The 259,418-nt window shown below is 44.7% G+C and overlaps 1 protein-coding gene across 1 annotated transcript; it reads right to left on the bottom strand.

Moving 5' to 3' along the window:
• Positions 1 to 26,487: 26,487 nt before the first annotated feature.
• LOC144129735 (MAM and LDL-receptor class A domain-containing protein 1-like) lies at positions 26,488 to 215,711 on the bottom strand. The gene is given in 66 exon segments (XM_077663821.1): positions 26,488 to 26,762; positions 27,748 to 27,803; positions 28,909 to 29,023; positions 31,262 to 31,405; positions 33,419 to 33,550; positions 35,355 to 35,627; positions 36,693 to 36,696; positions 37,380 to 37,471; positions 38,356 to 38,470; positions 39,951 to 40,087; positions 43,678 to 43,800; positions 49,598 to 49,829; positions 50,855 to 51,105; positions 52,222 to 52,332; positions 53,356 to 53,449; positions 61,619 to 61,769; positions 62,321 to 62,426; positions 63,208 to 63,366; positions 67,621 to 67,705; positions 70,718 to 70,872; positions 73,940 to 74,038; positions 74,854 to 75,027; positions 77,976 to 78,125; positions 79,218 to 79,314; positions 81,635 to 81,802; positions 85,341 to 85,426; positions 86,213 to 86,368; positions 91,452 to 91,571; positions 94,980 to 95,064; positions 96,548 to 96,693; positions 97,943 to 98,074; positions 104,630 to 104,875; positions 104,993 to 105,086; positions 108,482 to 108,687; positions 111,411 to 111,491; positions 112,233 to 112,283; positions 112,472 to 112,568; positions 114,606 to 114,717; positions 117,609 to 117,756; positions 118,279 to 118,404; positions 120,248 to 120,329; positions 124,604 to 124,712; positions 126,931 to 127,066; positions 130,821 to 130,955; positions 131,269 to 131,301; positions 133,283 to 133,501; positions 134,080 to 134,244; positions 138,578 to 138,794; positions 145,061 to 145,171; positions 146,661 to 146,800; positions 153,915 to 154,031; positions 155,443 to 155,551; positions 156,809 to 157,092; positions 165,618 to 165,755; positions 167,387 to 167,510; positions 171,788 to 171,904; positions 175,426 to 175,571; positions 176,477 to 176,638; positions 178,006 to 178,099; positions 178,866 to 178,969; positions 180,863 to 181,030; positions 183,506 to 183,646; positions 188,657 to 188,747; positions 196,921 to 197,177; positions 202,062 to 202,193; positions 215,485 to 215,711. Coding segments are annotated over 66 exon segments (8,766 nt in total). The 5' UTR covers positions 215,597 to 215,711; the 3' UTR covers positions 26,488 to 26,748.
• Positions 215,712 to 259,418: the final 43,707 nt, after the last annotated feature.

Below are 259,418 nucleotides of genomic sequence, written 5' to 3'. Positions count from 1 at the left end.
GTTATTAGTTTTGAGGAGATAAATGGTCAAGGTCAAGACTCACAATGAGTGGACATATGAACTGAGCCGGGAAGGAAGAATGAAAGGGGCAGCCCACGCTGTAGAACGCTATGAATAAAGTGTGTAAGTCTCTCGTGCGCAGCACTTTCTCATCGCGCTGCCATGTTGGCCCAGTGGTTATGGTGTTCGGCTGCCGACCGGAAAACGCGTGTTCGATTGCGGCCGCGGTGGTCGCATTTCGATGGAGCCGAAATGCTAGAGGCCTGGGTACTGTGCGCTGTCAGCACCGTTAAGTAACCCCAGATGGTCGAAATTGCCCGTAGCCCTCCAGTACGGCGTCCCTCATAGCCTGAGTCGCTTTGGGACGTAAAACCTAAATAAACCAAACCAAAGTTAAAGATCCGCAGCTGGTCGAAACTATTCCGCAGACATCCTCTACGGCACCTCACCCTTCTTCTCTCACTCCCTGCTTTATCCCTTCCCTTACGGCGTGGTGCAGGTGTCCGCCGAGATGGGAGACAATTACTGCGCCTTTTTTATTTACTCAAAAACCAATTTTTCAAAACCTTCTGCTGGTTTTGAAAAAGGAAAGTTTGTAGGTTAACGCCACTGCTTACTCACAGCGCGAGTGAGGTGTACACACTGACTGAAAGAGGCAGTTACTCCCTTTAATCAGACTTCACACAGGCAAAACTGAATCCCGGACAGTGCAGCTAGAAGCGCTTTCAGACTAAAAATCAGCCAGTGAACATCCCTTGCCGCGGCTACTATTAGAGCTCGCTCGTCGCGCGAAATACAAAAGGCATGAGTTAAATCCCCTTCTCAAGTGTACGGCCTCAGCTTCTCAAACACAACTCTTCGCTCCGCTTCTCGAGAGCGAACTGCGACGTACTGGTGACCCTCCGTTTCGGATCGTGAACGCTGCAAGGGAAGAATGCGATGACGGACTACCTGGCAATGAATTCTCTTCGCCGGGACTCCAAACACAGTACGCTTCTAAACTATTGCGTATCCCTTGACTGCCGCTTCCATAGAAAAGTTATCTGTACGACCCCGTTCTTTCTATTTCAATAACAGCGTTTTCGCCGCGACTAACTCCCCACGCCGGCACATAAGGTCTGTACACTGACTCCACTGACCTGCTGCGTCGGCCTGCCGCGCAGCCGGCCATCGCTCACTTCAGGCGCCGCGTACGGCTATTTCGCCGTCGACACCTGCATTTCGCTGCTAGGTGTAGTGACGTCTCACCCTGTTGCTCACGAAATCATGCGCGAATTTCCTCCTTTCCTGCCGTTCCCCCGTTGCGCGCAGCTGCACTCGTGGTCACATGATCGCGGTCGTAGTGAAACCAGGCGAGCGTGCCGGGAATAGCTAGCGCTCTAAAGAAGTTCACGTGCATTACGGTAGTCGAAATTCATCCGGAGCCCAACACTACGGCGTTTATTTTCCTATTCAGCCTTGCACTGCTTCATGCCCGACCTGGTGGCTCATGTGATTATGGAAGGGGTTCGACTTTTGGGCCGGGTGGAACCCGACCGCTGCGGCCGCGTTTCAACGGAGGAGAAACGCAATAGGCGCCTGTGCGCTGTGCTATGTCAGTGTCCCCAGGTGGTGTTAATTATTAAAGAGAAAGCTTTACTGGCCGCGAACTGGCGATTTCGCCGTGGCCGCACTCAGAGGAACCACATGACGTCACAACGCGCGCCTCTCCGCGGATATTTCTCTCGCTCTCTAGCCACAACTGCGCATGCGCCACTAGTAGCACGAGAGGTCGGAAGCTGCGGGCCTGTTTTCGTGTTTCACAGGCCACTGTCCGGTTGGGCCTCTCTATACGCTCATAGTGCGTATTCGACCTTCTTCCTGTCGCGAGCTAGCCGACAACCTGAGAAGCGTGTGGTATATATAACGAGAAACCGCATGACACCACCTCACTTTATAGGCTCACGACTCTCCACCAGGGATGTTCGCAGAAATGTGTCATGCTAAAGCTGTGAAACTGATGACGCTATCAAAATAAAAGAAAAGCAAGAACATAAAAATGAATGAAAATAAGATATGAAAAGAGAAAAAAATAAAATATAGGCACAACAGAAAATAAAAATAGAAAAATTCAATAAAAGTTTTCTCAGGGCATATCAGCGACACAATCGTAACACCGCGCTAAAGGCTTTCGCCTCACCGCACTCTAGGTCAACAAAATGCCCCCCCCCCCGAATTTTCGCACCTTTTGCTGCAAAAAATGGAACATAAGTAATGGCCCAAGTATGGCTTTTTAATCGTATTTCTTTCCGGCGTTAAGTTGTCAAAGGTTAAGACGTGAACATTCGGTTAATGTTGTGCTGAAGAAAATACTAAGAAATGAACAGCCAGCACTCATTTTAACGTCCCGAACCGACATATTGACTCAGTGGTTATGGTGCTCGGCTGCTGACCGGAAAGACGCGGGTTCGATCACGGCCGCGGAGGTCGCATTTCACGGATGATAAATACATACTAGAGACCCGTGTACTGTGCGATCTCAGTACACGTTAAAGAACCCCAGGTGGCCGAAATTATCCAGAGCCTTCTATTACGGTGTTCTTCATAGCCCGGGTCGCTATGGGACGTAAAACCCTTAGACCAAAACACACGGGGTATGACGGACGCCGTAGTGGAAAGAAGAATTATGTAGATGGTGCGTTTTAATGGCGCAAAGGAATCTCAGGCTAAAGAGCGCCAAACACAAGGTGAACTGTAAACTCAGGTTAATAAGATGTGACGGGTGTGAAGTTTCATGAAGTAATAAAACAGTAGTGTATAATGCCTAAAAACTTATTCGCTGTGTATAATGACCTTTGCAGAAATTAAAGGCCGACATACATATCTTTTAAGGAGCTATTATCTTTCAGAAAACTACCCGCGCTCAGTACACGGACGCCTTTTGCATTTCATGAAGTAATAAAACAGTAGTGTATAAGGCCTAAAAAGTTATTCGCGGTGTATAACTACCCGAGCTCAGTACACGGACGCATTTTGTATTTCACGTCCGAAACGTGGTCGGCAGACCCAAGACAGAAGCCGGGTCCTTTCAACCCAAGAATTGAGCGCCCCAACCGCTGAGCGACTAAGGCGGGTCAACACTCCCGCGCTAATCGGTATCGTTACAGGTCTACCCAGGCGGTGCAACTTTCGTCTGCGTGTTCCAACTTAGTGATAAATAGAAGGTAGCGACCAAACAAGAGAGAATGAACGAATGCAACTAATATGTCTAATTCACTGCGTTCCGTAAACCTGTGTGTCCGGCATGGCACAGGTGTGGAGGAGCTAGCTATACGTTTGGCTCCGGTGACAGTAGAGGAAGGCTCCAAAAAGAGCATAAACCAAGATAGCTCGCCAGATAGAACGAACTACAAAACAGTGCGGCGTTGTGCAATGCTGGGCAGGAAAAGAGACAGCATTATAAATTTATTCTCCTGAAGATACCAGCACAAAGAAACAGTACGAGCGTGTTCGTCTCGCAGGTGCCTCTAAAATGCAAGTTCGAAAACGTCTGCAGTCGATCGATCAGGGAGGACATCCCACTCACCGTGAAGCATGAGAAAAGTCGACCAGGAATCTCGGGTCCTGTGATGAAGGAAGTCCAAGACGCTTTTGTTCCTTCCGGAGGCTTGCGGAGACGAGGGACGCCAGAGCTCGGCTTGATGCCAGGGGGTGATGACGTGGCGTCGGCCAGCGGCGATCGACAATATCGCTTGCGTTGGTTGAGGACAGAAGACTGGGTGGATCTGATGACACTGAAATCACACGAGGAGCCCCAGTCAGAATAGCGGAAAGATGCTACGCCTTAGGTGCTCGTGAAGACATACTGCCACTCGCACCCAGCGTCCCCAAAGCAACGACAAGATGGCAGCCGAATGGCGTTCTATGCGTACGCAGACTGCACTTGCTTTTTCTCTTGCTACCGCGAATACTCCAGAAAGTTGCAGTAGTCTGTCGGTCAAGAGTAAGTGTAAAAATCTCGCCAATGCCATTGAGCGCTGGACAATGCAAACCTAGCGTAGACCCCTTGGAACACTTACCGAACGTGGGCGCTTCCTCGCGGTGGACGACGGCGCCTGCTGTCCGGGACTGCTCGATAAAAACGAATGGGGCGCCGCGGAAAGGACCTCGGGTCGCCGCCGAAAAGCAATATCCGCTGCTGAATCCAATCTGCTGTACCCAGGGGCAAAGGCTCCGGAGTCTGTCTGAACGCTTCCCGAAGAATGGTCACTACTGCGAGGCACTAGCACAGAGCAATGTTCCTTGCACGCGTCAGACGAGTCATCTTGTTCGCTTCCATTTTATAACCTCGGTGCACGTGATCGTTAGTCTGGCCATCACGTGATGGCCTGCTGCCGCCACCTAGAGGGCACGAGCTAATGTAGGGCTGCGTGTTGCGTGCCAGGTACCCGACGCAGCGAACGCGGCGGCCGCGTTTCGACGGAGGTGAATCGCAAAAGGCGCCCGTGTGCTATGCGATGTCGTACATGTTAAGGATCCCCAGGCGGTCGAAATTATTCCGGTAACCTGTATAGATTACGGCACCTCTTTCGCTGATTGACTCCCATCTTTTTCCGTTCCCTCACGGCGTTGTTGAGGTAGCCTCTGAGACGCCAGACAGTTACGAGTCTCATTTCCTGATAACCAATGAATTTTTTAACCCGACACAGAAGTTTCCTCCTAACGCAGAACTTTGAACAGACTCGCAACCCAGCCTTCCTTTAAACTGCCTGTATAGCAAGTCCTGAATGTCAAGACTATGGTGCACCCAATACCTTTCTTTTATTTATTTTCTTTTTTAAAGAGTGGAACATGTCCTCCAAAAATTTCGAGCAGTGTGAACAGGCATCATACCGACAAGTGGAAGGAAAGCATGCTGGTCTTTTTTTTCTCGCATTACTTCGTTCGAATCTCCACCTCGGAGATGAGCGTCAAACGAAAATATGGTGGCGCGCAGAACAGCAGCTGGTCAAAGGACGCTGCTTTGTCTTTGCCGTCTTAACTAAATCTCTTCCGCCGAGTACATTATTCCATATGGATTTTCGCAGCATACCAGTAGTACAAATCAAAGCACTGAGACCCACACACATCTCAAGCACTCCCATTGGCCACACACCATCAAAAAGAGTTTTTTTTTTTCAGGAGACGCAAACACCACGGCCAAATTAAAGGAATTGTTACCACCTCTAACAAGAATGACGGGGACAGTGTCAGTGACATTCAGTGCTCAATGTTGGCGTCTACATTAGTCATAGAATTTCTTACTATTAACTAGAGGGAAAGCTGGCGGCGCTGAACCTGAGCCAACATGGGCGCTCAAAGCATCATGAGGCGATGAGCTACTTGATGTGGGACAGTCGGTCTTTTTTCAGGAGCAGAGAGTGGCGTTACTGAGATGTCCCGTTCCGTCCACGTCCCAGACGATGTCATAGTATCGAAAACGCAACAGCACACGACCCCAATAAAAGGTTTTTGGTTTTCGAAGTGCCATTCAAAAACATCTTAAAGTTCTGAAGTGGCAAAAATTTTTTCAAAAACATATTTCTTTTTAAAAAAGCGATTAAGCTCGAAATTTTGGGTTTTGCTGTTTGTAATGCTTAGCCAACAGGAAAGCAAGTCATCGCTTATTTTGGGCAAACTTTATATTTACACGCTTTTCTGCTCGTTTGTTGCAATTTATAGAATGGATGTTGAATGTTAGGACACTCTTGATTATCCAAAAACGTTTGTTTTTCCTTAATTTGTGGCCAAAAGTTGTGGCTCTGCAGTCGGTAGCTCTCCACCCCATGATGCTTAGACCGCCCATGGCGGATCAAGTGGTCTCGAGGAAGCTCCATGCAAACTCCCATAGGCGGGCGCCACCTTTCCCTCTAGTTAATAGTAAGAAACTCTATGACATTAGTATGCCTCAATGTCGGACAAACGTAGCAAGTTTGGGCAATGAGATCTCTGGTCTTGCCTACAGGACGCTGTCTTGCTATGCAGTGCGTCTGCGGCCAGCGTTCTCAGCCAACGTCATCGAGAATTATTGCTTCCGCACCGCCTTTTCCCCAAGCACCTACTACGCTCAGATCATGGCAACACCACCTATATACAGGGCCTTAGCACTCCGACCATGACGTTATCATGAGGTGGAGGTGTGCCTACACCTCGTCTTCCAGTGCGACACCGTTCGAGGCGCTCACCGTTCCGGCGGCGTTCGCACAGCGTCTGCAGCCCAGCGGCGCGCGTGGCGTCTAACAAAACCGCCTTACATTGGCGCAAAATTGCAGTATTATGCAGAACTATGATGCAGCGAGCAACTCAAGTTACGGTTCACGCGTTTTTCACTGTCCGTCGCACGCGACAATGAGATTTGTAGTTCTTGATTCTGCGTCGACTCAACATTAATATTTCCCAATATGATTTTTCATTACGCGTAACCCTGATTTAGACTGTAAAATTGAATAACGCTAGGGTACAAGGGCTGGAAGAACATGATAATACCTGATTTCGTGTTCACGTAACATCAATTGCACTGCTGCCGCGACATATTTTTCGAACACGCGCGGTGCCACTTGCGTTCGGACGCTCACCGAACGCATGGTAATTTCCGCTGACATTTATTAATTTGTTAACGATCTCCATTTCCAATCAACACACATGGCAGGCAAAGTAGCTCATAATTATCCTTTTGCAAATTGCTCATGTAAAGCAAGAGACAAATGATGGTTTATTGGTGTTCAAGGTCCCAAAGGGACGCTGTAGTGGAGGGTCCGGAAATTTCGACCACCTGGGGTTATTTAACTTGCGCTGACATCGCAGAGTACACGCGCGTCTTGAATTTCGTCTCTATCGAAATTCGACGGTCGCGGCCGGGATCGAACTTGCGTCTTTCAGGTCAGCAGCTGAGTGCCATAACCACTGGTGGTCTTAACACCAGAGGATGCAAAAGATCAACTTGACTAGATAGCACAGGGCCTTGCTCTGCGCTTTCAGGCGCGGTTGGTGGTTCCATTCGTACTACCCCTCCGCGCGCAGACTTCACTGCGGTTACACCCTCTGAATTATTTTCCGTTGTTACTGGCCTCAAACCTGCAGCTCCCGGATGCGATGGGATCTCTAATGGTATGTTGAAATCTCTTGTGCAAGAATTTACCTCGGATGTTTTGCATATGGTTAATGTCTCTCTGGAGAAATCTTGGCTCCCTCCTGAATGGAAAATTGCGAAAATAATCTTACTTCTTAAGGATCCAAAAAAGGGTTTAGAAATTGACAACATTCGGCCCATTACCCTCTTGTCAAATTTAGTTAAAGTTATTGAACGCATTGCGTACAGCCGTCTTAGAGATCATGTTCTTGCAGTACAAGCCTTCAGTGCTTCTCAGATAGGGTTTCGTCGGGGGTGCTCGATTTGGACCGCACACTTGGATTTGGAAAACAGAATTAGGATGGCAATGGAGAAGAAAGAGGTCGCGGCTTTAGTCACCTTGGATATTGCTAAAGCGTATGACAGTGTAGAACATTCGATTTTGTTGAACAAGCTGGACGAAATTCGGCCGCCTTTTTATATTCTTGCATGGGTTCAGGAATTCCTAAAAGAAAGGCGGTTCTTCTGTTCGGACGGTTCTTTTACTTCCGAGACTTTTTCACAGACTAGAGGTGTGCCGCAGGGCTCCGTACTATCTCCGTTACTTTTTAACATACTTGTGCGAGATATACCTACTCAGGGTGACGTCAAGGTGAATGTATATGCGGACGACATCGCCTTTTTCGCTTCTGCTAGAGACATACACTCACTTTACCAGCTTTTGTAGACCTACCTCAATGCTCTGGAAGTATGGCTGGGAGAGTTACTCTTAACCTGTAACGTGAACAAATCTTCAGTTCTAAGTTTTCCTCCAGCGTCCCCTCTTTATATAAGTCTACAGTACGGTGGCGCCCAAATCCCGCAAGTGCAGTCCTTGAAGTATCTAGGGGTCATTTACGACCCTCACCTCGACTGGCGACCTCATATCAAAAGTATAGCCTGAAATGGTGAGCGAGCTCTCGGTCGCCTTATGCGAATTAGCAATAGGAAATTTGGTATGCGCAGAGACACTCTCTTATTTCTCTACAAAACTTACGTTAGACCAATTTTGGAGTTCGGTTGCGTTCTGTTCTCCGGTTGCCCTAGATATAAAATTCAACCGCTGATTCTTTTAGAGAGACGTGCTCTACGGCTATGCCTGGGTCTACCAAAATCAGTGGCGAATTGTGTCCTCTTTCTGGAAGCTCGCATACGGGACTCGAACTCCCGCTTCCAACTTCTCACAGTGCGCACCTTCCTACAGGGAGTGGAGCCAATGCCTGGAGTGGCTTCTCCAAATTTTAAGACAACCCCTGTATTCTTTCTAGATAAACATTGGCCGATCTACAAACTGCCTCAATTTGTGTAAACTGAGCACCTTTTGTCCAAAATTGCAGTCACGCTTAGGTCTGTGCAAAGCGTCAGCGATTTGCAGGTTTCACCAGCTGTTTGATTTGACCATGTGATGCCGCTTTACGCAAATCAATTACCGGCCAACATGCTAAATGGTCTCCTGGAGAAATATCTATTGCAGTATCCGAGCCATGCTGCAATTTTTACGTATGCCTCTCAACAAGCCGAAAAGGCAGCAGTAGGTGTTTATTCACAAACACTAGATTGGCGTTACTCTCTCCGGATCCCTGATTATACCCCAATTTATACTGCTGAATTTCTCGCTATCGGTTTGGCCCTTCAAAATGTTCCCAGCAATATTGATCAAGTCATCATTCTCTCGGACTGCCGCTCAGTCTTGGCTGCACTAGAAAGCTCGCAGAATACTCTCCTCTACCGGTCCCTACTGTACTTCGTGCCACGTCATGTCATAGAGGTGCGTTTTCAGTGGATACCAGGACACTGTGGAATTTCTTCAAATTCTATGGCCGATTTCCTAGCGAAATCTGCCATCAGTGGCCCTGTTGCCTAGGGCGTTGCAAACCTCATACTTCTCACCACGTCCCGGTATGAACGCTTCCAAATTCACCATTACCTGAGCCATGAGCCCATCCTTGGTACAGCGGATTTCGAACATTTGAAATTCCCATGGAATATACGTCACTGTACATCAAGACAATGTGAGGTTTCTAAGACACTACTGCGTTGTAGGATACCTCGCCTTAATCTATACTTATGCCGTTCGGGGTTTACGCCGTCGAATGTATGTGCGTCATGCGGGGACGTTGAATCCATAGATCATTTCATCCTCTACTGCCGGCTGTTTGCACAGCAATAATTGGTTTTGGGGGAAAGGAAATGGCGCAGTATCTGTCTCATATATCGTTGGACACCTGAACCGCGCCGTAAGGGAAGGGATAAAGGAGGGAGTGAAAGAAGAAAGGAAGAACGAGGTGCCGTAGTGGAGGGCTCCGGAAAAATTTCGACCACCTGGGGATCTTTAACGTGCACCGACATCGCACAGCACACGGGCGCCTTAGCGTTTTTCCTCCATGAAAACGCAGCCGCCGCGGTCGGGTTTGAACCCGGGAACTCCGGATCACTAGCCGAGCGCGCTAACCACTCAGCCACCGCGACGGGTATTAGGGAACGAAATCTGTGGTGTATCGGGTAAGTAGACACGGCTTGTTGTCTGTAACGTTGAGTGCGTTCCGCACAATTGATAGGCAGCGCGTCCACCCTGCCCCCTTGGCAGGTGGCAGTTAAATTAATGGTTGATCGTGAGAGACTGGGGACCCAACGGACGCTGCACCCTATTCTACCGCCCTCTACAGGCGAATAGAAATGTCTAAGGTCAAAGGTGATGATCAAAGGTCATTGTCAAAAGTCAAATGGTCCACGTTGGAAGGGCACATATTGAATTGAAGTGAATTTTATTTCGGAACACTTATACAAATCATGTTTGAAACATCTGGATCTCTAGCTAAAGCTAGTTGGGATCGATGCAAATCATCCCACACTTGACCTCTGGCTCTATTGTAGCTCAACGGGCAACGCGCGGCGAAATAGGCTTTAGCTATAGCGTAGTGAAGGCTTCGCTTAAAAAGAACTGTCTTAAAGATGATGATTATGAAGCTGACAGCGTGGAGCACGCTTGCGAAAAAGACGAAGAGCGCTATACCATATACCAGGGGTGAAGAAGAAGAAAAAGAATTCTCGGTGCAGGATGTGCCATCTTTTGATTAAAAAAAAAGAAGAAGAATGATAGGCTAACAACAACAACAAATGACTCTACTCTCTCCTGGCGGCCACACATTGAGCAAGTTTCTGCAAAAGGAGTTCGGGCCATTGGCATCCTGCGCAGGCTTTGTAGTGCTAGGTCAGGCATGAGAAGGCATACGCTTCTGATGATTTATAAAATGTACGTCCGCCCAATTTTGGAGTTCGGGTGTGTTTTATTCTCAGGAGCTCCTGCCTATAAACTTCGCCCTCTTGTGCTTTTGGAGCGTGAGGCGTTGCGCCTTTGTCTGGGGCTTCCAAAATATGTCGCCAATGCTGTTCTGCACCTTGAGGCGCGAATGCCTTCGTTATCAGCTAGGTTTCGCCTTTTAACAGTTCAAACATTTTTAAAATCGTGCGACTCCCCTCTTCACGCTTCCAGTATAATATTTCTTAGTCAACCTTCCGCCTTTTTTAGTGCTGCCTGGTCTCGATTTCATACCCCGCAGATATGTTACGTGCAGTCCCTCCTTGATCGCATAAATATCCATTTCACTGATGTCCGCCAAATATATAACAACTCCTCATCTGTCCAGATTGAATTCGATGACATTTTCCCATCGAATGCAAAGCTGCAGCCCTTCCCGCTTCTTCAGGGTCTATTGCAGGACCACCTAAGGTCCTTTCCCTCTCATGTTCTTATTGCTACCGATGCCTCGCAGGATCGCGAAAAGGCAGGTGTGGGAATTTTTTCACCTTCACTGGATTGGTCTTTTTCTCTCCGTCTTCCTGACTTCACTCCAATTTTTCTGGCTGAATTATTAGCAGTAATCTTAGCCTTACGAAAATTAGAATCTACCGTTTCCCAGGTCGTGGTTATGACAGACTCTCTGTCCATTTGCTCTTCCTTATCCTCGCCCACTGACTCTCGGCCATTACGCCTCTTTAAGTTCCTGATTCCGCTGCATCTAAATTCGGTAAGGTTGCTTTGGGTACCAGGTCACATGGGCTTTCACTTAAATGAGGTTGCAGATTCCTTAGCAAGAGCCTCTCTCAGCGGCCCAATTGTTGCTGTCCTACCATCGTGTGCATATACAGCTGCGGTGAGGTTTCGCAGCTACACAATATTTCAGGAATTTGCTGCCTCGGCTCTTACATCGTCTCCCGAATATCAGCATCTTCTGCATCCTTGGAGTAGCAAAGACTGGCGCTCACGCAGACTAGAGGTCTCTTTCACGCGCTTGCGTTGCCGGGTTCCCCTTCTAAATTTCTACCTTCACAGATCTGGCCTGGCAGCTTCCCCACTGTGCCCTTTTTGTGCCGAACCTGAGACAATAGATCACTTCCTGCTGTTCTGCCGCCGCTTTTCTCATTTGAGGAAGCGTCTTTTGCAAATTCCATTTCATCAACTGGGCTTGCCTGTGTCTTCCGCGGTTGTTCTTTCCATTGGCGCTTCTTTGCTTGGACGAAGCGACAGGAGTGTGCGCTCTGCTGTGCAAAATTTTCTTCAAGAAACTCAGCGACTCCCATTCTAATTTCTTTTTCCTGATCTCTGTCAGTAAGACATTGCAACATTACAGGCATTGTGTACTATTATGCACATTAAGCATTTGTCCCGTCTTCGATCTCCAAGTTAACTGGACCCCTTTCCTTCCCTCTTCCAATCTATCAGACTACATACTATTTCCACTGCTTTTCCCGTCAAAAATTTCCTGTATCCAGTAATTAACCGCCTGTGTCTTGGCCACTCCCCCGTAGTGGGTATGTGCCAGCAACGTCTGAGGCCTTCCTTCCTTCCTTCCAAATGAGCTGTTCTTCTTTACCTCAGTAAACATCGCACATACCCATGCGAAGGGATTGACAAAGACACAGCGGAGAATGCCAAGGAGTGAGTGAGTGAATAAACTTTATTGCTCTAATAAAGGAGTCTTGCTGCTTGCCCGAAGATTGCCGATGTCTTCCAGGCTGCGCATGGTTGGCGCCCCTAGTCCCAGGCACCATATTCCCTGGCCATCCGGCATGCGCCAATTATTATTTTTAATTGGTTTTTGGGCAAAGGAAATGGCGCAGTATCTGTCTCATATATCGTTGGACACCTCAACCGCGTCGTAAAGGAAGGAATAAGGGAGGGAGTGAAAGAGCACAGGAAGAAAGAGGTGCCCGTAGCGGAGGGCTCAGGAATAATTTCGACCACCTGGGGATCTTTAATGTGCACTGACATCGCACAGCACACGGGAGCCTTAGCGTTTTTCCTGCATAAAAACGCAGCCGCCGTGGTCGGGTTCGAACCTGGGAACTCGTTTTTTGTCGGAAGGTGAGGGACTTCGGTCTGGGATTGGAGGAAGGAAAAGAAGGAAAACGTCTTTATTACCGAAAAAATGAGATTCAAGGGCTTCTGTGTAGGCCGCCTTTTGCAGCAGTCCACTTGCTTGCGCGGCAGCGAGGGTCCTGTGTGCCAGTGAGTGCTGGTGGTCAGGGTCTCCGCTGAGCAGAATGGCCTCCCATTCCTCATGATCTGTGTTTGGTATAGGGTCGATAGCGGGATTTAGTTTGCAAGCCCACACCATATGTTAAGCCGAGATTATTTCTCCACGGTGTAGGCATTGTGGCTCATAGTGTATGGGATACCAAATCTTAAGTTTGACGGGTTGTATTACTGTATTCATTTGAAGGCGTCTGAGTGCATGTTCCTCAGCCTTTCTTAGGTCTTCATGCGGCAGAGGAACCTCGCCAACCTGTGGTCTTGAAGGTATTCAATGTACTGGTCACTGGTTGTGGATCGCGATCTCATCAGACGTGGCAGAGGCCCGGAGGAGAAGCGGTCGGGCATGCCTGTGAGCAGCGGCATTCCCTCCCGTCTCGTCCATGTGGCCGGGGAACCAATCAATGTTGGCTTTGTTATGTGGGTTCCTGTTAAGTACTGAGAGTGCAGTCTGGTGTACTTGTCCTGTCATAAGGTTCCTGCAGGATATTTGAGTTTGGTCTGGTAACTAGTGCCGACGCTTTGGCTGCCTCCTCTGCATGAGTGGGGTTCGTAGTTTTGATAGATGCAGAGTTAATCAGACATCCTTGCCCCGCCGCGGTGGCTCAGTGGTTAGGGCGCTCGACTACTGATCCGGAGTTCCCGGGTTCGAACCCGACCGCGGCGGCTGCGTTTTTATGGAGGAAAAACGCAAAGGCGCCCGTGTGCTGTGCGATGTCAGTGCTCGTTAAGGATCCCCAGGTGGTCGAAATTATTCCGGAGCCCTCCACTACGGCACCTCTTCTTCCTTTCTTCTTTCACTCCCTCGTTTATCCCTTCCCTTACGGCGCGGTTCAGGTGTCCAACGATATATGAGACAGATACTGCGCCATTTGCTTTCCCCCCCAAAAAAAACAATTATTATTATTCTACTGTCAAATGAAAGCCTGTTGGCGGCTTGGTGTGGAATTTTTTTATTCACACTGTAAGTATTTCAGTACAGTCATATCTTCTTTCTATATTGTGTAGAAAACGTTCCAAAAAGGTAGGATAGAGAGGCGAAAACACAGATTTTTGGTGGATTCTGTTTTCTCTGGAACTGCGGTGTAGGAAAGCGGAGCCGCATTGTGGTGGGCAAAGGCAACCAGTGTAGTCTTACCATGAAAATAAAGTAGCACCTTAACCACCTTGATCTGAATCATCGATCGCTCCGCCTTCCATTGTACGATGTGCTAAAAAAGAAAAAGTTCTACTGCTATCCAACTAACATCAGCATCTCTTGGTTTATATCTGTCACTGGTTCTGTCACCTCTATCTGTCACCTCTTTCTATTTTATTTTTTCTCCCTCCTTTAACCCTTCCCTTACAACGCGGTTCAAGTGTCCGCCGATATGTGAGAAAGAGACTGTGCCGTTTCCTTTCCCCAAAAACCAAATTGATTTTAACGTGCACCTACATCGCACGGCACGTGGGTAATAATAATAATAATAATATTAATAATAATAATATTAATAATAATAATAATAATAATAATAATAATAATAATTGGTTTTTCGGGAAAGGAAATGGCGCAGTATCTGTCTCATATATCGTTGGACACCTGAACTGCCCCTTAGGGGAAGGGATAAAGAAGAGAGTGAAAGAACGGAAGAAAGAAGTGCCGTAGTGGAGGGCTCCGGGATAATTTCACCACCTGGGGATCTTAAACGTGCACTGAAATTGCGCAGCACACGGGCGCCTTAGCATTTTTCCTCCATAAAAACGCAGCCGCCGCGGTCGGGTTCGAATCCGGGAACTCCAGATCAGTAGCCGAGCGCAATAACCACTGAGCCGCCGCGGCGGGTGGGCACATGGCGCCTTTTGCGTTTCGCCTATATACAACTATGTGGGATCGGCATAGTTTAGTTTCCAGTTGTGGGGCTCCGGCATCATGCTGCCGCCCTTTATTACTTTATTCAATTATACAATCACATCGGTTACCTTAGAAACGGCTTGGAGGCTGCCATCTTCGATTCTATTCGTGGAATCAGCATAACTTTGAGGCTTGAAACGCGACCAGTAGAGCTAATGCTGTAAATGGCGCCCGTATGCTGTGCGATGTCAGCTCGCGTTAAAGATCCTCAGGTGGCCGCAATTAATCCGGAGCTCTTTACTACAGCACCACTTTTTACCCTTGCTCTTTCTCTTTCGTTTCTTCCTTACGGCGCAGTTCGGGTGTACACCGAGATATGTAAGACAGTAGCTGCGCCATTTCCTTTCCCAAAACAATTTTTCACGGTAGCTTTTTCGCTTATCAGTTGACACTTGAACCGCTCAGTGTGCAAAGAGATAAATCAGTCTAAGAAGAAAAAAAGGAAATGCGCCGCAGTGAAGAGGTAGTAATTGCTTAATGAAAGAAAAGACGCATTATCTGTCTCCCTTATTCAGTGGACATATGAACCAAGCCATATGGGTGGTGGTAGTGGTTAAACTTTATTTAGCAAGAGAATTCGAGGCATGCATGCCCCCTGGGTCTCCGCACGACCCCACTCATGGTCTAAACGTTCATGTGTTGTCGGTCCATCGTGTATCATGCCCGGCCAACAGCGATCTTCTGCCTGCCCAGGTCCGCTAACCACACTGAGGTCTCCCGGAGAGTTCCAGAAATTTTGACCACCTGGGTTTTTTTTTAACCTGGGCTGACATCGCATAGTACATCGGCTCTATCATTTCGCCGCCATCGAAATGACCCCCGCGGACGGGATCGAAGCGGCGTCTTTCGGGTCCGCAGCCGAGCCACCGTGGCGGCTATGTGGGGGTTATGGACAACCGCAATGGCTCCGTGCTCATCGCAGGCGGCTTCCACCCAAACAGCGTCAGGCTCACCCCCATACCAACTTCATCATCATCACCGAAAATATTATTATGAAACAGAGGAGATCGAAGTACGCGCACTACATAGCACCCGTAAAGCCCCACTGCACTCAAGCATTTATGTACCTGCTGTTCATAAATCTCGCAGCCCGGTGGGTAGCGATTGTCTGCACGATCGGGTCCACGGTGAGCAGCAGGGTCTCCCAGCCATCTAAAGGTGCTCAGGCCATGCGAAGCATGATGCGCCGGGCAGTGAAAAAGAAGATGGAGAGCAGAAGCAACAGGTTCTGGAAAGATAGCGCAGGATGAAGTGAGAAAAAGGGGGCGATAGTGAGATTGGGTGAGAGGAGAGTGCGGGCAATTTGCGCAGAAGGGTTGCCTGTCGATTGCTGAGGGACTTGGCGGTGGGTGTATAGCTGACACGAGGCCTTAGAAAGTGTGCGCGCGCTCCTTCGTAAATGCCGTGTGGAAGGCAGCCAGAGCCCGATTTAAAGAACCTTTGTCTAAAGGGTTGGCGGCCTCGTTTCCAGGATTCCAGGAGTGCGCGGGCATCCAAATCAGCTCCACATGACAAGCGGGGGTGCGCCAGGCAAGTCCAGTACGCAAAAGCAGAGACGTCGATTCGGTCTCGTGCGAAATTTTGGATTGCAGTTTTTGAATCTGATAAAACATACCAGGTTTTTGTGCTGACAATCGCGAGGGCAATGGTGGCTTCCTTTGCAGTTTCGGGGAGGTGTCTCTCAGGAGTGTGGATACTATTTGTGTAGCGCTGCTGCACGCAACTTCTTTAGTCACGATTGGGGTACACGTTCCACTGTGATGATTTGGCCTATATTGAAGTGTAAATGTGGGTGTGGAGTGTTTTTGAAGATGTATTTTTTGCAGAGAAAGTGATTATGCGTCGTCCGGTAGTTGTTGCGGCTAATCTATTATATTGAGCTCGTACGTGGGCATATCGAAGTGTAAGTAGGACGTTATGGACTTCTAATTCGAGCAGTTTCTCGGTAATTTAAGCCTTCGTTGCTTGCCGAATCGTGCAGACTATTTGCTGGACGTTAATAGTTGTTAGTTTGAGGTATGGCGTAGCATAAAGAATTTGGCTGAAGGTACAGGCAGTCACCACGCGAAGCGGCCCGCCTCTCTCAACCCATATGCGTGTCCTGTTGCCCTTTTTATCAGTTTCATGGTGACGGGATGGCCTCGTTGAGTCCTTTAATTGTGTCTATGTTTTTTTTTTCATCCTGTAATGCGAATGGTATGAACCTGGGGTGTTTGTCTGGCACAATATTAGATTTCAATGAGGGTTTGGCAAGTCCTTCGCTTGGGGGCTATGACGAGGAATTCAGATTTTTCTGGTGAGCGCGCTAGTGCGATTCCTGTGGTGAGCTTAGCAATGGTATCTGTTGCCGTTTGTAGCGTGTCCTCGATATGACCGTCTGATCGTATGTTGTCCAGATTCTGAGGTTATCGGCGTCATGATGCGTGATGTCATCAGTGGCGAATATAATGAACAATTCACTTCTCGCCATTCTGCAAGTACTGCTGGTCTTTTGTGCGCCAGATCTTCTGGAATATTGTCTCGTCAACGAATCGTGGCATATTGCTTTCCCTTGCACCGCAGAAGTAACACATGCGGTTTGCAACAAGCACTAACGAAAGGCACTGTACCGGCATTCGCTGCGTGGACACTCTGTGGGCATCAGGAGCATCGAAAGTATCGACGGGGGCGTATTCTTCGATCACGCCTCTCAATGACTTCGGCAGTGGGCTTTGCGGCACTGACACGTAAAGAACAAACAATTCACTTTTACTCCTTCTCCAAGTGCGGGTATGCTCTGCGCAAGTTCTACTGCAATAATATGTCGTCAACGCATCGTGGAATACTGCTTTCCCTTGCACCGCAGAAGCAACAGGTCCGGTTGCAACAAGCATCAACGATTATTGGCACTGGGCCGATAATTGCTGTGTACCCTTTATCCTGTGTACCCTTTATAGTTACTACGTTCCTAAATATGTATAGGCTTTGGTAAAACGCAGTACTAGAGACATACTTATTGGTGTTTTTTATCGGCCCCCAGATTCGGGCAGTGGTTTTGCTGAAGAATTTTATTGCATTCTGAGTGAAGTGTGCAACTGGTTTGCAAATTGTGCTTTATTCATATTTGGTGACTTTAATTACCCCAATATTTATTAGGCTACACTATCTGTCGCAGCGAGTGAAAGGGAATCGAACACATTTCTTCAGCCATGTTTAGGTTTTTCATTATCTCAACTCATAATTGAACCCACACGGTGCACTCCCACATGCTCCAGCATACTTGACCTAATACTTACTAATATTCCTGACATTTGCACCAACATCAGTAATCTCGATGGGCTCTCTGATCATGACATCATTACTGGAAAAATTGGTTGTTCAGAGAGAGGGAGAAAGGTGACGAATAATAAAAGTGAATCCTATAGCAGGGCTAACTTCGATGGAAAGAATGCTGAACTATCTCTCTTTAGTGACGTTTTTCTTACTAGCTTCACGTCCCGTACAGTTGAACAAAATTGGATTGTGTTCAAAAATGTGTTCTTCGCACTTGTTGATAACTATGTACCCGCCATAACAATTAGGATTAACAGTTCTGCACCATTGTTTAAAGAGCAACTTCGACACGTAAACAAAAAAAAAAGCGATTATACACGCAAGCTGTCAATAGCAATCACACATCAACATGGCTTAAATACGAGCAGTGTGACAAAGAATACCAGGCCTTATTTAAACTCTCCCGTCGGCACTTTTTTAACAATGACCTATCATCTATGTTGACTACCAACCCTCGAAAATTTTGGCAAGTAATAAGCCCCAACCCCTGAAGGTACTCTTACTGATTAGACAGGCGCCACTGTTCAGGAGTCAAATTGCGCACAGATATTAAAGAACACATTTTCGTCTGTATTCACATGCGAGGACGTCTCTTCATGCCCAAATATAGGTACACTTTCAGATATGATTATGCAGCAGGTTACTATCGGAGAGTCCGGTATCATATCACTACCTAATAATCACAAATTGTCGTCAGCACCTGACCACGTTGGCTTCTACAATAAGTTGTTAAAAACCAGATCACAAAGCATTTCGGTAATTTTATGCGCATTTTTTTACACTTATTGTCATACGGACGGATTCCTAATGATTGGCCCACAGCCAAGGTCATACCGATTTTTAAAGCTGGCGATCGCACATCTCCTCTTAACTACCGACCCATTTCATTAACTAGTACCGTCTGTAAACTACTGAAGCACATCATACATTCGCAAATCATAACATACCTAGAAGAGCATAACATAATCTTCAGATACTATCACTGCTTTCGCAAGGGATATTCATGCGATGGGCAGTCAGCGGGATTTACTAATGACTTGCAATCCTGTATTGACGTCGGCAACAAGGTGGATGCCATATTCCTGGAATTTTCTAAAGCTTTTGACCGCGTTCCTCACCACAGGCTACTAATGAAGCTAAAACAGCTTAACATTGGTACACGAGTCATTTTGTGGATAAAAGATATTTTGTCATTCCGAATGCCGTTCACAAATATAAACCACTGCAATTCGTCTTTTACTCCAGTCACGCACGGCGCTCCACAAGGGAGCGTGCTTGGTTCATTGCTTTTTCCAATATATATTATGTTTAGCCTAACTACATCTCATCCCGTGTAAGAGTGATCGCTGATGGCTGTGTTATTTTCCGAAAAATTACTACTGAAACTGACCAACAAGCGTTACAATCTGACCTAAACGCGATAAATCTGTGGTGTTCTGAATATCAAACAACCGTAAATGATACCAAAAATAAGTGCACGACATTTACACGTTCCTCTTCCCGCATTCTCACCTCACATTTTATAGATAACAGTATTGTCGAGCTTATTACCGCATACAAATACCTAGGAGTAAATTTCCAAACGAATCTGCATTATGACACCAACGTTACTCTTGCAACTGCTAATCGCTCACTCAGAATCATGAAACAGACTAAGGCAAGCACCCCCACACTTAAGAAAGCTGGCATACACCACCTTAATGAGACCTAAAATTGCATATGCATGTGCAATCTGGGACCAGAGCCAGGATTACATCATACGTAACATTTAATCCCTGCAAAGCTGTGCTGTTCGCTTCATTTTTTCGGAAAATTCCCCGTAAACTAGTCTTACATATTTAAAAAAAAGTGCTGAATAAGATCCACTATCACTACGACGAAAAAACGCTCGACTATCACGTGATGATAAAGCTATCGTGGTGATAAAGCTTGTGAAACAAGCTTTTTCACCACAATATTTTGCATGGCGACTTGTTTCAGCCACCTTGTCTCATCTTTCCTCGCAGTGATCATCCTTACAAAGTCAATCGCCCAGCCTGTCAGTCATTATTTTATGCGCAATCATTCATACCTAGAACCATTATAGACTGGAATAACCTACCATCAGATATTGCTACCGAGGTTCACCCAGACATATTTCACAAAATGCTCCATACTCACATCAAAATATGACGTACCTAAGCACCACTTTACTTTTATAGAGTTAGTAATTCTTCTTTTGGGCTCCCTCGAATACCACTACCTTCTTACAGATGTTTCTTTTTCATTGTTTTTTCTTTCTATTTTGTTTTTGAATTCTTAATCCCAGCTCCTTGAATTTTTAGGCTTTTCTATTTCGCTATAGTGTTGTTTTTCGAAGTACTGCAAAATGAAGTCTGTATTTTTGTTTTTGTTTCTCTCTTTTCTGTTTCAAGCAAAGTGTTGTCAAAGTACTTCGTGTGTCCCCCCTATGTAATATCTTCCCCAGAGGGCCTTTAGCGTATTTAAAGAAATGAATAAATAAATATTTAGCAAGTGTTTTCAGTGAAGATGGTAACGAGCCTGTGGGCTCTAGGTTCGCTATTGAATCTCACGCAATTGAAGACATAAACCTATCGACAGGAGGCATACTGACCTTATTGCTCAACCTAATAACATCAGATTCAATGGACAATGATCATATACAAATTTTGTTCTTGGAGTGATATGCAGAATGGTCGGCCAAATACATCGCGCTAGATTTATGGGGCCACTCTCAACAAGTACAGTTCACGATGATTGCAAACTTAGCAAAATAGTCCCTATTGTCAAGATTGGGGATCCAAAAACAGTCATTACCATCCAATCACTCCAATGTCACTTTTTTGTAAGTTTCTTGAGCATATTATCTCAAAGCACATTAGACAATACTTAACGGATATTAACTCCTTCTAAGCTTCCCCTGCAACAACTGCAGAAAACAGTTATCGCAACTAAATCGCACCGACGTTTTGCACGGCGCACAGGGTGAAAGATCTGTCTTTGTCTGCAGAGACCACCTTGGAAGCCCGAACGTTTGCGAGAAAGTGGATTAGATGGATCTGGTATTGCATGGCGAAAGGCCTGACCTCCGCCTAGACAAAGGAGCTCATTCTGAAGGACTTCAAGCTATGGAAGGATGCCGTGGAACGACTTGATAAATAATGTGCGGGAAGTCCTCCAGCTCAAGCTCCAAGCGCGGCCTCCCATGGAAGGTGTCGGCCAGAAAGTCCAGATAGACAAAACCCTCTTGCGCGGGAAGAGAAAGGCAAAGAGGGGGCTGCTCCTTCTCGGCGATGCTGTACCCCCAAGGCACCGCAAAAGCTACATTGGTGTAACCAACAAGGGCCCGTGGTGTTCGGCATGATGTGGTCCCTGACGGGGGAGCTCCGGCTCTTCGAAATAGAGAAAAGGAACGCCGCAAAGCTGGCCTAATCATCGCGGCCAACATCCAGCTAGGCACCACTGTATACAGCGACGAATGAACCTCCTACCAGTGCACCTCTAGCCTTCAAGACATACGGGGCTCCGCTGAACCTAGACTGGCACACTGTCAATCATACCGCCAATTTTACTCGACCCAGTGACAGAAGCCAACAATCAAATGATTAAGAGTGCGTGGCAGAAGGTCAAACGCAAGATTGTCCAGAACGGGCAGAAGACCTCTCTGGCCTTGCTGCAGTCGGAACTATCCCGCAGAGGTGGCAATCTATCAACGGTCGCACCAAGTGTCACGACCCGTCTCGTCGGCTCATGGAGACCATTGGATGGCGTTACCTACTCTAAACCGTCACAGCGCGACCGCTGTCGCCAATCCACAATCCACTTTGAAGTCGACTCCGCAACTCCGGTCTCAGAGACGGCACCCGCTAATTGATAATTTCTTCCGAGTCTCAGTTATGCAATCTCACATCAGAGGTGAGTCAACACTATTTTATTTTCATGGCCTTGCAGGCTCGTGAGAGAGGAGTGGGTATGCACGGAGAAAAGATTAGATGATCACTTATTCGTGTAATCTCTGCAATGTTACCGAAGCATCTACGAAAAAAGCTGGCTTATGGCACTACAAAAGTGCCTGCTTCTTAAATACTGGTTACAATGCCGCCATGCATCAGGCTGACGTAACTTAAATACCACTGGCCCTAACTTTTATGCGTTTTTGCTGTTATTGTATGTTTTTTGACGTGCGAAATTACAGCAGAGTTAGGGCCCCAGTGTTGCTGTTAGCGACCGTGCGGCGTTTCCAGCTCCTCTCTACCTGCCACCTCACGCACGTCTGCGCACGACCACACTCTCCTTTCCCTTTCAGATACCGTGTTTTACGCTACGTAAGCGCGCTATAGTGTGGTCATGCCAGCTCTTTCATCATCCTGCTATTAAACTTTTTTTAGTCTGAGTTTTGGCTGCGATCTCTTAACTTCTGCTTCTTTCAGCTTTTTTTTTTCTTTTACAAGCGTGCAGTGGATAGTTTTGGTGTGGACCTAAAACGTTTATTTCTATCTTCTCTTCTTGCTTAGTACATTATTTAGCCTTTGGCAAAATTTATTTTTAATCCGTTTTAAGCACGGCATTAAGTGTTAGCCTAAATTTCCTATCAATTATCAATCTTTTTATTTCCCAGAGGGCTAATACTAGAGCGTCGCCCCATTATTATGACAGCCTGGTCAACTGCCCTTACCGTGTAACGCACAAAATGAAATACTAAGGAGTCCCTTAATTTATGAATTTCGGAAGTGTTGACTGCGACACTCCGTACTTTTCGCTAAAAAAAATATTGTTGTTGGTCTGAAGCTTTATCTTCAATCAGTGCTCCTGGCAGTTCTTAAAAAAATTTTCTTTGTAGAACTCCACGCAGCCTAGACATATTCAGCCGAGATGACAATGCATCTGGGCATACCTTGAAGCACTACAAGTTGCAGCAAAATGCATTGTTTTAATACCCTATACCTGGATAGAAGGTTTCTGAGATAATTCCGTAATACTACTTATATATGAGTAGTACATGTGTAATTTACCCAATGGCAAAGCCGAGTTGGTAAAAGTTAGTAATGTCGAAATTAAAATGACCTTTGATCTTAGGAGAGTTCCTGAGAGAGCTTGTGATACAGGAGTGATGATACTGAAGCTTGGCTATTCAGTGAGCTTACAGGAGTTTCTGGAATGAAATGGTCAATCTGGGCGCTATAACAAGGTTGCTCTTGTTTAAGTTGGTTATTTAGCTACTTAGCTTCGGAGAGAAGAAGTCGTTATGAGGTACACCTCTTATATTCATACCTTTATTCTCGCTACTCTTTGGCCATAAGATCGATCTGTGTTTGAGGTTTGTTGAGCATCTGATTTTGGGAGATGCGCTTGCTTTGTGGTTAAGATGTAAGAATCCTATTCGTATATGCTTTGGGAAAATAGTGTGAATGTGTTGACGAGTATTATTGAGTAATCTAGCAAAGCTACTGTTTATATATTTTCTTCTCACAGTGTGTGGAGCCAGCTCTGTAATTGGGGAGAGAGACTATCCAGTGCTGAAGCGTCTCTCAAAAACGGCGTTGAAAACCTTTTATTAAAGGCAGATAGAATATAACCGCCAAATAATTTGGTTAATTTATCATGGAGGTGGTCCTGCAAAATTTGTTGTGGTACACTAGGCCGAATAGATTCACCACGCTTCTAACTAAGCCCTAGAGCAGACTTAATCTTCTAATTTATAGGTTGTGTATAGTTAAAGAAATTCAGCATGTGCTGTGTATGAAATGCAGCGGAAGAGCGGCGAGAGCGTGCAGTACCATTCTGTCATCATCGGAGGCGGACTAGCTATCTCTGCATGTCAGCTGATGGGCAATAACAGTTTGTGTTTCTCTGTTATACTTTGCGTATTAGAACAGGGTTAATATCGTAGATGGGAAACCAGTCTTAGTATTTTCATAGTCTCCTGCAAATATTCAAGGGCCATCTAGCCCATCCAGTAAGATGTGTTCTTCAGCCGGAAACATGTAAATGGCAGATGGCTCAACATGATGGCGCAGGAGTTCTTTTCTAGGGTACTACCGCATGCGACAATGTGGTCAGTTCTTACAGTGTCACATTACTGGTCCAATGATTCCCGTCGGTGATGGTTTTCTTGGGGGAAATATTAAGGCTCCTACCATAAAATCATTTTCGCAGTTTTGCATCACCCGCCGCAGTGGTTCAGTGGTTAGCGTGCTGGGCTACTGATCCGGAGTACCCAGGGTCGAACCTGACCGCGGCGGCCGCGTTTCAGTGGAGGCAAAACGCTAAGGCGCCCGTGTGTTCTGGGATGTCAGCGCACGTTAAAAATCCCCGTGTGGTCGAAATTATTCCGGAGCCTGTTGTTACGGCACCTCTTTCTTCCTTTCTTTTCTTAGTCTCTCCTTTATCCCTTCCCTAACGGCGCGGTTCAGGTGTCCGCCGATAAGTGAGCCAGAGTGCGCGATTTCCTTCCCCAGAAAATCAATATTTTAATTTTTTCAATTATCATAATCATTTACTTTATCCTTAAAAGCCTCTATTGAGGCGTTACATAAGAAGGGGGACAAAGCAAATACAATCGCAAATACAATGTTAATACAATAAAACTTAATGCAATAATTTAAAATGAAAAACGATACATTACATTACGACATCGGCATGCAACCTCGTATAAAGATTGTAGTAAAAACGAATTATTTTATTCATGTTGATTTTTTTCTGGAATCTTCTGGAGAACTGGGCATGCACTGAAGCACATATGTTGAGCCGCCAAAAGCCGATGCTGAGGTACATGATGCAGGAGTGCTTGGAACCGTAAAAGTTAAGTTTTGCAGCAACTTCCGTGTTGAGTGAACTCTCGTAATTGTGTGCACCGCTGTTTTTTGTTCTGTACAAATATGCTTTTTCCTCATGGATAACTATACAGTATGTGCTGGATGTGTCTCGGCTGTTCATGGCATATGCTAAAATTAACAAAAAAAAATACTCACAGAATTTTTGCAACCCGTTTTCGGCAGAGGCAGACACACGTTGGCCACGCGTTTTCACCTTAACGTACTTAAGTGGATGAGTCGATGAGTGCCCCAAATAAATGCATCTCCAATTTTGCTGTCAAATCATATATCTTTAAAATGTGTCGGTATAGAATGTCGCCATGCCACACTGGACCTGGTCATGCATGCGGCGCAGCATAAGTGCCCAGGACTCCCCGGCTGTGCTAGCAGCCGTGGAATCGATAAATTTGTTAGAATTTGCCTAAATGCTGCTTTTACGCAACTGATACTTTACAAAACTATGTAGGTGAATGGTTATTCTCTCCAAGATGGTAATTAGCTGTAATTTAAGGACTTTTCGTTTTTTGTAATTCGACTTGTGTGAAAGCAGTTCTATTTAGAACCCGCTGCGGTGGCTGAGTGCTTTGGCGTTCGGCTGCTAATGACAAATTAGAGGCCTCTATCCTGACTTGGTGGCCCTTATTTCGATGAAGACGAAATTGAAATCCGCTCATATTCAGTGCGCTGTCAGCGCACATTACAGAACATAACGTGGCCTAAATGAATCTGGAGCCCTCCATTATGGCGTCCTTCATAGCCTGTATGTCGCATTGGGACCCTAGAGCACACAAATAAAAGAACTTCTATTCAGTGCTATTTTTCAACTTAGTCTGTCTTTCTAAGCGTATGATTTAATATTTTTTTCATTATAGAAGCTATTTTTTATGAAGACACGTTCACTGGCACAAAAACCTTTTGATTCATGTTTCATTCACATCTGGATGTTCTTTCTTCTAGTGCAGGTGTTCCCTTTCAAGGACCTCCTCCTCAATGTTGAGGCTTGTACCTAAATAAACGGCTTCTACTCGGAGGTCTCGTCCTGCTTGTGTTTTGCATGCTCACAAAATTTCTGTGCTGAGCTGCCAACTCCGTATGCCTGCAAAGAACTAAGCTGGCCAAACCACCGTTAGGAATATTTCTTCATAGTTGACTCTAGTAACATTCAACGCGTGTCAATATTAGGAGAAAGCAGAGTAACAATAGCATGCGAATGGGTCGTGGGGCATTCAACAACAGAACATCAAGGTACGGAACCTCAGAGTGCGGACTACAGAACGTCAGACTACAAGTCAAGTTTAGGCCAAGACGACAGACCATCAAATGTTTTGTTCTCTTTTCGATTGGGTTTTACTTTGTCCCTAGCCATCTTTTGAGGAGTTATCTTAAGTATGTAAAGCATGTTACATTGTTTAATTCTTCAGCACGTGTCGTCGCCTAATGCCTTGTTGGTGGTTTTATACACCTGTAAAGCTGTCAGGAACTGCTTTTTGCTTGTAAAACCGCGAGAGACTTTCTGGGAAATAAATAAAATGAAATGAAACAATATACGCTTGAGGAACTGCACTCACGTGACTATGGCCACGAAAGGGAAGATAAGACGGACAAGTACATATTTTCAAGGTGTTCCGAGTCTCTCAAGATTACCTAGTTTCTATTGTCATGAGTAGTGCTTCAAGAACATTCAGGAAAATGTCGACACCTACAAGATGAAAAGCCAATGTGGTGCAGCAACGGTTTCTTAAGAGTATACATGGTTAAGCATGCTCTGAATGTCTTTAAGATTCTAGATATTGATTTCTTTTCACAACCATTTAGGCACATCATCAGCATTTATTGATACTTGCAAATGGTGCGTCCTGGTTTCAATAAAATTTCAAGCCTAATGCCTCCGTCAAGTTAGATGAAAGGCACACAATTTTCTAGAATTGACACACATCCAGCGCAAGCTATGAATAACGTCTTTGGAAATAAATTAGAAGTCATCCGTGTGCCCGCTCTTCCTGCTTCACAGGCTAGAAGAAACGCTGCACATCGGTAACAGCGCGAAAAGCTGCAGGAGAGGCCGGGAATGTCAGTTGAAGAGCTCTAGAAAAAAAAAGAAAAGAGGAGATGACAGTAGTTAAAGACGCAAAAGGAACTACCATTTGGTCTGCGGGTAAACCTTATCGCAAAAGAAAAGTACTGCATGAGTTGCCGTATGCCCCATTTATTTAAATATTGGCCTCCTGATTTCTTTTCGTGCTCCTGTTCAAGAAAAGAGACATCGACAACCACTACCTAGTTACTCAAATAGGCTTCAACAGCTTGTTCTATATTTCACGTTCGTCAGACCAAAGCTTGAATACGCGTAAGCCATCTGGTACCCGTCACAGTCATACCACGCTGCAAACCTTGAAGCCATTTAAAACTACGCAGCACGATTTATCGTCTCGAACTATTCATGACATTCTAGCGTCGCTTCCATGAAAGGAGACCTCGACTTGCCGTCCCTCACAACCCGCCGCATCATATCTCGCCTATCAAATCTTCACATATTTTTTGTCCCCACATTCCAGACATGAGCTAGTAACAACACCACTAAGATCTTCCCACTTAAGCCACAGCCAGTCTCTAGCACGAATTTCTACCCGCACCCTTGCATTGAATAGCCCATTTTTCCCTCATGCAATAGTCTTATATAATTCCTTACACGAAAACATAGTTGAATGAACAGATAGAGCTCAATTTAGTAATAAGCTAAAACTTCAGCCATCCTGAACAGACTGCATCCTTTGTATTCTTTTCCTACTTTGCTTAGTTGCATTCCTGCGCCTTAGTGTAATTTTTGTTTCTCTTGCTCTTGCTTTTTTTGCTGTTATTTGACTTAGAGGTATTTGTGCATTTTTTACTGCATTTTTTGTTTTTTCCTTGTTCTAGCGTGCTTTCGTTATATTTTGTATCTTTCTGTGCACCTTTTTTCATGTACAAGAAATATATATCATGATAATTCCCCTCCGCTTAAGTAATGCCCTCGGGCCTTTAAGGAGAAAATAAATGAAATAAAAAGAAAGCCCCGAATATTTTTACTTACTCGTCTGGTCGGTTGAGGCGTCGTATGAAGGGTTGTCGAGAAACACCGGTGAGTTCCTGAAGGAAAGCAGAGCGCATTTTATCCACAGGCAAATAATCTTTAGTGCCTGCACTTAAAGCCAAAGATAGACACTGTTTACGAGAAGACGAATGAAACAAGCCGCGGGCACAAAGATGAATATGGCCTGCAGTGATAAGCTGTTTAAGTTTAAATTTACACATCACGCATTTTCCGAAAAATGATTGTTCTTAAGTAAGAAATTAAACGCGAGGAATAAAACTGAAATGCCAACACAAAAACAAGCATATCAGCTTTATGAGAGAAAATAAACACTTATAAAGGACAGTGTTCGCGTCTTCGAAGTAAAATTCACCTGCACTAGTGTTGAGCTTCCAGAGGATTTGGTCTCCTGACTTTGCTTTTGGTGTTCACATTGCCTTGTTCGCGTTTATTTATTGCTGATAGTACACTACTGTGTGCAGTTTCTTTGGCTAAAGTTTATTGAGATGAATAGCTTTGGGGGCTTCACCGGAAGGTTACAGAATCACAGGACGTTATATCTCCTCTCAGATGGCTGCATTTTTTTTTGCAAGAACTGTCTTTCCCTGTGGGAAGAAAGTTGATATAAAACATTAGTGCAGCGTATGCATAACCTTGTCCCCAATTGTCCGCCAAGTCATTTTTGTCGGTTTTTTTGGCACAGAAGGCAGGGAATAATTCTCGTCAACAAAACCCCCTTCTTGCTCTTTCGAAGAAGCTTGTATGTCTGCGTCAACATCTGATGATCTTCGATGGCTGCATTTCAAATTTGTTACTAATATCTGTGAACTTTATTTACATATGGAAGTTGAACTTCATGTTCAAGAACGCTGCAGCTTGCGGCCAGCAGCCATGCTCGGCTTGGCGAGTACTTCTTCATCGATGCGCACAAAAGCCGCAATATCTAAGATATCGGAGTGTTCCTCGGTGTTGGTTACTATAATTTGGCGGGGAAAAACATATAACCACGGTAAGCCAATATTGCTAACTTGTTACCGAGGTCAGACGGTGTAGACCATCCGTGGTGGCGTTTTTCTTCTGCATGCTATCGTGTTTTTCAGAATATTTGCTGAAGAAAAAATGGCTGCGGTTTTTGGCGAAAATTTCATAATGTTTACTCACTGATACTGAGACTCTCGTCGCCGTTTGAGGAACACAATTGTAAGCACGATGGCGAGCACGATGACAACCAAAACGATAACGATGCCTGTCACGATGTTACCATTTGACGAAGGCTCTGTGAAAACAAATAGGAACGCATTATTAGAGGTAGGAAATACACAGTAGGTATTTCAGATTTGTTACTGGTCATTGCACTACTGTTCAGTTAAGACAACTGCCATGACAAAGTTTTCAGTGCAGTCCTTGTGGGCATTGAACATAAAACCGGTCAAATTGCAAAAGCTTCATAAGGCCTATGCGTGTATAAAACAAGTTTCCTTTGAAGAAAACTGCGCGATAAACATTATGGCAGTCATGTGATGCTGGTATTAAAAAATTCCAGTACGCAATACAGCCTCCTATAAGTGCCAGAATTTATAATGATTACTTAATCAATTGAGTTAAAATATGCAAAATTATAGAAGCGGTGAAATGCACAGTATTGAGAATATGTTCAAATATTTTGAAAAAGAGAGTTGTGGGTGTCTTTGACTAATCATGCAATTTCATATTGCCAGAACGCTCGATCATAAGCATCTGTCTCATATTTTGAATACATAGTACCGTTTCTGTTACGCGTGTTCAGCCGTAAACTAAAGGATTTGCTAAAACATGTCAACATCAAGAGGAATTTTAGAATATTTGTTTACAACTCTGTATGTGGAAGTGTGTTTTAGGTTGCTGTGTCTGCACAGGGTGAAAGTGGCAGAGACTGAAAGAGTGGCATTTCAGACGGTCCTCAAGAAGGTAACTGGAAAGTTTTCCTGCAAGTGTACTTTGTAATCGTATACACCGCATACCCTGACATTGGCCGCAGTACAAAAATGTGCGCGACGTTCTTTTTCGCACATTTTTTGAGCCTCTGCGTTACAAATGAACAGAAAAAGGAAGCTGAGTTGTATTGGTGGGAGATTTATGTATTTCGTGGGGAAGGAAATTATCTGTTTAATAGGTTATCAAAATACAAAATATCTAAAGGAACTCTTAGAGTTGTGGTTTTGGGAATATAAAAACAAGAGAAGCGCCATCAAACAAGGCTCTGGCAACGAAAACAAGTACACGCATCGTAGCCGATCTAAATATAATGTTCATTAAACCGAAAAGCACTGCGCCCACTGTCTGGAAAAGGTATGCTATTACGTTAACCAACCTGATTCGCAGAACATTTTGGCAGCAGTGATTTGCCGTATCTGGTGTGGCATGATTAGAGACGCGTAAAAGAACGATCATTCACATAAGACATGACATTTTGGCCGTTCTGCCGCCCTAAGTGTGATTCTAACGTAATGACATGTCTAACGGAGACGTAAAACGAAAAGAACGATTGCTGGCTGCCCCAATGCGAAGATGTGCTTTTTTCCCTTTCAGGACAGTTCAATAATTACTTGCATTGCTTGTCACCATGCATCGGTAAAGGTTTTTTTTTTTTTTTAGGGAAGCCAAGATGCAAACAAAAAGTGGAGAAGTCTCTTGAGGCGAGTAGTAGTTACGTGCATTATTCTTGTACAAAACCAAACAGTTTTGGTAAGTTCAACCTTTAGGCTGGATATTTCAGTTACATGAGTATAATATTTAAGCACTCTTATATTCAATCGAAAGCGCAGACATAACTGCTGCTAGCTTTAATACTATGATGAAAACCATGACGCGTGATTAGTTCCTGAGACACGACTGTTTTTCTTTTGTTACGAACATGTGTCCTGAAAAAGTTGCAGTAGTAGACGAGGACTAACCACTAACCTGTTTCTTCATGTTCATCTTCTTTGAGGATATAATTTATTAAAGTGGTTATATTTGGCTTTTATCTCTTTTTGGGCTTGTGAAACGAACTAGCCTTATTTCCATCATAATGTGAGCTATACACTCCGCAACATGGATGCAAGTATCAAGAATATGAAATAGGGACACTTTTTGTAGCTGCATTTATAGAGGTGTCAATGTATAAATTCGCAGGGACGCCCAATTACAATATGTGTTGGCCATGCGATAGCAATGGAAGCTGCTGATATCTTTAATGGAAGTCACGTCCCTTCCGGTCCGGTTTCGTCATCTGCCTATATCTCGCAGACACTACACCAACTAAACACTACAACAAAACCTGAATTACTCGTACACCAGCGTCAAATTTTCTTTTGGTGCTATTTTACGCTACAATAACAAGTAAAGCACAGACAGGTTCTGATTAGGTTTTCGCGGCTGCCGTTCTTAGCCAAAACAGTTCACTGAGGCTGATTACTCTCGAGCCACAATAGAAAACTGCGTGTATAAACAATGTATATCATCTTTTTTTGGAAAATTATTCTCCCAGCCTTACCAACTGCAACCTCCTTGACTTTTCCTGCGTCTGGCAGCTCGCAGCGACGGCCTTTGTACCCATGCTTGCAGTCGCAGCTGGGGTTAGGCGCTCGTGGTGTCCATCCGCAGATGGCGCCGTTACGACAGAAGAAACGTGGGCACACTATAAAAATGAAAACAATAACATTGAATTTCATTCCGGAAGTCCTCTGCCGTTTATTTTACCGAATAGAATATGACGTTGGGCTTAACAGTGTGAGCGGGCCACAGTGTTAAGAGTTCTAAAGAACTTCGCTCCCTTAGAGCTTCCGGTTTGTGACTTTCTCAGCAGTAAAACAGCAGCCGTGATTGCCAAGCCCATTAAAATTCAAGCAGGACAAAATTTCTGAATTCACGACCAACTGCAGTGCCTAGAACTATGACTGGATTATGGACGGAAAACAAAAAGAGAAAGCATCAAACATGCCAAACCGCAAAAATATTCATTCTCCTGATGGCGAGTCCTCGTCTGTCGGTATTAGACATAAATTTACGCTTTAGTGCATGGGCTCATAACGAGGCGTTTCGTGCGCAAAAAAGACGGCTCACTTACACACTCAGATAGAGGCTACGGTGGTGACCGCTTTGAGTGTGGACTGATTTGTACTCGACATATATCATCTACATTTGTTGGCCTTGCTCGAATACCAACAAGGAATCAGCAACCCTTGATTTAAGTTGCCTCTGCATTGGGATATGACCAGAATCCCTGAATCCATGGGCACCCTTTATTTAGCTACGACATCCAAATCAGCAGACACTGTGCAGCCTTCAGTCAGCTCAGAGGAAAGAAAAAAAAACAACTTCTGACGTAAAATTTTGTCAGCAAGCGCACGGAATTCACGGATACTGAGAACATGACTCTATACATCTCGCCCTAAAGTATGACCTTTGCTCACAAAGCATTCTTTGTGCAACTGGTACAAACCCACATCCACTGAGCACAGTTGAGCTCTAAGCGATTGCATTAGCTGAGGCGCCCTGGGATGAGCCTACCGTTTATCGTGCCAAAATCTATGCGTCGGCCAACGCTTAAGGCAACTGCACAAAGAACCGGATTTTCTCAGATTCCAGCCCTGCGCAGTATACATAAAGAAGAGCACCCTATGTTGCTGGAAAAGCAAGCCATATCTCTACCATCTGGCGGCTCTCATTAGCCACTCCAATTCCCAAGTGCACCTGACAATTCTGCTGCGTTTTTGGTTCTCCTTTAACGTATTGAAGCTTCTGGAGCTACCACAGCCTCAGTGCCTGGGACGGTATCCTATGCCGCGCCTCCTTAACAAACTGCAGACCAAGAACCAATATTCTGCCACTTATGACGAAAAAAAAAACATATTTCTGCCAGCAATGTATCAAGAAGCGTGCGAGAGAGACCCTGAAGTCACCAACCATACAGTAATTCCGAGTTAATTTGAAACTAATCAGTTTTTTAATGGCATCCTTTCATTTGGAATATTAGTTTTATCACGGTCTTCGATTCCAAGATCAGGCGTTTCTTTAAGAAAGCTCTGAGAGGCAACTTTCCTGCCAGATCATCCTGAGATCTGACTGAACAATCTGCGAATAGTTTTGTCCGTTCCCGGTTATTTAGCTTCTTTTTGGTTCCGACATCCAGAAGTACATAAGGTCTCCTTGATTACTGACGTGTTGCCTAAATCGGCCAGCGTCCACTTTGGCCTAAATTTTTTTTGGACTTACTCTATAGTACGCAGTACCAGTCAAACAGATTTTCATATCAGCGGTAATGCAAAATCGCATGACTTTCTGAACACGAAATAGGGCAACATAGTCGCCTTAGTAGGATAAAGAATTACTCAACATTTGTATTTGTTCCATCTTATCTCCTTTGTCTGCCCTATTGCGTTGGTTTTCCTTCAGAGTCTTTAGTGCCCAACTTGCGAAGCAATGTACTGTACACTGAAGCACCGCAATGTATGAACCTCAGTCATTAAAACTGTAACTCTTGTTTTTCTTGCGCTTATTCCTGAAAGAATATGGCCTTAGTGAGTACTGTGCACGCAATTCTCTTCTATAAAATTTCATACACCTGACCCGCAGCGTTCAAGATTAGCCTATCATTTGACTATCACTAAAGCCCTTACTGAAAACCACGTGGCAAAAAATGCTTGCTTACTGTGGCACAGCGTCTCATCTGATCCGTCAGAACAGTCTTCGCGTCCATTGCACAGCAGAGAACGTGGAAGACAGGCACTCGGTGAGCCACTGGCACAGAAGAACTCGTCTTCTTTGCAGACAGATGTGCTTCCTGGAATCAGAACCGGTCAGCTGTGTTAGCTTGTACACATTTGAAGTTAAAATACGCAATATTTGTACATTTCGTTAAATTTTTAAATGAATAGAAATCAGGGACAGCGAATGCACACTAAGAAAATACACTTTTTAGTTTGCTTACGTTAGGCATACTTTGAAAAATGGTATTGAAGGTAGGTTTGAAACTATGAAATTGTCAGATTTCAAGTGTTTGAGATGCTTCGGTAATAGGAGACCGATCAATTTGTCTTCAATATCTTGTTAACTTGTCTCTCCTGCTCACACTCCTCACTATGTAAACACTTCATGTAAAATCTCCAGAGACCAAAGGCACAGACCTAGGCAAAATATCTACAGGTCGTTTCACCACTCTCCATCATATTTCCCTAATTGCGACCCTATAGAGAATTATATGAAAACACAAATAAGACTATGGTAAATTTCATCGTGGCAGTCATTTTTGAAGATGGCATTCCACTTGGATTCGTTTCGGTCTATGCACAACGTCAAGTGACAAAACATGCCTACAGCGTGTGTTCCTGTGATGAAGAAGCAGGTCGGGTATACTATCATTCGTTTTGCGATTGTTCTAATTCACTGTAAGCTCATATTAAGTGATGAAGCAAAAAAGAGACGTTACGGATGAAAAAATAAACATTTACAATTGCTGTGAAACCTAGTGGCGGCAAGCGAGAGTAACTGCAATATTTTCCCCTGAAGGCCAGGAATGAGCGTTTCTTATCCAAATAAGAAAAAATAACTCCTTTTATTGGGTCGCGTTAAAGTTATTCAAGAACACTCCATCTTATCGTGTGCTGATCTCACGCGTAAAATTATCTATACAAGAAAATCTTACACAGCTGTGTTTGCAGTGTTCAGGCTGCCATTTTACTCGCTTGTAGTAATTAACTTTTCCTGCTCAAATCTTGAAAAAGCCGCTACTGCTTGAGGAAAGCAACTGTGACGCAAGATTTAGCATTGGAATTTCATGTAAACACTGCCAGTATTGTTGCAAATATATAGGAATCATCTGGAAGAAGGCAGCGATCACCCCTAAGCCAGCAGAAAATTTTGTGACAGTTTGCGACAACAATCTTCTGAATGATTTTTCTAAACTAGTGAGAAAAGAATTTTCTTGCGGCTTTTTAAGTTTGCGCAGTAGGTGCGTTTCGGTTTCTGCGTCAGACACGTAAACAATAAAAAAAAACACAGGTGTTCCTGTAAAATTAATGAAGCGGAATAATAAAAAAACACTTAAGAGAAGCGAAACTGCAAGGAAATCAAAATATTCTCTTACTCTCCCCATAAAATTAGCGCATTCAAGGATAGAATAAGGGCATATAGCGGAGGGGGGAAAGGTGAGCGCTCGCGCTTCAATAAAGAATGAATATTCCACAAGTTAACTATATCGGCTCAGGTTTTTGGACAATATTTCTAAAAAGCACTAGAAATGCATGGCGCAAATATGAAAACGCAAGCGCACTTTTTCGGCCTCAACCTCTAAGAGTTAAGTATGGACCTGGCCCTAAACGCAACTTGTAATTGCTTGCTCTAAATACTTCATATTAAAATTAATAACCCTACATTACATTTTCCGGCATAGCCGCGTAATAACTGTGAGCTACTGTGCTTACGCTTGTGGGTGGGACATTTCTTTGCCGGCGACTGTTAAACCTAAATTTGATACTCCTCTGCAGAGCACGCAACTTTTTTCTAGGTACAGATTAAGCTATATTGTACGATATCAATATTATAATATTAAATAATATATCCAGGGCTAACTGGAAAGTTTCCCATACCGCAGTTTTCATCAAGGCCATTGGGGCAGTCACGAACGCCGTCGCAGAGCAGCACTGCTGGGACACAGGTGCTGTCATCTCGGCAATTGAAGTAGCCTCGATTGCACTGAAGTGGAGGCCTTGTTTGTGGTGCGCCTGTGGTTGTCTCCGATGGAACCTCAGCCGTAGGCCAAAGCTCATCTGAAATAACAGATTTACAGGTAAAGGGGCATTTCGACGAAGGTGAATCATGAAGATGTGACCCTAATTGCACAATATGGGACATAAATATTTCTCACGGACCGTTTAGAGAGCTTGTAGTTTCTTATTAAATGTTCTAAGTATTCTGAAAATGATTAAATTTCACTGATCGAAATGTATAAAAACGTCAACAGAAAAGTTTGCTTACAATTTGCAAGGGGCGGGGTGTCGTGAGAATTCCGCAGAAGTATTGATCAGATGAGAGACGAGGTCGCAAGATAAGTCCGCACTTCTTGATTTTAATATTACGAGTAAAATTTCTTTCTGGTTCCTGATACCCACTAACTTCTGCCTCAGTGGCTCAGCAGCTTATTATTTCGGCTGCCGGTCTCAAGGTCGTGACATTTGTCGCAGCCGCCACATTCGTGATTTGATGAAAACAAAATGTAAAGATATGGGAAGTCTATGCGGTGTAAGGGCGTGGTAAGAAACCGCAATGGTTATGAATTTGTGAAAACCCTGAAATAAAGTGCTGCGCAATAACCATAAATATATACAGTCTTGGTCAAAAGTGCTAAGGCCGCAGCTTTCAGCTCCAGCGAAATTAATGTTCCCAGAATGGCCCGTGTAGCGAATCCTTCCAAACACAAGTCAAGCAGGAAGCTTCTGTACCACAAGGAGAAACCTCCTGCTAGCATTTCAAGGTCATTCGGTCTTCAATAGTGATAATGGCTCTATTATGCGGCTGAAGCAAAAACTCTTGGCCTTAATTCTTTTGGGCAAGGCTGTAGATATAGAAACGAAACAAGTTTTAAATGTTATCGACTCCACAACTATTTCAGCACATACGCATGTATGTGCTGAAATAGTTGTATAAACCGAATATTTACTTGCTCAGATTTATGCTTTTACAGCAGAAGCAAAATGAGAAAACAATGACATTCTTTCAGCACTACGTCACTGTTTGGTTTGTTGTAAATATTTAGACAGGATTTTACTAGTGGAAAGCACGCATTGTATTGTAGTCATCTATTTGCAGCCAGCGCTCCGGTCAGTAATGGTGGGGTATCTTATTTTAAAAAATTGCCAGATTTTACCTGAACAGATTAGACTGTTGCACTTTCTGCTTGGAATAGTCCTAAGTTTTCATTAGCCTACTGAACTGCAGTCCGTTGTGGCGAACTTGGTTGGAAAAACAACCACAGCGAAGAAGCCGTATTGCCTAGTTGGGTCCCCCAATGGTAGACGTTTTTGCTACCTCCCATAATCGCAGTACTTAAGATTGTGCTGAGGTCGTATTATAGCTTTGCTGAGGTAAAGATAATATTATATATCCTTTGATAATTGCATAAAAATTTGCAATTATTACAGGTCCTCAGAAATGTCTAAACATTTAGTATTTTATTAATCACGTTAACGAAATAAAGCCGCTCGGCTATGACGTGTTTTTCTTTTAGTTTATATAAACGTGAGCTTCGTATGACCAGTGAAATACTGAACACCAAAGAGCCTCTGATTCACTATTTCGCTATTACTTTTCGAAGCTTTTCTCCGTCCCTCATTCGATAAGACAAAACTGCGACGTAATGAGCATAACTGCATCCTGCGTTTTGACCAGAAGTATCGCCTTCACCACAGTTACTCAGCGGCTTATACCGATGCATACGACCATCTTAGAATACCATTTTCTACCATATTTTGAGAAAGATAAAATTTCACGGACATTCAATGTTCTAAATTTCCAAGAATCTAGCCTCTGGCGAACTAGCTTATCTCCTCGGACCATCAAAAACTTTAAACAAAATTATTTAACAAGCTATAACAAGACTGTCAGCATTGTAATGCTATCTTGCCTGTCGTTGGAGTGACCGGTGTTTCCTTGGTCGTAGGTTTCACTGGAACTGCCCTTGTTGTTGAGGCTTCGGATGTTGTGCCTCCTGCAAGAACAATTTGTATTCAAGACAAACACCACAGGATTCTTGCCATGCTAATAAGCGGTCGCGGATCCATGCAGCTGTGTTGCAGTATGTATGCATCTTTTCGAAAAACCATTCATTTTAGAGTGAAGCTCATAGGCGCCCGTTGATGCGTTTGCGTCTTAGTCATCATTGTGGAGCAACGTGCCACCTGACAGGTGGCGTGACAGATCGCGTGTTAGCAGGCAGTAGCAGAGCGAAACGCCACCTCTGACAGCGAGAGTGGAGGAATGGACAACCGGAGGGTAGCTAGCAGCGTAAAGCGCCACCTGGCAGCGGTTGCACGTTGCGCGCGCAGAGCTGCGCTCAAGTTTCGGATTACCAGCTATCGTAATCATATGGAAATTTTTTTACAAGACTAAAAAAAGCGCGGCTTCAGTCCATGATCCTGCTGAGATCCCCGCATATATATTGAAAATCATCGACATCATGGGCAATATTGGCTCTACAATGCCCGAATTACAGCCCCACCTTAGCACATCATTGATTTCAGACTACCAAAGTGTAATAGACTGTAAGAGTGCCCTAATAACAAGTCCTTCAAGAGCCGACTATAATAGAGAATGCTGTCGGCACCGCTCAGCAGGTAATTCCTTGCTGCCATTTCTAGGCTAATAGCAACGCTAGCTGGAACTTTTGCATACTTATTCAGACAAATGCACGCCACCGTTTTATTCTTCATTTTTCTACTAAAATACGTCACTGCAAGTATAATGGTACACGTAACGTAAAATCTTAGTGCTCCTTGAAATGAGGCCTCTTACCTGTATAAGCTCTTGCTGAGTGTCTTTTCTATGTTTTAGAATACGCGTGCGTTCATTAGACGAGATCAAATCAGCACGTACCAGGCTGAGGATAGCTTGTGGGAGGCGGTGGCACTTCGCATTTGCCAGAACGCACATCGATGTCGTCGATAGCAATGTCGCTAGCACCACGTCCTTGTCGCCCAGTGATCACAATCTGCGCGGGTGAAGGCCAAAATATGACTCTGTCAAAATGTCTCAGCCGCTAGGTACAGAAAATGAAGAATTCGTATTCACGTCTCGTCTTCATACATTAGGTTGATCCGAACCAATAAATTATTTGTTAGCTAAAGGCGCTTTTTTGGGTCAGCACAACTGCTAATAAGTTCATCAGCACTCATCGTAGTGAACTCGCTCTCTTTATAAACAGCGAATAAATAGTGCGCAACATGTGCGGGAACTAGTCTTTTCTTCTTCCCAACTGCCTCATCTTTTGACGCGTGGTGAAATTGGATCCGCGTGTTATTTTGCGCAAAGTATGAACCTCCGCTGGAAGCAGATTTACCTTGGATCTTAGTCGACCACTTTCCCAGCATAAGTTCAGCGTTGGCTCCACAGGCTTGTTATAATGCATCAGTTGCGAAAAATACTGGTGTTCCTTTTGAATAGTTCTGTTCCTCTAGGTGTACTGTAGATATGTGCCCTTTGTAACAGAGTGCGAAATCGATTAATAACGTGCAGCTATTCGTTTTCTCGCACCCGTGACGCTACGGCAAATGGCTGCTATTGGTAATTTGCATTACATGTTTTGATTACAACTGTTTCCATGTTTTTGCAATACTTGTGAAAATACAAAAATGGAACGTTTAGCTGGAGTTTAAAGGCCTGCCTATTCATGATGCACTTCATAGTCCAATTTTAGTTACCTTAACGTAAGCCGAGCACGGCAAGTACCAATATGTATCTGTTGGTCCCATTGTCTATTACTTTGAGCTAACAGTTTTTTTCACAGGATTGCTTTCTGACATAATAAAAGCTATATTTATTGCAATTTCTATAAAAGAAAATTGCGGTCAAGATGTTTTGCTGACACTTCATTCATTGAAGTGCTCAGTGCACTGAGAACACTAAAGAAACGAGGCGCAGTATAGGAGTGAAATGAATGGAAGAATTTAACGTTCATTATGTGTGTCTCTACTCATCTCCAGTTTACTCGAGTAAAGAAAATATCCTATATCTATGTACACTGTCTTAATTACGATAAGAAATCACCTGCATTCCTCATTTCAGTTACTGGTCACAAAAAAAAAATTAGAGAATTCTTACACTAGAAAGTACAATTTCATGTTCAGAAGAAAAACATTCCTGACAACGTTGCTATTAAATCTGAAGCATTTGTTTCTTCTTCGATACAGAGTGTATTCCAGCAAACAGTAAAGTGCTGTTTTCAGGAGAATGCAACTGAAGTGTCTGGGATGCCATGTCTTCATCAGACAACAAGACGCATTTTTTGCAGTATTGAGCTGAACCGCGCCAAGAAAGCATTACCACACGCCGATGAAATCTCTCTGACACGTGTCGAAGGTTGCCAGAGGAGGCCAGGCGCAGCACCAACCAGGAAGGCTACACAAATTTGTTTCTGGTCGTTTGAACCTCTTTGTCTAGCTAAGACTCCTAACACAACATCAGGCGCTCACCGAAAACATGGAAGGGGCGTCACTGCGTTCGACAGAGAGTAGGGACCATTCATTGGTGACGTTGGTTTCTGCGACCACGGGCTGACCAGATGACTGGCCGTTCTCGTCACGGAAAGAAACTCCAAGGAATGCTCCCGCTGCAAAAAAAAAAGATGAAACGATTGAAGAGGCTATAAGCTCGATTCCGTTTAGACTGTTGCTTGGGTTGCGGAATATTTGGAGCAATATGAAACTAACTGGTTTGAAGCCACTGGCCTATGAAGGAATGAAGATCTGCTGACAAATTTTGATTACAATACAAGAAGAAAAGTTGATTTGATTTCATTGGAATGTGATTATTATATAGCAAAAAAGAAACAGGATAAGCTGATCATAAGATCGTTGGCCTTCAATATTGCACAATTTATGCAGACTGACCAGTTGCTGCCACGGTGATGCAGTATCCTCACACCAACTAATTTATGTATCTTGAAGCTGCAGTCTGAATACCCTGTGTATGAAGAAGTTAATAATTACATAAAAAAAGAGGTAATATCTCTTCCTGATGCACAAAACTTGAGAAATGCGCTAGCAACGTAAACATGTTGACTTGTCCCTTGTACGGACCTTTCTTTTGTAAATTCCTTCTGATGTAGTATAATGAGTTGCGAGACTCCAATGTGACCCTGGACACTGTAGAATGACGCAGTTATAACTGACAATTAGTTCCTTTACTGTACGGTTTTCACACTAGCTTAATTCGAATAAATATCTTGAGAAATCTAGAAAGTTCATGACAATGCCTTTATTAAACTCCCACGGCGAAGCAACATAGGCAGAGGAACGGTTTAAACCTTATTTCTTTAGTAAAATATTGTCTTCTATGTTAAAAATATCTCTACTCAATTAAAATATGATTATCACTACGTCTTTTGCAACATTATTCACTGGCTGGTTGGTCACCGCCGGTTATATAAACCTGTGAGTCACAGAGTAGTGCTCTACTAAGCCTGCACAGGAAAAGCTCCTTGGCTAACACATTTTGATTGGCACGCTTCCACTATCTTAAAACCGGTTTTGGGATGTGGAGCTTGCGTGATACTTGCGAGACCTGTACTTTATGTCACACTTGGGAGACCTGTAGTTTGTGTGAGAGGTTCGTACTTCAGCATTGAGGAAATTCAACCGGTGACATGAAAGACAAGCACACGTCAAAACAGCACGCGTCAAAGCAGCGTTCCAAAACAGCACAGCGACAAAACCGCACAGGGAAAACATGGCACAGCGACAAGACAGCACAGAGAAAAAACAGCACAGCGAAAACACCGTACCATGACAGGAGATCATAGGAAAAAAACAGCATGGTGACGAAAGAGCCCATCGGAGCACGGTGCAGCGCTGCCGGAGGGGTGAACTATCACAGCCATAACGCAAACGGTAAATTACAGCACATGCGGCAGCGACCTCCCCTGCATTCATTCTACGACTCTGCTTCAGTAGACTCCTACCTGTGTTTGTTAGGTTAGGCGTGTGTTTGTTAGGTGTTTCTTACGGTTCCTGGGCAAACGGGTCAAAATAATCGAAAACTGATTTTTTTATAAATTGGCTTCTAAGCGAAAAAGTAGCTTTTGACAATTGTTGCGAAAACTGAGGTTTCGAGATAATTATCTTCGAAGCGAAAAAAAGAGTTTCAATGTAAACCTACACACAACAAATGCACGCTGATGCATGAATTTTTAGGTCAGCTGTGTACTAGTAGATTTCGCAAAGTAACCGCCGGACTGCCTCGGGCAACCATTGCGCAGCATCGGGCTTAAACATCATACAACTGAAAATGTCGGCTCGGGCAATCCTGCCGTCATTAAAAGTAAGCTGAAGAAGAACGGCAGATTTGGAGAGTTGGTATTGCATAGTTACCCATAAAACCGCGCCACGGAGGCAGGACCGAGAAGAAAAGGACTCACACTGCGCTGAATATCAAGTGGATTTTAATAGGAGGATAATGTTTGCAATTCAAGCAAAACATCAAGCATGAACGCATGCGCATGGTCAAACAAATACAGGCATATGCATTTGTCACATATAAAAAGTCTCTCCTGGACGCACGTGTAGTTATTTCCGTAGTTCGCCCTTGGTTAACAAACCCAATTTTTTGGACAACAAGGCTATGGAAGGCTGACTAACACATCCAATTCCTTTCCTTAAAAAATGAAAAGATTCTGCCACTTCTCTACTGCTGAGATCGTGGTGTACAATCAAGATTTCAGTGTCGATAAACAATTAAACAATCTGGCAAAGCATTGTTTTGAGTACCAGTGCACTCCGTTCTTCGTTGACACTGAAATCGTGTTTGTGCACCATGATTTCAGCAGTAAAGAAGTGGCAGAATGTTTTCATATTTTAAGGAAAGGGATTGGATGCGTTAGTCAGCCCTCCGCAGCCTTGTCGTCCAAGTAAATAGGTTGGTTAACTTATTGTGAACTACGGAAATAATCAGACGTGCGTCCACGAGAAAATATTTATATATCACAAATGCATATGCCATTACTTGTTTCACCATGTGCGTATGTGCAAACTTGATTTTTTCCTTGAAAAGCAAGCATAACCTTTCCATTAAAATCCTGTTGAAAGTCGGCGCCGTGTGTGTCCTTTTCTTCTCAGTCCTCTGTCCGTGGTGCTGTTTGATGAGTAAATATACTAAAAGTAAACTTCGCATAATGGATATTTTTAGTGTATGAAGGCCCTGTAGCTCACTCCAAGCAAAATTGCTGAAGATTACACCACAGACAGCGATAGTTTGAAGATTAATACTTTTTGTTGCACCCAGAGCCCTACGTCGGGCATATTTGCCAGAATTCAGCATCATGACGGTCAACTCGCACAATCGATAAGAAAAAAAGTAAATATTTTAGATCGCGAATATTGCCCTACCCTGTTCTTTATTGAGTCTGTGAAACGTGACCTCCCTAACTCCAAAGGTCGCCGCCGTACGTGTTCTGATTTACCATTTGCCGTTGTGGCTATAATAGTTGACTCCTTTAGGAGCGCTACACTGTACTCCGATATGCTCGTTTGTCGGTGCTGTTTTTTCCCCTGCGCTCTTCTTTCGTCGTGCTGTTTTTTCGCTGTGCCGTTTTGTCTGCCATGCCGTTTTGACGCGTGATGTTTTTCCCCGTGCTGTTTTGTCGCAATGCTGTTTTTTCGCTCTGCTTATTTTCGCTGTGCCGTTTTTGCCTGTGCTGTTTTATCGCTGTGCTGTTTTTGTGCGCTGTTTTGTTTTGGCACATGCTCTTTTATCGCGTGCTGCTCTTTCATGGCGTAAATTCAATCAACTACACGTTAAGAATACTGTCCGCACATAGTTAGAAATACTAGTTAGAGCTTTGTACAATTGGATTTCCTAGGGGGCTCGGTATTATACATGTTCCTTTTGGAAAACCTTTGCCGGGTCGTCGCAGTGGGTTTTCTGCTTAATGCTCTTAAATGATACGCTGAATTTCATTTAACTTTAAATCCTTCGTACCATTAAAATTCAAATTTTGCTGCCTAACAAAAGCTGTCAAATGCAATGATGGGAGCAGCAAGTTTGATGCAGGAATAAAAAACTGCACTTTTAATTCCGGTCCGCAACGATACGCTCTCAATACAGGCACCTAGAAAGGCACGTAACTGTTAGTAAAATTCGTATATCGAAGAGCTATTCCTGCCAGGAAAGGAAACTGTCAATAAGGAAGGAAGTAAAACTTACATCCATTTTTCAGAAAGTAGTAGAGCCTGAAGCACACATTTGGCCCCAAGGACAAAACCTGGCTTTGCAAGCTTGCAAGCTGGAAATGAGCCAAGTCCTCGGCGTCCAAAAGCAGATAGAACCCTGTAAAACAATAAAGCGCATGCTGCCCTCGTGAAGACTATTCTGTGCGGCCTTTCACACGCTACAGAAACGTAAAATTGCACTCAAGACATAAAAAATAACAGTAACCCAAGAAAGTAGGTGAACTAGCTGAGTTCTGTATATTTAATGACGAGGAATTCATTTGTAACGATGCAAGGGCAGATGGTTTCAAGACCAGGAAGAAAAAAAAAAGCCATGAATAAGCTTTGATTTCTGCGAATTTTTGCCATCACCATAAATTTTAAAGTAACAACGAAGAATCCAATCGGTATAGTATATAACAGTGCCCGCTCCATATTTACGACACCATTCCACTTCAGCGCTTTAAAAATTAAGCTCTAAATTATTACTTGGAGTATTTTCGATGCTGATCTTAACCACACTACATGTTTCGGCAATATGCCAATTGAGATATCTTTCGGCATAGCACTGCCTTATTTCCCTATAATTTCCAATAGCACCGTTCATCAGAGTATTAATCGTCTCCAAGTCACTAAACCTACGCGAACTGATTTGCGTCTCATCGCGATCCAGAACTAGTGATTACCGGGAAGAATTGCAGCTTACATTCAGTATAGCAGTAATTATTCCATCTAATCCTTGTCGGCACAATATAAAAAGTGTGGACGTCATTTTCACTGAAGCAAGGCTGAATGGTGGGCCAGTTGGTATGACATGTCGAAGAATAATTTTTACCAGCCGAAAAAAGACGAGGAACGAGAGGAGAACCTAAGTAGAACAAGACTAAATGACCAGCCTGGTCCTGTGTAGGTTCCTCTCTTGTCCCTCGTCTTTTTCGGCTGGTAATAAATTATTCTTCGACATGTCATTTTCACTATTCCAGAAAAAAAACTCATCACTTGGTTTTGACTGATCCGGTCAGATTACATAGTTTTTTTTTTACTCTGTGGTTTCGCCTCGTTTTAACTTGTTCTGCCTTCTCCCATTTTTACACTTGGGTCCTTGATGCAGCGTCTTTTACGTTTCTGCCATTTATTCTTTATAACTATGTACATACTAAAATCCATCTCCAGTAATTTCATGTGTGCATTGTTTTAGCTACCATCTTATGCTTGCAGTGGTTGTTTTTTGTTCTCAGTGGTACACTAGGCTATATCTTGAGACCGTACCCTACGTGTGTACTATGTGGTTATTATAGGTTCCGCCGCAGTCCCTCCCTCCAGGAACATTATCAGCAATACTAGCTTTGTACTTCATTAGAGCGTTAAAATTTTCGAATAAATGAGACATATAACTTTCACGACGGGAATTGGACAGGGGAATATTATACGCCGTCATCGCCTCGACGTGCTCTCGACGCGTTGTTCACAGCCGGAGACTGCATCCTCCATAAAAGTACACAGGTCACATGCATTGTGCGCATAGAGCGAACAAGATATAGTTGTTAGCCTCACATGCAGTACAAGAGGGAAGTCGTAAGATACCGTTGTATTCTGTTTTTTGGAGAAAAATAAGCTTATATAAATTGCTAATATTTCTTCAATTAATTGTGTTTAAGCCCTAACGTAGATTTAAATGTCAGTAGTCCTTAGTTTTAAGCGGACCCATCGACCAATGTGCTTATTTATAAGATGCTACGTGGAAACTTGTGAAAGTAATGAAGCAAAAGCCAATTAGCGAGTTAGCGTTAAGTGGGAAAGTAGAGGAAGTCACCATATCGCTGCGAAAAAGATATCCGGCTTTAACTGAGGAAGAGAATCAATATTTAAACGATGAAAAATAACCTCAAACACATTATTACTGAGTGCTCAATACACGTAGGTGGTAGAATGGTTTCACAGCACACCGGCAAGCTACTTCATTATACTAAATGTCTGAAGGTGTGATTAAGAAACGCCAAGGCATCAAGGCGTCTAGCCCTACAAAGTGAATAGAACTGGCAGAGGTATCAGTGTTAATAAATAAGCACAAATTAGCCGACATAAAGAAGTTTATTATAGATAAAATTGAGCATGCTGTAGAGAACGGAGGTAGTGAACAGGATACTAGGCGCAGGTAAAAACCAGATGCATGCATTAAGACACAAAGAGGGTAATATTATTAGCAATATGGATAGTTATATACAAACCTGTAAAGTAGCCACTGTAGTCTGAACGTTAATGAGAGAGACAATAGAGAGACAATCCTGTGACTAACAAAACAGGGAGTAAAGATGGCCTTAGGAGCAATGCGAAGGGGAAAGGGGCTGATGATGATCAAGCAACAGCAGATCTGTCGAAGAATAGAGTGGAGTTTCTGCTAGAAAAACGATATGACCTCGAGCGTATTATAAACTTGAACGAACGCTAACACTACCCTAATTCATAGGAAAGCTGTCATGAAGGACTTCAAAAATTACACACCGATCACATTACTGTCCGTTGCTAACAAGATATTTACTAATGTAACCGCTGGACAACAGACCGTACTCACAGTATCAATCAGGTGATAGAGAAATGCGAAAAATATAACCAACCCCTATACACAGCCTTAATTTAATACGAGAAAGCATTTGACTCAGTGAGAACCTCAGCAGTCATGCAGAATTGTGGAATCGGGGTGTAGAAGAGTCTTATGTGAAAATACTGGAAGATATATATTACGATTCCACAGCTACCACAGATTGGTTGAGGCAAGAAACGCTGGTTAATGACACCCTAGTCGAAACAAAGAGGCCTGAATTTGGAACAATTGAGGATAAGTGTTAAGGAATAATTATTAAGTAAGCTGCGATTCGCCGATAACATCGCCATGCTAATCACTCAGATGAACTGCCAAACATGATCAATGAGTTAGACAGGCAGATCATAGCGGTTGGTCTAAAAGTTAACATGTCGGAAACCAAAGTAATGTTCAACAGTCTCCCAAGTGAACAGCAGTTCACAACTGGCAGCAAGGTGCTGGAAGTTGTAAGAGAATACGTCTACTTAGGACAGATTGTGGCGGCTGATCGGGGTCGTGAGAGGGAAACAACTAAAAGGATAAGATTTTGGAGCAGCGCATATGGGAGGTGCTCGAGATCATGAGTGGCGGTTCACCAAAATTCCTCAAGAGAAAATACAATTGTTGTATGCTACAGGTACAAACCTATTAGGCAGAAATGGGGACGCTAACTAAAAGGGTACAGCTTAAGTTAAGACAATGCACGGAGCTATGGAAAGAATGACAGATGCAACGTTAAGAGAATACAAAACCAGAAGTAGGCAGAGCGCGTGAGGGAAGGAACGCAGGTTAATGACATCGTAGTCGAAAACACGGGCAAGAAATGGGCTTGGGATGTGCACGTAATGCGAAGGCAAGAAAATGGCTGGTCCGTAAGGGTAACGAAGTGGATTCCAGGACAAGGCAAGCCTAGCAGGAGCCGGCCGAAGGTTAGGTGGGCGGATGAGATTAAGAAATCTGTGGGAATACGGTGGCCGCAGCTGGCAAAGGACAGGGTAATTTGGAGATGCATGGGGAGGCCCTTCCCCTGCAGTGGGCGTAGTCAGACAGATGATGATGATGGTGGTAGTCGGGAATACTGCCACCAGGCTGAGGTCAGGCAGTGGTGCCATCACTAGAATTTCATATACACATTCATAGATTCGAGCTGGGGATTGGGGTATGCTCTTAAAACCGGCATGTAGCTTACTTTTCACGTTGCCTCAACTCTTTGCGGTAATCTGTAACGCGAGTGGTATGGCATCACATTACATCGTTGTGAAGTGACTTGGTATGACATCACATTACATCGTTGTCACGCGATATGGTATGGCATCATATTTATATTATTTTCACGTGACTTGGTATGACCTCATGTTACATCGTTCGCACGTGACTTGGCATGACTCATATTACATCGCTGTCACGTTACTTGGTATGACATCACATTACATCGTTGTGTAACGTCATATTGCGTCGACTTGGTATGACGTCACATTACATCGCTGTCACGTGGCTTGGAACATTATATCGTTGTCATGTGACTTACAAGACATGTTAACCACTCTTACGGGATTTGGTATGATGTTGACTCGTGACGTCACATGGTTCAGTTTTCTGCGGACACATTTTCGGACAGGTTTTGCGGACAAATTACCTTGAACTGAGCTATATAATGCTTTCGCATTAAAAAAAGTGGAGACAAAGTCGTTTGATCTTTTGAATTCCACAGCGCCAGGAGTTCACCAAGCAATGTGACACGACTCAAAGTAAACATCCGAAATATTTCCAAGCAGAAGAGAATCATGAAACGTGCCGCACTTCATAACGGAATCTCTGCGTTTTTCCTCCTTCTATATCTTGAAGTTGTGTTTAAGAGCGCAGGGCATCGTTGAAAATATAGCAAAGTAGAAGCCCAATAAACAGTTTTCGTGGTGCGTCGCAACATCTTTAAATGCCACATTCTTTTCAGAGCAATAGAATTGCACAAATTTTGCTCTTAAATAGGTCGTCAGAGACCGATACGGCAGTGTCATCTGTGTTTATAACACAGTGTGCTTGATTAGAATCAACTGTAAAGTAGAAAAAACACGGGGACGAAGGCACAGCCCAGTGGTACTCTTTGTCTGATAGTGGTAGTTTGGAGGTGTGCCAAATAAACGTGCGCATTATTTTTGACAAAAAAAAATTTTGAAGACACATAAGCGGGCGCCAGATATGCGCTATATGATTCCAATTTTGTTACATAAAATGGCTAGACTAATCATTTCTTATGCTTACTGAAAACTCTAAAAATACAACCAGAAAATTTTCTGGCGTACTTACTTTTTATTTGTTACTATCTTACACACTCTGTGTACAGATTTCTGTCAAACTAATCCTGGACCCAACACAGTTAATTCTCCCAGATCGCTCACCTCAGGCAGACGCGTACATTAGGCATTAGAGCGCACATTAAAATCTACATTAAATTGTGAAGACAAGCCATTTTATCCCCTGCTATCATTCATTTATAGCTCTGTCAACTTCGGTCGCGCTGCTTGAAGCCACACTTACTCCAACTGTATATCACAGGTGAAACATGCCAAAGATTATGACACCTGTATTCCCACTGATATTTACTTTTTACGCTGCGAATATTAGTTTATCACTTCACAGAAGTCAAATGTTTACTGTTCATAACCTTTCATGCCAGTTTATTCCTTCCGATTCTTTCATCCACTGTAACCACACGGTTTCCTTTTGAGAATGGTTTTTCACTGCCGACGTCAAATAATAACTAACAAAAGCCGATTCCATCTTACCATCTGAGGCCGTAACGCTTGGTATTATCTTGAAAACGGCAGCCTTTTTTGTCATTCCTGCATTGTTTCGAAGCTACTCGAAAAGTTTTTTTTCTACTAGAGATTCGCCGTAGTACGGTACTTTTGGAGCCTTCATTAAAATGACCCGTAATTTTTGACCTCAAGCTAATTTCTCCCTACTATCATTTATTTAGAGTTTCACAAATCAAATTTCAGTTGCGTCGCTTGAAGTCATACTTACCCCAATTGCATATCACATGTGAAATATCTGAAAGAATAGACTACCTGTATAGACACTAATATTTACCTCTTACGCTGTGAATATTATTTCAATTCAAAAGTCAATTATTTACACGCTTTGTATATAGTTAAAAACTTCAAGCCGCTAATTCCAAAACGTTTCCTAGTCACCAGATGTCAGTCATGTATTGGCATGTAATCGTAATAGTGTGTTAGCATGCGTGCGTTCATAAAGCACCAACTGGTGCAATCTCCATTCGACATCCGGCAGTAGCATGCCTCATAAATAAAAATAAAGCACACTGTTTTACCATCTTTGGTCCCAAGTGTGTGGTCCTTTTCGACGCCGGTAGAATTAGACACCGTGTTGCCCCTGTGCCGATACCACTGAGCATAGGAAAAGTATCTGCTGTTGAACCAGTTGCACATGTCTTCTTCAAATGTGCAGCTGCCTGGGGAGGGACAGGCCTTCTCGCTCAAACTGATGTCATCCACTGCGACTGCAGTGCCCGGGTCACCGGATGTTGTTCCTTCGAATACGATCTGCGACAAATACAGCAATCACTTTGAAAATTTAAACCGCATCACAATTACAACCTCCTGCCGTCAAGAGGAAAGGTACCAGGCCCGTGAACTGCATTAGGGAAGCGCATGCATTCCACAGAAATTTCCAGTTTTCCAGTGTTGGCCTCACTGAGGTCGGCATTGGTCTACTATACTGAAGTGTGGCAAGAAGTTGATATTCTGTGGTACATGACTTACAGTTACATTAAACGACTTAAAATTACATTAAAGGACCTAAAATTGCTTTAAAAGACTCACAGTTACATTAAAGCACTTCAAGTTACATTAAACTACAGGGTAGCATTTTCTACCCTAGCTTGTAAAAGATTTCTATCTGAATGTGGGAAAAATATGAGATTCGGAGAGGTGAATATGTGCTATTATGATCACCTCATTTATATGTCCTCCAAAATGCTGCACCGCACGAAGAATACTATCAAGCTTCATGAGAACTTATAAGAACAGCTGCGTGACTTCGGCAGACGAGAGTTGAAGCAATGACTGAGTGGCGAAAATACATATTTCATTAATCCGACACAGGGCATGTGACATTTTCCTATTAAAAGGCAAATCTCATTGTGCTAAATCACTATATCAGGGAAGCACTATATCGTTTCCTGTAGGTGATATTGCGTTGCAGCGTTGTTATTTACCTCCAAAATTCAGGAATTGGTCGTAAATCCCCTTCGCGCAGCCGTAACCAACAAAACTACCCATTAGCAAAGAATGGAGGTTTCCGTTCCACACATTGTACTCTAGTTCCTCTTTTGCGTCTGTGCAAAACCACGTCAAATATGACCCTGAGAGAATAATATTTGTTGCTTATCAAGAAAGCATTCGTTTTGCAAAGTAGAGCCAATAAAACATTGCCGCTCGAAGGGCCTTTTTCATCACAATGTACCTCCTCACAGAACACTTTTTTGATTAATAATCTTTGAAAAGTGGCTAGTTACGCGGGCGAAGTAAGCTTCCAAATTATCAGCCCCGATATAATTTGTACTCACCGTAGCCATTCCTTTAGAGGTGGGCAAACCGACAGCTGCTGAGAACCAGCGCCTCATCGGGACATAAATTCGGTTTACGCTCCCAAGAGACTCTTCCGGGCCCTCATCAGAGACCCGAGTGACGTTCAGTGCTTCGGTGATGCCTCCCGCCATGAAATACCAGAAGCGCAGGCACTTGTGGCGAGACGTGTCGTACCAGCCCTGCGGGCTTACCATGCGGCCACTAGGTGACCTCACCAGAGCAAAGCTGCCTGCATATGTGTGGGACGAGACCATGACAGAAGGCATCAGACATTGGATATAAGGTGACGGGAGGGTCGAACGAAAACAAGGCATTTGCTGAATACCTGTATCATTACGTGCAACACATCAAATTCACACAGGAGATAATCTGAAGTGCCGAAACAGCGAGCTGTACGCTACTGGTTAGTTCAAATTGGGTCTATAAACATGAACTTCCAGCCCCATGGTAGCAATGGTTTTGTTTTAAGGTTTCATTCACTAAACTTAGGGAACACTTACCATTGCCTCGAAATAAGGCGAAAATATTAATTATTTTATAAAAATGCTAAGCTTTCAGCACGCATCGCTGACCATTAATGGGCATGCAGTATTCAATGAAGTGTGTTTCAATTTAATGGAACACGTTTAAGAGTCTCAGTGCAAACAACAACCACACAAGGAACGATTGAAAGGCCCATCAGGAAAAATTGCTCGCGTATAGAAGAGTACAATTTACGCCGAAATCTATAATTGATGGCGGAAGGGCTGCTTAGCCTGTCGATTATTTGGTACCGACTACAGTTGTCAATTGTTCTGCCCCCCAAAAAATAGGCTTGCCCACTGCCACTATTGTAACGCAAGTCTTATTGAGGGTAACTGATCCACTTGAGAGCAGGCTTCGAATGAGCACCACCCTTTTACGGCGAACTTTTTAGCAAGCCTCATGCAACAGGTTAGACACCAAGTTGCACAAGTTGGGTTCTTCGGTAAATACTGCTGAGTTGTAACGCAGGCGTTCTTTCAAAGCGTTTTAAAAACAATGCGGAAGTTTAAACTTTTGACTTCTTCGGTTCTCACCAGTTTAAACTATTACAAGAGCATAGAAACCTCTTGAAGCCTTCAGTAAGTGATTTCCAAAAGGAGTTGATAGACATTTTGAATCTCACACAAAATACAAAAATTTCGAGTCGTGTAAGTATAGAAATGTTGAATTGAAACGTGCTTGAGTGCTTTGCATTTTGTGTCGTATGAAAGTCGTGCAGAGTTGAGGGGTTATTCAAACCGCCTTTTTAAGTCTATAAATGTACTGTGCGGCTCGTAATTGAAACCTTATTGCATAGTTGCTTTTCAGTTGCTATCCTTACCTGAAGGTGACTGGGTGCTGTGATCAGACTGGGGCGCCAATACACTACTTCCGCTTGTCCGCTCCCAATTGTGCAGTTGCCAGCCACATGAGTCGGACTCGAAAGTGCACACTGTATTTCAGTGAAGAACAGAAAACAAATTTTCTTATACGAAATTTGTTTTCTTAGATTTCAAAGCAAGATACAAAAGCATAAAGTGTTTTTTTTTTCAAATACTAAGTATTTGAAAAAAAGTCTTTTCCAAGGCAGTGATTAGGCTGGTTTCTTGAAGCAATATGTTTCCACCAAATAAGCTCTAAACACTAATACACCAAAATGGCGGGGAACGTTAAGTACAGAGTGAGGTATACTGCTATGATGCCGGTAGCTCTCATGAATAAAGATAGTGTTAGAGCATTTACCTTGTATTGCACAATAAAGCAGCTAATCACTGTTCGGCAAAGACGGCGGCTGTAACCTCGTCTACATGCGCCACAAGTAGCCGTAATTATCACGGCAAAATGGGGAGTAAAACTACGGCTTTGCAATATTTATGCGCGACAACATACAAATATATATTTTGCTCTCTATAAAATCGTTTTCAAATTACGCAACCAGATATATGTCACTCTTCAGATAGACTGAACACTTGTATCACTATGTTGTCTGAACGAGAAACCGCCTTGGCTTGCTCGGTGTTCCAGATAAGAATTAAGACTGCCATGGCATACAGCCCTCCGTCTAAGCGAGCTCAAGCAGCGTGAATTATCTACTTCATTTATCAACTAACCAGCGAATAGATAACCTGCTTCCCAATAGCCCGATTTCGATTTTTAAATTATTGAGTCCACTTGTACAAATTATTTTTTCCTTGCACATGACGTGTGCTGAACCATGCTAGCAGCACTGGTCGCGTCAAAAGCGCGCTATGGAGTAATGGCCGTACTAAACATGCACGTCTAATCCTAGACCCATCAAGTCTTCGTTTCTTTTCGACCGCTTCCTTTTGTTAGCTCTGTCCAAAAAAAACGAGTATCCTGGAGTTCGCTGATGATTCCTTTTCTTTGTTTATGACGCACATTGTTGATAATAATGCAATGCTGTATGAATTGAACATCTGATTGTGCTGCAGAATGGTCGGAAACCAATACGTACCTTTGTCGTTGCCGCACTGGCTCTCCGTAAGATTAAAGTTGTCAATAGCAATCATGCCGGCATTAGGAGTGTTCAAAATGGCCTCGAATACAAGCTGCGGCAAAAAATAATGGGTCTTAATTCAAACATCTTATTATATCTCGTTGGACGACCAAACACAAGTCCTGATTCAGAATGATGACTTATTGCAAGCAACCCAGGCTGTATAAACAATACTTAACGTTCAGCCTGCGTTCTGAACAAATATCTCTACAGAACGTCTTAGTTCTATCTACAGAACGCAAGGCTAAACTTATTGCGAGAGAGATCTTTCAGTGTTTTCACCGCGTTTTCAATATACGATGCAGAGCACGGCCTTTTCTCACCGCACTGATGTACCACCAACTCTATTATTTGCTGAGCGTTAAGGTTCATCCCAAATTCTATCATGATCTTAAATGTTTAGTTTGGTTTTATGGGGTTTAACGTCACAAGTCGATTCAGTCTATGAGGGACGCCGTAGTGAAGACCTCCAGAAATTTGGATCATCTAGGGTTCTTAAACGTGCACTGACACGGCACCGTACACGGGCCTCTGTAATTTCGCCTCCATCGAAATTCGACCAGCGCGGTCGGGATCGAACCTGCGTCCTTCAGGTCGGTAGCCGAGCGCCATAACCCCCGAGCCATCACGGCGGCTTATCTTGAAGAGAATCCAGTGTTGAAGTGTCAGGTGCTGATTCCAGCAGACATGTTTCAACACTAAAACATCGTATTCTCGTACAGTTGTGTGCTAAGGACACGTTATGAAATGTATGTACTACATAACGTTCATTAGCATTAATAAACTGGAAAAGAAGCGTCACACTGTAACAGGACCAAGACCAAAATTTTTAAACGAACCACATTTTATAAACCCTGCTCCCTGGGAGTACAGGGATCGAACTCACTTTATGACATGATGATGGCATTTCCTTTACGAAATGAGGATAAGGTTTTCGATGTATGGCTTTTCGATATATATATATATATATATATATATATATATATATATATATATATATATATATATATATATATATATATATATATATATATATATATCAACAGTCACCGAAACCAAGGTGCATAGGGGAATGTCTAATTTTTTTTATGTGTAGTGCTGATCAATGGGATAATAACACTTAGATTAATATATCGTTTCTTAAAGAAAATTCTTAAATAAAGCACCGGACGTGATATTCGGAGGTCGTGGGTTCGGATCCCACCGGCTGCAGGGTTGTTTTTTCTGCTGCTTTATAAGTAATTTTCTTTGAGCGATAGATTAATTTAAGTATTATTAACCCGGTGATTAGCACTACACATTAAAAAAATTAAACATTCCCCTATGCACCTTTGGTTTCGGTGACTGTTGGCTCCCTTCATAAGTTTGTCAAAAACGAGTCTCTCATCTCCTTTACCTTGTCTGCTAATTGCTTAACGAGGGTCTCGGTTCTGGCAGTCTTGATGCCATATGTAGCAAAAGAGGGCTTTCGCACAGTTCCCGCCCTCGTCGTTAGATGACGTTCCACGTCACACTCGCGGTAACACAGGACGTGCTACGTCCGTCGCTATGGACGAGGGTGGCGCTGTGAACACTCTCAAGGTTGGCTTACACCCATTAAACATAAATACCCACGAGAGCAGCAGATTGGAGAGTCGTCGCCATAGCTTAGTTGGTAAGAGCACCGGACGCGATGTTCGGAGGTCGTGGGTTCGGATCACCCCGCTGGCATGGTTGTTTTTTCTGCTTATAAGTAATTTTTTTTAGCGATAGATTAATTTAAGTATTATTAACCCTGTGATTAGCACTACACATTAAAAAAAATTAAACATTCCCCTATGCACCTTTGGTTTCGGTGACTGTTGGCTCCCTTCATAAGTTTGTCAAAAACGAGTCTCTCATCTCCTTTATATATATATATATATATATATATATATATATATATATATATATATATATATATATATATATATATATATATATATATATATATATACATCCAAGTATACGCTTCATTTAAGGAAACATTTTTATTTTCTCTTGAAAAAGATCGGTCCTCCGAAACGTCGAGGAAAATAAAAATGCTTCCTTAAATGAAGCGTATACTTCGATGTATATTATTTTAAGCAGTCAAGTACCTCATGTTTTCGCAACTATATATATATATATATATATATATAATGCGTTGCTTCAATTGAAAACAGCGCCATTTCGCCGGCAAAAGATACCGATTGAGTGCTGTTGAAAAAAATTAAACAATTGATTCGCGAATTCGAAATAAAATGAACGTTAGCTAAAAGTTGTTTCCACCTATGCTTTTGACAAATTCGGGTACGAATGTGTACATCACCAAACGGCAATTTATTTGGTGCATCTCGCATCCCTCTGCAAAAACTGGTTCGCCCGCCAAGGCCCTCCAAAGGTCGCTATCCCATAACAGTTCCGAGGACAAAAGCTCGTTGGTACGAATTCCTCACACATATCAAACTTCAACTCGACTAAAAACTTTGTGCGCTGAATTGTACCAATTCGTTTGCCACCCTCCAAACCCCCTGCACCAAAGGGGTGAGCTACAATTTTGTCACATATGGCGACCCCATTTGGCACCGGTCCCAGCAACGCTATGATGGTGAGTATAGAGCTTAACGCCGGCATGGGGGTAAAACGGCGTGCATGCCGGCCCGACGACTGCATGCGCGCGGACACGTGACAGTGTAACATTTTGCACAATGCTGCAGTTGTTTAATCCCATGACCGGCCGCCGTCGTGAAATCTCGGACGTAGAAGAAACGTTCAAATGCCAGTAGCACAGAGTTCCTTAGCGTATCCCTAAAGAGAAAGCTGGCGGCTTTTTACTTCATCCACCATGAACGCCCGATGCATGCTGGGAAGACAGCAAACTGGATTGACAACTAGTGGCTTGTTGACTGTGCTACGGTTTGGATGTTTTTTTTAGGTTTTGTTTTCATGATTGTAGTTTTTGCTGATGTTTTGTGCACTTTGTGGAAGTGTACCGCAGCTACGCAGGCAGTTAATTTGAGATCCGAAGCATCCGAAGGCGCTTGACTCGAAGTGAGCGGAGCACAGTGTCTGGTGCCTGCTAGGCCTAAATTCTGTTTGACCCCTCAATGGCAGCCATTTACGCAGCAAATTGGTAGGTTTTGCTCAGCTACCCTGTGCTTCCGGTGCACTGAAATGTGATAGAAGGGAGAACGTATGTTTTGTGTGAACAGACAACACAACAGTGCTCTGCTGTGACCACTCTGCACATTTCTCGTAGGGGTCTCGGGGAAAATTTAAAAGCTCAAAGTACTTCGACAAGCGCTACTTATGTTAACCGCACTCACCAAGGATTGCGTTTGGTTCATTTCGAAGACTGATGGTGGGCGCGCATTGCACGCAGGAACGACTTCGATTTCATGAGTTAATTCCCGCAAAAACCCGCATACTGCACTTGTCAGGATGAATGCGGCCGTCACTTTTCAAGCAACCACAGATATCCGTCCGACGTCCGAACTAGATCCGAACGTCCTGTGACGAGATCGGACGTCCATCGGACGTACGAACAGAATCCGGTTTCGGACATACTTATCCGTACGTTCATCGAACGTACGAACAGTGTCCGGTTTTGTATATCCGCATGAGAGACGAAGCGTACGTCCGAGGTATGTACGGCTGAGTATTTTCCCAGGACATGAGTATGGACATTTTTTATTTTTCGCACAGATAAATTGAGCCTTTCGTGTTTGTATATTTTGTATTCTTTTTATCGAGAAAGACTTATCCCGGAAATAAATTTTGTGAATTTTATGGGCAAGTTGGCTCGAAATCGCATTAATTGAAAGTTCATATCTGCTTACATGAAATTATTTCGATCAGCTACAGGGTTTGACGTGAATGAATTTGTAAATTGGACCGATTCCACAATTCTTTCTGTAGTGCAAGGGCCGCCAATGACCTAAAATAATTTAAGGGTAGAAGCAGGTGTTGTACAATTTTGAAGCATCTCATTTACGAATTCTAAGTTAATAATACCTCTACAAATTATTGAAATTGTGCGACATCATGTCCACTTTGTTCGTTAAACTTGCAAATTGAAAGCATTCGTAAATTCGAAACTCCCGCCAAATACTCCTGTCATCGTCATCATGTATGTCAGTTTGCGGTCAATACAATCCAACAGACAACACTGCGGCGCCGGCGGCGTTGTCATTTTGTTGTGTAGCGTGTGCTGCTTTAGATCTTTGTTATTACCAAAGCGTGGTTTTGTTTGGTCTGCGGACAAAAGTGGTGTGGCACGCTCTCCTGGAACGCTGGAATGTTTTACTGCGCCGACTTTGGATGAAAGAAGGCTTAGTGTGAATGCCATAGGTGGTTGCCTATGAAGGTGAGTAGTACACTGCTTGAAAATTACTTTTGGGCAATGCACCAGGATCATATAGCATTTGTTCGTAAGAGACCGGGGTTGAAAGCACGATATGATGGCTTCTTTGTTAGCCGCGAACGTCACAATCTTGCCGCGAAAAATGTGTGATATACTGTGCCAGTTCACTTTCTACCATCGCTATAGATAATCTGATTTAGGTGCACTTTTTGCTCAAAATCTTTTCATCATGATCAGTTTCACAGTTTTTTTATACCTCATTCATCTTCTACTTTTCATGGCATGCTTTATGTTTTGAAAAATGAGTGCTATTTCACTATTTCCTGTGTGATCTGTTTTTCCGCGGCGACGTGAAGATAGCTAGATATATAGATTGTTGCTACTGGCTGTGCTCCGAGATTTGTTGAATACATAAATGCATTTGTACTCCTGTCACACTGGATTTGAAACAGTTGACATTCAGTACATGAAGTGCATTTCAGCTTTCTTTGGTGTTATCTGGTAAAACAGTGTCATTGTCTAGTGATAGCAGTATCAGTAAGAAAACATGCATGATATAAAAGTTATACTACAGACCTAAATTTTAATGTCAGTATACTTATTATCTCTACATTCATTTAAAGGCTTAAATTAAGATGTAAAATGCTTGCTTGACGACTTGATTTGTAGTAGGAGTGCTCTGTAAACACTTCTGTAAATTGGTTTGTTTCCTTAGGCTACTGCATTTTTGCACGAGTTTTACAAGACTGTTGTTTGTTGCTTTGTCTTTTCAGAAATTCTGTGGGTTGGAAGATTATGGACGTGCTTTCCAAGCTTGTCATACCTGAAGTATGATATTTTACGTTAAGTCACTCCGCTGCTTATGTACATCAACGAGAATAAAATATGCCTGCTGTAAATTAAACTGTTTTCCATTTTATTGCCTCACGGGAGTGAAAAAAAGCATGCATGCACCATATATGCAAATATACGAGAAAGATCAGGCAACGGACGTCGTCAAACGGACGTCCGACGGCGAGACAAACGTATACCTTTGGACTCCCATCGGACGGCCGACGGACGTACACCGGCTGTTTGCAGATGTTCAGCTGACGTCCGGAACATCCGAAACGGACCTCCGTCAGCCGTCCAGTGGATATCTGTGGTTGCTTGGGTTACTTAGGTAGTAGAGGTTTCGCTTCTTAAATCATGTTTTTCTTCGCAAGATCTGTAAGCGCAGCGCCAGAACATGCCGAGAGTCGACACTTTTTGCGCGAAAACTAGTTTCTCATAGAAAAGCGGCGGCTCGGGCAAGTTTCTCATGGCGAGAGTGTAGCCTATGCACGGACTAACGTTGGAACGGACGTAGGGCGCGTCCCGTAATAGCAGACTACACCGATGAAACGTTTCTATTTTTTACACTACGAAAACAGAAGCTTCCAAAGCGAGTATTGAGGCGCTGACATTTTTTTGAAAGAATATTGGCTTCGAAAAGTGTATCTCTTAAACGCAAAAATTATTTTGCGCAGTTAACTACACTTGGCGGCGTGAAGAGAAAGACTTCTTTAACGTGATCAATTTCGATTTTTCGTGTGCTTTTCTGTTCATTTATTGAAATGTACAGCAAGCAGATTTTATTACAGCAAAAAGTACTGATTGCAAAACATGGCTCCCTTGCAACATATAATTTGCGAAGATTTGTACTTCTGCAGTCGCAGTCATGCTTTAGGGCCAAGCCAAGTGCGCTTTGCTGTCTTCCCGGCTTTCTCACGGTGGATGAAGTGCTCTTTCGTGGCCCCTTCAAAAACTCGAATAAACAGTGGCGCCAGCTTTCCCTCTAGCGAATGTTAAGAAAATATATGGCCAGTAATAAGAATGAACTCTTTTCAAAATGAACTGCGCCTCTCTTGCAGTCATCTACGATAAATGCTTCTTTTCTAACAACAACACGGATATAATCCTGAAGCACACAATCGTGCTAAAGCCTACGGATGCACGGGTTCAGTAGCAATGCAGTTAAGTGAAAGCAGAGTTTCCGTCAGTTGCAAAGAGAATGCAATCAAGGCAGTTCGAAAACGGTGACGCCATGTAGTAAAGAATGTCTTTTGAAGCGTATACCTCTCTCTGTGCAGCCTGGCATGACCCTTCTCATCATAACATTTGGAATACTCCCAAAGAATCCCCGTTTCAAAATCAACTGGTTTTATTTTGTTTAAAATTGAAAGAATATAATTGTGGGGTAATTAACCTTTACTAAAGAGACTACCCTTCCACGCTTTAGGCTTCCAGATGGTTGATACGACGACGTGACGCTCACCTACTGGCGGCAAAATGAGTGAAACTCGAGCACCAGCAAATGAAGGTCACAGTGTGAGAAATGAACAAACAGCAGATATAAATTAAATGTTTGAGCGATCCATACAGTAGTCGTGGCGAACACGTAGTGACTACTTTGAATGTGGCATATGCCCACCCGTACAAAACGCCCTCACAGGATCGATGGGTTTGAAGGGCAGCTTTTATCTTCAAAGATTTAAAGTTGTTTATTTCATGCTTGTCATTTCAAATAAGAGTCTCAGCTCCTATAATCACCGCAAAGACCTTTACTTTTCGCTAATAGAGTCAGGGCAACCTTAGAATTTAATATTCTAAAGGATCAGGCAGGCTTTCGGAAAGAATATTCTACAATGGATCATATTCACACTATCAATCAGATGAAAGAGAAATGCGCAGAATATAACCAAACCACATATAGAGCTTTCATTGATTATGAGAAATCATTTGACTTAGTGGAAACCTCAGCAGTCATACAGGCATTGCGGAATAACGGTGTAGGTGAGCCTTATGTCAAAATACTGCATGATATGTATAGGAACTGTACAGCTACCACAGTCCTCCATAAAGTCAGCAATAAAATTCCAATACGGAAAGGCGTCAGGCAAGGGGACACGATCTCGCAAATGCTATTCACCGCCGATTTACCGAAGGTATTCCGAGGCCTAAATTGGGAACAGCTGGGGATAAGAGTTAATGGAGAATACCTGAATAATCTGCGATTCGCTGATGGCGTAACCTTACTGAGTCACTCAGGAGATGAACTGCAATATATTATCAATGAGCTAGATAGACAGAGCAGTACGGTGGATCTAAAAATTAACATGCAGAACACCAAAGTAATGTTCAACAGTGTAGCAAGAGAACAGCAGTTCCCAATTGGCAATGAGGTGCTGGAAATGGTAAAGGAATTCGTCTACTTAGGGCAGGTAGTTACAGCTGATCCGGATCATGAGAGGGAAATAACTAGAAGGATAAGAATGGCGTGGTGCGCATATGGCAGGTTCCCTCAGATCATGAATAGCAGGTGGCCAATATCCCCCAAGAGAAAAGTTTACAACAGCTGTATCTTACCGGTACTCACCTACGGGGCAGAAACGTGGAGGCTAACAAAAAGGGTTCAACTTAAGTTAAGAACAACACAGCGAGCCATGGAAAGGAAAATGGTAGGTGTAACGTTAAGAGACCAGAAGTAAGCAGAGTGGGTGAGGAAACGAACACGTTTTAATGACATCCTATTCGAAATCAAGAGGAAGAAATGGGCTTGGGCAGGGCATGTAATATTGCGAAGGCAAGATAACCGCTGGTCCTTAAGGGTTGTGGAGTTGATTTCAAGAGAAGGCAAGCGTAACAGTTGGAGGCAAAATGTTAGGTGGGCGGATGAGATTATTAAGTTTGCTGGCACAGGGTTGGCGCAGCTGGCAAAGGACAGGGTTAGTTAGACATGGGAGAGGCCTTTGCCCTGCAGAGGGTGTAGTCAGGCTGATGATGGTGATGATGATGATGATGATGATGAAATAGTCAACTATAAGTACAAGCTCGCACCTGGTGAGGGTCTTCGGAATGCAGCTGGACCTTTCCTTGCTTCCAGTCTTTGCCTTGTGGCCCTTCACGGCTCCACAAAATGCTTCTGGATCCGTTGGTGACGCGCCGTAATAGATTAAACTTGCCAACGTTTGGATGCCACATGTTGTACCTGTGCCAAAATTCCGAGCATTAGTTCAACTGCACCAACATAACCGCTAAGCACCTTGGCGAGATGGTTTAGTATAAAAGTTTAAATTGACGCCAATTATCAGAAGAGATTTTTTCATATGTTTAACTGATCAAGAGCGCTCAATCTGATCAGCACTGGTTTCTTTAGGAGTACGGAACTGGAAGCGGTGCTGTAAATCATATTTTAATACACTGAATATTGGACAATGTAACGACAGAATCTTACACGCAGTGAGACTGGTTAAAATAATTGAAAAGGTAACGATTATTGAGACAAGATGAAGGGAAAGTCAGCTGGAGAAATCTCTCTGAAGTGACCAATATATCAAATTATGCATCTAACTAACTCCTTTGTGTCGAACATCGGGAAATATCATAGGGTATGTTTTTCAAGTTTTCATTCAATGTCTTTTGCAGAGATCAGCGGATGTACCATGCGGTTCTTAGTGTTCTCGTGCGCATCAATGGCGCATGCCACCTTCTATTCATCTGTACAAAATAAAATAAAAATAGACAAAAATAAGAAATTACCAGAATGTAAAGCAGCGACCAGTGTCGGGTGTCGCACTCATCTTTATGGAGACCAGGTGAGCAGTCGCAGGAATACCACGCGGGTTACGGGCGTACAAGTATGCTCCTGCATCAATCCAAGAGACAGTCGTACAAATTACGGTTGACAAAAGATTGTCCTTCAAGTTATGCATGAGAATGCGAACATTGCTGTACAGTTAAATGAGGATTTCTGTTTCAGCTGGTTGGTTCATTGTTTCCCGTGGACAGATTTTCACAGCGCTATGAAACACGGACAAAAGGAGACACGCAAGACACGACGGGCGCTACACAGTGATCAGCGAAGCTGAAAATTAGCCTTCTGTGCTCCTCACACTGAACTGGACGCAGCACCAGTGTTTGTCTTTCTTGTAGAAGTGGATCAAACGCTTCTTTGCTATGATTTTTGCTGATGAACGATAAATTTTTCAGAATAAACAACCGAAAAATACAGAGCAGAGAAATGTTGCTTTAAACGTATGCGATTTTTTGAACAGCGTACACTCTGAAGTGGAAGGTAGTTTTAAGGAATATTCAAATAGTGGTGTTCTGTGCTAGAAAAAAAGCAAGTAACAACAGTTCACTGCATGGCTTACGCAACTTAAAGGGATGGCTCAAAATGTAAATTACTCTGACAGCGAAGGAGCCTTCTAAATTAAGAAAAAATGCTTCTGCGAAATTACGAATAAAAGTTTTGAAATATGGCTTCAGCGAGAGCACTTTCAGTTAACAGCACATATAGTTTTGTGTGCCAAGTTCACAGTTAAATACATTGACATAGTATTAATAAATGCATGAAGAGTTAACTAGTCTGTGGAACAATCTGTTAATTTAAATTTCAAGGCTCACTTTTGTAAAGTGCTCCCTACCTTGGTGGGACGCGCTGTCAGTTGGCTGCCATCTCATTGTAGGCCTTCCGGGGCCGCCGGCATAATAAATCCAGTCTTCGAATCCAGCCGTCCGCTCTGGAAACCAACCACAGTCTGCTGGGCTTGAGAAGTCGCAGCTCACCTTCCGTGTGGCCTCCCCTGAAGAGCAAGTATATGTGTATTTCGATGGTCAAACTTGCCGACCACAAGTGCGATTGCAATTTTTTTCTGCTGGGATATATTACGTTCATTGCTAGTTTCCATTGATACAAAGCTAAACAATCTTGCCATCATTGACAAGAAAATCGGATCCTGTATGGACGAAATTACAAACCTGCAAAGAGTGGTATGCGCTCTTGAGGAAAAAGTAGACGACATCGAACATGATCTCGTGGATTTAGCTTAATCATTTATGGGATCACATAGGACCTCACAGAAAATGATGACTCACTGGAGGCAACAGTAGGTGAAAAAAAGTTATCAAGGGCGTTCTAAAGAATGAATGCAGGGCGATCGAACGGATTCACAGACTAGGAAAGCCTGTTGGTTTCTTCCTCGTCCCTTGTCTTTTTTGTGCGGTTTCAAGATGCACTCTACTAACAGTCACCAACTAGCCCGTCTCTCTCTATTATAGGGAAGCCGGTAGAAGAAAACCTAGGGCAGTAATTATGAAGCTCCTTGATTTCTGAGACGATGCAAGAGTACTTAAAACTGTCAGAAGCTTAAAAATTCGGACTCCGCAATCAATGAAGACTTTTCAGCCAGTGTACGATATGTTAGAAAAAAAATATGGGATTATGCCAAACCAAACGAAAACCAGGGTGAGAAGGTACATTTCGTCTGCGATAAGCTACGCATAAATGGAACATATTATACTGCTAGGATCAAGAAACAAAGAGTAATGACCCTGTGGACCCTGATCCAAGCACCTCTATGGACCCATGAAACCAACAAAGCCATACCCATACATTATGCCCTCGTGGTGACGCGCAACCCCAAAAATAACATTTATAAATATAAATGCCCGCCGCATCGTCAATACATTCTCTGGAATCACTGCTTCATGATTTCGAACCAGATTTCATGGGAATAACGGAAACATGGCTAACAGGCGACATAACTGATGCCGAAATAATCCCCAAAAATTAAATAATCATTCGAAAAGACAGACCAACACAACGCCGAGCAGTGGCCATCCTAATAAAAAGGGGTATTCATTTCATGAATACTAGTTCCACTAGTTGAAGATGCCGAGGCGGTGTTTTGAAAACTAAGACTTGGGTCGCTCACTTTCATTGTAGGATGCATTTATAATAGTCCTGCATCAGATGGCGACGCCTTGCATAACCTCCTTAGCTACATACTGCTACTACGAGACCTAAATGTACCTGAAATTTACTGTCCGACCATTGCATTTTCTTTTGCATACGCAGAAGTATTTTAGGACATAATTCTCCATTTTAACCTTAAGTAGTTTCTGAGCCTACACATGTTCAGAAAACTTCACCGAACATACAAGACTTGATACTTCTCTGAGATCCCTTTTCATCACAGGAAACAAAAACTCAAATAATGGACGGCATATGAGACCACAAATTAACCCATTGTACCTTGCAAGCCCAGGTGACCACATTACCTATGTTTTCAAAAACTACCTATCATGATTTCAGTAACACCGACGACACTAGCATGCTAAACCACCCTCTTTTAGAAATTTGTTCTTTTCAGTACCTATCAAAAGATACAGCTGAAGACATTGAAACGCTATGGCATAGATTCAAGAGTATCGTATTTTACTGCATCCTTCACTATGTTCCAAACAGCACAAAAAAAGAAGTGTCACAATAACTCTTGGATAACGCGTGATATAACTCTTGCAAAACGAAGACTAAAACACCCAAGAAAAACCGTAAAACATGAACCGACAAGTAAAATCATTCTTTCTACTGTCATCAAGGAAATGAAGGCAAAATGATATGTACCCAAGAATAATTACTTCGCTAACACTCATCCTAGCTTCTTCATATATTCTCCCAAGAAGTTCTGGTATTATATAAACCTGAAGCCACGCGAAGGTAACCAAGCTTCCCAAGAAAAAGCTTGAATTCACGACCACCCTAAATGAATATTTCCAGTCCATTTTCACCGTCGATGATGGCAACCTGCCGCTCGTAGATCAATATGATGAAAGTTGGAAAACCTCACAATTACCGTGACTGGAATCTTAAACCTCTTGCTAAACCTAGACATTAAGAAAGGCATACGTCCTGACGGCATACCCAATATCTTTCGTTAGAAGTATACAGAAGTGGTAGCGTTGTACTTGTATGTTATTTTTAACAAATCACTGCTAACTGCCACCCTACCTAACGAATGGAAAGCAGCTTAAGTGATTCTCGTTCACAAATCAGGCAGTAAAAGAGAGGCTTCCAACTTTCGTCCCATCTTGCTAACCTCTACAGCCTGTAAACTTCTTCAACATACAATCCTCGACCACATAACAACGCTCCTTGAATGCAAGCACATTTTGTCAGCCTTCCAGCATGAATTTCGAAAAGGACTCTCAACAGCTACTTGAAATAACACATTACATATCCTCCTGCATCGATAATTAGACACAAGCCGACCTCATATTTCTAATTTTTGGAAAGCGTTTGGACGGATATCGCGCAAAAAACTTATTCACAAGCTAAGGTACACATTAGGTAATAAAGTAATTGTTAATTTGATAAAAGACTTTCTGACTAACCGATCAAAGTTCACAGCTCTTAACACAGAGGCTTCTGCGCCAGTACCCATGACGTCCGGCTCTCCCCAAGGGTCATTTCTGGCTCCTATACTATTTCTAATCTTCATTAATGGTTTCGCTTCCTGCATAGGGGGAGACATCGGGCTTTTTTCCGATGAATGTGCAATACATCGTGAAACCCCTTCATTTGGAGACCATTCAACACTGAATAGCTCCTGCAGATCGTGTCAAAATGGTACACTGACTGGCAAGTGTTAATCAATGTAAAAAAAACCAGCTGTATTAAGAATAATGAGGAAAAGAAAACGTTCACATTTCCAATATAATATCAATAATACACCACTGGCTGCTATTCACGATTACGAATATCTTGGTGTAATGCTGACAGACGTCTTCAGGTGAGGCTCTCATATATTGAGAGAATCACATCTAGAGCCCTAAAACGACTACTATTCCATAAAAGACACCTTCGTTAAGCACCGTCTGATACAAAATTACTAGCATAAAACACGTTCATCAGGTCCACCCTACAGTACGCTAACATAACTGTGTTTCCGTTTACTAAAGTACACATACAAAGACTACAGTGGGTGCAGAGGAAGGCAGTGAGATTCATCTTTAATAAATAGAAAATAACAAATTGTCCTACTGAGCAACTTAAGAACGCTTACATTCTAACTCACGGAAGCAGAGCCAAATTAGGGCGTTGAAAGTTCAGATATCAGCTAATTCACAAGCAGATAAACACAGATACTTCGAGGTACTTTAGTTTGATACAACAAAGACCACAAGGTATAAGCATTCGCAACCACTCAAAGAACAACTTTTCCTACTGACTGGTTCAATTTTCATATTTTCCAGGAGCCATAATAAGTGAATGAAATAGCCTATATTCATCAATTCATAACAGTCCATCAAGTGATAGCGTTGTTTTACTGCGTGTGAATCATTTGTAAGAAACATCCCTACAAAAACCATTTCATTCTTGTTTTTATTTCCTTGGAGATTTGTTTGACCTAATTGGCTTTCTTTTTTTTTCAAAATTCATAATTAATATGAATATGTGTAGTGTGAAACCCATTCGTCCTATTGGCTCTCTAGTGCCTTGCTATTCAACCCGCTACAAGTAGCTGTTAACACTAACATGTTGCCAGAGCTCGCTCATTCTAATGTATATGTATTTCAGAATCTTATATGTGCCCTTCCTGCAATAATCCCGGACGGGATTGGCGGTATGTGTAAATAAATAAATGGAAAAAGAACAAGTTTGTCTTCTCTTTAATGTCTCAGTGTTTTTATTATTTGAACACATTTTCCTCTTTCTTATTCTATTTTCTCTAGTCACTAAATAATGAAACAAGAATAATCTGCTGCGGTATGATTGTGTATTTTTTATGGCGTAAGGGCGTCTATGGCCTAAGAGTGCCACGGCACAAGGTATTTTCGATTTCTCAAGGTGGGGTCAAGGTCCCATTTCCCAAGCAGTTGAACCTAAATAAGCCGAACACCAGAAAAGTGGAAAGCCTGTACCCATTGTACCATCGGTGGGTGCTCGGCGGCACTGGGGATCGAACCCCGCACCTCCCGCATGCGAGGCGGGTGCTCAACTACTTGGCCACCGCTGCGGTCCTGCTGCGGTACATTTCACTGTTTACATTACTTACATCCTTCGCTCTCTGTGTCTGGATGACAGTGGAGGTACTCAGGGCGGTCTATGCTTACGCCCACCGCTTTTGCCCGGTAGAAGAACTGCAACAAAACACATCGTTTTACTAAAAAAAATGAAAACCGATTCAACACGTTTTTCTTGTTTACGACAGCATAAAGGTTCGAGAGCAGAGAGTGCATATAAGAGCAACAAAAGATTCGTAACAAAATTTATATAAGAAGTAAAATGGCGGCCTTTTACGAGTCTCATATGAGCTGTTAATGTGACATGAACACAGATCTTATTCTGGAAAAATAAATGAATATCTAGAAGCCGAATCACAAGAAAAGCGCCTCGAGGAAAGAGAATAAATTAAAGAAAAACGGGAAAGGGGACGGAGTGCAATACCCTGCTTGCGGATCCGCGCTAAGAAAAGGGATGACTGCTGCTCAGAAGCGGCGAAAGAGAAGTGGAGAGCGCTTTGTGCCTGTGAAATTTAAATATAAACTAAATATACTACACTGCGTATCGACCTTTGAGGCCAAAAAGGGCAATAATTAGTATGCTTCATGACAGGCCCCCCGTCCCCCTCCCCGCCCCTTTGGCATAGCCACTTCGAGGTCCAGCTAGATCATACAACGCTGGGCGCATCCGTCCAGGGTGCCTCTTCTCCAGTGAGCCTAAATAATATATTCAACTTCAATCAGGACATTATACGAGTGTAAATTTACAAGCCACTCCAAGTTACGGCAGAATATCAAAATCAGTCCCGGCATATCTCGAGAGAAACTAGTTCAGCTTCGAAGCATCGAAAATATTTGCTTCTTTGCAAGCACATTTAATTCATGCTTCAAAGTGGCCTATTTAAATTGCAAAATATTACATATTTGTTAAAAGCTCTCCGAGCTATACCACACAACGGATTACCACTGCGGCAGCGAACGGGCAAGTGGCACCTTGGGGTGTTAGGAAGAAGAAAGATTTAGTGGGTGCCAATTCGAAATCCCAGGTGCTTATAAAAAGCCAGTTTTATGTTGCGACAAGCCAACAGCACGCCCTCACTAAAATCTTCTCTTCACTGCGTCACCGTGGTTACTTAAATGCTCTAATAGTCACGTGTAATTCCAAGCAGTTGGAACGTGATAAAGAGTTATAGAATAGCGCGATCCATTCAATGCTACCGTGATGCTCTCGCGCAGAACGCCACTGCGCGTGCTTTTTGCGCGCCTTGAGGATGCCAGATGGCGCCATGTCAGTGGCACACTGCTCGCATGCCTACCGCATCGGAGCCAATTGGCGCATAACCACAGGCGAGGCGCGGAATCAGATCGATTGCGGACAGCGGATCGCGGCATGCTATAACTCTATTCACTCATTTTGCAAATACACGCTATGGCATGGAAAAGAAAAACCGGCAAAAGCGATGCTTCGATGGCGCGGGTAAACTGCGGTCGGAGGTCTTGCTATCGTTCAAAAAAACTGATGAGAGTGACCGGTCAACCTCCTCATTAAAGCACTGGAAACGTCAGTGAGCAGCAGCAGTTCTCAGAGTGCTCTATTTCACACGTGACGTTGCGCAATCTGAAGCAGGGCGCTTCTCAAAGAAATTATTTTTCGAAAACACAAAGGGTCATCAACTCCATCTCGCCTCCTATGAATAGGGTATATGGTTTATTGGGGCTTAACGTCCCAAAGCCACTCAGGGTATGGGGACGCCGTGGCTATGAGGGCTCCGAGAATTTCGAACACCAGGGGTTCTACAACGCGCACTGACATCTCACAGTACCGGAGCCTCTACAATTTCGCCTCCATCGAAAGTCGGCCACTGCGTCTTTCAGGTCGGCAGCCGGGCGCCATAACAACTGAGCCGCCACGGCGGTTCGTAATAAATAGTGGCAACTTCCCTGCCAACGCAATCTTTAGAGTGGTAGTGACACTTCACAGCCGCGTGTAGCGACTTCAACGCCGCAGTCACCGTTTGCTTGTGCTAATTTACATTCGTGTGCACTCTTGAAGTGTACCTCGGAAGTACAGACAGACGCGGAACAAAGAAGTAAATATTTCCTAGTGGCATATTTTATAGACTACTAATGCGTATCAGGGAACTGCGAGCCAGCTGGCTGACGGAGTTCAATAAAATTACTCTCGTTCCGCAGACAGCGGTGTAACAGAATCCAATATTGAGATACCAAATGCTAGGGTTTGCTAATCCGTGGAAGTCTGGCATACCGGGTTTGTCACCTAAGATTGTAATTTTCTTTTAATATAGACGTTTTTGATTTAGAAGCGCTTTTTCTCGACAGCATTTTCAGCGGTGTAGCGGAACAGAATATAGCTAGGACGCGCTAACTAGTAGGCTCGTTAAGTAATATTGAATAGTTAATTTTAATTACTATGGTTAGTCACCTTATTTTGCTGACAGGCGTCCTGTCAGTAATTAAAAAACTAAGAGAAGTGTTAAAAAGTTAGCCACACAGTACTACTAACAGGAATAGCTAAAAAGATAGCTACAAAGTATAAGATGTATTCTGATGTGATACACAGCCAAGAATGCTATGCCGAAAAAAAAACAGCGTTCTAACTCATAAAAAAAGGATGTGGTTTAGCTTTGGTTAGACCTGGAGTGGCGCGATAGCTACACCTGGTAGAGTGAAACTCGCTCAGTCGAATTGCAAAGTCAGTCTTTCGACGCTGCGTTTCGCGAGGCGTTCCTTCTTCATCTTCGTTCCTGGACGTGGATTCACTATCTCTCCCCATTTTCACTCCTCCCCCACTCGGTTTCGCCGTCGCGCCGCCCCGCCGGCAGCTGCCACGGTGGCCACGGCGCCGCCACGCTTAAGGCTCGAAATGCTAGCGTAATGTAGACGTGCTATGACGTCACTCCGCGCATGCGCACAACTGACGAGGCAGGCGGCGTCTGTTCCGCCGTCGACGCAGCAGCGAGGCTCGCGGCGCGCACACCATCTGCGGGTTATGACATCACCACACTACTGAGGCACCACACTTCTATTACATCACCACACTACTGACGCGTATTACAACATTTAGCTAGTGTTTTCAGTTACCGGTCCCATTTTGCGCACGTTGCTTTGAATGAAAGCAAAGGAGCTCACCCTGGCGCCAGCCTTCCAGTTTCCGACTTTCACTGTGACCTTCGCCCATCTCCCCATATTTTTGCTTCCGGTTATTGTCGCCAACACCGTCATTGCTCCACGTGTAGCGTTGTTGGTCGTTCGCGGCAACACTCCGAAAATCAGCCATGCAGAGTCTGCAAGCAAGAAGAGAATTGTAAATTTGCTGGGCTGCATCCACATACTGTTTTGTTCACACTTCGCTTTCATTTTTCAGCTGCAGTTTTTACCTTCATCACAACCTGAAGTTGCATTGAGCCCACTGTCCCAACTACAGGCAAACACACTCCACCCCATGGCTGTTTGCTCTTTAGCCGTACGATGAATAGATTAATTGTGAAAGATTCGTTGTTGACAAAGAGGGGTTGGATCCATTCACTATCCTATTTCGGAGTACTAGTGCGAAATCACTACTCCAGACGTACCAGCCGCGAGCAAGAACCATGTCTTCTGTTATCGGAGTAACTCGGGTAAGCTAAGAGTGTCGCGCAAGCTGCAGCCACAGGGAGGAAGCTCGGGAAAGTTCGGAGAAGCGCCGCGCCAGCCAGTGAGAGGAGGGCGTCGCGGCAGCTGTAGCCGAGTGGAGAGAAGACGAAGAGAGAGAAATGCGTTTGCATGCACATGCAGATTCCAGAAAAAAGAGGTGATAAGAATGAACACTTGTTTACGCACGCCTACTTGGTTAAAAATACACACGTTAGAGCCCTATCAATTTTGTGATAAATCCCGGATTAAATACTAGACAGTGGATGGGGTTGCAAAAATGCCACGCTTCATTTTGTTCAGCATGATTCTCCACAATAACAGCTAGAGGACAAAAAGTTGGGCGAGTTGGTTCGATTCCATATCTCTACAGCGCGAAAGACGAAGACAAAAATAAACTAGGCGAGACAAATAGAGAATTGCAGACAATAACTGCTGTTTACAGTGTGTCATGCTCTCCTGTAATCTTTAATATGTTTAGAAAGTAGTGTTCGTGTTTATGATGTAAGAATAGAGGTTTGGTCTCAAGGCTAGATGGCGTGACGGGTTGGTTCGAAGCTTGCCGTTTTCTCTGTTGTTAATGTGGGAGTATTTCATGATGAACAAAAGCTTACTAAGAATGTACAGGGTGCCCGTCTGGTCAGCAGCGTGGTTATCTCACTGATATTCAACTTATTATTCAAAGAAGTGGCTACTAAGAACCTCCGCAATGATTTAATTCATTATGTACTGATATCGGTTGGCATAGAATTGTTCTGAAAGCGAGTGGATGGCATGAGTGTAAGGTCATATTATAAAGTGTAATCGCTTGTGGAGTCGACGCCTCGTCCAACGCATGAACTACCGAACCCATTACTGAAGGTGAACTTTTATGCACTCAAGCGTATTTCTAGCAGGATCTAATGCTGCTGTTGTGTATGAAACTACAACTGTTCGCCCTAGCTGTTGCCTTTAAACTGTTGTCTCGTGTCAATGTTTTATGTACCGGTGAACATAGCTGACGTAAGTAAATATTAGCGGGCTTTGATGTGCGCCATGCTTTTGATTCAGCTTCTGAGTTCCACTTTCTGTCTGCACTCTCGGGCATAAATAAGGTCCGAATACAGGACACTCCATCGCACTGAGATGGGCATTTTATATATCTGCGCGTGAGACATTGGCAAACGCGTATGTCATGCTCCACTCCACTCTCCTGACCGAATTTTGACGTTTGAAAAAAACCGGGCTCAAAAGACGGCACTAAATAATGTCTTGGAACTACCTCCTAGTTTATTGCTTCGTTCAGTGCTAGTAAAAATAAGTTGTAAAAAGGTAGTAATTGCGCCTGTTACTACCTCGCCTTGTCCGTGATACCTTATGTTACCTTGTAAAGGAGCCCCGGAATTTGAAGAAGCGCTTCTAGTTTGTGGGCCGGCCACCATGCGATGCATATGTAGCGTAGCAACCGCTGATGGGCCGCCATTGCTTCACACTATCACGCCGAACACCAAATATTACGCTGGAGTATCGAAAGCTTGATATTGCCAATTGATATCCCAAGGGCGCCAAAATACTTCGCTGCAAGCGCAGGGAGCATTTTATAAATCAGATGCGGCAGCGCTTGGAATGGCCATCAGTACCAACATCGTCGTGCACCATTTCAATAGAAAGTTCAGTTTTCTCCAAATCACAAGCAAAAATTTCCCTTTGTGTAACGTGGTGTTCTCTATTGGCAGCCGACAGGTGCTTCCTGTGCGCAGTCTTCCACTTCTTTTTCAAAGACTTGCTCGAGCGCCGATTTTCCTGCACAGCTTAAAGAGTTATATGAAAGAACTGATGTCGAATGAAAATCCCACTATGAATGACTATTTTGCGTTCCCGTTTAGATTCGATAATTAATGGCTGGCGAGAATGTTGTGCTTCATGCATTTTACACTTTGGCGCCTGAATCGTGACACTGGCCTGAAGGCAAAGATAAGCGTGGGGAGTATTTATTAGATGAAAGAACGCCTTTTTTAATCGATGCCTTCCACTAAGAAATGGGAGCATTACATAACGATGTGAAACAACATAATGACAAAAAATGTTGCTATTCTGATAGCATGAAAGAAGGCCCCCTGATCACCAACGCTGAAAGGTCTCCAATTTTCTGCGTGTAATGTGAAATATCTGAGCTTACCCAAGAATTTTCCCGTCAGTTTTGACATTTGTATCTAAAATTTGATTTTGCAGCACTTCATGTTGTTTCTGCTATTATATCGGGCCTGCCTGTTTTAGAGAATGGACATAATTCGATACGTGCGTTTAATTAAAATAACGACCTGCTTCTCTTCTGAACAACGCCAAGATCAGCATGCATAAACACCTTCTAATATGACTCATATTGTTCGCACAAGCATTCCTTTTTCTTGCTTATGTCGTAAAAGTTGGACGCAGTTCAGTTAATGTTGCCCAAACTGTTTTCGCCATATTCTCTTCAGGATAGGGATATGTTTCTTCTAATGGAGAGAGGCGTAATGCTGAATCCGCGCGTAAAAGCTTCAAACTCGATATATAGCTGGCCCAGCGAATGAGCAGCACGAAACTTATCCCTTTTCATTTGGGAAAGGCTTATTAGCCCCCTGCAAGTAAACCGTTGGCACGATACAAACGCCAACACTTTACGTGCCCTCCGTTGGCAATATTTCCGTGCCCACTACTTAGATATCAACAGCGGGACCAGATCATCATGGAAGCACTTACCTTGGTTCGGGACGAAGGCGTAGAAACGTACAACGCAGGAATGGCCAATCTCTCCCAGCTTTGGCGTTAGTAAGGACCTGGGGTGGCCCAGCGGCACAGCTGCAATTTACAAGAAGTACGGCACGCAGTGTAGCTGTTAAAATATTTTTAAAAATGATTTTTGCATATATTTAGAATTTTCTCATTGTCCAAACAAGAAATATCTGACAACAGCATTTGAAATGAAAGCACGTGTTTGTACCGAAAAAGCTGGTACTAGAGCGTGCTGCAACGCTGATCGAAGCTAAAATTGAATTCAACGTTACACGCATAGAAATTCAACGCTTCGGTACAAGCCACAATAGAAGATAACAGCGGTTAATGCTTAGGCTCACCTAATAAGGGTGCAAAAACAAATTGCAGTGAACAGCTAGTGCGATGATGCACTGTTTCAAGTTGTCCTTAAACCGTTTTCTCAGTTCTGAAGAACACTTCGTAGTAAGTGGGGTGTCTTAAAACAACGCCTATTTTGAAGAATTTCCAATAAATAGTTTAAGAAAGAGCGAGGTAACAGCGTTACAATATTATTTTATTCGCAGAATTGTTCTCTTTTTATTGTCTACTTTATTTTGTGGCGACGTGCGCATCCCAGACCAACCATCTGAGAGTGAAGGCCGCGTCCGCTTTGCGTTGACCCTACAAGCCTTCTTGTAGCCGTCTTCAGGCCCTAAATACATCTTCAGGCCCTAAATGCAGGACAAAAAAGTTGTAGCCAGATTGAAGTGGTATGCGTTTCAGCGGAACAAAAAAATGCGTACGAAATGTTAACCGAAACCGTAATTTTATGCGTAAAGAGTTCACCTCATGGTTGCCAGTTATTACCAAGAGACCGCAGCTGGAGCATTAAATATAGCATGCCTGTGAACATTCCTGACCTGGATGCATCAGTGAGAACACAGCATAGGCACCATCCTCGCTGAACCGGCTGTCAGTGGTGGGGTAAAGTGCGTTCTTCTTGCCATCTTGCACTGTTGTCCATGACCACCCGAAGCGCGTGTTTCTATCCTCATTTTCGAGTCCGCACAAGTCCGCTGAAAACTCGCACGCTCCTGTAAAAATGGAAAGAGATGAACGTTCAATACTGGGTACCAAGTCGGGAGCTCTGCTGTATAGATTTTGGCGATTATTTAACGGAAGTAATGTGGTGAACTGTCCCTTCCCATGTTCCTGGGTGAGCATTAATGGTTTCGGTGAGCGAAAAAGAAAAATCTAGCAGCCTCCTCAAAACCGTGAGCCCTAATGTTCCGACCTTTATTTCTATTAGATCACGCACTTCGTAATGAATAAATGACAAAACACTTTCTCAACGTAAGAGCATTCTTTGCAACAGCTTCTTTAGTTGCGCGACACTCGCTGTGCTCGTGGTTCTGCTTCTACGTCTTCACTTCGCTACTATCGTTTTTCTCCTTATATGCACTCAGAAAAGCACAGAGATAAGGAATGCAGACTTTTTACACCGAAAATACTGGTGAAGCACCGTGTACACCACGTCTACACCAGTATAGTTTTCTCGTGTCCCACAAACTAATCTGTGGTGCAGTGAAATAGAGCTTTCTCGGGGTATTCAGGCCTTTATGAATTGACTTTTGTCACCAGAACTCGGCGTCGCTCCTTTCTTGTTAAGGACGTCGGTAAACAGTATCAGTCAGATAATTTCGCTAGGAAATCAGCTACTCTACTGTATGCCACTTCAATTATAGAACGAACGTTAGCCTCAGAATGCCGTAAGTATAGGCTGTGCCGAAACCCGCCATTTATGCTGGACAGCATGAGAGGACTTCCTTGAAACGAATGACCTTAGCATAGCTTTCAATCAATATACTGGCACATGTATTCAGTGTGTTTTGTTTTGTAGAATTGATATATTTTTCCTAAGCCACATTTCTTCCTTGCTATTGGCTATTTCTATTGGCTATTAGTGAAAATTATCGCATGCACCAGGAAGAGGGCTGTGGTCCGCCGTAGTGATATTCTTCTATATGCTTTGTTTTCAAAATGACTTCGGTGAGCCATATAGTGTAGGGTTTCATCGAGAACTCTATCATTTCTGCCGGAAAGAATAGAAAATTTAAACACATCCACTTAACTCATGCTAAGCGAATAGAGTCCGAATTAGGCGTGGTGTGCCCGCAATGTGTACCACCTGCAGACGAGCTTCATTTTAGGCTCAACAAATTCCACAATTCCACCAGCTCTAGAAGAATCTGTGCCAGCCAAATTTATTCTTAACTGCTGCAGCGTTAAGAGATTGAAACAGAGCAATGCGGAGCAGGAAAGAAACGAGATTTAATCGGATCCTAGGTTAAGGAAGGGTAGATAAGCGACGCTCCCTTAGCGTAACGGAGTGAATTCCAAGGGAAGGCGAACGTAGCAGTTGGGCACCATAGAGTCAAGCAAGGAGGCGGAGATATGGCAGCGATAAGGTCGTCCCAGCTGGTGGAGGAAAGGGCTAACTGGAAGTCAGTGCGAGAAACATTACTCCTACAGTGGAGGTCGACTGTTGGTAACAATGACTGCTAGTACTCCGACGATAATGAGATAGAGCGTCGAACGTTTTGTTGTTCCCTTGTTCTTTAGGCTTGCATTATAGCTGGGCTAAATGGCTTGAAGCAAAAATTTTGGACGCTTAGCGCCGCTCTTTGGCGTCCGTACCTATATTATGCGTGGTAGTCGTCGGCCTTGCCGGTGAATACGTCACCTGACAACCCCGGCAGTTTGTAGCAGAGATATCCGCCACCTGCCTCGATGAGATCTGAGGAATGGTCGACCGCAAGGTGGCTGCCACGAGAAGGTGCAGGATTGTGGCGCGATATATATATATATATATATATATATATATATATATATATATATATATATATATATATATATATATATATATATATATATATATATATAGCCACAATCTTGTATATATATAATAGCTTAACGAAGGTCTCAGTTCAGGCAGTCTTGATGCCATAGGTAGCATAAGGTTCTCTCACAGTTTCCGCCCTCGCCGTTAGATGGCGTTCCACGTCACACTGGCGGTACTACAGGCCGTCCTCCGTCCGCCGCTATGGACGAGGGTGGCGCTGGTGAACATTCTCATGGTTCCTTCACAGGCAATAAACATTAATACCGACGAGAGCAGCAGATTGGGCAGCCGTCGCCGTAGCTCAGTTGGGAGAGCACCGGGCGCGATATTCAGAGGTCGCGAATTCGGATCCCACCGGGCGCATGGTTGTTTTTTCTGCTGCTTGATAAATAGTTTTCTTTAAGCGAAAAGTTAATCGAAGTATTATTCTCGCACTCATCAGCACAACAAATTTAAAAAAAGCAACATTCCCCAATGTACCTTGGTTTCGGTGACTGTTGTCTTCCTTCATATATATATATATATATATATATATATATATATATATATATATATATATATAAAAGGATGAAGTAGGTAACAAAGAAAACTAAAAAATACCGTCAAAATAACTAGCCTCGTCTCCAGCAAATAAGTGAAAGGTCGACGTGCGCAATGCACTATGTAGTCTGTATTTTTCTTCTCCCGTATTAAGTTAAAGCGCGCACCCGTGCTCGAACTAAGGGGAATATTAATTCACTGGTAGGAGCGCTTCGGTTTTCTTATGTCTTGCTACGCTGGAGCATTTCACACTCTAAAATAATACATATGGAGCGGCTGCTGAAGGCGCTTACACTTCAGGCTTTCAAAGTGGTGTCTTCAAGAACAGTTCCGCGCAACATATGTTGCTTCGAAAATATCTCCAGCGATTGAGTTTGTCTTTCATTATCGCTGATTGCTCAGCGGTTCTACACAAGGAATGAGTCACTTACTGCTACTGACTTTCAGTTTTTAGTAAGAAATAACTCTCTCGGAAGCATTGGGCACACCGAGGTGTGAGGTGTTATGTTTTCGAACCGCCGAGTCAGTTTACTTTTCCCGCTTAGTGTTTCTGAGATCATCGAGTTGTACTAAAACATGGAAAAGGAAGTGTCCACGTACCGCATCTCGATTCATCCTCTCCGTTAGAGCAGTCTGCCTTGAAGTCACACACCTGGGACAGCTGGATACATTCCCTACTGCTTGCACATTCGAACTCGTTCTCGCCACATAGGGTCGGTGGTGGGGTTGGCTCCGGAGCTGGCGGTAGCTCTGACGAAGCCAGTGCCACACAAGAAAAAGACAGAATAAGCAAGTGTTTTCTTTTCTTTGTGTTTGTGTATGTTAATTGACGTAACGCGTTCTCATCAAACTTCAAGGACTTTCAGGATTTTTTTCATTGGCGCATGAATCCTTGGGCAGCTTCGACTTTTGTGCTTTCAAGAAAACGCGGACAGTACTGATAAGAGACACAGGTTGAAAACGCCAGAACGCCATTTCATTGGGGTACCAGCCAACGAACAAAAACTGTGAAAACTTTCAAAGGCTACAAAATTCGAAATTAAACTCCCCTAAACTTTCTTTATTTCAGCCTGGAACCTTAGGTGACTAGGCAAATCTTGAAGCAAAAAAAGAGTTATGCTCCACTACTAGTGCATTCGCCTTGAAACTGCTATCGGTGTATGTAAACCTTCCCCTTGTGTGCGTTCACAGTTTGTGGAATCTCTTCTCAAAGTTATCCCCCCCCCCATATAATGCCTTCGGGATTTTAAGGGCAAACATAAATGAAATAAATGAAACACTTTTGTTTTCAATATCAAAAACATTCGCTTTGCTTTGTGCTCAGAGACAGACCTATATCAGATAAGCAAAATCCTGATATTTACATTCAATGAAACTTGGTGCCGGTTGAAAAAATTCTCTCTAAAATATTCTTTGTGTTGGTCTTAAATGGACATGTGTGTTGAAAATACGAGATTTACGCTCAGTTAGCTTACTGCTAAATGATATCTCACTGAGACAATTATCCGCAACTCCCACGTGATAGGCAGAAAACCTGCTAAAGAAGATACGAAAGGAAGGATCAGGATTAGTTTTCTAAAAAAATTTTCGGAATCAATAATAGATGGCGAAAGAAACTAAAGTTGCGGATGAACGCAGATTTCTCCTGGTATTGAGTTAGTAGAAAAAATTTTACGGCAAATGAAATAAAGAAATTTAAGAGAAAGAAAGAGGTACTACCATGAATTTTGATCCGTACTATTTTTTTTTACTCAGTTGTCGAAAGACGGAATTTTCCTGCTATGAAGAGACATTGGGACGGCTCCTAGTAAAAAGAAAAATTATCGTTCAACATCTACTTACCGCCATGATATGCCCTGCAGCTTTCCCAGAATGTCACGTCGTCAATGGCAATGTAACCCTTCTTGCCAGGTTAATTGTGTTCCCCAATAAAAGCCACCTAATTGAAAGAAAACAAAAGAAGTTCTATGTTCATGTTCTCTTCCAGCGGATAAATCAGCAAGTTTCACATTACACACATTACCCTCCCCTGGTGCAATTGATATCAATAACTGACAGTACATACTAATTTAACCTTTGGATTGTGAACTAGTATATTTAAATTAAATACTGAATGAGAATGCTCATGGAGAGTCGCCTTGTGTAAGGTTTTTTTACTATTTTCTTTATTTAGCCCCAGTATCACTGAGAGTGGCGGCCTGTGAATCGAGGGTTGATAGTCGGGAGGCATTATGAATCAGCCTCTCCATTATCGAAGCCGTGACCCACCAAGGGCAAACACACAAATGACGGAGAAGCGTTACAAAATACAGCCCTTGAGTAGTTTCGGTATGACTAGACCGAACTAAGTTTTTTTTTTCTCTTCTCTGTAATAAAGATACTAAATGCACTACGTTTTGTAAAGTAAGTTGAGTATTTGGTCAGCTGAACGATGAAATGGCTCGCTGTATTCGTGTTTTTAAAGCTTTAAACAGGTGCAGCGTGGCGCATTCGAGTCCTTAAATGAGTTTATGGCCAAAAAGAGCGCATTTAGGATTCGGCATGTGCGATTTCTACTAATGCCTAATTGTACAGTGCAAGAGAATGCAGTGAATACATCCTCAGACGTGCACAAGTATGCATTCCGCTTAACTACCAGGCTTAAAAGGTAGAAGGCTAGGGCTGCTGACGTCCGCAACAATATAAAAATAGAATCCACAACGTTTACGCTTTGATTAGCTGCCGGAAGATTCCACCGGAGGTACTGAGTATTATTATCAATGCAGTTTTTTTGTTAACCGCTGGCCTTTGAGTGTGCCTTATCCGCCTTGTCATAAGGCGCATACTGTGTGGTAGAGAGTTGGGCACTATTCAGCCTGGTCACGGCGTAAATCTGTTTAGAGGCACAAAAGTACAATGCGCGTGCCTGTAAACACGCCAGCAACCGTCGCCTATTTTTCGAGTGCAACAGCACAGCATCGAATTCAGATATTCGCGCAGAGAATTTTAAGAACTTTATTGGATATGATAACCTGGTTGTCAAACTAATGCTCAATAAACGCCACATTTTGCGTTATGCCGCAAGTTACGTATTCTCTTCCTAGTTTCGGTGTTCTTACTTCCACTGCCCTTCACTAGTATGCGGAAATTTTACCTAGCCTTCTAAAAGCGCCTGTGCTGAGGATTCGAGGCCTTTAGGCGTTAATATTTCGCATGGGAATGTTGTTTAGGGCTCCGTTTGAATGGCTTCAACGTTAAGTTGCAATGAGGACGAAAACGCTGGACGAAGAAGACACCGGACACCGTGTTTTGATTGTGGTGTTCATTGTTTGGTGTATTCGGAATGTAAGCCGGAAATCTGTTTCAGTCATGAGGTACCTACTACCCCTCCTCGTTGCTCTGATAGAATCCTAATTGCAAAGAGCATCTATAAATGGGCTTAGAGATTGGCAGCACCATATGCCGATCACCCCTCAACCGATTGAGGCACCTGTGTTCGACTGAAATTCAAAAATATGAATTTAACGCTCATTAAGGTACCCGTACACAGAAGCGCTGTTAGTCTAGGACAGAGCTTTCGATGAATTTACTGACTCCACATGGAACGACTCATCTTGACCTGCTCTATCATAGCGCCGAAAACATTGACGCTAATGTGACAATTGACTCGACCACATTTATTCAGTTATGTACGCTGTTTATTTCGAACTAGTTTATGTATTTTTTAGACAAATGCGTCTGAATTCATTAAATTGATTGTATTCTATACACCTTTTAACTCCTGGAGTGCTACTTGAATGAAAATTTTGTTTTCAAGTTACACTAGTTACGCCTGCTTTAAAGTTGCTGCAGTTCTACCTTTCTAATGGATGTTTTGTGCCCGCCCTAGGCGTGAAAATCGCCTTACAGGCCTCTAGGTGGCTGTAAATGAAACAATAAAATATTTCTGTTCTGGTGTTTTGTCCTCTGTATAAGGAAGTTCTATGGAGTTTTAAGACAGGTTATTTTAATATCAGTTCTTGTTTTCTGCTACCCATCCAGCTGCATAGTGAGCTGTGGTGAATCAATCAGTATCTGCGATACTCTCCGACAAGGAGCATCTTTGTTCTAGACCATAAACGTCTTCTCGTTAGTATGACACTATTCTCAATTGCGGGATGTACCATTTTTGGCATTTGTATGGCAGTAGTATTAAAGAACAATTCTCCACCAAAAACTGCAGTGTTTTTCAAGTGTTTGAGCATTGTACTGTGGCGCTCACTGTAAAGTCTCTGTCTCACCTGAAACGGTTCGTCCTCCATCAGGACTACAGTGGCTTCAATAAGGTGAAAGAATTCGGTGGGCACTGACTGCTTCCACTCGATCTTCCAAGGACCATCTTTGGTTGTGCGGACACCAAGCTTCAATTGTGAATCGGCTTCTCCTTGCACCGTGTAGAAAAATGAAATCTGCTCGCCAAAAAAAAAAAGGAAAACAAAAATTGTCAATCATTTAATAGGAGTAGACCTGCAAGCGCATGGCGTAAGCATGATGTAGCAGTCTGTTAGTGTGAAGTAGTCAAGGATGAAACGTGCATCCTACAACTTGCGTCGATTCTTTCCATATATTATTATCCAGTACGAGTCACAGAACACTGCTCTCTATATGAGAACGCATTTGTGCATGCTAGCATAATAACGGCCGAATATCGGTCGAATAACTGGAGAATATTTCGAATTCCTCTCAGATAAGCACTTCCAAATTAGTTGAACATCATCATTACCTTCAGCCCGATTTCGTCCACTACACGAAGAAAGCCTCCGCCATTGGTCTAAATTTAGCCTTGTCCGTCAACAGCTGCTTTTATTCGCTGGCAGCTAATTTCTAAGCCTCGTCTACGCCCTTAGACTAATTTTTCTGCTCTGAAATTTGCCGCAGATCTAAATTTACATTCATAAAACTGACTGCGGGGTTATTGCCACACGGCATCTAAAGCTAGCGCGCCTGATAAATAATTACATTGCAAAGGTGGTGCTCTGTTTGCTTAAACATGATGGTAGCTCAAGAAACAAACACTAATGACACAAAAACAAACTACGAAGCGCAACAATGCTGCAAGTCACAAAACCCACCGCGGCCGCTCATTGGTTAAAGCGGTCATCTTCTGAGCCGGAGTACACGGGTTCGAACCCGACCGCGACGGCCACGTTTCGATGGAGGCGAAACGCAAAAGGCGCCTGTGTGCTGTGCGATGTCAGTGCACGTTTAAGATCCCCAGGTGGTCGAAATTATTCCGGAGCCCTCCACTGCGGCACCTCTGTCTTCCTTCCTTCTTTCAGTCCCTCCTTTATCCATTCCTTACGGCTTGGTTCGGGTGTCCACCGTGATATGTGAGACAGTTTGTGCGTCATTTCCTTTCCTAAACAAACAATTTTCAATTTTACAAAAACCTGTTCCGAGATTTTTTCTGCTACCAGAAAAGCCTTTTCCAAATTGGCATTGTCAAAGCCGCTCTTCATTCTGTCTGTGCTTTGGGTAGAAACGGTGGCCGCAACGTCCACTTTCCTTTGTCGAGTAGACCGTGGGGTGGACGAGGACGGAATTTTCGTGCTTTAGCACAGGTTACCAGTTCATAATGCCGTCTGCGTATATTTCTATCTGGCAAATCAACAGATATCTTTCCTGCGCATTTTTTCTAAGAGCATACATAACGGCTTGTGTTTGAAGCTTAGTTTTGTTTTCTGCATAAGGTATTTATGCAGCGTCCAAGCGCACACGTCGCTGATTATGGTTTGACCTCGATAAGCCTTATTAATGTCAGCAGCCTCTCGAGCAATGTAGTGAAGTTCCTCGACATTTAGAGATTGAGGCGAAAGGCGTAGAGGTTCGAACTACATGCAGCCTCAAAGCATGTGGGATTGTTTTGCGCCACGAACGTTAAAACTACGCTGGCACTCTCTGAACGCCAAAATTTTAGTCATAAGACCAAACGCAGTCTTTGTTTCTAAAAAAGTCACCTCCAGTTGAAGCGCACCTTCATAGGTGTCGCCCGAAACGAAAGTTTTGCGCTTCAGTGTGGCGCCACCAGGCGACAACCGCGAATAACAAAACAAGTGGAAATACCGAAAAAAACGACGAGATGGCACCACGCGAGGCGAGAAAATGGACTCTACGGCTATGGCGCTCTACGGCTCTGCCTGGGTTTACCAAAATCAGTGGCAAATTGTGTCCTTTTTCTGCAAGCTCGCATACAGGATTTGAACTCTCGCTTTCAGCTTCTCACAGTGCGCACCTTCTTGCGGAGATTCTAGCCTATGCCTGAAGTGGCTCCTCCAATTTTTTGACTAACCCAGCTTTGTCTCTAGATAAACGTTGGCCGCTTTACAAACTGCCTCAATTTGTGTTTACTGCGCACCTGTTGTCTAGAATTACAGTCTCGCTTAGGTCCGTGCAATGCGTTAGCAATGTGCATGCTGCAACAGCGGTTTATTTTGACCATACGCTGCCGCAATATGCAAAGCCAATGTGCTAAACGGTCACCTGGAGGAATATCTGTTCCAGTATCCCAGCCATGCTGCTATTTTCACAAATACCTCTCAACAATGCCTAAAGCAGCAGTAGGTGTTTATTCCCACACATTAGATTGGAGTTATTCCACCCGGGTCTCTTATTATACAACAATTTTTGCTGCTGAATTTCTCGCTATTAGTTTGGCCATTCAAAAAAGTTCCCCGCAATATTTTTCAAGTTATTCTCTTGGACGGTCTCTCAATCTTGGCAGCACTTGAAAGTTCGGCAACTAGTCTCTTGTACCGATCCCTAATGTACTTTGTGCCACTTGATGTCCAAGAGGTGCGTTTTCAGTGGATCTCAGGGCACTGTAGCATTACTTAAAATTCGATCGCCGATATCTTAGAGAAATTGGCAATCAATGGGCCAGTTACCCATGTCCTTCCGAACCTCGCACTGCTGACCACGTCCCGTTATGAACGTTAGCAAATACACCAGAACCTGAGCCATGAGCCCATTCTCGGTACTGCGGATTTCGAACATTTGAAATTATCGTGGAACATGTGTTCTTGCGCATCAAGGGTGTGTGCGGTTTCCATGACGCTGTTGAGCTGCAGGATTCTTCCCACTAATCTATATTCATGCCGTTCTGGGTTCACGCCATCGAATCTGTGTGCGTAAAGCGGGGACGTTGAAACGATAGATCATTTAATCCTCAACTGCGGGCGGTTTGCGCGGAAGAGAATTTAGTTTTTGCAAAACCCTCTTGCTTAATTAGGTCTGCCGTTTACTCTTCCCGTCCTCCTCTCCTTCTGTACAACCGTCGAAGGGCATGCTATTAGGCAGGTGTGTCAGCTTCTTCACAAGTATTTTATTGAAACCAGGAGATCTTTGCGCTAACATCTCTACACCTTTTCTTTTCTGTCATAATTATTTTCTTTCTGATTAATTCTTTAAAATTTAGCAATTCAACCCACACCGCTTTGTTTCCTCGATTTTCATGACGATTTCCTTAACATCTCTCAACACTCGCGATTTTTTTTCTCTCTTAGATTACTCTATATTGAGGAGCCGCTTGAGACAAACCTGGGTGAGTTTTTTCCTGTTTGGTTCTGCACAAAACCTTGGTGAATCCCCCTCCCCCCCCCCACCCCCGTGGGAATATGCCATCGTTTTTGAGGCAACAACAGCAGCAACAACGACTGCGTGCAACAAGAAAACTTCTGCCATGAGAAATACAAGCAAAACGGATTTGTAGGTGGCGATGATTAAACATACGGATATCAGAGGGGTTAACTCGAGCTGTAACCGTGTCTACATTGAGCGCCACTTCATAACGCGGGTGGTGCCACAAGAACAAATACGATAAGCAGCGTGAAACATCCAGCAAACCTTGTGCTAAAACCTTATCAGGCTCCACACGGCAGTCTATACATTGGGGACACAGGAAGCTTGATGTCATGTGAAAAAGTGATATAATTGACATTTCATACTCACGACGCATGTTTCGTTATTATGAAGCTTTGGTCCTGTAATCGTAGCGGTGGTTTGGTTGCGACCAGGAAGAAGCAAGAGGAACTTCCCTGGAAATGAACATTCACAGAATTTCTTATAAAAAAGTAGTAGTTTCTCCGTTCATATTAAAGCGTTATAATATTATTACTCAATGCTCATGACGAAAAAGATGTTGAGAGAGTGTCCTTACAAACCGTTTTCTGCCGCCCTAATACTTTAGTGTTTCTGAGTTCTTACCCAAGGTCAAAAAATAAGTTCCCCCATTTTAACTCACTCACGCTTGCCAAAGGCGGAACCTTTTCACGGCATAATAATGAAGCATCTATTTTGTAGGATTTATCAATATTTTTATTTGATAGGGGCGCATAACACATTTTACGGCCTCCAAGAAAACAGACAAAAAGTATGAGGCCTGAATTATGAATAATGAATTATGAGGCCTGAATTATGTGTTCTGAATGTACTTTGTTGCATGCACTCTGCGGCAAAAAAAGCATATCATCAATGGCGCCTTTATTCACTGCCTTTATTCCTTGCACCCCATATGTATACTAGACTGGAAGTAATTTATCTTGCGAACAGAAGAAAAACTGAGCTGAAGAAAAAAAATCACCAATAGCCCACAGTCGAACTTGCACATAGGTGCGCCCGATGATGTGCACAAACGCCGAAAGTCGACAAACAACACAAAGACAAAAACCGAGGTTCCAAGACTAATATTCCGGTAAAATTCTTTCATCTAAAACTGAAGACAAAATTGAAGACTAAAAGACTAATGCACATTGGCGTGCCACCCAAAACTCCTTCAGGCAGCTTTGCATTTAGAATCTGAAATACTGCATTAGGCAGCGTACCTTCTGGGGTTCCAGTTGTGCGGTCTCTCGTAGGTGCAGTCACCAGGAACGAAGAGGGGCGGGCCAATTTCCACGTGCTCATGGTCTTCTCTGTTGGCGCCTGGGGCACCCAGTCACAAAAGGAGGTGTCGAAGTTGCATCCGAGCCGGTAATCGCCTGTGAATTGGTAATCGCCCACCATGTTCAGAGAACTACGCAGTTAGTTAGGGGTTGTGTGAAGCCCTCTTAATTTCCCAATTCTTTTTGTTTTGCCGGGTCATTCATTCTTTCAGTCAGACTAAGTTCCAGTGCGGCTTGACTGCGTTCTTCACCTTCCATGGCAGCTGGCTGTGCCGCGGCTATTGCGAAGACCTGCTTTCTCGGGTAAATAGTTTGAATATTGCGTATTGTAAGGTACTCTTATGAAAATGTTTAAGGTGATTTTTCGTTCTACCGATGCGCATCAAATGCTTTCTTTTATGTTTTTCCATCATTCGCATCGAGTATTTAAGAGTGCCATAGAAAACCAACGGGGAACGTTTGTGACGGGAGCAAAAACGCTAATAGCAAAAACAATTTCAGATTGCCGAGGGGACACGTCCGGATATATTGATTCTCATAGTTATATCTAACTAATAACAATTTAACTATAACAATATACGAAAAAATTGTGTTCATATAGTCTTTCCGGTTGAAAATGCTTTTTCCCGCAATGGCTGAGTATGTAGCAAATCGGCATGGTGGAAGCTGCCCACAGGAGAAACTAAGAGTAAGCAAAGTAGCAAATTCTACAGGCTGACATCGAACGGCCGACTTTTTACTACACTGTAATCGAATTAATACACACCTAGATTGGCTGTGTGCCCATGGCAAGACATCAAGAAAATTCTATGTTAGATGGCTATCATGATATTCGCGAGCGCCCACCAACGAGGTGTTTTCGCCATGTTCCAAGAGACGTCACGTTTGTGTAATCTCGGCGAGGGCTGGCTCATAAATGGTTTATTTATTTATTTATTATTGATACCCTCAGGGCCAAAGGCATTTCAGAGGGGAGTGGTTACAAATGACAGAAAATGAACAAAAACAAAAATTCAACATACAAGCATCATGTTCCTGGTTATACAATTCAGAAGTAAGCATAATATGTAAGTGCAAGGTAAGAGAACAAAACAAGGGAAACTAAAGTAAACAAAGGAAATAGAGAATGATAAGTACATTTGTTGTGAACCTTAGTATACAATGTTAGCTAAATTGCTACGGAAGCGCAGGATGTCTTGAATGCAGGCTGTCGATCCGGGAAGGTGGTTCCAGTCTGCTGATGTACGGGGAATGAACGACTGAGAACAAGCTTTTGTTTCGTGCGACGTTATACCGACCTTGTGAACGTGGTCTAGCCGTGGAGAGATGAAAGACGGAGGAGATATCAATTCATCGCGTAGATTGGGACAGTTGCAAAAAATTTTATGAAATAAACATAACCGTGAAAATTTTCGACGGGAGGCTAAGGGTGGGAGGTTGAGCGTGTTTTTCATAGAGGTGACACTTGCAGTACGATTGAAGTTAAGTAGGATGAAACGGGCGGCGTTATTTTGTACAAGCTCGAGTGCATTAATTGAGTTTGCGTAGCTGGGGTCCCAAATTGCAGATGCGTATTCTAGTTTACTATGGACAAGGGTTTTGTATAATATGAGTTTTAGGGAGGTAGGGGAATTGGAGAAATTCCGGCGTAGGTAGCCTAGCATGCTGTTAGCGTTGTTAATTATGGCGTTAATATAAAGCGACCAATTTAGAGTGGAAGATATATGAACTCCGAGGTAGCGATATGACGTGACGGCCTCCAGTATGGTATTATTTAAACAATATGCACCTGTAGTAGATGATGTGCGGGAGACACGTAAAACTTTGCATTTAGAAGAATTAAGTTGCATAAACCATAAGTTGCACCATGCAGATATAGCGGATAGATCATTCTGTAGAGCGCATACGTCGTTAGTGTCGTTAATTTCGCGAAAAATTACGCAGTCATCAGCGAATAAGTGTATGTTAGAGGTTACGCAAGAAGGTAGGTCATTAATGTAAATAAGAAATAAAAGAGGGCCTAAGACGGATCCCTGTGGCACTCCGGAATGGACGGGGGTTGATGGAGAGGTGGCATTGTTAGCAGTTACGAACTGAGTGCGGTTGCAAAGGAAATATTCGAAGGCTTTTGCGAAGTCGAGGAAGACGCAGTCAGCTGTTGAGCGGCGATCAAGGATGAGATTAAGTTTATGCGTAAATGATGCTAACTGAGTTTCGCAAGACAGTCGCTTACGAAAACCGTGCTGCATGTCTGTAAAAAATGAATTTGACTCCAAGAAGTTCGCGATACCTGTGTATAATATGTGCTCCAATACTTTACATGGAATACTTGTCAAAGATATGGGACGGTAGTTAAGGGGTGAATTCTTGTTACCTGATTTATGGATTGGGACCACCTTCCCGACCGTCCAGTCAGCAGGCAGAGCACCGGTGTCGAGGGACTGTTGAAATATCTTGCAAAGCAGCAATGACCAGTAAGTTTGAGAACCCTTAAGAAATTTCGCGTTGATTGAGTCAGTACCTGGACTGGAGCATGGTTTAAGGGATTCAATAATCTTCTCAATACCGCAAGCTTCGATGCAAATGGGATCCATAGTTATGTAGTTGTAAGTCTGCGCTTGTGGAAAAATGGTGTTAGTACAATGAACAAAGTTTTTACAGAATGTGGAGTTCAGTACCGCTGGGCATTCTGCATCTGGGATGGCAAGGCCATTCTCGTCTAATAAGTTAATGGTATCGCTGTGGCTGGGGATGACAATGCGCCAGAACTTTTTAGGATCAGTGGAAAGAATGCTAGGAAGTGTATTGTGAAGAAAATTATTTTTTGTGCTTTTAAGTGCAGTTACCTAAACGGCGTTAGCTTCGCGGTACGCCTCCCATTTTGCGTTACTACCAGACCTTTTCGCAACTCGGTAGAAACGTTTTTTTCGATTGGACAGTCGTTTAAGATAGGAGTTGTACCACGGGGCTCTAGAGTGGGAACAGATTGTCCGTAATGGTATGTATGTATCTTTTAATTCTTTAACCTTGGTAACGAATAGATTCCAGTTAGTATCGACAGAGCGGTCATCAAACCCGTTGCAATAATAATCGATAAATTCGGCGAGTTCCCTGTTAATGGCCTGAAAATCAGCTTTTTTATAGTCGCGGATGTGTTTAGAAATCTTCTCAGCTGGGGGAGTAACGATGCAAATGTCAAATGAGAGCGATAGATGGTCGCTGAGACCAGGTAAGTAAGTGATTTCTGAGGCCATATCGGGATGGGTAGTCAGTATTAAGTCCAGCGTGTTTGCAGTGGTATTAGTAATTCTTGTCGGTTGAGAGTCTAGTTGGGAAAAGGAAAAAGTGGAACAAAGGTTTAAGAAATCGGTGCTTAAGTTAGAAGAAGGGTTCTGAACTGGGGTATCAAAAGACCAAGATATGTTAGGAAGATTGAAGTCGCCAAGTAAGAAAACAAGCGCCAGGGGGTGTCGTGTGCAAACAGCATTTATGGCATCGTGCAGATCATCGAGGAAGTTAGAAGAGTGACTGGGAGGACGGTAGCATACCCCGAAAACAATTTTAGAGTGTCCAAGTTCCACGCATGCCCAGACAATCTCGAGATCTGTTGTGATGTTAATAGCGTAAGACCGGAGTGTTTTACAAATGGCAAGTAATACGCCACCACCCTGACGTGACGTGCGGTCGCAGCGATAAAAAGTGTATCGGGATGATTCCTGCAAAATTTCGGTGTTACGAATGTTAGAATGAAGCCATGTTTCAGTAAGTGCAATAATATCTGCGTTACACGTGTCAGCTACGGAATGAAATGCATCACGTTTGTTTACGATACTTCTTACGTTAGCGAGAAGAACAGATGTGCGTGGTGAAGGCGACGACTGCCCACGTCCCCTCTCGTGATGCTACGGGGCGTTTTCGGTGTTTTGGGCATTTGATGAAGGCGACCGCGGTGTGTCCTCTTCGAGTACTTCGGTGGGAAATTCCTTTATCAGTTCGATGTTGTTTGTCACGCTGTCGTACATGTAGCACTTATTGTTAACGTAGAGTTTGTTGTAACGAAGCTGGAACTTTGGTGACTGAGGCAGGCTTTTAGCGAAATTAGTAAGTTGCTGGCGCGCGTTACGGGTTGCTGGCGAAAAATCCTCTGATACAGAAATGTTGTCAGTTTTAAGTTTAGCTCGACATGCTAGTATTCTGCCACGGTCTTTAAATGAGCCGAACCGGATAACTACAGGCCGACATTTTTGATGTGAGAACGTACCTATCCTGTGGGCGCGCTCAATGACCGGTTGATCAAAATCAGTGCCTAAAGAAGTTGAAAATGCAGTGATAATTTTTTTTTCAGTCTGTTCCCAGGTTTCACGTGCGTCGGGTATACCGCGTAAGATTAAATTGTTCTGTCGTGAACGGTCTTCAAGGTCATCTATACGAGCCTGTAATTCATACTGTCGCGAAGTCAGCTGTTCGACAGTATCTTGAGTTGCGGCGACGTCGAGTTCTAGGGTTTCCAGAGTTTTGCATCTGCTTTCGATCAGTTCCAAACGGTTGAACACATCAAGCAACTTAGTTTCGAGGACTGCCTGGCTTGATTTGATTGTGTTAACGTCTGCACTCAGTTTAGTTTGGCCAGTCGTGAGTTCAGACGTTTTTTTGTCAATGCCTTTAAGTAACTTCATTATCTCATTCATTTGCTGAGAATCGCGTTCCGGATCAGTAGAGGCAGAGGCGGTACGTGTGTTGGGACCAGGGTTGGACTCGACGTCGCCGCAGCATAGCAACAGATATGCAGAGTCAAAGCAATCGCAGGCAACAGCACAAATCACCCTTCGCCCAGTTTCGAAATGCAATAGGCGTTGACGATCATTCGAATGTTTCTGAGTCCACGCCGTGACTGGAATATCAGTGTCAGGTGGCCGGGGCACCAGAACTTCCAGCCGTGACATGTTTTTAATGATTGGTGTGGAGTTAGGTGCTAGCTTTATGGTGAGAAATGCTTTGAACAGAGTTTTCGCACCAAAGAAAAGGAGCTTAACCCCTGCGAAGAGAGAGAGCATATCTCTGTACTCTGTCCAGCATGTAAACGAGTGCGTTTCATAGCAAAAAGGAGTAGTGTTTGCAGGGTTCTATACCATTACACAGAGGATATAGATGTAACGTTTGCGGAACATGAAATGCTTACCACAATTCTGCTCATCGCTGTTGTCTCCACAGTCATCCACGTAGTCGCACCGAGAGTACAGCCCCACGCAGGCGCCGTTGGCACAGCGGAAAGAGAGATCTGAACAGTTGCCCTCTTTAGCTGCGAACAACGGGATTCGTGCTTTATAAGCGTTATGTTATGCATATCTACGCTTTAATTTTGACAGGTCGTGAGATTTTTGCCCAAAATTCACAAGATACACTGAACAATTGATAAGAATTTGCAAAAGAGGTGCTATGATTATCTTTCTCATTTTTTTAGTCCCCTATTCATAATCGTGGTCTTCGCCACTTCAGACCGGGAACACTGGGCATAAAAAAGAAGGGTCAAAGGCATTATTGCAACTGATTGAACAGCCCCGAATGGCTGCGCAGAACAGTGGCTCTCTTTTCATTGGCTGCCTAAAAAAATACCCTTCTCTGTCACCGTCAGACACGCAGAACCTTTCACCGCCTTTTAAGCCACACTCACTGGAAGAATCCATAGCAAGCAATACTCGTAACCCGTAACTCGGTCGGTGTCGAATAATAAAATGACACCATGCAGCCCTCGACCGCCACCCTTCCCTGGCGTGCAATACAGTGCTTCGGTCTCGTTCCCCAATAGTGGCAGATTGCTGTTCTGGGTACCCTGCCGGCACTAAAACCTCCTAAGGTAAGCACAAGTACAAGCGGCAAAATAATGGTGAGAGATTTTTGGAAAGGAAAGACAGCGTACGCATTGTAGTAACGCAGTAAGTTTTACTTTAGGAAAAATGCACTGATTGATGTCACGAAGTAAGAAATCTGGAAAGAGTGCATGTCCTGATTTCAAGAATTTTTGTTCATTTCTCCTGAAGTTGTGCCGCACTAAATTCACAGATTTTTGACTGAGAATCTTCATTGATAACAGTTTATATTTTTTCTGACGTCCTCTTTTTCACAGGATCAGGGGGAATATCTTACAAGTATGCTTTCGGAATTATCTCGAAGGTAGCCTCTTTACCGGCCCCCTGTCTCCGACCGGGTATGCCTTCGTCCAAGTGTTCCCCCCCCCCCCCCCCCCCCCCGGATTAAAGAGAAGGGCTTGGAAAACGCGCTACCACCAAACATGTTCTTATACAGCATTGAAAGCTCTCGCGAGCTCCTTCGCAACATAGGTCACGACATCGGACTCGAACATGCTGTTTACCAGATGTAATTCATGCCTGCAGAGCTACGTCAGCAGCTATCTTCGCAAGCATCACTTGAGTACAGTAACTCACTACTGAAATATCAGACTGGCTCCAATTTTGATATCCCCATGCAACTGGCATCTTATGTTTCTTGAAAAATATGCACTCCGCATAATCCTGAAACGGCGGAACCTTCAATAACGAAATTCCGACCGTTAACTACGTGGTTACACCAAGCAAATCGCCTTGACCCTCCGCAATTTACGCAGCCTTTTCCGCGTTCCCCAAAAGGAAAACAAATCTGTAACAAATATTCTCCCGCCATTTTCAGATGCTCTATCAACGTCTCTTCCGTAGATAGGGTTCGAGAGCATAAGCAACGTGGAGTCATTTTTAAGCGTAACACGTACTGTTCTAATTATATTGACTGCATATGCAGTAAATCAATGAAAATATTATTCACCTACGGCGAACGTCAATCATTTCTCCTAATGACATGGCATTACTAAAGCATACATTTCTAATCAATCTTGTTTTCGGTTATACATCTCTAGTTTGGAACTCAAACAAGCAGTTAGTGATTAAACAGTTAGAAGCGATCCCGTGAGAGGCCGTGCGAGCTAAAGGTCATCGTTACATTTGCGGCTTTTAACTTTCTTCTACACTTTATACCATGAACCTAACCCTCTTTTTGCATATCGGCATATAGAATAATTGAAATTCTTTCATTTCACCGTCAATTCTTCGCTTAGGCTCTTAATTAACAAGTATATTAACTTCACGGTGTAATAATCACTGAGAAGCCATCAAAGCGTGCATATGATGCCCTACAAGTCATGCACTAACCTGTCAAACGTCAGTTTTTTTGACCCACTCGTTTGAAGACCTGGCTTCGTTGGCTCATGCCGATTCCGATGCTCTGCATCTGTCATCCAAGATGCAAAATCCGGCACACCCGTGCCTTCTTTCCAATTGCAATGTTTTACTTGAATTTAGGCTAGCCTCGATTCTAAGCCTACACCCGAAAGTTGATGACCAAATTAAAAAAAAAGCTTCCCTCGCATGCAAGCTAAACATATTGAGAAACTATTGAGAACAACCGCAGGGGCAGCACGCAAGCAACATTTATTTCCACGAACCTGCTCCCACTCATTAGTCCTTGTCATCGCTGACCTCGTTATCACAGTCCTCTTCATACAGTGCACAATCTTATGTGGCATAAAGTGCATTGGAAATGCTGCATTTTCGGAGCAAGCGTGCAACGAAGCATTCCGGGACGTCTTCCCAGGCTGTAGTGACCGCCTATAGCTACAACTCCTAGCAACGCGTGCTTGGTGCGGCTGGTTGGAGTTAGCTCGCGCGTTTCACTGGTCCCATGGAGTGCCTCGCCCTCTTGCCAGCTCTCTCGCTTTTGTCTGTGTAACTTCTGTGGTCACTGAAAGTACCGCTGACCTCCTCGATTTCACCAACCCGGCAAGTACTGATTCCACTTTGGGATGGCGACCTTTCTTCGGGCCCGTGAAAGCCCTCCCCGTTGCGGCGCAACGAAAAAGTTTATTATGAATAAAACGACTAAAACACCGAACCTAAGCCGGGCTAACAGTTTCGTATCTATTGTGTTTAAAAAAAATAAACTACCGGCCTAGATTCGAACAAGTACTGTGTGTACTGTCATGTTTACTTTTCGTTATTTTCGGAGCATTGTACTGTCTTTATAAAAGTTCAGATCTGTACTTATCGCTGTAAGTTATACACTGATGTATCTGTTGCACTTTCTTCTTTAAGCCAGACTTGCCGTAGTGCACACTGCTCTGCAGTATGTCAATGTGACTAAATAAATAGAGAAAGCAAAGAAACAAAGGAAGAAAGAAAGAAAGAAGGAAGGAAAGACAGGAAGAAGGAAAGAAAGGAAAAAGAAAGAGAAAGAAAGGAACAATGAAAGAAAGAAGGAAACAAAGAAAGAAAATTAAAAGGGAAGAAAGGTTAGAGAAATAAAGAAAGAAGAAAGGGAAGAAAGCGGAGAGAAAGGAAGGAAGGAAGGAAAAAGCAAGGAAGGAAGGAAGGAAAAAGGAAGGAAAGAATACGTTGCCTCACTTAAATGTAAATTAAAACCAGTTGACATTTCGGCCATGAAAAACATTTTCTGGCCTACGCTATCAGTGCACACACCCTGACTAAAATTCCTAACAGTATGGTGACTGCTACAAGGTGCTCTTCCGTTGATAGCACTGCTTACGTTCTAGCGAATTGCCGGGCCGCTTCCGAGGGTCCTCTACAGACCGCTACGATCTCCTGGCCACTTTAACCTTCTACCTTGACACAGGGGAGGACGGTAATTGTGCTGTTTCTCTTACCTGGCAGAGCGCAACCATAGTATTCTATGGAGTCCAGAGCAAACGTCGATCGCCCTACGGAGTACTGACTGCTTGTAAAATAGAACTGAAAGAGAAACAAATGTGATAAGCTTCGGCACCAATTATTTAAAACAAAATAGCCTAAAAAAATTCAGGTAGCATGTTCTTCTATTTAAGCAATTCGTTCAATAAAGAGGGATGGTATATTATTTTTTAAGTGTACTTCAGAGTTGAGCGCTCATGAGCGAAGTTGTGTTATAAGGGAGTGACTGCGATCGCCCTATAGCACCAGGTTTCCCAATCTTAACAACCCGCCTCGCTCTATGCCGCACTTAGCGATGCTGTTTCCTTCATCTAGAATCCAGTCTGTGACAATTAGACAGCATCAATTATCGTTTCTCCACCCCACATGTGCCGCACAAATCCAATTCTGGCAATTAGCAATAAAGCAAGTTTGTTCTCTAAGCTAATCTTCTCCAGTTCTGTCCCTTAACGTTAAATGTACTGCTGTCCAATAGCGATGACAGCGGCAAAGCACGCAAGCCTTGCCTGGCAAAGCACACAAGCATGCCCACACGCGTTACAATGCTGAGACCCACCAACGCGTACAGAAAGTTCCGATGAGTAACTAGTTCGTCAAACAACATAGTATATTACGCAGCGTGTGGAGCGCTGAACGCATATGGCTCGGCATAACCCCGAGATGAAGGCCGACATTTGGCCACACGGGAGCGAAATTATTGCCTGAAAGGGTTTCAAGTGCACGTTTTCATTGACCGCCGTACGATGGGATGGTCCATAATTATGATACGGCAAATTTGGTGATATCTACAATTCCATATCCTTTCATTCCCCTATTATCATTACCCCTCTGCTCCCTAGATAACCTCGGACCAGCGGTTTTCTCATGGTCGGATGGAAGACCGTTGAGGCGGGCCAGCGAAGTGGATCGAGAAAATAGTGGAGAGGGCGAGAAGAGCTGAAGTGCAACATAGGTATCGCTAACACTTTTTGGCCACACGAGGGTGCAAAAAATCTTGGGAGTCTGGGAAGTTATTTTCCTTGGAATTTTTGCTCGTGGCTTCAACAACCAAGGGTGTGTTAAATTACCAGGCATATGAAGCCATGGAAACTCTGATCATGCGTAGTTACCAAGCGAAAATCGGGTCTAGTACAGCACCCCATCGATCGTATGAATATCAGACATCACAAAGAAAAACCTCTGAGGCTCTCTTTATCTTGAACAGAGGGGTAGCAGCCATAGACACACCACAACCCATGTGTTCACCCTCTTGTCCAAAGCATTGCTTATTAAAGGATCGTTCACAATCATAGGCACCTGCATGATATAGGCAGAGTTAAGACATTAATTCCAGTGCCCACTCTAGGATGAACAAAACGTTTAGCTCAAGCCGGCTACGTAACAATACACTGTATGTGACTACCACGGTGGACGTGGGATTTAGTGCGGCATGCAACAATATCGCAGATCCGGTAAACTCTGTTTACTTTCGAAAATACCTATCCAGCAGCGTTCGCTCCAGTAAATGCCAAAAGGCGTGACTCACGTTGAGATCCTTGGGGTAGCGCCCGATATCCACAATAGCTTCATTCCACACGCCTTCATCGGGAGGTGGACGCAAAGCACTAAGAGTCCACACCGGGACGGAATAGCCAGCCACATTCATATACAGGTCCAGGTCCAGGTAGCTCTCTGCAAGCATAGCAAACAGATGAAGCTTATTAAAAACAGTAATGAAAGTAACTGAGCATGAAGCTTATGTTGAGCATTGCATCCACAGAGAGAAAAAAATAACGGTTTCTTGAGTTTCCTAAAGAAGATTTGCACGCCCAAATTCAAAACATATTAGCAAACCACTTAATAAGTTGTCTGAAACGTCGAATTATTTCAATAGGAAAGAACGCTACCATTAAAAACCTACCCAGCTGTCATGCGAGCTCAGGCTTTCGCGTACCCTAAGAAGCCGGCCCAGCAGTGTAGTGTCCAGAGCATGCCTTGAATTTTTGTCATTTGGGCGGGGGAGTGCTCAAACTGTCGATAGGTTGCACCGTGTTTAACCTCGAATCACCTGAGGAGAAAGCTTCCTGACCTGGAATGCTGCTAATGCCAAAGGCTTGTACGCAAGCTGGCTTTGTAATTTCGGGGCCGAGGTCACGGCATTGATACATTGTGGATTTCGGAATAGAAGGCGCCATAAGCATGCGAACAGACAAGGAGCAGAACATCTCTTTTACAGGCACCCCACTCTGTCGAATACACAAATTTGCTCAAACAATACGAATTGAAGTTACATGCCACAATTTGTGTTATTATCTCTGAATAAACTCCATTATATATAGACCACAACACAGCTCAAGTGCTTCCTTTCACCGACAAAGGGATGGAAATTTTTTGATTTTTCAGGTTCGCATTTGCTGTGATTATTTATTAATTTTTGCAGAATATTGAATCAATAAGAAAAGGCTTCAGACTTCATGTTTTACCTCTTGGAAAGTAAATTTTCCACTTAACTTTTACCTAACACTAAGGCCTTAACTTGAGGAAACGGCTCATTGCCGATTGGTTCCTTGCGATGCATGTGCAAATAGGCGGAAATTTTTTTATATTGCTTTCACTGTTTATTACAGTGCAAATAGGCAGTAACTAGACTTGGGCATTATTCCAAAAAAAAAAGTGGGACGCATGTAGTCGTTTCGTCAGATTGCGCCTTCCCTGACTTAGTACCCATGGCACCCCTTAGTACGTAACTTATGATTTATTTAATTAATTATTTACGATACATTTAAAGACACGCTGAGAGGAGTTAGTTAAACCGGGAGGGCGGGGGGGGGTACAATTTATGCACATAGAGTGACCACAAAATTCAAAGCGACAGGCCTGACTGCTGCACTACCCAGCCTTAGCGGTGCTACTCGTATCAGAGCTCGCAGAAAAGGCTCACCATTGTGGAGGAAGTTGTACCAGAACGCCATTGTGCACAATTTGTTCGTGTTCCTGATCGTAGGAGAATCGATAATGGCAAGGCCTGGCTTTCGAGGTGCCGTATCGTTGGAATATAGCAGCAGGTAATGGCCTGGAAAAGGATGAATAGGGGTTACTCCAGGTTTTTGTCTCGCTCAAGCGCCTATATTTCTACACCCAATTATGAAAAACAAAAGTCAGAAGAGAGTGACCACGATTTATTCCTTTGAATTTATGAATTGACTGGAGTTCACCTCACTGGTAAAGAGCAAAAAAAGGCAAAGAGCAAAAAATAACACAAATTTGACGAAACAGCTATTAAGACACTCAAGTTAAAGACAAAAGAGACAGGAACTCTGAATCATGTTAGGAGCTAGGTAACGGCTGTGCATGCCTATAAAATCCTAAATGCCGCTGAAAACACTTGTTTATGGCGTCGCGGATCGTTTCAGTAAGGTTCGTTAAAGAGATCAATGGCGTATCTTTATGCGCCGAAGAAATAGTGAAATCTAAAGCATCGTCTTGGATTAGTTCCAAGGACTTGGCGTTGCTTCAAGTTGCTAAGACGGCACACTATGAGTGTGATATAAACTCTCTATTCAGAAGTTTAGCGCACCAAAAAACGCAGAGAACAACGAAAAAAACTCACCACAAGCACTAAAAGTGTCATAAGCGAACTAGCTGAGTTGGCGCCGGCGAGAGAACTAAAAAAATGGGACCTTTAATTTATAACACCTGTGACACAGGTGCGAGAAAAAAATCTGATGCGAGAAAAAAATAGTTGTGTTTATCAGAACCCTTGTTAAATAATGTATAATAGCGAAAATTTGAGACATTATTTTTGTGAATCAGGGTTAACTAGGGAGGTTTTGATGAGTGCTACTTAAAGACTGAACACATTTCACAGTTATGAAAAACGCAGTTACGCTCGTTGCTGTGGGATAGCAAATTCTGGCCCGCGCCACGTGCTATAGAGAAACCCTACAACTGTTTAATCGCGTGAAATGGTTACAGCAGGAACGGACTATGGCCTACTGTGATGGAATGTGTGCGTACATGGTGTCTTCCGGAGTTTACTTTATACTGTGAGTGAATGTGTGTATGGATTGTGGCACTACAATGGCCTATGTTCTACTGTAACTGAATATGTGCATAGATGGTGACTTCTGGAGTGGTCTGCGATGTGGACTGTGTGCATTGATTGTGTGCATAGATGGTGACTACGGGAGAGAATGTGTGCTATTATAAGAGACTGTGCACATAGCGGGGTAGATGCGACAGGCTTTAGGACACTATTAATATAGAAGGGGTGCTACGGTGAAGCAATTGCCGGCAGGTAAAGCAAGGCTAACCCCACCTGTAGCATTCAGCACCTCAACTCAACTCAACTGAAGCCGCCGTCTATCAGCGGCGCGTATCTGAAACAACCCTCGTCAGAGGGCGCCAGTACAGTCACTGGAACACTTTTTTCCCGCAGGGGCTCTAGACTGGTGCGCAGAAAGTAGCGCCGAGCAGCTGCTTATGCAGTACAGAAAAGGTCACATGACACACACTGTTGAGTGGCATTTATGGAGTGACTACGAACGCTGAGCGACCGCGCGGTTCCGATGTGACCTGCAGGCCGATCCGCAATTCATGGCGCCATAGCGCCGACCAGAAACGTGTTTGCTAAATTGTAAAATGCTATACGGCTATTATTAAAGGACAGCTACGAGTCCCTGAGAACTTCTAGTTTCTAATCGTAGAAGTTGAAATGTTACAAATAAAAAAATATTCAGTTAGCGTTTTACTTAAAACAAATTCCCAATTCCCTAACGTCCAACATATTACTATGCGGATTCCCAGCCGAAAATTATGTCTTAATCAGCTTATTTCTTCATTGTTACCGGTTTGCTGCCCTGAAACAGGGTGAGATGCAGTCATACTGGGGATATGTATGGATATGAGGGGACATGAGATGGATAGTCAAACAATTTTTATCAAGACGCGTAACCTCGGATAAGTTGTAAGTTTTGAGACAGTTTTTAGCTCTCCCATCGTTTAGGGGAATTAGTTTATGGAACGCAGGATTAGCGGTGAATGTGTTTTAGCTCTATCGGTTTACACCGCGAGCTCCTAACGCGATCTTATTCACTACAATTGGAGAATTCTACGACCTAGACGCGGTGCCTCAGTTGAACCAATATGGCGGCGCTACGGACTGCTTCTGGGCGCAGCATAGGTTAAATCGGGCTTGTTTTCAAAATTTAACTCTGAACTCGCGCTTCTTTATCGATAGTGGCGACCTCGCGCGAGTCAGTCTTTCGCTGCCCGACGGTGTAAAAGGACTCTATAAAGCAGACTAAGAAATAGCTGTCTGACATGTGGAAACGCCTTGCGCAAATTCGGAGCGTTGCACGCAACGCTTTCGAGATTGTAAAATCAATAACATCGACTACGGGAAGTTGTACAACCGGTATTTAACAGAACTAGAAGTGCGTTTTTTTTATTACTATAGGTAAGCAAAAATCGGCAAATGTCATGTGGCTTGCGGTGAAAACAAGCTTGAAACTTTCATCACTCTTGCATGAATTTTAACTGCTAAATCTGCCCCCCCCCCCCACCTTTCCTTTGGTTTTTCAAGAATAACAGTTTTAGTAACCGCGTGCTCTTTAACATACCAATATTGATTCTTCATTGTGTATACAAGCAGATAGAACAACATCAGGTCGCCTCCAACGCGCAGAAAGTTTGTCGGAGAAACTGCTTTTTTGCGCTATCTGTTCGCTCTCAGCTAGGTAATGGCCGGCAGTCGCGCGATGAATTTAATGCTGCTATGATCCAATCTTTGGGTTTGATTCTGTTGGTTACATACCCAACAATTCTGGACAAAAGCATTTGAACGCAAATTTCTCATATAATGCAAGATTTCACTAAAACAATCAATATATCGGCAGATCGCCATACGGCAGTCTTCAATTTTTTCTGTTAAGGTTCTTGCTATCATCAAAAGCTTTCCCAATTGGCTTTCTATTGGAGTGTTAACTGTTCAATGTAATGAATGAAAACTCTTTAAAAGAAAGTTTTTGCTACATATCACAAGAATGGACCCCTACCTTTAATATTTCCGTAAAAGTAGCTTACAGTTTTCTAATTTTCAAAATTTTCCCCCAATACTGTTCGACATGTTACGATCCATGTGTCTGAGTGCATTCTTCTGGTCGCAGCAACGGCATGAGGTCATTACAAAGCGCAGAAAGTATTATATCGAAATTAAGTTCTAGTAAATCATTATATATCCTCCCTCTCTCTCCCATCACCTTGGACGAAAATGACCATGCACACGTGCTCTTATAAGACCTGTAATTGTAGAGGCGTTCAGGCACGAAAAATTGCTCGCGCTTCCATCAGTTGCATTCCCTTGGCGATGGTTGTTATCAAATTGCGCCTCGCATTACATACGTTGACTGAAAACGTCTCTTTAGAAATTGATATTTGCTACCTGATAAGAACTGCGTTCCCATGATCCTGCTAGTGCTCAACTCCACTGCGTGTCGACTTCCTGCCCCCCTGCTCGCTCTGTATTGGTGGCAACCGAAATTGGTGGCAACTGACACCTACCACCTGTTGTATCTCGTCGCACGAAATCATCCGCGTAAGAGGGCTTCTAACATACATGTTTTCACAGGAAAACTTGGGCAATACCGTCTGAGTGTGATATAGAAACACTGAATGCAGCGGAGCAAACGGCGTGGTTCAGCGATTCGGTGCTTACTAGCCTAGTTCTTGGCGCAGCCGCAGCGTGGTTTCGATTTCGTCGAATGTCGCTATTAGGCTGCCAGCAGGGCTACTGTGCAGGTTATTGAGCATAACATCGATTCTGCCTAGGCTGCGCTTGTTTCTTCTGAAGAAATCAGAAGTCCCCGAACTGTTCCGTTCGCATGCGGTTTGGCTTTAAATTAACGAACCGCCCACTCGTGAATTTTGTTCGTCCACGCACCCCAGCGTTGATGAAAAAAAAATCTCGAACGTTTCCCGTGCTACTATGTCTCTGACAGGTGCCAGTATCTATGTGCAGCGCGGACTCAGCTGGCGGCGATATTCCGACGTTTTTTTCACTCGTCCACGAGCGACCGCGACCGATCCCTCGCATTCGTGTTGGTTAGAGGCCGTCAGAAAACAGTCGCGTGCGCCGCGCACTCCCTCATTTGTATTGCACAAGAAATTGGACAAGGCAGCAAACTTTATACGCTCTTGACGCCAAACGATATAGTGTAAATGTGCTACAAGAGCGATGAGGGCTTTCCGACGAAGAAAGCTGCATAAAAAGACTACTAAAAATTAGTGCCGTTCTGAGATGACGTTTAACCCCAAAAGGCGGCATACACAAGACGAAAAGTAGTGCCATTCGCTTTCGCTCGTATCCCGTCGCCTGCCTCATAATGTTATTTATATATTTATTTGTACCCCGCAGGCCCCAAACAGCCCTGGATGAGGGGGCATATCAAAAAGGAATATGCAGAAATAATAAACCATATTAATGTTACAACGACGCGGTACAAGGCAAATGCAGTGCGAGGTAATGTGCAGTGTTCTTGTCTTCCAACAATGGACAGAATTTCCCTAGAGTTCATTAAAGAATATCGTTCTCCTACTCCTACAAAAAGTAAAACAGAAAACTGAAACGGGCTAACAAGGCGCCCTTAGTGGCGCTACGATGAGGGCCGCACACTACGATGCCATATGTGTGAAATACTGAAGCTTGCAGTCAGAAATTCTACTTGTCTGGAAGGAAATACAGATTTCTCCTTTCATTTCCCAACTCTTTGCCTGAATGAACATATTCTTCTTTAAGGTCGAACGACAAAGCAGTCAAAGGGGGCGCCACTTCGAGAGCACTTAGGAAATTCAAGGCTGAGATCTTATTCTCTGACCCCTTGCACTGATGCTAAAACTTGAGCACATAGCCTAGACTGCTCTTTCCAAAATGATCCATGTGGGCGCTTTAGCAGCTGTTCAACCTTACTCCTGAATCTGAGCAAAAAACGATACTCTCGTTTAGCTTCAGAAGCTTGTTATCTGGACCACAGGGCACATCGTAAGGCAGGTGTCGGTTACAGCTGTCAAGTTATTTGTGAACTATGACACCCTTAAGCGAGATCTCAGTACAGCGCTGCAATTTTAGCTCGCAGCCATCGAAATGCTACAACGAATTCTGAAAACCGAATTAGGTGCTGGTATATTCTTCTACTCGGTGTAGCGCAGTTTTATGGATTCAGCACATATTTAAAAACTTCGCATTTCTGGTAGGACGCGTAGCTAACAAAGGTAACAACAGCGCTAAATTTGACACAAACCACACAGGAAGACGGTCAGGACGGGCGCTGACTCCAACTGTAGACAATGTTCCATCAAATAGCGCAGCAAGAGGTACTGATAAACGGACACGTAGCACGAGATTTTGTTTGGTGATGAGCATAGAAATGTCATTACAATTTCCACCTAAGTGCAAAAGGACTATAAGTGAGGACATGGCATCTTAGAATATGCGAGGATACGCGATTCGTTTTTATTAATATACATTGCAAGCACGCATGAAGTTCTGGAACAAGAAAAACTTTGTATAAAAACAACATACAATAACTGTTGAAGCGACGCTCTCTGTCTGCATTGCTTCTGCCAGAGTGAATGTCCTATGTATATAGTGCAGCTTGAAATCTGAGAAGATTTCAGTGTTTTTCCGTAATTCGTTAACTTCAAATATTCAATCGTAATTCTATATAAAGACACAGAAGAGAAACTGAAGCTGGCCTTTTTTGGTACGTTGCCGCTTTCTAATGAAGAACATACTTTTACTAAAACGGCGGTTTTGTAAACTAGAAAAGGCCACAAAATGAGATCAGCGTGCCGTTATTCCCGATCCGTTTTGCAAGCAAACCGAGTTGAAATGATACAGATGGTGTCGTGTGTATTCTTGAGGCTAAGCAGCATCGCATCTCCTTTCATGGAGCTATTTTTGGTATGAGCGTTGCCAATTTCAATCGAGTAGCAAGGAACTTTTAAAATTAAATTTTCTTCTCAATAAATGCGCATTTTTCTGCCAGAAAAACGTCGTCACAATCAGCCAAAACCGCAGAATTGATGTTTTCTAGGAACTAAAGTGTATGAATAATAATAATAAGAAGAATTCGGTTTTGGGGAAAGGAAATGGCTCAGTATCTGTCTCAAACATCGGCGGACCCCTGACTGCGCCGAAAGGGGAGGAATAAAAGAGGAAGTGAAAGAAGAAAGGAAGAAAGAGGTGCCGTAGTGGAGGGCTCCGGAATAATTGCGACCACCTGGGGATCTTTAACGTGCACTGACATCGCACAGCACACAGGCGTTTTTCCTTCTCGCCTCCATCGAAACGCAGACGCTGCGGTTTGGTTCGAACCCGGGAACTCCGGATCAGTAGCCGAGCGCCCTAACCACTGAGGCACCGCGGCGGGTCCTGTATGAAGTTCACTGAGTACCCATTTAACACGATGGCCTTTGTGAAACTCACGTTAAACCTATGCTGCCTAGTGCCAGGATCTTGTTTGCTGTTGACCAATCGCCCCCACTTACTAATCCTATGCAACGCATGTGAGGTCTGATACCATTTGCAATTTCTAACACACACAACTGCATTTTAGTTCGACACACTGACCGCTTCGGCGATAGTCATGTCCCGTGGGAGGCGACTGCGGGACTCGTCCAATGGGCACCCGGCGCCACGAGGCGATGCCACGGTTCAGAAGTCCGTCAAGCTGCCAGCCACAGGTGTCTTTTCTGAAGTCGCACTGGCCGCAGTCGCGTTCGTCGGCACCATTTGTACAGTCCATCACGAAGTCGCACACATGCTCCATGGTTACGGTCTGCTTATTCCCGCAGTCGAATCTCTCCGTCGGCCGCGCTACATACGGGTAATTTAGAAAGAAATAGTTTTCGTGTCAGCATACGTCGCATGCATTTTTCCTATTTAGGGCCTTTTAACATTACTTAGGTGCTAAATGAAATCCAAAGTACTCACTAAGCTCGTCGCAGGGCAGCTCGTTCAACAGGACGTCGTCGATTGCGGCGAAACCGTCTGCGTTGGTTCCCGAAAGTGCGACGATTGGTTCTTCCTGGAGCAAAATGAAAGAAGGCACTACCTTATTCACCTGTCGAACACTACAAAACAATAACAGATTATTCCTCTCTGCAGGGGCAAATTCCGAATACGATATCACTTCTTCAGGCGCCGTTCAAAACCCGAAGAGCCGCTCACCAAGTAATGAGCCTATTGAAGGGATCTATAAATTTCACTACATGAAATTTCCCGCAAAGAAACGTGGTTGTGCTAAGCCTTGATAATTTTCTCAGTTAATCGCGAACCATGCTTCAAGATTTTAAAATGCATGCATATCGAAATTTCCCGTTAGTGCAAAATCATCCCTTGAAAAATATTTGCCAGCATGAGGCGAGTGAGTAGGAGTCTGCAGGGCAAAGCTGCAAAAGAGCTCGATTCTTCTTAATGTAATTGATTAACCTTCTTATTTACCCTTCTTCGTTTCCTGCTAATACAAAAAGCATGGTGATCCTTTGGATTTGCTGGGCGAAAAGGGCGGCAAGGTTGAGGTTGAAGTTGTTTGAAGCTACAGGTGGGGTTACCCTTGTCAATTCTGCCGGAAATTGCTCCACCATAGTGACACTTAAATGATAAATAAGGTCCACAAATCAGGCATATACCTGGAAGCTTACTGATCTGCATAGGTCAACTCCTGCTGTCACCATATGTAGAACAAATCAGAGTTCTGGAGAATCTTTAAAAGAATGCGCGAAGCCTTCTTTCTGCACGACTGTTTTCCGCGCCGGTAGACAATGTCCTGAAGGGAACTGTGGGGTGCTCCTGTATTCTTGAGAGAGGCGAACAACACACACCTTTCCGCGTTGCACACTTGACGGTACATAAGATAGTATTCTATATCCCCTCACACACCCCAAGTGGAACACAGCCGAGACAGTGCCAGACCCGCCTTATACATCCACGCAGGGGTAGGAGCAGAACCCGTGCGAATGCGATGTATAATGTGGCCTCGGATCTTTTCAGTCCCTTGGTCACACATGGCTTGTTGGGTGAACTCAACAGTGTTGCTAGGGAAAGCTGAATACTATTGACGAGTGCATCGCTTACGACAAGTCGACAACGCCGAAATAAAATTGACTAGCGCTGACAAAAATATTGAACACGCTGGAGAACAGACATTTATCGTCATTCTACACAGCCTGACTACGTCCACTGCGGGACAAAAGCCTCTTTAATGGCTCTCCAATTAATCCTGTCCTGTGCCAGCTGCTGCCACCTTATCTCCGCAAAGATCTGTATCTCATCAGCCCACCTCTCTGCTGCCCCTGCTACGCTTGGCTTCCTTTGGAATCTATTTCGTTACCCCTAAGGGCCATCGGTTATCTTGTCTTGGCAGGGCGTGGGCAGTGCAATACATGCTCTCCCCAAGCCCATTTCTACTGCTTGATTTCGACCAGGATGTCATAAACCAGCGTTTGTTCTCGGATCCACTCTGCCCTAATCCTGCCCCATGACGTTACACCAGGCATGTAGCCAGAGATTCTTTTTGGGAGAGGCCCGAGGCAGATGTTTAGGGCGAAGCCCGGGGAGGGGTGGGGAGGGGGGGGGGGAAAGCTTACGAAGAACACTGCTGGGGGAGGGGGGAGTTGAGCGCGATTTCAGGGTGGGCCCAGGCTCCCTCCCGTCCCCTCTTGGATACGTCCTTTCGTTACACCTATAATTTTTCCTCTCCATAGCTCGCGGCGCTTGTCACAATTTAAGCCTAACCCTTTTGGTTAGCCTCCACATTTCAGCCCCATAGTACGCAAATTACTCGGACATTACTCGCTTTTCCAGCACTGCATGTCGAAAGGGATAGCGGCAAATGTCTATGTGCGCGTAGAAAATACTACTCGTTCTTTAAACTGCATATTTTGCGGCTTTTATTTTCGGTAGACGCCTGCGTTTCATTATTGAAGTTCGTACCATTCTCTAGCGCCAATTTCATTTTTAACGAACTAAACAAACATGACAGCAATTGTAGCGTAATATAAAGTAACTTCGTACATGTGCTGCTTGAAGAGAGGCACTTGTAATGGTATTTACTAGCTCCGCCAAACCTAATTCACAATTTGTATTTTTCGCCTCGGGCTTAATTTTTTGATGTTTAAGCGAGGCTTTCTGTTCTTTAGTCTCGCTACCTTTTTGTGTTCTCTTGTTAAAAATCAGGACACCATGTTCTGGGCTCATGAAAGCCGCAACTTGTGCTAACTCAAATGCAAAAGATCAACATATTAAGGGTGCCTTGCAGCAGACGTCAAATGAAGAGGGATATGTGTGTGCGCGCTATGCTTCAATATAAAGAAAATTATCGTTTGATAGAAAATAGATGCCCTGCTGCCGAAACATCATTTAATTGTATGCATTTTTTTTTTGCTCTCACAGACTGTGAGGGACGCGTGTGACGCTGAAGCATGGCTCAAGTCGTGCCGAGTTTTGGCGCCGTCACCTTCAGCAGTATGTTTATGAACAGAATTTGCAGGAAGGACGTAATACGGTTAATCCCTGCGGGAGGCTTAAGGCTAAAGGCCCGGAAGCCTGACGAGGCCTTAGCCCCCACACACTTGTTTACAGCCTGCAGCAGCAGAATCATATTTTCTTTATGTGCACCGCTAACGCGTTTACATTAGCACAAACATATTTCCACACTTCCAAATACAACACAAGGAGTGCAGCAATTAAACAATACAATACAGCAATATAACACAAACACACTTTGCAGATCTTGTTAAGGAAAGAAGGTACAGATACGTCCATGTACAACCGAAAGTAACACTTGATAGAAAGCAAGCCAAAAACAAAAATACGTTACTGAGAGTTTCTAACAATACCGTCTGGTAGAATTGACCTTTATCTTATATTGTGTAGTACAAAGAAGAGACTAGCAGTTACAGACTGCATGATAGCCATCTAAAGAGGTTTAGTGATACATGTATTTTGTTCATGGCTCTCAAAATATGTCTGAAGAGAACAAGAACTCTAGATATGTTCGTTTAAAAGCTCTGATTGGCTCGGTGAAGTCAATATCATATTCATGTAGGGTAAGAAGTTTGGCTACTTGGTAGTCCATACCCTGCTTGCCAAAGCTAGTTCTAAATTTTTAAATCGTTCTTTTAGGGTTATTAATTTCACGTCTCGAGGAAGTATCGTGGATGTCATCAGTATACAACTGTTTTTGTATATGTGTTGCATTAGCCTGAAATTGTATACTTTTACAACTGGAAGGATGTTATATTTGGAGAAAAGAGGTTGCGTGGCTTAGTTGTTTTTTTTGGGCCTTTGCAGTTTTCTAGTATTCGAGGTACTCGCTTCTGCAGAATTAATCTACAACCAAATCGAGCAGCCATGTTCCCGTTTTTTTCCTTGTTTTACTTTATAGAATTTCGCAGGAAAAGTGTTACTGCCTAGACGCACCCAAAGGGACGGGTACTCCATCTGCTGACGTTTCCAGACTCCCTTTCCCTCGGAGATCATTGCATCTTGCAGATGGAGCGTCACTCCGTTGGACAGGGCCGGCAGGTAGTACCAGATCGAGAGGCATTCGTAACGCGTTGGTTCTCGAAGAACCATCGACGTCTTGTTGCCCACGATTCCAGGACTCTCGAAGAGGAGGTAGTAACCTGTGGACAAGAACGGGACCCCACCGCCTTCAGCTGCCATAAAAGAATCATTTCAATATACAGATCGAAAATGATGTTGTATCTACCCATAGTCTCTAAGTAGGGTAGTATCAAGATTGGTGCAGATGCAGCATGGCTGCAGACTGCGACACTGGTGCCATCTCGCATGGAACAACACTTTAAGCCGGTGCCTTTAGAGGCTACTAGGTCTTGCTATCGGTGTTCACATGAACGTCCTGCTCATTTCAGCGCATAGGGCTTATTCACAGAGAAAGGCGCCAAGCGCCAGGAATAGAAAGCGCCGCAAACTCACGCAAAGCCAGCCGTGTTCTCGTTCAAGACAGCGCCACAAGACCCGCGTCATCTGGTTTCAGACCAGCCTCCGCCTAAGGTGAAGTGGGAGCGTCACTGTGTCTATTAGGCACGCAATGTTCCCTAATCAATGTATGTTACCCTCGAATAGGGCCGCTGCTGGCAGGGGTGCGCACTTTCGCACATTGGTTGCATTTCCCGTTGGCTGGGCTGAGCAGCGCCACTGTGCACTTCGCCAATCTTTAACCAACAGTGTGGCCAAAGCTTATGCGCCGACGAGTAAAATAGGGGCTTTCTGAAGTATGAAAAGGTTTCCAAATATTAAGAAAGTCTGAGGTGCACACGTCTCTGTCGTAGCAATGACAACCGACTAGGTACTTTAGCAACGTGGGCGCTGTTTATTTCACCGTGCTCTGTCATCCTCGCCGGATGGGATGCTGCGCCACGTGGTTTCAGTTGGGGGCCGCGGACGTGGATTTGGTCGCTGAGATGTCTGGCTCTCAGTGCCATTTTCTCAGTGTTCAGTTTAGCGTCATATACGGTGACGGCTTTCATGAGCGGTGACCTCCTTTGAATTTTTTTTTCACGCTGGCAGCAAGCATGGTTGACAATGGCCGCTGCAGTGCACTTCAGTGCCACCATGGTGGCAGAACCATGGAGCAGTCAATAAAGAAACCCACATGATCTATTCAAGTCAATCGGATCACGCACACACTTTATATATATATATATATATATATATATATATATATATATATATATATATATATATATATATATATATATATATATATATATATATATATATATATATATATATATAAACTATTGAAGGGTTCCCTTCATAAGTTTATCAAACGAGCCCCTCAGTTCCTAAAATTGCCAGGTTATATATATATATATATACATATATACACACACACACATATATATATATATATATATATATATATATATATATATATATATATATATATTAGTATGTATCAGTTTCGGGTAAACAAAGAGTTGAAATGCCTTTAAGTCTGGGCAATTAAACTACTGTACGTAATTCTAATTTTTTCCTCTGCACCCGATAACGGCGGGAGCAAAAAGAGAGGAGGAAGAAGGTTGAGAAGTTTTAAGAAATGGGGCTTTTTCAAATTCTCCTTTTCTACTTTGATTTCATTCCCCACAGCCGCATTTGTTTTTTGCCGCTGGTTCAAGTTAATGCCGAGCCTCAAGTGCAGGGGCGGGGGAAACAGACGGGAAGAGAGCGGAGCCTATATAGGCGCTCCGCTGTTGGCATTCCTTTTCATCATGCTGTCACTTCAGTTGTAGCAGAAATATGCTTGAGTCGTACGTGATGAAGTCTAGGACGACTCTAACATCTTTTATTTGCCACACAGGCAAAAACGCGATCAAAAGTAGTTCGAACAGCGGAGCATGTAGGCGCCGCATTGTTCTCGATTCTTTCTATTGCGATAGTACGGTTGAAAGCTCCTTTTTTGAATGTTGTGCTGCGCTTGAAAAAGGCTGAGCCAGTGAACTACTCCGATAGATTATTTCGGCGTCCGGATTCCTCAGGCGCTCAAAATCACTATTTGGTTGATCAAGCTGCTCAGTGAAGCCACTTTTGTCTACGCCAGGTGCAAATAAAACGTCTTCATGCGAAGTTTCCCAAGAATTGTCAACATATTCACTGCAAGTAGCCAGTATTTATGTGCACGTGAAAGCGCTAGTCGCTGTTGCGCCACTTCCGATCTCAAAGTTTTATTTTTAACATTATCAGGCGGCAGTGTTTTGTTTCCTTCGAAATCAAAAAAAAAAATATCCTTCTGAATAAGTTAATCAGGCCTCAAAACAGACTTTTTAGTTTTCCAGCGCTATATACTCTTAGTTTTTTACTTGGATGTGCAAAATTTCGTAAAGGTGACATAACTGCGGGAAATTGCAGCTCCAAATTGTGAGCATTTCCGTAGTAAACCAGCGAATGATCGTTGAATCAACTTTTGTATCGAAGTTGAACATTCTGCTCGAAATTTGGAGAAAAGAGTTACGTTATTACTGGTGCTAAAATCGGTCCGCATAAAAATGACGGGCAACGTGCTACCCTGGCCACCTCAATGTTTCGTCGAATGCCGTCTACTGGATTCGCTATACTGCACAAAGAAAACATCTTATCTGCGACATGAACAGCGCTATATTCACCTCATACAAAATAATAACAGCTAGCTGCCGCACGCTTTCAGAAAGAGCTGCGCGTACGCTTTGTAAACAACTGCGTACAAAGCGCCTAAAAAGACAGCAGAAAAGGCTCATGATCACAACTGCGCCGTTTATAAAGCGTGTGCCAGAGCCCCTTTGAGTAACTGCGCTATTGAATTGAATTCAGTTCAATTTGAAGCTTGCTTTGGCACTGTGAAACTTACCGTCTTCTGTCTGCGTCGTGTGGTCTCGAGGAAGCTTACTAAACGATCCGGCTCGCTCCACTTCAAACACTGCTGCTTCCCCTATTTGCACAAGAGTGGTATGGCATAGAATTGGTCAGAAAGATTAAACATCGATATTCGTTTCTTATTTTTTCAAAGAGAAACTAACAATGTAAGTCGCGATGAACTTGCTGCCGCAATCCTTAATAAGGCGTTACACTTGATATAACCAGTTAATTTTTAGTTCACCAGCTTGTCGCAGATATGATCGCCCGATCATGATCATGATTGCCTGAATGAAATGCGTATTTTAAAGACCTGCCATTTTTGCAACAGATAGAAAACTGAATATGTTAGCACATTCAGCACTTTTGGTAAGAATTTTGGCCGTTACTGCTTTACAGGGCACGCGCTGATTGTGCGATAGACCGCATTTTTTTATCAAACAGCAGATAAGAACGCCCGACAAACGACATACATTGAGCGCGCTAGCGTGGCCTCAAGAGGAACATAAAATTTTTTTGCCGCCTGCCTCCAGGGTGTTTTCCCTTCTCCGCAGTCAGCATATTCCTTTCTACTCCCGCTGACCTTTTCTCGCCCTCTTGTCTCCCTCTCTCCAGAAGCTTACCTCCTATTTTCTGCTAATTGCTTCAGCTTTGTTGTTACCTTCTCCTGTAGTCTACTTGGACCAAATAGGTTCGCCGCCTTTCCTTTTTATTTAGGCTATACGGGATGTTGAACAATAAATGTCAGAGTCGATGGGTCGGCGGGGCAAATGTTAAGCATTGAAAATCTCTAATACGTGCATGGCAGATGTCTTACCGTTTGTAGGTATTCTCCAAGGCAGACATTCATCCTCGAATGTGCACAGATCTGAGTATATTGGCAGAAAAAAATGTTGGACTCTATTAGTACTATCACGCGATGGCTTATGCAGCTGATGGCTGCCAGCAGTTGTACTCTAATTTTTTTTTTTGTACAGACTGCAGGCTGGGGATAATAGCGCTATACTATCAAAATTACCTAAATTACTACGTTCGTCTGAGTATTGCAGCACTCACTGTAAGGTGGGCATTCGCCATCGGTGAACTCTACGTCGTCCACCATTATTCCAGAGTCAGTCTTCACTCCCACGGGAGTCACACCTTCGAAGACGAGCTGTGCAAAAGAGTAAAAGCGTGCGTATAGTCCACTTGGCTATTTCCCGCATGTTCGTAGCTATTTGAAAGGAGGAATAATGTTCAAGGCAGACAGAGAGAGAGACAAAAGCAGCGAGACACTTAAGCTTAGCCATTAAGGTATGACGCAAAAGCGTTAATGGCTCCCTTCCGCAATTCCTCTTCACGCAGTCGCTGTTCTTTGTTCATGTTCACACTTTTAACACAATTATCATAACTCAGTACGCACTTTTTGTCTTTAACTCTTCTACACAGAAATTTAAGCACATAATGTTACTCTAATTATCATTTCAATAATTAGCATGTCGGTAGTTCACTCCACTGGTTACTAAGCTTCATATTCAGCCAACACAACATTCAAATCATCCCCCCCTCCCCCCTCCCAGTTGTACCTCAGTCAAATCAACGTGCTCACGTGGTCTAGTGCGTAGCGTGCCAACTGGCTACTTAAGAGTCGGAGGTTCGAATTCCGAGCAAAATTTATACAAATTTTTCGTTACACAAAATCCATTGCTTTATAGAGCCAAGTCGTTTCAGACATGCGCCGACCTTTAAATTAAATTAAAAGTACTCTTCTCAATTATTTTCTTTTCAGGGATTCCCGCGTCAAGTCGGTCTCTCGACACAACAGCGCCGCCTGTCTGCGCCGAGTTTGCCGCGGAACGGCAGCCTTAACGCTTTGGCGTTAAATTATTGGCACGCAGCTCTAAGTGCCAAGAATGTCCTGTGCTAAAGTTCGGTTTGGTTTGGTTCATGGAGTTTATCGTCCCAAAGCGACTCAGGCTATGAGGGAAGGCCGTAGTGAAGGGATCCGGAAATTTCGACCACATGGGGTTGTTTAACGTGCACTGACATCGCACAGTGCACGGGCCTCAAGAATTTCGCCTGCTTAAATTCTACCGCCGCGGCCGGGATTGAACCAGCGTCTTTCGGGTCAGCAGCCGAGCACCATAACCACTGAGCCACGGCGGCGGACCCCGTGCCAAAGTCACCAAGGCCGACTGATATGGCAGTGGGCCCGAAGTGAGCCAGGCGTGCCACGCCGAAAGGGGTGAAAGGGATAAGAAGGGTATCGAATGCCCGCACAGCGGGAGAAAAGAGAATGCTCATGATGACCATGCGATTCGGGGTGACTGGGAAAACGTTTAGGCTTTGGAGGGCGTTCTTACTCTGAATGTCATGGGGTTCGTTTTTTTTTTTTTTGCTGCCCTCTGTGCCTCCATTGACGTCGTAAATAGCAGTGCCCACAATAGCCTGAATACTGCTAGCATCCTTTGTAGATAAAGTTGACGGGCGACTCAGGGATATTCATTCAATTTGACAAAGTTGAGGACCTCCAGTTGAAAATAGCAGCATAGTTAGAGGTTGGGTAATGGCTGCCTGAAATATGGCTCGTCTCCTTGTCACGGTTTCTTACAACGCTTTCTGTTGTTTCGACACAGTGACATCTATCAGAGCGTCTGGTGACCGTGCCTTATTAGATTAATTTTTCTCGCTCTGACACGCCTTTCAGCTTTTCTGGCACACTCTTTTCCTGAAATTCCAAAAGTTGTGCTGTGTAGACAAAATAATTGCTCCATATTCGTTATGTGCCCCTCCCCTCCTCCATTATATAACCATAACCTTTATATTTTTTGTGTATCAGTAGTAGAAAACTTCCAGGTCTCCTGTATAAAATTGATGAGGCCGTAAAAATCTTCTATGCCTCACGGTAGCATTCCATGCATTTTATTCAACTAAGTAGCTGTGAGGAAGCAAGAACGCGTAAAAAAAAAAAACAGATGAAGCAATATTTCTTGCAATACGATGCTTCAACAAGGATGCATCACATCCAGTACAAAGCATGCTTTATTTAGAGTTTTGCTTGCAAGTACTTCACAAAATTATAGGAATCAATTCTAGCATCACGTTTGGGAAATGTCAGTAATTATTATAGCTGTCAAGTATTAGGAGCAGACCTTTCCAAAAACAATTTTTTTCCCAGCAGAACTCGAAAAAAAAACAGGTGGTTACTAACATTCCAATTTGTTCTCGAAGTGATGGTCACTGTGCGAGCCACCCACAGGCCGTCTTCATCAGGTGTGTTCACAGAGACGAGCGGATCTCGTAGTATGGTTTCTTTCGTGAACCTGTGAAGGAATCCAAGATCACAAAGCCTGCAGTTTATTGCAAATGTGAAGCAAGAAACACATGGTGCTTTGGATATTTACGCGAGCGTATACGCACGAGCCTACACGTGCGAATGATGCACCTGGACTGGTAATGTGATACCAAGTGTTTTTTTTTTTCACTCGAAAACTATCCTGACTTGAGCGAACGGCTTAAAGGCTCAAGAAGGTACTGGAGGGCGCGGGACTCGTTTAGAAACATCATATTTTGGCAGTCGGTTGAAACAGTTGGACACGTGTTTTCCTCCTTGCTTTTCGATTTCGTTAAATTAGTTGAAATGAAATTGCTCTAAAGTTGTGCCTATCGGACAGTTTCCAGTACGAATGTTATAAATGCCCAAAAGAAACTGCGAACTACGAATGCCGTAGTGGATACAGATCTCACGGAGCTGTAATCTTTTTGCGCACTTCTCACTTTCATGCCCTCTGCTAAGCTATTTAGACCCTACAGCTGCTGTTTATTTATGGAAAGACACGAGATGATTACGTAGAAGCGCCACTCTTATTGTCGCAATCATAGAAAAAACGAAATTATGCTGCCTGACCACAAAAGTAATTTTTTGTTTCTTTCTTCTCTAAAAGGGACTTCAAAAATGTTTTTTGGTATATGGAAAATACTGCCATTGTAGATCCTGCTATCCGTCAAAAATACCGGAAGTAAGAAATAAATTTCTTAGCCGTAACAATAAAATATCAAAATATACGTTTATTATTTATTTATTTATTATTCCCTCACGGAAAAAAGCACTACCGAAGCAGGGGCGAAAATAAGTCATCAGAAACAGAAAACGGAAATCATAAATGCTGATAGTAAGCACCAGAAATTTAAAGGGGTAGGCGGGTTGGTAAATGTATCAAAAACAACGAGAAGTACAACAAAACATGGTACAGCTTTTCACAGAAAGAAAACACACAACCTTAATGCACACCGCTAATAAAAAATTAGAGGAGACACTAAAACTGCTCTTTAAGGTTATGACGCGATATCCGCACTGAGTTTACGCCCATATATGTGAAATTGGTCATTCTCTCTATCATAGGTCCCTGGGAGTTTTCACACCCCTCCTGGTGCAGTGGTGCAACGTTTAAGCGATGCGCCGCTGCCCTGCGATGGCAGGTGCTGGCAGTGGTGGGGCTAGACAAACTGGTCTCTCTCCCCGAGGAAATTCTCGTTGCTCACAATTCGATGGGCAGGCTGTGATGATGCAACACGGTCACGTGATTTAGGTAGCCCGGCTAGGTTGCTTCTCCAGGAATTTTTCTCCCACAACGCCGACGACAACACACCGGATAGCGTGCACAGCGGAAGCCTTGACACTATCGCCTTAAAACAACGTAGTAAAATTGCCGGGAAGAAGAGCTTATTACAGCTACAAAAGAACAAAGAAAACGAATTTAAATGACGTTGTTCAAGAAGAGCGTGCCGAATTATTTTGGGTAGTTTTGAAAATAACGGCGCCTTTATTGTTCAGTAATGATGCACGCAATTCATTTCATCCAGTTGAAGATTTGGGGAGAAATGAACCTGTGAAGGCCCCAGTTTTGCAATGCGTTATGTGAACTTTTGGTTTGCGGTCATTGGGAGCAGGTAAAAATAGGATGGTAGAGCACTCGCGCGCATTCGGGAGGTGCCTGGTTCGACCCCCGGTGCCACCGGGGGCCCATCGATTTTGTAAAGGGTAAAAGACTTCCCACAGCCTCCTGCTCGGTTCTTATGAGGCGAAATGCTTGAAGAGAGCCACAGGTGGGCTTCACCACACGAGTAAAATTGAGAGCTTCGACGCTCCAGTGATGCAGCGATGAGGGCTAGCCCATACACCCTTTACCCAAGCAATCATTCCAATTCATATCAGAAAGTTTTGTCGGTTAAGCAAGCCTTCACAAAGCGCGTTAAAGGAATTTCCAGTTTAGGCAAACGCAAACACCAGTTGTGCTCTCTCCAAAAAATGCTTGTACTAGAATCTGCGAAACTGACTTGCCATAGTTGTCGCGTTAAATTTGATCGAAACGCTCTGCTTTGACAGGAAAGGTTAATGAAGTTTTTTTCTTCAACATACCTCACTGCGAATAAGACAGGCAATGTGAAGCACCGCATTGGTGTTTAGGCGCATGAAATAGTAATAGACTGTATAGGAAAATACAGCAGTTTGTCTGGACTACAGCTTAAAAATTGAGGTATAAATTCTGTTTTAGAGTAGGGTGCAACTCGCCAAAATTGCAACCGACAGTGCCAAGCTTAACCGCATATATACGTACAAACTCGTTGTGTTAATGGAGAGATTGTTTTTGATAAAGAAATCCTGTGCGTTCGCAAAATATGTTTATTAAAAGCTATGAACCGTCTACATACACTCGTCGAACCTGATTATCTGTTTTTGCTTTCCGTTGTCGTAAGTGAACAAAAATTACGGAGGGCAATTAAGATTAGTTACGTGCTGTGTATGTAAAAGGATTGTCTTATCGTGAGCTCTCTTGTGAGGTTCAATAAATATTTCTTCCTTTTTAATGACACGCCCACTCATTAGTATACAGCGTAAGGAAACGAATACTCTAGGTTTACCTTTATTCGCTACAAAGCAATGCGGTTTTGCTGCCTCTGGGTTGGGTTCAGCATCGCAAGTTGAAAGTCCATGGTTCAATTTCCCGCACTTTTGAAAGAAATTTTATTTTATCTTTCTTTCCTGTAGATGTCTACAGCTGACGTCATGCGGGACCATGCTAACGTCCATTGGCGTTTTCAGGCCACTGCTGCTGGCGAACGCGGACGGGATTCGTTTTATACGAATTATATAATATTTTCGCATTTCTAAGTAAAATACAGTGAATGTTCCAACGATAATTAATGAACTTACATATACACGTTCAGCTGGCTTGTAGCTCCACGCCCGCTCCACCAAAAGGTGACGCAGGTAGCGTCAGTGGGAGGCCGTGTCTGCATGAACACTCTAGAGACAGGGTGGTGCGATTCCACTCCAGTTGTGTTGAGGTACAAGTAGCGTCCTGCGTGGAATGAGGAAGGCGGTCAATTCCGACCAGCGAATCAACTTCTTTTGCCTACGCGCATAAGTTTGGGGCAGTAACCCAGATAATTAATGCGATGGTTTTTGTGACTCAAAACAGTTAAAAACTACTGCAGTCAACAGCTTTTTGTTGCAGGCAGTCCGGTCCTAGAAGCATCCCTTGGCAACATTATTCAATAAGGTGTTCCTCAGGTATCGTTGAAGATACTCCAAGTCCTCATCTGCGGGATCAGCGTGCCATTGCTTAATAGAGCGATGTTAAAGACGGGTCTTTGATTACATCACACTACACTGCTTTTGCTGAAGGGTTTATGAGATGCAAAAAAAAAGCAACATTTGTGCCCGCTTGAAGAGAAGCAGGCATAAACCTATTAAAACAACGAGGACAAAAACGCCGCCTGTAGTAAAGCATGTTAAATATGTATAAAAGAAATGCGCAGCTCTTTCAATTATGGCATCCCGAGCATCTTGCTAAGCGCGCAGTCTAACAAGCAGTTCTCACCTTTCAGATTCTTCAACGTGTGATCCGGAATCCCAAAAAGTGCTGCATTGCGCGGCTTCCAAGCGCTGAAGCTGCCCGCACCTGGTACTGCCAAGCACGGAGAGCCCTCCTCCCAACTACAGAAATCTAATGATGAAAAGGCGCAAAATATTTGGGTTAACAATTGCAAGGTATCACAAAAGTATCATATGATATGCCAGTTAAACTCCTGTGAAGACTACAGTAAAACACATCCATTTGCTGAGGTGCGCAGAGCTACACAGACGCACCTCAAACTTCCGCAGTAAATTCAGGCTTAATCAACAAGACACTACTATGACCGTAAGAACGAAAAACAATGCCCCATGCACACAGGGGGTGTCGTTTTTCGTCCTCTAATATAGTGATGACAGCAGCTCAGCGCAAGACCCTCAATCTTAAGAGAAAGGTACCGCGTGATGTAGCTCCAATGCGCAAACCAGAGAGGTTTCGTAAGCGTTTCAGAACCGCCGCAGGGCCGTCGTTCTCTGAAGCACTACGGCGCCAAACGTGCACAGGAGGCTGTCCCGATAAGTTGCGACTGCCTAGCTGCATGGGGCGTTGCCGCAAGGTCTGATGATAGAAGGCCTGAGTAGAAAAACAAGTATCTCAAAAGGACTATGGAAAGGAAAATGATTGGTGCAACGTTTTGAGAGAGAAAGGGAGCAGAACGGCTTAGGGAACCAACGTGGGTTGATGACGTCCTAGTCGAAATCAAGAAGTACTGGGCTTGGGCAGGGCATGTAATGCTAAGGAAAGATAACCGATGGTCGTTAACGGTAAGGGACACGATACGAAGAGGAAGCGTAGCAGGGGCCGGAAGATAGTTATGTAGGCAGGTGAGATTAAGGAGTGGGCGGAGTGGTTAACGCGGTCGCGGCTGGCAGAGGATAGTGTTAATGAGAGAGATATGCGAGAGCAGTGAGACAGCTTCTGAGCTCTACACGAGGTTGGGGTTGCATGTTTCCTTGAGGCATGTCAGTTCACAAAAAAGGTGCTGCAAAGGAGGCCGTAACGCTAATTCCGCAGCTGCTTTCGCGCGGCGGCATGGACTTATGATCGATGAAGGCTATGTTTAATTTTAGTGGCGCAAGGACACCTCTGGCCAAGGAGCGCTAAGTCCTAAGTTATTTCTCTTTACACAAGGTGGGGTCAGATACCTATTTTCCAATCATTTAACCCAATAGGAACCGAGCACGAGGCAAGGGTAAGCTTGGCCGCATTGCATCAAAGGTGGGTATCCGGCGGAATTGGGGATCGAACCCTGCACCTCTAGCATGTTTTGCATTTTTGCATTTTGCATTTATTTCAGTCATGTACAATGGCTGAGGAGAAAGGAAAAAAAAGCCGCGCACGCGGCTTGACAAAGCTCCCATCTCCCGTAGCGGCTTGGCACGGCGATGACAGGCAGCAGTAAAACAATAACAAGAGAATGCATGAAATAACAAATATGTACAATATCTTCATAACAGATCACCAGAATAATCTCAGTACTGTTACACACACGCAAATGATAGTTTAATCACAGCACATGGATACTTAGTTTATTTTACAGTTGGATATGATTCATTGTTTCATGTGATGTGGATACTCAAACCATCAGGCCGCCGCTGTGCTTTATTAGCATAATCATCCAATATGTCCTGAAGGTAATTGGGAGGCTGTCGACGTCTACCTCTTTAACCTGGAATGAAGAGCGTTCGGGAAGGTGTGCCACCGATCTGTATACTGCGCCCGCTCAGAGGGCTTGCTTCAAGTGCTCTCTATTTTTGACAAAATGCCGCACGTACTTAAAGGGAACGTATTGCTAGTTCAATGTTCTATGCTTCGGCACGTGCACCTTTACCACCACAGCTATCGAATCTTCTAGTTTACATTTTTATTTACGTCAGGCTGCATCAATTTCAGACGCACGTCATGGCTGCAAAATATAAGACCAAATTTTTCTTACCTCTCGGTGGGCAACGTCCAGAATCCACTTGTATGTCATCCAGCCCGACCAGCCCGCGTCCGAAGAACGCTTGTATCAGGAGCTGGATATCAGAATTTAGAAGTTTATAAGAATTTTTGACGTCGGTTCTGAGTAACAGGTGCGCATAAATATGAGGCTTTTCGATGGCTAGGCTTTTCCTTTTGGGAATTTTCATTACACTACTGTTCCGCCATTTTGCGGTGCTACACGCTTAGCATTTAGTTATTGTAAGTTCACTGAAACAGAATTTGCATGGGCTTGCGCAAAGGCACCACCTGCTGCACTACTACTGGCACATAAATACAGGAGCGGAGGAGAACAAATAATAAAAGAAAGAAAATGTCAGCAGCGCATCATAGGCTGGATCGTACCCACTGGACAAGTGCCCACTGTGGCAGGCCTATTTTTTTAGAAGATAATCGCAAGTGTGCGTGTGAGGCACCCGCGAACAATAAATACTGTGCTATCAATCGCTGCAGATGATGACTCAGAGAAACAAACTATGAAAAAATAAGCTCTTTGAGCATCTTGAATTAGCGCGTACAAGCACTGTAATAATTCGGTAGCTGCCATGATAATGACGGAAGGGCTGCTACTCATACACATAAATATGGCGTTCAGGCAATTCTGGCGACTACAATGAATATCGTCTGTAGTGTCATGTCGCAGTGCAAGAAATATAGGGCATCAAGGTCATTACCGCAAGCAAGTGTGGTAGAGTGCTGATTTTCACAAAATCAGGCAAGTAACAGGGGTGCAAGTAACGAAGAGAACAGACACAAGCTGGCTCACTACTGAGTTTTAGCTTTGATTCATCAGCGCAGGTTGCTTCCATTTCCTTCGAGGACACTGGAAATTCTGGTTCGTACCATGCCGCACTTCACATGCATAAATGACTGAATACCTCACTTCATGACCCATGTTGTGTATTCCATCAGACTTTGAGAGAAACCTGGCTAGGAAGGACACCGGTAAATATCTGGGATAACTTTATCAACTACTAACCCTTTCCGAATTTTTTAAAACATTAGATGATCACCTAGAGAACAATGGGAAGCTGACACAATCAGGAATTGTGTATTTTGCGAATGTGTCGTTTCCTAAAAGCGCTGCAAACCGGGCTTGGGCCGGATATATACAACTCCATCAGGCATTTCGTGAGTGTTTTTTCTAATAAATAAATTACATTATTTGGATTTGAAATTCTATATTATAATTTCGGCAGCAATTCGTGCAGTGTTGTCTGTATCCGCGATGCAGTGAACTTGAAGGCAGTACCATGCAATCTAGTATAATGCGATTTATTCACCTAAACAGCATGCTCTGTCAATATGTACACAAAGGACGAAACACTATTCAGCCACCTGCTTTTTTGGTTTCAAAGCGCAGATGCCCACAGTAACAACTGTCACCGCTGTTCCTATTAAGGCACGCCGATTTAGCATGGAGAGCGCTATTACTTGCCCGGGTGTAGTTTTCATCAGTACAATAGCTTGGAATGATGATTTGAAATAACCCTTAGAAAAGGCGTTAGTTTGGAAAGTTGCGCAAAATTAAGAAAAAAACTTGCAAGCTAAGTCGGCGGAGACAATAGCAATAAAATCCAGTGACAGCGTTGTGCACAGCATCTTTCTGTGTTACTGCATTTTGTATTTTTTCCCTCCGCGAGTTTGTCTAAGCGCAAAGCTGGATTTTCCGACAGCCGCCCAATTTAGGTGCTTCGGAGGAAACGACGAATGAAACAATAAAATCGCAACAAAATAATATCTGTGGTATGTAAGCTTGAAACGAGGCTCGAAAAGTTAGTCAGGGCTTCTACTGGGCGCATTTATCTGTAACGTATGAACAACCAGCACAAGGCTGAACATGAATATTCTCACGCGAGAAAACGCTGCGAATACACCACCTGATTCCCAGCACTCGAAAACAAAGATCGCAGGGGATGGGCGTAGGTAGACAATTACAGGTGGAGTTGTTTTCAAGCCCTGTTCATTGAAAAGCCGATGATGAAGAATCTCGAGCCAAACAGTTAAATTAGTTCGCAACCATTTTACAATTTACCGACGGTAGACAAGCCTAATTCATGCGCTTCGGTGACGTTAAGTGCGCACTGAAGCGCGCCGAGTCGCTACTTCCGGTGCTTATTGGTGAACTTGCAAGGCCTAAGAATAACTCCCTCCGCATTCATAATACCGCACCGTATTCCCAGCACTTCTCTTGCATCACAGCACTGCTTTGGGACGGGCCTCCCCATGAAAATTCGGGAATGACGATGCCTTGCAAAGGAAAAACACCAGCGCTTTTTTCCAATCACACTCTTTAGCTTTAGGACAAAGTTGGAATAATTTTGTAACGGCTACTTTGCTGTCCCAGTCTATTCTGTTTTTTAATAGCGGAATGCATTCCTGGCGTCCACCTTGCACTTTCCGTGTTTGTGTCCGGATTGTTTGTCCCGCCCATCGGTTTGTTTGTAGAATGATCCTGTGCCATCTGTTGGTGCCAAATATGACGTAAGTGCCTCCCTAAATTGTCAACAGAAGGCAGCACTACGAATTGCACGAAATACAAATAAATGCAATCTGTATTGCTGTTTCTTTTCTCGTAGCTTGCGTCTCAATGTTGCTTTCCTCAACATAAAGTACATATGAATTCAATATTAAAGTTATATCAACTGCTAACACCTTCTTTGTTGTTTATTTGTCTTCTATGGATTGAGAATGATGAGAAACTGTGCGAACACAGCGAAATTTAACTCCATAGAAAGGTACTTAGAGGATGTTCCGCATCAGCAAAGAAATCAAAGCGCAGAGGTGGCCAAGCGGATGAACCAGCAACGTACCTAACGCAGCAATGTCACTACGGCTAATAAGCCTAGGTTCATGCCCTCGACATTGAGAATAAGTTACCGCGCGTACGCAGCGACAAGTAACGGTTCCGAGTTGATGATGTGCGTTTCACACGCTTTTGTTTTCCAAGCTTGTGGTTGACTAGTAGTAAAAAAAAAGAGATAAACACTATAGATAAACAGACGAGTTGTGTTGGTGGTGCATTTCAATGGCGAAAGCGCGAAAGACCTGGGCGAAAGCTGAGGGAACTCAGGACAAACGTTTGTCCTGTGTTTGCACTTTTTCATCTACGTCTTTCGCACTGTCGTCATTGAAAATAAAAAAAAAGGATGAAGTTTCAAATCATTTGCCAGAATACAAAATTGCTTAGCAACATAATCGCCATTTGTTGGTGTTTTCTTGTAATGGTGGCGTCAGTTTATAACGGCACAAGAATTTCCTCGCGATGAGTGATGAGTGGAGAGACATGGCACAACGTTCTTGAAAAGCACAGAGTTCTGTAAAACATTCCAGAATCACGCGCCAAATGCCACCACACTCATTTCCGCGCTCGGCTACTGATCCGGAGTTCCTGGGTTCGAACCCGACCGCGGCGGCTGCGTTTTTATGGAGGAAAAACGCTAAGGCGCCCGTGTGCTGTGCGATGTCAGTGCACGTTAAAGATCCCCAGGTGGTAGAAATTATTCCGGAGCCCTCCACTACGGCACCTATTCTTCCTTTCTTCTTTCACTCCCTCCTTTATCCCTTCTCTTACGGCGCGGTTCAGGTGTCCAACGATATATGAGACAGATACTGCGCCATTTCCTTCCCCCAAAAAACCAATTATTATTATTATCGCTAATAGGCCTCAGCGGAACGAAGACCTAGTGCCGTATTCTATATTCTGTCCATTCACCGTAGTCTATTTTGCCCCTATTTGGTCCCCTCAGTTATACCCGCGGCTTGCAAGGGTCTGGGGCAGGTGACCTAGCCTTTGGGTGGTTGGCGACCGGTTCTCACCATAAAATTGCATTACCCGACAAGTCGCAGCCAGTTGTTAGGTCCGGTACCCTGCTTTTGACAGAGGCTGCGGTTCACCTGAACATTGGCTTCATACTGCATCCGATTTCAGCCAATGGTGAAATACGGTCCCCAACCACCCAATGGCCCGGTGGGCTCGCCACAGACGCTGAAAGCCGCGGGTATATCTGATTGACCACTGACGGAGGTCCGAAGGGACGCGAAATGGGCAACCGAAAATGGACAGCTTATAGAATACGGCCCATACTGTCGTTATCTGTCTTCGGCAACCCTCGCCTTTGATAACAGAACAAATTACCAACATTGCTTGCTGGCTGCCAATTATAATTTTAGGCAACAGCCCTTAGTTATAAGGTGGCAGAAAAATAAACACACGAACAAGCTCTATTACACGACCTCCGTTGCCTCACTTGCTTTTTGTTGTCGCAGAATAAGAAGCAACAATCAATCATTTTCGTCTAACACGCACCTTGAACTTTTCTGTAGTCCTTCGGAAGTCGACCAGCACGTGTTGCCAACGGTGGCTGGAGTGAGCGTTGGTCTGGAATATGACTTGTCTATCTGCGAACACGGCGAAGCTGTCGAAAAGATTTCGTCAGTTAGGCATAAGCCAAGATGCTCAAGACAGCAGTCGTGGTCAGCGAACATATTCTTATATCTTTTCTTTTTCTATGACTCGGCCTGCTGCACGTTGCTGATTTAAATGCGAAAGTGTGTAAAATAGCCCTGTCTTTCAGCGGTTGTGTAAGGAGCACTTTACCGATTATGACTCTTTATTCACGATTCCTCATTCCTACTGTATGACAGTAAACAGTAAGGCTGTGAGCGTTTTAACAAGAACCTACACTGGGCCTACTTACTCTTGAGTGCTCTTGACTCTTCACGAAGCGTTTTATGCACCCTGTGTTTTCATTACAGGCTGTTTCCCCTAAGACACAAAATTGTTTTTAAAAATCAGTTTCTTCAGCTACAAGAGCGCTTTTTTCGGTGGTGGTGTAGTGCAAATGAACAGCACTAAGACATGCTAATTAGCAGGCTGGTTGAATAGTTAACGTTTTATTATTACTGTAAGGTCACTTATTTATTTTACTGAGGTGCTTGTGTTCCACTGTAAGTAACAATCATATTTGTTTTTAGAGTTTCGACATTGCCACTGCCGCGGCAGCGGAAGAAATCCTGCGGCCACATAAGGGAAAATCCTAAACCGCACGGCCAAAATGGACGTCTGCCACGCCTACAAGCGCGCGTTGCACAGTGGGGCGGGTGTCACGTGCCCCTTTCGCAGTGTCCGATTGGTAGCGGCGAGCGGGCACAAGACACGTGACCAGCGCGCCGTTGTGGGACGTGTGCACGTAGGCGTGGCTGGCGCTCTTCCTGGTCACTCAGCTTCGGTTTCAGCCGTGTGCGGGCCCAAAACTGCTTGCGCTTCAGCGGCGACGGGAATGACGTTTCCGAAACAGAATTCATACGGATATTGCTTACGGTATGCTACAACTAAAGAGCCTTACAGCAATAATTACAGGAACATCTAAATAATTACGTGTTGGCCATAAGATAGTATTAGAAGCTGTTGATGCCTTTACCAAAAATGACGTCATATCGGTTCTGGTGTCGTCAGTTCCATTCAGCAAGGGGAATTTATCCGGTTTGGTTATACTTCCACGCAGCAAAATTCGCAAATATTGTCTGTTACGTTAATCCTCCCATCCAATCAGCGAGTGTTCTGAACAACACATTTTTTCCAATAAAGTTTCTAATGCGACCGCATTAAAAGCGAGCTCTTCAGTATTAGTTAACCAGGCAGCTAGTTAGCACGCTTCAGCTGCATTCTAATGCACTTCACCCTGACAATGCTATGCCGTGAAAAGCGCTATACGAACTCTAAAAGCCCATTTTATAAAATTGTTGGTGCTCCAGCATGTTATAGTGAAGCTCACATAGCGTGCGCCTTTAATCGGTCCTGATCCGAAGAAGCGGTCATTTGACGACGCATGTCAAAGCCATTCAAGCTCGGGCTGACAGACAGCGGTTAAAGCCCTCATTTATAGGGGCGGTCCGCGTCTGTTCGTTCTCGCTAATGCCAGACTATTTCTTGCGTTAATTTTGTTCTGTTTTAAAATTAAGTATTACAAGTTCAAGGCAGGCTTTTAGATAGGTCTTTATTGCGCATTTAATATAAGAGGAGAATTGCGCATTGATATTATTTAGCGAGGCTGGTTCATACGGACCCTACTTACGCGTTTAATGTACTACTCACTGAAATGAATGAATGAATGAATGAATGAATCAGGTACACAAGGCACAAAAAAGGCACACGTCTCTCTAAGAGGCTGGCAAAAAAGTCACGGATGCCGGACGAGTGTCAATGAGCCTACAAGATGTAGCCTACAAGCAGCTTTCTCCTCAGTCGTGAGACTCTCTTTGAAAGCGCCCGCCGGCGTTGAGAGATCCTGTTGCTTGTAAATATTTGCTAAGATCCCCATGCATAGCAATGAAAACGCCTTGTTTTAAGTATACCATTGCAGAAGCATACTAAAGATGCCGTAACCAACTAGAGAAAATTTATGTACCTGAATTAAATACTCTTCCTTAATTAGGACGTCCATGTGTAAGTTCCTTGTGTTAAAGTTTTGTTATACACATCTGTTCAAGAAGCGATGTTAAAACACTAGAGATCCATTTCACGTGGTGCAGCAAATGTGCACACACGTCTCCGCCATCTGTGAAACTAACACTCTTGGCCATGTTATTCCTTTTTTTTCCTACTCGCACCCGACCTTTTCTCGGTATACTCACTTGTTATGATATGCGTGGACAGTGAACAGCCAGAAGCTCAGGCAGGCGCCATTGGTTGCATTCACGTCCAGAACGGGACTTTCAATGCTTGCTAGTGCAAAATTGATTTCGTTGTTCGAAGCGAAAAGAAAGCGCCCTAGAAGAGAAAAGAAAGTAGGAATGTTGTTACAATCGTTTAACTGTGCACATGAAGGAATTCGACTCAATCCAGCCTTTCAACACATTTCATTTAGAAGTAGAATCAAGTTACTACACAGTGGCAGCACGACTTGACTAGGTAGGTTGGCAGGCCATAGGGTAACTCTCCCATCACTAACATTTAAGAAAACCTAAATTAAACGCAAAAACAATCGAAAATGAACGTGCCCAGCTTCACTGACATTTGTTAATTTGTTGTCCATTTACCCCCTTGCAACCGGGCTCAGGAGTGCAAAGGCGCGTTCGCCTCCCCACTGTCCACAAGTCAGGCGCTGTCGCCTCTAAATTTCTTTAAAAAACAACCTTAAACAGGGCTGGCAAAGCGGCCACAGAAACTAGCACACGTGCACACAAAGGCGCACAAGCTAGAAACGAACACACGGCCCCACTGACTGTCTAGATCCAAATTTCGCAATTCGCCGCTTTGATATGGCTTTGAAAGTAGTGGCCGGCACATTGATGAGTTCTGAGCGGAATGCAATCTCCTAAGCGCCTGTCATCAATTTCACACGTTGTGGTTAACCTCCTATCTGTAAGCACGACCCTTCTGGCGCTCCGTCCAAGCTTGTGAGCACTTTTTGGACCGTACCATATCCTCGTAAACAAGCCACAGTGTTCACAAATGTGGAGGCAGCAAAATTTGCTGACATGTGAAAACATAGCATAGAACCACATCATGTGAGACACATGAAAAAAAAGGGAGGAACAATTCACTTCTTGGAGAGTTCTTGGAGAGGAATCATAACAATGGTCTTATGGCCTGCTCTTTTGACATAAAGGATTTGTATTATTCCTTGCCACAGGAAAAACTCCTGAGTTGTGTGGAAGAGTGCATTCATTGTTTTGGGTTAATAGCTTTTCAAAATGCAGCAGGTTTGTCCCTAGCAAGTTTTTAAAAATTGCTTTCATTTTATCTCAGGTCAACGTACATTGAATGGAATGAACAAGCTTTCATTCAGAAGCAAGGGGAGTGTATAGGTTCGTGTATTGCTCCTGTTCTCAGTGACATTGTTTTAGCCCATTGTGACAGAGTCGTTTGTGACCGCCTGAAGGATTTTAGCAATGTGACTGTCTTTAGATACGTGGATGATTTTTTTAAATTTTATTACAAGGGTGCACGGATTTTTCGGCCACTGTCAACCAGCTTTTAACTCTTTTTGGTGAGTGTTTTAATCCTTTAGTACTGACGCATGAAATTCCAAGAGGTGGTGTTTTACAGTTTTTAGATTTAAAGCTAAATTTCACTGAAAATTCTACTTGTTGGGAGTACCATCCAAGGGCTAATAAACCTCTCTTACCAATTCATTCATCACATTCGAAACTTGTAAAGAGAGCAATCGCTAAGCAATGTCTAAGTAATGCATTAAAAAAGTCGTGTTGCCATTCACTGAGCCATAGTTTTCAAAACCAAGTGACGCGCCTCCAGTCAGCTGGTTATTTGATCAGCCGCATTGTTTCTGTATCAGAAGGCATGTTGAAAACGCCAAAGAAAAAGGACAGGAACCAGAGCGAAGCTAATGGAAATAAGATAGTAGTCGTTCCTTATTTGCACACCTCGCATCGCCTAAAGAAGATTCCAAAACGCAGTGGCGTCAAAGTAGTGCTGTCGGCGCCCGAGAAGCTGGAAAAACTAGTGAAAATGACCAATTCTTTCCAAAAGCCAAAAGAACCATGCGCTATCAAGCACCGAGATCCTTTTGTAGCGTGTGCTTGTGAAGTAGTATATGAAATTCCTCTATCGTGTGGTTCTAGGTACATCGGTCAAACTGGCCGATGTCTGAATGAAAGATTGCTGGAGCACAGGAGGAAGGTAGGCAATTATAGGGATGGTCGTCTTTCTGAACATTGCCATGACTGCGCGGAGAAGAATAAGAAACCATGCAGTCCTTTTTTCAGCGCATGCAAGATAGTGGCCAAGCATAGGTGCCAGGATGTTAGAGAGATAATAGAAACAGAATTGATTAGAAAAGCGGGTCCATCCTGCGTCAGCGCACCATCTGTATCACTCACTAAAAAAGAAAAAATGTTTTTGGGCGCGGCCACTTGATGTCGGCAGTGCTGTCAGTTTGACGTCATGCAGCAAGGTTGTATGTAATGTGCTTGTTTGTCAGTAAATCTTTAGTTGGAAGTAAGCGCTGGTGGTGTCCCATCCTTCTTTGTCCCTGTTTGTTCTGCGCTTGTACATGACTTCAATTCACTTAATTCATGTTACAGCATTGAGAGAATATAAATGATACATTGGGAGCCCTGTTACAATACGATAATGACGTAATAGGACTCGACCAATCTTCTGAAATGAGTGGAGAAGGTAGGACACATTTACTTTGTAATCTTAGCCCACTGCGTCCGAAAATCTCAAAATACGAAACATTGCCCCCTTCCCCCTGGAGCAGGATCAGCGCTGAAGCAATAAGCGAGGTGACTGCTTCAAATATCCACCTCCCGGGGCGGCTCAGTTACTGTGGCATATTCGGATGTTGAGCAAAAAGCCCCGAGCTTTATGGGTGACGCGGCAGGCCCATTTTTTTTAGAGAAAAAGTAAGAGCACGTTCGAAAACAATATTTCCTTTCCGTGTTAACGAAAACACCTGAGTAAAATTATTTTCGATTTTGCCCCAGAACTCTCCGCGTTGCGTCGGCGCGAAGAAAGCTCAATATTCAATCAGTTCAGCAATCATCCACCTCGATTCGTTGTCTTCGAGAAATTTCAGCCCGGACTGCGCCTCTCTTGAACATGGATAGATGGTACCCCGTTGAACACGCTTAAAACAGGCGGCGTACGGGATAACATAGGTCTCCGAGTATACTGATACGCGAGTAAACACACTGCCCAGAGTGAGATCTGGTCGAATGTTAAGGGAAATCCCCCAATGTGGAGTAAATTTGCAATAAGCGAGTAATTACTCATTGGCATGCACCCAAGCGCAGACATACAGCCAGGACCAATTTTCTTTAATTGCGACCCCGGACCAGGAGGCATTTTTCTTTAACATCGATGTTTCTGAGAAAGCTGTTTAGCTTTCCTTTGTAGCTGTATGGCTGCGCTTGGGTTGATGCCAATGAGTAAATACCCCCTTAATATATACTAATTGTAGCGCTGTTTCTTCTAAGGCTTTTGGGGGTTAATGGCGACCGTAGATTTATAGGCTGAAGTACACAGCGAGTTTCGGCTAATTTCGCAAATCAGCTGCCCTGGCAGCTTCCTATAAATTTCTAAAACCTTATCACTGACCACTTTCGGGTACCTGAAGCAGATGAAAAATAATATTTTGAGGCGAAATATGTGTAGTACTCACATCTAGTGGACTAGGCGACCCCGACCAAGAGTAGTGAGGGTTTAATCTTGCCAAAGATACCTGTGTCGTTCATTTTAAGAATCTGATAAGGTTTTTTCTTAGCACCATCTGATATAATGGGTCCGCCTGCAAACTTCGTTAAAGCGGGTTCAGTGGTAGGCAAGTACTCTCGTCAGTAAATAGCAGCTTCCAGTGAAGATTAAATTTTCTTTACATTTTTTTCCCTCTTTCCAGTAACCTGTAAGAGAATCTAGGCTTCCTATTTAGCAATGTGGTTACTACTTTTTGTACTTCATAAAGGATGTGACAGCTGACAACTGCCTTCTGGATACTGAGAACTCACCGAAATGTTACACATGGGACAAAGGGTTTTCTTAAGCACTTGACTATTCTCACCCCTGTACGCCTTGACTGTGTGGTCAAAGCGTGGGAAGTCGGGAATCTTCTTGGACGGATCGTTGAGCGCCCACTTGATTGACACGTCCGACGGTTTCCAGCCGCACATGGTTCCTTCTTCAAATGTGCACCGAGCTGAAATTGAAGGCAGCAAAAGAAAAATATCAGTGCTGAAAACACGACAGTATCATATGTGCCGTGGCGATAATGTTCTGAGAGCGAGATTTTAGTGGACGGATAAAATGGAACAACATGGCCCTTGCAGTAGACAAACTCATTACTGCCGATATTGAAATTGAGACTAAAATCAGTGTCATCTCGTAACTAAGGAATGAAGCGAGATTGGCCTCTTTTTGTAAATTGTCTAACCTTGACGCTTTCTCGGTGATGGCTTTTTTAGTATCGCCAACATGCTACGCGCAAGCGTCTTAAAGCATCGCGTACTCACTCGGAGAATCCGTGGCCGGCGGGGGTTTTACATCTGAAAAAAAAGACGAGACATTTAGTTCGCATTACAACGCAAAAGAATGAGAAGAGTCTTTGCACAAATCGAAGCCCGCACCCTTATAACTGGCAGCCTTAAAAATTACTTGGTACGTGATGGCCTACATATTGCTCTCTTCAACACCTTGGCTTGGCTAGTTTGAACCATTTTAGCAAAAAGAAAAATTAAGTAATGCAGCAACCGTAATTGTTGGCGCTCTTCTCAGGAGACGAATCTGTTGGCTGCTGCCATGAAGTCTTGATATTGAGATAGCCGGAAAAATTAAACTAGTCTTGACTACTGCAGCTCGACTGCAGCCGCGTGTCTGGGAGGTCTGTGCGACAGAGGGCGAGAGGTGTCGCTAGAAAAACGGAGTATACGCTGTAAGAATGAGAAGGATAATATAAACAGAGCTTAGAACAAGTGTAAACAATAAAATCTAGGCTGGCGACAATAATAGGTATCTGCGAGTACATAGAGATGATGAGCGAAATGCCTGCACAAAAGGCGGAGCATGAGATGCATGACAAAATGATATAACACCTTTTGAATGATGTTCAAATTGGACACATGCTCATTTTGTACAGTACCTTGAAAAATTAAAAATAGCGGACACGTATTTTTTACGCCCAAATTCTTAGTCTTGACAACGGTATCGCTGGAGCGAAAAAAAAGTTACGAGACGCGTTCTGAGCACTACTTTACGCAGTACTGGAGGTAAGAATATGTCAAACTGAAATCAGGTGCTAGTGGGCTTATTGATGCATGGCTGAATACGTATCTGAACAGTGTAGCGCATGAACGTGACTTAGGCGCTATTTTAGTATATTGGCTCGCTTGATGCTTCTCTTTCATAGCAAAGCACGCCAAGGATCGTTTTGTACAAGGAATCAAACGTTGTACAGTAACTGGGAAGTATCCTGCCGCTTCGCAGCTCGTAGCTATTCTTACAAGAGAGTGAACAAGGGTTGAGGAGGAGCCTCAGTTCGCTAATCAATGTTTCGACAACAGGACGTGTCGAAACAATGAATGTCGGACTGAGGCTTTCGCTCGTCTCTTGTTTACTTTCGTTAGTGTTAGCAAGAATCCCGCCCTCCTATCCTGTGTTCATATGGATTCTTTGAAATGGTTATTTGCGTTTTATTTGGATCGTTTAATCACGCAGCTGTTTAAGTTTGGTTCTTTCGTTCTTTTTATCCGCGTAATACGCGACTTCAGAAAACGAAAAGAACGCTTAGCTTAATTAAAACTTTGGCTTTCCTGCAGTTCCCCGCTTGCAGTCCTGTGCTAGTAGTAAGCAAGTTACAATCGAAGACACTTGAACAAGCGAAATCATTTTTTTAACTACAGCGTCCAATCAAGCGCCACCACATAGCCCATTGTGGAGTGGGTAGGCAGGTAGTTTCTTGGCGGACACAATGTGAACAAGGAAAGGGAAAGCTTCAGGGTGGCTGCCAACGTTTCGACAAGATAACCTTTTTCCGAGTGAAGGGCTTATTTAAACCCCGCCAACAACGAACGCTTTGCCTGGATGAAGTCCTCTTGTCGACACGGTGGCAAGCACCCTGAAGCTTTCCCTCCTTTGTTCCCTTTGTCTGTACCCCCATATAGCGTTAAATGTATAGCGTGAACTAAGCAAAGTTTCCACGCAGTTCCACGCAGTGGATTCCTTAAGGAAGGACGGCCACTGGCACCGACCGGCACTCTCTAATTGTAGTTACACTAGTGAAAAGCGGTCACGCAATAGTGAGGCGAAATTACAACTCGCAGACACATGGGACCAGTGTTTAAACTGTCGGTCTGTGCGACTAGAGCGCGCAAAAGACAGGTGTAAATAAGTCGTGTGCAGAGTGTGCACACGTACGGTGCATCGGAGCACCGGATTTCTACTTCGGGACATTAGAGCTACTTGGTAATCAGCATGATCTCTGCCGCTTCCAGTTTCCAGACTGAAACTTCGTCATGAATATCTGAGTACCTGGCTTCGATCTCGTGACTTGAACTGCTGAGATGGCCATCGCTCCTTTTGCGCCATCACCTCGTTCCACCAGCACCGCTAGCTGGCAGTTGGTGCCTCGCTTAAGGCTCACGTTCGCCGTCGCCCAGTTCGTGACTTCGTCCAACTCGCGAGCCAGCTGCACAACGCCTGCAACACTGTCTCCGTAGCAGGACACGGACAGGTTGGCTGATGTTATATCTGCGAAGGTGGAACAAGAATACCAAACCCAAGTGAGAGGTATCTGACAGAAAAAATGTCGCCATTTGAGTTTCTGGTGCGACAAACATCCTTTTATGTAAGCAAAGCAGCTCATTTCAAAAATTGAGCAGATTCAATTGAACAGAGCCCCAAGCGAAGACAGAAAGGATTAAAACTCAGCTGCAAACAGAAGCGAGCAAACCTCCAGCTTGCCCTTTTCCCGAACAAAATTAGTTTGGATTGCACTTGTACTGTGATTGCCATGCGGGAGATGCGGGGTTCGATCCCCAGTGCCGCCGGATACCCAGCGGTGATACAATGGGTAAAATATTGCCTGGAATTGTTCGCGTCTTATCAGGGACGAAATGTTTAAGAAATGAATCTTTAACATCACCTTGCGTAATGAAATATACTGTCTTGCGCAATGAGCTCTTTGGTCAAAGGTGCCCTTCTGCCGTTAAAATTCATCACCTCCATTATCATCATCATTTGCACTGTGACAGCTCCACATACGGCGCCTATTTGCGCCACTAATGATTGCTATAGAAACATGAAAGAATCAAAACGTTTTGGCTCACCTGGGCCACTTCTAAAATAGTCAAATGTAACGGCCGTGTTGTCGTCGGTGACATCGAAAAGCGGACTCAACAGCCCCACCGTCTTGACGCCCTGGGACGCTTTGCTCACATCGTTCCTCGCCTTTCCCGTGGTTAGGTCCAGGTAGGCGAACGAAGATCGACGACCTGCGTTTTGTGAAGAGGAAAATTGGCAGATGACTCTGTAGTAGAGCTAGCTGATGTGAAAAGAGTCGTACAAGTGGCGCGAAATAGAAACAAACAGAAAATAACAGATAGCTGTCCGTGATCTTGTTCAATTTTATGATTTGCACTATAACTTGTCGATGTCTACATCTACATCCCAACGTTTAGAGGGCGAGAATGCGGCATTACAGCAAAGCGTGTCAGCTTTGAATTCTGTATGACTAGCTGGAAAAACATTAATAATCTTTTTCTAAAGGCTACGCGAGTGCAAAAAGATTGTAGCTTGTCATGTGTGGGAAGTACATAATTAGCCAATCATTCCTGATCAGGCCAAAATTCCTAACGATTGCACAGCAGCAGTGTGGGTACTACGCATTTGCGTGTGTCAGTGAAACGTGGAATTAACAAGCCTGCCATGCAAAATTAACTTCACAAGCTTCTTTTTCGGAAAGACGAGATATTTGCAGTCCCATTAGGTGCGTAATTTTTTTTTATTTCGAAGACTTCCCATGTGGCACAAAATGAGGCTGTTGATAAGCAAAAGCAGGCTGAGGAGACTGTTGTCTTCCAGAAAGCTAAACAGGCTCCGGTTTCACCCTTGTCAGCCACAAGGAGGAGTTTTTATGTGATCGCGCCTGTGCAGAGAACTGCCGGCTGCGCTGTATTTATACTCGTATCACATGCCCCGCTTTCATGGAAACGAGCAAATAACGTCATCTGTTCGCATCAAATAGACAACGCCGCGCGGCTAATTGCGGATATTCTGGTGGCGGCGATTGGCATGGTCGACTGTTCGTGGGCTCGATATTTCCTGGGCTTTAATTTCAGCCTTGTTTCGAATTAAATATGAATGCGCTACAGAGAGAAAACCAGCTATGCATTTCTAAAGCACCAGTTTTAAATTTGTTAGCAACTGTTCCAACTTCTTCTACACTAAGAGTTTGAAGTGTTTGCACCAGAACTGGCAAACAATGCCGGGAAGCTACAATACGTATTTGACTTTCACCGCCAGGTGAGCATACGAACGACTTGCGTTCCCTGCTTCTTTGAGCAAAATTGTGGTTTTGGCAAGTTGCTGAATGCACATATTGATTGCGATGCGCATAAAAGACATACACCGCAGATGGAAGATATGGACTAGAAAAAAAAAACTAATTCCATGCTCTTCCTGTTTCGTGCTCTTATGCGTTCTTTGCGTCACAGCCAATATTATTTTGTTTTTATCTATATCACTCCTTAGCCAGAGAACAGCATACGAGATCACTGGCGGGTGCTGGGATTCTTTTCGCGCTGTTTGGCCTTTACCGATGCTTTTTATGCAGCGCAAGTTTCTGCCGAGGGCTGGTTTATCTCATTAAAGATGCTTCAGCATGGGTCTCATTGAAAATATTCGAAAAGTTTCAATTCGCTGGCTCAAGAGTGTCATAAGAATCCACAAACGACACACTTGAAAGCAAAAACGGGCTGTTCCATTTGAACATTTGAACCGGCAGTTTCCTTTGCTGCATGCTAGCAGAGTATCAGGTGCATGGGCCGCGTCAGGCTGAGCACATCTGCTTTTTGCCCCTGCATCTGAGGCCTCGTCGTTTGAATAAAAGCCCATCAATCTGTCTGTGTATACATTTATTTTTTATATTTTTTAAAGTATGGCAGAAAAACTGCTTGCATGGCGCATAAGCACAGACCGGAACGCGGCGCTGCTAAGTACTTTCGATGGCACGAGTGCCGTGTCCCTGTCATTGTCAGTGCGTCCCGAGCACAAAAAAGGAATACTCCAACTCATTTAGCAAAAAATTCTTTTCAATTTACTCTTGCCCTTGGAAGGTAGTAAAGTTGGGGAAAAAGTCTCTCGATCGCGTGCTCCGTAAACGAAGCCTATACGTCTGTTCTTAACCGCCGGCTGGGGACGGCACTCGTAGAGGTGAAAAAAGAGGATTGGTCTTGAGCCGGCGGCTAAATATTAAGATAACTGCTTCGTTTGCCGAACACATCGCTCAGAGACTTTTGTCCCCGACTGAACCTGCAAACCGCCAATGTTTGCAGTTCGACGGGGCTGCGCAGCGCGGGGATGTTCGAAATGGGCTCCTGCAGTTGCCATTTAACATTTCTCTTCTTCGCTGGTAAAGAAGAAAACACTTTCCCAATAGAGCGCCTTTAAGAAAATGAGACTACCTGATCATTAATATGCAGTGATATCGAAAAGCACGAGGGCGAATTTGGCGCCCGTTGCGATGCCGGTGCATGTGAAAAACCCACAGGTGACCGAAATTATTCCGCAGCCTTTCGCTTCGGCTCCACTGCATCTACCCCTTTGCTCATCTTTCACGATAGAGTTGAGGCGTCCACTGGGAGGTGATAGCGTTACTGCGCGTTTTATTTCCAGAAAATTATATTTTGGTGAATTTATTAGTGTTTTAGAATGTAAAGCAGAAATGCATTCTTGTCTAGATTATGAGCACCTGCGGCAAGTTCTTGGGTACTAGGGTGCCTCGATGCATGCGCCGAGTATCAAGTTTTGTCTGAAATAAGCATTCGGCTGCTGCCAGCAGTGTTGGATAGTTTCACACCTCAAAAATAAAAAAGCGGCTTTCTGCAGATATACTCGTATTTTGGTTTTCCTATGTTGAGCCTGTGCCCAGCAATGGCGCTGAAGTCACCGCCCTATTTTATGTTCATTTTCATTGAATCTGGTTGATAAGTATTGCTTAAAATATACCGTTTTCATTCTAGTCACCATGATTTAAACAAGGACGTTATATCACTACTCCAGTTCTGACAAGCAGAGCAAGGTTACAAATGAAGAAATCTACTCTTGATCTCCACCTCATAATTTCTGAGCTTGCTAAAAGAAGTCACATTTTGTTTCCTTCGCCGCCGCCGTTATCATCGGCTGGCTATCGTGGTCGTAAGGACCCGACAACAGCTTCGAAACGCCTCTCGCGCGTTCTCCTATAGCGTTTGTGCACAGGTTACAGGTAGGTACCAAAGGTGCGATAGCTGGTCTTTATTATACCTTTGAAGCAATGTAATAATGAAGAATAACGAGGCCATATTCAGCTAAACAGAAACCGCCAACGTATTCGCCACCTCTCGCTGAATTTGGCAACAAGGCAACAGCATAGTGTAACCTTTATCTGTTATTGTACCGAGAGATACACTTCGTTTCCAGTCTAGCATTTCGCTTTGGTCCGGAGAGGCCAGTTGTGTACATGCGCCATTACCATGGCAACCGGGAAGGAGCAGCAGGTGCGGCGTGCGCTTCGCCATCGCCGCGGCAGCGCAGCCGCTCCACCATCGGAGCCGTGCGTGACGTCACCCGGATGAGAAGTTGTGCGCATGTGCCGATATCATGGTAACCAGAGAGACCCACAGGTGCGCCGCACGCCGCTCTATCACCAGGACCGCGCGTCGCATGCGCAGCATTGCGTGTAGAAGTGGAGATGTGAAGGGCGGCTGTATCACAATATTTGACATGGATGCAGAGAAGGAGAGTCCAGCCGCTGAGAAATGGCGGTATAGTCAAGAGCAGATTAGCTCTTTCATTCCTGAGGTGGTCGCCTCGCACTTAGTTGCTCAACAAAGAGAGAATGAGCGCAAGAAGGCGAAGGGAGCAGCGGAGACGCCGAACGAAGGGAGGAACGGTTTGCCATACGGAGATGCCAGACTGCCGAGCGGAATAGACGGCGCATAGCAGCCGAGACGGGGGCTAATGTCTCTCATTCGTAAACATACAGTGACCACAACAAGCTCAGCCAGGGAAATGTACCTCGTTACGTATATCGTGGCATAGCCGAGCTAAGCAACTGCCAATTTTTCGGTATTTGTACTTGTCGACAATAGTAGGAAACAAGTCTCCATACTGCATGCCTGCCTCAGTGGGGTTCAGCGGCGCAAAAGCCGTGTAATTTTTTTGTCAGAAATATATAATAGAATGAATGTGGAAAAAAAAACTCGCTAAGAGTCCCCCATGAAAGAGGTTGAGAGATTCGTGACCAGTGCTCGTCACTTTAATCCTCGTACTCCCGTTACCGACGAAACTCTCCGTAGAACCCCTTATAACTCACCGTTATTGTCCATCATTATCTCACGCTCAGCCATTCTACAGCCGGAGAGCACTATCATCACTCCCTTTGGCCGCCTATCATTTCAGATGCGCTGTTTGTGTCATGTTGAACTGCTCCACATTTCACCAGCTGTACATCACTTGTCGCTTCTAAATCGTGTCTCTACTGGCTTACCTTGCGGTTTGCGCAAAGTGGAACGCCACAACAGGCCTTGCATCGCTTTTTAGAAGAGGACAGTGGCTGTGTCATACCTTGACCTTTAGGCCAGGCTGGCTGCATCTGAGGTGTCTCCAGTCGGCCTGATCCGACGAGCCAGCGGAAATCTCCTTGGAACTTATTCACGTAGCCGCACAGGCCGTCAACAAAATCGCATTCCGCAGGATGTGCGCAAGGCTCTGGTCGCAAAACGATGTCGTCCAGGCTCAGTGATTGATTCGGGTCGTCCGAAAATTTCGCACGAAACACCACCTGACATAAAGAGAAATGAGACAAAATGGTGGCGTGAGATTAGTGGCAAATAGGCAGCAGCTTAAAAGCAGCCCTGCAAAAATTATTATTTGGCCTCCGCCGCCAGTTGCAATTCTTGCCAAATGCAGACTTCATCGCCCTTTCTCAAAATAATCAGCTGCAGTATTGAAACAGTCCTAATTTTCATTTAAGGTTAAATTGAATGTACTTATATTAGTAACAGTAACGGTGATAGGCCATGTTTAGGACCATCCGATATTGCGTCTGTAAGGGCGATGGGCACTCATTGCCAGATAAGAACCACGAGCGTCGTTATAAGAGATGCTGTAAGCAACGTATTAGATACGCAAGTATCCCTGCGTATGAAAGTTTAACAAACAGATGATTATAAATTAGAAGCTCAAATTTCTTTGAAAGTTCCAGAAAAACAGAATATATTCTCAAGTTGTCAAGAGTGTACTAAAGTACGTCGGTTGTGAATTCTGCAAGCAGTTTCTAGAACAGGTGTGATTTTCAGAAGCTATACTGATGAGCCTAAAAGAGCTATTTAAATCAAACTGGAACTTTAAATTAATGATTCGGCTTGGTGTTAGCCGGCTTAATGTGCCTAAGGAACTTAGGTTATTAGAGACACCGTAGGTGAGGGCTCCAGATAATTTAGTCCACCTGAGATTCTTCAAACAGCACTGACAGAGTACACGGGTCAGAGTACCCGGGTCACTGAAAGAGCACACGGGTCTGTAGAATTTCGCCTCCATAGAAATGAGACCCCTGAGGCTAGGATCGAGGCTTCATCTTTTGGGTGCAAGCCGAAATCCATTACTTCTGAGGTGGCCTAAAGTGTTGATTTAATCTAATCTAACCGCAAGGAATTGGGAAGGTGGTGAGGGAAGCTAGGTGATTTAGATGACCTTACACGATTAGCAGTCTTGAAAATGAAGTAATTCGGGCTGGCTTCGTCTGCATAGTATGCGTAAATATTCGATCGTTACATAAAATCTCACTGGAAAATAAAATAGCGTTTTTAGGCAGTTCACGGTTAATCTCATAACATATAGCGGATTACGAGAGCTCGAGGGAACACACGCCGAGAGCTATGAGCCAAAGGCCATCCCGCATATTTCACAGCAAAATTAAAAGGCAGCACTAGCACCGCAGCACATATAGAACACCAGAACGGGTCATTATCTTGCCAGCATTAGCTGCCTAAGACCAGTCAGCCACGACCTAGCCAAGGATTTTACTGATCATGGTATACGTGTTCCACACGTGCCATCGCGTACGGTTTGCAGCCACCTAGTAAACGCAAAGTCAAGCTGCCAGAGTAAATTTTTCGGGCTTTAAGTAGGGTATCAATCTTGCCGATTGGAATAAAGCACACACACACACCCGTGTGTGTGTGTGTGTGTGTGTGTGTGTGTGTGTGTGTGTGTGTGTGTGTGTGTGTGTGTGTGTGTGTGTGTGTGTGTGTGTGTGTGTGTGTGTGTGTGTGTGTGTGTGTGTGTGTGTGTGTGTGTGTGTGTGTGTGTGTGTGTGTGTGTGTGTGTGTGTGTGTGTGTGTGTGTGTGTGTGTGTGTGTGTGTGTGTGTGTGTGTGTGTGTGTGTGTGTGTGTGTGTGTGTGTGTGTGTGTGTGTGTGTGTGTGTGTGTGTGTGTGTGTGTGTGTGTGTGTGTGTGTGTGTGTGTGTGTGTGTGTGTGTGTGTGTGTGTGTGTGTGTGTGTGTGTGTGTGTGTGTGTGTGTGTGTGTGTGTGTGTGTGTGTGTGTGTGTGTGTGTGTGTGTGTGTGTGTGTGTGTGTGTGTGTGTGTGTGTGTGTGTGTGTGTGTGTGTGTGTGTGTGTGTGTGTGTGTGTGTGTGTGTACACTATAATAGCAGCCAAGGTAACGGAAATGACGAGCTCGTTTGACAAACATATCCAGGAAGCCAACAGTCACCGAAAGCAAGGTGCATAGAGGAATATTGCAGTTTTTTATTTGTAGTGGTGATCAGTGGGATTCATAGGAGAATGCTGCTGTCTTTTTGTAGCGAAAGCTACACTGGGCTACCTGTCCAGCATTTTGCGGTACATGGGGGAGGCCAGTTGTGCGTATGCGCCGTAACCATGGCAACCGAAGAGGAGCAAAGTGCGGCGTGCGCTTCGCCGTCGCCGCAGCCGCGTGCCAGCTCCATCGTCAAAGTCGAGCGTAACGTCACGCGGATGAGCTGTTGTTGCGCATGCGCCGATAGCACGAGAGACCCCAAGCTGCGCCGTGTTTTTTGTCGCCGACTCGCCGCACGGCGCTCTATCCCCCGAACCCCGCGTCGCATGAGCGGGATTGCGTATAAATGGCGGAGATGAAGTGGTTGTCTGTATCACGTTTGACATGCATGCAAAGGAGAGCTCAGCCGCTGCTAAACGGCGGTATATACAAGAGAAGATTAACTCTACCAATCCTGAGGTTGTGGCCTGGCAGTTGGCTTGAACCAAACAAGAAAGCTGGAGTCTGTGTGTACGTGAAACGAGGTACCACCGCTGTCAGATGTCTCCCTTTGATTGCGGCGAATAATAGTGAAACTTGCTGTGCTCGGCTTCTCGAAAGCCGCATTATCACCCAAGAAGTCAACGTGACACCGGAAACATCTGTCAAGAAGATGATTGATGTGGTTGCCACGTGTATACCAGCCTACGGCCTGGTTAATCAGTTGTGTGTGACTTTGAGTGATTTCAACAGGAAACAGGACTCTCTTAGTCAGTGTATGAAAGAAATGTTTGACTTTAGCTTCGGACCCCCACTTCCAGACTACGCTATAGGGAACTACTATAGAGCTTGTATACTAAAGATGCTCTACCAAAGCGAAATACTGTATCGACAAAATTGAGACCGCTGCATGCAACTTCACAGATCATCGGGCAGTCTTCATCTCTGTCAATTAATAATAATTGCTTTTTGGGGAAAGGAAATGGCGCAGTATCTGTCTCATATATATCGTTGGACACCTGAACCGCGCCGCAAGGGAAGGGATAAAGGAGGGAGTGAAAGAAGAAAGGAAGAAAGAGGTGCCGTAGTGGAGGGCTCCGGAATAATTTCGACCACCTGGGGATCTTTAACGTGCACTGACATCGCACAGCACACGTGCGCCTTAGCGTTTTTATGGAGGAAAACGCTAAGGCGCCCGTGTGATGTGCGATGTCAGTGCACGTTAAAGATCCCCAGGTGGCAAGCAAAATGAATAAAAGATGTATACACGCAGTGTCTCTCATTGCTAAACATACAGTGACCACAACAAGCTCAGCCAGGGAAGCATACCTCTCGCTACGCATATCCTGACATAGCCGACATAAGCCACTGCCAATTTTTTTGATTTGTAGCGCTGATCAGCGGGATTCTGCCGCTGTTGGATTCCTTTATATATATATATATATATATATATATATATATATATATATATATATATATATATATATATATATATATATATATATATAAGGCAAATGAGTGAGGGCCTCGTTTGAAAAACATATTAGGGAGCCAACAGTCACCGAATCCAAGGTGCATAGGGGAATGTTTTTTTTTAATATCTAGTACCAATCAATTAGTCTTTTTCTCTTTAAAGAAAATTACTTATAAAGCAGCAGAAAACACAACCATGCCACCGGTGGGATCCGAACCCACGACCTCCGAATATCGCGTCCGGTGCTCTTACTATGGTTGTTTTTTTCTGCTGCTTTATAAGTAATTTTCTTTAAAGAGAAAAAAACTAATTGATTAGTACTAGATATTAAAAAAAAAACATTCCCCCATGCACCTTGGCTTCGGTGACTGTTGGCTCCCTAATATATATATATATGTGTGTGTGTGTGTGTGTGTGTGTGTGTGTGTGTGTGTGTGTGTGTGTGTGTGTGTGTGTGTGTGTGTGTGTGTGTGTGTGTGTGTGTGTGTGTGTGTGTGTGTGTGTGTGTGTGTGTGTGTGTGTGTGTAGATATGTATATCTGTCTGTGTGGTAATTACAATTTGTGTTAATGCGGTAGATAGCTCTAGTAGATTTTCCTTTACGCTTCTGCGAATAATTATTTTGAGGTTTGTACTACCGCATTTTTCCGCCTAGCGCGGTTGTAATGGTTTCGCTAATATACCGCAGGCAGATGAACTTGGAGGTCCTCGTATCTTCCATGGGCACATTAGTGGTTTCTGTGGAAAGAAAATTGCGCAGTAACTGTCTCACTTCTAGGTGGACACCTCAACCGCGGCGTGAGAGAAGAAACGGAGGTAGAATTCAAAAAAAGAGAAAGAAGTTCTTTTGTAGAGGGCTGCAGAAGATGTGCCATATTACTTGAGGAGATGAAGAAGAAGAAGAAGAATTTAGTTTTCCTTGGGATGTTCAACGTGCACTCAAATCGCGTTCGAATCGTCCAGTCCGCCTACTTGAGAATTTTGCCGTCTTTCACGCGCAGCAAAGAACTTGAATGTGTAAGAAACTCTCTCGCGACTTACGTTTTGTGTCGGCACAAATCTCAGAGTGTGAACGCTTTGCGGAGGCGACGGGCCTTTCTCCGCTCTCGTCTGTACCTGCTTGCGAGCCGCGGCCGCACATTTACGCGCTGCGAACTCTGCGTGCGCTTCGGCATGACCTTGTTCCTTCATTCGACTGACGCGAGCTTCACCCGCACATTGCAACTACGGGAGTGGCAGCTAAGCATCAGCACTCCCTTGTTATGACTTCTCTCAAGCCGATGGCATCGCCTTATCGCGTAATCTAGACGCTGAAGGAAGCATCTTTGCCTCCAAAGCGGTGGTAATTGTTTCGCCACCAGTCATAATATAGCTGGAGGCACGAACGTCCATCCTCTGCACCCGTTCGCCTAAAGGAGTGAGGGATGCTCAAGGCATAGACTGCGCATCTCTGTATGGGTTCTTACTAATCTGTAAAGAAAAGGCGCAGTTGCAGTTTGACACTGGACCGACACCTGTACTTTGGCGCGAAGTAAGAAGTGAAAGGGCAGTTCATGATGCCGATCACCGCTATGAATCAGGAGCCTCCGCGGTGACTTAGTGGACGCGGCGCTATGCTGCTGAACCGGAGTACCCGGGTTCAAACCCGGTCGCGGCAGCTTAGTTTCGGTGGAAGCCTCTCTCTGCTGTTGCGAAACTCTGGCTCTTTACTATGGCCTCTCTGAAGTACTACTTTGCATGTGTTGCATTGTTTTGCCGTATTCTTTGCGTGTGTGCTTTTGAGTGTTCGGTAATGGTTCTTTATCAGCTCTCTGCTGCATGAAGTTCGCTTTTTAATGAATCTTTGACTCTGACCCATCCTCTGACTTGCGATCAGCGAAAGCAGGACCCCAAAGCACCCGCCCCTTTGCACTTTGTAGTTGCACAGCACTGAACTTGTCAGGCTAAGTAGAGCGCATGCCTTGTGAGACAGGAAGAGCAACATCCAGACGCCCTAAGGGTACCTGGATATCCACACCACGAGTCGCTATGTGACAACAATCTTGATTACTATAATTAGGTTTGAACCTTCGCCATAAGCGCAAGCGCTCTAAATACATCAGGCAAACACTGTTTATAGAAAATCTGTATTCACAATCTTGCGTAGGATATGCAAACGCAAAGATAATCTAGACAGAAGTGGATACGACGATACGGTTTCTGCTAGAATAGCTTCTAATTGAAATGACACCAGACACCCATTACTGACACTCGGAAACATGCCACTGGTATATTCCCGAGCTTTGCTTCAATTTACACGCTATCAATATGACGATGCATTTATCAACCACATGTCGGCAAGCCACACGCAAGAAATGCGAAACGTTTTCAGTTCTCCATTGTGCCAGTGACTGCAATTTCACTTATTGCTATCAAGTACTCTGACCTGACGGTATTTGATGAAACCTTTTGGCTGCGGTATTTATCTTCCAGGAACCTGTCGCGCCATACATAATTTTGCCTTCCCTCAGGGATCTCACGGTTACGCAGGTGTTCAAAATATGGTGCTTTTGCAGCGCGGGAGCAGAATACCGCCTCGCAGTCCCATGAGTAGCTGTGTAAAGTGCGGTAGGCACCAACTGACTTAAGCTGTTCCGCCCAACGTGTGAAAGTAGCAATGAACATCAGCGCCACTGGAATTGCTTGACGGGACCGCATTAAGGACGTCTACAGGTAAGGTCTACAGGTAAGGAAACACTATTGAAAGCTTTAATTTTTTTAAGTGATATATTTTAACGGGGCTAAGACATGCATCCGTGTATGATTTTTCACAGAATAAAGGAGTTAAATGACTCACTTGAAAGTTTTTTTCTTGGACTATTTCTGCTTGTGCCAGCATCCATTCAGGACCCGGGTAAGAAGGCTTCTTCCACACAACTTCACTTTTTCCATTCGCCAAAACTTCAGCCTAGGAGGAAAAGATGGATAGCACGAAGAAGAAAATATGAGACCATTAATTAAATGCGAACGTTTCTCTCTTGGTCAAGTGAATTAATGGTTTTTGGAACAGTGTTGACGCCCTAATCCGATCATATATGCAAATATTCTGCTTCCTTCAATAAGGTTAGTTTGCAAACGAAGCTGGATAATACCGAAAAAAAAACGATTCATTTATTTTTCTCGTACAGAAAATTTGACGACGTTATTGCTTGGTCAGCAAGTAACTCATTTAGATGACTTGTTTTCTGTTATTCTTACCAACACAATATAATTTTCTTTACTAGTGTACGCCTCCTGGTAGCACCTATTTTACTCATTTCTGCTATTCTTTGAACTTTAACTCCTCTTAACTAGTTCCTCAGTTTCGCGCCGTCGGCGTCGACAGCGCGCCTGCTTCGGTTGGAAAATACCAAAGTAGAGAGAGGAAAACTCCTCTCCACATTTAGGGGAGATAAGGGGGAAGAAATCAGCGAGAGGGAAGAGGTAGTTTGGCGTGTAGTGCTGTGATTGCTAGACTGGATCTCAAAAGAGGAGCAGTGGTGCGGCGTGTCGTGTGGCTCGCCGCTCCACCAGCGACGGCGGTGGCTAGTTCGGCGAAAACGGAATGGAGACACGACACTGTTGTGGTCCGCTGAGGCCATGACTGCGCCGCTGTATATAAGCGAAGGTAGCCAGCAAGACTTTGCGAAAGGAGAATGATGGAAAATGCAGTGCGTGTTGCAGTACATGCGCTCGAGCATCAGAGGGGACCCTAGTATTTTAAAGCAGAACAATATAAATATTATTTCCGCGCACGTCAGAGCTAACTGTACAACATTCAAGTTTCACACTCGTAACAGTCCTGTGACTTTGCTTTTTTTTGTGAAAGCTCCACGGCTCCGGAAATATTTTTGTTGCACAAGCACGCACAAAGTGCGTACAAGAAAAGACATTCGCTTAAATATGAAATTTAAAGAAATAAGTGATAACTTGTCTATCTTTTTAACAATGCACTGCAAACCTTTGGTGTAATTCGTTAGAACAATTAGTCCTAAAACCATTCCGTGCCTCGTGGTCTGTAAATTGCTGTTACCCTCTATGCGTGTGAATAAAAAGAAAAGATCGGGCTGCTAAAGAATAGAAATTCTCGGTGCCAATGAAGTCTCTAAAAACTTTAAAGCAGCTGTTGATAAAGTCGAGAGACAATCTGTCGTGGGGAAAACACAGATATTCTCCTGATCCATTGCGCCTATAAGCTGAATGTTTGTGCAGTATGAAAATGATGCAATCGGATCCTGTGCCGGCTTATCAAAGAGAATAGTACTATAACCTCACTGAAGTAAAATTAGCTGACGCTTTAAACGCCAAACGCGATTATCACGCTCCTTGTGCATGCTGAACTTATGCGTTACAACCAAATAATGAAGAAACAAAAGCGGGATCGTGTTCATTTTACTTTACCATGATGCGACGCTCACCTGCAGTTGAGAACCGGCCTTTCCTGTTGTTCGGTACCAGAACTCCAGGCACCTTGGCTCACTTTGACCCTGCCATTCAGGGCTCGTCAACTCAGCGCCAGAAGGCGAAGTAGACCGCTGCGTGGCTTTCACGATGTAGGCTGAAAAAGCAACAAGCGAAAAATTTCCTTTATGCACTCTAGCCATGTATACTCACTGTGTGCACTGCTTTTAAGCTGTAGAGAATCCGGCATCTGTGCGCAGCGGGTCTCTCGCAATGCATTTCTGCCTTCTGGGCTGTTTGAACGCAGGGACTGCCTGATCTGACTCCCCTAAATTAAATTATATCCGCGAATCGTTTTTCTTTTATGTAATCATGGCATATTTTTTTGCTATAACCATTCCCTTTCTATGTCCTGAGGCAATAAGCACCGCTTTAAAAAGAATACCCTAAGCTCCCATGTGTCGCAATTTGTATTTATAATTGCCCTTAACTACCAGTGAAGCTCAACCTTAAACTGATGCATAATTGTTTGTGAAAAACTGATTTACTTAAAACAAAATTGGTCAGGACACCTTGATATGAACCGAAAGCATTTCGAAGGAAGCAAGTGCCCTTTCCTGACGATATAGACTTTTCTGCCATCGTCACAGTTTTTCTAATGCCATTCCCCTAGAAGTTTCATCCGAGACCAAAAATGACGTCGTTCGGTGTTGTCTGCCACAAAATTGCCGATTTGATGGTAGGATGGGACATCATCAGTGGCGCCTCCAGACCGGAGGAATTCCATTAACTGGAGAGGCGTGAAGTCACCAGATCAAAATTGACACCACCAGACCGAAAAATGCTCGTTTTCTGGGGGAAGGGATGTCGTCAAATCAAGTTCGCGTGTGTGAAGCCTCCACGAGCCAACTGTGGCCGGTGGTGTTGTCTAAAGTCTAATAAGAAAATGACAGACAGCAGCCGGCCTAGATGCACATTAGACAGCCTCCCGAAGGAGGATGTGCGAGAAGGAAGCTTGCGGGAGCTAATCATTCGCAGCGCTGCTCGGGAAGAGCTACCTGGCTCTAGCAAGCCCCACCAGTGACTGCCCATAACGGCACCAACAGCTTGGAATGTTATCACATTGATTTTTTTTTCTTTTTTGCACTGCCGTGCCTAAGGCGCAGGCGTTTGGGACGAGTATGCTGTGCTACTCCGAATACTAGGGTATGCTGCAGCCCTCACCTGAGAATAGGTGGGTGCATTGATAAGGGGAGCGAACAGAACTGCTACAGCTTGATGTTAGAACATGGAAGATTTGAGAACAGGGACACGTCTTCATAATCCTTTACGCGATGCGTGTTTGACCCCAGAGAAAAGAAGCCGAAGGCTCCACTGGCTACTCTTGTTTATGCGCCTGCACGCGGAGATGGGAAGGGGGTGAATGATGCCGGAACGTACTGCTCGGGGCAACGAAAAAAAAAAACCACTACGGGAGTCACAGCGAACGCTACCAGCGTGGTAGAAACATTTTCAAGGAGCGCTGCTAGAAAAATTTTTGACGTTTACCAGACAGCACGATGCCTTTCATGTAAAGCATTTTTTCCTGACACTCTTGGCGACGAAACTGATCCAACTTAACAGCGTAAGCAGTATGAGTTCAATTGGGCAAGAACTTGGAGGACGCTTAAGCTTCAACTATAAAGGACTATAGACAACTAATTTTATTGCGCATTTTCTTCTGACAAACGATGCGGTAGACATTAGAATGCATGGATTACTGGGTGGTATTCGCCTACAACCGATAAATAATTTATAATTGAATGTCTTCTCTCATTCTGTTTCTGTTTTATCGACCGAATGACGACTGCGACGTTAAGTTGATGTTTTGGTCACGTGATCGTCTAGAAAATTCGAATATAATCACTGATATGTAGTTTTAATTCACCACGAGATTTCATCTAGACTCTTCCAACACCAGGAATGACGAAAAATGACCTGTCAGCGATTATCTTAGATTTTCTAGTGAATCACGTGACCAAACATTAACTTGACGTCACAGCCGTCCTTCGGTCGATGAAACCGAAACCGAAACAGCGTCAAGAAGAAATTCAATTATAAATTATTCCGCGGTCGTACACGAATACCACAGGGAACGCCATGTATACGGATGCCAAACGCATCCTTCGAAAGAAGAAAACACGCAAACAAAAATTTGGTGTCGATAGTCGTTTAAGAGTAGCACGCGACGGCATTATCCTGCCGCCACCGTTGAACCGACAACCGATATCGGCCGCATCGTGGATAGGGGGTCGGCATTCAATGAAGACGAACGGGATCGAGTGTCCCACGGGGAAGACACCACTAGGGATGGAAATTTTCCTCCAGACATACGTGACCTAGTGTCAAAGCACTATCGCATCCCGACGCGGTGGCGCAGTCGGCGACAAGTTTGTGCCTCTCTCTCTGTCCCCGATTAGTGACACCCGGCTCACACCTTACGCATCGATGCATCACGCATATACACGCATCACACTGTTCAAGTATAGTGAATCATCTGAGGAATCAAATTAATCTGACTGAATTACCTATTACTAACTAGCATACACATAACTAGGCACGCATCAATACATATTCTTAAGAGCCCGCACCAAGTCAACGACAAGAACGCGTTCACCAAGTCCACCTCTATCCCGCTTAAATCAACGAGCGTTGTTAGCCAAAGGGCAGAGTGCCCGTCACGCAAACCAAGGGACCTGGGTTGGAATCCCACCTAATTCGCCTAATTTACTTTCCGCCACTATTACTTTTCTTTACATATATAAACGCCCTTAAAGCGTTTGCTACCAATCCGAGCAAGCTTATGAGTTTTTTAGAGGGCCAGTTCCGAGCGTTGACGGAGCAGCATATACATACGGGGAAGCAAGTGTGATTGCAGTGGAGTGTTTGAATTACACGCATGGTCATGTGGTTTTGACGTCACGGCCCTTTCGGGTAGTCCTCATTTTTCATTAACACCGACGGCATCGCCGACACAGGTTTTTCCGCGACACGGAACCTTTAACGCTGTCGCGTTAAAAAAGCCGGCGTGTATTTTAAACTGGCCGCCGAGTGATTCCTTCGGCGCTTACAGCACGCCGAGCCCGGGAGCGGCTCCCCGACGTGAGGATAGAAGGGAAATTTGAATCGTCGGAGGCGGAGAGGCGGGCGCAACGGTGTCCACAAGCGAGCGGCGGGCATGAAGCGAAGGGAGCGGTATCGGAAGCAAGTGCGCGTCATCAGCTAATCCAGTGCGGCGCTCCATAAAATGCGAGATGTTTATAATATTGCAAATGTATTATACACATCTATTATATTTATTCCCGGCGTTTATTTTATCGTTAAAATATGAGCATCAAACGAAAACTCAAGCTAAAAGCACATTCTGCTTACGCAGCTCATCGCATCAGACCGTCAGAGCGTGTGTTAATTTTTTTTGGAGCGAAAGCTACACTGGCCACGAACTTTCGATTTCGCTGTGGCGGTGCTCCGAGGAGGCACAGAGACAGACCTTGAGCCGTTGCCTAGCAACCGCCGTGGTTAGGTGGGCGCCGCGCGCTGGCCGCGCCATCTGGCATGACGTCACATCGCGCGCCTCGCCTCTGCGGCATCTATGGGAGCCACTGAAAGCCCCGCACACTCATTGAATAAAAACAAAGAAAACCCTGTGACGAGGCCGGGAATCGAACGGGGACCTTTGGCGTTTGAGACAGAGACGCCAACACTCCGCCACGACGGCTCAAGGTTGAATCATGACTGAAGGCGCATCTAGTGAATGCACGGGTTTCATATATTAACTCTTCCGACCCAGATGTCACCATGCTTTCGCTACGTGTATCCTGGACCAACAGAGCTAGGCCATCAGCAATTTTTTTTATTGATTAAAAAAAAGACCCCAATAAAGGCCCTGTGCCGCATTAAAAACAGTGTTTGCGTTGCCGTCGGCGTGACGTAAAAGACAGGGCTAATCGACAGGGACGTGACGTCACAACCATTTCACCTAGCGCGGGCAAATAAAACACTCTGCTGCGGTCACACTCCGGCTCCAAGTATACATGCTGCTCTGTGAAGACGTTTAACTGGCACGGTGCGAATGACATAAATTAAAGCTAGCAGGAACGGGTTGGTCGCACACGTTTTAAGGTGTATATGCAAAATGGAGCAATGAGTTGAAAAGTAAATCGGGTGTATTAGGTGGCTTCCGAACCCACGACCCTTGGATTGGGAGACGGGCGCGCGATGCCTATAGTTCACAATTGCTCGTTGGTTGAAGCCTGAATGCGTTCCGAATGCGGTAAATGCGCTGTGGTCTTTGACTTGATGTGGTGTCTTCATTGAATGTACTGATGCGTGCATATTTATGGGGAATTGTACATACTGAACTACAGGCGTGCCCAGCTGGGACTGCTCCAGCGCGCACGTCCTAGCTCACGCCTTTTGTCGCTAGGATATAAACAATACCGCAAGGTGTGGCAAAATGACCTCCTTCATTATATTATTTTAAAGAGGACAATTTTATCGTTTGCCCATATGATCATCATCATCAATTTATGTTAGGTGCGATGGTGCCGACGAATTGCAAGGATGCAAAGGGAAAGACACTCCTTAGGCTGGTCAAGAGCGGAAAAAGTGTCATTGTAGCTGTTTTCATTGCTGATATTGAGAGAGAACCGTAACACAAAGTAAATGTGCTTAAATAGCACACACGAAATTGCAGACAATGATGATGATAGTAGCAAACGAACACGGCAACCGAACGCCCTCAACTGCCGAAAACCTATCAAAAGTTGGCGTAGGCAGCTCCACAGGATACTGTCATCTCGGCAAGCCTCTAGTTCAGCAGCACTTGGTTATGAGTATGGTAATCAGTAATTATAGCCAATTCAACTACAATAATTCAATTTCTGAGGCAGTTGGTTGTTCTTGAAGGGTTTGTTCTGTATGTTTGTATGATGTATCGATGTGTAAGGCGTCATTCGGGCATCACCAATCGGGGAAAGAACGAATGGTAGAAAGCCGCCGGGGGGCCGCAAAGTGTGCCACCATTTGGTGATGCGACAGTACTTAGATATTAGACCTCGTCTGTCTAGTTTCCACCCAGCGAAGAGTCTGCCGAGGGGCGCTGCGATCCCTTTCGTTGGCGATGGACGCTTGAAGGACGTATCATAGACAAATCGGCGAAGGGCGTTTAGCGGCGTCGCTCAGCCCGTGCTGCACTTCTTCGCAGAAGCGCGTGCCTATCAAAACACCTAAAAAGCTGCGCTCAAAAATCTAATTAGGAAGCATCGTAATATTCAGGTAATTTTTTTATATAACACTACCACTTCGTCCTCAAGCAATGGCATACACTTAACGAATCCATACTGTAACTACGCGAGAGACGACGGAGAAAAAAAATCCAAACAACTGCTGTGGGGTTTCGCAACTTTCTTCGTCACTCACCATTGGCAAACTTTAGCCAACTAGTCTAGCTTTTCATCGTTTTGAACCAGGCCAGATTACGCTGACTTCAATCGACTATTCTGCTTTTCCTCTACCTCTTAGCATTTTAGCGTTTCTTGAGTGGAATTTATCAAAATGGACATTTGAATGACCACGATAGCGATATTCTGTCTTCTTAAGGAGCAAGGCATTTTGAGCTCTAGCTCTGAAATCTCCTTACTAGTATCTCTTTTCTTCAAAAGGCAAACTACTTCATCAGCATTCATGGTAAATCCAGCACGATGGGCGCTATTTGCCTTCAGAGAAAGAAGACCACCGATATCTGTATTGTAGAGGTCAGAGTTAACAAAACCAAAGAGGCGCAAATGAGCGCTAGCCCCTAAATAGCATGATCGACCTAAGTGTTTTTCTGGAATCGTTGCATTCTATAAATACCCCGTTGCTGCAGTATACGGGGCAAGGAGCAACTGTTTTGCTTGCACTTCGAAAGACACTTCCCAGAATACTAACCTTGAGACAATTTAGACTAGCAAGCAACCAACAATGACGGTTAGGTCATGTATTATATGGATGGTTCCACTCTCATTGATATTAATCTTAGCATGCATATAATCGGCGCTGCATCTACGCGCATGCAGATAATTTTTTGTAGGGGTATGTTTTTGTAGACGCACACAAATTGTGAACTTTTCTATTCTATAGAAAACCAGAGCTAAACTGATTGGCTAAAAAAAAATGAAAGGTGATTACAGCAATTGTTGCGACAGAGTGTGCGTTAGCAATAGTGCTCCCACTGGACGGAGTGCTGGTGGTGAAAAACATTTATTAACCATTAAATGGTCAGAGAGAAGTGATTGAGGTAGGGCCCTCTTGGCCCTCTCCCCTCACAACACTAGGTGGAGCCCCTATTCCGGCGCCGCTGACCGGTTAAGACCATGCGAGAGGGTGGCGTGGTCCGTGCGTCCATCACAATGTGGCTAGCCGTACCGCTTCCACTCTTCCTATCCAGTTCACTATTTGAGAAAGATACACTCCTCTTCTGCCACCCTTTTTCCGGGGTATTGCTTGGAGGAGGGTGGGGGAACTGGAATTGGGGGGGGGGGGGGGGGGGGTCGGCGGATTTCGCTAGCGAAGCGCGCAGTGGCCGTCGGTGCCGGTACTCCAAATCCCGGTCATTCAAAGTCGCGGCTTGGCTACCCAGCCTCCCAACACATTCAGCGATCACAGTGCTACACGCCGTATGCTCTTCTCACTCTCCTCACCCGCCACCTACCACCCTCCCGTCGTCTTACCTCTCCTACTTTACCTCTCCCCCTTTCCTCTACAAGTGGAGAGTGGAATTGTTCACTCCCCACTTTACGACTCTTCGCCTCCCCTCTCTCTTCGTCTCCTATCCTTTCCTTGTCACTCCCCGTCTGCTCTTAAAATGGAAAGAATAACTGTTCGCTTTCCACTTTGTCACATTTTAACCGAGGCTTGAGATGGATAGACGGACGCACGGACGGTCTTATTTTGTCGGCATATGGATTCTAATGCAACCACACTTTAAAAACACTACATATGCAATACAGGAATGGTATTTGTAACTAAGAAATCAAATTTCGAAAAATAGTGGCTACGTTTTGCAACCCCTCTCTGGTAATGATTCAGTCGTGGGTTCTTGGTACACCTCTAGCATCCGGCAAATGCAATATTAATATCCTAAACAAGCAATTTTCGGCTTACCGCACGATATATTCGAATTCTTGAACCATTGTCATGCTCAGAAACTCCTATTTCTGAACAATAAAAAAAAGGAGAAGCCTGCTCACCGGAATTGACTGGTCCAGAGAGTCCTTCTACGCGCAAAGCGGACTTTTGTTTTCTTTGTCGCTGCCAGCCTTTCGTAGCAATCCAGGTGCATGTGTCGTACTCGAAGTCACAGTACCCTGTAGAGAACAGAACAACCTATATCTGAAACAAGTTGTCATCATCATCATCAGCCTGACTACGCCGACTGTCTGGCAAATGCCTCTTACACATCTTTCCTATTAACCATGTCCTCTGCCAGCGGCGGCCACCATATCCGCCCATCTGACTCTCTGCCACCCGCGTCAGGTGGTAAATTTATGTAAACCACTATTTATTGCAGAACCAGATTTATAATTGTACTCCTCATGTCCGAAAAGAAATCAGCAGATTATTCAGGCTATTGATTTAAAGCAGCGAAGGAATTACAGCATGCAATTAATGGTACAAACAATGACTATAGATTGAAATTTTGCAGAACAGGAGTGCAGTTCGGTGCAGGCGCTGCCGAAGCGGCGTTAGGATTGCTCGAATCTATTACTGATAACCGCGCAATATTCTCCGATAGCTGGAGTTAATGGTAAGCGCCGCTGTAAATTGTATTCAACGCATGCCTTAATGATCCAGTTCATCAAGTGGGTGTGGTCTGCAATACGCCTTGAGACTGTTTCTCCGTAATGCATGTCACAACTGGCCGGGTGGTCTCAGTGCTTGTTAAAATAGTCAGAATTTTTGGCTGTGCTTCAAGGGCGGCTTGAAGATGCTGGTCATGCCTGCATTGACGGCACTTTATAGCCAATTAGTCTCTGGTTCACCGCGGTGCTTCTTGCTGGAGAATGCTGGGATGCAATTTCTAGAACAACGGCAAAGTAAAATATGTTAAAAGTGCGCCACTTTGTAGCATAGTGTGCCAATAGAACACGAAAACCGAAAAAAGATAAAGACGAACGGTCATTTTTGTCCACTGTGGGCATTTCCTAAATGAAGCCGCGGACCAGTCGTGAAACTGCGGAACAAAATATTCGCATAACCACCAATGTGTGGTGGATAGGACCTGGCACAGGCCGTAATCGTGTATCAGGCAGACACGTGTATCACGCAGTGCAAGTTTTCGTCCTGCACTGCCGACGCGAATTTAGTAGCACTGTCGTGTAGTTTCACTGCCTGAAGTGGCCTGACAGTCAGCTGATGTCGAAGTTGGCGACCTGTGAGAGTGTTCTACTTTGATCGTGCTAGGTTTTTAACAAGCATGATCAAAGAGTCAGGGTCTAGGTTTCGGAGGTACTCTTGAACATCTATATTATCAAGTACGCTGGCGCGGAGTGAGATTCTGTGTGGAAATATTTCGAGACGCATGATTAGAAAATGATATCAGCTTTATATGACACATGCCCAATGCTTTCACGACTACCACAGCCCGTAACAGTTGCAAATACTGGTAACATTACGGAAACTTTCCTCGTTAACCTTCACTTCAAAGAGTTTTGGAGACTGTGACAGCTCAACTTTAATCAGGAAAGGAAACGTACAATGTTGCGCTACCCAGCTCACCTTCACCATCTGTCATGATTTCGCACATGCCGGGCGTCAGGTTCAGTGGTCCGAGAGCCACCAGCGGAGACCCTAGCTGGGACGGCGGGTTTGACAGATCGAAGGTGAGCTGCGCGTAGCAAAAAAAAGCGTGGGCCACAACCGCTACTTTTGGTTATCTCTTACAAGAACATGACAGCCTGTGGGAATGCACCCTGTCTGACACCCAGAGTGCCCTACAGCAACCGCACCAACCTAGCTGCTCTACACAAAACTCGGCAGAACACTGCAGGAAACAAGCGCTGCTCTTTTCGTTTTTTTTATTTGACGCGGCTGCGGCCTTCCACAAATATTTTTGCTCTAAAAAAATTTACTGCCTGCCTCCATTCTTTTGCAACGAGCAACAACGCTCGTAATTGAAGAAAAAACGACAACCCCTTTATAGAAAACAAAATTACAACAGACTTTGTTTGCTTCTGCACGAAGTAGCGAAAACCGTTGTCTTTCTTTGTTGTGTGACTAGGTAGCGAATTCCAAACTTGAAATGTCGACACAATGAAGCTGTACTTCTACATGCAACGGCGACGATTAAAACGTTAAAGGTAGGATGGTAAAAATTGGGGGGACCATTGATTGATTCAAGATGTTGTGAAATAAGAAATATCTGCATAAAGAAGTGGTATACTGCTGCATTGCGATGAAACTATTATCTGGTCTGAAGCTAACTAATCGAAAGAGAAAAACCTCATCCGAAGCAATAGAAAACGCCGTGCACTGATGTAAGTTGAATATGTAATTTTTTATTCTTAAATATTTATGATGGTTCAGACGACATAAATAAAATCACACACGCACGCTCAAGTGCCTCGTACGTTACCAGTTTTCTCTCTTTCGGGCCTTACAGAATGCGCTATGGAGGTATCCAGACATTTAAAAGCTTTGTTAGACCCTGAACGTGAAATAAGTTCGTGAAAACGATTTATTTCTTTGTCTAAAACAACCATAAGAACAGTTTTATAGGAGTTAGTGTGCATATCAAGATTCTTGCTCAAAAAGAAAATTTACAGATAAGTCCTTAAGGAGCTCATCATCAAGGAGTCGTTAGTAGTGCGGTGCGGTGCACACCATTAGAGTATTCTTTATTTATTCTTGATGACTACCAAAGCGCAAGCCTCTAAAGGAAGACATATAAGCATTTATGACTTAGGAACGTGAGATTCCTGTTGAACGAAATATTTGGCTGCTAACTGTGTAAAATGGATTCATTAGCTACCGGTGTTAGTACGCTACTGCAAAACGTAAAAAGAAACCTTTGTGTGCGGCTCAAATCCGCAAATAATACTGTTTGCATGGTCTTCGACCTCGCAGAAAATGAACGCATAAATACCTTGTTGTGCACACCGTCGAGGCTTACTGTCCTGCGCACGTTGTACCATCGATCCGCCGTAGTGCGGTCTCTCTGACGGAACACCAGCGAAGAGCGCCACGCGCTTCTATCCACTGTGTCTGGCTTCGAGACACTCAGAGACAGTGTGGCACCTCGGCCGCCGAACATGTGGTACCAGACAGAAAAGCACGAGGGTTCCTCCTGCGGCCCGACCGCGTGAGACTGCAGCTGCACGGTGCCTCGGGCCAACGTGAACCTGGGTCCAATCAGGTACGCCACGCCACCTGAACCAAAGTGAGGTCGAGCTTGAGTGCAAAGGGGCCACTCCGTTAAAAAAGAGAATTATGATGTAAGCCCTTTCATCCTTCTCATGTCGGCATGCTGCGGGTTGAGCAGGAGGCAGCAATTCCTGAGAGAGTTACGCGCTACTGGAGCACTGGTGGCCGCTGTACCATATTCAGCAAGAAAAAAAGAAATATCCCCCCGAAGAATAGGTAGTGTCTGCCCTATATATGCGAAGGAAAACTTGCTGGTCTAGAATGCTTTTGACGGCTTCTTTCTACTGCTCAAGGGAAGTAATAAGGTATTTTTTGCTGAACTTTGCCATGGAGACATTTTATATGGGGATGGGTCGCTATTGCATGTGGTCACGCCTCAAGCGTGTCAGGAAAAGCAATCACCACTTTTATTTACAAGCTTCCTACTGGATTAATGAATGCTACGCACCACTAAAAAGAACCGCTTGATTAAAATGTTCTCAACACAATTCATATGCCTTCACGGGTTTATCTTCAGGAAGCAATTTATACAACAGAAAGTTAGATGGCACGCGTTAATGTTCGCTTCTCTAGACCGAATTTATTTAGTCGCTAAGCAGCGTTTGTACCCATGTTTGAACCTAGGATCAAAAAAAGAACTACATCATGTCGCATATATTAAGTTGAAACAGAAGCCTCTTGTTGGATAAAAGGAGAGGTGAGACTGTTTTCGACTTTTATGGTATTCAGTTTATCATACTTCAAATATATAAGCTTAGTTGACAAGATTTTAGCTGCTTTCAAAAAACCAGAAGTTCAGATTCAAAATATATTAGGTATGAGTTAAGACACAAATAATTACATGATAACAGCTACTAATATTGGGCAGTCTAATTTCGATGGAGGCGAAATTTCAGAGGCCCGTGCACTGAGCAATGTCAGTGCTCGTTAAAGAACCCCATGTGTCCGAAATTTGCCGAGCCCTTCATTACGGCGTCCCTCGCAGCCTGAGTCACTTTGGGACGTTAAAACCTCATAAATCTAATCAAATCGACTAATACAGGTAAGAGTGCACACACAGATATTTACAGACTTTTTTTGCTCAGGTCGCGTCTGCGAGTTGCTTCTCTCATGAGGAAGACAGGACTGACTTTAATGCCATTATAGTCACAATCCTTACAGAAGATCGCCACTACAAAAGAAAGTGTTCGTGAAGCAGCCTTTCTAATCAGCAACCGGAAAATAATGTCTCCAGCCCTGCAATACTCATAGCGCCTATATTTATTGTAACAAAAACATATTGATACTACAAGATGGAGAAGACGTGCGCTCGTCTGGCATTGCCAAGCGAATGTTAGCAAGCGGTGAGACTTGTGGCGTATTAAGCCTCACCAACTGCAGTGATGGCATGCAAGAGGAGAGCGATTCGAATTCCCGTCCGCCGCTGTTCTCCACTGGATGGAAACGATCATAGCCAACAGCGCACTCCGTCAGCAAAAAAGAAGTTTGACACCCTGTTTAAGTAGTTAGCCACTATCTCCTACATGAAAATACCAACTACCCTCGGCCTTCGGGCCCCAGCGGCTGCGAAGCAACTGAACAAAGCGGCAGTCTTACCTACGACGCATCATGAACTTCTGGGTCGGGACAAACCCTCATTGGAAACGGAACCTGGCAACGTTTAACGTTAGAACTTTATCCAATGAGGCTAGCGTACCAATGATGTTTGGGGAGGGACCTGGTATTTAATGGGATGTCAGCAGTGCTAAAGGGCGGGAACCTACTATGCTAGCGTGGGTTAGCGGATTGGCGACAATGGAGTGGGGCATTCGTGTTCAATGAAGAGATAACTGCAACATGGAGGAGGTCCATAGCATTAATAATGGTGCGGCCGTTAGCGTAATTAAGCCTAATAAGAGATACAAATTAAAGGTCGCACATGCCTACGCATCTGTACCCAGTCACGGTGGCCAGAAAATCGAAAGGTTCTATGAAGAGGTGGAGTCTGCAATGTAACACCCTTATGTAACACCCCCGATCCCGGGGGCCTTTAAGGTAATAAAGTGAAGTAAAACACAACCGCCACACTGATGGGTGACTTCAGTGCCAGGAAAGACAAGGACCCAGGAGACCAGGTAGTGGGGTGAATATTGCACGCGTTCTAGGAATCGCAGGGTGAGTTATTAGCAGAGTTCACAGAACGAACATATTTACACATCATGACTGCCTTCTTCCCGAAACCTGTGAACAGGAAACTGACATGAAAGAACCCGAAAGGCGAGTCTAAAAACTAAATGGAAATAGACCATATTGTAAAGTAGCAGTGACTGCATTGCGGCAAGCAGGAAGACGGCGAAATGGCTTCCAACCGAAACTGTATTCGGGACTGAGGTGCACCCGAAAGCAACTGAATGACTCGGCGGCGGCATAGCAAGAAGCATGCTCGGCGGTCGTCGAACTTATTGTCCGCCGCTCTCGGCGGTGCCCAATTTAAAGCTTATAGCGGACTTTCGAGATACGGCGTTTAAGATTACTACAACATTCTGGAACAACGTAGAATCGGGTCCGCCTGGGTGCGATCAATCGAGATAAATCTGGTCGCGTCTTGCATCGCAAAGACAGCGATAAAGCGGCATGATGGCAGCTTTGAAGGATGAACAAACACTACAAAGATTCGCGGGAATATTGTGTGCCGGGCATTATGAAGGGTGTACAGTTTCTCCTCAAAGTTTGATTTGTTTTGGTGTTTATTTCTTTCAAAATGGAAGGGGAAGCCAAAGCGAAAGGCGATAGGCCTGACTATAGGCCTTGCCTCCCTTATACAGGTGGCAGCATACAACCTTAGCACAAATATCAGACAGACAATGACGCCAAACACTATAACAATAATATGGCACAATAAAGCTGGAATTGAATACATCGCGTGATGCTGACACAAGCCAATCAGAAAATGCAAATAAAGTAGTAATACAAATATTTGTTGTAACGGAGAAGACAATACAATGCATAGGCAAGAGTGACAAATTTTATGCCACAGGACTTTTACACGTAAGCTAGACCCCTAATGAAGAACGTATATTACATTGAGTATAGGCCACGAGGTTATACAGAGTGTTCATTCAAATCTATTATTATATATATTTCTAAATACCTTTGTTGACGTCAAGAACTCCCCGTCTAGTGAAGTTAGGTTCGTGGCAAATCGCACCTGGAATGTTAATTTCTGTTTCCCTTAGGTAGTCCGCGTGATGGGTACAAGTTTTCGTCGTATTCTCATATGGTACATTACGGCAGGTCTACAAGGTAGAGTGGCATACAATCTATTACGGTGAATAAACTGCGGTAAGCGAAAATAATAAATTTGTTTTGCTGGTAGAATAGCATATTTTTGTATAATGGTCTCTCATAATCGCCTTAAATGGCTCTAAGGGCGTCTTTTTTTAGAACAAGGAACCTATTTAAGGTACCAGATTCAGTGGTTCCGAAAACAAAAATACAGTATCATATTGCGGAATAATAAAGTGCATAATACAACGAAATCTTGAGCCCACTGGGTATTAAATTTGTAATTTTATAAAGACATCCGAGAGTTTTACAAAGCTCTTTCAATAAATTAAAGCCTGCACATTCCATGAAAGGCTTTCATTGAACCAAACACCTTGAAATTTCTGGTTGGAGACTTTCCTTATAAGATTGTTTTTACATTTTGTAGCTACAGCACATTGTTCAGTAGTGTTGATGGGCCTAAATATCGTGTATGTGGTTTTAGTGAGATTCAAGTAAAATCTAATTGCCATCGAAGAATTCTGTAACGTATTTAAAGTATCACGGACCCTTATTTTTAATTTATGCAAGGAACATTCAGTGAAAAAGGCGTTGGTATCATCAGCGTACATTATTAGATCGGGTGAATCAGGAATATTAGTTATGTCATAAATATTTATTATGAATAGCAATGGTCCCAGAATTGATCCTTGGGGAACGCCTTGTTTGATAACCATAGTAGTAGAAAAGCAGTTATGAACTTGCACATACTGAAATCTGTTGCGCAGATAACTTAAATAACAAAAACAAATTTTCGTAGTAAAAATTCATATTGAATTGTAGTAATATTTTGATTTCGGTTTATGCGGGTTGAACGTTCCAGAGCGAGTCAGGCTACGAGGGAGGCGGTAGTGGAATTCGGGCTTCGGGAATTTCGACCACCTGGGGTTCTTTAACGTGCACTGACACGCAGAGTACACGGGCCTCTAGAATTTCGCCTCCACCGAAATTCGACCGCCTGGCCGGGATCAAACCCGCTTCTTTCAGCTTAGCAGCCGAGCACCATAACCGCTGAGCCACCGCGGCGGCCCTAATAAAATTTTATGTTGAATATAGTCGAAGTTTACCCGCCGTGGTGGCTTAGTGGTTAGGGCTCTCGGCTACTGACTCGGAGTTCCCGTGTTCGAACCCGACCGCGGCGGCCGCGTTTCGATGGAGGCGAAATGCTAAATCCCCAGGGTGCTGTGCGATGTCAGTGTACGTTAAAGATCCCCAGGTGGTCGAAATTATTCCGAAGCCCTCCACTACGGCACCTCTTTCTTCCTTGCTTCTCTCAGTCCTTCTTTTATCCTTTCCCTTATGGCGCGGTTCAAGTGTCCGCCGACATGTGAGGCAGAAACTGCGCCATTTCATTTCCCCAAAAACCAAAAACCAACACCGTCGAGGGCTTTTCGAAAGTAAAGATATAAACCAAGTGTATATTTTTGACATTCAACATTATCAATTATTTTCTCTTTAATGGTTAACAGTGCTGGTTCTTTAGACTTTTCCTTCCTAAATCCATATTGCGAGCTAGTTTTTATGTTGTATTTATGAATAAAGTTTTCGAGCCTTATGTTTATTGCTCCCTCAAACACATTAGATAACACTGGCAATATACAGATCGGGAGATAATTTGAGATTTCATGTCTGTTTCAACCATTATATACGGGACACAAGCGAGCTATTTATGAGTTGTAAGCATGAGATTAGCAATGTACGTTAAGACATCACATATGGAATTGTCACATGTTTCACGTCGGTGCTTTAATATGATCATGCCCTGCCGGTGCTTTGTCTTTTAAGTTTCTAATTACACCAGCTACTTAAGTGGGAGTTACAGAATAGAAGATAAAAGAGTTTGATAATGGTCTTATTAGGCTTGAGTTCGCTTTAACGAGATTGGGCCATTGCTATCAGCATTGCCCACATTAACAAAAACTGATTCATTGCTGTAGCTAAACCATTGCCAGTCATCACTCTCTTTGCTATAGCTATTTCTGATAAGTCAGATGAAGCTTTTCTATTAAGTAAATAATCTATTTGCCACCATTTTTTCTTCGGGTCACTAAATATTTCAGAAAAGCGCTGAACATAGTAATCGGATTTGGTAGTCTTAAGTTCTTTATTTAGTTTGTACCTATATTTTTGTATTGAGCTAAAAGATCAGGATGTTAAGTTTCAATAAATTTGTGCTACATTTTATTGTTCGTTTTAATTTTTTCTACAACGCTTTATTTATGCATGGTTTTCTGAACTTTTTACTTATAATCTTCCTCTCCTTCAGCGAAGAGCTTCATCATAGCATGCCAGAAATTCATGAAGAAAAGCTTCGTAAGCATCAACTCTGTCCGATGTGCTGATAAACTACAATAGTGATCATTTGCCGCTTTTCTGTTTTCTTGCCGTTACATTATATAAACTTAAATTTTCCGCGATAAGATATGAGGCTAGAGATATTAATGAACAATGTTTGGATAGATTATAATCACTTGTTGACTATATTTCCTGGGACACCACCATAATTCGGTTTACTTAAAGCAGGATAGAGTTATTTGAAATTAGACTGAACTTGCAGTAAAAAATTGAGGAAGCTAGTGAAAAACAAGCCCATTAACTACCTAACGATAAGAGGGAGAGTAGAGGAATTAGGATTTCGCTGCAGAATAAATATTCCACTTCGACCGTGAACGGCGTCCTCAGTGTTCAAGCAATAAGCGATAATCTGAAAAATATAATTACTAAATGCACAATTGAAGTCATGGGCTAGGGTGGTCAGAGAGGACACTGGAAATGCGTTTAGAGACGAGACATCTTATTAAGAACGCCAAAGCATGAGAGCCTCTAACCCAATAGACAGAATAGAACAGCCGAGCAGCAGACCCACGAACGGAATGGTAGAGGAAGCAATGAAGTGGAAGTTGAAGTGGGTTGACACGTTCGACTCTCTACGGCGGCATTCGTGCTCCTTCCCGTGGGCCGTGTGTCCCTGGCCTGTTGAATGAGCTGGAACGTCTCGGTAGTGACATTACAGACGTAACATTGTGGTGGAGGTGTGGGGTGCCATCACCTGCGCTACACCTGCGCCTCGCAGGAGTCGTCCCCTTGGCTACCTGGGACCGCTGACCGGCACCATGCAACCGGCCGATGAGCCATTTGCAGCATGACGTGATGCTTCGATCCAGTCTGCAGACAGAACTATGGACGCTGTGAACGGTTATTCGCCGCACAACCGGAAGCCTCGGACTTTCGCAAGAGCAGAAGGCGAAGAGGTCGATGACTGGTCGACCCATTACCAACGGGTGAGGCGGTGTAACCGATTGGACGGCGCCGCTATGTTTTATAATATGGTTTCCTTTCTGTCTCATATTGTCTCCGGTCTACTCCACCCTGTGAAGCCTTTCAGATATTAAGAAGGTAGGCGAAGACCTCTTTGGTCCTTTTCCCAAGTCTCATACCAGCAGCCACTGGGTTGTCGTCTGTACTGATTACCACACTCATTACTCTGATACAGCTGCTCTCCCTTCGGCTACTGCATATCAGACCTCCGCCTTTCTGCTGCACTGTCTGATCCTTTGTCATGGGCACCAGCGAGTTTTGATCAAAGACCGAGTCCGCCAGTTCAGCGCCGATGTCGTCGAAGATCTTCTTTTCTGCACATCGCAATCCAGACATTCCACCCCCCATGAACCACAGCTAATGTTTTGGCAGAGGGAACCAACCGGATGCTCACCAACATGCTCACCCTGTACGTCGCCTCTGACGGCAAGGACTGGGACCCTGTTCTACTTTTATCACATACGTATTTAACATCGCTAGACACGAAACTACACGCTAAAGTCTATTCTTCCTCCTCTGCGTCTGCTGTCCTCCACACAGACTCGATACTGTACTCCCGTTCTGCACCGACGATGACCATGCAAATGCTGAAGTTCTCTGCGATGCTGGAGACGCCCGCCGGATAGCCCACTCGAGAACTCTCGCCTCACAACAGCGCTCCAAAGACCGCTAAGACGACAACCATCGCCAAGGCATCGACCTCCCTGGCGAGTTGGTCAGGGTTTGGCGTCCAGTCAAGAAGTCTGCCTTGAGCCAGAAAATACTCTCGAACTATGTTGGTCTCTACGTTACCTCGGAGAGAATGAGCGACCTCGACTATCTGATTACGCGCATCACCAAAACTGGCAGAAAATCTAGCATGCGCAGAATACAGAGAATCCAGCTTGCGCTAAAGAATGTAGGTAGTTTAAAAGTGTTTAAGAGAAAATTAGGCACAGGCAAAAATCAGGTGCACTCGGTGAAAGACATGAAGGGCAATGTGATTACCAATATGTATACGATAGTTAGGGTAGCTTCGGAGTTCTACACAGAATATATGTCATAGTTCTGCATCATTCTCACACCATCTGTCAGGCGATAGAGAAATGCGCAGAATATAACCAACCTCCTTCATTGGTCATGAGGAAACATTTCACTTAGTGGAAACCTCATCAGTCATGCAGGCCTTACGGTACCAGGATGGTGATGAGACACGCGCCATTATAGCGGAAAATATCCGTAGCGTCTGTAAAGCTATCATAGTTCCGCATTGAGAACAGTAAAATCACAATAATGGGGCTGACTGGGCATTAAGACATGATCTCTCCGGCAGTTTTAATTGCGTGTTTACAGGAGATATTCAGAGATATGGATAGGGAAGAGTTGAGGATAAGAGACGGTGGAGAATACCTTACCAATATGCGATTCGCTGATGACATTCCCTTAGTAAGTAGCTCAGGGAACGAATGACAAAACATGATCGAGGGCTTATAGGAGCAAAACACTACGGTGGGCATAAAAATAATATGCAGAACACTAAATTTATATTCAACAGGTAGCAGGAGTTAACAAAATACACGATGCGACGGGAATGCAATACTTCTACTTTAAGCAGATAAGCTGATGATGGTGATGAGAATCTAGGCCAACTACAAGCTACCACTCTTGTGCTAGAACGTAAACTGGCTGCAGCATAAACTGCAACCGACTTCAAACTGAGCAATCTCTCGGAAATTTGCTGTTAAATCGCAATATCTTGCTGCGATGACCTGCAGCGTCCCATGACAGTTTGTTATTCCTGAAAAGTTCTGAAGCAGAACCGGAGAGTAAATGTACGCTAAACACACAGCGTGCTTTATAATGCGTTCTTTTAAAATCAGAGGAGTAATGTATTGCAGAAAACAGGGGGGCACATTTCCGTGACAATATACCTCGTCCATTCTTGGGCAGCGACAATGGTCCGAGCGCGGTAAGGTAAGATGTTCCGAATATCCATTGCCTTGACGAGAGGCCCAAGGACATCCAGTGGCAGAGGTCGGCGCTTTGAAAACTGCAGCTTAGGAGGTCCGCTGCAGCAAATATGAAAAGAAAATGACGAAATGAGTGACGTCCACAACTCCAGCGCCACGTGACGCTATATGTTACGTCGAGGTATTGGCGAAACAACAAAATCGACATGAGTCCGTGCGTACTCTGCGTAGGAAGTTCTAGGCATGGCTGACATAACTGCGGCTCCTTTCAGTTTTCAAAACTTGAGCGTTTACCGCCCTTGTTTTCTATCCCTACTAAATTATAACAGCCGTTTGCGCTGGTGAAGCCAAACAACAATCCTTCCGAAAAAAAGAAGGCAACCAGCAGCATTGTTCTAATTGGTAATTTCAACACAATAGAGCAAGAAAAACAGAAGACTGTTGAACCAGTTCATTCATGCTTATAGCAATGAAGCGGCGCTCTGTCTGTCGCTTCCTGTCTTCGTGTCCCGTTTATTGGGCCGTTTCTTTGCTATAATAGAGAACGACACACTGGAATATATTGAGGATTTCAAAATCAGTCCAAATGCTTTCAATAGCGTAGAAACAAAGCCCGTAGCAACAAGAAAAAAAGTTGAAGAAACAAAACGTCCAGTATGAATGTCGGGGATAGATTCTGCCGAAGCTGGTGTTTTTGTTTAGGAAATAAAGAAGACTCTTGAACTTTATAGTTGTTATTTACTACACGATCACGTTCCCGCCTTTCTTTGAACTCAACGCCGAAGGTAGGAGAGGTCAACCAAGGCGTAGAGTGCCCTTCAGCCAGTCCCGGCAGCTTCTCTTTTGCCTTTGTTTTGTTTTTTAGCTTTCTCTTAATAAATAGTTTCAGTATCAGACAACAAGGCACAAATTAGGCGCACAGAGATAAAAATATGCGTGGAATTTTTGGTTGACGTATCTTTCCACCGATGGCAGCGCGGCCAGCCGCTACAAAACTGGCTCAACGCTTTAGTTGACTCCTACCTTCAGCGTTCAGTTAAAAAAAAGGCAGGAGCCGGAACGTTTAATCCGATTTAAATATAGAAACCGGCCTCACAGGACAATAATTCGAAGTTTCTGAGAATGCTCGGCACGTGTAGATCCCATTCCCGCCGTAAAAAGACGAGTTCAGGTCCTCTTTAGTGCACCCCTATGTCGTTTGTAATGAATGATACGGTTAAGCCTGCACCTACAAGTAATATTCGCGGTATCATTGAGAAACTGCCACTCACGAAGCACGCATAGATTAGCATGCTGGGAGGAATTAATGGACAAGCACATAACAGGCCCTAACATATTCCCCTGCCTCGCATACGTGGCATACAGCTTCGCGGGTCTAAAGCCTCGTCAGCTCGCATGTCACGATGCTCTCACCGTAGGCGCTTCCGCTTGACTTCAAAGAGTATTAAAGGAAACCTTCCTGTATTCGTCGCTTAACTTTGTGGCTAATTTCGGTAAAGTCGATTTCTGGCTAAGCCTTGCGGTTCCTATTTTTACCACGGGAGCGAGCGTCTAAGTGGCGTGACCTGGGCAGCCAAATGCCACGGGCTACGGGACGGTGACGTCGTAAAGGAGCAGGGCTTTGGGAGATCAAGAGCCACCATAGGACCCTCTAAGAGTTAGTTGTGCAAAATAGCTGCTGTCTTGCTTCTTATCTGTCTTGAAATTTATTACTAGTGTGTTACACTGACCTGCAGATAAAGCTTCGGCTCCTTGCGGGAACGTTTCACAACGGTCGTGGTGCCTGATGGCGATGTCGTCAAGTGCTGTGTAGGCTGGCGTCGATGCGGGCCCGGCGGTTCCTCTGAAGACAACCTAGGGAATAATATGAAAAGCTGCACTAGGTGCTCTAACTTCTAAAGAAGGCGCTGCCATGCGTGCAGTAGCACTCATGATCAGTGAAAAGTTAATTAACTTTTTGCAGTATCTCTGCAGCTCTGTACCGACGTTTTCTGTCTCCACACAAAAATCAAATTAAACTAAAAAATTAACCACACCGAGGAGCGGAATTTCTGTGCCTTACTAGAGCTAGAATGAAAGATACCGCGGTCTTGCTCTACTACCGCTAAATTATGAGGTGAGCTAAGAAAAATATCGAGCTTTGTAATCGACATCATTTTTTCTTGGTGGCAAAAATAGGAGTGAGAGCAAGCCCCGAAGAAATCAGGAAAGCCATTTTGCCAACTTTTTTCACAAATCATATCGTATTGGCTTTACTAAAGGGCGAGAAAGCGTGTGAGTCATTCAATAATCTGGAGAAGGTTTCGGCATTGCAGCTTTCCAGGAAGTTAAAGAACCTTCATCGTTTTTTTAAAAAAATTGTGCCTGCCCTGTGTTCTTCACTCTAGTTCTAAACCAGGTGGCCCTGCGGAAAGTTCTCTTGAAATGCAATGTTTTACTGGCAGGGTTAACAAGGAAACCTTAGGTGTGGGGAGAAACGGTCGTGTAAATTATATGCGCCCATTGCGGACGTAACATAGCCGCGAACAGTTTAGCTGCGTTAACATCTATAAAGATGGCTGTCGTGAAATTTCACGTACATGAACAGACAAGTGTTAAAGAAATTTAGACATTTCGCTTGCAATTAGTGAAATGTTTTAGCAATCCTTGTAATAAATTCGAATTATACGATGTACTGTTATTGAAACTGCGTAAGCTGTCTAAAAAGTATTGTTGCCATGCATAACTGAAGTCACTGGTTCTAGGTTGTGCTGGCAGTTTGAATGATATCGCACATACATTTACGACATGCTTACCCAAACAGCCACACAAGGGCCCGCGCATGCGCTCAACGCATACACTCGCGATCCGAAGGCACACCTCAGTGGGTAGGCTCTTGATGGGGCCAACAGCGTTCTTAGCCATGTCATGCTTAGTCAAGGCGCGATTATGCGTCCTTGGGGCATTTGCGCCGGTAACAATACTCAATGCCAGCTACATACCAAAGAAGGCAGATAATTTTGAATTCACAACCAATGGTTAAGTTAAAAATACCCGTCACCATGGAGGTGGTGGCAGGTTTTTGGGGTGCCCTATTAGAAACCTTCGTGTAAGGGATTCTGTTGGACAGCAGACAAATTCAGAACCACGGTCACGACTTTCATCCAAACTTCATCGATGAAACGAATTCCACTCAATTTGCAAAATTAAGTGGTTGGCTTATAGTGTCTTATTTTCTTCTCGGCACAGGGAAGCTCCGCAGGCATTTCTTGGACGGCACGACGCCATACCAAGCAATCTCGCCGTTTTTCAGGAAGTCCTAGTGTTCCTCAAGCAGCTGAAAGTCCTCTGCAAAGCCGATGTCGCTTCTTTGAATTCAAGGCTTTGCGTCTTTTGCTAGCATGTTTGAGTGCTGGAAGCTAGTGCTTCAGCATATTCTCTGAACGTAGCCCGTACACTTACGTGGTCCAGCGCTTTATGATCAAAGGTTCTGAGGCTAGGCCAAAATGTGATAGTAAGCAGTTCATGTTCTGTCTTTTTCAGGAAGTTTTGTTTAACGGTCTCGCTTGTTTTTTCGTTTTACACCACCTTCGCCCAGAGTGCCATTCTCTTATATTAGAAACGCAAAGCATCAAGGCCACATGGTACGATATCTGATTATCATATGGTTATCAAGGCCAATGTTTTCATGCATGCCAGTAATTGGCGATTTTCACAACCTAGAATTGGCACCTATCTGTCGAATACGACAAAGTTACGGAGAACTCCTCTCTATAACGTCACTTGTTTTAAAGCTTTACGAAAAACTATTGCTATTCGCCGGAGGTGGCAGCCTCGTGTTATTCAAGCAGTCTTGGGTGTAAGGAAAGAAACGAGATACAAGGAAGAACTAGCAAGATTAGCGTTTGAGAACCACCAGCATAAAACCGCTGCAGACGACGATCGACACGCGTTTGGGATAGAATTTAAAAACAGTAACATCGGCTGTGAAGACTAGTAGAACGGTCTAGTTAAAGAATAAAACATCCTGTAAGCAAGACCGAAATATTTTCAGCTCGTTGTGCTGCTTCGTAGAAAACAAGCGGAGAAAGTTTCGCAATCACTCTAGCCTGAGTTTTAGCTGAAAATGCTGCACTTTTCGAGCTTTGTCGGGCAAATACATTTGATTAAACATGTGTTGCTCTAAATACAAACTTTTATTCCTTATTTTGCACATAGAAGCGTAGCGAGAACTAAGGGGTCGTCATTTTCGCGCAGTGTCTTGCCGGAACGAGTTTGCGCGACTTCTGTTCCGAAGTTTTCCCTAGGCAGTGGATGGAAGGCACTTAATGGCAGATCACTGTGTTAACATTCTTTTTGTTCTATTCTATATTCTTCCTTCCCCCCCGCCAGACGTATGATTCTAGAGAGAAAAAAAACAGAGTAAGCAGAATTCACATGAAAGAACTAGTCGAACCCACCCTTTCCCTCCCTTTCCGTGTATGACAACGTACCATACACGCAAGGCATAAAAAAGAGTGCAGTCACATAGACAGTCATGCACAGAACTAACTCTTCACGCTTGAAGTACGTCGGGTAGTTGTGGGAGGAGCGAATTTTCTTAACTTACAGCGAACCGCATTTGTGTAGACACTGCTTGAAAAAGAAAATCATCCTTTCAGAAACATTGTCTTGTTGCCTCATAAAAATTTCTCTGTCATGCTCCCGCAAACCCTTCATTACAGCGTGGAAACATCCTGTTCCATTCTCTGCCTGTGTTGCTGGAACCTGAACGCTCCCCCAGTGACACCACCACCACCACCACCACCATCATCATCATCATCATCATCATCATCATCATCATCATCATCATCATCATCATCATCATCATCATCATTCTGATTGCACGCACTGCAGGACAAAGGTCTCTCCCATTTCTCCCGAATTAACCCTGTTCTTTGGCAGCTGCGCCCACCCTATGCCTGCAACCTTGTTAATCTCATCATTCCACCTAACTTTCTGTCGCCCCCTGCTACGCTTGCCCTTCCTTGGAATCCAGCCTTTAAGGGACCATCCGTTATATTACACGCCCTGCCGAACCACATTTCTTCCTCATGATTTAGACTAGGCTGTCATTAACCCGAGTTTGTTCTTTCACCCACTCTGCCCGCTTTCGGTCTATTAACGTTTCACCAATAATTTTTCTTTCCATGGCTCCCTGCGTTGTCCTTAACTGAGCTGAACCCTTTTCGTTAGCCTCCACGTTTCTGCCCTGTAAGGGAGTACTTGTAAGATACAGCTGTTGTATACTTTCCTCTTGAGGGATATTGGTAAACTGCTATTCATGATCTGTGAGAACCTGCCATAAGCGCTGCACCACATTCTTTTTCTTCTAGTTATTTCCCTCTTATGTTCCGGATCAGCAGTCACTACCTGCCGTAAGTAGATGTATTCCTTTACCACTTCCAGCACCTCGCTACCAATTGTGAACTGCTGTTTCCTTGCTAAACTATTCAACATTAGTTTGCTTTTCTGCATGTTAATTTTTAGACCCAGCAGTTCTGCTCTGCCCGTCTAACTCATTGATCATGTTTTGCAATTCATCCCCAGAGTGACTCATCAAGCCAATGTCATCAGGGAATCCCAGATTATTGAGGTATTCTTCATTCTCTCTTAGCCCTAACTGTTCCCAACTCAGACCTGAGGATACCTCTTGCAAACAGGCGGTGAATAGCATTGGCGAGATCGTGTCTCCCTGCCTTATGCCTTTCCTTATTGGAATTTTATTGCTGGCTTTATGGGGGACTAAGGTAGTCGTGCAGTTTCTATAGACATCTTCCAGTATATTCACATTAGGTTCCTTTACACCCTGATTCTACAATGGCTGTATGACTGCCGAGGTCACAATAGCGGCGGACTACAGCTGCGCTTTTATTTCGTTAGTAAGTCAACATATAGCAACAGCGCTCATAAGATATATTCTACAGCAAAATTCTGGAAACAGCCCCTAAATTCGGCCGCGAAAAACTCAAGCAAGCGACTCAATTTCGCGCACCGGTTGTAGCGGTACTGTTTACTGCGCCGCCGCAGTGTGGCGTCGGTTTCGCAAACATCGTCGATGCACAATAAAATGTTTTTAATGTTACGAAGAATGTCAGCGGTGGCATCCTTACCCGTCTGTAATTCGGTACCGCGACGCGGCCCAGCTGCCACTTAAGAGAGCTGCCGCCTTCTTGCCGCCAATGAGGAGAATCCTTCGATGCAGGCTGAAGAGCGTCCACGGACAGCACCTGGCGTGAGGATGAAGACATTAGCGATACAAGATGTACGAACACGTACAGCGATCAAGCAAGAGCTGCTGAAAAGACTGCAAGGATAATAATAATAATTAGTTTTTGGTGGAAAGAAAATGGCGCAGTATCCGTCTCATATATCGTTGGACACCTGAACCGCGCCGTAAGGGGAGGGAGAAAGGAGGGAGTGAAAGAAGAGAGGAACAAATAGATCCGTAGTGGAGGGCTCCGGAATAATTTCGACCACCTGGGGATCTTTAACGTGCACTGACATCGCACAGCACACAGGCGCCTTAGCGTTTTTCCTCCATAAAAACGCAGCCGCCGCGGTCGGGTTCGAACCCGGGAACTCCGGATCAGTAGTCGAGCGCCCTAACCACTGAGCCACCGCGGCGGGGTGACTGCAAGGAGCAAAGCAAAAAAGAAGATTGAGTATGCTACGCTGCGGCTTACGTTATGGTAAAATTCTAGGAATAGCTGTAGCATTTTCCCCTCCCCTCCTCTTTCTACGACACGCCGGCTGTGGGCGTGGAGGCTAGTCCTCCAGTAAACAAGCCCGTGTCTCCCTCCTTTTCATCCTTCCCAACAATCACTGAAGAAGAAGAAGAAGAAGACGCCGGCCATAAACTTTTCAAGAAAGGGCTTTTGAGGTAAAGAGAAGCTTTCTGCTGCACAGTAATACCAGTGGTGCCGGACGGCAAAAAAAAAAAAAAACGTGTGAAGAGTGTTAACCAGTAAAGTGATGAACTAAATTATAATAGTTGAGTTTTTAACTATTACCGATGGTCACCTCATTGCAATTATAAATTTATAGCCAGCCCTTAGTACTGATCATATATGTTTTTAGAATTCTGAAAACACTGTTATCCTCACCGCTGTGGCTAAACTAATTTTGGCCATTTATCACGCCATCTGGAAACCGCGCGCTTGCAGGAGGGCGCAAACTATAGTCAATCAAATGGCGGCACTCTGGAACGAAAGTACCATGCGACAATCTCAGCCCCGCCCGCGCTGCAGGCTACACTAGGACGAACATTGCAGTGGGATATAAACGCGCTATATCATGGCGCCAAAGCGCTATATATTATGCATCAATACCCTTGGGCAAACCTGGGACCATATTTTTACTTTGATCTCTACAGTGGCACTAAACGGTCACAGATTGGCTGAAACAGCGGAAGCAATTGTAGGTTTGCTTGCAAAGACAACTGCAATGGAACAGTCACAGCGTATGAACGCACAGAAAGTCTCAACTTTTTACCACTTGCATCGAGTACTTTTCTGAATTCAAAGCCCGCACCACTTAAAAACAAAATTCTCTCCTCCCCGTAGATTTACTATCATCAGCAGCGTATCTATGTTCTTTACAGGATAAAGGCTGCTGCTGTTGATCATCAGTTGGACCTTTCCTGTGCTATCTGCTTCCACCCCATTTCCGCAGATTTCCTGATCCTGTTAATCTTCCTGGCTCTCTGCTGCTTACTGTTGTTTCCCTTTTCTCGAAAATCACTTCTCTACCGTAACGATAAAAACAAAAGTTTTCTCCTAACCCCCGGTTATTTCCTTTTGTCTTTGAAAGTTGCCGCATTCTCTTTCTTTCCGTTGCACTTTCTTGCATTTTATTTCAAGCATTTTTCATTACACGCAGGACGGAGCCATTACATACTTTCTGCCTGAGAGATAATGGTAAGCTGTTGTCCATGACCTGAAGGTATACAATCAATTATAGCTTCATTTTTTATATTATGTGCTGCATAATCATCATATAACACACGACTCCTTTTTAAAGAGAAACTTAAGAGGCTTTGGAATTCGACGCGCTTTTATTGCTCGTATATGCGAAATTTGAAGGTAGAGCATATAAACATTTTTGGCCTAGCATTTGAAATAACGATGTAAGCACCTGTGAAAACCACGAAGGCTTTCAAGCTGCTCCGCAGCGCACAGCGCAGAGTGGTAACGAACGATTACGTTATTTACGGAGGCGGTTTGTTTCCAACGCACAAAGGTGGCTTCATAGGACGAAATACCGCGAAGAGGGTGTGGTGTAGGCAGCGGATATTAGAAATCTCACCCTCCGTGACGTCATCACTGAGCTTCTCTGCGCTTCTCCGACGCTATGAAGCGAAACATGAGTTTGCATAGGAATTTGTGTCATTATTCTTAACGCTAACGAAAAAAAATCTCACATTTAACCTTCACGTTTTATAGATTGCAAACAGGGTTAATTAGAGAGGGCAAGGTTAATTGGAGCGGACAGGGTTAATTGGAGAGACAATGGGAGAGGCCTTTGCCCTGCAGTGCCTTTAGTCCGGCTGATGATGATGATGATTATAGGTTTCAATTCTTGAATGTCATTTAATTCTCAAAATACGATTCAGCATGCCTTTAATAATCGTGATACTAGATCTGTGTACTACAATAAAATATATAAACTGGTCAATTTCACTGCAAAGCATACTAATTTTCCTATTTCACTCTCACCGACAGTGTCCCAAGAGAGCCGTCATCACTGAAAAGCCGTCAAGGAATGAATTTTCGCGCATTAACGAAAGAACCGAATTTTCAGTCGCTGATCACTAGTGCAGATAAAACGCAACTGCGACGATGTCCAAGCTGGTTTCCGGCACGATTGTGTGTGCAAGAAATAGCGGATCTCCGAGAGCGTCAACACTTAAGCCCTGATTGTAGTGTCACGTACTATGCAGCGAGGTGTAGAACCAATAGATCAAGCACGTTCATGTAGCGATGAAACGTCGCTCAAAAGCAGTTTTGCGTTTTAACTGAGTGCCGCATCAGCTTCCGTCGCTGAGGCAAGTCCGTGTGCGCTTCCAGAAGCGGTGACTCGAGGGAGAGAATTCCATATAATTTGGCCTAGGTTCCAAACAAGTGCCTGGTGCCATCTTGTCACTGCTGAGGGGCACCTGTGCGACCATATATGACCCTCGCCACCTTACTCGCGTGTCAAGAAAAAAGCTTCATCAGCACCTTCTTGCACGAGCAGTGCTAAACTTATCAGAAAAATTGCTATGCTGCCACAGAAGACAGTGCTTACTTAAGCACTATGCTGATGACCACCACTGTCCAAGATTTTTTTGTGCACTCAGTGTATCTTAAACATGATACTACCACCGGCAGTCACATTTACCCCTGAAATGCAGTAAGCCGAAAGGCAAACACGCCGAGCTTATTCTTGAAGTAAGTCGATAGAAACGCTAATCCATATGATATTTATTATTACTGCTGTTCTCTTCTGCCGCAAGTGTTTGGTACACCATTTTATACCTTCGCTACACGACTCGCAGAAAACGATTCCCCAGTCAATAATACTAATTAGCGCCATTTAAGTACCCATTGCGTCTACAATAAAATAACTCTTCGGGATGTTTGCTCCTGCAACGAGTTCAACGTTTTTCCTCCTACTTGTAAGGTAGGCCAGCCTAAAAGCTAATTTCCACCGTGTAGTCAACCTCCTATTCTTCGTAGACATATAACTGATAATTTCGCTGTAGTTTTACCTCCAGTTTAGTAGTCTTGTCGCCGGAAAGTATGTACCAGAATTCTGCGCACTGCGTTATCTTCATGTTATCGGGAAGGAGATCCCCAATGAGTTCTGCCCGATCACCTGTCTTGCGCTGGTAGTTGCTGAAGAAAAGGTAGGATCCTGTAAAAAATGGTAAAAGTTAATATCGAAGAAAATAGTAATTTCGCATTGTAAGCACTCCTGCAAGCGTACACCTCAGCGGCACTTTATCACTTAACGATCTTAGCACGCTTCACGCCAGGACCAGAATGGCCGCTGTTTCAGTTAGCATGAATGGTAATGCCCATTACGTTCCGAGATACCTTCAAGATGCGTGGCACTGTCACCAGTCCGTCGAAACCAGGACGCATTTTGTTCCTGCTTAAAAGGTAGCGTGGTGACTACGGTCAATATAAAACGAAATCATAGGTGGTTTCGATCAGCCTGAAGTTGCTGTCTTGTGAGAGAGCAGCGTAATTCTCCTAGCCTACCGGGTTGGAGCTGGACCTCAAAACTCCTTGAGCATCATTCCTTGGGAGCGACCCTTATGAAGGCGAAAATTAGGGGAGCAATTTGGAGCCGCGATTACATTCAGAATTTGACGCAGAACTTAATTTCATTCGCCGGGTAATCATTCCGCCCTAGACAAGAAATGGTTACACACAACTTTACGCTTGCTCGGGGCAGCTGCTCGTGCTTAAGGCAGGGGACGGTCTTGTATGCAGTTCATGTGCTGCAATTTGCCGACATGAACCTTGAGGCTACGATACTTCCGCCTGCTTTAAGTTTCCTGTAAAGTAAGTGGTTGTGAGGCTAATCGCTGTGATATTCAAGATTCGTATAATACTTAGAACTCGCGTTCTTTATTCATTCTAGCAATCATTTCTCAAGGAATTGAGGTTTCTGCGAAAGAAGAACTGCTCGTAAATGGCGGACACCGAAGAGAAAATGTGTCCTTGTGTATTTTCTTTTTTTTATTCAGCACCTAAGTGCAAACCCGGAATGGTGTCCCTGCTCTTCGGGCAGAGAACTGAAAGAAGACTTGCCTTTTGTAGTGTCATTCTCGAATGTGTGGTCTTCGCGGGGCCTCAGTAGAGATGTCTTCATAGTTCCTCCTCCCAGCTGCCAGCCTGGCTTTTTGCCCGATGAATCTTTGTTTCTCCATGAGCACCAGCCGTCTTCAAAGTTGCATATATTGTCTTGTGGAGCTGTAGGACAATAGAACCAATATAAGAATAAGGCCAAATCAGAAATAAGGCCAAATCAGATCGTAATCTCAGCGCTTACTTTAGGAACAGTAAGTGACGCCATGAAGCCAAAATCATATATACAGCTTCTGCATACAACCGTTGCAATCGCCTCGAGGCTGATTTGAGGGAAGGACCGGAACTACTGGAACATTTATTTCAGCCATTAAGAGTACCATGTAGTCAACTACGTTTTCTGTCGTTCCAGTTTCTTATTGTTCGGCCTGAAGAAGTGTACGGAGCATGCTATCAACTTCGCCATGCTTTGAGCTGTCACAAATGATGGTCGGATTGCAGGGGAACCATCTCTGTACGCAAACGAAGTGTAAAGTGCCTTCTGCTAATTCAGGCAGATGAATGTTCGAGCACTGCGACCAGGCTTTCACCACCACTTTCCTGACTTCCCTGGCAGAGTGCTAGAAGCTTACTTGAACCATAAAGAAAAATTGCGTTAGTAATGTGCGCAACCCAGTGTCTCCAAAATTTTCGCACTCAATATTTCTCACCGAAGCACTGGCCTTCTGGGTACCGCCTGTCAGGCTATGACTATTCGCCTACATACCGGTGTCGCCACCGTAATGCTGACCAGCGAAGAAAGAAACAAAGAAATATATCGTTGTCATTTTATTTACAAAGTGATAACACAGAAGCTAAATGGAACAAAAAACTCTACGTAATCTCAACAAACTGAAATGAAGAATTCGATTAAGCCTCGGGAAAGTAATAATTGAAACCTTTTTAGAAACGTATGGCGGTGCTATGATCTTGAAGTGTTATTACCACTGCTTGTAAAAGGGATTTGAAACCCTCACTGAGAGTCCTTTTTTTTCCCACGTATGAAATACTGTAGTAGTTATATTTGTAAAAAAATGTTTACTGTGTCCCTACTACAGCCTCTCGAATATTTTTCCAACACTAACAACCTTCGCAATAGGAAGCCCACTTTATTTTGTTGCATTTATCGCATTTCCCGTGAGAGCTTCATCCCAGCTATTTTGTTGGTATTATAACGGCGCATCAAACATATCTATTTTTAATGTTTTGGTTGTCCTTCTCTATAGCATTCCATATATCAGCTCTAGGACAAACACACAGTATTTCGGCAAGACTTATTGAGTCGAACCGGCCAATCTTTCCGCTGAAGGCTGCAAATAAATGAACCTACTGCGAGGAAGACTAGACAAATTCATTGCTGGTTCAATGCTTGCTACTGTTTTCGTATCAATTCCTCTCTACTATTCTTGTGCATTATTGTGCAGTAAACAGAGATAATAGCTGGCTGATGAAATGGCCGACTGAAAAACCAGTTATATGTAGAAGAAACTTACCTCTGTCACCCTTGCAGTCATCAAGGCGAATTGCATCTATTGCGCAGTAAGGTGGGTTATACTGGTTGGCCCTTAAGTTGCAGTGGAACTCAACCTGGGTAGTGATGTTTGTTTTTCGTTAGGATGATGTGTATTTAAGCGGCTCAACTCAAGCTTTGAATGTCGGCAATAGTAAAAGACACTAAGAAGCAAAGATTCACATTTGTTTCAGGTCACAGCATATTTTGCCCCGCCCCGTTTATATGCTACCGATGTCAAGGTTCAACGCATATGATTAGAGGGGATCAATGCATGTCATCTCTTTTGAAACAGAAATGTACCGAGTTCTGCGGAGACAACAGTCTGCAGCTGGAAGCCCTAAACCGACGACAAGGATCATTCTATACCGTGATAGGGTGCTTTTCAGAGGCTGCTTGCCTGCACCAAGTGGGGCAATTTCAAATAGTATTACGTTCGAGGTAAACAATTTTCTGCCGACCATCCTGTTTATAGCATCTGATACATGAAGGGAAAATTTGTGGGTTGTAGACGCTATTACAGAGCTTTTCTTGTTTCTAGATTTCATCTTGCTTAATTGGAGGTAAGCATTTATTTATTTATACAATTTTCAGCCGGTATTTCTGCGTCCTAAAAAGGAGGGGGACTCAGGAGCTTTACAATGATTTTAAAATTCCATTGAAAGAAATTAGTTAACAAAACGACATGCGCTTCGACTTCGATAGCGTACGCTAAATTCAAGCCGTTCAAAATTTTCAAGAACCTGAACTAACAGTGTAAAAAATGGTACTATCTTTCTGCTCAGCATACCAGCGTGAAGAAGCTTTTTCATTCTAGTTGTATTCATAGAGATGTGACCTCACCTTGAAATTGCTATCCACCTTGTACGCAATGTCCACTGGTGTCCACGGACCTCTGATTAGCTCCTTTGCAGTTCTAACCCAGGCGAGGAAATTTGTAGAGCCTTCTTCAAAAAAAAACAAACAACAACAACAAAAGCACATCTTGATTAGCGAGGAGGATTATAAATAGATGGGAAGAGAATTGACTGTGCTACTCAGTTCTGATTACACAGGCAGTGGATGTACACTTTATGGTGGCCTTGTTTTTTTATGTCAAATAACATTTCGTTAGCTGCTGCTACGGCCCTGTTGTATTCACGTGCATCTCATCAAGACAAACCTCTCAATAACTCGCCCGCGGAGGTAAATTAAAGAAATAATAATAACAATAGTTTCAAACAATACTAATTCGAACAATACGGACAGCCGCTTCGCGCACACGACAGACATCGGCAACACATCGGCTCCCCTCCGGCGCAGACAGCCGCGTGCGAGAAACCATAGCCCCAGATCACGACAGTGCATGGAGCGCAAGCTTACCGCACCATGGCTTGTGCCGCTTGTACGCACGGCTTGCCATCACTGCTCGCGATGATCTGCCGTCAGTGAAAGCCGCGATCGCAGCCAGATGTTTCTGCAGTGCGCAGCTCAAGCTGCAGTTTTCAGTGAGGAAAAGCAGAGGCGCCGATAATGGCGGCCGGTGCCTCTCTTCCTTTTACCGAGTCCTCTCTTTCCAAGGCATCCGCCGGCACCCGCGTAGAATAATTAAGTTGGGGCGGCCCGAGGGATGATGATGATGATAGATTTTAATGGAACAATGGCAGTTTTGGCCAAAGAACGCTGTGGCTTGAGCTGTTCCTGTTTTACAAGGTGGTATAAAACACCGATTTCACAAGCATTTCACATGAAAAAAAGCAGGGCACCAGGCCAGCGGAAGCTTCTATCCTTTGTATAACCAGTGGGTACCCGGAGGCAAAGAGAGTCGAACCTTGCACCACGCGCATGAGAAGCGGATGCTTAAATGTCTAGGACACCAAATGCTGAAGTTGGATCCCCAGTGACGCCGGGTACCCAGTGGTGATACTATGGGAACAAGCTTTTCCCTGGTTCTGTTATTCGGCTTCGCGGGGGCGAAATGCTCAGAAAATGGGTGTTTAGCCCCGTATTGCATAGACGGAAAGCACTTAGTGCCATGAAGTTCTTCGGCCAATGCTGCCTTTGCTCCTCTCAAATCTATTAGTAATAATAATAATGTAATTAAATCATATTAACCGGCCAATTACGCAGCACAAAGCACGGCTAAAGCAATATGAGATGTTCAATATAAGTCGTGAAAATCTTCAGGCGTCGCACACATAGAAAAAAAAGCAAGGTACGAAAGCAGAGAGCCTTTCGTAAGTGGTTGCAATGTAAAATACGGCCAGAAAAATCCACGAAAGGGCACACTTTAAATTTAGATACGAAACAAATATAGTTGATGGCTTCCTCATGAACTAATCTAATGCCAAAAGCGCCCATTGCGCTCTCGGAGTATTAAAGAACCAGGGCGGGAACTGAATGCACAAGCGTCCTGCCTAATTTTGGCTCTATCTTGTATTTGACTGCCACTTGCGTTCATGAGGCGTGTATCGCTAACAATGGACGCTCCCGTGAGGTTTTACTGTAGTGTTGCCTTATCGAATTTGTTGTAAATCACTAATCAACATGCGTGTTACGTATGCACCAATACACTAGAGACATTTAGATACCTCACTTGCTGACTATGGCAGCACAGGGGATCAATGCCAAGCAGGGTGTCTCCGTCAAACGTCACAAATATTTGGATAGCTAGGAGGCTGCTCATTCAAAAGAGTCAGTGTAAATAAGACTTTCCGTTGGTCTCATAGCGAATGAGTCCTAATTTCATTTCGAGAACATAAAACATATGTTAAGGGGAGATGGTTTCCAGATATCTTTGCACATGGAGCCACAAAATTTTAAATCACTGAGACTAATGAAGTGAAGTTTGAGACACGTACCTTTCACGGCCACAGCAATCCAATTCACTCCCTGGAATGCCAGCGTAGCGCTTGGGACAGCGTAGTGAAATCGCAGGCATTGTACGCGTTTTCTGCCGGACAGGAGTGGCGATGACAAGACAGCCGACGAGGAGGAATTGTTTGTCGCCATAAAGTGCACAAAGCCACCTGCAAGGAAATTTAGCACGCCGTGATTAGTGCACCCAGCGTCTCGATCCTGTCAAAATGCATTGCATGACGGAAAATTTCACTGCATAGGTCATTCGATGGGACTTAAAGCCCGAAAAATAAACTGGAGAACCTTGAAACAGGATTTTACCATTGTATGGCGTATTCTCTGCATTTGTGAGCATTTTTTGGTTCGTTCGAACATTTGTGATAACTTTGATTCTTGATAAGTGTTATGGTACTCCAGCATGACGGGCTCATGACGCACTCAAACAACACAACGGTAAAAATACATTACTGCAGATAATATATATCAGACACCCGATTGAGTGTTTAAAAGAATAATCAGTAATGATTGAAAAGAAAGAACCATGAATTACACAGATGTCGGAACTGAACCACAAAAAATGAGCTGCTGCAAAGATACAATACACTTCTAAGATACAATACACTTCTTTTGCATACACTTTTAAGTGTATGCAAAAGGCGGAATCACAGATGAATCAACTAAAAAATTAGGCGGTTCGATCTACTCTACATGAGCAGTAAAATTACAAACATTAGGTTTACAAACTGATCCAAATTAAACATACACATAAATAAATTGGAATGTTATTGGACAGAGAGACCGAATTTGTAGGTTTTCATATGTAACATCATGAATTGTAATGGTGTTGAAAAATAAACGTTGTTTAGACAAAGAGAAATCTTCTCAATCGATCAAAAAGGTGTGTTTTGCGGGCATACAAGGCCCGTTGGGACGGGTTCCGAAACTAAAATCTTGAGGTGTGACAGGCAAGACCATCCTGGGTATGCGAATCCATAACCACTCCCCCCTAGTATCTTTTGAAATTTATGCAGCAAATTACTGGGCTTACAAATAGTGTTCATTGTCGGGATACGCGAATGAGGCGGAAAGAAGAACAGTGTCGTCTGAAAGCTTTATTTGTAGCGAGGTAACCATGAAAACATGGTGCCGTGCATGACAAACGAAGTGATAGACATTACTATATCAATGGCAGAGCGGCACTGCGAGAGGTAATTTTGCTTTCAGATTATGTTAGTATGTAGCAGTGCACTGGCATAGCAGTAATGCCGTGGAAAGAAGGGGCAGAGGAAAGAATGTGCTGCTGACAGTGGAAACAAAAAGCTCAGCCAAATCATTGTGAGGAGGCAGTCATTTTCTCCTAGTCTCAAGGTTGCTGATAAATAACAGTTTGGGTGGCTATAACTAGCACTTGACACGTGCAGCCAGCGGTGAAAGTGTCGCGTACTCTCTCCCTGCTAGCTTCTTTCGCCCAGGTGCCACGAAGAGATCACGTGACATCCGCGTCGCTGGGTGACGCGTCCTGCTAGACGTGGCTAAGTGCGCAGCTCGTCTATGCGACTCCGGCCCGTGGGCGGGCCAATATTCTTTGGCTCCAGCGCCGACGAGAATCTCACATTAATTAAGGAGCCTAAATTAAATTTTAAAGGACACAGGTGTGAAGAAGACGACGTGGATTAACCGAAGAATAATGAAGAGGAAGAAGAAGCATTCGGTGAGGTGCAGAGAGATGATTGGTGGAGAAGAGAAGACGACGACAAGGCTTGCGTGGACTAACACCGAGGCTATAAAAGGGCGAGGGAGAGCGAGGCACGGGGGGGAACAGCAGAGAAGCGGAGGCTCCGGCGGGTCAGGGACACATCGGCTGGAAAAGAGCAACGCCGGATACTGCTCCGGTGAGCTTGCTTTCTACGACATCGCATCGCCCCTGCCGTGCCTGAGCCCGTTCCGGGGAGTCAACGGAGGACGCTACCACCTGCTACGGCCAGGGGTGTCTCCAGCGCTGTTGCCACCCATCCGAATGGTGCCCCCAACGCCAACAACACCGGCATCACCTCCACGGGCGCTTGGACCGGAAGCTTATACGACGCAGCCAGCGACGCCGCCAGCGACGCCAGCCCAAACACGTCGAACGCCACCTCGACGCCGGCTACTGGACGCACACAACGCCGCAACCGCACCGAACCAACCGTGAGCACGAACGCCGACCACGAATAGTAGAACGCTAATAGTAGACGCTGGTAGCAGTGTGCCCGGGGCGTGCGTATTTATAGCCTTTGTGTTTTGTGTAAGTTTTGTATTCTAGTGTGTGTGTCACGCAGGGTGTATTAAATGTGCGTTTGTGTGGGTACACCCCTCGCCTAGTCCATTCTTTCGGTCCGAGTGTTTTCCGGGGAGATCCGTGACAGAATCGCATTTTTGCGATTTTAAAAGCTGGCACTAATGTCGCGGAGCTAAAACTTATAAAGAATTGAGGAGCCTAACTGGATTTCATGATATGCTAACTATTCTATATTAAGACAAACCAACATGCCAGTCCACGTGTCTCAGCTGCATTCTGATGCACAACTCGGAAAGCCAATTTAAGAAAAATTACGATTACCGCTTAAAGTGCAACACAGTGTATGTACGCCAATGAAGCTACTTACCCTGTCCTGTTCCTGTAGAGTAGTCAGGCGAAGCGAACTTCTTTCTTTTGCTGCCTTCAAGCTGCCATTTCTGTGCCCCGTATCCCAGGTCATAGCCGCAGGTGTCGCCCCAGTCGAAGTCACAGGAACCATTCTTAGGCTCTAGTGCAAAAAAAACGAATTGAAGGAAGCAGTGCTTTACACTGTGTGGAAAAACGTTCGCTGTAAGCCATTATCAGCTGCTATATAAAATATAAGAAAAAAACGTACACCAAGGACATCTGTGTTATGGAAAAACAAACGTAGCAGGTCACAACCTTCTTGACGCTCTCATTACTTTGTTGGGCGCATGGAAGTGAGAGTGGTTCCTACTCGAACTGCTAGCAAAACATTGTTATTCATTCGTCAGAGTGTTCAATTCTTCACGAGCATGTGTGCCCGCGAGGAAGTTTTATTTCTGTAGTCTGTACGAACAGCATGCTGGGTGTCAGTGGCATGAACGTTAATGTAACTGAAGCTTTCAGCGGCATTCCAAAACTTAAACCTAATCAGAATTTTAAATAAAATCGATAGCGTGAAGGAGCTGGTGTTGCAGAAAATCTAACGTCGTCGGCATTGTCGACGATATTGAGACTGAACGAAAAATCCGCGAAAAATTCCCAGAGAAGCAAGGTAGGAGGCAGGTTGCCACATAGGTCACGTGACCTTGTGGCTTCATTACAACCTGCCGACTTGAAAATGAGCACATTGTGCACCGTGGCAGGTGGCTGGTAAATTAATGATAGCCTGAGTTTGCTTGGGAAGAGCAACATGTATCGCACTAGCCCCACCGGTGGCAACACGTGCCATGGCAGGGCAGTGGCGCATCGCTTAACCGCCGCACCACTGCACCAGGAGTGGTATGATGACTCCCAGGTCTCTATAATTGTTAAGTAAAGAATAATAAATTTTTTTATATATGGGCATCAACCATTAAGGTATCGCGTCATAAACTGTTGAGGCGGAACCAAGTGTCTCCTCCAATATTTGTTTTTAGCCTTGAAGGTGGTGTCGAATAAACTTTACTGAGGGGAAACGAGGAGAGATTTGGGGACCGCTGGCTGGTGCTCAGATGATGTGGCGACCTCTGGCTCAGCCGGCCCAGTCGATGACCTTGACTTGCATGTCTTGGTCCGCGGTGGTCCCTACCATATTCCAGGCTTCCAGTGAAGGGCCTGACAGGTTGTACTTGGGAGTTCGATGGCGCCTATAGAACCATATCTTATGGCTTAAGTTGTTCTCCTCCATCATAAAGCGGGAGAGAGTATTTATCCCATTCATACAATTAGCAAAGTAGATGAGATTTGTGCAAGTGTCTCTTTGTATTTGTCTGCAGGCTAGCTGCTGGTGCCTTTTGAGTAATTTATGTGGTGGTGGTAGAGTTCTGGCTAGTTTGCTTCTTGATGTGATCTCATTTTAAGTTGTGAGTGGCTCTTCTTGCGTATCCTGGTTGTGAGGTGTGTCAGCTGCTCGGCCGGCGAGTACTCGATCATGCCTGTGTACTGCCTCATTCCCATGACTCCACTCATAAACAACGATCCAAGTTACTCCGGCCTCTTTGTCGAGGATTCTATTTTCGTGCGCATCAAGAGGTAGGCCGCTTCTCTAGAGGTCCTGCCTATAGAGGAATTCTTTGCAGCGAGCTTGGCGTCACTGACCATGGTAGTGGCGTTAGTCATCCCAATTGCAACCGCTATGGCTATTTCTTCTGCCACTAAGGCGTCAGCGGTTGTGAGGCTTCCAGCCATTATAAGGCTCTCTTTGTCTTCTCTATCCATTTCAACACCGCACATGGAAACACTTTCTCTTTCTGCTTCTTTAGCTACGAACATCACGTCTACGTATACCTGATCTGTTAATTTTCTGATAATGTGGTGCAAGCTTTAGGCCCTGGCCTTCCTTTTCGTCGTATTGAGGTCCGAATGCATGTTTCTCAGTAGGGGCTTTATATAAATCCGGTTTCTTATTGTTCTCGGAATCGTCACTGACACGTCCTGGAGGTGCTCATCCTCTATCCCTAACCGGGTGAGTATCTTTCTGCCGATAGGTGAACTGTATAACCTGGTGATTTGTGTCTTTCGGGGGGCTTCTCTGAGCTCGTTACACGTATTGTGAACTCCCAGGTTCAAGAGTTTGGCGTTGTTAAACTTGGAGAAAGTCCTAATGCTATCTGGTAGATACAAAGTATTGTAGCATCCACCATTTGTAAGTCTCCTTTGTTAAGCCTCGGGAAGGCAGGGCGTATATTATTTCGCTTATGGCGAAGAGGCGAAGATAACGATTAGCTTGAAGAACTCTTGCTTTTTAAGGCCTCTGCGTCTGTTAGCGATTCTCTTGATCAGTCTTGCCGTTTGATCCGTTCAGGTTGGGATCTTCTTCAGAGCATTCTCTTTCCCAGGCCCTTCAATAAGTGTTAGGCTAGAACTCCGATGTCTTTCACTTGCGGAATTTCAATGCTCTGCAATACCAGTTTTATCCTGGGAGGACATTTTACGCATTTTTTTGAGGATCATGAGTTCCAATTTTTCTGGGGAGCATTCCAAACTCAATCTGCACGCGTGCCCCGAAACAGCGTCTACAGCCGCCTGGAGGGTGCTGGTCATTTGGTAAGGTGATTTTCCATGGGCCCATATTGTTACACCACTATTGTTATCTTTTGCGGAGTTCCTCACTTTCCTACTTGTATTGAATCGAATTTGATGAAGCCATATGGAGTTCTAGCGTTCTCCTGCTCTGGGAGGCTTTGAGATAATAAAGTGCTTTCTTCCCTACTCCAGAGAGCAATAGGTCTTCTAGGATCGGCCGATGGGAGATGTTGTGGAAAGCTTTACTTGTCGAAAGCCACAAAGTAATAACTTGGTGCAGAACAGAGCACCTTTCCTAAATAAGTGGAGATGGGTGAGCATTTTCAAATGTAGAGCGTCAGAAGAACTCCAGTTAAATTATTCTTGACGATTTTATGCGCACCGGCCCAAGCGCTAAAAAATCTCAGGGCGTCGTTGTTGCAAGATGATCCAAATGATAATAATAATTGGTTTTTGGTTTTGGGGAAAAGAAATGGCGCAGTATCTGTCTCATATATCGTTGGACACCTGAACCGTGACGTAAGGGAAGGGATAAAGGAGGGATTGCAAGAAGAAAGGAAGAAAGAGGTGCCGTAGTGGAGGGCTCCGGAATAGTTTCGACCACCTGGGGATCTTTAACGTGCACAGTAAACGGGCGCCTTAGCGTTTTGCCTTCATAAAAACGCAAGCGCCGTGGTCGGGTTCGAATCCGGCAACTCCGGATCAGTAGCCGAGCACCCTAACCACTGAACCATCGCAGCAGGTATCCAAATGGCGGCTGCGTCAAATTGCAGGCACGAAGGCAGGCCATATTACACGTGTGGCGGGGAAGAAATTTGCGCATGCCGCATAGGGTATGGATTCTGAAACCCATATCATTATATGTGTATTGTCTTTCCTCGCGATGATTTAAAATGTTAATAGTGGAGTTTCCTTCAGACGCTTTGCTATTTTGGATTAAATTGGCTTCATATCTCCAGTCGACCAAAAAACAGTTCATGTCCCTTCACTTATTTTTAGCTTACAAAAAATATACCTTGCACTCGTTTCGTCTCGGGTCGGTTTCTTAGAAGCATCATCAAAAGTTACAATCAAAAGTCACATAGATTTTGAGAAGTCTCCTCATTTAGATTTTAAAACGGCTACGCTAACGGCGACTTCAATGAAAAGAATAGTGCGGTAGTTGGGGGTGCAACACCGCTAGTGTTTTGACTAGCGCAATGAATCAACACTCACTCATCCTGTGTCATATGTATGCCTTCAGGGTGACGGTCGTTGTTTATCATTGTTATTATTGCACCAGAACCCCATTCACCGAATAAAATTGAGTTTTTTCAGCGGAGTATTCCTGTTCTTAAGCTAGAGGTGCTAAGCTGTCATAGCTGCTGAAATTTCTAAGCTAAGCACGTGTTACGTGGTCATTATGCGACGTGAGCAATGTAAGCTAGCGAAAATCATGCTGGGTTGTCTGCGTCTACGCTGTAGCGTATCCATACTGTCAGTGAAGAGGAACGCCTGATAAGAAAATGCGGCTTCGAATCTATGTTGGCGTATGCATAACAAAGATCCCGGTCCTGGGTTCATGCTACTGGAGAACTAATCGACTGAAACTGCATAGTTCAACTTTGGTGCTACAATGAAATCGAAGTTCTTTATGGCAGGTTCTAAAACAACGGCCAAATCAACGCGTGCACACGAACGCACGCACACACACACACTCTATATGTGGTCTTAAACAGTCGTTTGGAAGGGGCTTGCTCCCGTCGTTCATACTGGATGTGACGCTTGGCCGACCACTTTACGTGGGCTGAAATTAGCAGCATAAATAAGAAGGAATTTGTGTATATATGTGTTGGTGTGTGAGTTCGAAGCAACAAAATTTATTAAACTTTTAGCAAATTTGGATCACCCTCCCCGCCAACCAAATTATGTCGAACGAAACAGACCCATTGGAGGAAACCAACAGTAACTGAAAGCTAAGAATGCATAGGGCAATGTTTCTTCTTGTGATTTTGTCATGTCTTGTGGTTAGCATGTTAATCAACGAGAAATTGATAGTGTAATTACTTTATGGCTGAGAGATAAATGTTCATAAATCAGAAGTAAAAACAATCACATGCCACAGGTTGGATGCGAACCTCCGAGTTTCGCATGTGGAGCTCTACCGACTGAGTTGCTGTGGCGGCCGTCCAGTCTTCTAAATTGGAGGGTATCTGTGTTGTGTGTAACCTAACCGTGACAGTGTTCACCAGCGCCATCCTCGTTCATAGCGGCGGGCGTAATACATGCTGTATTATCGCATGCGAGAGCATCGTAAACAGACCTTTTGCTAAAAGCTGCATTAGGAGAACGGCTGAAAAACAAGCGTGTTAAGATGTGGCGCTTCTTGCAAATTGGAATTTGAAGTTGAGGATAAGGCTTTGAGTTTTCAAAAAGCTATCCATTTATCACTGTCAGTATGTATGCTAGTAAGGAAAGGAATAACATATACGTAACCTAAGTTATTCGCACTACGTGTAACTACTGAATTTGTTCATCTCAGTAGCCCGTTTAATGTTGTCAGTCTTACCAGGTGGACATTCCCCGCTGTCCAATGTCAGATCATCCAAGGCGAAGAGAGACTTTTCGGGGCTGTCATTCATATGGTAACGAATTCGAATCTGTAAACATGCACAAAAGTGGCCGAAGTTAGAAAGATGTGAAGAATGGTTCACTTGAATGACACTACTATCTCTTAACTTACCGAAGAAAGAGTCCAAAGCAACACCATTACGCTCACTACTTTCGATGCTATCAACACAACGTCTTCAGTCGACCCTTGTCAGGTCACGAATATCACACAGGTATATTTGCAGTTCGCTTCATAGAAATTCACTTGCCACAGCCGAGATTACACCTGGTGATCTTGGGCTGAGCTTCTGAACTTCATAGCCGCTGTAGCAGAGCGGGAGGTGTTCTTCTTTGTTGGGCACCCGAGTATTCGGCGGTTCTCCTGTGTACGTCATCGGGATCTCTAGTCCTAAAGCATCACTTTTTATACTGCAATGATTTTCTCTAATTTTCTTCCCTAATATATATATATATATATATATATATATATATATATATATATATATATATATTTATGAAGGGAGCCAACAGACACCGAAACCAAGGTGCATAGGGGAACGTTAGTTTTTTTTTTTTTAATGTGTTATGCTTATCAGTGGGATAATAATGCTTAGATTAATAAATCGCTTAAAGAAAATTACTTATAAAGCAGCAGAAAAAACAACCATGCCGCCGGTGGGATCCGAACCCACGACCTCCGAATATCGCGTCCGGTGCTCTTACCAACTGAGCTACGGCGACGGCTGTCCAATCTGCTGCTCTCGTGGGTATTTAAGTTTACTGGGTGTAAGCGAGCCTTGAGAGTGTTCACCAGCGCCACCCTCGACCATAGCGGCGGACGTAGCACGTCCTGTAATACCGCGAGCGTGACGTAGAACGTCATCTAACGGCGAGGGCGGAAACTGTGCGAGAGCCCTCTTATGCTACCTATGGCATCAAGACTGCCAGAACCGAGACCCTCGTTAAGCTATTAGAAGACAAGTTAAAGGAAATGAGGGGCCCGTTTGACAAATTTATGAAGGGAGCCAACAGACACCGAAACCAAGGTGCATAGGGGAACGTTAGTTTTTTTTTTTTAATGTGTTATGCTTATCAGTGGGATAATAATGCTTAGATTAATAAATCGCTTAAAGAAAATTACTTATAAAGCAGCAGAAAAAACAACCATGCCGCCGGTGGGATCCGAACCCACGACCTCCGAATATCGCGTCCGGTGCTCTTACCAACTGAGCTACGGCGACGGCTGTCCAATCTGCTGCTCTCGTGGGTATTTAAGTTTACTGGGTGTAAGCGAGCCTTGAGAGTGTTCACCAGCGCCACCCTCGACCATAGCGGCGGACGTAGCACGTCCTGTAATACCGCGAGCGTGACGTAGAACGTCATCTAACGGCGAGGGCGGAAACTGTGCGAGAGCCCTCTTATGCTACCTATGGCATCAAGACTGCCAGAACCGAGACCCTCGTTAAGCTATTAGAAGACAAGTTAAAGGAAATGAGGGGCCCGTTTGACAAATTTATGAAGGGAGCCAACAGACACCGAAACCAAGGTGCATAGGGGAACGTTAGTTTTTTTTTTTTTTTAATGTGTTATGCTTATCAGTGGGATAATAATGCTTAGATTAATAAATCGCTTAAAGAAAATTACTTATAAAGCAGCAGAAAAAACAACCATGCCGCCGGTGGGATCCGAACCCACGACCTCCGAATATCGCGTCCGGTGCTCTTACCAACTGAGCTACGGCGACGGCTGTCCAATCTGCTGCTCTCGTGGGTATTTAAGTTTACTGGGTGCAAGCGAGCCTTGAGAGTGTTCACCAGCGCCACCCTCGACCATAGCGGCGGACGTAGCACGTCCTGTAATACCGCGAGCGTGACGTAGAACGTCATCTAACGGCGAGGGCGGAAACTGTGCGAGAGCCCTCTTATGCTACCTATGGCATCAAGACTGCCAGAACCGAGACCCTCGTTAAGCTATTAGAAGACAAGTTAAAGGAAATGAGGGGCCCGTTTGACAAATTTATGAAGGGAGCCAACAGACACCGATACCAAGGTGCATAGGGGAACGTTAGTTTTTTTTTTTTTTAATGTGTTATGCTTATCAGTGGGATAATAATGCTTAGATTAATAAATCGCTTAAAGAAAATTACTTATAAAGCAGCAGAAAAAACAACCATGCCGCCGGTGGGATCCGAACCCACGACCTCCGAATATCGCGTCCGGTGCTCTTACCAACTGAGCTACGGCGACGGCTGTCCAATCTGCTGCTCTCGTGGGTATTTAAGTTTACTGGGTGTAAGCGAGCCTTGAGAGTGTTCACCAGCGCCACCCTCGACCATAGCGGCGGACGTAGCACGTCCTGTAATACCGCGAGCGTGACGTAGAACGTCATCTAACGGCGAGGGCGGAAACTGTGCGAGAGCCCTCTTATGCTACCTATGGCATCAAGACTGCCAGAACCGAGACCCTCGTTAAGCTATTAGAAGACAAGTTAAAGGAAATGAGGGGCCCGTTTGACAAATTTATGAAGGGAGCCAACAGACACCGAAACCAAGGTGCATAGGGGAACGTTAGTTATTTTTTTTTTTTAATGTGTTATGCTTATCAGTGGGATAATAATGCTTAGATTAATAAATCGCTTAAAGAAAATTACTTATAAAGCAGCAGAAAAAACAACCATGCCGCCGGTGGGATCCGAACCCACGACCTCCGAATATCGCGTCCGGTGCTCTTACCAACTGAGCTACGGCGACGGCTGTCCAATCTGCTGCTCTCGTGGGTATTTAAGTTTACTGGGTGTAAGCGAGCCTTGAGAGTGTTCACCAGCGCCACCCTCGACCATATATCAAAGATGTAAAAAGATGTAAAAAGAGGTAAAAAGATGGATATTGCAATATAGTAATACAGTCTTTGGCGGACGTCAAAATAAAGGCTAGTCATGCTAACTAGTAATCTGATAAATATCTTATAGTTAACTTTTTAACTTTTACAGATAAGTCCCTGGTTGCGACTGAATTTCTTGCTCGCCATTTGAAATCGCCCTTTCAAATTGCATAGTTTTCATGCTTTTAATTTTATTCTTTGGCTCAACAAATTTTGCTAATTTTATGCGCTACTCGAAAATCACGCGCCGGTGACGCGCTCAAAGCGACGTCCACTTGTGGACGTCATTGCATGGCGAACGTGCCACATGACTTTGTCCCTCCCAAGCTACGGAGGCGGCCGCTGCTCGCTGCTCTAGCCGAGGCGGAAGAGAAGGTCATGTGGCACGTGCGTCATGAAGTGACGTGCACAAGTGGGCGTCGCCTTGGTCGCCTGCGACTTTTGAATCACCTGTGAAAATTCTAAAATTTGTTCAGCCGTAGCACGGAGGGTTCTCGCTTTGTCAAAATTCTAAAAGAACTCAACTTGCCATTACTAATGGCCTGTTAGAAATCTCGGATGAGCGCTTGATTTCATTCGGTAATAGTTAACAGACTTGGCCATTGGAAGCTAGTTAAAAATGTCACTAATTACTATGATTCACATTTTTTTCTGACATCTGCCAGCATTAGGATTACTACGCCATAAAATTCACCTTTTTACCTCAGTGAAGCCTACTGCTTTCAATTACTGGTGGGCTTATGAACCAACGTTTATACCTCGAAACCAAGGATGTGAGCATCTTTTGAACTGTAATGCGTGAAGAATGCGAAATAATAAGTAGTTGTTTATTCCTAACGCAAGACGTATGCATTTCCTCAACAAATATTGCGTCTGTAAGACGCAGACAACCTTGTAAGGAGACGGAGTCAGGTGTTATATTTTGCAGCTCCTGTCTCGGCACATGATCACGTGCCTTCGAGGAGGGACAAGGGATTGCGTTCATGGCCGCTATGGTCTTCCTCTCCGCATATGGCGGGACATGGCATCTATTTTGTACTCGGATCGGTGCCTTCAGCAATCATAATCATCATAATCATCAGCCTGACGACACCGACTGCAGGGCAAAGGCCTCTCCCATGTCTCTCCAATTAACCCTGTGCTTTGCCAGCTGCGCCCACCCTATGCATGCAAACATCTTAACCTCGTCCGCCCACCTAACGTTCTGCCGCCCCCTGCTACGCTAATACACGTGCTTAGTTTATCTTAACATTTAAAACTAAGGCGAGGCAGAATAAGTGTAAGTAACTTCAACAACGTTGTTGACCATTTTATGTAGTTAATCAGGACATTTTTGTATTTCGTTCACTTCAACAAATCGATAAAATGAGAATATTAGCTGTTTAGGCATTGCAATTTCGGCGAAATATTCGCTGTCGAATTGTAGAGCGCTCCCAAAACGTCTAATCTATCACTTTATATTTTTATAGGTACTATATATAAGTTTTGCCCGCGCTGAAAACAGAACGCGCGCAGTGGGATAAAGTCACACTTGACAATGACCTTGCGCTCCGTGACAGCACAGCTCATAAAAGCATAATTCTTGGACATAGCCGCGTTGGATGGTGCCGTGAATTTTGCGGGGTGAAAACAAAAGTGAAAATACAAAGTAACTTTTAAGACCGGCCGCGTCCACTGATGAAAACTGCTCGCGTGCTAGTTCCTGCATAGCAGTGTTTCCAGTCGTCGTTCGGCCGTTTCTTCTGCCATGTCGGAGAAAAATCAACAATTTCAGAAGCAAAGCACTCTGTCGGAATGCAAAGACGCTACATGCGAGGCGCCAGACGGTTAACGATCTCTAGCGAGCAGAACACACCTTAGTGTTCCGGACTACTTATAGCGACGGGAAACAACCACAACCGATCTTTTCTTTTTTCGCACTGAATTTGGTGAGGTCACAGGTGTTATTTTCAGTTTTTCCACCAGCGCTCACTTCATTGTTTCCACCCCGCGTAATCGCAGCCCTGTCATATATATGGAGGCAGTCTCAAAGCCGTGAAGAGGGAACTGGCTTGCGTAAAAATCAGAGGCATGTGTTGTTCAGAGACAAAGAGGGCAATTTCATTACCAATATGGATAAGAGAAAGAAAGCTGCCGATCAGTTTTACCGAAATCTATTCCATTGACAATGAAATCAGGACGTAAATGACATGGGCAGTATCACGCTGCAATGGGACAACCCGCAAATAGCAAAAGAGTAAGTAAAGAAGGTCTTAGGTACAATGCAAACGGGGAAAGCAGCTGTTCAGGATCAGGTAACAGCAGATCTCTTGAAGGACGGCGGAGAAATTGTACTAGAAAAACTATCCACCCTGTATACGCAATGCCTTATGACCTCGAGCGCGCCTGAAGCTGAGAAGAATGCTACCTCATCTTAATGCACAAGAAAGGAGACGCTAAGGACTTAAAAAATTACACTCCGATAAGTTTACTACCCGTTGGCTACAAAGTATTTACTAAGGTAATCGCTAATACAGTCAGGGCAACCTTAGACTTTATTAAATCGTATGATGAGCCATGCTTTCGTAAAAGGCATTCGACAATAGACCATATTCACGCTATCAATCAGGTGATCGAGAAAAGCGCCCAGTCTACCGAACCACTGCATATAGCTTTTATAGATTACGGGAAATCATTTTACTGTCAAAACTTCAGCAGTCCGGCAGGTATTGCGGAATCAGGGTGTAGAAGTGCCTTATGTGGAAATACTGGAAGATATCTATAGCGGGTGCACACCTACCATAATCCTACATAAATTCAGCAATAAAATTTCAATATCAAAGGGTGTCATGCAGGGAGACACACGATCTCACCTACTATTCAGCGCCCGCTTACAGGGGTACTCAGAGGCCTGGTTTAGGAACAGTTATGAATAAGAGAGAACGAAAAATACCTTAGTAATTTTAATTTGCTGACGACATTGGCTAACTAATTAACACAGCAGATGAACTGCAAAACATGATCAATTATTTAGACTGGCAGAGCAGAACGTTGGGTCGAAAAATTAATATACATAAAACCAAAGTATTGATCAACACTCTAGGAACAGAACAAGAGTTCACAGTTGGTAGCAAGGTGCTGGAAGTGCTAAGGAATATGTCTACTTAAGGAAGGTGTGGCAGCAGATCCGGATCACGAAAGTGAATCAACTACAAGAATAAGAATGGGGTGGAGCGCATTTGGCAGGTTCTGTCAGGTGATGAATTACAGTTCGCCAATATCCCTCAAGATAAAAGTATGTAATAGATATATCTTACCAGGACTCAGCTGAAACGTGGAGTATAACGAAGAGGGTTAAACTTAAGGACAATGTAGCGAGCTATGGAAAGCAAAATGACAGGTGTAACGTTAAGAGACCGGAAGCAGGCAGACTGGGTGAGGGAACAAACGCAGGTTAAAGACACCCTATTCGTAATCAAAAAAGAAGAAATGGGCTTGGGCAGCACATGTGATGCGAAGGCAAGATAATCGATGCTCGTTAAGTGTAACGGAATGAATTACAAGAAAAGGCAAGCGTAGCAAGAGGCGGGAGAAAGTTGGGTGGGCGGATGGCATTATGTGGCTTGCGGAGACAGGGTGACCGCGGCTGGCACAGGACAGGGTTAACGGGAGAGATATGGGAGAGGTATTTGCCCTACTGCGGACGAAGTCAGGCTGCTGCTGATGATGATGTAGGAAGCATCATCAAAAACTGTGATCTGGACTGCGCCGTTGTCGTGGCTCGCTAGCGCGCGGTAACGTGAATTTTTTTTTTTTCATATTTCGTGCGCGTTGTTTTAAACGCGGGAAAATGTTATCCTTACCACACATAAAAAAAAAACTTGATAGTTAAGAGGTTGTTTTGTTGCGATGTATAATTTGGCTCAGTTATTCTCACTGGAAATACAATAGTTAAATGTTTCTATTTGAATTTCTTTTATGTTGAATTACACTAAGTACAAAAATGCCCTAATTTAGTACAAGCAATGATCAACAACATCTCTCAAACAGCCCTATCTGCCTTTCCTCGATATACTTTGAGTGTTTGGCTCAAGTTAACTGGCACACATATTACATCCGTGAAAGTGTCGGTCCAGGAGCTGAGAAAATTTCGTGCAGGCTTCTAGTGCTATGGTAAACGCCATCGTTGGGTTTCGTGTACCGCACAGAGGGACATATTTTACGTGACTCGTTTTCCCATTGACTGGTGAGGATTAATAATAATTTCCTGACCGCAGCAGCTACATAGAAAAGTAGAGATTGAAAGTTTGTAGGGTGCTATATGAGAGGTCACACGGTCTTTGTTGTCAAGGGTGTTAGTTCTTTTATGATGCTCTGAAGGAAATCCGCAGACTTTCAGAGCAGGACTGAATTCCTACCACTGGCGTGCACTTGTGTGCACTTGTGGCGGCCGTAGTGGCCTTAATTTAAGCTACGTCCACATTTTTGACATGCACAACCGTTCTGGAGAAAATAATTTTTAAACGGGAAAGAGATCATAGAATAAATGTTTCATATATTGTAAGGTTTCACTATAACAATCGATATATTCGACGATCTCCCGTGAGCAGCCTTGAATGTCTCTTTTTTTCTATTAATGCTCTTGCTATCGTCACAAAATTTTCCCCATTGGTTTTCTATTGCAGCCCGAACTGCTCGCGGGCGAAGCAAAAAATTCAAAAGAAATACTTCGCTAGGCATACGAATAATTAACGATTACCGTCAATGTTTCTATAACCGTGGCTTACAATATACCAATATTCAAAACTTTTGTCAGCAATGCTGGGCATGAGCGCGCGGCCAGATGCGTGATGCAAAAATCATGTACTTTCGCAGTGAACAGTTAGTATTTTATGTCCAATAATTTATGGTGTTTAATACTATGATCTAACATTCACGATTTGAAACGCCTGTTTTGTTTCAAACAATACAATATACGGAGATGACAACAGCCTTTGTTTTCTGAATTTCTCACAGATTTATCACCAAAACACGGTGCGCAGTCTTCTCGGGCACATTCTGATTTAGGTTGCTTATTCAAGCCAAGAGTGCCCACGTGGTTAAAAAGAATCTCTTCATTGCAAAAATATTCTTTTTATCAACAAGTATGACCTAAACATGTAGCCAGACAAAAGTGCTTTGGTGGGTACTTGCATTTTGTTTTATGTTCCGCCTTAATTTGCTCCAGTGCAATAGACGTCAGTGCTCACAAGTGTTCTATCATATTGAACAGCAGTACAGCACCACACTATTGGGAAAATATCTGTCTCAAACTTTCGCTTTGGTCGCAAAGGAATTTGAGGAGAGATTGAGTACGAGCACGAACCTCGACAGGGCCAGGACGTTTCTCCGAGTAGCGTACTCGCTGCCAACGGCCAGCCAGCTCCTGCCTGGTCACGTAGAAGTATGGAGGCATAAAGCTTGAGAAATGATCCACTAGGAAGGACGCCTGGGCGCTTTGTGTGCCCGATAGGTGGTACCAAGCCGTGAAGCACAGCGGTCCTCTTGCCTTGCGATAGAGGTCGGCATACCGCAGCCAGGTCGTAGAACTCTTCAGCACTGCGTAGGCGCTGGACCCCTTTTCTATATATCAAAGTGCAAAAGAGAACAAAGTAATTGTTAATTTTGAGCGCATGGCTTCTGCATAATTCTTTGCACCTTTTTTCCATCAGCTCTGCTACCTCAATGATACCTATAGACTACATCGCTGGTTATAGAGTAAGGCGCGCTCCGGCGCACTTGTAGTACATTACGAGTTCGCAGACGCCTCGTTGTACATGTGGCTTGTTGCGCCACTTACACCAAGACCTGCACTTAAAGTTTCTTTCAACACTATAGACTAAACAAGCCGCTACGCTTTTTCACTCTAAAGTACAGTGCATGTACTTTGTGCCCGTCATCTAACCGAAATTTACTATCCGACACCGAGCGCTTTGTGCACATGTCTGTAAACGTGTAGCCCAATATCTGATGTTGCGCATGACGAGAACACAGTTCAGCAGCGTTAATATACGTCAGGCGATGCAAACGATGATGCAGGGAAGCAGTGGTACAAAAGCATAAATTATTGTAGGAATATAATTGCATAGCCCATCATTTACTTACTTTTTTTTCACAAGTGTTGCTGCTAGTCGTTGTTCTGCCTATAATTCCAACGCCTCACCAGCGGAAAGCATCACAGCGAATGTACAGTGCAATGGAAGAAGTCCCTGATAAAGACTGGAGAGGGAACTTAAGCTCCGCCTTAACGGTATGACGCGACAGCGTAGCGCGTTAGGCTTTCTATTCTTGGCTGCTTGGGACCGTTTAACGCAATTTTTATTTTTACAATTGTTTCAATTATTTAACTGATCAATCAATACTTTAAATTTTATTAGTTAGCAACATCAAGCATTGTGTTTTCAATTTCAGCATTCTGACAATCTTGAACCTCATTTTTTCAATTTGTTTCATTTCTTTAATTAATCAAATAATTGCAATGGTTTAATTAACTCATCGCCTTTCGCACACCAATCAATCATCAATCACCAGAGCCATAAATTACCGTGATTCGACTTTATACGCAGAACCCGATTATTTCCGACACACGGTGCCGACTACGCCGACGGCTTTTCGACTGAACGAGTTGCTCGTATGCGCTATCGCGTAACAGAGAACCTAATTCCTGGAAGTTGTGAGGGAAGCGAAGGTTTCGGAAGCGTCTTTGAGGGAGGAAAGATTATAAAGGCCAACGAAAAATCTGCCGGTTCTGACACTGATGCGAATGCCGCCAAATGTTTTTGAATTAGAATAACTGTCCGGTGTGGTCAACAGTTCGGACAAGGCTAGAACTTGCGTATTTCTTTCAAGCCAGTGGCCGGATGCTATATATACGGCGAAGTCGATAGCGTAAGCTGTATGGTTTACTTTCTAGGAATTTTTCAGCAATGAAAGCCTCGAATACGTTGAATGCAATTATGAGCAAACGGTATGTACAGTTTATGGTTTAAGGGGTTTAGCGTTTCAAAGCAACTCAGGCTATGAGGGGTGTCGTTGTGAAAGGCTCCGGAAATTTCGACCACTTGGGTGTCTTGAACGTGCACTGACATCGCACAGTACTCGGGCCTCTAGAAATTCGCCCCCATCGAAATTCGACCGCCGCGACCGGGATCGAGTCCGCGTCTTTCGGGTCAGCAGCTAAGCGCCATAACCACTGAGCCACCGCGGCGGCCCCAAATGGTATGCAAGTACGAGTGGCTAAGCATATCCGTGCAACCATGTATTTTAACATGGTTCCTACCTTTAAACCGCTATCTCATCCCTGATTACGACAGATTACCAGTTCCTAACTTTTAACTAATATTTAATTTCTTAAAACTAAACTTTACTGATTTTTGAACGCGGTCCACATGCGTTCCTGAAGCCAGTAAGTGAATAAATTCTATAATTTCCAAATCCAACATACTGTGCGAACTCCTATATGACTAGTGCCCTACACGTAGGACACCGCTTTCTTGTCAGTAAGTCCAAATATTTTTTGTTTAAAAATTTGTGCCCAATAGCATAGGTTCAATAGGCTGCAAACTATTCTTGTGCAAGCGTTACGATGTGTGCTTCCAGAGAGAATCCAGTCTTCTCTGGAAGCAGTGAGCAGTTTCATTCGCATGGACCACACTGCGGTACCGGAAAAAAAACAGGCGATTTTCGTATTGTATGAGAAAACCACTACGCATGATGAGAAATGCGACATTAGAATCGACAACTAGCGCTTTAAGTTTTACCGCAGGCAACACGTGGGGTATTTGCTTAGTTTTCTATACGTGTGGCACGGCTCAAAATTTGTTGAGCAATAGTTCCTCTATTAAAACAATGGTTGCGAATTCTGAAATTCTGAAAACTAATCACCATTTTTATTATCTAAATTGTTTTTTCTTATTTCCTGAAGCACGGTATACATGGGTTAATGAAGAAATTAGAGACAGGCCACCGGGAATACAATGTTATTGTTGTTGATAAAAAATCAGAAACTACAAGGGCCGAAGACAACATTATAGACTGGTCATCAGTATTCTTAGAACGCCTCCATGCGCGACAAAATGAGTCTCCATGGTACCAATCATGTTTGAATGTCAGGTTACTTTGCGATATTTCATGTGCTGGTTAGGCGGTCCACCATCACAAATGTGGACACCCATTTATATATTGTATTATTTCTGTGTCAGTATCCTTTGGTGGGTAAATATCTGAGATTCGGGAGAATTCCAAATAAAGCAATTCAGCTTCATGCGATCTCATTGTTAGGGACTGCAAGGCGATTTGGTAAGGTTCTTAGTTCGTCGTTTTTTTCGGGTACATAAACAGGCTCTGAATGTATGTTTAAATTTTATTCAGGCATACCAAAAGCAGCGTCTAAGCATTCCTATAAGCATACATCGCTATTTGTACTCACTCCTACACTGAAAAGTTATCCGCTATAAAATATGCAGTCATCTTTAGCTGCTCGATTGATTGATTGATTGAGGATTGATTGATTGATTGATTGATTGATTGATTAAACACCTTTATTGGAAACAGCAGTATTCGTCGAAGAGAAGGGTTGCGTATAAAGTCCAAGACTCCACTGTCTCCTGCAGCCTTCGAGATCGCTTCGGTCAGTTTATCAGGGACTCCCACTGCTCTCGGGAAGTGCATATACGTTTTCTTAGACACGGGTTGCCCCCACACTCACACGTAATGTTGTCTAGCGAGATATGCGAGTCTACGCACCAGGGAGAATCCTGCCCATATCTAGTCGCATATACGCAGTTATTTAGGAATAGGTTTGGATAAACCCCCATTTGAATTTTTCGCCAGTCTTGGGATTGCGTTTTGTTTAGGTCCTTGCATGGAGGAGCAAAGCAGTATCTAAGACCATGATAATGCTCTAGGTGATCAGCGAATGAGAAGACACCTGGTGTTGCAGGTAGCACAGTCTTCGCGCGTTTGGCGTGAGCTCGAGCTAGCCTATTTGCTCCCTCGTTTTCGTGTAATCCTTGATGCCCCCAGGAATCCAATAAATGCGTCCTGGGCTTCAATTTTGATTTGCTACTTTTGGCAGAATTCTGAGGGCGTTCATGTCAATCCTACCATTCATATAGTCCTTGCAGGATTTGTGTGAGTCCGTAGGAATCACCAGGCTTTTATTGGTCTGCCAGCTTTGTTGGATCTTTAGGGTTTTTGGGGCCGAGTGAGCTGCTAAGGGCTTTTCTGGGGCGATGGAGGCGCTTACTTGCTGACGCTGTAAATGTTCTGCTACCGCTGCTACCAACCCTGTCCTGTGACACGGGGATGAGTCAGTACAGACTAAGTCATTTCTATCTCTATTCTGGTGAATAAAGCATTTAACACTGTCGTTTCTGCGTCTCGTTCGGGATGCATTTCTTTGGGCAGGGGATTGACATTGACGACATTGCGCACTGGGATTTGGAGGCTGCTCTTTAACCTTAATGTCGTCTAGGTGACCTGGCAGCATGCCGATCTTATACAGGACCAGCCTGCCCGTGGCGCTTGTTCTGAGTCTAATGTCTTGCGTACACAAGGGGGCCTCTCTAAATTCGGAATAAGTATTATGTACCGCTGCTTTAGCAGCTTCGCTGTGAGTGTAGACCTATAAGATCGGCCTAACGCTACCTAAAAAGATTTCCGTGTGAGTGCGCCCACACGGTCGACGTCCGCTTTCCTTAGCGCGTGGCAGGGGATATGGATGGACCACTGTCGATATGGTGAGAGATCTTACGAGCCGCGCAGTGTCCTCTTCAGTCCCCCCTCATCTTTTGTTCGTGATTTCTCTGATCACTGCGAATATTTGTGCCGCTTGGTTTTGTAGGATTCGGATGCTATGGGTTTCTTTTCGATTTCTCTGTGGCCACATGCCTAACACCATCATCTTATCCAGCTATTGTACTTCGTGCCCATCCACTCACTTCCTTAATGTGCGTGTCTTCCTTGCAGCAGTGTTTTTCAAGGCTCTGGAGGTCTGAGTTTTATAGAACGCACTTCAATTCTCCGTTCCTGGAGTACTTTTCCATGCACGAGGCCGCGTGGTGAGGTCCCAGAGAAAGCCTCCTAAAACAGGCCGCTAAAAGCATGAAATTTTATGCGAATTCCTTGCAATGAAAGACGATTTTATTAATTTGAAAAGGTTAAAATAAATCACAAATTATGTAGCTAACGGGAATTAGAAAAACATGACACCAATTTTCGGCACACTTGTGTGTTTATCAGGTAGATTAGTTCACCTCTTAAGCGCTAGGAAGCAGCAAGCTATGAAGGATGTAAGTCAGAGAAAACAAAAATTAAAAAAAATGATCGAAAGTAAACGAGGCAGACAGCATCTAGGCGCATTACGAGTGGCAAGCACACACTAGCAAACCATGCGCATAGATCAGCAATTATACCGCAGGTAGTCTCGATAGACCATTGACAACACCTGCGGATTGTTTCCCTCACCTGTCTTAAGCGTGTGGTCCACTGTGGGTCCGTATTTCATCTCAGCAACCTTGCGCACTTCGAAGCACGCCTGTAATCGGCAGTTGGTGGTCCTCCATTCGGGGCACGTACCATTCTCGAATGAGCACGTGTCTGCAGAAGAAAAAAAGCAAAAAGTGTAAAGCTTCTTTGCCTTTGGAAGGACTAAATATATATGCCTGAGGGATCGAGCGCATAAACAATAAACGATAACAAGCTCTAAACCCTTCTACCGAGAGTGATAGCATGATATACTACAGCTGGCGCATTTTATAATTAATGGAATCTACGCTGAAATTGATTTTTGGCAGTTGTAGCTGAAACTCGCTCGCGTAGTGAAAGCGGCTTTCCAGTGTAAAATAACTTGTCGCAGAAATAACATTGTTCACCGCTTCAGCAATGACACAATGTTATTTATAAAGGGTATAATTACACCACATGGTTTGAAAAAGTGCAAAGAGAAAATGTTGTGTGAAAATATTTTAAACTGCTGTGTTTTCCTGGTGGGAAACATTCGCGACGATTCAGATTTTCTGACAAATTGCTTGGTCTCCTGAGGAAGTGAACTTTGTGGCTGTTTTCATTCCAAAATTAATTTCCACGTAGTTCAAATATGCATTACTAAGAGGGTAAGGGCTTTAGGGAATTGTTCTAGCTTCCCAGAGAAGGGGTCGTTCAACAATATTGTGTAAGCTATAGGTCTCTTGACGCCCAGCTTGACGCCGAGATTCTGTTTGTCTTTTCATGAAGCAAGCACACCTTCATGACTAGTAATGAGGCTTATTAGGCTGCAGGCACGAGGGAGCTCCGCATTGTAAGTCGTATTGTACTTGCAAATCTGGTAGTAAAGATGTTGGCACTTCAATTCCTCAAAATGGCATCAACAATGTGGAAAAGCAGCTTCTAGTAACAAATTTTCAGTTAGAGCACTGACCACGAATTTAAATATCCAACGAGAGATTGCAATGCTTCGAAAGTATAATTCATAGTAAAGTTAGAAATTTTAAAGCCACTCATTTCTGACACAGGTGTAGCTGGAATGGACTGGAAAACAGCGCGCAGAACTCGTTAATGAAGCACCGCGCTTTCAGGAGATTCCTTTGCAAGATAAGCGCAGTAAGAACATACTGAGGACAAAGAATCGTCGTTTACGAGTATTCTTTCACGTGCAATAAAAAGCGGTTGTTTCGTTCGCATTAACAACACTGAAAAAAGTAATTCTTCTGGCCTGGTCATATTTATCATTCATTATGAAGCATACTTTTGAACGCCCAAAGGTCATTACATGCGTAAGGTGGCCTTAAATTGTGGTACGAAATAGACTTTAGCACCGGAATGTATCAAAAAGGGCAACAAAACCAACGTTTATTACCACTTAAGATCGTACACCATTTACAGAATAACGGTAACTAGAGTTCAGAGAAATTTTCTACAAAGAAACATTTGAATAGGTTAGCTACAGTGAGCGAAAGTTTTAAAGGTACTCTAAAAGGTACTTAAAGGTACTTAAGGTTTTAAAGGTACTTAGACAGCATAGACTGATGAGCTAGTGTTTCATGACAGCAAACATGTCATTTATACAGTAAAGGAACCATTTATAAGCGATAAAATTGCAATAAATCGAAGTTCACGTGGATTTGTACAGCTGCGGCCGCTAACGTATTTATGCACTCTGTCGTGCAGCGCTATTTCGCTGCCAATAGACAATTGCTGTTGAAGAGAAGTGCAGTGTGGTGAGGCATAGCCAGCAATGTGAAGAGTTTATTTTTATTGAAACAGCGCAGAATGGATGACGGAGATAAAGGCTGCACGAAAAGATGAGCCCTGAATTTTTCGCCTCGCACTCTGGGCACTCAGGCTGTGTGTGGCCCCTGTACCCCGCAAGTTTACAACGGCAGGCTGTTCACGAAAGTCATGCTCTGTTGTGCTTGCTACGCGGCAGGTAAAGCGGATTCGCGCACACCTCAGTCGTCGAATCGGCTACTTTGTGTAGGCTCTGGGCGATTCCCCCCGCACCCCCCCCCCTCCCCGTTCTCTCAGTCCCTTTTCCCAAAAGACGAAATGTAGCCCGAGGCACGTACGTAAGGACGTCACGTGATATGCTGCACCGCGCTCGCCAATGACGCGCAACCAGCAAACGAGACATTAAGAGTTGCGCTGTAAACTGCATACGCATCAGCTAGCTCTGTACTCCATCCTTATTCAGCTATATTCGCTTAGCCAAGAAGCATTTTGTGTATCGCAAAGGACGGCGCAGAAAAGTGATTACTTAGTCAGAAAAGTGATTACTTTGTTTTTTTTTTTGTATGAAAACGGTATATCATTTTGATAGTCACGTAGCACCTCAGGTCGCCAGCAATTAAGGAAGCGGCAACTGCCAGATACTGCTAATCATAAATTAAATACTTCTAACAGGCACCACAGCTCCATGTCCAGAATTGTTGTAATGCATTCGTTTAATTTGTTTCCGGATACCGTCAGCGCCAGAGGTAATAGCGAGGGGTTAGAATAGAATATGCAGCACGAAATCGGAAGCGGTTACTTATACGCAAAAGAAATGGCTCGAAGGTGTTCTCGAGGGTATAAGGGGAGGGAATAAAAACACGTACGTAGGAAAATGTGCAGAAATATGTAGCAACAAAATATACTCCTCATGGAGGCTAGGGTGGCTGCCGCCACTTGAGTAGCTGCAATAAATTATTTGTGCAGCGATCTGCATAAAATCACGGACGGCATTTTACTTATGTGTTTTGAACGCGAAAACGTTTTTTATTTTTATTTCTAATGGCACATCTACTTATTGGCACACGATCGTAAGACAACGAAAATACTAGGTGCACCTTTGTTCGCCAGAAGCAACGCGGTTTTTTGGCAGAAGGGTGGCATGCTCGCCTCACCTTTGCCGACAGCGACGACAACGCCGGGTTTAGTTGTCGCTGAGTCATACAATGCTTTCTTATTAATACAGGTTTGGTTTGGTTTATGGGGGTTTAACGTCCCAAAGCGACTCAGGTTATGAGAGACGCCATAGTGAAGGGCTCCGGCAATTTCGGCTACCTGGGGTTCTTTAACGTGCATTGACATCGCACAGCACATGGGCCTCTAGAATTTCGCCTCCATCGAAATTCGACCGCCGTGACCGGGATCGAACCTGCGTCTTTCGGGCCAGCAGCCGAGCGCCATGAGCACTCAGCCAGCGCGGCGGCTTTCTTTTAATACAGTAAAAGGGATCAATCCGAAACATAACCGAATTGAACGGTTGCAAAAGCTGGAGTTGAGAATAATGGGGCAGTTCATGTGAAAACAGCAGAAATGTCTCCCAGAGCTAGCTATGAACCTGTGATGTTGAGGGTATCTTAAGGGCAAAAAGGAAGAACTCTGTGTTCGGCAGCAAAGAGATCCTGACTTATGTTTGCAAGCACCGAATCGAATCTTTGCCGTGCCTGTTTTTACGTGCTTTTCTTTACTGAGCTCAGTAATGCGGCCTTGTTTTTTGTTTTTTACCCGGAACACGGCGAAAGCAATCAGAAAGGATCAGTGTCGCATTCTGCAGTTCCTATTCTACATTGTCTGAGGTGTTTTTAACCACCAATATTTGTTGCTATACTAAAATTAAACGCTGCCGGTAGCGACGCGCACTGCCACGCCGGCGACCTCTGAGTGCACGAATGCTATCGCTCGCAGCTGTTTGCTTTGCTTTGCGGACACGGGCTCGCTCAAACAAAGCGATTTTTCGACATGGTTCACCTGTCAGTCAGTCTGCTGCTCATGCCTGCATCCCGAGACAAGATCTGAGTATAAAAGAACTGCTTGATTGAGGGAAGCTGCTTGAAAGTGGCTGCAGTAAGGGAAATGATTGTGATGTAAGCGTACAAAAGCTATGGCGCCTAGTCTTTGAAAGTTATATTGGACGGTGCAACACTTTGGGTGGTATTTTGCGTAAGAAAGTGCCGCTGTCTGCTACTTCGAAAGATCATTTCGCGATGCCTAACCTGATAGCCCTAGGATGGCTTATTTTGGTAAAAAGTCAGCAAAGTGACATTTTATGTTCCCGGGTTCTTGAGTTTCATGTTCCCGGGTTCCAGGGTTCATGTTCTCGAGTTCCCAGGTTCGAACACGACCGCGGCGGCTGCGTTTTTATGGAGGCAAAACACTTAGGCGCCCATGTGCTGTGCGATGTCAGCGCACGTTAAAGATCCCCAGGTGGTCGAAATTATTCCGGAGCCCTCCACTACGGCACCTCTTTCTTCCTTTCTTCTTTCACTCCCTCCTTTATCCCTTCTCTTACGGTGCGGTTCAGGTGTCAACGATATATGAGACAGATACTGCGCCATTTCCTTTCCCCCCAAATCTAATTATTATTTTTATTATCTTTGGGTATGCGTTGCAGGTATATTTTGGAGAAAAACTGTTCAGATATCCTGCGCAGGAATATCTCACCTGTGTTTTCCGCCGCTTATCTGTTGCTCGCAGAAGAAGCACCACAATTAATATGCTAGAATAAAATCACCGTGGTCTTTAAAGGGAGAAAGGTAAACAAGTGACTAGTAACTTTTAACTTTAATTGCTCGTGCTCTTTTGGCTCATGCGACTAGTAACCACTTTACGTGACCTCTATGGCACTGGGATGACACTGTGATTCAAAGCATTCTATGGCACTGTGATTCAAAGAAACTTGAGTATCTCGGTAATATTTATTGCTAGCTTGTCTTGCCCTACTCTGACAGTCAGACAGTGCTCGTTGGGCATAAAAACCACCTTTTTTCTGAGCAATAAACCTTGGTTGGAAGTTAGCGGTGTGGGTCCCATCTGTTGGTTTTTTTCGCTCTACGTATTTCTAATATCATGAACCAACAGTCCCAAGTGTGTACTTTTTTCTTATCACTAGCTACGCTTTTGTGCCGTTGGAGTTAGCTTTTTCAGCAAGCCTCCTGAATCACTGGTGGCTGGCACTACGACTTTGCTTTCAAGATACTGCAAGTGACTTGATTTTGCGACAGGACCTAATTACTGAATTGTTCACCAACCACGAAGGCTTTCTTGAAAGGTTGGCACCACCATAGATTTGGACAAAAGGCCAGCTAAGTCCCGCCCTCCCTCTTCTGCTTCCAGCAGTTTAATACGCACAAAATATACTAATATTGCGAATTTACACAAATTTTTGAATGGCTCGACAGAACTAAATCATTTACGATAGCTTAAGAAAGGCCATTTCTATCGTATTTCCAGAATATAATATACTAATGGAAGTTTAAATGAAAGTAATTTCTATTTTAGATTTGTGCATCTTGGTTGATAGCCAGGGAGTTGCACGGTTAACGGCCTTATTGAAATATATAGAAAAGACGGGTGGCTGCCGAGCGAAACCGTTTCTGCCTGTCTTTCACTGCGTAAGTCTAGATTAGCGCTTGCGCTTAAGTACGCTTGCACCTCGTATATCGCAGACCTTTTGTGAAGACATATTCTGTGTACGTTACGCGTTCTTGGGCAACATGGCTACCGGTATATTCTGCTGATAGCAGAGAAGTCGGCCGCAGAAAAAAGAGCATTGTTCCAGCAGGCATACCTCTCCTCGAGATAAAAGAAATAAACACAATGGCATCGCTTCAGCCGAGGGCTGGAGGGATCGCTTATGATAAGGAAAGGTTACGAGAAGCATGACAGAGTGGGTATGCTCACACCCTGGTGAGTTTCTAGTATATTCCATAATATAAAAAAGGCATGGTATTACGTGAATAAAACCCGCAGTGAGTGTGTGGCTGCAGGTTAAAGCGGCTTCTTTTGTTCTTGCAGATAAAAATGGTTGAATAGAAGTTTTTTTAGTTTGTTGGTTTATTTTGGGGGGGAAGGAAATGGCGCAACATCTGTCTCATATATCGTTGGACACCTGAACCGCGCCGTATGGGAAGGGATAAAGGAGGGAGTGAAAGAAGAAAGAAAGAAAGAGGTGCCCGTAGTGGAGGGCTCCGGAATAATTTCGACCACCTGGGGATCTTTAACGTGCACTGACATCGCACAGCACACGGGCGCCTTAGCGTTTTTCCTCCATAAAAACGCAGCCGCCGCGGTCGGGTTCGAATCCGGGAACTCCGGATCAGTAGTCGAGCGTCCTAACCACTGAGCCACCGCGGCGGGCCTTTTTTTTAAAGCCAAATTGCTTTTTGACAATTATGAGATGTGAGCGCACGTAAAACTACTGGTCGCTACCTCTAACTGCTTTTCAGATCAAGTGAGCCGATGGGCAATCCTTCTCGCGATTTTGCTGTGGACGGAGTACTGCTCAATGAACACTAAACCTCCCCTAGACGTCCTGTGTACGTCCAGGACTTCAATGGAACATATAAGGGAGTTTCAGTGCCCATTGGGTGTAGCCGTTTATTGCGTAAACGAAGAAGATTCTCCTGTGGCCATGTGCGCATAGGCAGCGAAATTTCTCGGTACATGGCCCAAGAGCTCAAGGCTCATGGCCCAAGAGCCCGAATAAAATTCATTATTTTAGTAGACTGAACTTGGTGTTGCCTCGTGGGTTTCGTGTACCTCTGCTGAGATGTTCGCATACTATTTTTGAGTATGCGAACACCTCAGCAGAGGTACACGAAACTCACGAGGCAACACCAAGTTCAGTCTATTCGTGTACCTCTGCTGACGTGTTCGCATACTATTTTTCACATCAGAAGGAGGAGTCCGGTATGTTAAGTATTCTACTCGCTTGTTAGGCATCCAGTCCTGTTTTTTGCACAACAACCAACGAGACTTCTTAATGAAAATGTGGTAAAGGACCACTTCGAAATGTGCAATATTGTCACGGGTGGTACAGCTCGGTTGGATACGTCAAAGTAGGTGACTGCAGCGGACGTCAGTAGCAGTCCCAAAAGCGGAGCATTCGCAGCCAGACACTTCGGCTTCTTTTTCTAAGGCCAGCTCGCGCGCGCATTCCGCGCTCTCGTGGTTCTAGTAGAACGACGACGATGAATGGGCGGTGTCATTACTCCCCGGCAAAAAGAAGCATCGTCCCGATGCTGGGAGTGAGTGGAGAGGTCGGAAGGACTGAACGGAGTTAGTGGGCGAGGCTACCGATCGTGATAACGCTTCAGACGGACCACGTGAACCACTTCAGGGCACGGGGAGCGTCGGGACTTCTGAAATCCATCGGGAATGACCTCGTAGTTGAGGTCGCCCAATGACCTGACCACGCGGTATGGTCCGAAGTAGCGATGGAGGAGTTTTTCGCTCAGTCCTCGTCGCCGAATGGGGAACCACACCCACACACGGTCGCCAGGCGCATAATGGACGTCGTGACGGCGCCGATTGTAGCGATCTGCATCTCGAAGTTGTTGGTCCCGAATTCGAACTTTGGCAAGTTGGCGAGCAGCTTCGGCGCGTTCCAGGAACGTGTAGGTATCAGTGTGAAGGCTAGAGTCGTCCAGATGTGGTAACATTGCGTCGAGCATCATCGTCACTGCACGGCCGTAGACGAGTTGGAATGGGGACATCTGCGTTGTTTCTTGCATGGCCGTATTGTAGGCGAAGGTGACATAAGGAAGCACTTCGTCCCACGTTTGTGTTCAATATCGACGTACATGGAAATCATGTCAGAAAGGGTTCGGTTCACTCTTTCAGTCAACCCGTTCGTTTGAGGGTGGTACGACGTTGTTCGGCGGTGGGCGGTATGACTGTAAACCAAGATCTCCTGCAGCAGCTCAGCCATGAACGCAGGGCCTCTGTCAGTGATCAGCACTTCAGGTGCCCCATGGCGGAGTACGATCTGATGCACGAAGAACTTAGCGACTTCTAAAGCGGTGCCGCTGGGTAGAGCTGACGTTTCTGCATAGCGGGTAAGGTAGTCCGTCGCGACAATTATCCATTTGTTGCCAGAGTTCGAACGTGGGAACGGACCCAGCATGTCCATTCCTATTCGTTGGAAGGGCCTTGTGGGTGGTCTAATGGGCATCAAGAACCCAGCTTGTTTGGTTGACGGTACCTTGCGACGCTGACAGGCTCGGCACGTTCTGACGTAGTGAGTGACATCAGCACGGAGACGAGGCCAGTAGTAATTCTCTTGGATTCGGGCTAGCGTACGGGCTATGCCCAAATGTCCAGAAGTGGGTTCATCATGGGAGTCTTGGAGGATTTCATTGCGCAGGCTAGGCGGTACGACGATTAGGTATTGCGTATTGTTTGGAGCGAAATTTTTCTTGACCAGAAGACCATTGCGGATGCATAAAGATGGCAACACGCGCCTGAAAGCGCGTGGGGCGGTCGTGTTGCTGCCGTTGAGAAATTCCATTACGTCTCGAAGTTCGAGGTCGGCGCATTGTTGGTCAGCGAGGCAGGAGGCGCTGAGAGCAGTCAGTAAGATGTCGTCATCATTACAGGCGTCGGTAGAAGGATCTATTGGGGCGCGGGACAGACAATCGGCGTCAGAGTGCTTGCGCCCGGATTTGTACACGACAGTCATGTCGTATTCCTGGAGCCGCAGACTCCATCGGACGAGGCGAGCGGACGGGTCTTTAAGGCTTGCGAGCCAGCATAAGGCATGATGATCGGTCACCACCTTAAAATTTTTGCCGTAAAGATACGGTCGGAATTTCGAAGTGGCCCATACAATGGCAAGGCATTCTTTCTCGGTAGCGGAATAGTTTGATTCGGCTGGTGACAAACATCGACTTGCTTAAGCGATGACCCGTTCTTGACCTGCTTGGATCTGGACCAGGACAGCACCTAAGCCGATGTTGCTGGCATCAGTATGGAGCTCCGTGTCGGCGTTTACGTCGAAGTGAGCCAGAACGGGAGGCGCCTGCAGGAGGCTTTGAAGGCTGCGGAATGCATTTTTTTGCGCTGCTTCCCATGTGAAAGGTGTGTCCGACCTTGTTAGGCGCGTCAGCGGCTCGGCAATGCGAGCAAAATCTTTCACGAAGCGACGGTAATACGCGCACAATCCAGGAAAACGGCGGACAGCTTTCAGGTCTTGCGGCGGCGGAAAATGGGCAATAGCTGTTGTTTTTTCAGGATCAGGCTGAACACCGACTTGATTCACAACGTGCCCTAAGAACTTCAGCTCTGTATACGCAAAGTGGCATTTCTCATTTTTGAGCGTGAGTCCAGAAGACCTTATTGCTTGTAGGACCAATTCGAGGCGGTGAAGATGCTCCTGGAAAGTCGGGGCGAAGACGACAACATCGTCAAGATAGACGAGACACGTCTGCCATTTTAAATCGGCAAGGACGGTATCCATGAGGCGTTGGAAAGTTGCCGGTGCAGAGCACAGTCCAAAGGGCATGGCCGTAAATTCATACAGGCCAACTGGAGTAATAAAAGCTGTTTTTTCACGGTCCCGCTCATCGACCTCAATTTGCCAGTAACCTGACTTGAGGTCCATCGAAGAAAAGTAGTTAGCGCTACAAAGGCGATCCAGAGCGTCGTCGATCCGGGGGAGAGGACAGACATCCTTTTTGGTGATTTTGTTTAAGCGACGGTAGTCTACACAGAACCGCAATGTCCCGTCTTTCTTCTTCACAAGGACGACTGGCGCTGCCTAGGGACTCCGGGAAGGACGAATTACGTCGTCGCGGAGCATTTCCTTGACTTGGAGGCCAATAGCGTCACGTTCAGCGGGAGAAACTCGGAAGGGGGACTGTCGGAGAGGGTGCACGTTATCGTCCGTAATAATGCGATGCTTCGCTAGGTGAGTTCGTTCAACACGCGATGATACCAAGAAGATGTCGCCGTAGCGCAGAAGAAGATCTTTAACTTGTTGTTGCTGCGTCGGGGAGAGTGCTGGATTGACGTCGAGCGTGAAACCAGTGACTGGGCTCTGCTCTTGCGACAACGACATTGTGGAAATACTGGGTGTGCTGCTGACATGGGCGATGGCATCAACGTGAGCCACAACGGTTCCCACGTTCAGATGTTGGTGTGCACCACCGAAATTGGTTATCAGCACTTCTGTTTCTCCGTCGACGAGATTAACGACTCCTCTGGCGACAGCAAGGCTCCTGGCAAAAAGCAAGATCTGGTTGCCTTCCGCGACGCCTTCGAAATTCCGCACAGTCTTGGCGCCGACAGAAACCATAATACTCGAACGTGGTGGGATGGTGACGTGGTCATCCAGGATGCAAAGTGCGGTCGGATGGTCTGGATCTCTGTGTATTGCGTTCTCTGTGGAGAAACACACGGCCTTTGACTGGAGGTCGATGACCGCTCCATTCTCGGTCAAGAAATCCATCCCGAGAATGGCGTCACGTGAACAATGTTCGAGTATAACGAACGTTGCCAGGTAGGTTGCGCCTTGAACTGCTTCTCTTGATGTGCAAGTCCCGATCGGTGTAACTAAGTGACCCCCGGCTTTACGAATCTGTGGTCCCATCCACGGAGTGGTGACCTTTTTCAGAGTGGCGGCGAAATTTCCACTGAGGATAGAGTAATCCTCCCCTGTGTCGACGAGTGCAGTGACGTCCGTTCCGTCGAGGGAAATGCTCAGGTTTGCTGTCGTAGACGGCGTGTGAGCGGTACGGCGCGGTGTTCGGTCACGGCTGCGGTGCGGCGCGGGTTCATTTCGATACGTCAGGTGGCATTCCCGTCGAGTCGGCGTTTCACGGTGTTGGACGGCATTCGGTCGTGGCATCGGGTGGCCACCTAGTTGCGGCGTAGGAGGGTCTGTTACATTTCGTAGGTGAGCAACCTCCCCATCAAAGGTTGCTGCTTTTAGTTTTCCTGGCGGGGGCTTGGCGACCTTCCCCGAGGAAAGTCACCGTAAGACCGACGACGTGGGGATGGCGACCTGCGGGTCCCACCGGCAGATTCGGCCAGATAATCGTTGATTTCTCTGGGTCGCTGCCCAGGCTGCGGACGTGGTGCATATGCAGGGAACCCCGGCAGGCCCATCTGACGATACCTGCAGTTGCGGTACAGGTGGCCCGGCTCACCGCAGTGATAGCAGAGAGGACTGTAGTTGGGAGTGCGCCAGATGTCACTTTTACGGGGATACGATGGAGCAGGACGAGCAGGTGGTGGCGGCCGAAAAGAGGCCGGGGTTTCCTGAAGACGAGTCGGCGGCGGTTGTGCGCGACGAGCAGCAGCGGCGTATGTCATTTGCGGTGGGGCTGTGGACGGCTGAAAGGGAGCTGGTGTTGTAAGCGCCTGTTGCACCTCTTCCCGAATAACCTCGGATAGAGCAGTAACCGTTGGCGCAGGCGGCGTAGCCGGGAACAGCTTCTGGAGCTCCTCGCGAACGATAGCTCGTACGGTTTCGCGAAGCATGTGGGTGTTACTGATGTCCGTGGTTGCCGCAGTCATGGCCAAAGGTTGACGCTCGTATTGCCGCAACCGCATATCGAGTGTCTTTTCCATGGTGGTTGCCTCCGACAGAAACTCTGCGACCGTGCTCGGTGGATTGCGAACCAGTCCGGCAAAGATTTGCTCCTTGACACCTTGCATAAGGTACCGGAGTTTCTTCTGCTCTGTCATGTCCGGGTCAGCTCGACGAAATAACTTTGCCATCTCTTCGAAGTATACCAGTATGCTTTCATTTGGTAGCTGGGTTCGGGACTGAAGGAGCAGATCGGCCCGTTCTCTTCGAATCACCGTGGTGAAATCCTTCAGGAACTGGTCTTTAAATACGTTCCACGTCGTTATGAACGACTCCCGGTTCTCGAACCACGTACGAGCTGCGCCCTCCAGCGAAAAGAACACGTGTTGAAGCTTGGAGTCTTCCGCCCATCTGTTGTACCGGGCCACGCGTTCAAATTTCTCCAGCCAGTCTTCCGGGTCTTCGCCTGGAGAACCTTGGAAGATCGGTGGCTCCCGAGGCTGCTGCAGCACAACAGAAGGTGAACTAATCGTCGTCTGCATGCCTATTTCGGGCTGGATGGTCGTCGACGATGGCGCTGAACGAACCGCTTGGGTTGAGCGAGACTCCAGAAGCCCAGACTCGGGTTGAAGGCCTTGGAGCCGGCGGCTGCCGTGGTGTACAGGCGTCACCTCGATGGCAGATGACCCTCGAGGACTTGAATCCCTGCTTGCTGGGGGAGTCCGAGGCATGGAATGCGTTACCCAGCACCTCCACCAGATGTCACGCGTGGTACAGCTAGGTTGGATACGTCAAAGTAGGTGACTGCAGCGGACGTCAGTAGCAGTCCCAAAAGCGGAGCATTCGCAGCCAGACACTTCGGCTTCTTTTTCTAAGGCCAGCTCGCGCGCGCATTCCGCGCTCTCGTAATTCTAGTAGAACGACGACGATGAATGGGCGGTGTCAATATATTAAGAGTACTCCTGAAAGACGTGTTTTGCAGTCTTGTCTTGATATGTATTTTGAGGCTGCAAGAAAGCTTTAGGGCGAAAGCAATATTCTGATGGGTAAACGCCGAGCAAGATCTTGCGATTTTTGTTGGTTTGTGCATTGAGAAATAAATTAATAAGAATAAGTCAAAGAAATATTCCCGTGACTGAGAGTCTAAATCAAAGCAGCGCGAAAAGATCAGCTTCGCTTGCTGGTATTCGAGAGCGCTAGGGTACAGCCGCAGCCGAGCACGCCTCATGTTAAACTGCAATGCATTGCACGTCGTTGTATCCACCAAATTCCATCTGCGCTGCGAAGACACTGACACATAATCCTTTCCGTCTTCGTCAACGTCATTATCATTCATAAAATTGTGCTTTCCCATGTTTATAAAATATAGGCAAAAATTATCTGTCATTTTTTGAATATTTCTTGATAGAATCAGTGTTAAACGGACAAAAAAAAAAGGAAGTTTCAGGCCCTTTCAGCTTTCATAATATGGCCAATAAGAATCTTGCTATAATAACAATATTCCAAATGTTTGGAAACAACGTTGCCAGCTATCCCACACGAGCAATACGTGCTGATGTGCGAGTTGGTTTGTTTCTATACTCGCAGGTTCCAGCGCAATAAATTACGGAACACATATCTCAGCGCTCCGTCCTTTCGTCCTCGTTCTTGGGTGTTCCGTTATTTCTCGCGCTTGGACCTGCAAGCATCCCTTAGGAAAAAATGCATACACTAAAGTTTGTTAGGGGTGCTCAGGCACAATGGAAACGTTCCCAGCATCAATAATTCGAATGTGTAGTCAAGCTTTCCAGCTCGAAGAATATAACGCTTTTGCGTCATTTCGAAGTAGATTCATTATATTTTAAAATACCTCGCTATGAATATTTGCGTTTGCTTTAGTTGAGTGGAGTTATGTATTCATTACTTGGGAATTTTCGTTATTTTCAACCATTTCACTTTTCACTGGTTCAGATTATGCCAGAAGCCAATCTCAGCCTTTCTTTTTATCGGAGAAAGCAGAAGCTCTCTCCCTGCATGCTCGGCTACTACAGAGAGCGTGCGCGGCCACTTCGTAAAGTTGGCTTTCAAAGCAATGTGATGAAACAGAGGAGCACTTGCCTGCCGAGATGAGGGACGCTTGCACCGAGAGGAGAAGGAATAATCTTGAGAAGACACGTTGACTAAGAAAAGCTGTCATCTTGAAACGACGCGCACCTCGGTCCGGCTGCATCGCGGAAGGGTGCGCGAGTGCTTCGCAGACGCAGCAACCTCGGGCCCGACTGCGCTGACTGACGACCGATACACCTAGTGTCTGAGCGCCTGGTATTCCACGAGACGCTTAATGTGGGCGTACGTCATAGGTTCGACCACCTGCTTCCACAAGCTGCCGCAGGTATCAGTCAGAGAAGAGATAGCAATGGGCGACAAGGGAGGGTCTCACTAAAACAATGGGTAATGATTCTCCATATCAGCGGTCTGGCTTTTCCTGTTCTGTCGCAGCTTCCTCACTCATCGCAGAGGCCCTATTGCTTTTCTCATGCTCGATGTGCGGTCCCTTTCTAGCAGAATGAAACGGCACAATGCTGATTCGGCAGCCAACTATGATAGCACGATGCAAAGCTTTGTTTTCGAGAAAGCAGAAGCATGCACGTTGTATCGGCAGCCATAGAACGCGTCTAATTGTAGCCGCGGCCTCCTCGGTGCGGCGGGCAAGCAAAGTAGTAGTTTTATGACCATGTCTGGACACCTTGCCGGTTGCCCTCACGTTTTGCTGCCTACTCTCACGTGCGCCTGTCTACTCGCAGTTCCTATCCCCCTCCAAATTCCCATAACCCACTTATCCAAACCGTTCCGTTACTTCCCAGGGGAGATGAGGGGAGTCTCCCCGGGACCGCTCTCCCGGCTGTGGGTCGCTATAGTAGCATTCCTCGATTGATTCCTTTCCACCCTCGGGTGGCAAAATTTCAATTGCTCCAGGACCACATCTTTCATGTTATTATTGGGATTGTACCCGCGATACAAAAGTGATGCGGGAGAGGCCATTATTCTTTTGAATTCGTCGCTTCAAGACACTATATATATAAATATATAGGGATGCACGGGCAGGGACACATTATATTTCCTTCTTTTTATTCTCCCACAATAATTTTGGTCTATAGGGATGCAGCCTCTTGTTCCTTAGGCGGCGCGGGCTGAGAAATGTTTTTATTTCTTTTTTGTAGCGAAAGTTACATTGGCGACGAAGTCGCAGTTTCGCTGTGCTCGCACTCCCGCCGTGGTGGCACCGCACCACGTGACCAACCACGTGGAACGTCGTAATCGAACGTCCTGATCATGACCAATCTATTATGAGATTACTATGACCGTCCCCCCCCCCCCCTCCTCTTTACCGCATGTGATTTTTAGAAAGAGTTCCACCACAAACAACGCCGCCGGATCAGCATAGCTTTAAAACGCGGTGCTTCAACCTTCAACAGCATTCTAACACAGGCACCTTAATGCGATCGAGCTATGAGGGTGCTTTCTGTTCAGCCTTACAGCGTAGTAGAGGTCTCCTATTAGGTAAAGCATTGCTCTAGAAACAAATTCTTGGCCTCCATCTCACAGTGTAAGGGACACGTGAATAGAAGTCCGCCTTCCAGCCACTGGCGCCACTCGCTGCTAGTGGCCCTGTAGTCTTGAGCATGCCGCCACTCAGTCGCTCGTCGCCATCGCAGCAACGGCGGGTCGCCCAAGGCAGTACTCGGCAGGACTACACGAACGTCGTACGGAACGAGAGTGAAAGCGGCGACTACGTAGAGATATGGAGCTGGGCGCCCGCAAAAAGGAACGCGTCAACGGCGAGCGGATCTTCACGTGGAAGCTAGCGATAGCAAGATAAGACAACGGCGCCTACTTGCTCTGTGTTCTTGTGGACTGGTCGCCATGTCGTCGCTCTTTGTATATATCTCTGGGAAAGGTCCGCCCGCGAAGCCACTACACGGCCGAAAAACAGCACCAGCGTGGAATTACAGTGCCATCAAAAACGCAAGCTCTAGCTGAGAGAAGACCACGGCTAGTTTCGCCGCCTCCCGCTATACTTTTATTGACCTCGCCTTGAAAGAAAGTATCTCGTGTAGCACTCAATCCCATTTCCGTTTGCTTCTCTGGCAGCAAGGCGATACTACACAAGAATAAATGCACGTTACCTGTGTAGTAACGCCTTTGTCTTTCTTCATCTATGCCTTAGCGTTGCGAAAGTAGCTCACACTACATCACCATCAGTTAGGTAAGGTAGAAGAATGCACGTGCACCTGAAGGCAACTTTCCTCTATGTTCAACTTTCCACCTTGTGATAGAAGCTACCAGTGCGAGGCGAAAACGTACGCTGGTGCGCTCTTCTTGGGTGCTAACAAGAAAATCCTACTGGTCTATATGTTGAATGACATAAGATCGCAGCTGCTGCTGTAGTGCCAAAGAAGGATATCCACCTATTTAGTGCAGAAATAGGCGACACTCTATGCCCTCGCGTGGCAAGCTTTTTATCTCTGCCATCAACTTTTTGATTCCATAACCACACTCTTGGGCTGCCCCTTGCAATTTTCTCTTTGAAAAATCAAATGTACCGATTCCAAAAAGCTCTCATTCTGGTAGGTAAAACGCTCTATGTGGTAACCGTCAGTGGAGCGACATGACTGGCTGCCAGTATGTTTTGAGCATAAAATGACACTTTTTTTCCTCAATTCAGGGGCATCACTTCATTATGATGAGTGTTTCTGAAGAGATAGCCAGGGTAGGGCGCTATGGGCAGGGTAGGGCGCTATGTCTTCGAGAATATGCCGTAGGTTGAATAACCAAATTTTGGTATTTGATGAAGCACAGCATACCATAGGTGCAGCGACTTCTGCGAAATTCTTGACTTTGTTTACTCCAAATGCGTCACTCGAAATTCGTAGAAATACTTTCGCGTCCGCACCTCACAGCAGTATTGTTGCACACTTGGTGCAGGGCTCAGATGAGTTGCCGATCCAGGTGAATGCGAAACTAAGTAACAGTAAATGCAACGAAGTGTTTTGATGCGTACACAGGATGCTTCCCCCACAATGAGTATGTACCATTCCTCCAGAGGCCAACAGCAAAAACATCAATACGATGCTCGCCCCGAAACTGCCTATAGATGCAGCAAGTGGAGAATACGTCTTCCATGCCATTCAGGTCACCATGAAAGATTAGGAAGATGAAGAACGAGATGACGAAATAGAAACTATTCGCCTGTGATTTCGGCGCCTTTTCGGCGTTCTGCGACAGCACTTTGTGAAACATTTTGCGTTGCCCCTGGGCTATCGTGGCGAGGAAGAGGAGTATTATTGCTTGTTAGAGTAGTCGCGGAATTTTGTGTGCCACTGAACACCGAGATTGCCTCGCATCTGAGGAGCAGAAGTATTCGCGAGCACTACATTTCTCTCCTGCGGACAGAGGAAGCCACGGATCCAATTAAGCGCCGCAGCGCATCTGAGATTTTCTTTTTAGTGCGAATGCTCTACTGTTGCTGTATAATTGTGAAGGTCATGTGGCAATGAAATGTGACCTTCAAACCAGGAGGAGCGGACGCTTGGCTCGGAGATCATGCCACGTGACTCGCCACGCCTCGCCAAAGCTGCGCGCGTTGAGCTGACGGCGCTCCCTCGCATCGCAGCTATCGAATCACGTGACTCACTGCGCCTCACCACAGTTGCCTATGCGGACCCGACGGCACTCTCGCAACTGCCGGAATTCGCTTGACGCGCTGTTCTCTATATAAGAACGTGTGACGTGTGCTTAATTTCGTGTGCTTAACTTAACAGAGCTAGCTTTCGTTCATCTTACTAAATTCAGCCGGGGTGCACGACAGCTGATTTTTTTCCTCCCCTCGCACTCCTTCCTTATTACACGCCAGCGCAGTAGCACCGGCAAACGTGCCATTACGTTCTGCCGTGCAAAAAAAAAACGCAGCAATGATGGAATGCAACGACTCCCGCGGAAAATAGGTTGGAATGCATTTTTGGGGCAGCTGCATCGAATGTGTGGTGCATGCATCTCCAAATTTTTGTTAGCTATCGGGATTCCAACCAGTTGTCGAGGCAGCAGATTCCTACACTCCAGCTTTTAACGAAATAATGTGGCCCCGAGAAACGTCTAAAACTACTATAATATGCTCAACTACCTGGAACAAACTATGCCACTTTGTTACAGTAAAAGGCGCCTGTAACTTTGTCGTATTTCATGTTGCTCTTAAAAGTTAACAGCGGCGAGGTGAAAGGCTCCCAAATCAACGCTTGCTCTTCGCTTTCCGCGTCTGTCGCTGCGGCTGCTTGAGGAAGGAAGGCGCGAAAGAAGTCGAAGGGGATCTGGAGACGGCACGCAAGAATAACACGCAGCTAGTCAACGCACACGTTCCGCCATGCCTCGCTGTGAATCGACACATGGAGAGCAACTAGTTGCAAAGAGCTCAAGGTGGTCACCCTACACGCAACATGGGTGTTATTTTTCGTTGTCTCGCTTGTTATCGATACCACGCTGAGAATTAACGCTTCACGCGCTTCGCTTCATTCCGGGCTTCGTGTCCTCGCTTCACCTTGGTCAGTAGAGTAGCCAGCGCGTACAAATCAAAGTCTTTAATTATAATAGTCTTGCGCACACGACTACCCTACTTGAGCTTAAGCCTACTTGCTTCACGCATTAGTCGTTTCCGCATAAAAAAACTGTTAATTTCTCTCGGCGGCCAACTGAAAATGGATGCCGGGATATCAGCAAAGAGATTCCTAATACATTTCTATCCTTTCCAGTCAACAACATAAACATCACGTTTTCAAGAAGAACACACAGTCAATACTAACTATACCCACGATTCACAATCTATTTCATGAATTAGTTTTCAGAATTCAATAGCCTAATTTCATAGAAACTTGAAGGTTATCAATAACAAAAAAAAAACAATTGATTTCAATGTTCTCATCTGCACATTATATGGCATTTTAATCCACTACTTGGTTTTTGAATTCGTACATCGTTATGTACGTGCGTTCGGAAATATACATTGGTTATTTAAAAAACGAGTCAGCTCTTATCGCCGAGCCCACTTTATCTTCAGTGTGCTTAAGAACGTACGATGTTCTCCTTAGAGTATGCGATGTTGAAAGCTCCTGTTATGCTAAAAATACGCACAGGATGTCAAGCTCGCGACTTCTGTTTACAGGGACTTCACTTACAGCGAAAAACACGTTTGTTTTCGCACGAGGCCGGCACGTACAACCGGACAATTCTTTAACGGTATCACTCAAGCGTCGACAAACTGCCATTCAGTGGCCTGTGGCTAAGCGAGGTGGCGAAAGAGGCAAGAATACGCACGTGCGCGAAGTGCTTGCCCTTTTCACGCTGTTTTGCCGATTGTCTTTGTCACATAGCTGTACGGCCGTTTGTTCGATATTATTGTGATACTGTTATAGAATTGGCCGAGCGTTCGTGGGCACATGTAACTGCCCACTGCACCGCGGAAACAATGAAATGCCTGCGCAGGAACGTGACCGGACGCATTCCTGGATGACCGGCATGGTGTGTGCGTCGGCACGATAACAAATAAAACAAAAATAATGGGGCAGCTAATTCATCATGTGTTGGAAATGCAATAGAATTAGAAGCAATTGATGCTTTTGCTGGAAGCGACTGGTATGGCTCGAGGAACCTACGGTGCTCTTCCCGTGCACCTCCTGCCACGTGCTCCGGTTGACAGACAAATCTGGTCTGGTGACGAAACTGCTAGTGTAGTGACGTCACTTCCTTCCATTCATTATGACCTGTCAGCTGTGATAAGGACACTGCCCGTTAGCCAATGAGGATCTTAACCCGACAGCAATAAGGATGTCTTTCAGCCGATCACCCGGCGTCGGCGGCAGTTGCGTGTACATGAAAGCAGGAGGCCCACCTTTTAGGGTGGGAAGGTGGATACTAGCCCACCGGGTTGTGAGCAGCCCGACTCCTATGGCGGGTGGCAATGAAATAATTCAAATAAAGGCAAAGCAGTTGCCAGCCGTCCACCATGGCACTGCACGTTTGATTTACGGGAGCTCTGGAAGATCAACTTGGCTGTCACCAGTCCCACCGGTGGAAGTGTTTGAAACAGCCACCTGGCGGGGAAGTGGTGCGTTTATGATGAAAAAAATGGAGGAGCCACTAAAGCTTCGCCTTAAGTGTATGACGAGGTAGCTTAATGGGTTTATGCCAGTATATAGCGAACTGGAGTTCTGTACTTTATACATTCATAGAGCCGTGGAGTGTTCATACCACTCCTGGTGTAGCGGTGTAGCGGTTAAGCAATGGGACACTGCTGTGCGAAGGCAGGTGCTGCCACCAGTGGGTCTTGTATGACCCAGGTTGCTCTGCTCGAGCGATCAATCATTAATTTAATTGCAACCTGTTACGGTGGGCAGTTTGCTAACAATCCGGAGGACAGGTTGTGACGACGCCGCAATGGTACGGGACCCTATAGGTGGCCCATCTGCCTCCTAAGCGGTTTCTCTGGAAATTTTTTCTCGACGATGCTGACGGCGACCCCGGACTTTCTGCGACACGCATTCCTTAACGCTATCGCGTTAATAGCACAGAGGGAGCACGAAAGGCGGCCAGGATGACGCAGACAAGCGCCATCCTCACCTGTCTTCTCCGTCCTTCGTGTTCCCTCCGCGCAGTTTTTCATCCCGAGCACACACCAAGTCGCCCAACTAGTTTTTTTCCTAAAGTGCTGCGTCGCTTAACCGCTGCACTTCTGCGCCCCTGGTGGTACGAGGACTCCCCGTGATCTACGAATGGAAAGTAGAGAGTGCCCAATTGAGCAAATATGCGCATGTAGACAGAACGTAGGCGGAAGCGAAGGAGAATGATGCATTAAAAGGGTGCCCTTTGATTACGAAGGATGCGAAGCAGAAGAAGACGTCGAATAAGTGTGCCGAGTTTGGCTCTGTAATGAAGCATTATGTGATGGTAGAAGAAAGAACATTGTCGTTGTCTGCGAAGCGATGCACAAATAGGGCGCCAAGCCCCTGAAGGGACCCATTTACGTTATCGCGTCATGCCTTTAACGCGAAGCATAGGTGTCAGCCCAATTTTTTGTCTGTAGCTGCCAGCTTTTTCCAAAGTACCGACGCGCTGTACTAAATAATTAGGACATGTAAACGAACAAGATAAGACATAGATACTGTTTGCAAACTTCAACTCTTTATTAGCACACGTTACTTGTGTCCCTAAAGGGCCACTGACCAGCCTTCGCTTGGAAATATTTTCTACGCCGGTGACTGTGATGCATCGGCCCTAGAACGCGCAGCAGCAAAAACTTTTTGAAAAGAATATTTATGAGCACATTTACCGCGATTACAATCAACCGATTTTGCCGTGTTACTCTCTTTATGTTCCCTCTCAGAGGTTTTTCACTCTCCTGCTTGGCCTACGTAAGCCAAATTCTCCTTCCTCCTCCTCCGCGTTTGGCGTGGAGTCTGGTGGAACAGGAACGAAAACAAAAGGGGCGCGGCTGGCACAATGAGTGGTCTATGTCCACCCTGCACCCGTCAGTCAGAGAGATGGGCCAATGGATGCAGTCCCTTTTTGGATTGGTTTGGTTTATGGGGGTTTAATGTCTCAAAACAACTCAGGATATGAGGGACGACGTATTGATGGGCTCCGGAAACTTCGACTACCTGAGGTTCTTTAACCTACACTGACATCACACAGTACACGGGCCTCTAGAATTTCGCTTCCATCGATATTCAACCGCAGCGGCCGTGACGCGGCCGTGCCTTTCGGGCCAGCAGCCGAGCGCCATAACCACTCAGCCACTGCTGCGGCAGACCCTGTTTTTACGCCATATCCAAGGTTCGACGGGACAGTGTAGAGGATGAGAAGGTTTGTCTCTCCGAAAGAAAGGATGAGAGAGATTTGAATTGTATTTTTGTTTTTTTTCTTTCCGGCGCCAGAACCGCTGCAGTGTTTTGCAGAGAGTATATCTCCGATACATAATCGCTCGGCTTGTTTGCCTGAAATATCCTGACCATGGTCAGTGGCCCTAAATTACTGCGCGCCGATTCTTTGAACATGCATATTCAACTAGCCACCTTGGCTGATGTATTGGTTTTTTACTCCGAGCAACGCCGGGTTTCTCCGAACAACGCCGGTCGGTTGGCGCCGGCTTTTTGCCCGGTGATGGTTATATTACATCGCATAAAACAAAAACGACGCTCCTTAGCGCATGCAGAATTCATATCCGCCGATGCGAGTTCCGTCACTAACGCAGGCAGTTTAGTTTATGCGCGATTGTGGCAAAGGCCACCGCCAGCGCTGCGCGGGAAGGCGTATGAAAAGAGTGTGCGGTTTGATTAAAGAATTCCACCGCTATTTGCCGCACGCATGAAAAGTGACCGACATTAAACTTCAAAGAATGCTCTGAGTGTTTTGTCCAAGACGTACACCTCTGGTGTGACTTTTTGAAAACCAAAATTTGAGAGCATGCTAACGAACTACAGCAGGTTCACTGACACATAGGGCGAGAAGTCCCAACCTTTTTATGCAGAGAGCTGTATATTTTTTATTGGTTTACAAGGGATCTGCGGAGCGCAGATTCAGTGAAACCACTCCACGGTTCATAGCCGTAGGACGTCACCATCTGTAGGTCTGGCGTGAAAGCGCGCAGGAGAGACGAAACAGCTACCACTACAGACCTACCTGCCGCCAAAGCCTTTCGGTCTGCCGTCAAGTGCACACAGATTAAGCCCGCGCTCGAAAGAATGCGCAACCACGAAAGCGTCTAAAACGCGAGCGGGAGGAAGCTGAAGCCGTAGCGACCGCCGCCAAACTGCCAACCACTCCTAAACAAAGCTGTGCCATTTCGGGTTTTAAATGGGAGAAGCGAGACAGTCGGTTTAACTACAGGTGAACCATACAAGGGTGCAATACCTTAAGAAAAAGTAACAGGTCTCGCTGGAATTTAAATAAAGCCTAAATGAGAGGTCGCGTTAGCCAATCTTTATTTATGGCGCAGCTCCCCAAAACAATACCGAACTACTTCATGTGTGGCAAAATTAGTGTCAACATTGCATATGTATGAAAGAAAAATGAAATATACTGGAACGCGCACATAGTGCCATCACGAGTGGGAGCACTATTGATAAACGGGCATGAGAATGGATTCGAGGCGATTGTTCTTTCCGTAACAAATCCACTGTGTAGGGAGGAACACTTCTCATTTATTTACGTCATTGGCAAACTTATGGCCCGCCAATGAAAGGCAAATCATTGTTAGTACCATGGGTGTTTCTCCGCGTACCCGCCGCGGTGGCTCAGTTGTAAGGGCGCTAGGCTAATGAGCCGGAGTACCCGGGTTCGAACCCGACCGCGGCGGCCACGTTTTGACGGAAGCTAAACGCAAAAAGGCGCCCGTGTGCTGTGCGATATTTAAGTGCACGTTGAAGATCCCTAGGTGGTCGAAATTATTCTAGAGCCCTCCACCTTTCTTTCTTTTTTTTTCTTATTCCCTCCTTTGTCCCTTCCCTTACGGCGTGGTTTCGGTGTCCATCGACATAGATGAGACATATGTGTTGCTGCAACGCGCATCCATGTTTTGTTCCATTTTGCTTTCAGACTTTTTTACATTGCTGAAAGGCCCTGAAAGTTGGTTTTTGAGGAAAGGAAATGGAACAGTATATGCGAGACAATTACTGTTCCATTTTCTCTCCTTCAAAATTTTTCATGTTTTTTCTGTACCAATGTATTTAAATGAAAGGCTGAACGATAGGCATCCGAGGGGGCTGTAAATGACTGAGTTGGACGCAAATCTTACGTGTCAACTTTGCTTATTAAATTTGTCAAATGTGGTCGTTGCGAACTTGTGCCGTTTGGTTTGAGATGCCACTTTCTCGTAACCTGAGAACAACACAAGACGAGCATCCTGATTGATAGACAGCATCAGCGGCTTAACCCAGGTGGGGGGAAAGTTGTTCTGAAAAATCTGGCTGATTAATTTGCCATGAGCTGTGCTCTGCCGTCTAGCTTAGCTGGAGCCTGGAGATTGGGAATGGGTTTAGAACGACCATTCATTGCCAACGTGTGCAATAAACAACCAAGGGAAGATTTGCGGATGCATTGATTTTAACAGTGAAATCATCCAATGTATGAAAAGAAATGCTGAGTATGGGTCGTTCAGCAATGCAAATAAATATGAAATGAAAATGCAACAAAAGATAGATGCGCGTCGCCGCAACCGCGTCTGCCAAAGAAAAACGAAAGTTTCGTCTGCAGCGTGTACCCCCTGGTAACCTACGCCACTTAACGAATGTTACCCTACTAGCCAAGTCGCCGCGAACGGCCGAACGCGCTGCAGGTGCGGCATTTGGCATAGTGCAAATACCACGATTATTGCTACGTATGAACCCGTACTCCGTCTCCACAGTCCCCCCTTCACATGAACATTACTAAGAGATCATATGATGACTGAATGAAGAACTGCCTGCCTAAATTTTTTTTGTACAATTAGAGTGTACATGTGTTCAGTTACTTTAACGGCTGGCAAGAGAGAAAAATTAGGCGTTAGCTTGAGGTGTTGGGCTTCTTCAGTATTCTTGGCTCCTTCGAGGGATACTCGAAATGAATTGCAAAGATTCTGAGAAGCGAATGCTGGAGACACGTCCGCCTGTTGCAAGACTGGATACAGCTTAGCTGTTTCAGCTAGAAAGGAACGGGCCCTGTTGGCTTCATGGTTTCAGGACACTGAAGGATTATCAGTTCCTGGCTGAGGCAAGCGCCGAGTTCCGTTGGAATATGCGGCGACTGAGCCAAGGTCCCCAAAAAGAAGGTTGGTGCTGTTCCGGTAGTCTACCATGTAGGCGCGGCCGTTCTACGCGACGTTGAGCGTGTCCTCAACAGGGTCTGAAGATCTGCCTGGAATGTACCCCCAAGCAAGCACGAGGTTTTGGCGGCGGCCCATAGGATATCTCACTCAAGGCGAACAGAAGAAACGCTGCCATTTAGAATGTGCTGATACGATCCGAAACACGTTCAAAGAAAAGACGAATGGTAACTCCATGCTGAGAACTGTGGCAAGCTATTTTAGAATGTCTAACCTTGGTGTAATGATCGCCGACAAAGAAGGCGGTTTTGAGGTCTTGCCTCAGACGCTTTTTAGTGATAAGGCCATGCAAGCTGTATTAAATAACTTTCGAAACACAGATTTGAAGCCGTCTAAGGCGAAGGCGAACGCGGTTGCACTTTTGAGAGATCTGAATTTCGACCTGCTAAATAGTGAAGTGGAGAAAAACAACGTCCTAGTGCTCATTCTGTTTTTCAGTGCCAAGAGCCACAAGATGGAGGGCGCTTTAAGAGCCATTGTTAGGCAAACGGCATCCTGGCATGCTGTGGTCAGTCAGTACCTTCAGCGCCATCTGGGAGGTTTGGCACCCGGCGATCCGTGCAAGGTCAGCAGCTGGGAAGAGTGGTGAAAATGTTAAGGGTAGCGTATATGCTGATAACTCGCGCTTATCGGTTCACATTGAAGAGTTGTTCAACTTCCTTCCCCGTAAAGAGCTGTTACGTGAAGTCCGGAACTGTATTGAACGGCCTGGTGCTGTTTCTTTTAAGAATGCATGTTGTAGTTCTGTAGAATGTTTTTGGAGTTGCTTAAGGTATATCTTACTTCGAGGATTGTGAGTTATCAGGATAAATTTTATATGCAGAAAAGTGGCATCTATATCAAGTCATGTGAGCTCCTGTTCTATCCGAGACCCTTTAAGCTGAAATTGAGCGCTAGCTATCTCAGTTAATATCTGACGACCGCATAGTTCGGGCGTTCAGATACGCCGACGATTTTTTATTCCTTTTAAATATTGACCACAGTGTTAATTTGACACAGGTGGCGTTGGAGGTTTTAGCACCTTTTTAGCCAAAATATGCCAGTTATAATTTTACTATTGAACTTCCTGAAAACTCTTGTTTGCAATTCTTAGATTTAAAATTATTTTCAACAATCATAACTACTTCTGCTAGGTGTACATGCCTAGATCAGAAAAGGCACTCCTGCCCTTTGACTCGTGCCATTCGAAGCTTGATAATAGCGGTATTGCGTCATCGTCCCTAATGGCTTCGTTAGTCAAGCCCAGTCCACATAAGTTTCAGTTTAGCTTTGATGCTCAGGTTTATCGCCTTCAGTCTGCTGGTTTTCCGCTAGTCCTTCTTCAGGCAGTCGCTGAGTCCCCGCTGAAGTCAAAGTCTCCGGGGGCGGACGCACAACAGAGGTGGAAGTGTGAAGTTATAGCTTACGCACGTTCAGAGGGTCTCGCACGAAATGAAGAGGGTCACAGGTAAATTGGGCGTAGACGTCCTTTGCTCTACATCTTGCAATTTGTCGCGCTGGTATAATTTAGTGAAGAAATATAAGCAAAAGAAGGTTGAGTGTGGCACTAACAACAGGAACAAGTTTGTGCATTGTAGAGCGAATGTAATGTATGAGATTCTGCCGAGCTGAGGTAATGCGTACGCCGGGCAAACGGGCCGCTGCATCGACGTTAGATTATTAGAGCATTTGAATTCCTTAGCATTGTAAGGCCTGAAGGCATCATGACCAAGAATACACTCCGCTTTTCGGCCGAACTAAGGTTATCGGACGCGCGTGAGAAGAAAGAACGGGAAATTATTGAAGGCTTGCAAATCGCGAGATTAAGGCCTGACAAATGTTTTGATGAGGCATCCATCCACCTGTACCTCAAGGAGCTGGAGTTTCTAGGTTTGAGGAAGTGATTATGGTTTTTTGTCTTTGTCTGCGCATGCGTATTTTTGTTGAAAGAAGGAGGCGTTGGTGCCGTTAACCAGTTGTTAGTCTGCGCTCATTCTGTGTGCTTCTTCTCCATTGTCCCGTACTTTTTGCGCAATTCTCATTGCAGTTACGCTCTGCCTTAACACCTTCACTGCATCGCGGGTCAACGGTGGGTCATGTCGCGTATTCTTGCTCTGCGGCACAAATACCAAGTGGCACTATGAAGCCGTTGGAGAGCTCAGAATTTCCTACGAGCATGCGAAAAACACAAATTCCAGGTTACCATTGCCGTCTGTTGTCGGTTTTGATACGTTGAGTTCGCCGGATGCTCACTGGTGGGTCATGCCGCACCTCTGAAAATATAACGGTGGCCAACCAGTGGGTCCAGACGCACAATGATTAGGGCCCGAAATTCGCTGCCGTAATGAACGTGCTGAGAGTGTAACGCAAACACGGCAATGGTTATTTTCTAAATTTTCTTGATTAGTACCTTTTTCTAATTCCACACACTCATTAGCATAGATCAATAGGCACACTAGATAACGTGGTACAACACAAGGCACACAAGGTGTCCCTTTAAACAAGTCGAACGTGTGTGCCTAAGCAGTCTTGGGGTAGCGCGTCTGACTACTCACAACCCAAGGGAATCGCTTCGATTCTCAACTAATTATCCAAATTTCCCTTCGAGCATAAGTAGTTTACTTTGCATTCTCATGTCATTATGCGATTTCAGTCATGCTGCGACCCTACATTCCCAGCGTACATTGAGGTGTACATTGCACAGCTCAGCGTGTGACGTCGCAATCATCTCGATTATTCCTTAATTAGGGTGAAAACAAACACGGCTTTTCTTCCCCATGTGTGCTCTGAAAGCGGTGGCCTAGTGGTAAAGCATCCGCCTCGCTATCGGAAGGTACTGGGCTCGATTCCCAGTGCCACCGGGAACCCATCGGTTTTTCAAATGGGTAGAGGCGTCCCCTGGCTTAGTGCTCAGCCGTAAGGGGGTCGCGTCTCAAAAGAGGACGTATAGTGGCTATGTGCACCGTTGCCACAGGCTACTGGGTGCCCCTTCACGACCTTGGACGGCACGAGCATGGAGCATCCACCGAGGCCTTGGGAGGCGCCTGCCACGGTCGCGCCGGGCACCTACCGGTAAAATAGGTACAAGCGGACCCTCCGGCCTGGCGCTCGGCCATTCGTGTGGGGCTGCAACGCACGGAATCCTCTCAAGCCATACCACAGGAGGCCCGCAAGTTTCGGAGCATCCGGCCTGGTCTGTGCAAGGACCCGGTGTGCAGCCGGCGCGAGCCCACCGGCATAAATCGGTACAGACGACCTCCGCCTAGGGGCTCGGCCTCATTCAGAGTTTCATCTGAATGGGGGACCTATGACGCTCCCTTCTACCGGGTGGTGTTGAGGCACCCTTCCAACCACAGTTGGTCTCAAGGCTTAGCATTCGAAAAGGCCGTGGGAGGCAGCTCGGTGTCGCGTGGTGCCTACCGGTGAAATAGATACAAGGGCGCTCCCTGTCTCTGCTCGGCTATCATGGGACCTTAACGCACGAAAAGTGGACCCAGCTTCGTCTGGGAAAAACGCTCTGTTGGCAGGAGCGGCTAACTTTTGACAGAAACGGAGCCGATGAGCTAGAGCATCCGCCTTGCATTCGGGTGTTCCCTGGTTCAATCCCCAGTGCCACCGGGTACCAACCGGTTTTCTAATCGGTGCAAGATTTCCTCCCGGCAGGTAGGCGGTCGGCTCTTCTGGGATAAGATGTTTGGGAAAAGATTCTTGCATCGAACCATTGCGTTGACGGGTCAGTGATTACTGCCGCTATCAACAACCATAAATCCGCCTCTTGCGGTAGAAGCCCACTTGTGGCCCATTTTTTGCGACGCAGTTCTCTGGCAAAGTGTCCAAGTCTCACTGTGTTGGGATTTCAAGGTTCGGGCTCTTTTCTCAAGCCATGCACCCCAAGAAGCACAACCTCAAACCGGGGAAGGACTTTTACCCAATTCAGGATGAGCAGTGGGTAGCCGGTGGCAGTAAGAGTCGAACCCACCACCTCCCGAAGCCGACGTGGATGCTCTATCACGAGGTTATGGCTGCGGTTCTAACGCTACGGCGTTAGGACCGACCATGGCTCGCACTTAAGCATGGTGAAGGTGTGCTTTCTAACACTTTTATCAGCCCTGGCCCTTGACTCCGTGTTCTTGTCACCTGGAACGCCCTATTTGGGGGTATTTCTGGCACACTTTTCTCATAAATAATCTGAGTAAGCGGCCACCTGTTTGTCTACTTTTACTGGTGATTAGGGCTCTTTCTACAGAACCAGAACTGTGCAACAAAACTGAAACACTTTTTTTATGAATTGCACTTGAAGTGTAGATTAAAGTTCATTTTTTTTTATGTGGTTGCTACCTATGAATTCTGAATAGTTCATTCCACATGCCTCACATTGGTTAACTGCTACCCTCGTGATGGTATAAAGTACAAAGTAAGAACTGGGGATCTGTCTCATCTTGTTCATTGGTATGGAATTGGTAATATTGGTACCGTGGTAAGAAATGCTCTTGTTTTGGTACAAATTTACAGGTAATTGGATTGCAAAGCCTTTCCCTGTCAACATTTTTCGATCAATTTATATCATAGGAACAAACTCCATTGTAAGAGCTGAAATCATTCTCTTTTGTTCTCTTACCAGTTAATATGCTTGATTTGTGACTTGCTGGGCTGCACTGTTAGCAGACCAGACTTGACGCCGGTTGGCTTTTTCATTTGGCAGAGAGTGCAGCAGCTTCAGGTTAGCCCAAGCCGCTGAAAAATCTTGGCAATTGCCATGTTTCCGCCGTTCACGGTTATGGCAACATCTACTGCTGACATTCTTAGTGCCTCCGGTACTGGAAAAGCATTTATTGAAGCTTGTTCGTAGAAATGCCGCTGAAGGATTTAGTATAACAAAGAGGTTAAAAACTTTATTATTATTCCCAGATATGATTCTACTCGAACCGGATTAAGAAACCCTTAGTCCTGGTAATGTAATTCTGTTTAAAATGGCAGGTAAATTTTTACCTCCATAAAAAAGGTGGCCTGGGCACTCTCTTCTCTCCTTTTAAAACTTCTCTTTGCAGAGAAATGTGCCGCGCAAGAATAAGTATTATACTGGAAAAACATGAAGAAAGGAATGTAGTTTCACCAATACAATAAGAGAAAAAAAGATTTTTTATGCATTTTTACTCACCTTCTCCTTTTGATGAGTTAGAATTACCACTATGACTTCGCCAAACTATGTTCGTATGTTCTGTGATGCCGCCGTTACCCTCGAGGAGGTGTTCCGCCAGCAACGATTCACCTTTGCCCTTCAGCCACCTCCAACGTCCAAAAACTGTCACCTACCGCTTATAACCGTCATTCGCCGTCGAGAACGGTGCTAGTGCATTATTTTAATCAATAGGTTTTTTCGCGAATTCTTATCCGGATCATAGCGCCCTCTCTGGTGGCATTACTGCACCATAGAGTAGGTGAAACCTAACGTGCTCATGGCATAAACAAGGGTACACCACGACAAATGTTGGCATTGGCGATGTACAATGGACAGTGGAGACCGACAGAAAGTTGGCACCTGCGCTAATGCAATCCAGGTTGATCTGGATGTTTATTCTTGAGATAGAAGAAGGAGGATGTAGCGAGATTCGCGATTTCTTTTTGCTCCATGAAGCGGGCCAACGCCAGCTGATTCTTTTCGGATGCTGTTCTTCCTAAGATGTGCAAACGCTGGTAAAAGAAAGCACTTTCGAGAATTCAAGCCGTATGTAATTCAAACCGGTGCTTCGATTTTAGACTTGTGTCTTAAGTTTTCTTCTATACTTACAAAATATGAAGCCGTGTAACCCTCCAGCACGGGCGCAAATACGCTTATCTTTTCTTGAAAAAATTAGCAGAGCGAGGAAACCGCCACAAAATTCAGCAGCGGCTCCACTAGAGTATTGAACAGGTATGAAGCCACTCATTGATTTTATGGCGGGAACAATAAATATATCTCTATTGCTGTCACACTCACCTGCTTTCAGAATTGCCCTGATGGGAAAAAGTATGCATAAATGAAGTGCTGTACGTCTATTAACAGTTTTTCGGCGTAACGTCCTCGTGCTAAAATACTGCTGGAGATGCATACACTTATCAAATTTGACATAAATAAAACTACGAGATGACCGAAAATTTGTGTGGTGTTACCAGGAATTCAGAAGATTAAGCCGAAGGGGAAGCAAAAAAACTCTCACGTTGATTAGAGATGTGCTAGAAGAGATAACAAGAAGCAGCGACGGTAAATCAGCATTAAGAGGTTTACATTTGCACGATAATGTCCTAGTAAAGCTGCAAGATACTTTAATTATTATTATATGTACATACTGGAGCCCATAACGGGCTATCGCAGGTGTGAACATACACGAAACATCGGAGATAAGTCAAAATATGAGACATGGATGAAAAAATAAAACACCAAAGTTGAAAGCATAGGCAATACTACAGAAATTGGGAGTGTGGGTAGAGTATATAAAGATGGAAAGATGTTATGAATAAGTCACAGCATAAAAAGAAATCTGTCTATTGGTAGGGAACTCACTCGACCAGGCAATTTATTCCAATATTCAATAGTACGAACCAATGAAAGGGTTTCGTCAAAACGAGTCTGCGACTGATAATGTTATTGCCCTCGTATCATCCCTTTAAGAGTACCTTCATGCTGGCTGCATACCCACAGCCGTTTTCGTTGACATCGAGTCCGCTTTTTACTGTTTTTCGCCATGCAATTCTCGCTGCATTGACCAGTCTTGGCCTCGGTGGAAAGCTCTACAAGTGGATTGGACACTATTTGAAAGAACGGAAAACTTTTATGAGCACTCCAAACGGTCCAACACTGTTTCACGCAGTGGAGAAGGTCGTACCGCAAGGAGCGGTGCTCAGCCCTCTCCTGTTCAACATTACCCTTATACACCTAACAAGAAACCTTATACGAAGAGTACACATAACGATCTATGCAGATGATATCTGCATCTGTGGCGCGTCGCGCTCGCGCAATATTATACAGCAACGTCTTCCTTGCCTCCCCCCCCCCCCCCCGAGGTCTTCGTATCTCGCTAGAAAAGAGTGCTGCCATGATTTCACTAGAAAAACGATAACTCAATGCGCTCCTCCCAGGTGGACGGTCATTACTTTATGTACGATCTCAGCGATTCTTAGGTGTTGTCATGGACAGTAACCTCTCATGGCCACCTCAGATAAAAGAGCTACGCGAGTTGATCACTGCAGCATTGCAAGTTTTCAGATTCATGGCGGAAACACGGTGCGACAGCAACTGCCGGTCATTGGTACTGCTGGAAAAAGCCTACGCTGAAGGAACCTAGCTCTGCTGTCTACCGGTTCTTCAAAGCAAGAAGGTCCTTTAGGCGGCGCGAAACAAATCTGCCTGCGGATATGTCTTCGCCTCCCAAAGGGTTCCTCTGCATCAGGAAAAGTAGTGGAAGCAGGCTGTCTCCCGCTAGATGTGATTGTTTCCCAGGAAACTATGCGTACCCATCTTGGCCATGTCATCCAAGGGAAGAAACACTTCCTACACCGTGTTCACCTAACTCACTGTAACACTGGCTTTGGCCAAGCTATTAGCAGCTCTTACCCCTCCCTACTATTAATCAGCCAGAGAAACTACTACCTCTCACCTTTCCCCCTTGAATCTTTCGCCTCTAAAGGCGAAGAAGTTTGTTCCACGTATGCATGCAAAGAGCCACATGCTACAGGCAGCGCTTTTACAATCTACTCTGGCCTACTTAACCGAGGAATATTACGCAGCATACCCGCATCTTCACCGACGGTACGACTACTTAAGAAACTTCGTTCTGTGCCACTCATGCGCCCTCAACCATTCATATCCTTTCTTACCGGTTGCAGCGAAAGACATCTACTACAGCTGAGCTCCACGGCAATAAAGAAGGTGTTTCCTATATCCTGCGCCAAACCCCCGACCGATGGGTTATCTCAACCGACTCCAAAGCATCTCTGCATATCGTGTCCAGCCTGCCAAGAAAAGTAATCATCAACTCGTTTCCCATGACATTAGTTATCTACACAACTTGGCTATTGCCGCACGCCTTTGAATAGCATTTCACTGGATACCAGCACACTGTGGCATATTGGCCAATGAAAAAGTAGATAAAGCGGCCCATAAGGCCACCAACGTCGTAGATACATTCGGACCTTCTTCAAAAAATTGATGTGTCCCAAATGGCTAAAATATTTACTTCAGAAGAAATGTATCGGATATGAAGCTTGCCGATACATCACTACCAATTTCGTTACTCAGTCAACCCACACCTCAGATCAAGACTCCAGCCCTGCATTTCTCTTCACCTGGAAACACTCTATCACTGAGTTCGCCTGAACGCTGCACTTGCAAACAGCTTGCGATATCGTTTCAGTCAAACAAACAGTCCTCTCTGTGACAACAGCGGCTCGATTGAATCTGTGGAATATATCCTGTTTGAGTGCCCTGCGTATGCTAACGAGCGTTCGTACTAAGAGCAGTGCATGGAAAAAGCTCTCCCCAGTGCCTTTAACAATGGACAATGTTTTAGGTTCCTTAGCCTGCCCTAGGCAACAGAGGCATATAATGAACTTCTTGTTTGCGTGTTTAAAAAAATCAGACATCTCGGCAACCTCTAATTACATATTTGATGTTGCCCTCATGCATTTTTCTTCCAGTGAACTTAGTTAGCCCATATATCAGACTATGTAATTCATCATGTCATATGTTACATTATTTCGCGCCGCTGCACCTTAGTAGTTATTTAATGGCCGCATTTTCTGTTTTCCTTTTTTTTTCTTTAATTTAAACTTTCCTGCACTGCTATCCTTCCGCCTTTACCTTCCAAATTCCCTTCCCCACGCAAAGTATAGCATTCCTGTGATTTTTACACGTCGGCTGAATTCTCTGTTTTTCCATTAAATGGTTTCTCTATCTCTCTCTTTCAATAGTGCGTGGAAAAAATGAATTATAACACATCAGTGCGAGCAAAATAAGTTGAGAGATTAAGATTATGGTAACTTCTTGTTGACGAAAGTATGACACTCGTGATGTACCTGTTGTTGGGTTGAGACCGTTGAGACGCCAACCGGACAGCTTTATTCCAGTCAGGCGATAGCCGGCACGAGCATGAGACGCGTGCCAGCCGCCGCCAGCCTCACGCGGGCATACAACCGCGCAGCCAAGCCAAGCCACGCAGACGGCCTAGCCACTGCATGTGGCTACTGCCTACAACATCTCCCCTGACAGAAAAGCAACCTATTGGGAAAAATCACGCAGCGTCCACACCTGGTGTGCCGGTGGAAGGCGTCAGCGCAGGTTGTTTCTGAATCTTCTTGAGAAACTGAAGTCCGAGGGGAAGATTCCTCGCAGGAGACGTCAGCGCAGGTTGTTTGTTAATCTTCTTGAGAAACTGAAATCCCAGGGAGAGATTCGTCGTATACGACATCTTGGTGGCCTCTCTCCTCTTTCGCAGGCTTGAGAAAAGGAATAAGATAGGTTCGATTTCGCCGAATAGGGCCGTTCCCAGTATCAACTTTAAATGACCTAGGCTCGCTTGCGGGCGACACCACCTTCCCTTTTCGCGTTAAGTCTGTAACCCAGACTTCATCTCCTTCCAAAAGGGTCGGAAGTTGCCGTACGCCATGTCGTCTGTCCAAATCTCTTCGCTGCTGTTCGCGGTATTGGGTTTCGAAATTCCGAAGTTTAGTGGCGTCTGGAAAACGGAGAACAAGCCTTCAGGGAGTCAGAGAAATCTTTGTCCGCAACCGCCTCCCAATCAAGAGTTCAGAGGGGCTGTAGCCATTTTTCAATGGAGTTGACCTGTAGGACAAGAGGGTCAGGTACTGGTCTTGGGTCTTCTTCATTGAAGTTTTGATGATTTCTACCACAGCCTCAGCGAGTCCGTTGCTCTGAGGGTATTGTGGGCTTGATGTGACGTGTTTGAACCCGTATTCTTGAGCAAACTTAGCGAAGTTGGAGGACAAAAACTGCGGACCATTATCGGAGACTACCACCTCTGGAATGCCGTGCCAGGCAAAAAAAATTGATTTGCAGTGATTGATCACTGTACTAGATCACAGCTTCTTTAGACGAGTCAGTTACGGATTTCTGGAGTAATAATCAGTAACGATTAACCACCAGTGCTATTTGAAGAAGAACAGGGTCATTGCAACTCTCTCCCACGCTCTTGCAGGAAACTCGAAGGACGAGACGGTTCCGATAAATCCACCTTCGCTGTAGCGTCCAGATGCTTCAACGATCTCAACTCGGCGTGACATGCGGACAGACGCGTAGTGGCCCTTCTTGTGGCAGCCCCTGCATACCCGCATCCGCGCGGGACACAGTGAACGCGAGTGTCGTTCTTTCCAACACCAACAACACGATGACAGAACGCTGTCAGCTGAACGCGGATGTGGCCTTGATTCAAAGTGCTCTCGGTCGTCGTTTACGTGAGCAGCGTTCGTGGTGTGCCTGACTTATTGTTTGCCTAATGCAAATTTGTTGACGGTCAGCGTTTCGGGGTGAAGCTCCGCTTGCTGCTGACGAACGCTTTCGACCTGCTTGATACACTCTAGCGCCTTCTGGGGAGTAAGATCAGCGTCTAGCTGCAGTCTCGCTGACGATTTCTTGTCTTGAATGCCGACGACCAGTCTGTCTCGAAACAGTTCCTCTCAGAGGGTGCCGTGCTCACAATGGTTGGAAAGCGTGTGAAGCGCAGTTACAAATTTTTCCATGGATTTACCGCCGTTTTGGACCCTCGTGTTGAAGTGTGCCCGTTCAAAAATGGCGTTGCGCCGCAGTATGAAGTAGCTGTCGAACTGCTTTAGGATGACTTCCAAGCTGTGAGTGTTCTCACCGGAGAGTTTGAAGGCATCGAAGGCGTCCTCAGCCTGGTTGCCTATCAAGTAAATGAGCGTGTCGACCTGGTGTGACCCTGTTTTGTCGCAGAGACCGGAAGCCGTGTAGAAAAGCTCGAACCACTTCCTCCATTTCGGACAGTCGGCAGGAGTGATGAAGCAGAAGGCCACGGATGGTTGAATGACGAAAGACGCCATGTACTCGCCGCGTAGTCCAGGCCGTAGACGCTGCTGTAACGTGTGCCACCGTTGATAAGTATCCGAGTGAGAGGACGCAGCCCCGGCTCGGTTTACAGTGGGAACTGCGTCAACTCTGACACCATGTTGGGTTGAGGAAAACGAGACCGTTGAGGCGCCAACCGGACAGTTTTATTCCAGTCAGGCGAATGCCGGCACGAGCACGAGACACGTGCCAGCCGCCGCCAGCCTCACGCGGGCACACAGCCGCGCAGCCAAGCCAAGGCACGCAGACGGCCTAGCCACTGCATGTGGCTACTGCCTACAACACCTGTCGCTTGAGAGACGGTGGTGCAAGTGAAAAACCCTGTGTAAAAATTTTAACGATTTTAGTTGCCGGCCAGTGATGAGGGTAATATGCACTTCGTCATATGTTACATCGTTTCTCGCCGATGCACCTTAACAGGTATTTTGTGGCCGCATTTTGTTCTCCCTCTTTTTATTTCTCTTTAATTTAACCTTTCCCGTAACGCTCTCCATCCGCCTTTATCTCCAACATTCCCATCCCCACGCAGAGTAGCATGCCAGCAATTTTTACACGTCGGCTAAATTCTTCACCTTTCCATTAAAGGGTTTTCACGTTCTCCTTCTCTCTCTCTCCTTGTTTTTATTAATTCGTGGGCAGAAGAGGGTGAAAAAGCATGACAATATTTATTACATTTGAAGCGAGCAGATTTAGACGAACGTCCTTAATTTTCTTAGTATCTATTGCCTTGTAAGAATTCCTCACGAAACAAACACAGACAAGAATTGGAGAGATTAGTGATTTATACATGAATAGCCTGGTTTCCTTCGGAACCCGGGTTAATTTTCGTCGCAGATATCCTAATTTTTAGGATAATATTTCAAATTAAGTCAGTGTGCTTGTACCATGATACGGTGGAGGTGAAAATCATTCCTAGATGCTTGTACTTGGACACCCTTTGAAGGGGTATATTATGAAAAGAGTGATGTAAAATTTATGAAGAGGAGCTATTACTGAAAGTCATGACTGCAATTTTGCGGTAATTAATATTCAGCTGCCAACTTTTACACCATCTGCAGGTGCTAGCAAATGAATTATTAATGCGAGAAAGATCACACTGAAGAGTGAATGATGTCATACAAAACGCAGCCATCACCATACATGCCAATGTTCGAGGTTACTTGACAAAGCAGGTCATTAATATACAGTAGAAATAACAAGGGCCCTAATACCGAGCCTTGTGGCACACCGCACGTTACAGGGGAGACAAAAACTGTTAGGTTCCTATTTAGAGGCATCCGTACATGGAGGAATACACAAATCATGTTCTATGCTATTTTCCACCCGCGGAACTGAAACCTCGAGGCTACGTTAACGCTCCAGTTGTTACAAATGGTGATGATTCGGATTTTTTACGGCGCAAGGGCATCTAGGCCAAAGAGCGCCACGGCACAAGGTGCTTTTTACCTTTTCAAGGTGGGGTCCAGGACCCATTTCCCAATTATTTTACCCTAAGGAAGCCGAACACCAGGCTAGGGGAAAGCTTGAGAGGTGGGTGCTCAAATCACTAGGACACCACTGCGGTCTTCCTGCTCTTCGGAAGGAAGGCTCTTCGAATCCAGGCGCCGCCAATTCTACACCGGATGAAAAAATCCGCATCTCGATTGCGCTTACTGACGAAGCCTGTGGTGCGGCCTCATCTCTAATTCAGACTTGGATTCGTCCCCTCTTTTTTTACTTGGCCACCACTTTGTATATGCATACACTAAGAACCTAATTAACTAACTCTTCCATCGGAAACTGAACCTCGAAGCGATTAGCACTACAACTTTATTAGCGAGGCTAGTGTAACAGTGCGCTTCAAGAAACTGGTAGTAATAAATGGGCGGTATAGGATCTGCTAATATTATAAGGACAGATAGAACATATACAATGCTGAAAGGCTGGCACGTAGGAAGCTTTAGCAGACATAAAGAATTTATGTGTGGAATTTTTGGTGAGTAAATATACAACCGGCCACATAGCTAAATTCTACACAATTAACGACAAGGTCAGAGTGATCGTAATTATGCTTAACAGGAGATACAGATTAAAGTTTGGGCAGGCCCTCGCGCCCACGTTCATACATGGTGACCACAAAGTCGAAAGCTTCTATGAAGATGTAGAATCGGCAAAAATAAAAGTAATAAAACAGTATACTGTACCGATGGGCGAATTCGGTGCCAAGGTAACCAAGAAGTAGGCTGGAGACCAGATAGTTGGTTACCATGGTACAGATTGTAGACAAAGCGGAGTTCTCAGACCGGAATAATTCACGTATAATGAATACCCTCTTTCGCAAGTCGTTGACTCGAAGTGGAAGTGCAATGGCCCGAAATGCGAGACTATAATAAAAGAGGCTTCATATTGTGCACTAACCCTGACATCGTACAGGCTGGGGAGATTCTCGGGAAGATGCGGTCCAGTGACCATAGGGTGGTAAGACCTAAAATTTGATTCACCTTGAATGTAGAACAGAGGACACTATTGGAGAAAAGCCCCAACAAACGGTAAACCGAGAAATTGAATATCTTCCTGGAAGAACAGATATTCCCTTTAACCCGTGAAGACGACTTAAGTGATCAAACCAATGTACCATAATCTTCCAGATATCATTACGGAGTACGCCATTAAAGTAGCCGACCGAATATTCAGACACGATACCGGCACGTTCTCTAAGAAGACGAAAGATCTGATCAAGAAACGCTACAGAAAGAAAGCCCTTAATCCAGCAGACAGAATATACCTTGCCGATCTATAAAAGTAATAAAGTTCAAGGTAATCGGCATAAATAAGCTTAATATAGAGAGGCCTGAGAATCCTTCAAAGAACGGAAGTTGCCTGAAAGCGGTGAATCGAAGATTATGCATAGGAAAAAATCTGATGCGTGCGAAAAGAAGACGAGAAAACTAATGCCATTCCCAACGTGGATAACAGAGTTAAAGAAGCCAAGAAATTCCACACACATCTACACAGTAGCCGAAGGAATCAGGATGATAACGAAAGAAGCAGTAGAGTATAGAAGCTAGATATCGAGAAGATAACAACAGAGAAAGTAAAGAAGAGCTTAGAAGCAGTTAAAAGGAGGAAAGCAGCTGGTGAGGATTAGGAAAAAGAAAGTCGTGTGAAGGACACTTCAGAACGTTTGCTAGAAAAATTGGACAGTCTGTATTCGCAATACCTCATGATCGCGACCGTACTAGAAGTTTAAAAGAACGCTAGCATTCTCTACATCTAATACAAAACGTCAAGGACTTGAAAAATTGCAGATCGAGATGCTCACTCTTTGTTTTAGAAGCCTTCACTTGGGTAAACGATAATATACTCAGCAGAACCTAAGACTTCAATAAACCAAACTACCAATAAGCCTTTCGTAAATGCTACTCGCCAGCAGACCATATTAGCGCTATTATTTAGGTAATAGACACATGAGCAGAATATAACCAACCCCTATATATATATATATATATATATATATATATATATATATATATATATATATATATATATATATATATATATATATATATATATATATATATATATATATATATGTATATATATATTTAGCCTTCTTACATTACAAGAAAGCATTTGTATCAATTAAAACCCCAGCAGTCATTAAGGCAATAGGGGAATAGGCAGAGCCATATATGAAAAATACTGGAAGATATCTTTAACGGCTGCACAGCATCCGCAGTGCTCCATAATAAAAATAATAAAGACCCAATAATTAAACGTGTCAGGCCAGTAGACAGAATTTCTGCAATGCTCCTCACCGCATGTTTAGAGGAGGTATTCACAGACCTGGGCTGGCAACCGCTGGAGAAAAAAGTTAGCGTAAAATACCTTAGTATCTTGGATTCGCTGAGAACATTGCCTTTCTAAGGAATTCCGACTAAACATTGCAAAGCATAATCAATAACTTAGGCAAAGCAGAATGAATACTCTAAATTAAAAAAAGTATTGTACAGAACCCTAGAGTAATGTTCAAAAGTTTTGTAACGTAATATAGTTTGCGATAGGTAGCAAAGCGCTGGAAGTGGCGGGGAATACAACTACTGAGGGCAGATAATGAGTGCAGATCAGGTACCACGAGAGTATAATTACACGTAGAATACGAATGGGGTGGAAAGCATTTGGCAGGTATTCGCTGGTTAAGAATGGTAGGATCCCTCAAGAGAAAAGTATATAACAGCTGTATCTTACACTACTAACCTACGGCGCAGAAATGTGGAGGTTAGCGAAAAGGTTCAACTTAAATCGAAGAAAACGCATCGAACTATGGAAGAAAACACGATAGATGTATGGTTTAGAGACAGGAAGAAAAGTGAGTGGATCAGGAAACAAACGCGAGTCAGTGACATCCCAGCCCAAATCAAGACGAACAAATGAGCATGGATAAACTAGGTAACCGGAAGCCAGGGTCATCATCATCAGCCTGACTACACCCACTGCAGGGCAAAGGCCTCTCCCATGTCTCTCCAATTAACCCTGTCCTTTGCCAGCTGCGCCCACACTATGCCTACAAACTTCTTAATCTCATCCGCCCACCTAACCTACTGCCGCCTCCTGCTATACTTGCCTTCTCTAGGAATCCACTCCGTTACCCTTAAGGACCAGCGGTTATCTTGCCTTCGCATCACATGCCCTACCCACGCTCATTTCTTCCTCTTGATTTCAACTAGGATGTCATCAACCCGCTTTTGTTCCCTCACCCACTCTGTCCGCTTTCAGTCTCTTAATGTTATACCTATGACACTCTGTCTGCTTCTGGTCTATTAACGTTACACCTCTCATTTTTCTTTCGATGGCTCGCTGCGTTGTCCTCAACTTAAGCTGAACCCTTTTCGTTAACCTCCACGTTTCCGCCCCGTAGGTGAGTGCTGGTAAGATACAGCTGTTGTACACATTTGTCTTAAGGGATATTGGTAAACTGCTATTCATGATCTTAGAGAACCTACCATATGCGCTCCACCCCATTCTTATCCTTCAAGTTGTTTCCCTCTCATGATCCGGATCAGCTGTCACTACCTGCCCTAACCCAAGCAGCACAGGTAATTGGCCCAACGTTGGAACCGTATTGGCTAAGGCCGGCCCTCCAAAGGACCAGAAAGGAACCAACCTGTGGCAATATTTGGCCGATTGCCTTTGCTGCGTGGGTAGTAGACGTGTTGCTTTACCACTTCCAGTACCTCGCTTCCTATTATGAACCGCTGTTCCCTTGCTAGGGTGTTGAACATTACTTTGGTTTTCTGCATGTGTACCGCCCAGTGTACCGCCATGCACTGCCTGTCTAAATCATTGCTCATGCTTTGCAATTCATGCCCTGGGTGATTTGATAAGCAAGGCAATGTCATCAGCAAATCGCAGATTATTTAGGTATTCTCCATTAGGTCTTATCCCCAACTGTTCCCAATTCAGGCCTCTGAAAACCAACTGTAAAACAGGCTTTGAATAGCACTGGCGAGATTGTGTCTCCCTGCCTGACGCCCTTCCCTATTGGAATTTTACTGCTGACTTTGTGGAGGACTATGGTATCTGTGGGGTTGCTATGTATACCTTCCAGTATTTTGACATAAACCTGTTCTACACCTTGATTCCGCAATGCCTCTATGACTGCTGAGGTTTCCACTGAGGCGAATGCTGATGATGATTATGATCATTATGGATTTTTATGGCACGAGGGCATCCATGGCCTAATAGCGCCATGGCACAAAGTATTTCGACTTCTTAAGGTGGGGTCGAAGACCCGTTTCCCAAACATTTCACCCTAATTAGGCCAAGCATTAAACCGGGAGAAAGCTCGTACCCATTCTATCACCGGTGGGCACCCGGCGGCACTGGGGATTGAACCTCGCACCTCCCGTAAGCGAGGAGGATGTTCAACCACTTCGCTACCGCTGCGGTGAGTCGAATGCTTTCTCGTAACCAATGAACGTATATATAGGGGTTGGTTATATTCTGCGCATTTCGCTATCACCTGATTTATAGTGTGAATAAGATCTATTGTGAAATATCCTTTACGAAAGCTTGCTGATGATCTGGTTGATTGAAGTCTAAGGTTGGCCTGACTATCAGCGATTACCTTAGTAAATAACTTGTAGGAAACGGACAGTAATCTGATCGGTCCGTAATTTTTCAACTCCCTGGCGTCTCCTTTCCTACGAATTAAGATAATTTTTGCCTTCTTCCAAGCTTCTCGTACGGCGGAGGTCATAATGCATTGCATATATAGGACGGCTAGTTTTTCTAGCACAATTTCCCCTCCGTCGTTCAATAGATCTGCTGTTACCTGATCCTCACTAGCTGCTTTTTCCTTTTTCATTGCTCGTAAGGTTGTCTTTAATTCCTCTTTCGTTACTGGCGTAATGACGCATTGCTGTGCTTTACTGTGTCTTTGACAAACGCTGTGATTACATTGGCTACTATATAGATTTGTGTAGAGGTCTTCGGCTACTTCATCTTTCTTTTCCATATTGCTAATTACGTTGCCCTCCTTGTCTCTTAATGCATACATATAGTTTTTACCTATGCCTAGCTTCCTCTTCATAGCGTTCAGGCTACCTCCGTTCTTTAGAGCATGCTTGATACTCTCCATATCGAACTTCCTTATGTCGGCTACCCCCCTTGCGCTTATTTATTAACTTCGATAGCTCTGCTGGTTCTATCCCGTCTGCAGGGTTAGACGCCCTCATGCTTTGACGTTTCTTAATCAGATCTGTCGTCTTCTGAGATAGCTTGCCGGTATCCCGTCGAACCGTCCTACCAAGGTAAGCCAAGGTATCCGATGGTTATTGATAGTAACGGGCTGGATTTTAATAGAAGGCCGCCGTAACAGGGGCGGCAGTGCGTCAGGTGGGCGGATGAGATTAGAATGTTTGTGGGGACAAGGTTAAATAACAGGATCAGGTTAAGTGGAAAGATATGCGAGAGGCGCGGTGGTACATCAGTGGGAGTAGTCAGGCTGACGATGATGGTGAGATCATGCAATAGAGAACAACGTGGGTTGATCGTACCAGAGAGAAATAGTGTTGGGCAGGATACGAAAGTTTCACAGATTAGATAAAAGGTAACCTCGTTAGTGATTAAGAGGAAATGAAATGGATGGAAACACTGTTTTAGCATAAGATAAAGTGCAATAGCCAGGTAATGAAGTGCTCTGAAATGCGAAAGCTGTAAGTGGCGCAATATACGGTAATTTGAGAAACATTAGGACGGCTCTGTACTTTAGCGGTCTCGTCCTTGTCGATAAATATAACGATAAGCATGCGAATTTTGTCGCAGGAAGCGTTAGTCTGGAATAAATTGCCAGGAGTGATTGTCATCGAAGCAGAAAAAGGCGTCGATGAAACGCAAAGTGCTCCAACTTCAGTGTTAATAACCATTATTGCCACAGGGTTACGAAAGCGGGTTTTTTACGGACCTGAGTGCCAACACAGCTTTACACCGCGAGAACATTTCTCGTAACTCAAGCTAAAGATAGAGCCAGGATACTTCCTCTCTTCGCACGGAGAGAAATAATAGTTCCCTCCAGTAGTTAACAAACTCTTTCTGAAAAAATAAACCCGGTAAAACCGTTGTAATGCCTTGCTTAAGCTCTAACCTAACGTTATGTCGCTTTATAACTTTGTGACACGGGATGACACCAAGTTTGTCTCAAATATGCGTGGCCACGCGCAACTGCCACTATATTTTTCGAGATTATCATTTTTTCGGAATTTCTTTGCCAGCCTTAGAGTGACAGCTGCCGAGATGCGCGGTGATTTTGTTCCACAATCACATAGCACTCTTGCTGCTATTACCGACGCCAAGTTATTTTTTTTTTTTTGTGGGCACAAGTGAGACCATGAAAGGGGTAACGTCAACGCCACGCCACTTGACCTGTCTGTTGTTCACGGCATTGTCAACACTTTTCGACGCTATACAGGGTTTTTCGACTAAAACTTTACACAGTTCTTAAAAACAGGCTCTTTGAGTAAGAAAAGCGCTTTTCTCAGCATAGGATTGTCAGTGGCGCAGTACATCAGAATACAGCTAAGACGGGCTAACTAGCAGGCTAGGCTTGGTAACTGCTATTGAATTGCTAACTTTTAGCTATTACTTATAGGGTTCTTAATTATTGAAAGGTGTTTAGTCCATGATGCACGGTAAGTAATAATCATAGCAGTTTTTAGAATGTCTAAACCGCGATTACTCTCGGTGCGGTGGTTCAACAAGTTTTCGCTTTTCGACGAGTTGCGTGGACTGGAGAGGTTGCTTTGCCTGCAAGCTTCTCGAAAGCCCATGTATTTTGGCGCGCTGTAAGCAGAATTTGTTGGCTCAAAGTGGCGAGGGTAACCGCGTTTTCAAGTGGTCGATCAAGTGTCATCAAACTTCTTCTTCAAACTGGACACGCATTCGAACTTCGGCCGATACGTGGAAATGGCCGCGTGCTGTTGCAATAGGAGCGTACCGCGCACGGATGAAAGTGGATGAATACGGTTTCCGAAGCGCTGGGTAGGAGACTTGCAGTGTGGCACGTGGCATAAACGATATTGTGACGGATTAGTGATTCTATTTCCGTTCACATGTGTCGGATATGCAGTGATGAGCTCTTGCGGAGCGTTTGCGGCGGCAATTGCAGAAAACAGCAACTTTATCGATTCGGGATGCATCAGTATGTCGATGTGTTTGCTGTACAAGAGACGAAAATAAACAGGGAGGTAGACATCGAGAATGTGGTGGACACCTTCTCCGCCCGTTGTAGCGCCTCTATTAGCTGCGAAATTATCGGATCCGCAGGCTGTGTGCTCTTTCTGTGTCGATGCATAAGGCTAGAGGTGTAAAATGTATCGAACGACGCCTCAAGTTGCATGTTTATCTGTCATTTCTCTCCCTGTTCGGTACAGCGGCGTGTGATATATGTGCGCGCGTATTGCGCCGCATGATGGGCGGGAATTTTCACATACCATTTGGCATCAGTGCAACACGAGCAGAAAAGTGATCATCATGAGGGATTTTGTAGTGTCTAGGCTGATGCGTCAAGTTGATTAGAAAAGCGGAGTTAGATGCAAGTACGGTGGCACTGAGGGATGTTATTAATAAGGCAGTCAGCTATGCCTGACTTGGCAGGGCGTACGTACCTGCTCATCTAGTTCATCTTCGCAAAGTTATTGGGTGCAACCAGTTTCTTTTAGCGATCAATGTTTGGACACCTTAAGGTATCAAGTGCACAGGAGCAAAGAAAAATAATTCTACCAGCAATTGTGGAACTTCAGCTCCAGCCTGCTGGAGGGTTGTGATTTTAGGGAAAATGTATTAGCTTTCTTTTTTGAAAAGGATAAACCACATCTCAGTAAAGTGAAAAATTGGAAATGTTCAGAGAAAAAGCCACAAATTAATGCTTTCAAAGGAGTGAGTTTTTTACAGCCTGAAAGTCTGAAAGTGAAGTCGGTAACTTGCACAGTAATTTACTGATGATAGCAAAGGAGGAAAGTGGGGCGCCTGGAACGTATACCTCCAACATCGCTTCCGGAAAAGCGAAATTTGAGAGATCGACGCAGCGCGACACCGCGAAGCAGTAATGTAGGCGAGAAGCGAAAATTTGATTAGAATAGGCTTCGACGAAGTGGAGGTAAGCAATGCAAAAGAAGTGGATTTGGAGAAAACGTGATAGCAGGAACAGAAGATCGAAATTGAGCGAGCATTTAAGTATTCTTCACAGATTTATATGCAGGCAGACGGGTAAACGTAAACTGTTCAAGGAGGAAATTTTATGCTTAATGCTTCCTATTGATAACAAAACTAAGGCTGATCTTTAAATTCCTATAAAGGAAGCAATGAAGGATTCCCTCATCTGTTCAGTGTAACCAAAAGCTTCTGATAGAAGCGAGTTCGAGAACACGGAAACCAAAAGCCGCGATGTAACGAACAACCGCAAATAGAATGACAGGGGCACCCCTGGCGCGCCGAACGTTCCACTACGATCCACGTTTTCTACAGACGAAATAACGGAAAAGAAACAATAAGAAGCAGGAATAAAATTTAGGCCGCTGCCGACGCTAAATTTTTCCTTAAGCTCCATACATGGTCGCTCGAGGTTAAAACACGGATGAAGGAAAAATGACCTCGTTCTCTGCGGAGTGCATTGTGTCAATTGTAGAAAGCCAGAGAGAGGTGTCTTCTTGCATTGCTCGGAAGGAGTGCTCTTCTGGACTAGCCTCTAAAAGACTTTAAAGAAGGACTTACTGCTGGACTATTACGCAATCAAGTTTTTAGCGGTCGAAAACGGAGACTGCTTCTACTTTGTTGCGATAAAGCTCTTCGGCATGCACTGCGTCTGGCCTGCTCACAAGTCGCTTCCCCACAAAGACGTGGATGCCCGGCCGGCCCGGGAATATTTGCGGGAGTTGTCGTGTCGTTTCTTTGAGACACTAAGGAATTTTTGATCCCATCAGGCGGTGACTAGGCCACATTGAACCATTATCAGATTTAAGGGATCTTTAGCTCCACCACGCCACTTAAACTCTAGTTGTCGTTGGTATGCTTTTTTTGTCTCCGCACTGTTTTCTTTACTGCGTTGCTTTCTGGGCCTTTTGATATTTAAAATTACGCAAGCAGTATAAATTGGCTGTGGTTTAGCTCTAGTTAAACTTGCAGTGACGCGAGAGCTACACCTGGCCGACTGGAACTCGGTCAGTGGAATTGCAAAGTGAGTGTTTCGTCTTTTCGTTTCGCTGGGTGTTCCTTCTTCATCTTTGTCCCTGGACTTCGATTGACTCTTCCCCCCCTCTTTCCTTCTCCACTCACCCTCCCCCCACTCCGTTTCACCGGCGTGCCGCGCCGCAGGCAGCTGCTCCGCACCACGTGACCAACCACGTGACCAGCCCCGGCGCCGCCACGGAGCTCAAGAGCAGCCACGAAGCTCAAAGGGTGCCACGCTGAAGGCTCGAAGTGCTAGGGTAGTGTATTTTTGGAACGTTCCTATGCAGTACGACAGCACGGTGTATCCATTTATGCACAACTGGTCTTTCTCTACTTAACATTCGTATATAACTGGGATAACTGAATAACTAGGAATAACTGGAGATAGTACAGCGATGGCGTAGAGGTAGAGCATTCGCCTCGCGGGCAAGGGGACCGGGGCTTGAATCCCGGTGCTGCGAAATTCTCCACCGGGTAAAAAAAAAATCTCCGCGTGTCGATGGAATTCCCTAAGCAGCCCTGAGGTGCGGCCTGATCTCGGTGACCATAACCGACAACGCAGTCCCTCACCAGAGCAGGATTATGCCACCCTAGTGTAGTACTTGGCCCCAGCCTTCTATTAAAAAACTAATTAACGCTTGGCCCTCAGTCCCCAGCGGCTGCGGAGCAACTCACCACTGCAGCGGTCAGACCTGTGACGCCGTGGAGGGTGCTAAGAATCTCTGGCTCCGAACAGGCCGCCATTGAAATCTGAACCTGGCAACGTTTAACGCTATAACCTTATCTAGGGAGGCTAGCATAGCAGTGCTGTTCGAGGAACTAGTGGGCATTAAATGGGATGTCATAGGGCATAGTGAAGCTAGGAGGACAGGAGAGGGGTATACAGTATAAAAGGAAGGACACATACTGGTCTATCGCTGATAAACAGATAGAAGAGAACTAGGTGTGACATTGCTCATTAATTTGGTTATACCTGGCAACGCAGATGAGTTCTATAGCATTAACGAACGGGTGGCAGCTATCGTATTTAGGCTTAATAAGAGGTACAAGCTGAAGGTGGTGCAGGCCTGCGCGCCCACATCGAGCCATGCTGACTAGACCATTGAAGGCCTCTATGAAGACGTGGAATCGGCAGTGAACAAAGTAGAATCACAGTACACCGTACTGATGGGCGACTTCAATGCGAAGGTGGTGAAGAAGCAGGCTGGCGCCCAGGCGCTAGGCGACTATGGGATAGGTTCTAGGAATAGCAGGGGAGAGCTATTGGCCGATTTCGCAGATAGAAATAATTTACGGATCATGAAAACCTTCTTCCGCAAACGAGAGAACAGGATGTGGACCTGGAAGACCTCTAATGGTGAGACTAAGAATGAAATCGACTTTATACTGTGCGCACAACCTGGCATCGTTAAGGATGTGGACGTGCTCGGTAAGGTGCGGTGTGGCGACCACAGAATGGTAAGGTCACGAATTAGCTTAGACTTGAAGAGGGAACGGAAGAAGCTAGAGAAGAGGAAGTCCATTAACTAGTTAGTGGTAAGAGAGAAAATAAAGGAATTCAGGATATCATTGCAGAACAGATATTCAAATTTAACTTCGGAAGTCCAACTTTGTGTTCATACAATGATCGATAATCTGGCAGCTATCATTACGTAGTGCGCAGTAAAAGTTGGCCGTTGGACGGCTCGACAGGATACCGGCAACCTATCTCAGGAGACAAAAGATCTGATTAAGAAACATCAAAGCTTGAGGGCGTCTAACCCTAGTGCGAGAACTGAGCTAGGAGAGCTATCGAAGTTAATCAATAACCGCAAGGTAGCCGACATAAGGAAGTTCTATATGGAGAGAATCGAGCATGCTCTAAAGAACGGAGGTAACCGGAAAGCGGTGAAGAGGAAGCTAGGCATAGGTAAAAACCAGAAGTAAGCGTTCAGAGACAAGGAGGGCAATGTTATTAGCAATATGAATAATCTAGTTAAAATAGCCGAAGAGTTATACACAAATCTATGCGGTAGTCAGTGTAATCAGAACATTAATGTAAGAGACAGTAGCGCACAGCAATGCGTCATGTCGCCAGTAACGAAAGAGGAAATAAAGAAAGCCTTAGGTGCAATTCAAAGGGGCAAAGCAGGTAACAGCAGATCTGTTGAAGGATGGGGGGAGATTGTGTTAGAAAAATTAGTAACCCAGTATACGCGATGATTTATGATCTCGACCGTACCAGAAGCTTGGAAGAACGCAAACATAATCTTAATTCATAAGAAAAGAGACGCCAAGGTCTTGAAATATTACAGATCGATCAGTTTACTGTCAGTTGCCTATAAGGTATTTACTTAGCTAATCGCTAATAGAGTAAGAGCAACCTTGTACTTTAATCAACAAAACGATCAGGCGGGCTTTCTTAAGAGTATTCCACAATAGATCACATGCACACTGACATTCAGGTGGCAGAGAAATGCGCAGAATATAACCACCCCTTTTATATAGCCTTCATTGATTACGAGAAAGCACTTGACTCAGTGGAAACCTCAGCAGTCATACAGGCATTGCGGAATCAGGGTGTAGAAGAGCCTTATATCAAAATACTGGAAGAGATATACTGAAACTGCACAGCTACCTTAGTCCTGCATAAAGTGAGCAATAAAATTTTAGTAAGGAAGGGCGTCAGGCAAGGAGACACGATCTCGCCAATCCTATTCACCACCTGTATACAGGAGGTATTCCGAGGCCTGAATTGGGAGCAGTTGGCAATAAGATTTAATGGAGAATACCTAAACAATCTGCTATTCGCTGATCACATTGCATGGCTGTGTCACACAGGGGATGAACTGCAAATCATGATCAATGAGTTAGGTAGACGGAGTAGAATGGTGGGTTTAAAATTAACATGCAGAAAACCAAAATAATGATCAACAGTCTAGCAAGAGAACAGCAGTCCACAGTTTCCAGCCAGGTGCAGGAAGTGGTAAAGGAATTCGTCTACTTAGGGCAGGTAATGACAGCTGATGCGGATGATGAGAGGGAAATAACTTGAAGGATAAGGATGGGGTGGAGCGCATATGGCAGGTTCTCTCAGATCGTGACTAGCAGTTTAGCAATATCCCTCAAGAGAAAAGTGTATAACAACTGTATCTTACTGGTACTCACCTACGGGGCAGAAACGTGGATGGTAACGAAAAGGGTTCAGCTTAAGTTAAGGACAAGGCAGCGAGCCATGGAAATAAAAGTGATAAGTGTAACGTAGGAGTGGGTGACGGAACAAACGCGTGTTAAAGACATTCTATTTAAAATCAAGAGGAAGAAATGGGCTTTGGCAGGGGATGTAACGCTAAGGCAAGATAACAGCTGGTCCTTAAGTGTAACGGAGTAGATTTCAAGAGAAGTCAAGCGTGGCAGGGAGCGGCAGTAGGTTAAGTGGGCGGATGAGATTATTATGTTCGCAGGCATAAGTTGGGCGCAGCTGGCAAAGGACTGGGTTAATTGGAGAGACATGGGAGAGGCCTTTGCCCTGCAGTAGACGTAGTCAGGCAGATGATAATGATGATAAACTGGAGATAGCCCTACCACTCCTAGCGCAGAGGGGCACCGGTTAAGCTGTGCGCCACTGCCCTGAGATGGTAGGTGCTGCCACCGGTGAACTTTGTGCGATCCTGGTTGTCCTTGGAGAGACAGACAAGCATTCAGAAAGCAGAAAATACGATAGCGTTCAGTTGTTCGACTGTGGTAACTAAAATGAGTGTTTAAAATCCTTTCGATTTTCCCGTCAAACTGCGGCCGTCGCCGGTTCCTTTGCCCTTATAGGGTACGCGTGAGTCATCAACTTCTAAAATGTTCAGGTACGTTCAATTGGAATAGCAACTGAGATGATCCTAATGTGACCCAATAAACCACCTTTATCCACTAACTAATAACCACTACTGTACCTTAATTCATTATATGAGATGAGTGTTGTTCCAAATTTTTGCTCATCCTGAAAATTTCAAAGCTGGTAGCGTCCTATGATTCGTCGTTCTCGATCACATATATCACATTACAAATTTTCAGTCACATTTATAGATCTCGAGGAGTTCTTAGATCACTACCGGCGCAGTGGTGCAGCGGGTATTCTACATGCCACTGCTCCGGCAGCTGGCTGCTTAAAACAGGCACTGATGGGGCTTGCGATGCCCGAATTGCTCTTCCCTAGCTCCTGTAAGGCTCACACGCAGCTCCGCGATGGGTATGCAGGTGGAAATTGCTCTGATTATGAGAACGGTGGACACTTTTCTCACAATCAGGTAAACTAAACGCCCCCCCCCCCCCCCCCCTCCCCCAGTAGGCAAGCTTTGATGACGACATAACGTCATGAGACCATTCTCGACAAATGAGGGGATTTCATGACAAAGAAGCTAGAAGTAATTTCTGAGACAATATAAACCTTGCCATATTGTAAACAGGGAATGAGTGCACAATTTAAGCAACTGTGTTTAATTTAGTGCAGTGTTTTTTAGTGCGAAAACATTTCTCAGATCGCAGCTAGGTTTCGTCGTGGGAAAGCGTGGAGTGCCGCTAAAGGTGAGCAGGGGAATGCGCCGACAATAGGGGATACTCAAAACGGTTCCGCGCGTGAGTTTTGTTTTCCTGAGCCTAAAGAAACGAGGTATGCTTTGTTTTTCTAAGTCGGTTCGAAGCAAGAGATGTCTACAGGACGGTTGGGGTGGACCGGGCTAAGCCCTTTTTTAAGAGCGTTAGCTCTTACTCATCACGTTTAGAGATTTCGTGGGGTCTACCCTTGATCAAAGCGCCATCTGTGAATGTAACTAGAAAACAACGCATCTCGCATTGAGACTTGTAGCGATATCTACAATGGCATTGTAGAGGAAGTTCTACTGTAGAAACAACCACCTGCCGCGTGCCAATGATGAAGTCACGGTTGAATATGGTGGACAGAGGTGGAACTATGCGAGAATGACGTCCGGGGACGAAATTGCGGCATAGTTACGGTCTCTAGAATCCAAGATGGCGACCATAAAATAAACTAGTTGGAGTAAACAGTATGATTATTATTGAGCAGTGGCCGCACAGGCTCGCCATGCGGTAGCCGACAGTGGTCCAGACTCGCGGAAGTTTGAGGATTTCTTTTCAGTTAGAGCCAGAATTTCTGGCAGATGCAAAGCAGTTTTGTAAATATTGTAATAAATAACTTCTCGAGGGAAGCCTTCCAAGTGTCTCACCGTCAGTCGACCTGCACACCTGTCTGAACTCACCAGCCATGAAGTACGTCCCCAGGGTCATTCACGAGACGTTCCCTCTGCTACTCCACGTCAACATCAAGATCCAACATCTACGAGAGAGGGGAAAACTCGTAACTGCACTACTTAAAGGGACACTGTGGAGAACTCTATCAATTTTTTTTTGTTAGCAAAATCTGATAGTTCGACATTTCATGACTTTGTTGCCGCTTGTCTGGGCGCAAAAGATGCATTTATTTCAAAGAAATTTGGATTCGAAGTTGAAAACGTTTTTCCCGCCGCCATGACTCAAACTCAGGGAACTCTTATGACGTCACGGCAGCTCTTATGACGACACAGAACGGAGTGACGTGAACCGTGACGTAAACGCAGACTCCCTGATTTCTGACGGCTAGCGGTGTGGTGCGCAGCCTTCTTTTGCCAGCCTCAGAGATTCGTGGCTTCCATGAAGTAAGGAAAATTCCTCCAAGGTGGCGCCTTTTGTCCTAGGAAGGCATCACGCTTGTACTTGCGAGATTGGCCTGTGGCGGCGATACCTGTATTTTGGTTCTTGCTATTTTCTACATTACAAGAGCATTGTTTTCAGGAAGAGCGGCGTTTTTGTGATCAGGAGCTGCTATTCTGTGGTTGCAAGCCAACTTCAACTTCTCCTCAGTGTCCCTTTAACGCCTTCCGAGCCAAGGATCTCGTGTGAAGCTCAGAGTAAGTCGGGTAAGCTCGGGTTAGTTCGGAATAGCATCGCCCAAGCTACAGCCATTGGGAGGAAGTTCGGGTAAGTTCGCAAGAGCGTCGCGCCCGTTGTAGCCTGTGGGAGGCGGTCGTAGCGCCAGGTGCCGCCAACTGGAGATAGGGTATGAAGTGAAGAGCGAGAAACGCAGTCGCGTGCTCATGCAGATACTAGAAAGAAGAGCCGAAGAATGAACACATGCTTTCGCTCATCTACCCCAAGCAGCAAATCAGCCCAATATTGGGAATGTATTGGCAAAGACTGGTCCTACAAACGACCTGTGTTAAACCATCAGTTTCTAATATTGGGTTAATTTCCTGTGCTGCTTGAGACTCGGCTTCACTACTTTAAATCGCTGCCACTTTTTTGTTGCTCACTACTGTCCTTTATATAAATCTGTATTACTCATCTTAGGTGACCCAAAAGAAGGATCAGAAGAATGTCTTAAAAGCCGACCGTTCATTCTAGCGTATTCAACACTTTTGCGGGGAAGATATGAATGAAAAACGCAATGCTAAGAGGCTGAAGGATCACGAAGACTATCATAAATCGTAAACTGAAGAAATAAAGATACATTGGCACTTAAATCCGCATATTTTGGTGTAATACGAAAATCCTTGCGGCGGCATACATGTTGGCACTGAGCTTGTCAAAGTGAATAAATTTCAATTTGTATAAGTTATGCGGTGAAATGCACCAGCACCAGAGTGAGAAAAAAGAAAGTGTTGAGTAAGGAATTGATCGTGAATGGTTTAACGCCCTGCATTTTCGGCATTTGCACTGTGCAAGCCCCCATGATTATCATCACTACGTACGCGGCCCTACTCCACCGCTGCCTTCTACTATTACCGTTTATGAAATTTTTCTTTGATAACTACAGTGTTAACTGCCTGCCTAAAGCTTTAGTGATTAAAATTTGGAGCATTTGTGTTCAATTCCTCAATTTGAGGCCAGGATTGGGAACAGTTGGGGATAGGAGTTGATGGAGAATACCTTAGTACTCTCCAATTCGCTGATGACATTGTTTTGCTAAGTACTCCGGGAAATGAACTGAAAACCATGATTAATGAATTAAACAAGCATAGTAGAACGTTAGGACAAAATTAATATGCAAAAACCCAAAGTAATGTTCAGCAGACTCGGAAGGGAACAGATGGCAACTAGTAGCGAGGTGCTGGAAGTTGTAAGAAAATACGTCTACTTAGGACAGGTAGTGACTGCAGATCCGGATCTCGAGCGTAAAACAACTAGAAGAATAAGAAATGGGCTGGAATGCATTTAGCAGGTTGTTATAGATCATGACTGGTAGTTTGCCACAAACCCTCAAGAGAACATATACAACAGCTGTATCTTACCGCTTTTCACTTAAGGGGCAGAAACAGCGAGGGTAATGAAAATGGTTCAGCTTATGTTAAGGGCAACATAGCGAACTATGGAAAGAAAAATGATAGGTGTAACGTTAAGACACAGCAAGAGGGCAGAGTGGGTGAGAGAACGGACGCTAATAATGACATCCTAGTCGAAATCAAGAGGAAGTAATTGGCTTGGGCAGGGCATGTACTGCGAAGGCAAGATAACCGCTGTTCACGGCTAATAGAGTGAATTCCAAGCGAGTCAAGCGTAGCAGGGGGCTGCAGAAAGTCACGTACATTCAACCATCTTGGACAAAAATTTTGAATATTCGAAAGTGGTAAGGTGCTATTGTGGAAATATTGACGGTTAATGGCCCAATCCTAATATTTGCAGAAAAATCTTCATTTTAAAATTTTTCCACCGCTCGCATCGAGCAGTTAAGACTGCCACAGTAAATAATGGGGAAAGATTTTGATGGCAGCAAAAACATTAATAGGAAACAAATTCAAGCCTATGGATCTGCAAACATATCAGTTGTTATACAAAAATCTTAAATATGTGAAAAAATTGCATTCTTAAACTCTTTCCCTTTCAAAGATGCTTTTGTACAGAACTGTTGGGCATATGATGGACAGGTGAGAAGTTTGCAGAGATAAATTGGCCGCTGTCGGCGCAGTACAGGCTTAATTGAGAGACTTGGGAGAGGCATTTGCCATCCAGTAGGTGTAGGGAGGCTGATGAAAACGACGATGATGATGATGTGTGGTTCCTATAGCGAAGAGAAGACCGATAATGGCTCGCGTCTACGTTTCAGGGATGTGCACTTGCTAACACTTTTTTTTCAGTCCACGTGTGTAAGGGATCGATGATGCGCTTGATCATTATTACCGGTCGCCTGGTTCGGTGCCTCACCGCTGCAGCCTCCCTTCTGTACCCCCCCCCCCCCTCAACGGCGGCAGGCGGCGGTGGAGGGTGGTGTAAAGAAGCGCGTGTCTTAGGTCAAGCGCCCCGGGCAGCGGCGGCCGCGCGCTTTATTCTCGCCCTCCAGGGCTGTTTCGCGCTGGACATCCCCCTCGTCTTGACAAACACTAGACGAGAGGTGACCTTGCGACGAGCATCTTGTCTGGTAGGTTTTGAAAAATGGCTGTCTTGTCGAGGAGAGGCAATAAAAATGACAAATGGGCAGCAATGGCCAGATTTGAGATAAACAAACTGACCGGGTATCTATGAGACGTTAGCTAGCCGGTAGGCCCGGGGGAAGCTAAGCCACCTTGGTGTTCCTGCATATGGTCACAAGAACACCAGTCCGCCTGGGAATATCGGGACCGAGCTGACAGTTGCTCACAGTGGGAGCGCCCCGTTGGAGCCCGATGACAGCCCTAATTGCGGGATGGCGCCAAGGATGTCAAGCCTCAACGAAACCGATTGCACGTGCTCGCACAATTGTGCGTTTGCTTTTGTCTTGCTTTTTCTGCGGGAGAGAGTGTTTTGGTAATACTGAAAAAGCTACCGGCAGGGCAGGCAAACCAGTGGACCAAAGGTTGTGGCGCCTTCCCAGAAAATGTCTTTTTTCTTTTTAAAGTCAATTCGATGTCCATGTTTGTCTTGTGTACCTTAGGGAGAAGGTTATGTACGTTACGGAAATTGGAGGGTGGGCCTTATATTTGATCAGCCAATCATGTTTATAGTTTGGACACTACTGAATGTGGGCCGGACATTTAGGGCTTTAAAACCAAGCCCCGGAACCCGGGCAAAGCGTTCTGGGTTACTGTCAGATGTAATGAATCTTCGCCTATGCCGCGTAAGGGCCTCCCCTAGTGTTAGCACTCCCTCTCAAGACCGTCTCTGACTTAGCACCCCTGGTGCGATGAAGCCTTCAGTAAACCAAATCAACCAACCGTCCCCGGCTGTGGGCACCCCTGGTGCGAAGAAAATAAAGAACCAAGTAGGCCAGCAGAGACTTACACTTAATGCCTCAGAATTTAATCTATCGGAGCTTTCCCAAGATGTACAGAGATTACCTGCTGCTGCTCCTTACCCTGATGGTGTCACTACAAAGATGCTCAAGATTCTCTATGAGGAGTGGTGGTGGTGGTAAAACTTTATATCCCCCAGTAGGGGTCCTGAAGGACATTCGGCTAGGCGCCAGGTGTAGAGGGCAGCTCCCACGTCACACAGAGAGCCCGAAGCTCTCCGCCGCCGCCGGGCCTCCTGGACAGCCCGAAGCTGGCCGTGTAGTGAAGCCCTTTTTAGCACTTTGTCCCAATGTTCCTTGTTCTTGGCGTAGGTGTCACTCGATACACAACCACACAGCATATGGTTCAAGTCTACACGTTCACTGCACTGTTCACACACATGTTGCCCATCGTAGTCTGGGTTGATGTGCTTCGTGCGCCAGAGGTTGGGTCATGAGTTCGTTTGGAGCAAGCGTAACGTGACCGACTGGCCGCGGGTTAATTTCTTATCCGGGAGAGGAAACTCTCGTCTGCCTAAATAAAACTGCTTAGTGAGATTGTTGTAGGTAAATATCTGATCCCTGTACTCGATATGTGGGGTAGCGGAAGAAACCGGAGGGACGCGGTCGGTGAGTCCTCGCGCCGCCTATGAGGAGTCTCCAGACTCCTTTTTGCACCTAATAAACTACTCTATCAAACATGCTTGGATACCTCCTGAGTACGTAGATGTTGTCTTCCGGAGTGGACTACGTTATACTGTGAGTGAATGTGTGCATGAATTGTGGCACTGCAATGGCCTATGTTTTACTGTGACTGAATATGTGCATAGATGGTGACTTCTGGAGTGGAATGTGATGTGGACTGTGTGGATTGATTGTGTGCCAGATAGTGACTGCGGGAGAGAATGTGTGCTATTATAAGAGACTGTGCGCATAGCGGGGTAGATGCGAGAGGCTCTAGGACATTATTAATATAGAAGGGACGCTACGATGGAGCATTTGCCGGCAGATAAAGCAAGGCTAACCCCATCTGTAGCATTGAACACCTCAACTGAAATCAACTCAACTGGAAGCTGGCCAAGGTGATCTCTTTACTTAAAAATCAGGATGGAGGCTATCAATTTGATAATATTAGGCCAATTTCTTTAACATCAAGCGTGGTAAAATTAATAAAATGGGTGTTACTAATTCGGGTGTCAGCCTTCGTGGACAGCAAAAATATATTCAGCCCGTGTCAACTCGGATTCCGGCCACGGTGTTTGATATGGAATGCACATGCTGATCTTGAGAGCAGAACTCTCCCTGCTCGTCATCAACACCAGGTCGCGGCTTTGGTAGCGCTAGACGTTGCCAAAGCTTACGACAGTGTAGAACACTCCATCCTAATACACAGGCTACAGTCTCTTGAATTTCCAGATTATATAGTGGCTTGGATATCTGCATTTTTTTATATCAGGGAATTCTTTTGCATCCATTATGATGTTCATTCAGAGAGGTACAAACAAACGAGAGGTGTACCGCAAGGAGCTGTTCTTTCTCCTGTGCTGTTAAATATTCTGTGGAGCTCAATTTCTCTCCATCGCCGTATGCGCACTTACGTATATGCGGACGACAATGGGTTTTTTGCGGCTGCGTCAGATATACATACCCTGCATGGCCTGTTGCAGTCATATGTGAATACACTTGAACAGTGGCTTAGCAGCTTACACCTAAAGGATAATGTTAGCAAGTGCGCTATCCTTGTTTTCCCTCTACAGAATCCTGTAGTGGTCTCTCACTTGCCAGTTATAACCAATACCGCAGGTTCAATCTCTAAAATACCTAGGCGTCATTTATGACGAGAAACTCACATGGCGACGCCACTTTGACCACGTCGCGGTGAAAGGGGCTCGTGCCGTGGGCATGTTACGTATATTATGTAGTCACCGGTACAGCATGCGAAGAGATGCGCTATTAATGATTTACAAAATGTATGTCAGGCCAATTTTAGAATTCGGATCTGTGTTGTTTTCAGGCTCGGCTGCATACAAATTTCGTCCTCTCATCCTTTTGGAGAGGGAAGCACTTAGAATGTTCCTCGGCCGCCCAATATTTGTGGCTTCCAATGTGCTGTACCTTGAAGA

This window comes from Amblyomma americanum, chromosome 4 (genome assembly GCF_052857255.1).
Source record: "Amblyomma americanum isolate KBUSLIRL-KWMA chromosome 4, ASM5285725v1, whole genome shotgun sequence".
Classification (NCBI taxonomy): Eukaryota; Metazoa; Arthropoda; class Arachnida; order Ixodida; family Ixodidae; genus Amblyomma; species Amblyomma americanum.
The sequence above is the reverse complement of the archived record's forward strand: the minus strand, read 5'-3'. Positions and strand labels throughout refer to the sequence as shown.